This window comes from Cygnus atratus, chromosome 20, assembly GCF_013377495.2.
Source record: "Cygnus atratus isolate AKBS03 ecotype Queensland, Australia chromosome 20, CAtr_DNAZoo_HiC_assembly, whole genome shotgun sequence".
NCBI lineage: Eukaryota > Metazoa > Chordata > Aves > Anseriformes > Anatidae > Cygnus > Cygnus atratus.
In genome coordinates this window covers 5,732,706-5,996,614 of record NC_066381.1, presented here as the reverse complement: position 1 = coordinate 5,996,614, position 263,909 = coordinate 5,732,706, and the positions used below count along the sequence as shown (strand labels likewise).

At 45.2% G+C, this 263,909-nt stretch overlaps 19 protein-coding genes, 2 long non-coding RNA genes and 3 other non-coding genes across 32 annotated transcripts; 8 read left to right on the top strand and 16 right to left on the bottom strand.

Annotated features, from left to right (window-relative positions):
• Nucleotides 1-5,934: 5,934 nt before the first annotated feature.
• On the bottom strand, nt 5,935-34,563 carry TPST1 (tyrosylprotein sulfotransferase 1). 5 transcript variants are annotated; one of them, XM_050714744.1, is made up of 6 exons: nt 34,410-34,561; nt 25,261-26,201; nt 18,529-18,727; nt 8,535-8,585; nt 6,959-7,034; nt 5,935-5,982 (listed from the first exon to the last, which is right to left on the bottom strand). In XM_050714744.1, exons 2-5 carry the CDS (start codon nt 26,103-26,105, stop codon nt 6,990-6,992), a joined length of 1,140 nt encoding a protein of 379 aa, XP_050570701.1. In that variant the 5' UTR covers nt 26,106-26,201; nt 34,410-34,561; the 3' UTR covers nt 5,935-5,982; nt 6,959-6,989. The 5 variants fall into 5 exon arrangements, with proteins under 5 accessions (XP_050570701.1, XP_050570702.1, XP_050570704.1 ...); XM_050714745.1 differs by having other exon boundaries at nt 6,964-7,034; XM_050714747.1 differs by having other exon boundaries at nt 5,935-5,984; nt 6,976-7,034.
• A 15,019-nt stretch (nt 34,564-49,582) lies between these two features.
• CRCP (CGRP receptor component) lies at nt 49,583-80,956 on the bottom strand. The gene is made up of 6 exons (XM_035559132.2): nt 80,737-80,956; nt 77,340-77,376; nt 74,892-74,990; nt 71,459-71,553; nt 59,518-59,575; nt 49,583-51,264 (listed from the first exon to the last, which is right to left on the bottom strand). The coding sequence occupies exons 1-6, from the start codon at nt 80,742-80,744 to the stop codon at nt 51,121-51,123; spliced, it is 441 nt and encodes a 146-aa protein (XP_035415025.1). The 5' UTR covers nt 80,745-80,956; the 3' UTR covers nt 49,583-51,120.
• On the bottom strand, nt 80,936-81,006 carry TRNAG-GCC (transfer RNA glycine (anticodon GCC)). The gene has a single exon. It is a non-coding gene; the product is annotated as a tRNA-Gly (tRNA).
• Nucleotides 81,007-86,016: 5,010 nt separating this feature from the next.
• Nucleotides 86,017-94,029, top strand: LOC118254088 (argininosuccinate lyase). The gene is made up of 16 exons (XM_050714815.1): nt 86,017-86,106; nt 87,760-87,954; nt 88,906-88,989; nt 89,302-89,358; nt 89,620-89,717; nt 90,003-90,080; nt 90,338-90,415; nt 90,551-90,603; nt 90,975-91,037; nt 91,235-91,349; nt 92,064-92,148; nt 92,266-92,325; nt 92,589-92,672; nt 92,967-93,047; nt 93,419-93,525; nt 93,801-94,029. Exons 1-16 carry the CDS (start codon nt 86,017-86,019, stop codon nt 93,949-93,951), a joined length of 1,479 nt encoding a protein of 492 aa, XP_050570772.1. The 3' UTR covers nt 93,952-94,029.
• Nucleotides 94,030-95,696: 1,667 nt separating this feature from the next.
• Nucleotides 95,697-102,368, bottom strand: LOC118254211 (uncharacterized). The gene is made up of 3 exons (XR_004780615.1): nt 102,266-102,368; nt 99,570-99,628; nt 95,697-95,786 (listed from the first exon to the last, which is right to left on the bottom strand). It is a non-coding gene; the product is annotated as an uncharacterized LOC118254211 (long non-coding RNA).
• LOC118254209 (argininosuccinate lyase) lies at nt 98,589-107,312 on the top strand. 2 transcript variants are annotated; one of them, XM_035559281.2, is made up of 17 exons: nt 98,589-98,703; nt 98,795-98,857; nt 100,828-101,022; nt 101,974-102,057; nt 102,372-102,428; nt 102,993-103,090; nt 103,376-103,453; nt 103,711-103,788; nt 103,924-103,976; nt 104,211-104,273; nt 104,396-104,510; nt 105,225-105,309; nt 105,427-105,486; nt 105,751-105,834; nt 106,128-106,208; nt 106,459-106,565; nt 107,070-107,312. In XM_035559281.2, exons 2-17 carry the CDS (start codon nt 98,846-98,848, stop codon nt 107,218-107,220), a joined length of 1,401 nt encoding a protein of 466 aa, XP_035415174.1. In that variant the 5' UTR covers nt 98,589-98,703; nt 98,795-98,845; the 3' UTR covers nt 107,221-107,312. The 2 variants fall into 2 exon arrangements, with proteins under 2 accessions (XP_035415174.1, XP_035415173.1); XM_035559280.2 differs by having other exon boundaries at nt 98,795-98,863.
• Nucleotides 107,313-108,813: 1,501 nt separating this feature from the next.
• On the top strand, nt 108,814-120,913 carry GUSB (glucuronidase beta). Its single transcript, XM_035559275.2, has 12 exons — nt 108,814-109,110; nt 110,684-110,866; nt 111,335-111,516; nt 112,011-112,153; nt 112,662-112,849; nt 113,735-113,887; nt 114,695-114,873; nt 115,269-115,415; nt 116,580-116,664; nt 118,195-118,371; nt 119,290-119,425; nt 120,691-120,913. The coding sequence occupies exons 1-12, from the start codon at nt 108,874-108,876 to the stop codon at nt 120,843-120,845; spliced, it is 1,965 nt and encodes a 654-aa protein (XP_035415168.1). The 5' UTR covers nt 108,814-108,873; the 3' UTR covers nt 120,846-120,913.
• Nucleotides 120,914-123,177: 2,264 nt separating this feature from the next.
• VKORC1L1 (vitamin K epoxide reductase complex subunit 1 like 1) lies at nt 123,178-138,967 on the bottom strand. Its single transcript, XM_035559278.2, has 3 exons — nt 138,716-138,967; nt 127,947-128,056; nt 123,178-127,246 (listed from the first exon to the last, which is right to left on the bottom strand). The coding sequence occupies exons 1-3, from the start codon at nt 138,907-138,909 to the stop codon at nt 127,020-127,022; spliced, it is 531 nt and encodes a 176-aa protein (XP_035415171.1). The 5' UTR covers nt 138,910-138,967; the 3' UTR covers nt 123,178-127,019.
• Nucleotides 129,621-136,154, bottom strand: LOC118254208 (uncharacterized). Its single transcript, XR_004780614.2, has 3 exons — nt 135,983-136,154; nt 132,217-132,511; nt 129,621-131,818 (listed from the first exon to the last, which is right to left on the bottom strand). It is a non-coding gene; the product is annotated as an uncharacterized LOC118254208 (long non-coding RNA).
• Nucleotides 138,968-142,162: 3,195 nt separating the features above from the next.
• CHCHD2 (coiled-coil-helix-coiled-coil-helix domain containing 2) lies at nt 142,163-144,730 on the top strand. The gene is made up of 4 exons (XM_035559279.1): nt 142,163-142,306; nt 142,851-143,097; nt 143,728-143,887; nt 144,435-144,730. Exons 1-4 carry the CDS (start codon nt 142,257-142,259, stop codon nt 144,443-144,445), a joined length of 468 nt encoding a protein of 155 aa, XP_035415172.1. The 5' UTR covers nt 142,163-142,256; the 3' UTR covers nt 144,446-144,730.
• A 1,422-nt stretch (nt 144,731-146,152) lies between these two features.
• Nucleotides 146,153-152,488, top strand: PHKG1 (phosphorylase kinase catalytic subunit gamma 1). Its single transcript, XM_035559276.1, has 10 exons — nt 146,153-146,385; nt 147,653-147,776; nt 148,206-148,381; nt 148,744-148,798; nt 149,362-149,427; nt 149,648-149,811; nt 150,266-150,356; nt 151,168-151,321; nt 151,403-151,528; nt 152,166-152,488. Exons 2-10 carry the CDS (start codon nt 147,694-147,696, stop codon nt 152,415-152,417), a joined length of 1,167 nt encoding a protein of 388 aa, XP_035415169.1. The 5' UTR covers nt 146,153-146,385; nt 147,653-147,693; the 3' UTR covers nt 152,418-152,488.
• A 732-nt stretch (nt 152,489-153,220) lies between these two features.
• Nucleotides 153,221-158,071, bottom strand: SUMF2 (sulfatase modifying factor 2). The gene is made up of 9 exons (XM_035559277.2): nt 157,907-158,071; nt 157,397-157,553; nt 156,408-156,522; nt 155,715-155,759; nt 155,324-155,474; nt 155,013-155,068; nt 154,485-154,569; nt 153,796-153,958; nt 153,221-153,447 (listed from the first exon to the last, which is right to left on the bottom strand). Exons 1-9 carry the CDS (start codon nt 157,962-157,964, stop codon nt 153,342-153,344), a joined length of 936 nt encoding a protein of 311 aa, XP_035415170.1. The 5' UTR covers nt 157,965-158,071; the 3' UTR covers nt 153,221-153,341.
• Nucleotides 158,072-159,233: 1,162 nt separating this feature from the next.
• CCT6A (chaperonin containing TCP1 subunit 6A) lies at nt 159,234-166,365 on the bottom strand. Of its 2 annotated transcripts, XM_035559271.1 has the most exons (14): nt 166,137-166,365; nt 165,886-165,949; nt 164,443-164,577; nt 163,648-163,821; nt 163,382-163,485; nt 162,550-162,660; nt 162,072-162,231; nt 161,741-161,823; nt 161,221-161,317; nt 160,652-160,799; nt 160,398-160,531; nt 160,187-160,289; nt 159,761-159,833; nt 159,234-159,590 (listed from the first exon to the last, which is right to left on the bottom strand). In XM_035559271.1, exons 1-14 carry the CDS (start codon nt 166,268-166,270, stop codon nt 159,518-159,520), a joined length of 1,593 nt encoding a protein of 530 aa, XP_035415164.1. In that variant the 5' UTR covers nt 166,271-166,365; the 3' UTR covers nt 159,234-159,517. The 2 variants fall into 2 exon arrangements, with proteins under 2 accessions (XP_035415164.1, XP_035415163.1); XM_035559270.2 differs by having other exon boundaries at nt 163,382-163,821; nt 166,137-166,340.
• On the bottom strand, nt 162,807-162,942 carry LOC118254225 (small nucleolar RNA SNORA15). The gene has a single exon (XR_004780621.1). It is a non-coding gene; the product is annotated as a small nucleolar RNA SNORA15 (small nucleolar RNA).
• Nucleotides 163,956-164,087, bottom strand: LOC118254227 (small nucleolar RNA SNORA22). Its single transcript, XR_004780622.1, has one exon. It is a non-coding gene; the product is annotated as a small nucleolar RNA SNORA22 (small nucleolar RNA).
• PSPH (phosphoserine phosphatase) lies at nt 165,874-185,727 on the top strand. Of its 2 annotated transcripts, XM_035559274.2 has the most exons (7): nt 165,874-165,971; nt 170,304-170,414; nt 176,784-176,942; nt 177,640-177,774; nt 179,347-179,492; nt 180,307-180,455; nt 181,784-185,727. In XM_035559274.2, exons 3-7 carry the CDS (start codon nt 176,803-176,805, stop codon nt 181,892-181,894), a joined length of 681 nt encoding a protein of 226 aa, XP_035415167.1. In that variant the 5' UTR covers nt 165,874-165,971; nt 170,304-170,414; nt 176,784-176,802; the 3' UTR covers nt 181,895-185,727. The 2 variants fall into 2 exon arrangements, with proteins under 2 accessions (XP_035415167.1, XP_035415166.1); XM_035559273.2 differs by lacking the exon at nt 165,874-165,971 and having other exon boundaries at nt 170,171-170,414.
• Nucleotides 185,728-185,875: 148 nt separating this feature from the next.
• Nucleotides 185,876-200,513, bottom strand: NIPSNAP2 (nipsnap homolog 2). Its single transcript, XM_035559272.2, has 10 exons — nt 200,386-200,513; nt 196,400-196,539; nt 196,276-196,321; nt 193,334-193,428; nt 191,290-191,360; nt 190,747-190,887; nt 190,286-190,317; nt 188,929-189,023; nt 187,914-187,997; nt 185,876-187,132 (listed from the first exon to the last, which is right to left on the bottom strand). Exons 1-10 carry the CDS (start codon nt 200,469-200,471, stop codon nt 187,068-187,070), a joined length of 855 nt encoding a protein of 284 aa, XP_035415165.1. The 5' UTR covers nt 200,472-200,513; the 3' UTR covers nt 185,876-187,067.
• A 2,614-nt stretch (nt 200,514-203,127) lies between these two features.
• Nucleotides 203,128-206,251, bottom strand: MRPS17 (mitochondrial ribosomal protein S17). 2 transcript variants are annotated; one of them, XM_035559268.2, is made up of 3 exons: nt 206,202-206,251; nt 205,042-205,188; nt 203,128-203,820 (listed from the first exon to the last, which is right to left on the bottom strand). In XM_035559268.2, exons 2-3 carry the CDS (start codon nt 205,162-205,164, stop codon nt 203,530-203,532), a joined length of 414 nt encoding a protein of 137 aa, XP_035415161.1. In that variant the 5' UTR covers nt 205,165-205,188; nt 206,202-206,251; the 3' UTR covers nt 203,128-203,529. The 2 variants fall into 2 exon arrangements, with proteins under 2 accessions (XP_035415161.1, XP_035415162.1); XM_035559269.2 differs by lacking the exon at nt 206,202-206,251 and adding an exon at nt 205,313-205,330.
• A 6,042-nt stretch (nt 206,252-212,293) lies between these two features.
• Nucleotides 212,294-231,017, top strand: LOC118254146 (merlin-like). Its single transcript, XM_035559164.1, is given in 18 exon segments — nt 212,294-212,383; nt 214,009-214,134; nt 214,548-214,670; nt 219,066-219,149; nt 219,946-220,014; nt 220,237-220,319; nt 221,304-221,379; nt 221,824-221,961; nt 223,715-223,756; nt 223,758-223,790; nt 224,585-224,698; nt 225,142-225,264; nt 225,820-226,037; nt 226,943-227,045; nt 227,798-227,925; nt 228,522-228,672; nt 229,365-229,574; nt 230,556-231,017. Coding segments are annotated over 18 exon segments (1,947 nt in total). The 3' UTR covers nt 230,592-231,017.
• Nucleotides 231,018-241,319: 10,302 nt separating this feature from the next.
• On the top strand, nt 241,320-244,049 carry LOC118254161 (C-C motif chemokine 3-like). Its single transcript, XM_035559184.2, has 4 exons — nt 241,320-241,330; nt 243,222-243,298; nt 243,584-243,692; nt 243,863-244,049. The coding sequence occupies exons 2-4, from the start codon at nt 243,226-243,228 to the stop codon at nt 243,951-243,953; spliced, it is 273 nt and encodes a 90-aa protein (XP_035415077.1). The 5' UTR covers nt 241,320-241,330; nt 243,222-243,225; the 3' UTR covers nt 243,954-244,049.
• Nucleotides 244,050-244,794: 745 nt separating this feature from the next.
• Nucleotides 244,795-246,786, bottom strand: LOC118254087 (PHD finger protein 7). The gene is given in 8 exon segments (XM_050714814.1): nt 244,795-244,948; nt 245,178-245,291; nt 245,409-245,515; nt 245,600-245,762; nt 245,835-245,959; nt 246,237-246,338; nt 246,426-246,545; nt 246,547-246,786. Coding segments are annotated over 8 exon segments (1,125 nt in total).
• A 494-nt stretch (nt 246,787-247,280) lies between these two features.
• On the bottom strand, nt 247,281-248,013 carry LOC118254086 (C-C motif chemokine 3-like). Its single transcript, XM_035559066.1, has 3 exons — nt 247,926-248,013; nt 247,542-247,650; nt 247,281-247,371 (listed from the first exon to the last, which is right to left on the bottom strand). The coding sequence occupies exons 1-3, from the start codon at nt 248,011-248,013 to the stop codon at nt 247,281-247,283; spliced, it is 288 nt and encodes a 95-aa protein (XP_035414959.1).
• A 992-nt stretch (nt 248,014-249,005) lies between these two features.
• LOC118254174 (C-C motif chemokine 3-like) lies at nt 249,006-250,433 on the bottom strand. The gene is made up of 3 exons (XM_035559207.1): nt 250,073-250,433; nt 249,622-249,739; nt 249,006-249,276 (listed from the first exon to the last, which is right to left on the bottom strand). Exons 1-3 carry the CDS (start codon nt 250,143-250,145, stop codon nt 249,177-249,179), a joined length of 291 nt encoding a protein of 96 aa, XP_035415100.1. The 5' UTR covers nt 250,146-250,433; the 3' UTR covers nt 249,006-249,176.
• Nucleotides 250,434-251,429: 996 nt separating this feature from the next.
• On the bottom strand, nt 251,430-252,183 carry LOC118254183 (C-C motif chemokine 3-like). Its single transcript, XM_035559217.2, has 3 exons — nt 252,111-252,183; nt 251,842-251,956; nt 251,430-251,649 (listed from the first exon to the last, which is right to left on the bottom strand). Exons 1-3 carry the CDS (start codon nt 252,181-252,183, stop codon nt 251,544-251,546), a joined length of 294 nt encoding a protein of 97 aa, XP_035415110.1. The 3' UTR covers nt 251,430-251,543.
• Between the last annotated feature and the right edge of the window lie 11,726 nt (nt 252,184-263,909).

Sequence of the window (263,909 nt, the reverse complement as noted above, 5' to 3'; positions counted from 1 at the left end):
TCACCACGAGAAGGACATCGAGGCCTGGGAGCGTGTCCAGAGAAGGGCTACAGAGCTGGTGAAGGTTCTGGAACACGAGTCCTGTGAGGGGCAGCTGAGGGAACTGGGGGTGTTTAGTCTGGAGAAGAGGAGGCTCAGGGGAGGCCTTATTGCTCTCTACAACTCCCTGAAAGGAAGGTGTGGGGAGCTGGGGGTCGGCCTCTTCTCACAGATAACCAGTGATAGGAGCAGAGGGAATGGCCTCAAGCTGTGCCAGGGGAGGTTCAGGTTGGAAATGAGGAGACATTTCCTCTCAGAGAGAGCAGTCAGGCATTGGGATGGGTTTCTCGGGGAGGTGGTGGTGTCACCGTCCCTGGGGGTGGTTAAGGAAAGGTTGGACGTGGTGCTTAGGGACATGGTTTGGTGGGTGACATTGGTAGTAAGGGGATGGTGGGGCCAGATGATTTTGGAGGGCTTTTCCAACATTAATGATTCTGTGATTCTATGAATTATTCTGCCTGCCTCCATCTGCTAATGTAGTCAGTGCCTGGTGAATTTGGCTCTAATTGGAAAAGCTGCAGGTCCCCAATGGACCCAGAGACACAGGGCTGCTCCAGCCTGCAGCAGAAGCTATGGGAGCATTCAGAGCCTTCTTGCACCACAGTTTGAAGGTGAAGGCCAGATCCCGTTCAACACCGTAATCAACCTAGGGAAGTTAGAGAAGCAGGTTCAGTGCTTTCCAATTGCTTGGTTAGAGGAGTTGTCTCAGCTCAAGGTAGGTGTTTAGTTTCTTTTCTCTACAGCTCAAAAATGGCATTTCTCAGCACTCGCACCACACTAACAAGTTTAACGTTTGTCCTGAAACACTATTTATTCTGATGTCATCAGTTATCAAAACAAGTCAACTACGCCTTGCAGAGATAAAAAGGAATACACAACATAAATAAAAGATTATTTTGATACAGACTACTTTAAGGAGGTAAACAAGTTATCATTAAAAAGCAGCTTATAGAAGCTTAATTTCTAAGATGCATAGTCAAAATTGAGTGTGACCCTCATGTGAACATATTATCATGCTGTTACTTGAAACCAGTGCTTCAACTGCTGTATTTTCACTACGCTTAAGAATATTCAAAAGAACTCAAGGCTGACAAAAATGTGATCTTTATTTGTCCACATTTTTTTCGAGAATCTCCCATAGCTTTCACAAAAATGGAGCATAGTCTGAATAAACAAAATTAAGCTCCATTAAGTATATGAGAATCACAGACCACAAAATGAGTTTTGAGGTTTCTACATTGGGCACTGTACCAGAACAGTCCTCCTTCCCAGCACAAGTAGAGGTCTGAGAGAAAGAAATGCTTCCCCTTTCATAATCCTCCTTTAGCAAGGCATCAGGTTTTGGAAAAAAAAAAAAAAAATTGAGAGAAGATAGGTTAATTAGGTTATGAACAATAACCTTTTCCATTGGAGATTTCACACGAAACAATCTCCGTAATAGTGTGGTTCAGAATATAAGATCTCAGCCCATAATTAGTGCAGGATTTTATGAATAACATTTGTGCTAATAATATGAAGAGATTGATCATTGACAAGTTTAACCTGTTTTTTGATGGTCATTAAAGGATCACTGAAGTTCCTCTCAGGGTTTGCTTTGCTCCTTGTTCATCCACAGACACAGGCTAGTGAATGCTCACGGGAAAGTCAGTCTAAGAGAGAAACAAACTACTCCCTGGCCAGTTTTCTGACATAAAATCTTCGTCATTTTGTGAAGAATATGCATTCATCTGAACATCCTTTTCTTTCTACTTAGGGCATATGTGATAAGTAACCAGTCACAAAAATATTTCTCTGTTACATCTCATTAAAGTTTTGTTTATTTAAACCAAATAAATGTGTCAATTTAATTTTCAAATACATCTAGGACCAGATCAACAAGTAATTAATAAGAAAGCATCACCAACAAACAAAATGATTTCTAAATCAAATATTTAATTGAACCATATGTCAGCACCACCCAACTCTACCAGAAATACCTCCTTCCAGTTTACAAGCTGCTTGTCCTTCAAATGGTACAGATCACTTCCTTGAGCTTTGTTTATTGACTACTCAGATACTGCTTCAAAAACACACGCCAAAGAAAGCTCACTCAATGAACTGGACCTGCAAGTTGTGCTTCATTTCCTAGGGAGTAACAGCTACCCTGCGCTGGTTTCTACTTCATGCTGAGACTGAAAAAAGCTCTTAAAACACTGCTGTTCCCTCAACTTTTCCATATTGGTTTAAGCAACTTTCTCCTAAACACCTTCTGAGGTTACACTGCTGTTGGCAAAGTTACACGTGTATAAAGAAGTGACATAATTCCATGCTCAAAGTCTGTCCCAGTGTAGCGATCTATCAATCTGTCACAAGAGATCTGGTAACCTACATGAGCTGCTATTCAAAGCCAGCGCATGGGAACACTGGGGAGACACCAACCCGGCTCTCAGGGAACCTCCCTCATCTCCAGGAGAACCTGGGTCCCTGTGAGGATAGAGAATGAGACAGGACCTCTGGTCTCTACGATTTTTCAAGAGGCTCAGATGATTAAAGGCTTGCGTGAGCAAAGCAGGAAGAGACAGGACATCCAGTTACAGTAATCCTAATAAATCTGTGTAACAATAGCAAAGAAACATTCTGAAACATGGCAGGAATCCCTGGGCTGCAGTAAACTGTGTTGTAAATTTGATTGTAAAACTCTGCGCCAGCTTCGCACATCTAGTCATTCCCAAACGACAACACAGATTATGCTGAAGGCACGCTGTAACTTCTGCACCTGGCCATGCAGAGCAGCTTAAAAGCAAGGACATGGTACGGGAGGATGTGACGGGAAGCCTCCTCACCAACAGCAACCCTCTGAAGGGGGAAAACAGGGCAGTGGGGAGGCCTAACAGAGGTCCCAGCACTACCCACAGGTAAAGGCCACACAGCCTGTGCTTACCCACAGCAACTGCTGTGTTTTTGTGCAGAATCATGAGGCAACAAGCTTTTTAAGGTCTTTTTACACAACTGAGGTAAGCTGGCTCCATCCTTTGTTGTGGACAAGGCAGAGCTGTCTCAAGAGAGTTTGGAAACAAAGCCAGGCACATTGATAAGCCTGGTGCTCAGCCAATTAAGTATTAATTAATCAGCTAGCCGCCAGCTCTGGGCTCAGCACCATGCCAGACCCTGTGAAGCACCAAGGGGCTCACCCTTGCTGCGACTCCCTTCCCTCAGCTCCCCTCGCCCTTCACCACTCTTTTCCAGCGCTCCGCCGCTCCCCATCACCGAATATTTCCCTCAGGAGCGTTAAAAACAGAGGTGTTAAGTCCCTGCAGGATGCTGGGATCCGCGGGTGTTCCGCCTGAAGGCATTGGGGGGGGACACGGAGTCGAGGCGCCCGCACGGCCCGGCCTCAGCCTCGGCACCCCAATGCCCCCTGGCGACTCCGTGGCGGGGCTGCGGGGAGCCCCTGCCGCCGCCACCGGGAGGAGAAGGGGCCCAGCCCTCAGCGGGGATCCGAAGGAGAAGCGACTCCAGCCCTCGACACCATCGGGGGGCAGCGAGGCTCCGCCGCCGCCTCACGGAGCGCCCAAGCCGGGCCTGGGGCTGCAGCGCTCCCGCCCGCCTCAGGCGGCTGCACGGAGGAGGGACATTGCTCCGTGTGGGCACTAGGGGATGCTCCCGCTTCGCTTTTGAGGCCCTGATCGAGCAAAACTGCTGTTTTCACGTTTGGTAATCAGTTGGGTAACTCTGAAGAGAATTCTGTTCCTGAAGGCACCTAAAAAAAGCGTTCATCTGCTGGTGATTTTTCAAATACGCTTCGGCGATCTCAAGGGAACAAAGGACACAGAAGGAAAAGGACTGTTTCAAATCATGAGGCAGAATTCGTGTAAATTTAGAAGCATTTTGGAAAAAAAAGGCTTCTTGTGAAACCAGTGGATAACCCCGAGGCCATCTTCAGGCCATGGATGGGGTTAGAAAACGAGACCAAAGCAAACAGAAAACAAAACAAAACACAGACTTACTTGAGTAAGCATCTTCCCAAGCAGCTGACAGATCCTCAAAGCTTTAGGACAAATTCCACCGCACTGCTTTAGGAATAGGCAGGGACATTTTCCAGAAGTGATTTCCCCACCATCGCCGCCTGCCTGAAAACTACCTACTTCTCCCTGTAGCAAACAAATTTCATGTTACTGTTTCTGTACCTCTCAGTAGGATACCCACCCCAATTGGTTTTTGTATCATTGCCCAGCTGCTAAAAGCAAACAAAATCCATTCAGTGGCAAACCTTAAAGAGATCAACAGCCAGGATATTAAATTATATCTTTCAAGTAACCCAATATCTTCAGTTATTTCAATCTTAACTCAGAGGCAAAAACATTAATCAAAAAAAAATCACATTTAAAGCATTTATTTTGAAAAATAAAATACAAAAGATCATTGAATTGTAATTGTACATGTAATTTATCAACTTCTTTAAATAAAAAGATATTTAACAATTTCCACGTCAATAAGACAAATAACTGTTCCACCAAAAATCCTTAGGACAAGCACAGACCACTTCTGAAAGTTTCATACATTTAAAACCAAACTGCTAAAGGGAAAAAAAAAAAGACGTTTGAAGACTGAGGTTTGGAATTCTGAAGACAGAATAGCAATTTCAGAGACAGGCATTATGTTGCAGTTTTTAAAACCTTAAAAATAGTTGTGTAAGTGTAATACAGTTCTACAATAACATCAGTGATTTTTCTTTTTTTTTTTTTTTAATAAACAGGTTTACATGCGCTCACAACAACAAAATCTTGACCAAAAAGAAAAGAGCATGAAAGAAATGGGGGAGAAAATTCTGAAAAAAGCGGGCCATGAGCAGTACATCTCACTGATTGCAGTGGGACAGTCCTTATAACATCACTTCCATTGAAAAGGCAGCAGTCTTTTTCTAAAGAGAAAGGAAAATAGTTACATTTGAGCATTCAATGTAGTATTGTTTTTATCCTTTATAACATCTTCCATTTACAAAAATACTGCATAATTACGAGCAATCACTGCCATCTCAGTGTGTGAAAAGTTACTGTCGAGACTATCAACTTCAGAATGAATGTCTGCACTTAATCTTTGGAAAACACTTATATCCGTTATTTCTAATTGGTATGATGCTTTTGGCTATATTTAGGGCTATAAAGAAAGCCATATGCATGACCACACATTGAAAACTATGTTGGGTATATTTATGTGGCATGATGATTTTGCCTATAGAAAAATGCATCCAGGTTAAATATTTTTTGATAATATATATGGTTGACAAGTAAAAATTGTGGATTAATGCAGTAAAAATCCTGCAACAATCATTAGATAACTAGTCGAGAATTTACTGGGTTCCCTGAACAATCTTGCCATTGTTATTTCAACAGCTAAAATATTGACTATGAGACACACAAAAAGCAAATGATACAAGTCAGTCTATGTTTAGCTTTTTCCTCTATCTAAAAGGGCAAACGATTAAAAAAGAGGCCATGAAAATGCATCCTTATAGTATTTTGTTAAAATGGTGACCTGAATCTGTTGTGCAAGTATGTTATAGTACTGCACAGATTCTAAAATGAACAAGAAACCCTGCTGAAGAATGTCTGAATGAATAGTGGTTCAGTTTTATGTAGTTCTTTCAACGTCAGGCTCCAATGTAGTGCTGACAATCCAATAGCATAGCGAACACTGCAAACTGTAATGAGCCACATAGAACTGCACAGCGACTCTTAAACCATATAAACTATGATTTGTACATCTTACTGAGCAATTACCTCAATGCGATTTTTACAGATTTTGAACCAAGATCAGATCTTCATGTTTTTCTTACCCAGAATCTTGAATCTTGCATGGGGTTACGTTAGTTTAAAAAGATCACCTTAACTAATGTGTTATGCATGTTTCTATTACCTTCTGTGCAAGAAAGATCCATTTTGTCTTCTATTCCATAGGCTCAGTCTGTTAAGTAAATAATTAAAATAAAATTAGCAATTTAACATTAGGGGAAAAGGTAGCAGCAGCAGCACCCACGCACCATTTAGCTGCTTGGTTATGTTAATTTTATCTTTAGTATACTTTACTAAAGAATACTTTATCAGAGTAATTTTTACCTCCAGCTCCAGTGTTTATAGTTTAAGAAACATTCTTTATTTCACAAAGCTTTGTTTTGCTTTTTGGAATAAATCTGCTGAGAATTAGGTAAATATTGTAGTCATACTAAGCTAATTGTATAAATTCAGCTCTGAAATTTAGGGGAGTACAATTTGGTAACCTCCGCTGTCATATGACACCTGCTAGAAATACTGGACCATGTTCTTTTGACATATCACAAGTAACTGGAAAATACAAAACATAATTTAACTAATGGACGTTGTGGGCAGATCAAGGATAAATTTATCTGGCTAGCACACCATCATTACACAATGTGCTAAGTTTTAACGACAGCTCATCTCCTTACATTTTCCAGAAATCTTTATCAGCAATGTTTAATTTCCTTTTGTTCTGACACACCCTATGCTTGCAGCCATATACGCATATATTTGTCCGTTACATTATAGATAATCTTGAAATAAACACAGTAATTGCATTTGAAAGCATTATGAAATAACTGCAGCACACTTCCTCGATACAATCAGCTAACAATAACTTTTAAGCAGCACACATTTAGTTTTCTTGCCGTTAAGCTGCATAGACATTTTGGCCAGCAGTGAACAATGCTGTGAGCAACAGCACATTTAGCTGCGTGGTGCCAGATTCTTAATGGTTTCTATTAGCTGAGCACAACTTGCAAAGCATGAGCACTAACTGTTTGAAGGGTGAGAGCACGCAAACATCCAGTAAGAGCGCGAAGCCCACATTAGAGATCACACAAAGGTTTATCAGAAAGATTTGGTGTCCACAGCAAAAAGTTATGTTCTGAAAACATGAAACAGACACTACAGCTATTCAACTTTACTGATCCATGTTCATATTATCTTGCCACGAGACTTCCTTTCTACTGTCTTCTTCGGCTGGAACAAAAGAAACCAGTTTTCCTTTTTAATAAACTAATTTTCATTTGAATGGATGGAATAAGTCAAAAAGCTTCGTTTGTGAGTGGTAGGTTCTACTCTGTATTTTTGAATCTCTACATCTAACAAAAAGTCACACTCAAGGAGCCTTTTCCTAATATTTGGGAACCAAAGTCAAGAAAACTTGCACCCACCAGTTTTTTTGTTTGTTTTAAGTAAAGACACTGCAAATTATTTAACTTGATAGGTTACTTACGTTTATGTTTTAAATAAACTTCTGTACTGGTTGTATGATTAAAGACGGGAATTATGTAGAAACAAAGTAACACAAGCACTGTAAATAACTCGTCTGCTTTTAGTCATTGTACAGGATTTTTAGAAACTAGGAGAAAAGCATGGAATCTTTTCCTCTTTTGCTTAAAATACTTGCACGTTTGGCTACAGTCATGCTGTAAGTTACCATTTCAGTATACTGCTCTGCCCACTAACTCTTTTATTTTTAGACAACTATGCTAAAGTACTCCCCCCCAAATAGCGTGCATAAAGATCACACGTGATCAAAATGAGATACCCCTCTCCTGCCCAAAACAGAACAACACATAAGCAAAGTATGGTGCTGGCCTCCAGCCCTTGAAGAAGGGAACTAAGGCCTTGCAGGAGGCTGAAGGAAGCTCTATGATCAGGACTTTTTTTAAAAACTTAAAATACCAGCAACAACAAAAGTCACAGGTAAGCCAAAAGGCTTGCCCACCCACAGCTCCTACGGAGGTTTTTGGGAAATAAAGGTGCCTCTTGTTCTCTTACGTCGGGGAGATAAAATAAAGTTCTGGAGGCAAAGAGCCCCTAAAACATCTTCTCTCCCAATTCACAGAGCTATACTCCTGTACATGCAGGACAAATTGGAGGAAAAAAAAAACAAATATTTTTCTACTTAGCTTTACTTGAACACACCCTGAGACAGTAACAGTGATGAGCCACTTCCTGTTTTTTCTATCAAAGCACAATGTAAAAAGCACTTTAAACATTTAGTATCAATTATACAGCCTGCAACATTGGTATTTTTGTTTTGTTTGTTTCACCAGATATTGTAGCATTTCTTTTAAAGTGTCTCATTGTTTATCTCTGCTATCTATACTATACTTGCTTTAAACCCTTCAGTGCAAAAGAACAAAAGGTAAAGCTTCTCTACAAATAACGAGCTTTGCAATTTGGTCTAGAAGACAAAATACAGAGCCAAACTTTCCTCCAGTTTCACAGTAGTCTTCAGTCAGCTGGGGTTTTCGGGCACCATACTACTAAAACTAGAGTTACACACGCACTCAAAAAAGCCTTGGCACAGTTGAGTGCAAGAGCAGGAGTGCTGGAGATTTAATCTTATGGACAAGCTATTCGCTTAAAATCAAGCAGAAGATCGAATTTATGAAGAAGTGGCTTACAAAGGTTGTTTTCATACTAACTTGCTGCTACACCCACAAAAAGGAAACTAATTGAATACTGTACCTGTGGCACTTCTTTAAGAAAGTCAGGAAGCTGAAATTCACCTTTATAGACCTGGAAAAACAAAATATGATTTAGTATTCAAAGCTAGCACTCACTGTTGTTTGAAATATTATTTAAGAAAAAAAAAAAAAGACTTCTGGGTTATTGGTATACAGTAATGCTAAATCAGATCTGCCAGGGAGTCTCCTAAACTGAGTACAACCCACCTGTAAAAGCAAGCTTCACTCACGAGGTCTGGCAGTCTGAAGCAGTTCTACAGCTTTATGCTCAGTCCCAGGCTTGCTCTTTACTCAACACAGATGGCAACGTTTGAGAAAGGCATTTAATATTCCGACCGTGTTTGCATTCAAATGATACAACTCTAACTTGTATTACATTTCAAGCTTGCTCATATCAAGCATTCATTAAGTCCTACATAATTCATTCACTATACTTTTAGAAAAAGATTTTCTACAGAATGATTAAGTACGCTGAGGCTGAGTTGTTACAATACATACTTTTGGAGAAGTTTACAAGTAAACAAATCCATTGCGTCATATTTCAGCACCTTCAATAAAGTAAGTTCTGCTTGTGCTTAACTACAATTTACAATTAAGAGACTCTATTTAAAGTCTTCTGAAAGAACTGCTTGTCACGATCCCATGGACTGTCAGAACGATTACCCAACAACCAACTTTCAGTTCCCAAGTATGTTTTACAGTTTAGACACTCGACAAACGTCACATAACACAAGATTTTTTTGATGCTTCTAAGTATTCATCATGTACAAAATATCATTCATGCAAACGGAAGGATCACACGTGAACAACTGATCCCACCTTACTGTGCTGTCAAAAGAAAGTCCTGTTAGCTTTGAGAAGAGTTTATGGACACAATCCAAATACAGCCAAAGTCTGGAAAAGCTTAGGTTTAAATCCTGTTAAAATGGTCAACACTCAAGGAGAGTTAGCATCTCCTACTCTGTTGTACACAAATCCATCCCTTTATTTATGTATCTAGCTGCTATAATTCTCTGCTAACAGGAAAGCTTATCCACTTGCTTCGATACTTCAAGACACAGGTGGTTTTTGTGTTTAGTTTTTGGTTTTTGTTTTTTAAACAGCAGTTTGCCGAAGTGTTTCACGTCAGATCTTGAGTCGCTTAACAGCCAAGATCAGACACTTAGCTTCTTCCCCCATAGGATGTAACCACACATCTAAAACCTCTGGCTCTCTAGGAGAACACAAAGTTGGGTGAAGCTTAACTTTTCCTTTATTATTTTCATACCCTTCAGTCATTAATACATATTTCTGTACATGAAAAAAAAAAAGCACACTGGTATACTTTTCAATACTAAATTACATATAAATTAATAGGTTTGTATATGAGAACAGAAGAGTTCCCCTGTGATACTCCATATTCCTACAGATGTGAACAGAAAAACAAGCCCAGTAATCTCTCATTTTGGCAAAAGAGGTACAAAGCCCTTACTAGCAGGGCTGCTACAAGGTCACAGCCAACAGCTCTTGTGATTATGAATTTCTCCAGCTGTACCCTCATTACCAGCCTGACTTCATGACAGTTTGTCATTATCACTACTTCTAATCTTTCAAAGCATAACGTTATTATTGAAACAACACCGTTTGGAGAAAGAGCAAGCAATAAATATTCTCAAACATACCAAGAGCCACACCAAACAAGTGTTTCCACTATCTGACCAATTAGGAAATAAATTGGCAATGCATCATCATCATTTCTCTAGAGGATACTTCTTAAAAGCTGTTTGCTTCTACGATTAAACTGGAATACATTCCAAAGGGGGAAAATACTCTGCATTATTGATTTTTTTTCCCTGACAAAAATAAATAGAATAGAAAGGGTTTTACCATCCTTTCTACGGAACACCCTAATGTCATGGGTTCTTGTGTGGCTATAATTGCATAGAAATCAAAACCCACAAACCTACCAAAATCCTACAAAGCCTTAAAACTGAAATGGAGCTACTCTGAAGCACCACCCCAAGCTGCGATGCCTGGTTTGCAAAACGCGTCAAAGGAAATGAATCAGGATCTTGAGGGACCCTTGTTAAAAATATCCATTCTCTCTGCTTCACCACGAAGAGCTGACCAGAGCACGAGGCCGTGCTCACCTTGCCAACGTGCTGCAGGCCCAGGACTGCAGCGGGGCCTGCTCAGCACCTCCTGCCTGTGGGACGCCTCTCCCCAAAACAGGCCCATGGCACTAAACCACAGGATTCGTGTGGAGCGGACTATAGCTGGCAGCTCTCGTTACTCTTTCTCTAGGCTAAACACAGCCAAACAAGCCTTCGCTAAGGCCTAGCATTAGAATAGGAATCTTTATACACACACGCTGCAGAACTCAGGTCCTTCTGATACCCCTGGTTTAGACAAAATAGCAAGGCTGACTCAAAACGACAGGCAAAGCTTTCGGGTTAGATGCAGTGAAGGGGTACTGTCATTCCCATGGTAACTTAATGAAAGCCACGCTGGTCAAAAATTCCGCATGTGGCTTCTTGGAGCCTAGCTATATAATAAATATTTCTAAATGAAGGAGAGGATTTCACATTTTCAGCTTTTAACCAAACCATTAAAATGCAGGCTTGCATTCTGAAGAGCAGAAGTGGAAGTTACAAATCAATAATATCACCACGTCAAAAGTGCTACAGAAGAACCTAGGCGAGGTTCCCAGGCAAAAGCAGCATCTTTTATTAGGCAAGGAAGGATGTTGGGAGCCAGAGAAGCTTCTCATCACGTCTTCCCGTAAACCACTGCAGTCATCACCTGAACACTTTTAAAAACAATAACGCCGATGACAATGCTGTATTGTGACACCGTGTTGGGCACTCTGGAGGCCTGCTTTCCCTTCCTTCTCCTGCAATTATGATATATATGTATATAACACAAAAATAAGTATGTTTCTCTGCTCTAAAAACCTTACCAGTGTAAGGCCCTTTGTAGCAAGAGCATTTACTCCTAATAAACATCAACAGGGGCTAGTCAAGGGTATTCATCCAACAGCAACATTAAGAAAAATAATGACACTAGTCTCATAACCTGGAAAAATAAGAAAACGTTTCAGGGCATTTGATATTATATTCACATCAAACACCCCAATTTGCACACCACAATTCACAAAGACAGAATCTAACCAACGACAAGCCTAGGAAACTGCATCTAGATTATGTTTAAGACACAACCGTGCCTAATTCTCATTCAAAACTGCCATTATCTAGAATTCTGGTTTTGTCAAGGTTGAGACTGCCTATAAACTGGTTTAAAGTAGTTCCAAAAATGGTGAGTGGTCCCTTATGAATGAAAAGCCAGCAATCGTCCGCAATCCAGAAATTCATAAAACAATGACTCCATCTGCAGCCAAAGGCATTAAAAGGTTTCAGATTCAAAATTCTTTCCAGACCAATTTCTAACGCTAAAACATATTATTTGGAGAGTGGCAGCACAGAGTGGCTGAAGCAGGATATTGGAATCATTTCCAGTCTAAGCAAGAATTCAGTAAAATTGAGCAGAAATGGTGTTTACCATTTCTAAAAGAATTATTTTGCAAATAGAAGTGAATTTCCAAGGGGGTGGGGAATAATCTGAAGTCCATGTCAGATTGTTGTTCACTGTTGGCATTATTCAAGCTGTTCTACATACAAAATAATCCAAAAACATTCTCATAGCTAAACCAAATGCATTTTATTCTCATAAAGAGATCAGAAAGAAAAGCATCACATCCAGTTGTCTGACAAAACTCTCGTAAATACAGAAGGAAAGTTTAAGAATGGAAGAGTAACTCAGAGAAGCTCAACCCATAAATATACTTTAGAGAATCAAAGCACTCATTTTCTCCCACTTTTAAGTCTAGTTTAGAAAAAAAAAATCACATTTTATTTGGTCATTTGCATAGATAATGGTCTTTTTTGTCTAGAAATTAGCTTGGAAGTAAAAGTATTTGGGCCTCCTGGATTTTCAAAACATCAAAGTTCCAGCATACAAAGCAATCAATGTTTAATTATCCAAAAATAAATAAATAAAAAAAACAGAACAAAGCTCCCTTCTAGAAACCATCCCTTATTGCGCATTACATGGAGGTAGCCTCACTTTCCTTAGTTTTTAAGGCAGCTTACCAGGCTTACACAATTCTTTACCTCTTTGTTAGTACTGCCAGCAAAGAAGACTGTCCAAGATGTAAATATTTATCCAGTAAAATAACACAGAAAGCAAGACTTTAAGCCACGGAATATCTGCCAAGAGGCAGTTTGCAACCCTACCTAATTGTCTGTCTTGTTAATAACTATATATCTTACTAGCTATATATATGCATAGATGGTAACGAAAAAAAATAAGTTCGTCACTCTTGTAACAAACAATGCAGTTGGGAACCCCCAGGTTGGAAAAAATACTCACTAAACACAGTATTGAACAAATTTAAAGGATTCTGATAAAGTCTGTGATGCTGGCAGTCATAAGACAGATGAAATAAAAATTTTGTTTATTTTTCTGAGTATCAGAGACTGCCCCAAAAGCCAAATGCCTTTATACTTAACTTCTGTTAACCAGCATAACTTTTTATTTTTTCCCCCCAAGGCTACTCAAGCAGCTGGCATCACAGTATACCTCTACATTTACACATCTTTGACAGCACAAGTAATTACTCTCATGCAGTGGTATAGACTCGCTTCACACCCCTTAATCATAGATCGTTTCTTTCCATCTTTAAAACCCCAGACACAGAGTCCTGAAATCAAGATCATCATGGACGTCTCGACATTTAACAGCAGGAGACATTTCCTCACAATTTAATATGGGTATGAAACAGGAGTCAATAGAAGTCTGTTTTTTCCTCTGGACGTTACTGCAGAAAAAAGCATCAACAGAACATAAAACAGAGAGAGATAACAGCTTTCGGATGTGATTAGAGAAACCCACACATATTTGAAGAGTCATGATGAAAACCATAGCTTTTTCTATAGTTTTGTACGTTTCCGTCTCTCGATCTCTCCAGGGCAAGGATCATAACTTCATGAAGAAGTTAAAAGAAATGACTGGAATATGTATTCCTAGCATACAAACTCATTTAGTGGGGAGTGTGTGCCAAAGAAAATCTGATGTAATACGTTACAGATGTGAAAGGAAAGCACTTAGCCAACCATAACATAACAATAAGCCAGTTTCTACTGGGCATAAGTCAGAATCTTGCAGTTGCGAATTGTTCTCTGGCTTTTGGAGCGTTCTGTTAAACTGCTGACAAACGCTTTTACACAAACTCATGATATTGATAAGGACATATGAGATACTCTTCCAGTGTGGAGTGGATCTACTTTGGTATTTCATCATACAGTGAGTTGGCTATCAGTTCAGACAATTTAAATTATTTGCATTTTCTGCTTCATTTGCATATGAAAACTCATTCTAGTTACACAATGTTTTCCTTTATGCTCAGGATGTAGAATGTTAAATTCCAGGAAAAAAGTCAGTTTTGTACCTATAAGGAGTGGACCCTTGCAGTCATTACATACTTACAAGAAACATACAGGACAGCAAAATCCCGCAGTCACTGAATAACTAAAAATTATTAAAGATTGCCTCTTGACATGAAGTCACATGCACAGATATGCTGAATAGTGCAACACTAGTCAGACCTCGATCTCTGCTCTGCGTTCCTTCTTACAAGGAGACAAGAAGAAGTGTCAGAAAGGATAATACTGTCAGGCCTAACATAAAGCAGATAAACAGAAAGCAATGGCTCTGTTACTGAGAACAGCAGAAAAATCTGTTATATCTGTATTAGACTTGTACTCCACCAGTGCAGATTCTATCAGAGATGTCTTAATCCATAACACCATGCTGCACTTGGAGACAAACATAAGAAAAGAGATGCAGTTAGCTTCAGGCTCTTTTACTTCCTAAAACAAAACCAGAACTAACAAGACAAAGTATAAACACTCGGTTTGGTGCTCTGCTACAGGAGCATGGAAAACCAGCCTAACCATTGTGGTGCCCTAGACGAGTAACATTTAAGTGAAAAAAAACAAAATTCAGCAGAGACCGTTATTTTCCTTGCATTATCTACAAGCACAGATTTTATTCTTCAAGCACTGTCCTTTATATAGTGAAAATCATCATTTTATTTCCAGACTGACGGAAAAAATTATATTTAAACCTGTACATATGTAAGTCACCAGCAGGGGGACAGAAGACAAAAAAGAAAAATATGAACAGGATTTAACTGCATAGAAGACTTAGGGGAAATTAACATTTTGCACCCTGCTAGCCATTCCCTTCCATTTTCTCCAGTGCCAGCCTTCTCATGTTTTAGACACCCTTACATTGTTGGTTCTTACTTTAGAGACTAAGAGCAGCTTTGAAATTCCCAACTAGTATTTTCACTGTTGAGCATTAACCTAATTTATAGTCTTTCCAAGAAGTGATTGATTTTGCTCAGAGTAGTTACTACAGCTGGTGCAGTAGAGTATAAATGCAGTAACGCAAGTAGAATTTGCGCAACTTTACAGAATAAAGACATCTCGCAGCTTAAGTTTTGAATCTTTTAAAATTATCTTCCACAACTGGACAATACACAAGCTCCTAGCCATAAAACCCTGAACTGAAAGCATTCAAGATGCTTTCTAGCTGAGAGTTTATTTTGCACCTTGACTAATTTTTGTGTTTTTTTATTCCAATTATCTTTATGTTTTTGTATGCAAGGTATGAAAACACTCCTAATCACACGAAACAAGCACTCTCTGTAACAATGCAAGAACCAAGCATTGTTTTTTTTGACGTATCCGATAGCAATGAACTAGATCACACCGTGCTGTTCCATCTTTAGGTGGAGCCAGAATCAACCCTGCCAGTAATTTCAGTGGTGCTGGGCTTCCACCCTGTTGTCACAACTTACACAAACAAGCCTGAGCCAGCATTACATACCCCCCCAGCACAGAACAACTCCTTCCCCATCTCCAAAAACAAACCCCAAAACACCGGTCCTGCCCCCATAACACCGCTTTCTGTTTGCCAGACCGGGGCAGCTTCTTCCATCTGAAGCGCTAGTTCATGCCATCCCAAACTGGCTCAGAAACAACGGCACGAGTTAAGAGAAGCAAATGTCAGAGAACTCAGCGTTAATTCAAGTTAGTCACACTAAGGGGTTACTACGCTAACACAATACAGTTCAGTTTCAGAAGTCTAAACTTCTTCTAAATCTGTTTTCAATGAATAAAATGCGAGTTCTGTACTCAGTTTAAAGTTCTCGGAGACCACAAACTACAAATATAATAGAACAGCTTCCAAACAAAGTGAAGCAATAAACAGTTGCATGCAAGATTTAGATATATTCTTATTATGTACTGAAGAAGAACTGGAAATATTTTATTTGGACAGCTTCATCTCCAACAACGCATACAGTACAAAACTCTGAAAAGCCAACCCAGGTGAAGAAATTTGAAAAGAGACAGCCAGAACAAAGCAAAAAGCAATTTACAAGTTCACCAGCTGAGAGAGAATGCAATAACACACTTGACTTGCCAAGCTCCTATTTCCCAAAGGCTGGAAAATCTAGATCAAGAAATACAATTCTTTTTGATAAACACCTTCTTCTCTAAGCTACGGTAGCAAGAAATAAATTAGCGTATGTTCAAGAAAGAGAAGTAGAAATCCACAGGGGGCACGTGTCTGATGGGCCAAACTGCCAAGACATCACAGGTCCCTTCCTGCTCTTCCCAACCACCTTAAACACAGCATGTTTTGAAATATCTGCTCCCCAACCCCAAATAAAATAAAATAAAAAAGCTGTGGGGGAAACTAAACAAAAAGCATTTTTCAGAACTGAGTCAGCTCCCACTGATCACCAAGCAGAATATTAGTTATTTCAAAACCTCCTTGGTTTAAGGCCAGCATTTTGGCAGTTTCCCATGCAAGATGGCCAGGAAGCCTGACACCTCGGAGGGGCTGCTGAGCCTGCTGCTCCGAAAAGGAGGCAACGGAACGAGCAAACAGGTCTGGGAGCTGGGAAGCCTCACAACTTGACACCGTAGGGGCTCAGGACACCAGTGCAATCAGTGATGGAGATGGGACCGGTGGCTGGGGCAGGGTTTGCTGGGAACCAGCTGTGGGGAAACGAAGCACAGGGAGGAATTTGGGCCATCCAAATTAAGACTCAACCCAGGGAGGGTTTCAGCCATCGTTTGAAAAGGCTCCTTTGGGGTACATCACATTTTGAAAGACTTACGTTTCTCCCTTTTCAAACGGAATTTAAGTTTTAGCCATCTTCATTCCGTTTGGCTTTTAATTTTCATCTCACTTCAGGACACCTTTTCTCCCCCATTTTATCCACACGCACCTTATATGCCAAGGTTGTTTTGTTAAAGTACAAGTGGCTAGGGAAAATGTATGCTGGGTACTGCAAGAACTAATAACATACTTAAAACACTGTCTTGAGACTAGGGCTGTAAGTAAAAAATACTAAAACTAAGTGACAGTCAAAATATTAACAAGCATTCCATATGTTTGCAAGGTTTGGATCAGCTTTTATAGCAATAGCCTCCAGTTTTTCAACACTATTTTTAAACATTAGTAAACAAATTATGCTTCAAAGCAGACTTGTGAAAATTCACTCCAGGATTTTAAATTAGGCTTCAATTTTTTAAGGTGTGTTTGTGGCTTTGTCTATTGCCTTAATTTCTATCTTGCATTTTGAAATGAAATAGATTTCAAGAAGCCACCCAACAGTAAGCAACTGAAATTTGTACAATTTTGACAACTCAGACTGAGTTTGTCCTGCACAGGGAGAAGAGATAATCAACGTTAAATTATTGAAATACAATATAAATTTGGATCCCAGTCACTATTTTCAGTATGTATTGGTAGGTATGTGAGGATTTTGTTTTCAAGGCTCACTGAATTGATATTGAACACCTTTTTTTGTTTGTTGTGCAATCGGGCTGAATTGAGTGCAGAAGAGTTAGCTTGCCTGTGAGCCTTTTAGAACAATAAGTACCACAAAACCTACAGAACACTAGCCATAAGCCCTTCCAGAAAAGGGGGTAACCTCTTTCATTCTGAGCTAACAGCTATTAAAATTGTCAGCCTACCATCCTCTAATACACTGATCAAAATGCTTAATGGAAGTTTCTCAGAGAGGACTCCTAAAAAGAGAAAATACAAAATGTTTAAAGTCTACACAAAATGCAGTTTTCTTTAGTATCTAGCCCTACATTGACCAATTTTTAATATCAGAAGGTTAGTGACAGTTCCTTCACATTGTTTAGTTCAATTTTTCCAGTGATGACTTCGCTGCAGCAGCAAAAGTCACCTTCTTTTAATACAGTATACATTCTCAAATGAACAGAATTGAAAAGTTAATTATTCTTATTTCAAACAATGGTAATAAGCTTTTCAATGGATACCTCCAGGGATAAACAGTTGTATAGCCTAACTATTCAAATTCCAGCAACATTAAACTCAGACTAAAATCCTCATGTTTAGGTTAATCAGCGCCAGACCTTCTTGCATCTTTTGTTTGTTCTACAAAGGACAGCAAAGAATTGGAAAAACTGACATTTTGGTCATCTTGGGCTATTTTCCACGGGTCACTTTTCAAATTCTACCAAGTATTTGGGAACAATTTTGTGAAAGAGCTTCTGCCAACCCTCATGTATAAAAAGCTGAGCTCATGAATCAAGTTTGATGACCAGGCGAGAAAGCTAGCTTTTTTCCAAAACTATCTGGATGATTCTCAAGAGGCTCAGTTTCATACAGAGCACAGCACAAGCCTGGGGTTGGGAGGAAGGAAGAGGAACCAAACGGAACACAAAGAGCAGGAAACAGATTTTCCATGCTCACGGTCCTACAGAAGTCTTCCCTCTGCCCCACGCAACAAGGAAAACAGATCACTTAAGTATAAAAAGGTATTAGAAATGGACTTCAAAAAGAATCTTCTGCTCTATAGCTCACATCCACTTGGTAAATAAATTAAATGCACATAAGTATCTTACCCTCCTTGTGTTTTCCACAACTTTTTGATCTGGCTTCCCATAATTTGGTGGATTGGCATAGGGATCGTAGCCCAGTTTGGCCAGCATGGGCGCGATCACTGGCATATCTTGCAGAACATCAGCAGGTATCTTCCCAACCCACTTTGACAGCGCTTCCACGTTGACTGGCTTGATTACTTGATCAGTAGATCTTTCAACTCTGTGGAGGGAGAAAGAAAGGTTTTATTTTGTATTCCCAACCAATATCTGATCCTTTCCTACCAGTAAGACTTTTAGCTTGCTTTTTCCCCTCCCCTCTTCTTTCCCTCTCAAAATTTCATGTTCCTACAGAGCTTGGGGAAGTGCAACTTTACTACGTACAGCTGAAAGAAAAATAATTGGTACAACATCCATGCATGCTTTCTGCTCTAGGCTTTCACAGAGAGCATGCTGAAGCAAGTTCTTTACATACAGAGAGCAATGAAAGCCAAATATCTGCTAAGTGAAAAGTATGCACACACCTACATATAAAGCTGTTTTCCCACTGACATACTCCCACATTAGCTGTTTCATTGTCTTAATTGCTCTTGAAAGTTGTATTCTAAATTATAATCCCTGTGCCACTTATTCTCCCTGTCATACTGTGACTAAACTCTTTTTTTTGAATAGGACAAATAATATTTCCAGAGACGCTTTTGAATATTATACCACCTTAATGTAAATCTCAAATGAAAGATGCTTTTATAAAAAAAAAAAAAGTGACAAAGATACAGAGTGCAGTCATTTTTCATGACCATCCCTATAACTGATCGAGAGTTTGTTCATCACACAGCTCTTAAAGAAAGGCAAGTGAATAATCTTAAGTGTCATACGTACCTCATTTAGAAAATAACTCATTTGTTGCTCATTTAATCAACTGTCCTCAAGTCTTTCATTCTTGTACCCTAGTTTGTTTGTGGGACTTTGTCTGTTTGTTTTTAAAGAAATCTGATATCACTTTGCTTTCTCATGTTCCTTGCTTCTTTTAGATTAGAAAACTTAAAACCTCCTTACTGTGTTTATTTCTGAAACAGGCCAACAGCACTCAGAGCAAGCTAAGTAATCTAAGGCTCTCCAAACTTTCTTCTGAACTCAGAAAAAAATACACATTTGGGATGCCATGGTTCTTCTAAGGCAGGTTAAGATCAGATCTGTAGATACAAGATGCCTAAAGGAATATTTACGTGTGCATGATAAGTAATGCTATAAGGTATGGCACTATGTCAGTAGCTCCTGCTGGCTGGCTAAATCTGCATGCAGTCTGATGCTGAGCATCCAGCTGTCACAGCCACTTGCAGCTATCATCCTTTCTGGGCATTGTTTACGCCATGAAGAATTTAATCACAAAAAGCTTTACCACGCAGAAAAGAAAATTGGTATACTTGAAGCAGAATAACGCTACGAAGTATAACGCCAGTACCTCATCTGCATGAAACAAAGCATGAGAACACCACCATTCAAATGTAATGCTCGAGCAGCTAATTCTTCAGAATTACACAGCAGGCAGAGTATGAGAAAACACATTCTGAGAAAAATATTCCTTAAATATTCCCAGCACTTTCTGAGACAAGAAGCCTGAAGCTGAAGTCATACGGCTCTCAGAAGTGGCAAGTGTGATCAGTTATTTCATTAGCCTGACGAGTCCATGAAGAGGCTGAAGAACCCTTGCACAGGGGGCAAGCATTAAACCAAGAGTACAGGGCATCCAGCCCAGGTGCTTACTGCGCTGTGCGATGAAAGCCTTAAATTACAAATACATAGGCACATCGGCCAGTCATCAGCTCAATTTCATCTTAACACCAACTCTTACTCGGTTTTACTTGTCATCATAGCTAAAATTCTCCGGGATACAGAAGGGAAGTGAGTCACACAGTGCTGGAAGGTCAGGGGCTGGAGTGCTTCAAACACAACCAGCACGAACAACAAACCTGACAGGGAAATGGTCACCGGGGGGGAACCGTCCTGGCAAGCGGGGCCTTCGCAGATTGCTGCAAAAGGTGTTGAACAGAAGCTGATGAGTAAGCACCCAACAAAAAAAACTGTAAGACAACCACAGGAATTTAAGCCTTACTCTCCTCAACCATTTTCAGTAGCTCAAAAAGAAAGGCAAGAACCCAGTATGGGATTCGAGGGTCAGGATACCTTGTTCTGAAGTAAAATCACACTTAAATGTTTATGCTTTGCCCCGCTGTCATTTCAGTCTTTGGTAACAAAAAGCACAAAACACTTCCTGGTGGCAAGAGACAGGCAACCAGGCTCAGCTGCTCCTAGGCACTCATTCAAAATATGCTGTAGCACGTTTGGTCTTCTGTTTACATCTTTCACTGTCCTGTCACTTAGGATGGGAAGAAAAAGTAAAACATAACTACCAGAAAGGAAGACCAGAAGAATATCTGATGAATATGGAGGGCAGAGAGAGCAGGGGAAAAAAAAAAAAACAGAAAAAAAAAACAAAGCAAAACAAGTAAACGTACCAAGTCTTGACAAATTTGATTATGTATGCACATGGCAAATGCTGCCTGGCAGTACTGCCAGGTTCCACTGCAAAACTGCAGGAACCACCTGAGCTCTGAAAGCAGCTGGTAGCACGGAGCACAGGGCTAACCCCACGTACTTCTACATCTGTACTAGAATAGAATGAAAGCAAGGTATATATTAAAACCAGTGTATTCTGAAGTAATTTTGCCTAGACAGCTATTATCGTAATAAGCCTAATAGAAATTGCTATAAAAGGGCTGACATTTCTTTGCATCAGTGGTCACTGCAGCTGTTTTCAGTTAGGAGGCAAATGCCAGAGCTACATTAACAACACCAGTTACAGCCTGCAGCCCAGCCATACATTCCTGGAACAGCCACGCTGGCAATTACTTCAAACAACAGGTTTTGCACTACTACAAGGTCTGCGGTGTACATCCTTAAAACCCCTGCAGTGTTTCTCAAGCTGGGTAAGAAACAAAACGGGGGGGGGGGGGGGGAATACCAAGTAAAAGCGAACAACAGTGAGGCTAGGGCTGGATCAGCAGCAAAAAAATAAATCAGGGATTACTAAGCAAACGCGGGAGAAGAAATGACGACAGCCAACAGTTTCCTCAAACAAAGCAGCCAGGGGAAGACATGAAGTCAGAGCCTTAAATACAAACTGCCCAGTTCCTAATGGTGCTAATAAAAGACTACTGCATAAGAGTTTCTGAGTCTGGAATAAGAGAAAATGGAGTCAGCTCACTTCCTGAAGGACTCTGCAAGTCACTTGATGGCTAGCTTAGCTCTGGAAGAGAAATAACACACGCGTACATTTTAGACAGCTGAAAACAAAGCACCTTGCACTGACCTAGAGCCTCATTCCATCTTATACAGATTGCATTTGACAGAGTTTTGATTTCAGATGAGTTAAAAATACATTCTTAAACATTCACTTTCTGTTACTGGATATAACATCACTGCAAAGATCTTTTAGGGATACTGTGGTCACTTTCTTGAAGCGTTTTTAAGTATTTTGAGACGACAGATGTCAGATTTCTTTTCAAAAACCCTCCAGCTGTTACAACACCTTCAGGCATCCGACACTAGTTCTCACTTGAGCAGGTATCACGACTCTGAAGCAGATACCAAACCGAGAAGCCTGAAAGGTCTGAAAGTCTTAGAGCTAAGTGGAAGATGACTGAGTCAGGCTTCTTTGCTCCTTCTCTTAAGTCTTTACACATACCTCAGCCTTTGCAGGTTATAATAGCAGTTCATTCTTCACTCAACTTTTAAGGCTTTCTACCTTACCCAATACCTTGCAGACAGCAGAGGAACGAGATTTATCTAGGTCTTCTTACTCTCTCTACTAGGCTACAGAGGCTAGGCCTTTGTGTTGCTATCTTTTAAGGGAAGGTCACATTCAAGTAGAGGTGATTTAGTGCTTGTAACGTGCTCTTCCTGCCAGTGAAAGCTGCAATATAATTTGAGCGATCTGATTTTAATATACCATTACGGAACAGCTTGAAGCATTTGCTACCAGGCATGTGGTGAAGTACAGCTCTGTCAGAAGACAGAGCTGTATGTAGCAGACACCGCTGTTTTGGGTTTCCTCACGTTATCTGAGGTCATCTGCAGCTCTGTCCTTTGGAAAGTCAGGTGGGAGAAAGCTAGTAGCCCAAATACAGAGCTCTGCTGCTCCAGACTTGGTTGTTTCAGCTAAAAAAAGACAATATTCACACTATGAAGTACAGAGGATTCCCCAGGAAGAGAAATCCTAAGCCATAAGAGAACAAGGCTGGATGGAACCTGAGCCTGGAACTTAATGGCCCATCGCACCTGAGGCCATAAAGAACTCAGCTGCAGCTGAGAACAGGCCAAGCACAACTGCATCCTCCTTCTGTCAAGTCTGCTGAGAGGCATTCAGCTGTCAAAACCTGATAAGCTGTGGCACAGCCTTTTAAATTCAGGGTAAACTATGCAGCCAGGACCCTTCCAAGGAGCACGTGTTCCTTGGGACCCCTACTCTGGGCAAGGACCCTGGCATGCAGCAGCCGCAGCCTGCGGCACCCGGAGGTACATGAGAGGTGAGGGGCTGAAGTGAGGAGGTGAGAAGCTGAAGGGGATCAAACTGGGGACCTTGAGCACCCCTCGTGCAATCGCAGTTAGTGCTGTGTACATACATGAAACAGGCATCCAAGATCCAGAATTTCATATTCGCTGGGTTTTTTCCTACAGGCCTCAAAAGACTGAGTCACTGAAGTCATTATCAAATTATAAAGGTCTCTTGCAACCGAAAAACAAATCTCGCCATGCATTTCAAGGGTATTTGATTAGACAGAAACAATACAGACATAACATTAATAAACCATTTCTCCCTATTGCCAAAGCCTTCTGAAATAATAAATTACTTTCACATATCATCTAGTGAAAGATAATAAAAACATCAAGAATTCCATGAACAGACTGAATTGAAGGTCACAAAAATAAAAATATTTTCATATGTGTTTGTCTTGAAATTCCTTGAGTCTCTTTTCTTGAATTTGAAAGTCTGATTCAAGAATATTCACAAAGCCACATTTTACTTTCAACATTGTATTTTCATAACTTTTAGAGTCACGAACAAACATTCTCAATTCCTCACATCCCATTCCACCAGATTCAGCACAAAATACTACTTGAAACTGTGTGAATTCAATAAGGCTACTGAGTTTTATAGTTTAGAGGTCCATTAAGTTTTACAAATACAAATCTGGAAGCTGTAAGGCAGTAATAATTTACTGGAAATGGCATTCTGCATAGTTATTTTACAGGACACTTAACAGAACTTGGAAGCCACCTTTTTATGGCAGTAAGAATAAGTTTACTCCCCCCTCAGCTGCCACGGGGAAGCAGTAACATAAAGCAGATAACCAAAGAGAATTTCGGACACAGACACAGACTGCAGAGACATCCAAGAGTACACTGCTCCAGGGTTACATTATCAGAGGGCTTCAATCTGCTATGAAGAATACTGCAAAAAAAGGGTTGAGATGCCTTCTTCATAGCTGTAACAAATTTTATGATGTGCTTGCAACCATATTCCCCTCCAATATATTAAGAATTCTACACAATAGTCATTTCCCTAGGCATTAAACAAAATCTTCCATTTTTTTTTCCTCAAAACCTTTAAAAAAAAGGAAAAATAATCACCCTGTATTCAACAGTTTGACATGTCTCCACCCAGCTCACACTGCTGGCTGTGCAAGGTACCTCTGTTACTCTAAAGCACTTGGTTGGTGATAAATATTCAAAATGCAGAAGCCAAGGAATTTAACCGAGGATGTCTTGCTACTAGAATTGCCTTTTTTTTTTTCTTTTTGAAATTAAAGTGACATGCAATCTGGCAGATAGATCTGTCATAGCAAAAAAAAAAAAAAAAAGAAGAAGATTCAAGCATTCACACCTTTTCCCCATTGTAATGCCCAACCAACTCCCATACTTCAAAAACTTGGCTGTAAAACTGGCAGAACAACCAGAAGAGCTAGCAGTTTAATGGGAGAATAAATAAAGGGGTTTTTTTTGTTTGTTTTTTCCTCCTTTCACAATACTTAATCTTTATAAGCAGAGCTAGATTTCGGTCTCTGAAAGCAGTCAGGTCAGATGCACAGATGGCGTGACAGAATACTAAGAGATTTGCCTACAACAAGGTTAATTTTATTCAGAGTGTATGTCCTTTTAGGAGCACATGCCAACAGAAAAGCACGCCAATTCTGCTTTCTATTTTGTTGGAACAATTTCTCAAGTTTCCTGGAAGAGTACGTTCTTGGCAAATACGACTCGAGGGCCATTCTTGCATTGACAACAACAATTAAGTTCCTGAAATCAGATGTGTGATCTTGCTAGGATGAATAATGCCAGTCTAGACAAGAACAGTCCAGGTTTATTTAGGGCACAAGGAAAAGCAAAGCTATATTGGAAGAAAGGTTGATATTAGATGTCCAAATTCAAGTTACACTGATCTTAAGCTAAGTGCCAGTTCACATGCTTCACACACACGTTAGCAGGACAATTGTTCAGAAGGTGCAACCAGAGATTCAAAATAATTAGTTAATAATTATTCTTATTTTGCATATAATTTGCATTGCAAATCAGCTTTCCAAGACACCACTAGCTACTTAACACCGAAACCAAGTTATGACCAGACTTTTATATGCAAAAGGTACTATTTTACCTTTTAAAAAGGTATGAGATAAAAAGAGGAATGCTCATACTCACTTGGAAAGAGAAACACCGCCTGCTTTTCCGATCATTTCTTCGTGGTGCAGCACTGCTTGGTTCCATGGGATGCGAAGAAACTTTAAGAGAGTTCTCATCCATCTTTCAGGATGCAATACAAGCTGTTCATAATGTACCAGCATACACCTCTCAAAACCAACCTCCATACACTGGTTATACATAGTTTCTATAGCACGATTCCACTTGGTCAAACAGTCCCTGTAGCTGTTCAGGTCAAAGCCAGCTATTGTGACTTTTCTAGATATCATGGAATGTACAGATGCACGACCGTCCCGTACCATTAGAAGAAATTTGGCATTGGGGAAAATTCTAGCAAGATAAGTTAAGGATTTTAAAGCAAAAGGATCTTTGTTACACAAATACGGTGCAGGCTCTCCATGTTTCACAATGATTTCCAATAGAAACGCTTGCATGGCCGAGTCCAGAACCTCATCTGTGACTCCAGCTTCATCCAGCCGGATCTTCTCTTTGCTTGACCTAGCCCACATCTGCTTAACTGCCAGAATTCGTGGGATGACCCTTGTCTCTTCTCCGCACCGAATATCTGGATGGGCATCAAGCATGGCACGCATTAAAGTAGTGCCACTTCGAGGTACTCCTCCAATAAATATTAAAGGCATGTCTTTGTTGTAAGCAAAGGTTTTATTCGCATTTACATTAGAACCAGTTCTTACTGTGCTTCTCACGCTTTCCATCCTCACAGGCTGGCTGCGTTCCTCTATTCGATGGTGACACTCCATCGCGTGTTGGCCCAAATAAAACACTGTCACTGAACTGATCACCAGACATGCCAGTAGCAAGTTCTGTTTGAGTTTTCCAACCATTTTGATAATGTCTGTCACGTCAAAATAACGAGACCTAGTTTGGATTATTTTCTAGTTCACATGCCATGGAGATCCTAATCCAAAATAAGTTAATGTCTGTTGAGAGAAAAAAAAAAAAAAAAAAAAAAACAAAAAACTTTGTTAAGAACTGCATGATGAATCAACAACAGAAATATCTGATGGCATTCAATGCAATTATCATCTCCTGGTGTTGCATTAAGACCACAAAAGGCAATGTCTAAACACAAATACCCCACAAGAAAAAGTATTCTTGTTTACCCATAGCAGCAACACAAAATATAACAAGATTGGCGATTATAGTTGCTATTTTCATAGTTCTCTGATGCATTATAACAGTATATTTAAAGGAATTCCATCACTGGATAACTACCATTACACTTTTCAGTCAAGGAAAGACATTATTTATATGGAATTCTACAAAGTGAAAAAACAACTCTTAAGAAAACACCTTTCTTTGCTAAGTGAGGATTTACAGGGAAAATAAAGACAAAAGACAAAACCTGCCCCCTTTCACATTGGCCCATAAATACATTATCTTCGGCATTGCCCGACACGCTCCATTTCCTTCAGAGGACAGGAGGTGATAGAAGACATTTCACGGTTATGAAACAATCCTGACTGTGAGATTCTCCATTTTTGATCATGGGCTTTATGCAATGAAGAAAAATAGTTTGCAACAAGTAAATTTCAATTTTAACTTCAAGAGAAGCTTTGATGAAAGAAACATATCACCATTAAAAACTATAAACAGAATCCAAGATTAAGGTTGACTAGGATCAAAACTAAAATCAGCCTTGATTTAAATAACGAAAAAGAGTCAACCCATGCTGACTTAAAAGTTTTAATCCATCCAAGTATTGAGATGATACAAAGCAGATATAGGAAACTAAGGATTTAATCCTACCTTCTTTGTTTTCTTCACCTACTATTTTCTCCTTAAAGATATTTTTCTCAAAAAAAGACCAAATTATTCATCATTTCATTGATTAAAAAACAAGAAAACAAGCCAGCCTCCCCCCCCCATTTTATGCAATGTTTTGATCTCCAGAGAAACGTTAGCTGAAATACTAAAAACTGAATAAATTGGGAAGAAAGAAGAACCGATCCTGTTCGCCATCAGCATACCCACAAAAAGAATTAAAGCTTTGCATGTAATAAAGCATTCCCAGAATAAGTATATACTGCTTTCTACAATCAGATAAGGAGGTTTGTGCTCGTTTTAAGCACGGCTGGTAAGCTTGTTATTTCTTTAAGCTTCTACTTCATCCAGGTAAATCCACACTACTGCTGGTATAACAACCTGAGTCTTCCCCCACCAAACAAAATGTAACGCGCTGAAGTTTAGAATTAGAATATTTTGTGATTTCACAAAGAGCTTTATGGCGAGTACCCAGGTGACAAATCAATAGTCAAGTGGCAATACCAGTAAGACAACTTGGCTTCCTAAGCCATCCTGGCAGCCCGTCTTCATGGAGCTTATGGTTAAAGTCATTTCATATTTATAGCATGGAGTAGAAATACATACTGTAAAAAAAGTGCTTAACCTACTTGTCATGGTATAATCTCCCTTCCATCTATACAATATCATATGTAAATTATTCATTTTGTTTTAAACCCTCATAACTATTACAAAAAAACAGGAGAAATGGCAAAACAAGGATGACCACTCATCTACTTCATAAGGTATCAATAACATGGCTTTAATTCCACGCCCTACTCTACAACTTAAGCAGCTACGATTACCTGGTGACAGGATGACACTTCAGTACACCATGAAACAAAGTGAACTTGCCACAACAAAAACCACCACTGTTCTCCTGTAAGCTACTTTCAAATAGCTATAGTACTATTTTCTACAATGACAGTACAACTCGGAATCTGAAACAAATCAGATGGGTAATATAATGTAAGGCTTTGCACAGCTACCACATTTATTACTAAATATTTTAGATAACTTTTTTTAAAATTTTAATTCTAAAAGATTTCCAAGCTGTAATAAGGAGATAGTCTGAAACCCCAAGACACGTAAAATGAAAACAAGGTTTTTCACTGATGATATTTTTCATTTAGGACTCCTTAAAACTGCATTATTTACACGTAATTTTTATTTTTATAGATGAAAAGAGAACCAAAGACTTAATTAGATCACTTGCCAACATGTACGTGAGATCAAATAAAAGGTTTAGGTAGAAACAAAAGATGTAAGAGCTGTCCGCTGTCCAATGTAGGCACTTAAGAAGACGCCATGCCTTGCAGCCAACACCAGTGGATTATGTTCAACCCTGGCTTACATAAAACTGCCACCTCAGCTGCCCAGGTGCCTTGCTGTGTTCATGCCAACCTGCATCCTGTACCTTTATTCTTCCATCCATAACAGTGACTGTATAGACTGTTCTTTTACCTGTACTCTGTCGTTTTCTGAGAGAGAAAGTAGTCTGAATACTGACTCTTCCTCTCCAAATTCAAATGAAATTCATACTCTAATTGATACTTTAAATATGAGCTTGCTTTTCAGGGCTGAAGTAACTCACTGAACAGTATGATTCACAGACGCTTCTAATTGCCAGGCGCTCCGAGGACTGAGGTACCGCCAACATTTTAAAGGACTGGCTTCCTCAACGCTTTTCCATCTCTGTCAGCAACGCACGACACACCCCTGAGCACATGCTGATGCCGACCCCGCTCTGAAACACGACCAACTGAAGTATTTCCTCCACAAGAAGCTCAGGGTCGGTGACGGGATTCACAAGCTGAGACCCCCAAGGCCGTCCCCTGGCCGCTGCCTTCCCCGCCTCACGGCTGGGAGTGCTGTGAGGGGTCCCGGCCTTGAGGCGCTGACAAAGCTGCTTCCAACTGGCGGCTGTCGCAATACTGCACTCGAAGTTCAGCTTATTGGTCTTTGCTACCATAAGTAAACTGGAATTTGGGGCTCAACTGGTTTTGTTATAGGTGAAGCTGCCCAGGAGGGCTGGCAGGCACCCGTGGGAACAGTGCTCCACCACAGTAAGCCCCATTCCACCTGCAAACCGCTGGCCTTGGCTTTACAAGTGCCTGGATATCAACAGAAAGAATCCCCCAGAACTAAGTGAACACCCTCCAAACAGCACTCAAAAAAAAAAGTGTATATATATGCACACACAAAAATATACGTATGCACACACAATTCAGTCAATAACTGCACAGCACTGAAAAGCAGAAAGTCTCTCTTCTGAGCAGATTCAGCATGCACACCTAAGTTTCAATTAAGGAAGGAAAACTGTGCTGTTTAAAACTAGCAAACAACACACAGAATCTCTCTGAATGCTCTTAGAAACAGTAAAGATTTAGTTAAAAGTCTTCTGCAGAAAGAGCTAGCGCAACAGGAACAGATTTTGCTGCAGAGTATACAAGATGTGCAAATATTTACACTTTATACAACCCCCAACATTATTCAATTTGAGTAAATGCCATAAATCTCATTTCTCAAAAAAAAAAAAAAAAAGAGACAACAAACCCAAGACCCAAAAACCAAAACACCAAGCCAAAGATTTTCTTTGACTTACAAACTAATAAAAACCTATCCCTTGAAGCCCCTAATCTTCCCCAAATGCAAAAGTTAGGTAGCTGATCACTAAGGAAAGCCTCTCAGTGTATTAACTGTATTACTTTGGTCGTTTATGTTAGAATATCACTCTGAAAGCCAGAACAGAGCTGAAGCAGCAGCAGTGTCAGAGCAAAGCCTGCTGAACGCAGGCTGGAACACCCCATCCACGGGTCAGGCAAGGTGGAGCGAAGGCTCACTCCCAGCATGATCCTAGCACCGAATGCAGTAAGTGCTGCAGACTCAGTTGGTTTCCTAAATTACCATTAAGTATTGACCATTCACATACAAAAACAACAAATCCATGTACCTTTTTTTTTTTAAACCAGAAAAAACAAACACACCAATCAACCACAAACCTTTTCATTTGGTGCAGCAACTTTCGCTAAGTTCCACGCTGCCAAAGGCTGACAGAGCAGAAGCAGCCAGGCTGAAGCTGCCCTGTGACCCTCTGTGCTGTTTTCTGCTTGGGAGCAGTACCTGGAGCACGCAGCCACCGCGAAGTGTTGCAAGGCCAGGGCCTCGTACATCAGGAATCCAACAGGAGCTGACAGAAAGGCACCTCTCAGCAAACTGATCTGTTCTACAAGCTAGCAAGCTCCCTTCTGGGCCCCTGGTTACACATAAAGCTCTTCAAGATAAGTATGACATATGGAAGTTACTGCCCTTCAAGCAGCTCACAAATCAACAAACTCCACCTCCTCCCTCCTCTACATGAGTGAGCACTCTGGATCGCATCAGTGTCAACCTGAAGAATTATTACAAGTCATTAATGTTCTGCTGTTAACAGCAACTGAACTGACGGCGTCTGAAAATCACAGCAGGGCGATCAGCAGTCCCTGGCTAGCGTTTAAGTAGAGCTTTGAAAAATGGTAGGGTTTTCACCTGCTGGGACCTGAGGAGAGCAAGCTGCCACTCCAGCTAAAAGCTCAGACAATTCTTAATAAAAATAATAAAACGATAGAAAAAACAACACCACAGTCAGAAGTTGAAGATCACTACAATGACAGAGAAGGCCTTTAGCAGCCATTTTCAAAAGACAGACTAAACCAAATGCCCAGCAAATATAAGCGCAAAAAAGAAAAAAAGAGATGGATCTACAGGTTTCAGTACAAGGAAGTGCAACTAAGCACTGAGTTAGAAGTGCCTGTAACTGAATTTTATTTCCAGAAAAGTCAGACCGATGAGTCAGCCCCAAGAAGATGTGAACAAAGCAAAATGACTGCTTTGTCTCCCTGCTCTGCACACACCAGCTCCCTCCCTCCCCCCTGCCCCTATCTGCAGTAGCTCAAGACCTACTTTCCTAAAGTTCATCCAAGAAACGCTGAAGATTTTAGCTTAGTAAAGAGGCAATTCATTCATTTGTATTTTATGGTAAAACAGTTTGGGGTTTGTCGCTGCTTGAAAAAGTCATGTTGGGGAAGAAAAGATCATCCATCACCATGCAGTATGAAGCAGCCCTCCCAAGCTCTAGAGGGCACGCTTTCCTTTGGGAGACTGCTAAGAGGGATGACCATCACCTACCTCCTTCCAGTGGCTCTTTCCAAGGCTAAACAAACAGGACAGCAACACTTCCATCACCCATCTCCAAGAAAACCCACATATAAAAAGCATTTTTCAGTGATTAGTTTGTCCCCACCTTCTTCTACCTCTCAAGGTTCTGGCTCGCATCCTGACCACCAGATCTCTTTCTAGAACAGCAAGTACAGGAGCACTGCTCGATTTCTGTGCAACGTGCCCCCTCCTGCATCCACCTAAATGCGCATCATGTTTGACAACAACACTTCTCGAGAAGAAAGGTCGTGCTCAGCTCAGTGTCAACAGGCCATCAGGCTTCAGTCATCCTCATCAAAGCCTTGCACCCTCTGCCCTGCATTGGACAGTGGTGAGTGGAAGAATCATGAGTTATGGTATCAAGAAGATACCATACCATATCAAGAAGATACTCCAGAGACGCCACCTTTCAGATGAACAACCGCAGTCTGACTGCTGGATTCAGCCCTAACAGCCAGCACTTGTGGTACAAATCTGCTAAGGGAAACTGTAGAGAACAATCATTTGGCAGCGGCACAGCTAAAGTAGGTAATTAACTGGAGGAAAAGTGTGAAGGAGCAAGAGGAAAAGAAGAAACCGACATGGTGAACACCTGCAAGTCCAAGCAGCATTTTCATTTCTACTTGTACAGTCAGAAGCAGAAGATGAGAGCGACAATGGATAACAGCAGTTTAGGAATTTTTGCTACTCAATTTAGCTCCCTTCCATCTGCTTGACCTCCAAGCCAACATGGTAAGCAAAGACAGCGAGAGAGATGCAATAAGCTCTGCTCTTCCGACGCAGTTAACTGGACCAGCCTTAGCGCTTCATTGCATAGAGGGAGCTCCAACAGTTCCTGGCTGCCAAGCCCTCCAAAGGCCACTTTGCACAAAAAAAAACCAGAAACATACCCATAAAAGCTTCCCCGAAGGCAGCAAGAAAAAAGCTGGCTGGCTCTTCAGCTGCTGGACTTCAGCCACTCTTCTTCCAAGCCCTGTTCACGCTTTACACACAAAACCCAGCTGCAAAAAGCTTTTAGATGTTACTAAACAGAGGTGCCACCTCCCGCTGCCATGTACTCTGTAGTAAGGAGACCCTATGAAAGTCACCTAATACATGGCTCACAAAGAAAATAATAGACAACTGGGTTCCTGTGTGACACAGATGTCCCACAGCCAAAGTGTCAGCAGCGTTGACACAGAAAAAAGGCCAAAAGCCCTTACCATTATTTTAAAAGATTGAGGTACAGACACTGTAAGAAGTTCCTCCCTTCTGCAAAATCAAACCATGCATAAAAACTTGTTAATCTTGATTCAACTAGTTCCAATTCCAGCAGAGAAATGCCTGAAGAGTTGATAACCAGCCTTCCACAACTGAATCCAAGGAAAAGAAAGTTCTCTTTAGTAATTATCCTCCCATCTGCGTTTTGTTTCAAGTCACCAGTTGTGAATGTATTTTCCTCTCAGGCACTGCACAGTAAAAGCACATACTGGAACGGTGGCAGAGACTGACAGTTCTCAGGAATCCTCTTCAAAACAACATACATTCAGAAGACACGGCAGACACAATATATTCCTTACAGAAAGTTCCACATTAAGCTCATCAAATGGTTCAAGTAAGAAGCCGCTGCATACAACAACAGGTCTTCTGGTATTTCTAAGTCAAAGTTAAAGTAAGGTCTTACACGAATTCCATAAAAGCTTTCCTTCAATGCACTGGTTTGTTTCTGGGTGTTTGCATTTGTTCACCACAAAGAAGATTGCATAGGAAAGCTGACAGTTACATGATAATGGTATAGCACAGCGCTGAGGAACACGGCTGAAATATTCACGGGATACCACTAAAAGAAGCTATCCAAACTGGCCTCAACTCATTTAAAAGATTGTTCCAAAAATCATTTAGGTATTCTGGGAGCATTTTGATGTCTTCCAAGCACAGCCATCTCAAGGACTCCCCCAAGGCTGAGCATCACGCCTTGCTCGCAGTCACGTAACGGCATCGGAGCGATGCCGAGGTCAGAGGACTGCACAAGCAGGCAAACCCCAAGCACAGCACGCAGCAAAGCGAGAAATAAAAATAAGGGCCAGGAAGCTGAGTACCAAGCCCACCTTCAGCCTTTTCAGTCATCCCGGCTCTCAAGCCCTGCAACTGGTTTCTCAGGGTTTCTCCCCCCGTTCACTATACAGGCAAAAAGGCTGATAAACCATCACCAGCAGTTTTTATCCACCCCCAAAAATAAGCAGCAAGTCACCTGAGGGAAAACACCCGGGACAGGACACAAGCAATAGGCTGAGCACAGGCTGGCTTCGTGCAGAGCAGCTCCACAAGCAGGATGATGAAGCTGGACGGGATTACCCCAGGGAAACGAGGATGTGCGAACAATGATCAGCACTGTCCGCTCCACGGGCATTTTGCTCACACTCCCGTAAACCTGCATTTTTAGTTTGTTTTTAATCTAAAGCTCTGAAAAACCGTAAAGGCCAAATTACCCCCCCGTGGCCGCAGTCAACTGCTGGTCTCAAAGGTTTTGTATTAAGCGACCCTACCCGAAACTCTGGGGTCCCTCCACAACCCCTGGAGCTGTCCCGTTACAGGGGGGCAGGAGACGGGCTCGGTTTTGTGCGTTTCCCTCGGTTAATCAGCGGGGGAAAGACAGAAGCAAGCTGCAGCCCTTCCTCTGAGCAGCTGGGCTGCCCCAAAAAACATAAGCCTTCTTCATCATCCTCCACCACACACACACACACACGCGTATATACAATATATACATTATATATATAGAGAGAGAGAAATTCAGACGCATTTGTGCTCCCCCCGGACCTACCCACACCTCCAACCCCTTCTCACAGCGAGACAAAACACCGGGCCGCCCCGCGCACCCCCCAAGCCCACCGAATCCCTCCGAACAAAACCATTTTACATTTCCCACCGTTTTACCCCCCAAAAGCGGTCAAAGCCCACCAAACCCAGAGGCTCCGCCGGGACCCTCCCTAACGCCGGGTGCACCCAGAGCGGGCAGGAGCCGCACGGAGCCGCCCAGCACCGGCCCGGCAGCCTCCGACCGACGGCCCCGACGGCCCCGGCCCCCCCGCTGCCCCCCTTGTCCCCCCCCCCGTGTCCCCCGGTCCCCTCCCGGTGCCCCCCACGCGACGTGCAGCGCTCCCCCGCCTCACCCCTGCTGCCGCCGCCGCTGGCAGGGCCGGGCCGGGCCGGGGCCGCGGAGCAGCAGCGGCGGGGCCGCAACATGGCGGCACGGGGCCGGCACCGGGAGCGCGGCTGGGGCTGGGGCCGGCACCGGCACCGGCACCGGCTGCGCGCCCCCCTCCGCTCACCGCCCCCTCCCCGCCCCGCGGCTGCCATGGAAATGCCAAGCGCGCCCTGATTGGCCGCGGGCCGCCATGTGTCGCGCGACGCGGTTGGGCCGCCGCCGGAGATTGACAGCGGAGGGGGCGGGGTTACGAGGGGAAGGTTGGCCCCGCCCACCTCGCTGCTTTTTCCCGCGCGGCCGGAGGTGGCGGGAAACGGCTGGGGGGGGGCCCGGGGGCGCGTTCCAGCTCCTCCGGGCTGCAGCAGGGCCCGGAGCGAGGAGGATTTGCACGGGAGTTTTGCCCCAGAGGTGCTGCTGCAATGGGCTCGAGCCACGAGGACACACAGCAGCTCAGTGACCCCCCCCCCCCCAAAGCCCAGCCACGCGGCACCCCGGCCGCTTCGCAGCGCGCTCAGCAGCCAGCCTGTATCCCGCACGGCGGGGAGGCAGCCGGAGTTGGACTTGATTTTAACTCACCGGCACCGAAACCACATTTCTTCTTTCCGTGCAGGGGCTCTGGCCCAGCTGCCTTCGCCCCGTGCAGACAAACACCCCATGGGATCGCAGCAACAGGAGTAATCCCCTGGGGCGGCCCCGAAATGGAGGTTGCTTGCCACGCAGGGGGGAAAAAATAAATCAGGTGAAGGGAGCTAACGGGATGGCAGCCCCAAAATGCAGGCTGGGAGCAGCAGCGCTGCTCGGGGGGCTCAGCTAACGGGAACTAGCACTGGCAGGGTGCTGCTGGCCTTGGGGACACCACAGCAGGACCTTGGTGCAACGAGGCCAGGAACCACCACGTGGCAGAACATCCCCTTTTCACCACAGACGCCCTAAAATCGGGTTGGAGTCATTGCCCTATCTCCCGTGGAGATGTCACGGTGCCCACCACGAGGCCGGGAAACCCAAGCTGGTCTCCAGTGCCCAGTGAGCATCAAGATCCTGAGCGATCCCACCAGGGTGAGCCAGGTGCTAACAGCCCCTCACCTCCCTCCTCACACACCAAGAGCCCATCGTAAAGCTTTTACGAGCCCACCGGGATGTGGCTTCCACCCACACAGCACTGGATAGGGATGGGGACTTATCCTGCCTCCTGCTCCCCATGGTGACAAAGACACCCTGATGCTCAGCAGGGGCTTCCACCATGTTCCAGGGGCACCCGACGTCCCCAGGCCCTTCAGATGTGCTCGGGAGCTGCCGGGTCCGTGGAGAAACCAGAAATTCCCCCAGGTGCTAAAATCCACCTCCAATTTCTCTTCTCCGCCAGCCATTGCCAGGCAATAAACGTCGCTTGCTGCCGACGGCGGTGGGATTTGAACCGCTGATTTATGGACGAACTGCTCTGCGTCCTATTTCCAGTAAGATTGCCTCGATCCATTAAGCAGCACTTCTCAGGTCGCTTTATTGATTTTTCTTTTACAGCTCCAGCCGTGACTCACGCACATCGTCCCCTTTCACGGCTCCCAACCCGCGGCGATCAAACGGGGCCCTGGGGAGAAAACGCGGCTCTCTGGGGGGAAAAAAGGGGGAAATCACAGCTGCTGGAGGAAGCAAAGCTGCTGGACGGAGCTGGTGCTGCCTTTAATCAGCGCTGGTGCAGGAGCCGTGCCTCAGCCAACCCGCCGGGTATCTGCAGGCAGAGCCCGGCTCCCAGCCAGGGATAACCCACGGTGAGAAGTGACAGCGGGGAATTGCTCGTTGCTTTCCAGCACCCTCTCCCTTCTGCCCCTTAGTGCTGAGCACCGGAGGTGGCAGAGCCCCCCCCGGCACCGGCAGCACCTTCCCACCGCACCACGCACGCAGCGGGGCCGGCGCACGCCTGCACTCCCCAGCACGGCTGCCCCGAAATCTGCCACAACCGGGGGCAAAATTGGGCTTGGTCCCCCCCCCCCAGCTGCCAACGCAGTGCTTTTATGTAGATTTAAGTCCACTCCAAAAAAAGAGCCCTGAATTCAATTTAAGCGCGGTGGTTAGAAGCCAAAGTGTCGCTGTACCTTGGTGGTGGTGTTTCACCTGAATTCCACCTTCCCACCCGTAAGAATGCAAAGAATTTCCCCTTCGCTCTGCACAGCTCCTGCCTTCCCTCAGTGCCGTGCTCGCTGGCTTCGGCACGGCCTGGCCAGCACAGGGGAATTTAGAATATCGTTCCTCTTCCTCGAGTGCCTCGGCAGCGAGCGCAGGGCCGGGCTCTGGGCTGGCTGGCGCGGGGAGGAGGCTGGAGGAGGGAATTTCCCCTACAAGCGGCATCCCAGCCGGGTTGGGGCTGGGGTTACGGCAGCCGGGCACAGCACCTTTCTCCTTGTCCCTGCCTGGACCGTCGGGACTATTCCTGGTCTGACCCAAAGCAGCTCTGTGCCGGATGGCTCCCGGCCCTGTTTGGGTCTGACCTGGTGCCTGCCGCCTTCTGAACGTGACGGCGGAGAATCGATCTTCCCCCGCGCCTGCAGAAACGCGCGCGGTGCCAGGAATATCCCCGTCCTCGCCTCCCTCAGCTGTATTTATTTCACAGGGAGATTTTTTCCCCAGATGTGCGAGCCCTGGAGGTGCAGCATCCTCGGGGTTTTCCAGCGTCCGTCCAACGAATACAGGAGGAGCTGTTTTTCCACTCAAGGCAGGAGCGAGCGCTCTCCTCTTTCACATTTACAGGCACCTTCGCGTGTTCCTGGCCGGCAGACAGCTGCCGATGTGGCACGACGGACGTGCGCGGGCTGAGCGCTCCCCTCCTGCACAGGAACATCCGAGAACAAGCCAGGGCCTGACTCCTTCCCCTCCACTGGATTTTCTCTTAAAAATAAATTAAAAAAATCCAGCGTCGCAGACACCAGCTAGGCAGAAGCTCATTGCCTGGGGCAAGCAGGGCCCTGCTGATGGCCACGAGCAATGCTCTCGCTACCCAGGGATGCTCGGGGAGCGCTGCTTGGGGCACCCCCTCCTCGTGGCATCCACCCGGAGAAATCACACCAGGAATTCGGGATCCCTCCTGCAAATGGGCAGGAGCCATTTCTGGGGGGAATAGGGGATGAATAGGGGATGCCCCAGGAAGTTTAAATGGCTGGAAATGCCCGGCGGGTTGCAGGATTAAGCCCTGGGTCTGGAAAGCAGAGCCCGTGCCATGCGTGGCAGCCACACAATGAGCTAAATATCCGCCAGCTTTTTTGTAATGCCAGCGGTACGAGAAGTGATCTCAGCTGTGTCTGGAGAACAGTGCAAGGAGGTGAAGGAGAGGCTCCCAGACCCCAGCATCTTAAAAAATAATAAAAATCAAAACCAAAAAGACACAAAATTCCACTGCCACAGAACCGGCGGTGTGCCTGCATCACGTTAAAGGTTTCCAGCCCCCGAGCTCTGGCTGCGAGGGGGCAGCGAAGCAGCAGCACACAGCAGCTCCTGTGAGCACGGCGATTTTGAAAGCAAACCTGTCCCGTGGTGAGAACGCATCGACACCCCAAAAAAATACAGCAAGAAAAAAACACTGCTTTGGGGTACAGGCTTGTGTGCTGGGTCCCACCACAAAGCACCCCATCCTGACAGTGATTTCTTCCCCATTTGCAGGGGCCGAAGCGCAGAGCCCCTCGGGGTTGCCAGAAAGCCCTGGGTTCAGACCCATTCCGCATTTTCCCGTCGGTGTCTCCAGGTCCCGAGCCGGGCGGGCTGGGGAAGGAGCAGAGCCCTCGGGCCAAGGTCGGGGAGAGGGAACAGCAAACACGGCCCCTCTCGCTGTTTGGTTTCCATCAATCATTTATTCTTCTGGAGGCCTTTTAAAAGGGGAAGGTGGCACGCGATGCTCTGAGCTGCCTGAAAGGCTCCTGGCAGGGCCCAGCAAGGGGACGCAGCGTCCTCACGAGGGGATATACCTGAGACCTGTCCTCCCCCAGAAATAATCCCGTGGGAAGCTGGGCACAGCGATGGTGGGCACACCACAAAATCCAGACCTCGTCTCTCCCCGTGCCCTGCTCCAACCCCCCAGAAAACAGCCCCCCCGCAGCTAGAAAACCCACGTTAGATTAAAAAAGCAGCGCAGAGGACAAAAACGCACCGAAAGATGCATCTGCAGCAGCTCTCGGGGAAGAACCTGGGGCACAAACAGAAACAAATTCTTTCTTTTGGTAAAAACCCTGCCTCCGAGCCTCCCGTAGCTCAGCCTGCGCCAGCTCCGTGCCTCCTGCGCAGGGGTGTGGGCATCAGTGGAGACCTAGGTTGCCACACCGTCCAAACGAGCTCCACAGAAACCTGCTCGATTCTCTGTCTTCTCTAATATTGACTTCTGCATGTTCTTCGGCATTATATTCTGTAGAAATATTTCTTGTTTTCCTATTTCTTGTTTTCCTAGCAAAAACAAGTCCTCCTCTGATCAAAACAGAGGAAAAACAGCAGAAATCCCCTGCCAAGGCGCTGCTGCAAAATGAAATCCCAAACCTTCTGCACTCGTGAAGCCAGCAAGGAGCCTCTGCCCATAGCTCAGGGCTTTCCTTTCTGGTTATTTTGGGCACAAATCCCCACTCTGCTCCACCTGTTCTGCTTGCGGCACTAGGGGCAGTCTCCAGCTGAGCTGGCAGGGACGGGAAGCATTTGTTGGTTTTGCGATTTTCTCTCTTTTTTTTAATTTTTTTCCCCCTAATGTGCTGCAGGTGGGCACGAGGTGGTGCAGAGCCTGGGCTGGGGCACCGGGGAGGGACAGGAGCAGGGGGGTGGCCCCACGCTGGCCTGGGATGAAGGCAGCTGCTCCCAAACCCCTTCCGTACGAGGCCGATCCTGCACTGCCTAAATGCTCTTGTATGTACACAAGTGTAGGTATGTGTAGAGTATATACATAAAGTGTATACGTGCATATCAGTGTGCATATGTACGGGTCTAAGTACATATATGCACATATAAAGTATGTAGTATATGTACAGATTTAAGCGTATGTTTGAAAATATTATATATACATTTATACCAATATATTATATATAATATAGAGAATATTTTCAGGCATTTCTGTGCACTTAGGTATACATAAATGGATTTTAATTTGAACACAAATAGAATGTAAAGAACATACATATGCATAAATGCATTTATAAAAATAAAATATAATTGTGCACAAGTATATAAATAAATAAATATACATATATAAAAAAAATGTGACCTGCCAAGTAAAATCCCCTCAGAGCCAGCAGACGCGGGGGCAGGCTCAGCCCATGCTGCCTATGGCGGACTCTCCCCAGCCCAGCTCTCGTTCCCACTTTCCCACCTCCAGGAGGATTTTCTGCCCGGGTCTGTGCTGCCGTGCACCCACCCAGCCGCTCTCCCTGCTCCTCCGTGGGGTCAGGAGACAAGCAGATGGGGAAATAAGCTCGTGCAGGGGGTACAGCATGAGATCCCCAAAGCCACCAGTGTTGGGGATGCAGCCCCTCTGCTGCCAGAGCTGCCTCACAGTCCAAATTGCCCAAATGTTCCCACAGGCACCTTTTATCAGCACAGCACCGACACTGGGTGGCTGGACACAAGCAGAGCAGCCCTGACTTCTCCTCCAGCAACTACGAAAATGTGACTGCGAGCGACTCCGATGAGCGCAGGAGGAAGCCTGCCAGTGTCTGTATTTGATTTCTTACCTAAACTCCAGCCAGCTTACCGCAACATCAGCTTGGAGCCATAAACCACGAGACAAGCGGCGTAAATCAATGTGGCCAACAGACCCGAGGAGGAAAGGGGCTGTGCTCCGCGCTTTCTGGATCAGGGAGCAGCTATCCGTCGCGGTGACAGTTACCTCGGAAAATCCTCGTACTGATTTTCTCGTTTGCAAGCACAGCAAAGGGCCATGGAAAGCTGCCTCCATGCAGCGTGCCTGGAGGTGCCGGGATTTGCTTCCCCCCGGGGTCGAGCAGCAAGGGCAGCCGCACACATCACCACCAGAGCGAGTGACGAATGCGGAGCCTCAAACAGCGGCGCTCAGCCCCTCCTGGAGAGCCGCAGGGCAGGAGACATGGCGGGCAGGCACACGGCGTCCCCACCCTGCTCACGGGCCGAGCAAAGTCCACAAAACCCCATTTCCATTCATTTCCCCCTCTACATCCCCTCGCGACGCTGCAGCAAAACCCCAGCACCTGACTCGCCGACCCCAACTCACCGCGCTGCCGAATTTCACCTTTTTCAACTTAAACGGGCAATTTGGGCTCCCATCAGCGGCAGCTCCGGGCAGTCCCCGTCCCCCACACTGCCACCGTTCAATGAATTCCTGCTCGAGGGCTGGGCGCAAAACTGCAGCCCGACTGCAGGCAGCTTGGGCAGGGGACCGGGCTTAAGGCGTGCAGAGTCCTCGCGCTGGTCCTTGGGTGCTCCGCTCCCACCAGCTTTTTCTTCTCCACCCGCTTTTATAGGAGCCGGGTAGCTCCTGCTGGCTCGAGGCACACTTATTATAGCGACTGCTCTGACCCATTTAACCAGCGTTAAATAATTTCTCAGTTCATTGTCCTGCAGAGATTAGTTACATGGAAGCATATTTTAATGATTAACTATTGGGCTCTGCTGAGGCCCCAGCAAAAAAAAACGGCAGCGTACAGGGCCCCCACCCCCTCCTGCCCCCAGCACCCCGTCCTATTGCCCCCCCACTCCAACATCTCTCCTTTTCTTTCGAGCCCCAGCCCCCGGTGGGGTGCATCCAGCCCAGCCGGGCTCTGAGGGAAGGCTCCAGCTCCCGGCACTGCAGGCAGAGGCTGGGAAAAGCTCTAAAAGCAAAGCCCGAGCAGGAAGAAGCAACGTGAGCTGGGCGGTTTGGGGCTGCATTTGCCTTTTGAGCCACTTTTGGCTCTTCCAAAAGGGGGGCATCGATCCCGTGCAACCAGCGTGAGAGGGAGATTTGTCCAAATCGTGCTTCACCAGACCAATGCTTGGCACTAGGCCTGAAGGGGACAGACGGGGATTTTGCCCACTTCCCAGCTCTGTCCCTGCCTTTCCAGAGCAGCGATCTCGCTCCTTCACCTCCCCAGAGCTCTTCTTCACCAGTTCCCTGGAGCAGGAGGGGAAACCGAGGCACAGGGAGACCAAGGGCAACCTGCAAGCTATGCTGCTGCTTTCACACAGCCTTTGGCCACCCCAGGAGCAGGGCAGGGACCCCTCTGCCAGCCTTTGGGAGCATCTTGGGGCCGTTTCCAGTGCTAGATCTGCAGATCCAACCCACCTTCCCCACCAGCTGAAACCTCCACGGGTTCGCAGTGCGTGGGCAGGGGCCCGGCCGCTTTCCGCCGAGCCCCACGCAGAGCCAGGACATGGGACAGGCAAGAGCCGGGTGTTTGAGTTGGCCTGAAGCAGGAGCCTCGAGCCCCAGCCTCCGGTCCCTCTTCTGCCCCAGGCTCCCCTGGGGAAGCCCATTCACTCCGCAGCATCAGCAGTTTGTGGGGGGGGGGAAAAAGGAGCAGACCTGATGGAAGGAAGCGGTTGAAATCCCTTCGGGTTTCTGCGCTTCCTTCTCCTTCCTTCACCTCCGCCTGCTTCGTGCCGAGAGCACTTCAATCGCTGCGTGGCCGCTGAGGTTTCTACGGAAATCAGTGAACAATACAAAAGGGAAAAAAATAACCTTTGTTGAATGGAATGAAAGAAAAAATAACAACAACCGTGTCTTAAAACGCCACGCAGCAGCTTGAGGCTTCCTGCTGCAGCTGGTGGGGCCAGGAGGGGCTGGCACCATGAGCCACGCAGTGACAGCCGTCACTGTCCCCATGGGACAAAGCAGTGGGACGGGGTCTGGGGCAGGGCTCGTAGAGGCACCACGGTGAATTTCCCCTCAACCCCAAAGTTTTCTGGCCACCCGCGATGCTGCAGCGCTCACCGGGTACCCGTCAGGTAACAGCAAAGCAGGAACCCCAGCGCGAAGCGGAGAAGGAGATGCTCGAGCCGCAGCTGGATTATTTTAACAGCTCTGACTTTCTATTCTCGGATCCGTTTTCTTGACATCCTCTGGTCCGGAACAGAATGGGTTTGAGCCCCGGCCTGGCAACCCCTGCTGAACCCAACACAGGGGGGCTGCTGCTTCCCAAACCTGACCCCCTCAACACGAAAACCTGTGGCTGAGTACAGCAAAGCTTTGCCTGTACTCGGATGGGAGCACTACGGGACAAAACCCAGCGAGGAAACAGTGAACCAGCTGCAGCTTAAGGAGCAGCACCCAATTTGTATTTTAATCCCATCTCCAAAGAGGAAAATGCCAGAGAGCTGGGGGGGAAATGCCATAGCTCTGGCTGGGGACCTGCATGCCACCCCGTCCCCAAAGACAGCAGGGAGGCTTTGGGGTGGAGGCTCCATGAGCCCTCCAGCCAGTAGCTGGTTTGGGGTTGTTTTTTTTGTTGTTGTTTTTTTAAACGAACAATGAAATTCTGCCTGGCCCCACAGAGGAAAAGGGCTGGGGTGATCGCTGCCAGCTTTTCTTTTGCAGCTCTGCAGGGTCCGGAGCAGGAGGGGGACTGGACTAATCACATGCAGCGGGCTGGGCGGTGAAGCTGTCCATGCGAGGACACACAACCACGGGTTTTACTCCACATCAGCACGGCAAGCACATGGAAGCTGCTAGGATTGGGGCTGGAAACAAAGAACCATCCACGGCATCCTGGGCTCCGAGCAGCTCCGAGCAAAGCCAGGAGCGGGGAGCAGAAAAAGGGTACGGCCACCTCATTGCTGCAGCCAGCGATGCAGGAGGGGCTGGGCGAGAATTAAATTGCTTTGCAACCAACACTGCCATCGCAGCCTGGAGGATGCTTGCTCTTCCCCTGCTTGTGTGTCCCCCAAGCCCTCCCTGCCCGGCTTTGCTGTTTGCATCAAGTCCTTCCCCAGGAATTTTTGGCTTTCCCTTCTCTTTTCAGATGCTCTCTCACCCTGTTTGGCTGGTTCTCAGGCCAGCTTTATTTTAATTATTTTTCAACGTTAGCAGCATCTCAGCTACCTTTGATGGATGTTTTTATAAACGCAAGTTAATAAAATAAAGATCATTAATGCATTAGGAAATTAATTTAAGCAACATGTACTGGGAGACTCTTGTTCGTGGCATGCAAAGGTTCTTGGGGTTTAACAAATGTTTCCTAAGCGCTCTCTGCATTTAAGTTGCACTTTGGCCAAAGCTCCAATTTTTCAGCGTAAGCATTTCTCTGCGCTCAATAAAAACTTTGCAGCAGGATTGCTTTCTGTGGGAACAGAAAATATTTTCTTCATCAGCGTCGGCAGCGGTTCCAACCTAAACACCGCTGCCATCGCCTCCCTCTAGGACACTGGACGTGTCCCAGGCTACGCCTCAATTTCAGCCGCTTCGAGCGGGGGCTGACACAATGTTCCTCTCGCTGGGAAGGTCACAAAACATCGCTTGTGTTTTAAAGGGTGCTGACGGCCTCTTCAGAGAATTCCCTGGGCCCCTCTGTGAGTGTGTGCGTGGGGGATTGGATGCATCCAAGCTGCTGCTGAAATATTTTAAAGAGCTTTAACATCCCAAAGACAACCGGTTCCCTGCCTGCCTTGACCCCAAATCCCCTTCCCTGTCACAGCATCCCACCTGGGATCAGGGATGCTGGTTCTCAACCTCACAGAGTGGCACCGGGAGCCCTGTGACACCAAGCTGCTGGGGCAGAACAAGGGGCCTCGGGGCAGGAGCACAGCGAGCAGACCGGGGCATTGCTCTCACCGGGGAGGCTGAGGGCAGGATGCCGATTTTGGGACTCACCGCTCATTCGTCTCCCAGCATTTCGGGTCCTCCATCCATGCTGCTCGGGGCAGGTCCAACACACGAGGACCAGGAAGGACGAGTGGGAGCGAGGGCCGGGAGGATCTGCACGCCGACAGCCGGGGTTCCCGTTCCCCTTCCTCTCCCTGGAGTCCTGAAAAAAAGACCAGGCAACCAGGCCTGCCATAGCTCTGGCTGATCCCTGCCCCTGCTCCCCAAGTGCCCCTTCCCAAATGTCCCCAGTGTCACCTCCTCGGGACCCAAACTGGCTCCTGCCCTCCCTGCGTTTGGGCCAATTCGCGCTGGATGCTCCAGCATCTGTGCCAAGGTCGGGAGAGCAACGCCCATGTATGCCAGCTCAGGATCTGTCCCACGATTGCCTTTTAAACATGAGAGGAACCCACGTAACTCAGCTTTCCTGCGTAACCACGACCCTTTGATTCCACAGGAGCTGCTGGATTTATGTCAGGGCAAAGCGCGACCGTCCCCTGCTGAGGATGGCGGCCACCAGCCCTGCCACGCTGGCGCTTGGCTTCACGGCTCAGCCCCATCCTCAGACTTGATCTCGTGCCCGAATCAAGAGCACAGATGTTCTCATTAGAAAATCATTTCATCACACAGTTCAACTCCCCGTTATCGCTGTTACGAGGGATTTGCAGCCTGTGCAGGACATGCCTTTATGGTAGGGTAATTCCCAGGGACATGAGGCCGTGAAGTCTGGCACTCCTCTCCCTGTGAAATTTGTAACTCGACTCTGTAAGATCGGCAGATCTGCAAGTACACGGTCACGCTGAGATGATGGAGGGAAGGGGACAGCCTCTGCTTTGAGCAGGGAGCCCGCGTGCTTGGTACAAAAGGCTCCCTTACCTGCCAGGATGCACAAAAACCCCACAGGACCTTGGGCACTGCTGTGTTGGTGGCTGGTGCCAGCCTGGCTGCGAGCCCTGGTGACAGCCCTGCCTGTGCCCAACTGATGCCTCACCTGCCAGTCCCCAGGGCTCTCCAGTAAAAATTTAAAAAAAAAATAAAGTAATTCCTTTTGGCCAAAGAAGAAATTAAGGCAGAGAAAAGAGAAACGACTTACCTGGGGTTGGAGGCCCACAGCAGCGCTGGTGCTTGCTGATTGACCGCTCTCTAACTCCCCTCCCCTTTTGCTGTTTGGGTGATGCCGAGACCTAAAGGAAAGCCCCCAAGGTGGCAAACGCTGACCTTGTGGTGTGGTCCCCTCCCACACCACCTCGCTGCCTGAGCGCTGCTCCATGAGCCCGTCCCAGGTGCATCTCCCATCGCCAGGACAGACGCTGCCCATCCTGCCACCCTGGCTCCCTGCTCCGCATCTTTCACCCCGATGCGGCCGAGGAATTAAGTCTCTAGCCCCGAGGACGAAGGACTGACCTCCGGGAACAGCAGGGGCTGAGTTGTATCCCCTGCCCCATCACCACGTCGTCCTGCCAGTGACAGTTTGCTGCTCAGATGTAAATGTAGGGCTTTTGGGTCTGTGGGTCAGAGCACAAAGAGGCGGCTGCTGCTGCCCGACAGGTGGTGAACTTGTGAACATCTCCTGTCTGTGCTGGACAGGAGTCAGAGACATTTCCATGAATCCTTTTCATTTACCATGAATGTTACATAACCAGAAATGTTCTTAGCAGTGAGGCAGAGCTGAGGAGGAGAGAGACTGTTATTTAGACCAACTGATACAACTGAAAAAAAAAAAAACAGACAAGTTTTCAGGCACGGAAGGTCTTCTCCATGCTCCTTTTGAAACAATCTGGTATCTCCCTTGCCCTGTGAGCTGGTACTGAGCTCTGCAGAATGCTTGGAAAAGGCTGGTTATGCTCAGTGCATGGAAAGCAAAGCGTGAAAAGAAAAAAAAAAAAGAAAAAATGAAAGCAAAGCATGGGGCCCCAAGAGCCCCATTTCAGCCAAGCCGAGGTGCGCACACGATTCCCTGATTCCCTCCATCCCTGCCAAATCCCTGCTAGGGCTGAAGGATGGAGGTGAGCAGTCACTTACCACCACATCTGCTCAAACGCTGCGACGGCACTACCCCCTGAGGATCTGCTAGTCCTTCAGATGAACCTCGCGTGCCATTCATCACCCTGCTTCAGAGGAGAGAAGCTGCAGATCAGAACAGCCTCCCAGCGCTCCTTTAGCTTCAGCTGTTAAGATCTACCACTTGGCTCTTGGGGAAGAAAAAAGAAATCCTAGAGAATTCTAAAAGGTTGTAAAAGTGGGTCTGAGGCAGGCTGACGTGCCCGCAGGGTTTCAGAAGTCACTCAAACAACTGCAGCTCTTGGCTGAGGCTTTACAAGTGTGTGTCCAAACGCAGCGGGGCAGATTTCATGCCTGCAAAGCGAAGCATTTTGGGGAATGCAAGATGTGCTGCTTGCACCACTGCCACGACAAAGAGCTGCTACCCCAGGGAGGCAAAGGCATGAAAAAGTTCATAGAAAATGCAATACGGAAAAAAATGTTCCAAAGCCAAAATCCAGAATCAACCAATTTGGGTTGGATTAATTCATCCGTGGCTTAACTCAGAAGGGCAGAGCATGGCCAGTGTGAACTGTTTCTATTTTGGGCCAAATTTAAGGCAGAATAGTGGCACCACGGATGAATCTGGCCCAAGGAGTAGCATTAAGCACGAAGAGAAAACGTTATGAGCACCACACAAAGAGCACCTTACACCCGCAGCCTGCAGCACGCCCTCCGTATCAGAGGAGCCTCTGCTGGAACAGGCTCAGCTCCCTGCCGTGGCTGCATCGTGCAGGACACACTGCTAATACGCAGAGCAACCTCACAAACTGCAGTTCCAGGCTCAAGCAACAGATAAAACAGCGGGCACAACACAAAGTCCTGCTGAGATCCCCGTGAGGCTTTCCCTTTCTACTTTTTGGGTCAACATCCCAGAATAAAATACTCGCGTAGGGTCAGAGCCCCTAGCACCCACCTGCCACACTGCACAGGGCATGGCACAGACAGAAAGAGGGGCACAGGAGAAGCCACCAGTCTGGCTGCATCTTAACCCCTAATGAGAGCAGCCTTTGCCCCTGCACTGAGGGAGCAAATGCCCGAGCATGCAGCAGGAGACAGGGGAGGCGGAATCACAGAAACAAGGAGATCACCCAGTCCAATCCCCCTGCTCACAGCAGGCTCTGCTGGGCCTTCCCCATTCAGCTCTTGGTCGTGACAAACATGTATTTCACATGGGACATACAAATCAGGCAGGGGATGAACAAATTGGGCAGCCTGCAGCTCGTCCTGCTCCCTGCACAGCCTCCAAGATGAGCAGGAATTTGCTCCAGGGCAGACGCTCACTTCAGTCTGTCCAAAGTCAGCTGTGCTCCAGTTAAACTCCTCTACTTTATTTCTTCTAAGGCATGACAGTCCCAAAACCATGTCCACTTTGATTATTTTTAAAATGTCAAGGCTCTGCTGGCTTACAGCAGCTGCAAACGCTCCCAACACAGTATCACGGTGTGGCTGGTTCAAAGTTTCAGGGCAGGATTCTCAGCCCGTGGAAATCAGCCCGGTTTGGCTGACCTCAAAAGCAATAGCTTGACTACGACAAAGATTTTAATAAGTAAAAATTAAGCACTTAAGTGCTAATGACAGAACCTTTTTGTATAAACACTTTTTAAGTTCAAGGCACTCCACAGATGTTATTTAACCTTTACACCAATGCTTGGATACCATTTTAATGGCTTCAATAGCATTTTTAGGTACTTCATCACTGTTGTTTGAAGACGTGCTTCAGAATAAAACCTGGCCACAGCTAAACTTTCGGAGTTCTTGGTTTGCTTTCTCTAATGGAGACTATAAACCTTTGCTTAGTAAATGCACCACAGAAAAAAAGCAAACAAAACACATTTTGCCCCCGCAAGAAAAGGAGAGCTTGTCAGGCAAATTCTGCATTCCTCTGGGGGCCAACGGCCTTGTACACAGCCCTGCCACCTCTTCACGGTGTGATCGCCACCAACACTGCTCAACTCATTGTAGGGGTTTCCTGTATCTTCAGCAAAACTCGCTATAGAAGTCTCTGCTTCCACTGTATCATCCTTTCCCAGCAGCAGAGCACAGCCATGTAGGAGGGGCAGCTCCTTCTCCTATAAAACAAAGCTTCTTGCTAATAAAATGTCTCCAGTGATGACTGTCACACCACCATCAAGGCGGCTGGCCTTCTTAGGCTTGGATTTACAAAAAGAGAAACCAAGACATCCCGAACAGCTTGAAACCCCATATATTTTGAAGTATCAAAACAGAAGATGAATTCTGACAGCTTTCTCCCACGAAGCACACAAAGCATGAGCGCTGCCATAACCAGAACTGTCAATCTGCCAAGACTCAAATGCACAATACGGAATAAAAATGAGGAACGCGCAAGAAATGAAAAGGCTAAAAAAAAAATCATATTCACTTCTTCAATATTCAGAAAGTGCAGGGTACTCTATACTTTTCTTGTCACAATTACAACCCGAGCTTTTAAGTGCCCAATTTGCACTTGTGTTTCCTTGTATGCTTGACATGTCGTGGGGCAACAATTTCTGCACCGCCTTGTCTCCAAAAGAACTAGCAGAGCGCACTGTGCTAGGTAACTGATTAGTTCAGAAAGCAAAAAGCAGCCTTGGAAGCCAGGCAGATCTTTTATGTAATATATAGGACAGTGGAAAAACGGAATCACATAAACAAGATGACATTTGCTTTCCATAAACCATTTCTGAGTCTTGGGATTCTGAAGACCGCATCTGAAAGTAAACAGCCCAATGTGAAAAGCGTTCCCAGAGCCAGAGTAGTTCCTCACCTGTACTTAGGCAGTCAGAGATCACAGACCATAGATTTTTAAGAAGATTTCTTAATGCAACGCAGATGTTGAAATCCCAGATATCTTTAAATGTTACCAAGTATTGCATTTTCAGGAAAATTAATATTTCTGTATTTTAACTGAGACTGAACCATGCACAAATTTAATGTTTGTATCCCCACCTGGAATTTATTTCGATAAAAAGGTTAATCAGATAGCAAGTGGATAGGTTCTTGTGTCTTGTACAAACCACACACAACAGAAGATGACATGGATGCTGGCAAAAAGCCTTTATGATAAAAAAAAATAAATCAGCAATTCCCAAGATGGAACATCCAAGTTCAGAGATCTGTTAAAATGTCAGTGCTGGCTAAAGATACTTGCGATCTGGTCCCATCTGCTTTTCATAAGTTTAGAACATTCTTCAGCAACTTAATTTTAGAAAAGGAGTACAGATAAAAATGTAAACACTTGCAACCCAAGGCCGCAGAATGTCAAACAGCATTAATGACTGCTAAGAGCAAAATGCTAGTTTTATAATTAATATCACATCATTCTGTGATATGATCTATTAATCTCTTATTTTATTGCACATCTAGAGAGAAAATACATATATATTGATGTATCACAAAAAACACTGAAGTCTTTTCCCTCTAATACTACACTTAACATACCCATTCAAAACATACCATTAGCCTTCAGCCTTGGAAAGCCTTTAATGTGAGATAAATTATGTTTAGGAAGTAACAAATATATTTTCCAATACCTTCCTTTCCTCTCCAAAGCTCAAAGCAGCTTAAAATACCAAGGAAATGCATATCATAACCACCCCCCCCCCCAAACCAGAAATTATCATTCCCTTTCATATATGGCACAACTACGGCTCAAAAAGGGTAAATTCCTTGTTTAGGATCACAAAATAAAACCATGACACAAGTGGGGGAAAAAAGTCAGATATTTCAATTCAAGCTCTTGTAACTCGTCTTTAAGCCAAAAAAAATCCCAGGACATACTTCAATCTTTATGTCTATTTCCAGTACATTACAACAATTATAGAAGAATGGTCTGCAGTTACAGTATAAAACCAGTGCCATGTGTAACTCATGACATTGTGTATATATACAAAAGATTTATTATAATCATCAATGCTTTCAGCACTGAATACTTAAACCTGAAATCTTTAATCAGACAAGGCTCAGTACACAGAAATTTCTCCTTCGGCCATGACTGATTTTCATTCTTCTGCACCAGATTAGGACTGAAGTGTTGACTCATTCATTTATTCCATGGTCAACAGCACATTCACAAGACTGTAACTTGTCTATATATAAATACTGGAACAAATGTTCAAAGGGAAAATATACACCTCACTCTTAATGTTCTTCTGTTTGTATTACTAAGAGCCTTAACATTACAGTCTAAAGCCTCAGCTGCTGTGAGCTGGTCCAACTCAGCTGTGTTCAGTGGCAATAAATATTTAGCTGATGATCTGGATCTACCTTTCATCAAGTATAGACTGTCAGACATCCTTGAGAACAGCTACCCTATCAACAGATCCTCTCACTTCCATGACATATTAGCCTACTCGAAGTTGGCTGAACAAGTATCAAGCAGTTATTACTCCACGTATCGATCCCTGAAAATAGGCCTTTTCACAAACAGCTCCAAAAGTCGGCTTTGTATTGTAATCCACTCTGAAAAACAGTTGGGCAATTCAAAATCATATGAAAGCAATTATAATTATAGTACTGCTGTGATAATTAAAACATTGCCAGCTGTATATTAGCCTGCTCAGATGTACAGCTGTTACATGGGTAATGGAAAAAATACAAAAGCTTCAGACTGTCCCATCACTTCTGACAGCTACACTACAAATCCAGTTACTATCACCCCTGTATATGACAAAATGCCGAAACAATAGTGTCCTTTTCCAGGCTTTCTTGTAAACAATCGGTTCCCTCATCACCTCTGAATAACAAGAATTGTAATATATTTTACAGTGATGTCCAATACAAGATTAAACCGGTATCAAGTGAAAAACAAAAATATTAACCAATTCTCTTTTGCTGAAATTATTGCCAGCTTTGGTCGAGACACCTCCTACTTTCGGTCACCTTTGTCTTCAGTTGCCATTGCTGAGTCTCTCTGTTGTTCGTCCGGATCCCCTGGAAGGATACTGGTGACTGTCTGGAGAAGTGACTCGATCTGCTCTTCTGTTAGTCTTTCCTCACTTTCTTCTACCATCTGCAGGTAAAAAAAAAAACAATCTATTGTGATCATTAAATCCACACTTCTGCCCTCACCTCCAAAAAGAAGGACTAAACTAAGCAGGAAATCTTGTTTTCAAGGGATTGAAGACATTGCAAAATGTTTCTGTAATGAGCTCAGTCAAAGTGGAAGTCTTTCAATATGTAAAAGAAAGAATGAAGAGCTCCATTGTTAACCACGACAACTGGAACTCCATAATGAGACCCTGCTTGCTTTAAAACAAGGCAAACAACACACTCGACCCAGTCTTTCCTTCCTGGTTTCTCCTAAAACCTTTCCCACTGCAGACATCAATATTTTGAGCCAGGCCTTTCATGTGGCTCATGTGCAGAGCTCACTTCCAGACCTATCTTCCTAAACTCCTGTGCTTTCTCAAAAGAACTGAAATGAGATAACCCGAGACGGGTTACCTGAAGCTTGGTATCTCATCCAGCACCTAGCAGGTAAGTAATTAGGGCAGAATAGAAGCCACCTAACCCTGGAGCAGCCATACTTATTGGAATTTATTTAAATTGCCAGATCCCCCAGTATAAAAGCATATAAAAGCTCTGAGAAACACAAAACACACTGTCACGCATCAACAACAAAATTCCATAAGATCAATTAGGGACCTACTCTCACTGTGGAGCTGTGGGAACTCTCATATCACTGCTACCAGGAAAAACAACTGCCCTAATTTATAGGCAGCTGTTAAAAGGAAAAGCTTGTCAGAGGACTGGAAACGCAAGCCAAATGAACTCTTCAAACGCAAATGAAACCAATTAGGATTGTGGAGTTTGCGATTTTCTTTTTTATGCAAAGTCCTTTAACAAGTCCTTTGAAGAGCGGTGATTTATATTAATTACAGTTCCAAGTCACTGCAGGTTTAATCATTTCTAGCTGTAAATTGCCAGCTATTCAGACACTTCGTGCCTTCTAAAAACCAGAGTGGTATATTCAATTAACTACTCCCCACCTCCTCCCCCCAATGTCCTATGAGTCCTCTTTGCACAATTGGGTCATCTTTCAGCAGTCATTATTCACAGGTCCTTGATGAGAGGAAAGCAAGCACGCTAGAATCCACTCATGCAGCAAAAGGCAGATGAATATCCATTTGCCAATGACTATTTCTGGGGACTCATCCTCAAAGGATGAAATTCTGTGTAGAGTGCCTTTCAAAGTATGGTCATTTCAGGAATTACTGTGGGACCCTGGCCTGAAAAACAGCCTGGGCTCTCGTTACTATCAGCTGTTAGAGTACATAAAAAGAGTTAAAACATACTAAAACCACTCCTAACATTACCTTTCTGCGTAAGCAACTGCTGCAGCTATTGAAGTGGTGTCAGATAATTGCCTTTTAGGCTACAGTTGAGTGGTGATCATCTCAGCAGGTTAACCAGCTTACCTTGGAGCAGCAACGTTATACAACGAGGTATCCTACAGTGCAAAAATACGCTCTTTGTTGCCAATACTGCAGACAAAGGCATTACTCCAGAGATTACCTATGCTGCTAAGTTTTGTAGAGGACCGTGAACCTGTTTTTTGGACTGGATTATAGTGTTATTAATGACTGTTACATTCAACTTTAAAGGTGACAGCCCCACAGCAGCAGGATCTGTACAGATATAAAGAAAAAGCCCACATCCTTTGGACAGGCAAAATTACTTAAGGCTGAATGATTTATGTCTTAGCGGCCAGTGTCTCCTGCATTTGTTACTGCTTTCAGATCTTCAGAAAACTGGCACCTTGCCTGACTCAGATTTGATTTATTAGATCACTTGAAGTCTGCCCCTCTTCCCCATTTAAATTTTATCTCTCCCTAGATAGCTCCATTCCCTTTCTTTGCCACACGCTTGTTACTTTAGATACTTGCTTCAGGTGACCCAAGTCAAACACAAGGACTTATCAGAACTTAGATAATATAGTGATTTTTAGATTAGCACCAACTCAACTTCTGCATTTAAGACAGAATATATTTAGATGCCTAATTTCTGCTTCTTACACGCTCTTGAGCACTGAACGAGTAATTTCTAATATGAACAATCATATCTATGTCATTTGTACTGGTGGAACACGAGAGCCTGCAGGACTCACAAACGGCAGATACGCCTCAGGACACTGACTGATGAGCTCTGGTGACTGCTCTGGCAGTTTAAGAAATCACAGTTGAGCAGAAAGTTGATGAAAAAAGTAGTCTTCAGTGTTTCAGAAGCATTGGTGCTGAAACTGATGTCTAAGGTTAAAGTGTTGAGAAAAGCACCTTTAAAGAAAGATGCTGGACACTGTTCTGAAGAGCGGGTAATGCACCTCCACATTCCCTTCCGTTGACAGATTTGTAGTCTCAGCCAGAGAGAAGTGGTAGTTTCTTAAACTGCTGCAGCAAATTCATGAAGGGCTCACACCTCTCAGTGCATCCTCGCTGCCAGCTCTTACACTGGGAGTTACTGATAAACAAAAATCTGTATTTTAGCAGGGCGGACAGCTTATTATTCAAGCTGATATTTCAGCACTACATGGCTGTGATACATTTTAGAAGTTCAAAGGATCAAAAGCATAAGTGATAATCTTTCTTTTCTTTTTTTTTCCTCACAGAGAAACAGCATGAGCAGTAATTTATGAAAACACAAGCAATTAGGAAGCAGAAAAGCAGCATGCTGAAAGGAAAAGCTAAAAAAACAAAGCACAGAGAACATGCAGACAAAGAGACAAATGGTATCTGTTTCCCTTTAGAACAGTTTCAAGGGAAACAGAAGGTGACTCAGAAGTTTATTCTAGATTCAACAGATGTTTGCACAGCCTTCTGATTTGCAACTATAATACCTTTGCTACAGATAGTACAAGGAAATGAGGTTATGATGCTCAGAAGAGAAAAAATGTATAAGAGAAAACAGAAGAGGGGAAAAAAGAAAACTGTATTCAAGTGCTGACTTTTCCAGCAAGAATTTACCAATACAGGAAAAAATCTATACCAAAACCCTCTGCTAACCTCTAACTTGCAATTGGCTGAAACTGCTCAACCAACGGATTCAAACTGTAAGCAGTCAGGAATGCACAGTTTATACTAGGGCAAACAAAAATGCAAATGTTTTGAGTAAGTGTATGACATAAGATATTTATGCTGGCAGTGCCACACAAGCCAAATGGAAATTGATTATTCTCACAGATGATGCCACCTGCAAACTGTAGGGTATCATCAACCAAAGCTCCAGCTGAACTGCTATTTTCAATATTCGGGGGTTGTACAACTGGGCAATGTTACAGTAACACAGTTTATAGATAAAAAGCACCCTAACGTGCAGCAAGACAAGCATGTCTCTTTCACAGGGCTGAGCCCAAGGATTTTCTTGAACACAACAAACACAGCAGGCCACGTCATCTGTGTGTCTTCTTACATAAATAAATCCCAAGTCATTACTTTTTCAGCATTCAAGTCTGTATTACCCCAAAATAACTACAGTCGTATTTAGTAAATATTATAGCATATCAAAGTCTTTGATACGTATATACAATATGAACTTTCTATGAAATGCAACTATGTGGCTAAGAGCAATTCAGGCCTCAATGATAACTTCTATTTCACCCAAACCGGTAACAGTTAGTTATTTAACTCTCACTACACTCTATTCATGCTGTAAGAAATTTTTATTTTTCCCCCAGCTAATGCTCTAAAGAATGAAATCTGTAAGATCAAAGAAGGAATCGAGCAAGGACACAACAAAATTTTATTCGGTAGCCTAATTGGTGTTCCTACAGATGAAATAAATGGAGGCACATTCACCTTGCAGTTAGTAAATACCTTTAAACCCTGAGCACCTAGAATTAAGTTTCTTTATTGATAAAAAAAGTATCAATAAAATTAACTGGCCAGATTTTCAGAACTGTGCAATATACGCAAATTATTCAGAAGTCAACAAAAGCTGCTCTACTGCTCAGCTTTGAGAGCGATCCTATCTTTATGTAGAAGTCTAATAGCCAATACTTCACTTGCTTAAGCACCTTCCGTTCTTCCTCTCCAGCTATATCTCTGCACGGATTTCTAACGCAGCAAACCAAAACACACAGTCATCCATCACTAGGCTCCTGCTACAACAGAATGAAAAGAGAAATCACTCACCAACTGCTGAATTAAACTCTGGCAGATGCCTTGCTCAGTAATGTAACCGCTACTGGGAACTAGAGCTGTATTCATTAAACAAATGTGTATGTGCAATATTTTACTACCACGCAGCCTTTCCCAGCTGCACATTTTAATAGTAGCCTTTTTTAATTGAATACTATGTATGAATTTCTCGGAGGAACAAAACAACCATAATTTCCAAATCAGAACGCTAACAGAATTATATTAAGGAGTAAGTCCCATTAAAACCTGCTAATAAATTCTCATGGCAGGAAGTTATTTGCAGAAGGTTTTAAAGGTTTTATTTATCAAGTAGGTATGTCAAAAAATAGCCACTAGCCTATCAAGATAATTTCAAAGATCAACAGTGGTTTTGCTATTCATAAAACAAAAGATGAAAATTTATATTCATGGTGACATGTACACATGCTTGCACACAATTATTACACTGACATACACATGTGCATACTTGTCTAGATTTTTTTTTTTTTAAAGTCTGTGAAACAAGGGCAAACATTTTAGGAATATGCTGTCCCTAACTATAATCATACCTTATATTTTCTGATTACCAAGGTAAAAGCAAAGCGTAAGAGACTTCATCATCCTTACTGTGCTTTCTTTTAAGCTTTCAGACTAACATTTATTTCATTTAGCCTCCTAAGACAAGACAATATACTGCAAATGTTGAAGAATAAATAAAGCTGCACTGAAGAACTCTAAAAAAAAAAAAAAAGAAGTTCTGGAAGAACTGAGAAACTCTCAAGAATCAGTAATATTTGATTGGTAACAAACCTCAGCATCACCAAACAGAATCGTCTGTGGGTAAAAAGCTATTGTTTATTTGAATAATAAGCTAAGGATTCTATTAAAAAAAAACAGTAAACCATAATAAAAAACGAAATAGGGTTCCTATCACTTCCAAAGCTATCAAGCCCGTAATTTAACTCCAGTGTAGGAGTACTTATTTTATGAGAAAATGACTGCTAATTCCTCCTTTAGCAGTAATTCAAAATAGTTCAGCAACAAAATGCTAATAAAAAAGAAAACATAAAAAAGAAGTAAAGTGAAAGACTGATTGGAAAGCAAAAGAACAACTGGATTAATGTACCTCACAGATAATTAACCAACTATGCAAAGTGGGAAGCAAAATACATTGTTGAGAAAATAAAATGTTTAGTTCCTCTAACACCTTCAATTTTCCAGAAGAGTATATTACATTATTTCCTATTCTATAATAAAAGACAATCTGTTAGGCTGGTTATGCAGAGCACACATCACAAGGTATGAAGCTCTCCAAGACGGAAATCTGGTTTTAAAAAGCACAGAATTAAAATCCACTTTTCCGCTGAGAGAGAAGAATGTGGAGCAATTTGTTCATTAGAAGATGCTTAATCTTCAAACCCATCACGGTTCAGCATTAAGTAAATCTGGACCAGTATCACGGTTAGGTCAAAATCACTGTCTTTCTTCCTCCTTTGTGAATCACTGAGCCAAGAACAACATATGTTAGAGATTAAAACAGGAGGTCAAGATAGCTGTAATGTGTACAGTGTTTTACCCAGTGGGATATGAATTAGAATTTCATGCTCTTTTTGTTGCTATTGTTGTTTGAAAATAAATCCTGACACACAGTCCGGAAAAGAAAAATATGAACAATACAGCAATTTATGCAAAAAAAAAGTGGAAGAACTTGAGATCAAAAGATCATAAATGTTCTCTCTAATTATTTTTTTCAAAATTGATTTACTCTTTGCATGTTACTAAAGACATGGAATTTTATAGAGGGACAGCAAAAACTGAACAAGCAAAAAGCCAGAAAGCCAAAAATTAACAATCAGTAGTAAATATAACTATCCTCTCCCATCAGCTAGTAAAAGCATATCAGGTAAATTTGACTCCATTCCATGTATAGGCAGCACTGATTAGAAGTTTGAGGCATCAAAACTATTTGAGCAAGGGAGAGAGAGACATATGGCTGGTGTGGTGTTTTGCTTAAAACTGTTTTTTAAAAAATAAAATAAAATTGATTTGGCTATGTCGTATGAAACTGTCAGAAATTCTCGACATCATTTATTCTAATTTCAACTTCAGGATGGACTCAAACCTTCTCAGTGACAGGGACAAGTACAATGAAAAGTGAATCAAGGCAATTTTACATCTAGCATTCACTTCTCCGTAGGTTGTCTCTCATCCTGCAGTGAATAGACTTGCCTGCATGAAATCTGCGTATGGGTAATCTTCTCCCTACTGACATCAAAGAAACAAATGCTGTTAAGCCTCCACAGCTCTGTATTATTTTACACTCAAAGACACTCTGGGAAGACAGGGGTTTTCAAAGATGCTGCACTGCTACAATCTCTTTCCCCTGTCCTCACCAGAAAACAAAATGATTGATCACAGCAACCCCAAAGCGAAATCATTTCCTTCCTATGGCTGCTAGTCTCAGTATTTCACCAACAAGAATGGCCTGCAGTTTCCTAGTAGTTATTTTGTGCTCAAAAGACTTTGATGTGCTTTGATGAAAGACTTAGGTACTGCAATTTTGGGGCTGCTTAATTTAACACAGTGTTAACAATCCAGTCAGCCTAGTCTACTGTAATACTAGTTTTGGAGAAACTTGCACTGGAAATTAGAGGGGTATTAGAATGTAACAGAAGTAACTGTATCCCCAATATTTTATGGCTATACACATTCAGACTAGTCCCCAAATGTATTAAAATTACAATTTATACAAGTTGATTTTGAGAAAGGTTACCTATCAATAATGGGCTGATACCGAATACAGATACAAGAATAGAGGTCTGTAGGTTTTAGCAATGAGTTCTGCCTAATTTCGACATTACAAACCTGAAAACATCTGAAGTACGACTTTTTTCCCCCCCCCCAGAAATCTGACTTTTAATATAAAGGCCCAATTTTCTCATACCTGCCTCCTGGGCTTCAAACATGACACAGCAACCAAACTTTTTTCAATATTTCATTGTTAGGTTAAGATAAGATGAACTGAGGGGAGGATGGAAAAGAGAGACAAAAATCTTGTTACCTGAAAGCCACAAAAAGATTACTGCATTTCAGGAAGACAAAAAGAGACAAAATACTGCCTACACAGGCACATAACGCATCTATGTCTGCAGCACACAAAGCTAACCAAGGTGTGAGAGAGGCTCTGCACTGAGGCTCTACATCATCGCTTATGAATAACTTCCTAGGCAAAACTCATGAAGCCTTAATGCTCTTGGTTGGGTTGCTGACAAGATTGACACTGATCTCTTCAACAACAGAACACAGAACTAATTCCTTGACTAGAAGCATCGTTGTATGAGATGCCTTCAGCATTACAATGTCTACTCCTTGGCTACGAAAGAAAAACGGTCCTACTGGTATCTCTTTAATCCTTCCTTTTTTTCAGCAAAATATGACCCTGTTACTACATAATTAGTTTCAGGGTATGCTTATAAACAGAGGTTCTCAATGTAAGAGATCTTTATTAAAATATCCTTAATATAATAATCCTTTATTACAAGAGGTTTTTTTTTTTTTTATCCCAAAAGAGATACTTCAGAGAATACAGCCCATTTATTGCTGCTTTGCAACAATCTCTCTTTACATCAGAATTATGCTTAACAGATCAATGATGGCCACTTTCCATCAGGAAGACCGCTTGTATCTATTTCTCGTTCTGTACAACTGCTCAAAACACCGTATCTGTCATTACCCCTTCCTTTTCAGAATGTTTGATTTTACTATAACATAAAACCCTGCCATAAAAACAACTATGGCATGACAGTCGTTAAGAAGGGAAGTGCTTGATTACAGAGCAGCAGCAAAAAGTCTTAGGCAAATATATTCTTACTCACAATACTGTAACTAACCTTTAATGATTCTGTTCAGCATTTTCAATATGTGACACTGAAGCGAACATAGGGGTGGGGAATCTGTCCACGAGAAAGATGGGCAAGGCTCTAAGGGAGGTCTCAGAGAGGAAGCAGTTGGGACTACAAACCATGAATGTAAAGATGTGTACAAAGGGATACGTTCAATCACCGACCATGAGAAAATAATTATTCAACTGATCCTCACAGTTAAAGCTGCTTTCGTTTAAGCTTTGAGCAGTTAGGAGCATTGTTACTTACCAGCTGTATTTCAACTGCTGTCACAGGCCTGTGGTTAAGCAACTGCAGCTTTTCTGCTCTGTTTAGAAACAAAGAGTAAAACAATCTGCATTACTACATAATTTGAGGATCCCCCCAAACAACTGTTATGATGCAAATACATTCCTCATAATTTAGGGATGAAAAGCCACTGCCAAGGAGAATTCTGACAGGGTCTGCAGTGTGGTTTCCTACTTTAATTTGCATATTTTAAAAAGAGCAATTCCTTGTGTGTTTAAACATATTGCTGTTGCCACCTATAGTCTAAGGTGGCAGGGCAAAGGCCCTTAGATCATTACAGTACAAGCATTAACAAATATGCACTGTTATTTTGTTAATTGCTGCACAGAAATGCGAAACAACTTGCCAAAGATCACAGAATCTTTTACTATGAACAAATGACCACAAGAACAATTATCATACCTAAAAAGTTGCCATCCATCCGTCAAATGGCAATAATTTATTTGTTCTCTTAGCACACAAGAATTGCAAGGTTAAAAAAAAATTAGCTCGAAACCACAGAGTCATTTGTACTGTCTGCAACCCACACAATTTATGCCAATGCATTTTTTCTTACGCTATTACAATGGGCTAAGGCCATACTGATGCACTTATGTCTCTGGGCAAAAACAATGGCTTCGAGTCCTGTGTTCCCATGCAAACCCTGCTTCCAGTTGTGTTTCTACAACTGGTGGGAATCATGCAGCAAACCAGCTGGGGGACTGAGGTGGACTGTAAAGACAATCATAGCCCTCACAGCCCTCTTCTTCCTGGTTTGTTTTTAACTTGACTCACTGCAGTCCCATAAAAAGTGGTATAGCCACAATCAGCATGGCAGCAAAGATACAGAAAACGTCAAAAAAACAGCCACAACAATCAACACCTAACCCCAGTCACAGCCGGGGTTGTAAGGATATGTCACGTATCGCAGTTTTAAAGACAAGGGACAATTCATTAATATACAGTAACTCAAAACCCTTGGTAACCTACCCACACACTATGGCAGAAAGAATTCAAATTTGCAGTCGTGGGCATTTACCACAAAGCACTTCAATCCGATATCAACCTCTTTTACTGTGATTTTAGGTATGAACTGTGTTGCATCTGTATTTTTAATGCTTGGTTTTCATTCTCCTCTGCCTATTGGGGGAGGGGGAAGACAGTAAGATTAGTCTGGCATTGGTATTTAAACACAAAACACTTTAATATTCAGGGAGATTGTTTAGCACCACTGAAGCCAGTGGTAAAATTCCTGGCACATTCAGAACCACGATTGCACTCATCCAGCCCCACTGTTTGTCTGGATTCTTTTTAGCCAACATCAATTAGCTCTGCTTTTTCACCAAGTAATCAAGAGATCTCACAAGTTTCCATTTAAACACTTTGACCATTAAAACAGGAAAAAAAATAGGTATGAGGCAGAAAATTTCGCTGACATTTAAAACCCTTTTTTTTTTTTTAAGATGTGATCAAACAAGTATTTGCCTGAAATTCAAACCACAACATTTGAGCAACAGCTTTGTAGCCAAAAATTATTCCTTTTACACCCTACTGAAATAGAAATCATTCCAACAGCAAAGTCAAAAACCAACTGGCATATGCCAGCAATGCATATTTCATTAATTTCAGAAGCTCAAATCATTGACATTGACCACATAATAGAAACATGGCCAATGATCTCAGCTGGTCTTTGTGTTTTAGTGCAAAAAAGCACATTCATACAGCACTGCTGAGGATACAACGAATGTTTAAAAGGGAACACAAAACAGTAACAGACAGGTTTTCTGAAATATACAACTACAGTGTAATAATAAGACATGCAAAGAGAATTGAGCCTGTATTTTCTGGGAAAAAGCTTGAATGAATAATACTCAATATATATGCGTTCCTAGCAGCCATCTACGTTTACGCAATACTTTGTCACACACGTTTGTGTGTCTAAATGAGAAGTGACAGTTAACACATACCATCTTCCAGCCTGTGTTATAGCAATGAACCACAGTTCTGAGGAATTCAAGCTTGAAATGTCTTATTATTCAAAGGGCATCTTGAATGTGTACTTACACTGATTCTTTAGTGTTTCCCTTTGGTTCTGTGGGACCCGTGGGTGGCTTTGAAAGGAAACCTTAGAGCTCTCAGGGTAACACAGATGCTGTAACTCCCAGCCCTGGGCTCTCCCGGGCAGGCCTTTACAACCAGCAGCTCAACGCCCGTGTGTCTGGAGATGCTCCAGAGATGCCGCCTCATTTCACGTGGCCTCTGACACCGGCTGCCTTTGAAACCTAACACCAGCTATCAGATCCGAACTTTGTAAGGCACCTCGATACTTTATCATTCATGTGTGTGCACCAGTAAATGCTCAAAGCCCAAGGTGTTTACGCTTGTCAGGAGAAGCCTTTGACAAGTGACGCATTGCTTCGGTGTCTGCACTGAATCTAATACTTAAGACACCGAATTTAATACTTCTGAAGGCTGTCAGCTGACACCCAAACAGAGTAAGACCCTTCGCTTACCTACCCAACACACAGAACAAGCAGCATTAGAATAAAAATTTCCTGGCTGATGTCCCCAGAGTGACCTGAAGGAAAAATCATGTACTACCAAAGACCGGATGAGCTAACGGACCTATTTTTACCTAAAATATCCATGATTGCAAGTGAGTTGGTGATGGGTCTATGGGAGACTGTGGCTCAGTGCAGACAACTGCTCTGCTGATACCAAACAATGGACTTAATTGTATTGGAGGGTTTTGTGATGTGTATTTACAGCCCTTGAGAACAGCAAACAGCTCCAAAGAGACAATACCATGATTGCTGTTTTTCAACAAGAGATCCAGCCTCTTGGTGACAAAACCAAAGTCCTAAAAAAGAAAACGCCATAGTAGGCATTGTTACATCCTTTGAAGGCTCCATTAAATAATGGAGAAAAGGACTGTGTGGCCATGGACCCTGTCCAGGACTGCTCCTTCCTCCCTGGGACTTTGTAGCGCCCTGAGAAGGATCTGTCCTTCCATTCATGAACCATACGGTACACCTAGGCAGCAGAAATCTAAGATGATGCTGGGGAGAAGGTCGTTTGTGTCAGCTACATTATAAATCAGTGTTTTAAGGGCAATTCCTCCTGCAGTGACTACATCCTCTCTTTTCTCCTGCAGAATAACTGTTTACATTCTCTTCTGTATCCTGTTAACAAATCCATTGGCAGCACGGGATTTGGTCCTGAACTCTGAATGCTGTGATTTTACAGACAACACAAAAGAATCAGAATTAGTCTAGTTACCCAGAGATATTCATTTGGTTTTGGAGAATCAAGGATGAAAGCCAAATATGCTTCCATTGGTGGGAAGCAGTCAGTGTGCTGCCTTTGTTTTCCCATGCTAATCACTTGCATCTATTTATTTAGCAGCTTGATGTTTACAACAAGAGACTATTAACAGCATGGCTGACTTTAACACTGAGCTGAGAACACTGCTGTGTTGGCTGCCTTACTGTCAAAACCAAAGTATTAAAAGCTGCTGCCTTTCGCTACTGTTATAAGCAAGGAAAGGACGAAATAAAACCCTAACATTGACACAAGTACAGAAAACCTTTAGCCCAGAGTTGAAATTGAGAGGTCATTTAAGGAATTAATGGGGAAAAAAAAATACTAACCCTACCTGCATAAAATTTTAGCAAGACATCATCACAGACAAAGCAGAAATCTTAACAAAAGTAAGTAAAGAATATTAATTACATCTTCAGCATAAAAATAACCTAATTCATCCGATTAATGTAGGAAAAGTTTAGTGCTTTTTCCTCGAGAGCTAGGAAACTGCTTGTTTTGGTGCATGGAACACTTGACAGAGACACAGAAGCTGGTGTTCTGGTCCTGGCTTTTGATGTTATTTGCTTTATGGTCCCTGGCCAAACACAAGTCTGTGCCTCAGTTTGAGACATCTAAGACAGATAACATTTGCAGCTGTCACAGGAGAACTATGAGGATACCTATTTGTAAAACACTTCCCCCTCCTCCTAAAGCCCTACTTACAAAAATAGAATTTTATGCTCACTGTTTAATGAATTCGTACTTCATACAAGTTTCTCACTGCACCGTACACTCACATACGGCCTCTGAGACCAGAGCCTTTTTAAACAAGTCTTTCTTTGCTTTTGCTGGATGACACACCCCAATACAATCTCAAACCTCCTCCAGATCCTCAGACAAAAAGATAATAATAAAAAAAGTTATTTGACTTGGAGATACACTTCTTCATTTTTCTTTTTTTCAGAGCGATACCTTTGAAATTTGTTGCCGACAAGGTTTCAGAGCCAAATAATCAGGATCAAAACACCACAGTCGTACTATGCCTGCGCTAAAGAACGCAAATCTTACTTATCCAGAGCTATTTTAAAACAGGTAGAGCTCCATCTTGTTTATTACAGAAAGATTCCTGGCAAAACAGGCAACAACAGAAATAAATTAAAAGCAATTAATTAGTGAAACTGTTCATGTTTCCTGAAGACAAGAAATGGAAGCAGAGTAAAAAAAAAGGTCACCTCTCAAAGGCTTATCTGCTTATAAGCCATTAACGTTATTATAAATTATTAGGGAACAGGTAGAAGTTATACAGTCAGGACAAACTGATCTCAAGAGTATTATTTCAGCGAAGATGGTATCATTCAGAATATTTCCAGTTTGCAAAATGCATACAGAAGAAAGAACGATAATTTGCAAGTACGTCATTAAAGTGTGTTATCTGAAATATTTCATGCCTGGTTTTGATCTGCAAAGCTCCCTGCTGGAAAAATGACTCAGAGCATCAAAAAGGAATTAGCAGCAGGGCATTAAAAAAGAAAAAGCAGATAAATAAATGATGTCTTTAATCTGAAGGTGTTTGAGTAGGGGTTGAAGGGTTTTAGAAATTATAAACACTAATTAACACTGAAAAATAACATTTTTTTTTTAGCCAGGTTAATACTATATAGTTATGATTTAAGCAATGCATTTGGTTTATTTACATAGAGCTTGAATGTGATGACACAGAAATGACCAACTATTCTGTAACAAACGTCTGAAAACTGGTACCTAGCCAGTTAGTTATTTGCTGATCAATCTAAATATCATTCTGATAACAAAGATGTAAGTTGTTTTATTCTGACAAAATATGTGAAGGTGGCAAAAGAGATAATTGACTGTAAAGGAAGTCATGTGGACAAATACGCTGATACTAATAGGGGTATACTAGATACAGGTAGATACGTTCGTTCCCTTCTGCAATGAAGAACAGTAACATTTTATCTTCTATTGTATGTTTAGTAAATTCCCAGCTACTAAGATTACTTAAGAAATACCAAGCATGCATGTGTGCAAGGCATGAAGTTACCTCTGCTCACTTGGGAGGTCCAGCTCTTCCTGCTGTTTGTACAGAACATAGAAATTCACTCCAAGTGTGAGATCTGAGAAGCTCTGGTCCTAGCTCTTCTTCCTGCCTGCAATTTCTGACCTTCCCTACACACAATGAAAAGAGTGACTAGAAGGGTACTCTGGGCATACCTTTGCAGCACACACACACAAAAACCCCTAAAGCTCAGTGTTTCTCCAGAAGACTGGAATCCTCAGCCCCCAGTGGGAGCAGCAAGCAGTGAATCACTGCATGCAACAGGACTCAAAGCTCAGTACTCACTGCACTGATTTTTTTCCTGACACTGGTATCAAAAATTGACTGTTGCAATCCAAGTCTCTGTGCACCAGGGATTTCTTGATAGCACGCACATAAATTAGAACTTTTTCTATCAGAAATAAGCTTAAAGGAAGGCAGATGTTGCAAGCCTGCACATGCATCAGTATCAGTGCTGACTGCACTGTTTTGCACAGGCACAGACATAATAAGCCTGAATCTAGCTCATGCTTCATTACACCTAAAAAATGCAAGGAACTTTTCCCAACTTAGATGAATCCACTTTTACACCTTCTACAGCAAGCGTATTTACACTCATGTTCATTAAATAAAAAGGATAACTGTTTCATTCATCTAAGCAGACGGTGAAACATATTTTCAGCATGTTTCCCCTATAATGTATGTCTTTGTATCTTTTCTGGACTGCCTGGATTTTAGTAACACTGGTTGGAACATGAAAGCTCTTCATTCAAGAGACAAATAGGTAGCAAAGATGAGTGATGGGTGAAAGTCATTTTCTCACGTAAAACCAAGATCAGAGTTAATTGTCTGTGTGCATATTCTTACAGGACCTGCCTAGCAAGAAATCCCCAAATGGGGATCACCGCTGTTAGGTTGAGCAGTGCCTCCCCGCTTCTCAACCACATCCAGCAGTAGCTGAGACTCAACTAGTGCCAAGATCAGCATTTCCAGCTGAGGGCAAAATGAAACCGAGTGGGCTTTGGGACACACAAAGCTCAGGCTGCTGGAGGCAAAAGCGTGCAGAGTTATGGGAGAAGAAAATGGATCTGAGGTCCTCATCTGAGGGGAGATTGTAGGAGGTGAGGACGTATGATTACCACGTACTCAAGGCCAAAAAAAGTTCACCCAGAAGACAAAAACCAGTCTTGCGTTCAAAATCACCTTGCATATTTGCATAGACAGAACGGACAGCACATTGATACAGTGCATATTAAACTCAATTTCTAAAAAATAATAAAAGAAAGTTACATACTGTTGTGCAAATTAAGACAAAATCTATCATCTCCTACCAGCAGTGAGCCAAGTATTTCTAGCATTTATATTTTAGCCAAAATCTTGTATTAGATGTCTTTGTATTGCCCACTTCTATCTACTGAACTCCTAGACCGTACATAAATATATACACACATATATTTTGATTATCTACGAACAAAAAGTAAGTTTCTAGTAAGATCTATAGGCATAGCTAAGAAGAGAACAGCATTAGTGCCAAGATACAGCACACAGAGCTAAAAAAAAACACACTAAAACATCTGTGACCGCAAAGGCAGATTCATCCAAAGAACGTATGCTTTTCAGTTGCTGGGAAAATTATAAAATAACAGCAGTGTACGTTAACAGTGTATTTTATTACTAACCGAAAACATCAGATCCATAAGGCAAATCCTATGGTCTTGTGTCAACCAAGACAACTCCTGTAAAATCTGGTCTGAATCAACACCACAGGATTTGGCTTATTGATGAGCAGCCCTGAGCTGTGGTCTGCATAGTCACGGCCCCAGTTTGTGCGCGGTCAGCAGAAACATACCAGGCTCTATTCTCCACACGGGTTACCACTGAACGTGAATGCTGGTACGGTCGTCCAGGATGAACTGGAAGGGCTGATAACTGTATCTGAACGCAAAAAATGCTACAAAGAATTCATTTGAAATATGTAGATTCAGTGGGAAATACAGTCTTTTTCAAGACTATTAGATGATGCTGTTATTAAACTAACACCATCCTGCCTTTGGTGTTGAATATTCACTTTGAAAGCTCTAGAGGAGACAAAAATTAGAGTGGAAATCATTCGGTCTTTACTATCCTCAAGGTTTATCTTTGTTGTAGATTTTGGCAGTAACAAGGGAAAATACTTTCCAAAAGTACTACTGATTTTCAGCTCAATATTTCCTTGAATGTGTTGATTTAAAGACAAAAAGGGCAATGCTTATGCCCCATTTTTAAAATTTAAATACGCAGTGAAATTTGATTAATCCCAAATTAGATCCAAGGCAGGTTATCTGTAACAGGAAGAAGTACGAGAAGAGCCAATTTGCATTTAACTGCAATTACAGAGCACAAGTTTAATAAACGTTCTTTTCATGTGATGCCATTCACACTACCTTAAAAATATGAAACCATTCCAGGGACTAAAACTGGAAAATTAGCTGCTAGTGGCACACTCTCTTTCCAAGTACAACATGGCTTACTGTACTGAAGCAGTAGCCAAAGCTTGAGGCCTTAACAAGGTAATATAAAATTCACTATGATGTCAGTTCAGAGTTTTTCATTTAAAAAGAAATCCCTCAGTTCTACAGTTTCAATTTCAAACTAACTGATGACAAGCAAAATCCCTGCGCTTTGCCATACTTTACTGACTACATCAGTCAAACACACGTTTAGGTATCTTGGAAATTGTTCCATTTAGCAAGGCAGCTATCCAAAAGGTCTAAGTCATTTTTACACATTTATTTTTAAAATTTGAAATTTGCCTTTTTGTTTTTAAGGAAAACTGATTTTTTTTTTCTCCCTATTGTAGTGGCGAGAAGAAAACATCACAAAGTAGATGGCTGTCAGTGGAAAAGATATGCTGTTTTGTTAACCTGGTATTTGGAGTAGCAAATATCAGCAATAACAGAAACAAAAGACTTCAGGGGTGAATTTACAGGATCTGCACAATTTGCCAGCACAACACTATCACCTCTGTAACTCTGGCCAGAGCATCCAAGGACACCACGTGTAGGCTGATCAGCGGGCATTATGCATTGTAGGTTTGTAGGAGGAGGGCAGGAAAAAATGAGAATTCACTTAATCAAAAGGTCCGTTCTTTCAATGAATGTGCACCAATCCACAGCTTGTTGCTTCTCTGGACAGTGTCTGGTCTTTCTCCACTACCCAGAAATTATCCGATACACTAGCACAACCTGGTGCTGGAGAGCTGCAATAACACACTGAGCAGGGCAAGTCAGCTCACCACCCTTCTTCCTCCAACATGTTTTTAGACACAGCTGCAAACACTCCCTATATTAAAAGCCCCATATCGATCAACAATTTTCCAAGTCCTTGTATTAGAAAACAAGTTGCTGAGCCTAATTAACAGCAAAAGCACACTGCTTAATTGTTTTCTCCTCGATTAGATGCAGAGTCATAAGGAATTTGAATGGCAAAAGAAATAGTCTAAGACGTTGGGCTATTTCTGACCAGCAATGTCTATTCCTCTTGCAAGGAGAAAACAGAAAACACTGCTGTCCCCTTACCAGAGACAGGCACTAACTATCTTGAGTCAAATCAGCTACCTTCAGCAAACTGTTACCAACAAAGACAGCATGCGAGCACCTAAGAGATTAAGGGAGAGCACATCTCTTTCAACGCCTTGCCCAGAAAGGAAGAAGCAAAGACAGACTCTGGAGTTCATTACTTTTTGTGGGAGGAAAAGTCATTATAGCGGGATGACGTAAGCAAGGTCTTGAAGAACAAATACTGCAGATTCTTTCCTCTTGAAGGGGAAGAAAGCTCTCCACCAGCTAACTGGAACGAAATCTCAAGTGAAGCCTTTTATACAAATTCCACCTCCGTTCCAGAGAATGGAATTGATTAAAGCATTTAGCTTTTCATTTATTTAACAACAGAGCGGTGTTGAAACAGTCTTGGTTACGAACCAACGGGTAGCTCAAGATTTCCTTGTAGGCATTAATATTTTAGGCCATTTAACATAAAGTGAGTGCATTATAGAGTAATTGTGTACCATATGCTTTCTGTGTTTTGGTGAGAAGTGGCTGCCAGATGGGCTTTGATACTTATAGCTTGAAGTGTATGAATGGAAAAGATTAGAAGAAACAAGAAGCGCCAAGATCACACTAAATTCTGTTTCTTATTTTGTAAAGTACGTGACAAACATAGTGCTGGCAAGTTCTTTGCCAGATGACAGATATTAACTGTAAGTAAAACTATAAAGGATTCTCAAGAAACCACGGTACAATCTGAGTTCTGATAAGCCATAAATCTGTAACTTAAACTATTGGTTTGCTCTTTGCTCTCACCCTTCTGCCATTACGCAGAAGGGAAGTACTTCTTTTTGCTTACCTTACAGACTCTGATTCAGAGAAAAAGGACAGAGAGGATGACACCTAAAACCAAGGGCACTTCCTGACATCCATGGAAAGAAGAAAAAAATAGTCAAAAAGCTCATTTAAAGTTTGTAACTATTTCAACCTTTGCAGCAGTGCTATTCAAGTTCACAGAACAAGCAGGCAAATACTTCGGTAGATCTTCTGCAAAACAGCTCGGCTGTAAGGGAGACTGCGAGAGATTCTGTAGCTGGAATTCTGTGTATTATGACCCAATGCCATGTAGTGCTTCATTCTCAGAGACACCATAAATCAGATGGGGAAACGAGGCAATCAGATGCAGTCAAGGTATCTAACATGATAACAGAGCTCCCACACCTTTTTGTATGAGTTAACCCTGAGGTCCTGGTCGTATTCTATCAGAGAGAAATGTATATTAGAACAAAACCAACATTTATGAGACTTTTATTCATAACTCATTCAGCTACTTCTGAAAAATCCTATTCTGTCTTTTTAGCTCCCCCGGCTTTTTGTTCTATTTGCACCATTCTGCTGCTGCTGCCCTACACATACAGAACAAGCTTATTTCACTTCCAAGATGACAGGTCTCTTTTTCAGTACCAGAAATCGAGGATGCAGTAAGTACTTAAAAAAATAGTTTGTTGACAATTTTAATCTATTCTCATTTCCATACAATCAGCTCTTTGCAGTAAACCGAGTATTTTCTCCGTGCTTGAACACCTCAATATCAGAAAAGAATTAGATTAGTTCATAAATTAGTACATAAATTAGTATCCTGCTGTATGGAACGAGCTACAAGAGGACTAGACAGTGACGTACTGACCTGGCAACTTTTGTTCAACAAAAGAAAGCACTTACAGGCAAAGTTACAATACTCATGACACAGCTTCCAAGTACTGGCTTCCCTATATCAGCAGTGAGAGCGATACTGCGATCAGAGCTGCTGATATACTGAATGAGAGTATAATGGTTTGTTGAGAGAGAGCACTGAAAAGTCAACAAAACAGCTGACTGAATCTGCTTTCTATTCATCTACGCTCTGGACAGGATAAACCCTTGCATTGTAGCACTGCTCTCAACTTGCATTTCTTTTTGTGACACAACCAAACCAGTAAAAGCCCCCTTCTCAGAGCATGAGCTCCTTACAAGTACCAGCAGAGAAGAAAAATGCAGTCAGTGTCTATACAGCATAAGCTACTCCTTCATGGTGAAGAGGGAGTCATTTAGAAGCAACTAGGTCTTTGATTTCTGCTTTAAAAATCAGATGACTGATTAAAGCTATTCAAGCAAGTAGCTCTCTGATTAAGTTTTGTTTGGGCCTGATTATTTGCAACAGGCTTCACTTACACTCCGAAGAGATGTTTGAGAGGATTAGGGGTTTCAAGCACTGTGAACGTGCATTCACACCCCTGACAAAGGGGAAAAATACCCTCTGAATCCTCGTGAAGGAAATCTTGCATTTTCTGTGCAGGACTTCCTACAATAAGAATAATGAAACGTATGTTCAGCTTTACTAAAAACTGTAGGGGGGAAAACGCTCAACTGACACAGTATTTAGGTAACTGAAACGTGTATCTCAGCAATCCTACTGGGCAAGCAGCCCAAAATGGAACATCTTAGTTTGCTAAACACTAATTAGTATAATCCCGCGAGAGGCTCTGAAGCAGTTGGAGTTCAAAAATCCAGATAAAACTTAGCTTCAAAAGCACATACTTCCCATAGACTTATGTCAGGATTTCATTTATTACCTCCCTGTAATACAGGCACCTTTTTGCCTCTTCAGAATGGATGCATTTTCGTTTAAAGAAGTTCATAAAAAATGAGAAGAGTGATAATAAGCTGAAGTTTTGTTTAGTTTTTGTTTGTGTTGTTGTTGGTTTTGTCTCCCCACACCCCCCTTCAAAACCCATTTACAACTTTACAACTTATAGGTTCTTTCTCAGAAAACGTCTTATGAATTCTACTTTATGCCTGGACACAAACACGCGTAAGGAAATATGAATGCATTCAGTCACTGATCAGTGAAGGGAAAGAAGTTTGGATGAATACTTAAAAAAAATGACAGAAAATAATTAGAATACCTTACTCCAAACTAGACAGATTATCACACTGTGTATGTAAGGATCTTTTAACATTCCCGTTAGTTTACACTTCTGCTCAAAGGCATGTCTCTACTTACTTGGTCAGCTTATGGCCTTTCATTGCTATGAGGAATTCTTTTACGGTCTCAGGACTCTGGTATCTACACGGTGTTTTTGATATGTACTTCAGTGTCTGCAAAGAAGAGGAAGAAAACATACATTATTCCACAGTTACTACTTTCTTCCCATGCTGACTATGAAACAAGCTATTTTTGAAAAGTCTTCTCAGTACTGCTCAAAAAAACTCAGCATATCATTTCAGGTTTTGGAGCTTCCTTTTTTTGCCCACTTTTTCAGAAAAGTATGAAGCGCTGCCATAGGCAACACAGATCACTCACACTTTTCTTTATTCAGCAACACTATACTGATATTTGCTGAGGGAGTAAGGAACAGGCAATACATAACTACAACTTTATGTAACGGAAATTACACTAGTACTTATCCAGAAAGTCTCAGTGAATTCAATTTACAATGACATGACCCAACTAGCTCATTACGCACCAGGCTAGAATGACAGCTTTGACTGTTCCCTCTGTGGCTTTGGATAGTCATTTACCTGGGCCGTTCAAGGCCCAGAGTTACCTGCTGAAGAGTACAGGAAAGGAGTAATTCCTAGAATTTGATTGCAAATTTGAATGAAATACCTTCAGGTGATGCTAAGATTGTGATTAAGACACACTTACAGCTGCACTAAACAGTGTCACTCAGATTTATTTTTTCCTTTTAAAACCAACCAATTAGATTAATAGCTATCTTAAAATGTACCAGGTGTGTATGGTCATTTTTTGTTTGTATTTACAATAATACTTGAGAAAAGCTGAGGATTATTCATCTTTAAAACCACGTTACCTTCTTCGAAGTTTTAATGAAGTCAGTGACAGGGGTAGAATGCCAACCCATAAAAAAAAAATATCATTTAAGCTGCACAGCACTAGCAAAGCCTTTTCAATCTATGGTTGTTTTCATCTTTTATACACATATTTGGCAATGCTTTCTTAAAGTTCATAGAAGCAGGTTATGGGTTGTCACAAAAATCTGCAAGACTACTGTAGATGTTCAGGTTTTTTTACAGGTGAAACTTATCAGCCTCGGGTAACAGTTGCAACAGATCTGCTTTGTTTGTTTAAAACAACACACCTAGCAGACAGATGATACTTTATGTAATTTGACCTGACCAAATAAAAAAATGGCAATAAGTCTCTACTAGAAAAAAACCAAACACTCACAAACAAATATCTTTTCACGGGAAGTAGCTTAGAAATCTTCCTAAATGTTGCTTGCATTAGAACCCAAAATGAAGAGTTGGAAATAATGAGAAACAAAAGGAAAGTCCAGGAAATCCTTGCATTGTCTGCACTGTGTGCATCAGCAACTGAAGGATTTGAAACAGCATTGTCAAAGCCTGCTTTGAATTAAGGAAAAAAATATCTTCATCTGATGATACTGCATAGCTATACATAAAGCTTAAAAGTATCTGTACAACTAACAATGCAACTAGCTAGCTGGATCACAAATACAAAAAGACGTGTGGTAAGATAACATATGCACAGGCTACCTATAATAATAGTAAGATATAATTACATATGTTATGCTTTGACTTTTCTTTTTTGTACTTATTCTCAGAAAATGTTTAAAGCAAATATTTAAAAAATGAGAAGCCAAAAACGTTACATCAGTATTTACAGAGCAAAAAACAACACATACTGGGAAAAAGTGATTTACAAGATCACTATGTCAGTGAATGTATGCAAATTTCTTTCCAGTGTATTTCCATTCAAATTGGTTACCATTTAAAAAGTCTGGATAAATGAAAAGAAACTTCAGCAGCACAAGATAATTCATTCTACTTAACAGAGTTGATAAAATATGAATCACCGGTATTCTTAATGAGGTTTCCCTATGTATTTAAACACGTAGCAATATGACAAAGCATTTAAAGCTTTAAGGCGTATTCTGACTTAAAAAATAAAAATAAAAAAATTACAGGGTCTTTCTCAGCTGATTTAAAGAGGAGACTTCTAGTCCCCATGAAGATTTAAACTAGAATTTTTGTAAGCCACTATTTTGTTGAATCTGAGGCTTAGGAATTAAAACTCTGCACCTTTTCAAACAAAGCCAGAACTAAAACAAAAACAAAGCCTAGGCCAAATCTTATTCACATGAGTAGTTTCACTGCTCAATGGGATTATTCATGCAAGCAAGGCAAACTGCTTTCAACTGGCTGCCAATCACGGTGCTACTCATGCAGTTCTCTGACATGGACACAAGAGGTCATACTGCATGTCTGTTTTGAAGTTACTAATTTGAGATACTTAAAATGTTAATATTTGTATTATATAGGATTTTAATAGTTCTTCCTAGTAACAGATTAAACATTTATTACCCATCTGGCATCCAACCAATGTTGATATTTGTACAAGTAATTTTGTGATTCCAGTCATCTATGTTTTGCTCTTTTGACCAAAAAAAAAAAAGTATCTATTTTATTTGGAATGTATTAGTTTAATTCTTTTAATAAGAAGATACGTGATCTGTGACTCACTGAAAACAAAATCAGGTGGCATCATCAGTTCATCAAATGATAGCAAGTTCTGCCCTGCATCTTAAAAGGACAGAATAAAGAATCATAGAATCATTTAGGTTGGGAAAGAACTTTAAGATCATCAAGCCCAACTGTAATGTGGAACCTTAAAAACAAGAGGAAATAATAATAATAAAAATAAAATAAAAAAAAAAAACACAGGTTTTGTTTATTCTTTTTTTGTAAAGGATTTTAATAAGACCCTAGATTTTGCTCTCATGCCTCTGGCGAGCACTGCTCATCTCAATCCTGTGATCTGCAACAGTTAGCCAGCACGTACCAGCTGAAGAAAACTTTCAGATATTTGAATACAAGAATCTTATTACAGCACTACAGGCAATGCTCTGCTATCTGGGAAGATGGGAGGCTGGAGCCTCCAGAGAATAGAAAAGCCCAGTGAGGCAGATGGTTGGAAGCACTGTGCAGACACCCAAGCTCCTCCCTGGCACCGCTGGCTAGCTTCAGGCCAGAATTACCTGTGCCAGTCACAGGACAGCCCTGCTACATTAATTGTTCCCACTGAAAGGGAATACAGTTCAGGAAGAGCAGGAAGTTACAGCAGAGTTAGATTGGATCCAGTAGAATCCCACACTCTGCTTCATGCACAGGAGACCTAAAATGCAACCGGTACTGACCCTGGAAATACTCCAGCTATGGTCATACCTACCACACCTGAGTTTATAAACTTTACTGACAGAAATGTCTGTACAGGGAACCAGCTGCACAGTTCTGAATTTATAGTGCAGTTACCCTGCAACATGAATAAACTGACTACAGATAATGAAAACTGACAAACAAAAAATTAGGGTAACCTGGATCCAAAATGACCAAATGATGTGAATCGGTCCAGCTTGTGCTAATTTGCAAAGGAACTTTACAGTGCTACTCACTTCATACATGATTGTGTTCAGATTCTGCTGACCAGAGCTCTGCTTGTTTTTTCCACTCTCTTTGCGCTGCTGCTTAAGATCAGTAAGTAACTGGAACACCTGGGGAAAAAAATGCTTTAAATCATTTGAGATTATTTTACCTAAAAATATTACAGCAGGAAAACATAGATGAATCCTGTCAACCAACTAAAAAAGTGTTGCTTCTTTGCTGACTGCACCAGCTATTTAAAATGAAAAATATTTTGGCAACAGAAAGGTGAATAGAGAGAGGTGTAAATTTGTGAAAACTTTTTTTTTTTAAGTGAATATTTTAAACAGATTTTCAGCAATTGTTAGATGTTATTCAAGAGTCCCAAAGGACACTGTCCCAGTTGACAGAATGAATCTATTCCATTTATTTATCTTAAATCATGTCCTGAACAGAGTTGGGTCAATACCCTGCTGTAATGACATAGAGCTCCCATTTAAATACTAGTGATGCTTGAAGCAAAATCTCCTGCTCATTTGTTGCCCTGCCGGATATGTTAAGACAGATGTACCTACAATATTAAATGTATATATTCCCTGTCTCACAGGGATACAATTTTATATTATCTGCAAGAAAAAAATATACTCTACAATTGTCACACTGCCAAGAACCTACTATATAAAGGCTTGAACTATAAATGAGATTAGTGGCCCTTTTATACATTCCAGTGGAATTATTCATAATAGTACATGGTAGAGTGACCAATATGGTGTTATGGTATGTTAAGCCGCAAAGATTACATTAGCTCCCTATTTCATCACAAAAATATAGTACAACCAGACATACTCTTGAAAGGATGTGATAAAAATGTCTTCACATTTATGATGCAGTGAATATTAAAAATGCAGGAGTGAGATTCAGAGGGTAGGTCTGAATGCAAGGAAGACATTTTGATTTCTGCAACCGTGCTTTGTCAAATTTGCTGCAACATCACGGCTTCTTTATTCATCATAGCCAGATATGCAGGAAAATACTGAGAAAGCATCACAATTACCCCCGTTATTCCCATATTAAATCACATCAAGTTGTAATTCCTTCAGATGTTTTGCTTCGGGCTTTACCGTATATCCAGAGCATACCCACAGCAAAGTAACAGATGACTTCTTACTGTTTCTTCCCTCATTTTTAACTAGCTTAATTCAAGTTCCAGTTCCAATTATAAGCTCAAGCCCACAGAAGTAACAATACAAACATTTCTAGACGGTGAGAAGCATGAACATTACTACGAACCCTACATTTACTTTGTATTTTATCTTCTGTGAAAAAGGAACGCCTTGTCTATCAACCACAAGTAGTCAATCCTTGACTTAAAGGATTCAAAAGGATTTCAAAACTGAAACTATGCATTTAATAAATATTTGAAGACAATATGACCAGTGACGACGAGACATAAAATGACAACTCCAATCTCACAAAAGAAATTCAGGCATAGAACATAAAACACGTCAGTCTCGAATACTCCTTTCAAACACCACTTTCTGTGCAAAATATTACCTTGATAAAGAGAATGTTAGCTATGCCAGTCAAAGAAAAGAGGAGCAAACAGAAAGAGGTCCATAGTTTTAGGGGAATCAGTATTTTGAAGAGCAGTAAAAAGCCATGCCCAATATAGCTGCAGACACTGCAAATCCCTTCCTGCAAATAACTGAAAAGCTGCATGCATGACAACTGTGCTGTCAAAGGGAAATAAGCACTCATCAGTAACTTCATTTTCCCACTTCCTTTTGTTCTTTTTCAACATATACGGTACATTCACCAACATAAAGACTAAGCCGAAGAAAGTTTTGTCTGAAGAGCATAAAGAATTGATTCTGCAATTCTCCCTGCACTGCACCACCCCGTTAGGACACCTACAGATTTCACAAAAAATGGCCAACGCTGCTACTGAACCTCAGCAGGCAGTAATACCTAGATTCCAAAATGCCAGCAAACAAAAAAGAAGGAAGCAGAGATGATTTGGCAATAAATAATCTCTGAAATATTTGCTATTTTCTGGACTGCCATACAAAGCATCAGTAAATTCAGCCCAGGTACAGAACTGTTTACAGACGGGGATAACCAAATCCTAAATAACAAACCACCATACAAAAGAGGATTCAGCAAACTAACCATGTAACTGTGTAGAGATGGCAAGGCTGAACTTAACATTGCCGACATACTGAAGATCAGACCTGTATCTATTTGAAAAACATGTTTGTGTTTGATTTGGGACCAACCAAGTAATGATACTGTACCCACTACTACTGAAAACATTTCCAGATTTCCTTTAAAAAACTTTCTTAACAACAAATAAAATAAGGGAACAAAAGTCACACAGTCTTGTTGATTGTCACTGGCAATTTTTTCAGCTTCAAAAGTGTTCAAGTGGCTGCCTCCAGCATTAAGGTATTGGTTTAAAATCAGGATGCAGATAAACTTACCTCAAAGTTACTCAGCAATGCAGCATTTGCATCTTTTCTAAAAACAAAAAAGAAACCAATTATTTATGTTCCAAATGAAACAATTTGAAACTTTTCTTTGCAGAGTCATTAAGACACTAAAAGAACAGATGCTATTTTCATGGAGTTGATTTCTTCAAAAAAAAAAAAAAAAAATCAAGAAATTGATTTTGAGGATTCTACAATTACCAAGCTGTTGCCTCCTCTGAAAAATATTTATTTTTCCATATTATAAGTTTATTACATAGGTGTACATCATATTTTGCACAATTTGACCCATGAATCTTAACACTCTTCCATTACATAATCCTTTTACTCAGCCACACTATTTTATTCACCCACCCAATTTTACCAACTATACCTAAATTTCCTTCCTTCTTCCTTATATAAAAAGGTCTTCAGTTTTATTTGAATGAGGACTGACAGGAAAAGTCATTAAGATTATGCACACTATTTATTTATTTGTCAAGGAAAAAGAAAACAATTACTTTTTTTGTACAATGTACATATTGTATGTGTGTGTGTAGATACAGGTATGCCATTACACACACTGTACTGAGTAAACAAACAAATGACTGCATACAAAAACTTATCAAATTTTCTCTTTATTTATTATTTGAATCTTTGTGTGGCTACTCCTTTGTTAGCAGGACAAGGCTGGGAGCTTCTCATTTTCCACCTGCCAAACACTTCCTTGCTCATTCTGTCCCGATTAAGCAAGTCAAATGCATTTTTAAATTAATCATGCCTCTACTACTACTGGATATTGTAATTTTATATTTCTAAATTAAAAAAAGGGAGAAAAGCCTGACACAAAACACCATACATTCTCCAAACAATACATTCTGCTGAGCAGTCACTAGCCACAACAGCAAGTTTCCATACAAAAGGAAAAAAAGGCTTTTCTCAGGTCTGTGCAGCAGCATATAAAAAAAAAAAAAGGTACAATGTATTGTCAAGCACCATCAACTGTTGAAATAGAACTGTCACGTTCATCCCTTTCAAATGAATTAAATGCATCCACAAACTTCCACAGGTTCTATCATTGTTTTTAAATGAAAATGACCTTCTAAAATACGCTGAGATGAACTTCAACTTCCATTTCGCTGACTCGAGTGAAAGTTCAGCAAGTGAGCTCATACATGCATTAGTTTTCATTCATGTTTTACAAACCATATAGCTTTTGTTGTTAGGTAAATGCAATTCTTCAGAATCTTTGCATTCACTCTATTGCTACAAAAATCCCTATGGATCAAGGACGTTCTTTGTTAGAAATAATAATGCCAGAGAAGAATTATATAGGGAATTATTCAGTTAAAGTGAGAGGATCATATAGAGTAAATACATTACTACAAAAATGCATCTCTGGGAAGCCTATCTGAAGTTACATTATTTAAGACAATTGGTTTCTTGCTTTCAATTCTAAACCACTGTCATTCAGAAAAATGCTTATTTTGTCTTCTAACAATGGACAGTAGATGAGTCGGTCTAGATCTTAAAACTTCAACAATTTTTGCTGTGCTGAAATATCAGAATTACAAAGTAGCAAACAAGCCCAGTTTCAAAAATTCTGCTGAACTTATGGAGTAGAAATGTAATTTTCTTCAGCCCTCTCATGAGTCAGCTATCAATTCTACACTCAGAAAAAAAGATAAAGAATGAATTTCAATGTATATTTTAAATAAAAAGTATGCTTATTATGACAATAAGAAATGTCATGTTTACACCAAAAATATAAACATTTTTTAGAATCTTTCACAGAGGCACCATTGGTCCAAATTTTAGTCCAAAACAAAGTATTATTGAGAAGGCCTTCCACTTATAACATCAGAAAATGTCTTACTGTATGGCATTACACATCTAAAGGCATCATTTATGCTTCATGTTTTAAAGTTTTATATTTAAACCCAAACATTTTTAGAGGATTCTTTTCTCTACTAACAGATACTTTTGGCATAAGAACTTAGAGATGTTTTCTAGCTGTAGAGCTTCCATTTAGGAAGATCATCACGCAGGAAGTATTAAGACTAGGAAGATTAAATTCCAGCAGTAACTCAAGTGCAAAACGGTCTAAGTTGTTCCATTTTGATGCAAGGGACATCCACCCACAGCTCAGGACTTCAGACCCCTGGTCTTCTACTTCTGATGCTCATTTTTTTGGTACTAGAAGAGGTACCACCAGTAAAATCAACTGTTTTACTCAAGGTGGTAAAAAAAATAAAGTGGATGTATAAGTGGCATCACAGACTTACTACTAACAGTACTGAAAGAATCTCTTTCGGTAGAGCAAATCCTATCTTTCACACATGCAACAGCAACCTTGAGGCCATGTATGCCTTTTGCAGCATTTTTCAGCGCACACCAGTGAGAAGAGGTCATTTCCCTGCTGTCACCACTCATGTTACAGCTAACACCATACAAACTGCCATTTCAATGAACATTCCTGATTTGTTATCTGCTTTTGAATTGTACATATAGAAGATTAAACAATAATAGAGCCTCCATGTCCAGTAGGAATGGCCCCAGCTCAGCTGGTGTTGGCAGATGCTGACGTGCATCCCAAAGGACTCGCGCTCTCCGTGCCCCATTCACCAGAAACCAGCACGTCCTGCATGTATATCACCACACAATGCTCACAGAACTCACCAGAATGAGTCCCAAAGCTTTGACATAGGTCAAAGCCTATTGTTTGGTGCTCAAGTGATGCTAACAAGATAGAAACATACAAAGTGTTGTGTAACACAGTGACCTTGGGGCTGAGGGCACAGGGCCTGGGGCTGGCTAGTTTTGCAGCCACCAGGTATTTATGTACCCCTTATGTTTCTTCTATCTCCACACCAGCATGTGCTGCTCCTACGATTAGCTGTTTATCTGATATTTGCAAGAATAATCTTCCCCCACAACCTGCAGAATAGGACTTGTATTCCGCTTCTCCTTGAATAGAAATAGAGAGAGAAGAGGAAAACGCTGTGTGCACACATGGCCAGCCAAACAGGAAGGGCAGGGGACATGCGGACTCAGAGTAGGATTAAAATTAAGCCACGATGTCGTTTCCCCAAACAGATGTTTCAGCGATATTTGCAAAGCAAACAAACAAACAAACAAACAAGCTCAGTTTCTCAGCAGAAGGCCTAAGCAAACTGCTGATTATAGGGCTGTAGGAGGCCCTATGCACTCTCACACACACTACATGCTGCCTCACAGACACCCACCTCCACACACGCACAAACCCGCACAAATACACATCCCCAAGCACACACAGCGCAGACCCACGCAGATATACCGCCCCACACACACATCCCAGCTCAGGAGCCCCCACAGAAGCATGGGGGATGCTGAGGGGCCGGCGGCAGCGACCCGCGCCCACCCCCTTCCTTACACCTCCATCTTGTCGGCGGCCCTCAGCCTGCGCAGCCGCCGCCTCGCCGGGGGCCGGCCCCTTGCACAGCCGGCCCTGCGCCTGCCCGGAGACGGTGTGCGGGCGTTAGGCTGAAGGAAGGAAGCGGAAAAGCCGAAGGAAGGGGAAAAAAAAATAAAAAGAATCACCCAACTCTCACAGCAACGAGTAAAAGTGCAACTGCATTGGCCGGGAATCGAACCCGGGCCTCCCGCGTGGCAGGCGAGAATTCTACCACTGAACCACCAATGCCGCTGATGAAAAAGTTGTTGCCGCCCCCTCACTTGTATCTACTAACTCTGTACAGTGAGCTGCTCTCCAAATTGCTCACACATCCACGTCCACCCCACGCAGCGAAAAAAGGGCTCTTCAGAGCGTTCAAGAAGCACTAAAAGACCTCTCTGGCATCCAGAAAGTTTAAAATAGATGTGCCTGCCAGTCCTTGTGGATAATATGGAGGATGAGAATATACCATAGAATATAGATATATAGAATATAGATACATAGAATCTCTATATAGAATACAGATTCTTTGTATTTTGAAAGGACAAGCACATTTCACTTGCAGAACAGTAACTACTGTCGACAGAAAGCTTGGTACAAAAAATGTCATTGGGGCAAAACACGTTCTGATAATCTGCTGAGGATCTGACGGTCAGCCAGTGTTAAGAATGATGACGAGGAGAACAGCACCACTGGGGCCCCTGCAAATCAAAGCTCTAGCCATATGCAAGCAATCCTGGAGGCTGCAGGAGCTGTACAGTACTGCTGCTGTCTTTTAAAGCACCTGCACAGACATCTTAGCAGGCTCATAAGCATCGTGTGTCTTCCTAACACCATTGTGATCCCTTCCCGTTTAATTTATGTGCTATTAAATTTTGAAAGAGCTCTTCTCATTCCTGAGGAAACTAAAGACACTTCATTGGGCACAAATAGCTGAAAATCCCATTGGCTACCACAAGAAAAACTGTATCTGGACCAGGGACTGAGAGCCAGAGAAACACTGACTAATTTACTTTGCCATTATCTCTCAGGCTAAGGTTCATACACAAACACAAGCACAGCAGCACTAAGTCGCTAAGGAGTCACAAAAACCTGCTTGTTTGCAGCAGGGCTGTAAGAGCAATCTAGGGAACAGGAGGGATTGGACATATTGTGCCCACAACCTCCCTGGTATGATACTATCGCAAAATCCACCAGCTACTTTTCACCCTGTAATTAAGCCAGAAGAAAGCCTACTCTCAATTTGGGATTTGGATCTCTTCAGGGTGTTGCAAATCCTCATCCAGCTCTGAATGATAAGAGCAAACTGCAGAGTCTGAGGTGCCCAGACAGTGGGCAACAAACAGCTCTCGGGCATCCAGAAACCATCAGGATCAGATACCGAAGTGCTGGACAAAGTTTAAAAGCCTACTGTAAAGGGTTTTTTTTCAGCCCTTTCCACCTGCAGACCCCTAAAAATGTTTTAGTAGATGTGTGAACCCCTTCACATACAGATTGTTGTACAGACAGAAATTAATTTATATTATGGAACCACTTTTCATGGAGTTCTTAGAAAAAAGAGCCAGGATAAATGTCTTTAAGCTGCAGACTGAAAGCTATCGGTCTGACTCAGTGGATAGGATGTAAGGGATGCTGGCCTTTTTCATGTCAGGATTAACTGACCTTGCAAGCTGGCCAAAACCGGCACAGCAAATGCTCTGTAACTTCTCTGCCATATTTCAAACCCTGTCCATGAAACTGCCTGCACACCAGCTCCCAGCCAGGCTAAAAAGAGGAAAAGAATGGAAAGGAAGTCAGTCAGCTTTCATTTGAGAATATACTATTTCCAGACTCTATCAGGTTTCAGAGTTTTATTCCAGGAATCTACTAATCCTTGCCTGCCCCTCACCATTCTCTTTAGATATGGGTTCAAAATCTTCAGAATATTAATTTTATTTCTCCTTTGCATCTCTTTGTTATATCTCTCCCCCAACACCAGTGTATCATATTTATTCTCAGGGATGCTCCAAAAGTTTTGATCCAGACCTTTTTTTACAGTCCACGATGACAATGCCCAGTTCCAGCAGCTAGGAAGAATGAGCACAACACAAATGCCTCTCTCAGTGGCTCTAAACATTTTTTTTTTCTTTCCAATAGAGATATTCTTCCTAAGTATTTTCTAACAGAAGCACGCAGCCTGTTGGGATTTAACTACATAAACAAACCAGCTACAGACCCACTGACATCATGCAAGGGAGAAGAAGAATCTCTCACAGAGAACTCATTGCCCTTACACACAACTTTCCAGGAGAGACGGGCTGATTAGCTCAGTTAACTTTGTTTTTAATTGCCGCACATTCGATGTTAGACAGTTATGCTACACCATCCATAGGGAATGCAGACATAGGTCTTTCTAAATGTGCTTAGCATGTCAACATTTTAAGCATTGGCTTGTGATTGTTACCAGTAAGGCTTGGTGAGAGAGGGGCCTCGGTATTAACTATTGAAAGCAGGGGGCCTAGTGATCGCTATTGAAAGCAGATCTGCAGGGTATTTGTATTCTTTGTCATGAAAGATGTTTACTGTATTCAGCAGTTCACTGATCACCCTATAGTGTCTTTTTTTCTTTTACATTCAAAATTCATTAAACAAAGTTCATTTTTTTGTCGTTTTTTTTGTTTAACAAAAAATGTCAGCACTGCTTCACACCAGTCTAGCTGACAGTGCGTTTGCCTAGCACTTTCAGTCCACAGAGCTTTTTTCTTTTTCTAAACCAAAATGACAGTAAAAAAAGAATGCAGTTAAAGAAGGTACATTGTAGCAGGTTATGTCACCCCAGACTCAGTTATGGAAATAGGTCCTGTTATGAACAGAGCATTTCTAGAAACACTAAAGCACTCTTTCAGAGCTGCACTCCACAAGTGTTGCACTCTTCCAGTGGGGGGAAAAAGAAAACAACATACACTCTAAAAGAAATAGTAAGAATATGACTGTGATTACAAAAGCAAGTACAAATAAAATTCAAATCTTCAAATCTTACATTTAAATGTATTTAATTAAACTTCTTCATGTTGCAAAATGGGCAATTTACTCTCTATTACTACCTTACCATATGTCAGCTTGGATAAAGGTGTAGCTGGAAATACTGATGTGTGAATGATGTGCCATTCTCTGTGCTAAAATTGAAAATAAGTGGACAATGTGGAAATAAGTGGACAATAAGTGGACAACCTTTCCATCAGAACTTCCTCGGTATTTAACTGTGGGATGGGGATTTGGGAGCTTAATCTTTCCATTTCACTAGGCAAATCAAAAGACTGAAAGAAGACAGAACATAGAGAGGCATCAAAACCAGCACAAATAGAGAAGAGAGTAATGAGGAGAATACATTTCTGTGATTGTTAGAAAGCCTATTCTGCAATGCTAGCTCACTGTTTTCCTCTCAAAAAAGTCAACTGTCCCAGCCCAAAGGATCTTTAAGACATTCTACTTCTTCAATGTGCAGTGTTACATTAAGGACTTCTGATTAGATATACAGTTTCACTTCTTCATTATAAAAATATTGCCCTGTATTCCATGTTGCTTACTATATAGAAAGGAGAGTTATTGAGTGTTTCATCTAAAAACAGGAAAAGAGAGAACTAGCAACCTCCTAGATACAAACTGGGACAGAAGGTAAGCAGCGTACTACAAACAAACCGATTCCTGTGAAGTTTGCTAAACGCACAATGATACTGCTGACAGATCCCATGTGCAAGTACATGTCCTTGCTATGTCCAGTATCAGACAGACTGATAAAAGTAGGACTAAATAGGATCACCTGATAGCAAACACAGAAGGCTTCTTGGTTGCAGAACTAGATTCGTGGTCAAGGCATAGATTATGAAAACTGCAGAAATTCAACCAGGTTGTTCCCAGTGAGTAATACCCAGCTGCATATGGGTTGCAGATTATTGTCCCACAGCATCCATCAGAACAATTTATTTCAATGGGACCAAGGCCAAACCCCACGATACATCACCACAAATACTTCACATGAAGTCACTGCGTTACTGATCTCTCACCAGGGCACTTGGATCGCTCCCTTTTCCCTTCTTCTCTTTGGGCAAGTCTTGTTTGATATCTTCAGGAAGAAAAACATACAGTCCTTACACAGGCTGCGTCTTAACCTGGAGTCCATACCTCTAACCCCATGAGACAGAGGTGCTCCCTCTACAGGATTCACTTGGGTTGTAAATTCAGTGCTCACTATTTTCCCAAAACATCAGCAGTCTCCTGTCAAAGTAAGGACAAGGACACTCCTAAAGGGTGAAGGAGACAAGAAAAGTGTTAAAAATGAGGGATTTCAGAGCAATGAGGAATGTGATGACAAAACAGTTAAGCAGTTTCCTAGTGTGGATGTCCTAGTGTGAATGGGAAAAGGTGACAAGTTGCAGAACTAAGAATGGCAGAAAAAGGACAAGCAGGTCAGTTAATGGCAAAGAAAACATGAGGACAAGAAAAACAGAATACGTTTCATGAGCTCTGACAAAGGTCTGAATCAAGGAGATGGAAGCATGCTTCACTGTAGTAGCACACTCAGTATGGCAAACCAGCAAGCGCTCATTCTGTGGAGTGGCTGCAGAAAAGTGCTCTGAGGTAATGAGAAATTGGTGCTGAGGAGCAGCTTTGTGAGCCACTGTTCCCAAAGCTCCCCTGTATTTTAAACCAGTTATTTACATTCATGATATTTAGGGTTTGAGGGATTTAAGAAGGGCTATTTGCCAGGGCTGCAGACCCAGTGACTGCTGTGGCACTGGCACTTCAGCCTGCACAACCTCACACCCCGCAGCCCCAGTCTCACACGAGCTTCTTCCCAAGACTGACCCCATGCAATGACCCCATACAATTAATGAGAGCAGAAACCCACAAAGCTTCAGTGTCCTTTTAAGCGGGGTAAAAAGGCTCCTCTGCACAGAAACTGGAAAGGGCAGCCAGTTCCCATCTATTTGCTAGGTTAATGGTTGGACTTGATGATCTTAGAGGTCTTTTCCAACCTAAACAATTCTATTTTATTCTTGCATGTTTGCTGGGGTGACAACATGGATGGAGCACCGATGATCTACCCATCATACCAAGTACATTCATTCCAATGTAGAGGGGGACAGAGTGAGATGACTCCTTCAGTACAAGGATATTCCCAGGAGTGGAGCTGACCTGTCAGTGAAAACACAAAGAAAACACTCGCACGCCACATGCATGCTGCCTAAAGCTCCACCAGAAACTTTACGAACAAGCAACATGAACGAGGGCATCTCTCCCAACGCTCCTCCTCGCAGCCTGCAAGGATGCCTCTCTCCTGACTCGCTCATCATGTGCTGGATCGGCAGGGTTTGGGGGCAGGAGAGGGGTGGGAAGGGTGAGGGGCTGCAGGGGGGCCATGGTGGGGCTGGCCATGGGGCCACCCCGCCCCGACAGGGCGGGACGAGCCACCAGCCCAGCTCCGAGGCATGTAAAAGCGGGGCAGCAGGGACAGGGAGCACACGGAGCTACCGGCCAGGGCTCCACTGCAGACACGGTGAGCGGGGCCGGGTGGGCAGCGGGGGTCCTGGGGTCCTGTTCCACTGCGGGGCTGGGACAGAGCAGAGCTGAGCCTCGCCTCGCTGTTCCACAGGTTGCACCAGGTGCCGGGATCGCCGCACACGCGAGCAAAACATCTTCTGAAATGGCATCCGAGGTGAGGGTGAGCTTTGCTTTAACTGCGGGGTGCTCTCGGGGTGCTGTAGGGATGCTCTAGCAAATGCGAGCTCCGCTGGCTGGTAACCCCAGCAGTGTGCCCTACCATGTCTGTCAGGGTGTTTTTGGGTGCTCCTCTCTGCCTGCTTTGTTTTGCCGGGTTTTAAACAGAAAAGGGGACAGCAAGCGTGTTTGCTGCAGTATTTCTGAAGACTCACCTCTGATTCTGGTGAAAACCCACAGTAGGGAGGATGTACCTTGATGCCTCTTCCCGTCCAAGCGCTGAGCTCGCAGCACTGGCCATTATTAGCACCCCATCCCCGGTGCTATTCACCCCAGGGGACTGGATTCCCAGCGAGGGGCTGCTAAACTTTGTTTTTGCAATTCCGATTTCTCCTGCTGACAAACCTGCTTTAAAAAAAAAAACAAAACTTGAAAAAAAAAAAAAACAAGCCTCCCAACACCTCATGCCTCCAGGCTCAACCCTGAGGCTCCCTCCCCTGCTCTCCTCTCAGGTCCACCAGCTCGGCAGGGACCTGGGGCAGGGGCTCCCCGAGTCCCTCCGCCGCTGTCCATGGTAGCGGGGTCCCGCTGCCCAGCACCACAGATTGCTGAGCTCCTGGGGGTGCTTTGGGGGCTTTGGGGCTGCTGCTTTTTTTTTTTTTGCCTTTTTTTTTTCCCCTTCTTAAAATTTGTAAGACTGAACAGTCTGCACCCTTAGCCGATCTGCTGCTAAGTTTAAGCCAAAATGGATGTGGCTACTTCTGGCCCATAGCTCTTTGTCAACCAAATACTTACTTACAGTCTCCCTAAAAGAAAGGCTTCCTTCTTTTTTTTTTTTATTTTTTTAATTCCAAGTAACAGTAGATGCTAGCATTCACTATAACCCTGACTCCCTTACTTTTCTCTTCAATAGACTATGAGAGGGTTAGTGACCTTCAGCTGCCTTACAAGACAGATCAGTGCTGCTCTTGTGCCATATGCCCTGATATTTGTTTTCAAGGACAGTACACACTCCTTCCAGAGTCCCACAGAGCCATAGGGTAGAGTATCTTGGGGGACTCCTGACCTGACAGCTCAAGGGCTAAATACTAGTAACAGTGACTTGCTCTCCACCTCTTCAATTAATTTCTAAAGCTTCTAAAGTCCAGGGACCTTTCTGGTCAGTGCTACTGCACTGAAAAAAATAAAGATGCCTGGGCAAGGCCTCAGTTTTACTTGGATAAGGAGTGGGCTAGCATTAAACGATTCTTAGGAGAATGTATCGGTAAGCCATTTGAACATATCTTTTAACTTCATTACTCTCAGGGGGATAAACTTATGGGAGGAAGGTTTGTCGGAAGCACGGATCCCATCATGCAGATGCTCAGCACTTCCATGTCCACTGAACAGAGGCTGTCTGAAGTTGATATCCAGGCGAGCATAGCTTATGCCAAAGCTCTGGAGAAGGCTGGGATCCTAACTAAAACTGAGCTGGAGAAGATCCTGAGTGGCCTGGAAAAGGTATTTATTTCCTTCATAAACTGTCACGTGTCCTCAGGCCTACATCCAATCCCCACAACAGTACTACAACAAATAGCTCCTTATCAGACAGCACCTCCCTCAGCTGCCACTCTAAAACCATCTTTCGGTACCCTCATGTTCTATTCCTTAGCACCAGGCATGTGCAGAAGTGCCTTCCTGAGAGGGAATGCTGCCCTAAATCAGGGAGAACCAGAGAGGCCCATGTTTATTGCCCTCTGTACTCTTGGTACTCTGAGAGACGCTCTGGGCAGGGGATGGACGCTCAGATTTCGTCTAGCTAAAGGCACCAAAGCCAGGCAGTAGGAGGTGAACCAGCTGAAAAGCCAGGAATGAGAGCCTGCAGCCCCAATGAGTGCACTGTGAGTGCTCATTGTGGAAGGCTGGTGCCTCGGTGAGATGTGCTCAGTGTGACCTGGCCCCCATCCTCTTCAAACTGAACATTCCCGAGGAATTGTTTCAGTGTGAATTAGGAATATTCTTTTTCCGCTGGCGCTTGGGATCCTTTTGTGTCTGGCCGCCTGAGTTAGTAGAAGGCAATGCATAGCATTGTATAGGGGTGAAGAGAAGTGAGCAGCTAAGCGCTTTTTTTGAAATATCCATTGTTGTTGCTCACCCGCCATGGACAATGGGGAGTCTATACAATGTTTGTATAGGAAAATCTTTGTGGACAATGCTACAGCAACGACGGACATTTCAGCTTGCTTTCTCATTGCAATGCTTAAGTCCTCCTATGGACAGAACATTGCAGGATCAGCAAGGGTGTAAAACATGAATCCCACTGTGTGCAATATAGAATATGGGGAAAGAATGGCAATGCTGGACTTGTGAGACTTCCATTAGGACGGCAGAAGACGGTATTTGCTGGGGACACCTACAGCCCCCCCACAGCAGGGAACAGTAGGGGCTGACTTGTGTTTCTGCTGTTTGTAGATCTCTGAGGAATGGTCTAAGGGAGTCTTTGTGGTGAAACAAAGCGATGAGGATATCCACACTGCCAACGAACGCAGACTGAAGGTTTGGTCCTCTAACTTCTTCCCTCTCTAGCTAGATCTGCCTGACACGTGTCTCTGTCCCACTTTGATATTCCTCAGCACCTCTAGTACTGACTCCCTAGGTGCATGGTCAGGCATGTCCGAGACCCTTTTTGTGGATAAGGCACTGTACCAGCATAGACATTAAAATTGCCTTTCCCCAGAAGAGGTCCTATAGCTACTTACAGAATCCTAGAGCTGAGTCCTTTCCAGGCTGGGAGGAGGTCTGCTCTTGGGGGTAGTCTGCTTAGAATACAGAGACAGACACTGACAGAAGTCTTCCTGTTGTCCTCAGGAGCTGATTGGTGATATTGCTGGAAAGCTGCACACTGGAAGAAGCAGGAACGAACAGGTATGTACAGAACCACTTGTTTTTGCCCTTTTACTCCTCCCCCTCCACACTTCATGAGAATTCTGACCAGAGCAGCCTTTAGCTCTGTCCCTCGATAGGATGATATAGTGACATTATCATGTCAGAATGACCAAGGACACATTTTATGAGAGGAAGTTGTGTCTTCCCATCACATAGAACAAGGAGGGATTTATTTTACAGTGACAAGCTCACAATATAAGTCACATTCTCCTTCATCTGACCGTGGCCAATCTTGTCCAGGTTGTGACTGACTTGAAGCTGTTCATGAAGAATTCCCTCTCTGTCATCTCCACTCACCTGCTGCAGCTCATTAAGACCCTGGTGGAACGCGCTGCCATGTAAGTCCTTTCCCCAGTCAGTGGCCTCGGCCTTGCTGGGAAGGGAGACTTCCAGGCTTGTTCTTTGACTGCAAGACCAACCGGGTGCAGTAGCAAGGTCTTCTGCAGGGGAAGTTACAGCCAGGCAGTCCGGGATAGCACAGGAAAAGACAACGGCACCTCTTTCTCCACAGTTTGCTTCAGAGACATTCTTCTTTGCCTAATGTATGCTGGGGATATAGCCTGATGTACGCTGCCCTTACACTGACAGGGGCTGCTCACCTCTTTCTCTCCTTTCACATGCAGAGAAATTGATGTTATCTTGCCTGGCTACACCCACCTGCAGAAAGCTCAGCCCGTCAGATGGAGCCAGTTCTTGCTCAGGTAACCACCTTTCACACTCGGCTCCAGGGAGCCTTCGGCATCCTTGGGGCCCTGCTCAGCAGCAGCCCAGCAGCCCACCATCCTCTGGTGGCACAGAGCTGAAACCCTGCAGCCTGCCCCAAGATGTCCCCATGTTCAGTCCCACTTGCCTCCGGAGGCCAGCTCTCGGCATTCCCCAACCATCTAGCCACAATTACTTCTCAGCTCATGGGACAGTTTCTGACTTCAGATGCTTTCTCTCTCATGTCCCTTCGTAGCCATGCTGTTGCACTGACCCGTGACTCTGAGCGCCTGGGAGAGGTGAAGAGGAGGATCAACGTCCTGCCCCTGGGAAGGTAACAGTTGACTTTCTCTGTAATCCCTGGGCATCACTTGGCTCTCCAACATCTTGGGAGTTATGTTCCCTGCACAACTTTGGTTGGAGTTCACAGAAAGTTGTATCTGGCTTCTGTTTCTCTCTTCCCTGGCAGCGGTGCTCTGGCTGGCAACCCCCTGGACATTGACAGAGAGATGCTGCGTAGCGGTAATGTCTGCCTACGACGGGGTGGCACGGCTCTACTTGAAGTGTCTGGGAGGGGGGGAAGCAATGACAGGTGGCGTCCTAAAGCACTATCCTGTGCTGTAACATTGGACCAAGAGCAAATGATTCATATAAGCTTTTTTACTGCAAAGATACAGACCATGTCTGTGAGGTGGGAGCAGGAACAACCAGCACTGTTGCATAATAGTCGCCTAGGCCTGATAGTGAAGGCCCTGTGCAGCATCAAACTTCAGCATGTTTATGTTCCTGGGATTAGTCAAGGGCTCACAGTCACCTGCAGGCTGGGGCAACCTTCTGCCTTCAAGGTCTAGTCACGCCAACCCTGACTGCTCTGTCCACCACTTTCCTTACAGAACTGGACTTTGCTTCAATCAGCCTGAACAGCATGGATGCCATTAGTGAGAGAGACTTTGTGGGTAAGCACAACTCCATTGCTTCTTCCCTCCACCATGTTAGAAGCAGGCTTTAGAGGCCTTCCCATCAACAAGGGGACTGAAATCCCTCACTGGGAAATAACTGTATAGAAACTTGGGCCTAAGCTTCAGTCAGGGCTCCCTGGGTTGTCAGCAAACCAATGCCCTATTCACCTCCTGACCTCCTGCCTTTTCTGCAGTGGAATTCCTCTCTGTTGCCACCCTGCTGATGATCCACCTTAGCAAGATGGCTGAAGATCTCATCATCTACAGCACCAGCGAGTTCGGCTTTCTGACCCTCTCTGATGCCTACAGGTAGGTGCTGGTCCCTGGGCAGACATCCCTTCCCTCGGCCTCTCCTCCTCCCTTCTCCCCACCTGAGAGACTGAGACAGAGCTGGGGGGCTCCCTGCTGCACAAGGCTGACACACAAATCAACTCCCCAGAGCACAAAAAGGCTGGCAGAAAGGCAGGCTAAGAGAGAGCATTCCTCATTAAGGATCACTGATTTCTGACTCTGGTAACTCAACTGCGTCTGTTTTCAGCGGATGCTCCTCCCCAGTGAGAGCTGGCAGGCCTGGGCTGTAAAAGTGCAGGCACAGAACTTCCTCTTCTGCTGGGAATTCCTGCCCAACCCCTTCCCTGAACAGCCACGGCTTGCAATCCTAACAGACTTCCTGTCTCTCAGGGTGGCACAGCCACAGCCCTGCCTCCCCAAGGCCACAGAAACACTCCTGTCTGATGCCACCTCTGGAGGGCCTGCCAAGTAGCCTCTGATTTCTCTTCCCTCTGAGAGGCAGCACTGGGCGGTAGCTCCAGACAAGACTGCAAAATCAAGGCTCTGCTTTGGCACACATGACAAACTCCAAGCACTTGCTTCACTGCTTTCCTACACCGAGACTGGTGGCCAGTCAAGGGGGTGGCACTCACGTGGCTAACAGAGGGATGGGCCAGCATGCTGCATGACCTGTCTTAGTCTGCAGGGATTGGGGCCTTGCTCCCCGTTACATTGCAAACGTCTTTCTTTCAGCACTGGCAGCAGCCTGATGCCTCAGAAGAAGAACCCTGATAGCCTGGAACTGATCCGCAGCAAGGCTGGACGTGTGTTTGGACGGGTGAGTGTGCTTAAGAAAGAAGAAGGATAGGGAATTGTGCCCAGTGTGGGCTCTGACCTGCTGGGGCAATGAGCTTATCTTCTGATAGCTAACTGCCTTACCTGTTTCTCTCCACAGCTGGCTTCAATTCTCATGGTTCTCAAAGGACTTCCAAGCACCTACAACAAGGACCTACAGGTAAAACAGACGTTACTCTTCAGTCCGTTTCTCTGAACCAGCACATTTCTCTTTGGCTCTGGAGCAGGCTCTTGCACTGCATTGCCCTGATTTTGTGCAGGATGATTTAAAAAAAGTGCTGAGGCACTGCATGCTGCAGGTCACACCCCACCCCAGCAGGAGCCCGTGACATGACATGCTGCCTCCTCTGCTGGCCGGGCTGCCCATGTTGTTGGGCTCCATCAGGCCATCTAACGGTGATGTGTATCTGTGTCCTCACGCAGGAGGACAAGGAGGCTGTCTTTGATGTTGTGGACACCCTGACTGCTGTGCTCCAGGTTGCCACTGGGGTGATCTCTACCCTCCAGGTAAGGCTTCAGCCTCTCACTATTGCATGTGGTTGGGGGGGGGCACATTCTGTGCATAGCACAGCCACAGGAGCTCTACAATTGTCCTAAGAAGAAGCCTCTTGCTCACTCATACTGCTCCTTATGCCCCCACCACAGCAGCAGCTCGGGTACACTTAGATCTGAGGGTTAGCTTGCAGAAAAGGTCCTTGGAGAGCCTGGTCCCTTGGCAATGAAGTCCCCTCAGCGTGACCACTAATGCCTCCCCAAGGACGAGCGGATGATCATGCCTCCCTCTTATCTTCCTCTCTACAGATCAGCAAGGAGAACATGGAGAAGGCTCTGACCCCTGAGATGCTGTCTACTGACCTGGCTCTCTACTTGGTTCGCAAAGGAGTAAGTACAGGAGGGAGACCTGGAGCTGTGACTTCTTTAGATGGAGAATGCTGCTCAGTGAGGGCCTGAGATGAGGCCTTCTGTTCTGTCCCCAGGTGATGATCAGTGTGGGTCAACAAACACGAAAGCTGGAAACCCATTCTTTACATGTATCCCAAGTAGTGGAACTGCTGCCGGGTGGACTTGATAGTAATTTACAGGTGGAATTTTACGTCCTAATGCCTCCCCTCTTCACACCCCAGAAAACACGGATTCAGATTTCATTTCCATAATTAAAAACAAGTCAACACAAATGAGAGCACATTCTTTCTTGCCTGAGTCTGCAGCCCAGTTGCCTGATCACTTGACGCTTGCTTTTGCTTTCATTGCAGATGCCATTCAGACAAGCTCACACTGCTTCGGGGAAGGCCGTCCACCTTGCCGAGACCAAAGGAATCACCATCAATAATCTCACCCTGGAGGACCTGAAGAGCATCAGGTTTGTGTCACTTTCGCTTTGCCTTTTGAGGGGAGATATGGCATATATCAGCCTGGCTTGTACAGGCTTTCTTATGAAAAGAATTAGCTCTCTGGTCTACCACAAGCTGCTCCTGTCCGACACTACAAGAGCAGAGGCAGAGCAGCCAGAGGCTTTTCCCCTTGGAATAAGGCTCAGCCTCCCCTCCCTTATCCTCTCTGCAGGCACTGAGCATGTAAAGCCAGCAACCAGCACCCATCACCCTGCACTGACACCTCTCCTTTTTGCCTCCCTAGCCCCCTGTTCAGCAGCGATGTCTCCCAGGTCTTCAACTTTGTCAACAGCGTGGAGCAGTACACTGCCATGGGCGGTACCGCCAAGAGCAGCGTGACTACCCAGATCGAGCAGCTGAGGGAGCTGATGAAGAAGCAGAAGGAACAAGCTTAAGAGTGTGGGGAGATTTCCCGTGGATGCAGCATTGTGCTTATCACACTAATGCAGAGTTAATAAACACTGTGGTGTATTGTAGTTCACTGAAACTCCTGTCTTGCGTTTTGCTTCTAAGGGGGCAAGATTGAGCTGGGCTTCCTCTGCCCTTCTGAGGCCTGGGGAACTGGTCACTGCTGTGAAAGAACTGGGAATCTCTTCCCTAGCAGAGGAGCTCTTCTTGGATGGGGTGCTCTAGGGGGCTTGTACTTAGAGAGCAGCAGGAGAGTCTGTCTACATCAGGAGACCTGCAAATGGTTGGAACAAGTGCACACAGCACAAGACCCCATCCAGTGGTGCCAGACTAGGTTATTCAGGGAGACTTGCGGGTGTTCACAGAGCAAGACACTTGGTACAGCACCTGCAACACATGCCACATCACCAGCTGTCACTGCCCTCCTCCTAGGATTATGTGTGCCAGCCAGCTTGCCTGCCCCCTGGCAGGGAAAAACCTCCTCAGCACCTGGCACTGCAACATGCTTAATTTTAGGCAGAACATGCCCAGCAGGTCAGCACACAGCTCTTCCCTATCCATCACAAAACCACCGTTAGCTCTGGTTTACACTGAAGCACAGGGGCTGCACCATCCCAGACCAAGCACTTTCCTTTCTGCAAGCCAAGCCAATCTAGCTGGGGGCAGAGTGCTTGAAAACAGGCAGGCATTGCTGGCTGACTCTTACAAATCATTTACTATCTTCTTGCCTGTCCTTACTGAAATGAAATCAGAAAAAAGATCAGGAAAAGCATTACTTTAGGAATGAAAGTGCAACAATCTTGTGTCATTCTTATGGGGAAAATATTTGGTTGAACAAGTATTTATAACATTACTTCCCACTACTGTTCTGCAGAGATTTCTGTTTGGAATAACTGCTACTTGATTGAAAGGCAGAGAAATAATAGTTTCTATAGGGAAGGCGGGGCAAATTTCATTAAACACTGAACCAGCTTGAACCTGGAATTCACAGCACAATAGTGCTTGTTGTCATGGGCAATTTCTTTTTTTGTCACAGCATTTTAAAGCTGGTGGTTTGCTCAGCACCCTGCCCTCCATGCTGATACAGCAACACATTATTGACTCAGAGTACGGCAAGACTCTGCAGCACACATAGGTAATGGGAGTAACACAAGCATTGCCTCACCATGTTTTGGTTAAGGGCTCTAGCATAGACTGGACAGTGCAAAGTGCCATGAGCTAAATCTCCTGCCATTAATGAAGTACTCCAGGAGATACAATGTGCTTTCATCCTACCTTTGTGGCATTAGCGCTTTAAATATGGAGGAAAAGCACCAACAACAGAAACTTCCCTTTCTTCAACACTTCCTTCCACCCCCAGTCTCCCCCTACTCTGGCCCTACACCTGATCTGATCCTGGCATTTAAAGAACACCACATTTCAATCATTGCTCCATAAACCTCCTTTGTGTTTCTCGTTACTTCCGGCTCTATTTCTATTTTGCCACTTGTGTCTCACTCTCTAGATAGGCTAGATGAGGTAGGAAATCATTTATGCAACTTTGCCAATAGGGGGAAGGTGCAAAAGAGGGAGAGGTGACACCAATATCCAACACCAATGGAGTCAGAAGGATTAGCTCCCCATTTCCAGCTCACAGCTCTTCTATTCCCTCCCATAAACTTTCTCTATTTGTGCCACTAGTTTCTCTTTCCCTGACTGTATCTTCTAGCTATTGCTCTGTACCTTAAGAGCCTCAGCCAAATAGATTTCTTCTTGCTTCCATCAGCGAGTGTCTGGCGTTGCTCCTCATAGCTGGTGCTGAGTGACACAGGGACCTGCCAAACTGAAAGCAAAACAGAGGTCTTAGCAGATTATCACATCTCGGTCTCCTACTTAAATGAGTAGTTCATAATCGCTGGTACTTCCCACCCATCCACCCTTTTCTTAAAAATTATGGAATAACTTAGACTGGGAGAGAACTGTGAAGGTCTCTGGAGCTCCATAGACATTACAGGAGACTGTGACCCAGAATATCTTCAGACTTTCACCATCGCCCTACTATGACTCATTGTGATCTGGGTTTTTAAAATCCTGTCCCTTATTACAGAAGTTCTGTGCAGACAGAAGGATCAGTGTCTTGGACACTACTTAGGAGTGACTTGGGCTTAAACTCCTGCTCCATCACAGATGACAGGAAGGCACTTACACCAAGAATCCTGGCTTCTATCAGGAATTGCATAGCCAGCAGGACCAGAGAGGTGATCATCCCCCTGTACTCTGCTCTGGAGAGGCCACACCTCGAGTGCTGTGTTCAATTTGGGCCCCTCGCTACAAGAAGGACATCGAGGCCCTGGAATGTGTCCAGAGAAGGGCTATGAAGCTGGTGAAGGGCCTGGAACACGAGTCCTGTGAGGGGCGGCTGGGGGAACTGGGGGTGTTTAGTCTGGAGAAGAGAAGGCTCAGGGGAGACCTTATTGCTCTCTACAACTCCCTGAAAGGAAGGTGTGGGGAGCTGGGGGTCGGCCTGTTCTCACAGGTAACCAGTGATAGGAGCAGAGGGAATGGCCTCAAGCTGTGCCAGGGGAGGTTCAGGTTGGAAACTGGAAGATATTTCTTCTTAGAAGGAGCAGTCAGGCACTGGGATGGGTTGCCCGAGGAGGTGGTGGAGTCACCGTCCCTGGGGGTGTTCAAGGAAAGCTTGGACGTGGTGCTTAGGGACGTGGTTCAGTGGGTGACAGTGGTAGTAAGGGGATGGTTGGACCAGATGATCTTGGAGGGCTTTTTCAACCTTCATGATTCTATTCTATGATTCTATTCTATCCTGTGAATTCATACACTGTCCTTTTAGACGTACAGTCTGACATGTAGGCTGCTCATGAACTACTGAAAGTCTCAGCAGATGGCTATGTAACTCTGATCTGGCATCCAAGCAGATAAAATACCTACATAGGGGCACTTGAAACATTACACAAAGTAGTGTAATGACCCTTCACTGGGTCGCCACAAGGAAAAGATCTCTAACCTACTTTCACACACTGAAAAAGTCCCATTGAATATTTTCTCTCCTAAACACGCTGTTATCCCTGGTCGTTCTGCCCCCTAGCTTTCAATTGAAGAAACAACTTCTCTGCTGTCACAAAAGAGTAGCGAGAACAGATGCATTTGTGTGACTGCAACGTCCCCTGCAGGCAGCATGTATGAATTTGAGACAGAAATACCCAGATGTGTCCACCCAGACCCCTCTCCATCAGCGGCAACACAAACTAATTTCATTGGGATTCTTCAACTAGTTCTATACCTCATGTTACAGAGGGATGCATGTACAGATAAGTGGAAAAAATTACAAAGAAGCCTGGAAGTAGTAGAACAGAAACCGGAGCTTTCACTCTTATATTTAACCATGTAACTGTTTAAATACAGGTAATATTTAAAAATCAAAGCTGTCACGTATCACACGTACATAGGGTGCTTAATGACATAAAAACTCATCTAGAAAAGTAGATACTGGAGAACTCTGGAAGTGCCACAGAGATTCCATCTTCCCTTCTCTAGCCCTGTGGGTCAAAAATGAGGTGCCTCGGGGAGAGGTGCCAGGACCGGCTGGGTGCACTCTAAGCCCTCCTGACTGTAGTGCCTTGGGCATCTTCCTCCTACCCTTTGTCCCTTTGGGCAACTCCTGTACTGTGTCTTCAGACAGGAGGAGGTACGATCTTTGCATAGGTTGTGAGCGTTCCACATAGCCAATCTTGAGCCCGTGTCACAGACACCAAGAGGTAAAGCCTTTCCCTGTATCTGCTCCATCTGGATGTAAGTGTAGTGCTTAGCATTTTGCCAGCTTCCCAGCAACCTCCTGCCAAAGCCCGGCATAAAGACAAAGACACTCATAAAAGATCATCAAGGTGAGAATCATTGAACATGAGGGACTTCACAAGAGGGAGGAAGGAACCTGCCAACAAAATGGTTCAAAGAAGTTTTCCCAGTGTAGGAAGCGTGATGCTGTGTGTGTCTGCAGGTCTGCTAGTCTTAAAAGGAACAGGGCCAGTGTCTGCAGGTCTGCTAGTCCTAAAGGGAATGGGGTCATCTCCCTAAAATAAAAATGATCATGAGGGGAAGTGTTGGAGAAGCAGTGAATTAAGAGTTGGGTACAAATCCAGACAGAGAGTTTGAGCCTTGTTCTGGACTGATGCTGAAGGCAGCACTCCGGACACCCAGCTGCTAAAGGTACTTGCTCCTTTGGGCTGGGAAGCCAGAGGCAGCCAAGCCGGGTGCCAAGCCAAGGCACCCCGTCTGTGTCCCCTCTGCTACAGAAATCAGCACACCCTAATCCTGCAATCCCACAGCGCCCTAGACTTGCTCTTTAACTCGGAAAGGGGATGAATGGCAGTACTGAGAAAAGAGCATAGAAAAGATGGCTGGACTAGGTCCCTTCCTACCTGAATTATCCTGTGACAACAGGGCTGCCTAAAGGGAAGAACAACCCCAAAGGGGACCAGGGGATGCGCTTCCTGCGCTCCCCCAAACACCTCTGAGCGCACAGACAAGCAAAAAAATGCCGTGGCAGCAGCCTGGCGAAGGCAAAGCAGAAACACGCCGGGGCTGCGGGGTGGTTCGAGGGGAGGGGGCGGCCGGGGGGGGCCGGCCATGGGGCCACCCCGCCCCGACGGGGCGGGACGAGCCGCGCCAGCCCGGCTCCGAGGAGGGTAAAAGCGGGGCGGCAGGGACAGGGAACACGGAGCCACCGGGGCTGCGCTTCGGACACGGTGAGCGGGGCCGGGTGGGCAGCGGGGGTCCCGGGGTCCTGTCCCACCGCGGGGCTGGAGCAGAGCTGAGCCTCGCCTCGCTGTCCCGCAGGTTGCACCAGGTGCCGGGATCGCCGCACACGCGAGCAAAACGTCCTCTGAGATGGCATCCGAGGTGAGGGTGAGCTTTGCTTTTAACTTCGGGGGGGTTCTTGGGGCGCTCTGTCTAACGCGAGCTCTGCTTTGCTAAAATCAGAGTCTCTGGCAGCGCAGCCTGCCATTTCCTTCGGGCTCTTCCCTCTACCTAGGACAGATCGCGACAGCCCACGCAGCTCGTTCCTGCTGACCTGTGGTTAGGCAGGTACTTTACAAAAGCTTGTGTAAATACTTCTCTGTACCAAAGCTGCGTTTTCGGTTTCTGTGACTGGTTGTCTTAGCGACTCGTGCTTCCTGCCTTTGGAGCAGCTCCTACAGCCCTGGCTTACTCTGCTGTTGGCTGTGCACCAGTGTCCATCAGTGTCAGGCTGTAGCCACTTCCTCCTCTCACCAGAGCCCTATAACTAGCTAAAATTAATCCTTCAGTTTTGATTTCTCTATTGCAAATGTATCTGTTGCAATGTTTCTTCTGACCCACCTCTTACTTTGGCGGAAACCCATAATACTGAAGATATGCCTAGACACAGCAGTTCCCCATTGAAGTGCTTACCCTCAGGTACTGGCTTTTAATGTTATATCCCCTGTGCCATACTCCTGTAAGCACTGGATCCACATGGAGGACCTTTAACACTTCTTGAATTCTGATTTATTTTTTTTTTCCCCCCTCTCCCTCCCCTCAGCTTGCTGACAAAGCTGCTGCAAAGATATGAAAAAACATGTGCAACGCTTACCTCTGTAGGCTTCTGCCTGCTGTCCTCTCAGGCACGTTGTTGAGATGTGGAGACAGTCTCTGGGGAGGGGGAAAAAGTTTCTAAGGTTACTCAACAGTGCTTTGGCTGACTGATAAAACCCTAGCACAGATTAGTTTGCAACTGTCCCAGCCAGCTTTTTGCTGTCCATGGTAGTTATAATGTACAGCATGAGAAGAGATTGATGGGGTGGTTAAAAATCAAGTAGATTAGCAATCACCTATATTTAGGGCCTTCCATTAAATGTTCTCTCCAGCATCAGCAGGTACAAAGAAGAAATTGGAGATGCTTTTGAAATTTTGAATTAGTTTGAAGGTTTCTGCACAAGTAACATCCCTATCTATTTCCCTGCAAGTTTACCAGTTAGGGCTTTAGGAGGTGTCCTACCCAGATAAACAAAAATCCAATGGTTCTTAGCTAGTGAATCCATTCAGTTGCTGAAACACTGGCGAAAAAGCTTTACACAAACCATGCTGCGATGCATGCCAGGAATTGGGTAGTAAATTATCTTGATTTGGGTAGAAAAACAAACAAACAACTTTTCCTATGTATTTTAAAACCATCTATGTGTTGACTTATTTTTCTGAATGTTCCTGATGCCAAAAGGTACCCAGACTCCATTCTAGAGTCAGTACCGTAGCTGATTTTATGCTAACTTTATGCCAAAACTTGTAAGCACATCATGGACTCAGGAGATGCTTACACTGTAACTTCAAACTCTTGATAATGCAGCTTGTGCTGACCCATAGCTATTTGTCAAACAGAAAAATCTCCTTTGCACAACAATGGACTTATTCCAAATAATAGAGGATACTAGCTTTCACTATATTCCCTATGACTGCTTATTTTTTTCCATGCTATTAGGCTATCAGGTAGTCAGTGACAAGAAGCAGCCTTAAAAGCTAGATACATGCTGCTCTTGCACCATATGCCCTGATATTTGTTTTCAGGGCCAAGCCAAACTCCTTACGGAGTCCTGCAGGGGTAAAGTATCTTGGAGGACTCCTGAGCCTGACCTGACAGCTCAAGGGCTAGCAACAGTAATTTGCTCTCCACCTCTTCAAATAACTGTCAAAGGTCATAAAGTCCAGGGGTTCTTCTGGTCAGTGCTACTGCACTGAAAGAACATAGCTGAGCTTGCTCTCTGTGTTGGATAATGAGCTCAATGGACACTACATTGTCCTTAGAACGTTAATAGAAGTTGTTATGCCTTTTTAATTTGCCTCTTCCTCTTTCACAGGGAGATAAACTTTGGGGAGGAAGATTCAGTGGAAGCACAGATCCCATCATGGAGATGCTCAACTCTTCCATTGCCTATGACCAGAGGCTGTCTGAAGTTGATATCCAGGGGAGCATGGCTTATGCCAAAGCTCTGGAGAAGGCTGGGATCCTAACTAAAACTGAGCTGGAGAAGATCCTGAGTGGCCTGGAAAAGGTATTTATTTCCTTCATAAACTGTCACGTGTCCTCAGGCCTACGTCCAATCCCCACAACAGTACTACAACAAATAGCTCCTTATCAGACAGCACCTCCCTCAGCTGCCACTCTAAAACCATCTTTCGGTACCCTCATGTTCTATTCCTTAGCACCAGGCATGTGCAGAAGTGCCTTCCTGAGAGGGAATGCTGCCCTAAATCAGGGAGAACCAGAGAGGCCCATGTTTATTGCCCTCTGTACTCTTGGTACTCTGAGAGACGCTCTGGGCAGGGGATGGACGCTCAGATTTCGTCTAGCTAAAGGCACCAAAGCCAGGCAGTAGGAGGTGAACCAGCTGAAAAGCCAGGAATGAGAGCCTGCAGCCCCGATGAGTGCACTGTGAGTGCTCATTGTGGAAGGCTGGTGCCTCGGTGAGATGTGCTCAGTGTGACCTGGCCCCCATCCTCTTCAAACTGAACATTCCCGAGGAATTGTTTCAGTGTGAATTAGGAATATTCTTTTTCCGCTGGCGCTTGGGATCCTTTTGTGTCTGGCCGCCTGAGTTAGTAGAAGGCAATGCATAGCATTGTATAGGGGTGAAGAGAAGTGAGCAGCTAAGCGCTTTTTTTGAAATATCCATTGTTGTTGCTCACCCGCCATGGACAATGGGGAGTCTATACAATGTTTGTATAGGAAAATCTTTGTGGACAATGCTACAGCAACGACGGACATTTCAGCTTGCTTTCTCATTGCAATGCTTAAGTCCTCCTATGGACAGAACATTGCAGGATCAGCAAGGGTGTAAAACATGAATCCCACTGTGTGCAATATAGAATATGGAGAAAGAATGGCAATGCTGGACTTGTGAGACTTCCATTAGGACGGCAGAAGACGGTATTTGCTGGGGACACCTACAGCCCCCCCACAGCAGGGAACAGTAGGGGCTGACTTGTGTTTCTGCTGTTTGTAGATCTCTGAGGAATGGTCTAAGGGAGTCTTTGTGGTGAAACAAAGCGATGAGGATATCCACACTGCCAACGAACGCAGACTGAAGGTTTGGTCCTCTAACTTCTTCCTGTCCCTCTCTAGCCTGATCTGCCTGACACTAAGTGCATGTGTCTGTGTCCCACTATAACAGTCCTCAGCAACTCTGGTACTAAGTCTGTAGTCAAGAGTGTCCAAGACCCCTTTTGTGGAAGAGGCCCTGTACATGCACAGAACACAGAGTTGCCCTTCCCCAAAGAGATCCCATAGCTACTTACAGAATCCTAGAGCTGAGTCCCTTCCAGGCTGGGAGGAGGTCTGCTCTTGTGGGGAGCCTTCTGCTTAGAATACAGACAGTGATGGAAGTCTTCCTGTTGTCCTCAGGAGCTGATTGGCGATATCGCTGGAAAGCTGCACACTGGAAGAAGCAGGAATGATCAGGTATGTATAGAGCCACTTGTTTTTCTCCTTCACTACTACCCCTCCTCCCCCATCAGTTCCTTGTGAAAACTTTCTGCCATCTTTCACATGCCCTTACTCTCTCCAGCACATATTCCCTAGGGCTTTAAAGTAGTGCTGCTGCAGTGACTCATCTGCACAGGGGAGTAGGTTGTGCAGGATGGCTGCTCAGTGGTATAAGGCCATGAACTTCCACTGACATCCTTTTGAAAGCCCATTGAATCCATGACTTTACTGGCTGGGTGCTTTGCATCTTTTGGGATTAGGACTTTTGCTGATGACACTTGTGTAAATTGGGGATTATGTTATCCAAAGTAGACAATACCTTAGAAGTCCACTGAAAATACTGGTCTTCGGTTCTGTTACTGGGAAGAAAGATACAGCAACTTTCAGAAAGAAGAGACCAGGGAAGTGTTCAGGTTATATGTCCTTATCTATCATATGGACCAATGAAGACAGAAACCTGCCAATGCTTTCTGCTGAACTGTATTTGGTCACTAAGTATGTCACACTCTCCTTCATCTGACCGTGGCCAATCTTGTCCAGGTTGTGACTGACTTGAAGCTGTTCATGAAGAATTCCCTCTCTGTCATCTCCACTCACCTGCTGCAGCTCATTAAGACCCTGGTGGAACGCGCTGCCATGTAAGTCCTTTCCCCAGTCAGTGGCCTTGGCCTTGCTGGGAAGGGAGACTTCCAGGCTTGTTCTTTGACTGCAAGACCAACCGGGTGCAGTAGCAAGGTCTTCTGCAGGGGAAGTTACAGCCAGGCAGTCCGGGATAGCACAGGAAAAGACAACGGCACCTCTTTCTCCACAGTTTGCTTCAGAGACATTCTTCTTTGCCTAATGTATGCTGGGGATATAGCCTGATGTACACTGCCCTTACACTGACAGGGGCTGCTCACCTCTTTCTCTCCTTTCACATGCAGAGAAATTGATGTTATCTTGCCTGGCTACACCCACCTGCAGAAAGCTCAGCCCGTCAGATGGAGCCAGTTCTTGCTCAGGTAACCACCTTTCACACTCGGCTCCAGGGAGCCTTCGGCATCCTTGGGGCCCTGCTCAGCAGCAGCCCAGCAGCCCACCATCCTCTGGTGGCACAGAGCTGAAACCCTGCAGCCTGCCCCAAGACGTCCCCATGTTCAGTCCCACTTGCCTCCGGAGGCCAGCTCTCGGCATTCCCCAACCATCTAGCCACAATTACTTCTCAGCTCATGGGACAGTTTCTGACTTCAGATGCTTTCTCTCTCATGTCCCTTCGTAGCCATGCTGTTGCACTGACCCGTGACTCTGAGCGCCTGGGAGAGGTGAAGAGGAGGATCAACGTCCTGCCCCTGGGAAGGTAACAGTTGACTTTCTGTGTAATCCCTGGGCATCACTTGGCTCTCGAACATCTTGGGAGTTATGTTCCCTGCACAACTTTGGTTGGAGTTCACAGAAAGTTATATCTGGCTTCTGTTTCTCTCTTCCCTGGCAGCGGTGCTCTGGCTGGCAACCCCCTGGACATTGACAGAGAGATGCTGCGTAGCGGTAATGTCTGCCTACGACGGGGTGGCACGGCTCTACTTGAAGTGTCTGGGAGGGAGGGATAGATGCACAGGGACAGGCCTAAAAGTAAAGGCCCTGTGCAGCATAAAACTTCAGCATGTTGGTGTTCCTGGGATTAGTCAAGGGCTCACAGTCACCTGCAGGCTGGGGCAACCTTCTGCCTTCAAGGTCTAGTCACGCCAACCCTGACTGCTCTGTCCACCACTTTCCTTACAGAACTGGACTTTGCTTCAATCAGCCTGAACAGCATGGATGCCATTAGTGAGAGAGACTTTGTGGGTAAGCACGACTCCATCGCTTCTTACCTCTGCCATATTAGAAACAGGCTCTGGAGGCCTTCCCAGTTAACCCCATTAACAAGGGGACTGAAATCTCTAACTGACCTCCTGCCTTTTCTGCAGTGGAATTCCTCTCTGTTGCCACCCTGCTGATGATCCACCTTAGCAAGATGGCTGAAGATCTCATCATCTACAGCACCAGCGAGTTCGGCTTTCTGACCCTCTCTGATGCCTACAGGTAGGTGCTGGTCCTTGGGCAGACATCCCTTCCCTCGGCCTCTCCTCCTCCGTTCTCCCCACCTGAGAGACTGAGACAGAGCTGGGGGGCTCCCTGCTGCACAAGGCTGACACACAAATCAACTCCCCAGAGCACAAAAAGGCTGGCAGAAAGGCAGGCTAAGAGAGAGCATTCCTCATTAAGGATCACTGATTTCTGACTCTGGTAACTCAACTGCGTCTGTTTTCAGCGGATGCTCCTCCCCAGTGAGAGCTGGCAGGCCTGGGCTGTAAAAGTGCAGGCACAGAACTTCCTCTTCTGCTGGGAATTCCTGCCCAACCCCTTCCCTGAACAGCCACGGCTTGCAATCCTAACAGACTTCCTGTCTCTCAGGGTGGCACAGCCACAGCCCTGCCTCCCCAAGGCCACAGAAACACTCCTGTCTGATGCCACCTCTGGAGGGCCTGCCAAGTAGCCTCTGATTTCTCTTCCCTCTGAGAGGCAGCACTGGGCGGTAGCTCCAGACAAGACTGCAAAATCAAGGCTCTGCTTTGGCACACATGACAAACTCCAAGCACTTGCTTCACTGCTTTCCTACACCGAGACTGGTGGCCAGTCAAGGGGGTGGCACTCACGTGGCTAACAGAGGGATGGGCCAGCATGCTGCATGACCTGTCTTAGTCTGCAGGGATTGGGGCCTTGCTCCCCGTTACATTGCAAACGTCTTTCTTTCAGCACTGGCAGCAGCCTGATGCCTCAGAAGAAGAACCCTGATAGCCTGGAACTGATCCGCAGCAAGGCTGGACGTGTGTTTGGACGGGTGAGTGTGCTTAAGAAAGAAGAAGGATAGGGAATTGTGCCCAGTGTGGGCTCTGACCTGCTGGGGCAATGAGCTTATCTTCTGATAGCTAACTGCCTTACCTGTTTCTCTCCACAGCTGGCTTCAATTCTCATGGTTCTCAAAGGACTTCCAAGCACCTACAACAAGGACCTACAGGTAAAACAGACGTTACTCTTCAGTCCGTTTCTCTGAACCAGCACATTTCTCTTTGGCTCTGGAGCAGGCTCTTGCACTGCATTGCCCTGATTTTGTGCAGGATGATTTAAAAAAAAGTGCTGAGGCACTGCATGCTGCAGGTCACACCCCACCCCAGCAGGAGCCCGTGACATGACATGCTGCCTCCTCTGCTGGCCGGGCTGCCCATGTTGTTGGGCTCCATCAGGCCATCTAACGGTGATGTGTATCTGTGTCCTCACGCAGGAGGACAAGGAGGCTGTCTTTGATGTTGTGGACACCCTGACTGCTGTGCTCCAGGTTGCCACTGGGGTGATCTCTACCCTCCAGGTAAGGCTTCAGCCTCTCACTATTGCATGTGGTTGGGGGGGGCACATTCTGTGCATAGCACAGCCACAGGAGCTCTACAATTGTCCTAAGAAGAAGCCTCTTGCTCACTCATACTGCTCCTTATGCCCCCACCACAGCAGCAGCTCGGGTACACTTAGATCTGAGGGTTAGCTTGCAGAAAAGGTCCTTGGAGAGCCTGGTCCCTTGGCAATGAAGTCCCCTCAGTGTGACCACTAATGCCTCCCCAAGGACGAGCGGATGATCATGCCTCCCTCTTATCTTCCTCTCTACAGATCAGCAAGGAGAACATGGAGAAGGCTCTGACCCCTGAGATGCTGTCTACTGACCTGGCTCTCTACTTGGTTCGCAAAGGAGTAAGTACAGGAGGGAGACCTGGAGCTGTGACTTCTTTAGATGGAGAATGCTGCTCAGTGAGGGCCTGAGATGAGGCCTTCTGTTCTGTCCCCAGGTGATGATCAGTGTGGGTCAACAAACAGAGTTTTATGTTGCATTGCTTTAAGTAAAAATCAAACCAACAAAGCAAAATGAGATCACATTCTTTCTTGCCTGAGTCTGCAGCCCAGTTGCTTGGTCACTTGACTCTGGACTTTACTTTTACTACAGGTGCCATTCAGACAAGCTCACACTGCTTCGGGGAAGGCCGTCCACCTTGCCGAGACCAAAGGCATCACCATCAATAAACTCAGCCTGGAGGACCTGAAGAGCATCAGGTTTGTGTCACTATCACTTTGCCTTTTGAGGGGAGATATGGCATATATCAGCCTGGCTTGTACAGGCTTTCTATTATGCCCTTCTGCAAACAGGCCAGGCCTGACAGCACCCCAAAAATCTTCCCAGCCTCACTATCAGTGCTGCTACTGCCAAGCCTGTAATAACTGAAAGGGGACAACAGTATTACAATTGAACTTGAGCAGGACATGGGCAGCAGGTCCTGGGAGGGCCTGGAAGCGGCTAATGCCTTGACCTGCAGGCACCAGCACTCCAGAGGAGTCTGGCTCCCAGCCTCTTCACTCTCCCCTTGGAGCTGACTCTGGTCTACCACGAGCTGCTCCTGTCCGGCACTACAAGAGCAGAGGCAGAGCAGCCGGAGGCTTTTCCCCTTGGAATAAGGCTCAGCCTCCCCTCCCTTATCCTCTCTGCAGGCACTGAGCATGTAAAGCCAGCAACCAGCACCCATCACCCTGCACTGACACCTCTCCTTTTTGCCTCCCTAGCCCCCTGTTCAGCAGCGATGTCTCCCAGGTCTTCAACTTTGTCAACAGCGTGGAGCAGTACACTGCCATGGGCGGTACCGCCAAGAGCAGCGTGACTACCCAGATCGAGCAGCTGAGGGAGCTGATGAAGAAGCAGAAGGAACAAGCTTAGAGTGTTGGGGACATTTCCCATGGATGTAGTGTTTTGCTTATCACACTAATTCAGAGTTAATAAACACTGTGGTGTATTGTAGTTCACTGAAACTCCTGTCTTGTGTTTTGCTTCTAAGGGGGCAAGATTGAGCTGGGTTTCCTCTGCCCTTCTGAGGCTTGGGGAACTGGTCACTGCTGTGAAAGAACTGGGAATCTTCCCTAGCAGGGGAGCTCTAGGTGGCTGGTAATTAGAGTAGCAGGAGCGTCTGTCTACAACAGGGGACCTGCAAATGGGAGGAGCTAGTGGACATAGTACACGGCTACATCCAGCAGTGCCATGCCATGTTACACAGGGTTCAGAAGGTGACTTGCGGGTGTTCACAGAGCAAGACACTTGGTACAGCACCTGCAACACATGCCACATCACCAGCTGTCACTGCCTTCCTCCTAGGATTATGTGTGCCAGCCAGCTTGCCTGCCCCCTGGCAGGGAAAAACCTCCTCAGCACCTGGCACTGCAACATGCTTAATTTTAGGCAGAACATGCCCAGCGGGTCAACCCACAGCTCTTCCCTATCCATCACAAAACCACCGTTAGCTCTGGTTTACACTGAAGCACAGGGGCTGTGCTATCTCAAACCGAGCGCTTTCCTTTCTGCAAGCTGGGCCAAGTTACCTAGGGTAGCATTTGAAAAATATGTCTGGCATTGCTGTCTGCCTCTTCCAGAAATCATTTTCCATCTTCTTGCCTGTCCTTACTGCTGTAAAATCAGAACTGAGACCAAGAAAAGCCCTAGCTGAACAACGATATGCCACCTAAGCTAGTTGTGGCAGAAAAACCAAGCATGTACACTTAATTCAGGTGAAGAGGTGACATCACTATCTAACACCAACAGTCAGAAGATGGACATCTCCACCTCCCCAGCTCACAATTTTCTTTCCTTGCAGACTGCCTAGTATCCTGCTTAGTATCTGCACAGGCCTTAGCTGACTAGAATTCCTCATTCCTAGCAGCCATCGCTCAGCATCCTGGGGTTCAGCGCTGAGTAACGTGGGGCCCTGCTGCTTGAAAGAAGGTAGTCTTTGCATATTATCATATCTCAATCTTCTACTTAATTAAAACATCATAATCAGTGGTGCCTGATATTTGTCCCTCCACCTTTCTGATATTCTCACGTGTCACCAAGCCTTTCACTGCCCTGCGATAAGCTGGCCTGCTGTCAGCTTGCTAACTGAATCAGACCCAGCGTGACTGACAGATCGCTGCACATGCAGATACCTCTTCAGCAAACAAATACTACAAATAAATGTGCTGTAAAATTAAAATCCATCAGGTGGCATTTCCTTCCTCCCTGGCCTCTGGGAGACTTGTTTCTGTCCTGCTTTATTCGTAAGGAAGTTCTTAGGGGACGTGTTTGGAATGGGAAGCGCTGCCCTGGTTCAGGGTCAGTCCCAATGTGGCTGTGCGCTGCAGCACCGCCCTGCTGCCTGCCCTCAGGTGCCGCCGGGTGACCAGCGCTCCCCGACAGCTTCAGCACCTCCCACTTCAGCAAGCCACTATGGGAAAAAATAAATAAATAAATAAAAAGGAGAGCGAATAAATAAATGACAGACACAGAGCCACCCACCGCCCGGGCAGCCCCGGCCCCCCCGGGGCACTGCCCACAACCAAAATGGCGGCGGCGGCGCCGGGCGGCGCGGCGGGGCTCTGCCGCCTGCTCTTACCGCTGCTGGCGGCGGTAACGGCGGTCGGGGGGTCCCGGGGAGCGGCGGGAGGCATGCTGTACCCCCGGGAGAGCCCCTCTCGAGAGCTGAAGGAGCTCGGCGGCGTCTGGAGCTTCCGCGCCGACTTCTCGCCGGGCAGGGCCGCCGGCTTCGAGCAGCGCTGGTACCGCCGGCCGCTGAGGGAGGTATAGCGGGGGCGTGAGGGGGGTGGGTGGGGAGCTCCTTATCCCCTTATCCCCGGGCACCGTCGCCCCGTTTTGCTGCGATTTTCTGCTTCTCCTCCCCTTGCGGGGGTGCTGGGTGCCGGGTGCTCCACACACGAGGAGCTCTCACACAGCGCTCCCCTGCGCCCTGCGGAGCCAAACCGCCTGAAACGTGCCCGGTCAGGGAGCCCTTCAGCCCCTGTCCCAGACGGAGGAGTCACGCTGGGACTTCGGTCTGTTGTTAAATTCGCCCCTGTCCCGCTCCGATGGAAGTTTGGGATGAAATTCACCTCCTTCCCACTCTGCTCGGTGGAAGTCTGGGATGAAATTCACCCCCTTCCCACTCTGATGGAAGTTGTGGGTTCTGTGCGTGCAAATGTTTGGGTTCTTCTTTAGCCCTTTGGCTGCTTTTTTTGCCTAATTCTGGAAGGAGAGGGGAGACATGACCCTGTGCTGGTAGAAGTCTGGTGAAAAGACACAGCCAGAGGAGAGGGGTCCTGCACAACACCCCCACTAACAGGGCTGAGGGGTGTACACCTACCCTACTTTAGGGTCAGAGAATCTCCTTGAAGGAGATGCACATTATGGCCATCCCAGCCAGGGGTTATCCTGCATCAGATGCTACAAAATCCACCTCACCATCCAAGTTTTTTTATTCCTGCTAGGATTTTCTGATGTCTACTAAGGGGGTGTGTTTTTCTGCAGTGCCAGTGCAGTTCGGTGCTGAGTCAGCCCCGCACATGATGCTCGTCCCTGGGCAACCAGACCTTCCTCGTTCCACTCATCGTGGAAAAGCTCGTTTAGGAAAGGGGAAGCTCCCCAGCTGCGTGCTGCTGCAGTGCTCGTTTCTGCAACATCACGAGCACAGCAGGTGCTAAAAATGAACAGCTCTGTTGTGTAATAGAATCTGGTTACCAAAAAGTTAAATGCATTACAACACTATGCTGCCTGCCTGTAATCCTTATGTTAATAATAAGCAAGTGAATTATCACTATGGTAATTCTAAGGAATCTATGTTGCTTTTAGGGAGTGAGAAAGGCTGAGAACAGCCTAAGTATGTTCAAACAGTCTCCATAGTCCTTCCCTGGGGACACTGTCCCAAAACATCCCCAGCTTCTGCCACCATTCTGCCACAGCTCATAGCCCGATGAGCAGCACCCTGCACCAGTGAGCTGGTGCCACAATGCCTGCACTGCGGAGCAAAGGCTAGAGCTGTGCAAGAGAAACTACATTTTGTCAGGCTGAACATCCACCTGGGCATTTCCCCCCTACCCTTCTGATAGTGCCAAAGCTATTAATGAAAGCATTTCCCTGTTACAAACCAGGAGGGGAAAAGATAGGAGCAGCTTCATCCTGTAGGAACGGGGCGTAGTATGAAGTGGGACTTGTATAGGACCTGTGACAGATCACGTTAGTTTCTAAACAGGTTTTTCCAGATATTTCCACTTGCAAAAGGCATTTTGTTTTCTGAGGCTGTCAGGTTGGATGGCCAGGACAGTAGAATTTCTTTTTTTAAATGATTTGTTCTCCCCCTTTTCTGTACAATTCCTGCCAGACTGGTCCTGTGATTGACATGCCCGTGCCTGCCAGCTTCAATGATATCACTCAGGACCCCAACTTGGAGAACTACATCGGCTGGGTTTGGTATGAGAAGGAGGTGCTGCTTCCTCAGCGCTGGCTTCAGGATGACCTCAGGGTGGTGCTCCGGTTTGGGAGCGCCCATTACTACTCCGTTGTGGTACGTTGCACGAGTAATTGTGCATGTGTTTCCGAGATCGTGTTGAGCTAAAATCCGTCCCATGGCTTGTTTAGTGAACAGGCTTCTGCCAAGGCTTTTATATCAGTTTGTGATTTTCTTAACTCTTGATTATCTTCTGCCATCCAAGAAGTTGGCTGTGCTTCCCAGCTCTCTCTTCTCTGATCTTCCAGTGACAGGTCTAGTAACTAAAGCATTTCCTTGCTGCAGGCCTGGAAGGGACAAAATGCCGATTTTCCCAAAACAGAGTCTCTCAGTGACTCTTGCAGACTTAGCTCCCAGTAAAGAAGGGATGCTAGATTGAGCTTGCAAGGAATAAGAGCCCAGAAGAAGGTCCGTTAACTACTAGGAATCCAACTGTCTGTCGCTGTACTCCTTCCCTTCTCACTGCTAAACTTGCCACAAAAACCTAACCTGACCGCTCAGGCTCATGGCTGTCTTCTGTTGCAGTGGGTCAATGGAGTGCAGGTTGTGGAGCATGAAGGTGGCCACCTTCCTTTTGAAGCAGATATAAGCAGCATCATCCAGGGCAGCCCGCAGATTCCCTGCCGCATCACTGTTGCACTGAATAACACACTGACACCCCACACTCTGCCTCCGGGGTCAATTGAGTACATGAATGACCGAACAAGGTGAGTTGTTAAAGTGCTGCGTTGCAGAGGTTAACTCAGGGATGAGAGAATGGGAATTTATTCAGCTGCTGGTTCTAAGGCCCTCCACACAACCTACAAAAGAATGGGTTGTACGTAGACCAAAACTCATCAGTCAAGCAGTGAGAAGTTTAAGCTTCAGTGTTATGAGATTTACACTGAACTACTCCATCTGTTTTATACACAGGGAACTGAGATTAAGTGATTTGCCAAGCTGAATCAATGGCAGATTTGAGAAGCTTCAATTCAGCTGGAAGTGCAAGTACCTGCTATCCTGAAGGATCAAACCTATTCAGTGCAGTAGATGTTTGTTAACTGGTAATCCCCTTCAGCATAGCATCAGTAACAGTACTAAAATACAGATCCAGCCTGTTGTAAAGACTATTTTACTAGCACTTTGCTAGCATCCATATGCTGCCTTCAGTTCTTGTGTAATGAAACATAATGCGGCCATTTTTCCTGTCTTGCTCACTCAGGTATCCCAAGAACTATTTTGTACAGAACATCAGGTTTGATTTCTTTAATTATGCTGGAATCCATCGCCCGGTTGTGCTTTACACCACTCCTTCTGTCTACATAGATGATATTACTGTGACAACTACTTCATCAGAGAGTGTTGGTAGGTTCAGAACAATTACAGCAGCTACCTCAGGCTCCAAATGGAGATGCCAAGGGCAGTAGAGAAAATATCCTGCAAGCATCAATTGAATATCTTTCATAGTGGCTTTCTTTTTAACCTCAGCTGGTCTATGGCACAGCTCAGCAGTTTCAAGAATATAAAAATTTCAAAAGCAGTAAGAAAGAACAAGTACTTGCAAGACATTACCTTTAAAATGAAGGGACAATCAGTTGTTTCTAGAAGTTGAATTTCTTGGTAGGGGCAGTCTTCCTGCCACTTAAAGCACGATTATCTCTAAGTAACAAAACTGTGATACACAAATCTTCCTGGAAACTTCCAGACCTCAAGACAGACATGTCATGCTTCTTACAATTTGTGCTACTCTGTTGTTGTTCTGCATCTCCCTGGCTTTTTAATGCTGCTGTACGTGAAAGCCTTCCAGTGTTTTACGCATGTATTTTTCCTTTCATGCCAGTCTCTGATTGTCTTTTGTTGTCCTCTGAACTAGCAAAGCTGCAATATCAGGTATCAGTAGTTGGCAGCACGCTCTATTCCTTGTCCCTGAGTTTACGTGACCAAGAGGGAAGAGTGGTTGCTACAGGCGATGGACCAGCTGGAGAGTTAAAAGTCCCAAATCCAAATCTTTGGTGGCCTTATCTGATGCATGAGAACCCTGGATACCGCTACTTTTTAGAGGTAACAATGCCATCTCTTCCCTTCTGCCTGCATTTCCTCCCACTGTATAATAGCATTAAGGAACTGCCACATGGCCCGTCTTCCTTACTCTTCTGGATCCTGTTTACATCACAAGAATGGCATTGCTAATCGTGCTGTAATCAAATCAACCTTTGCCAGCTTCCTTGATGCCGAATGGAAAGGTCAGTCAGTGAGAAGAGGGGGGTATGCCACACTCAGATGCTTGCCTCTCACATGGATGGCCTGATCCACCTCCTGCAAAATGACTGTTTGAAACAATATAGGGGAGGAGATACCATATAAACTGAGAGGCTGCTGACCTCTTTCACATGCTTTCCTTTGCAATGAGCTTTCTTCCCACTCTGCCAGACAAGAGTTCAACAGAAAGAGCCTGGCAGACACTGTGCGAGTCCAGGGGAAGTAGTGACGTTGAGATGCACAAATGAGGGCAGATGAGCTGCTGTGAGTTTCCAGAGGCTCAGAATCATTTCTTTTGTGAGCAGACATTTCACTCATTGCCTGGTATCAAGGTGCAGAGGAGAAGAGGCATACTGCTGCCTTGTCAGGGCAATGAAACAGCTGGATGAGTACGGGAAAAAGAAGCTTTTGGGGAAAATGTGCCCTAGAAGGGTCATCCAGGCCTCATTCTTCATCCTTCAGTTTCCTCAGCTTGGATTTCTCTTTTCTGTTTAGTCAGATCTTGCTTCCTTCCTGAAGAGCTACACAGGGATCACAAAAGGTAGATGAAGCAGTGGTGAGGAACAGGCAGCGAGGAAGGGTGGGGGAGTGGATGGGAGGTCAAGATAGCCTCTACATGTCAGGGGTAGGAGAGAGGATCCTTGTGAAGCCCAGCACTTCATGCGTGTCTTTGTCTTGGGACTCCAGGTGAAAATGCAGGCGCAGGCAAATGAGGCACTGCTGGAGGACATATACACGCTCCCGGTTGGCATCCGCACTGTCCATGTCACCAGCACGCAGTTCCTCATCAACGGCAAGCCCTTCTACTTCCACGGGGTCAACAAGCACGAGGATGCGGATGTAAGTGCGCGGCACCCACCCGGTCACCTAATGGCACCATGCTCAGTGCTGCCAAGGCAATGCCTACTCTCACCTCCCCTCTCTGCCCAAAGGGGCTGATTCCTCACACTCTTCTCCCAGGCTGGGAGCTGCTGGGGGTAAGGATCTGTGCTGCCTTTATTATTTTTAATAATAAGGGACACCATGCCCAGACCTGCCACAGTCATAACGCCCTTCTCAGGGTGCACAGCGAGCCCAGGCTGTGTTGGCAGAGGATCTAAACGACCTCCTGGCCACCACTACCAGTCAGAAATAGCAACTTCATTGGTTTCCCTCCCCAAGAAATGAGAGGGGGCAAAGTCTCCTGCAGGAAGGTTTGCGCCGCGGGGCTGCGAGGCGCGGCCCGGCCACAGGGAGGCCCCACAGCCCCTCCGGAGGCTCCGTCCCTGCCCGTGCCGCTCACCTCAGGGCCAGCCCAGCCCTGAACCTGCTCCTTCAGGGCTTCTCCTCACTACCCGGAGCCTTTCAGCCCCGCCCTGCCTCATGGAGAACCCCTGTGGAGGGAGAGGGTGGCCTGGCAGGGCGCCTCCCAAAATGGCAGGTGGCTGCAGTGCAGGTTCTCACTTGAGGCTGCTTCTCCAAGCACCCTGGGTCTTGGTGGCTGTGCATGGGGTTGTGCTCAGAAACAAATACTGTGTGGAGAGGTCTTGGGGGATGCTAGAGGCAGTGCGTGGGGCTGGAAATGCTCTGGGAGCAAACAGGAAGGAGGGCTGCCCAGCGGAGGTGTGAGGAGAAGCAGGGAGAAGCCATTCCTGTCTTCCCCCTCAGATCCGTGGCAAAGGCCTCGACTGGGCCCTGATCGTGAAGGACTTCAACCTGCTCCGCTGGCTAGGGGCAAACTCCTTCCGCACCAGCCACTACCCCTATGCTGAGGAGATCATGGACCTGTGCGATGCCTATGGCATCGTGGTGATCGACGAGTGCCCGGGAGTGGGGATTAAAATGCCGTAAGTGCATGAAAGACCCTTCTCCATGTTTCTTTCTTATCCTTATCGCAAGCTTCCCCCTCCTGTCCTGCAACTTGTAACTCCCTGGTAATGAAAGTACTTTGCTCTATTTAGAAATCAGCCCGTTGCATTTTGAAGCTTCCTCCAATGCCACGTGTGACCAGTGAGGTTTGGCAACCAGAGGGCGTTTTGCCACATGGGCATTGCGTTGTCAGATCTGGCTTGATTAACGAGTCCAAATCATGGCCCTGAACTGTGCAGCAGGCTTTGGGGAAATAGGGCAGAAGCTGTATTTGGTTTCGAGGCTCAACTGTGCTCACACATCCCCGAGTTATCAGACAGACAGGCAAACAGGATGGCTTTCATATCCTCACCTGGCCTTGTTTCCTTTTCAGTGAGAGCTTTGGGAACAAGTCACTGCAGCATCATCTTGTTGTGATGGAGGAGCTGATCCGCAGGGATAAGAACAGGCCATCAGTTGTGATGTGGTCAGTAGCCAACGAGCCGGCATCAGAGCTGTCCCCAGCAGCTTACTACTTCAAGTAAGTGCTTGCACACAGGGCTGAGGCTTGAACCTTGGCAAGTAATACACCTTCATGCTTTGGGATGGTACAGAGAAGTAATAAAGAAAAGGCCAGCAGTTTTTAGGAACCCTGAGACTGTACTGACAGATACGAACTAAAAGCGTAACTGCTGCATACGTTGAACCGACGTCCAGAACCAAATAATGGTCTCAACCTGTTGTTTCTGAATCAGTAAACCTCTGCAAAATTACCAGAAGTCCATTTGGTCTGAGCATCTCTTCTGAGTTAAGGGTCAAGCAAAAGCAGGCCTGATGGGAATGGGTCATTCCTTAGTCCTACCTAAGGAAGACAAATGCTAAATTCTCTAAGTCTGAGAATTACAGTAAAGTTATAAAATATCTGGCTTTTAATTCTGTAGATGAATTTCTTTAGCTAGTGCTAGTTATTTGTTCTGCAGGTGTTAGTGACACCCCACTTCGAAGTCACTGCTTTGAGTACCTACAGACTCCTTGGTTTTATCTTTAAAAAGATTTAAGCTTTGGATAGTCAAGAGTAATTTCTGTAATTGGGTAGCAGACTGTCATTGGTAGCTCTAGGCTCATTAAGAGAGAGCTGTGAATTTTTGTTCCTCAGAATGGTCCAGCACCCTCCTGCAATGCAGAGGTAGCAACAGAGTTTGACCTTCCCATTCTTTGTCTCATATAGGTTTTCCTAACAGCAGCCGACCTGCTTTGCCTGCTGTGGCATAGGGCTAGGGCCTAGTGTTTTTTGGAGAAACATCCCCAGAATTGTTCTGAAGCTTCCCATCACCCTTCTCACGTTTTTTTGGTCCCTTTTCCAACATTCAAGCTCCTGGCCCCAACAGACAAGTTAACTTGCCTGTGTTTGGTTTACTTCCACTCTGCTCATTTTCACGGGGGATAACACTAACTTTGTGACAGATAAAGGCCTCTGCCATATTTATACTCTACAGGACTGGCTAGAATTGCAGGCACATTGTAGCAGCTAATCATTCAGTGTCCTGCACTATTTACTTAAAAATACTCTGCCTACTAAATTGAAAGAAGCTCCCTATGTCTGAGGTGGGTAAAAAAGACAGGGAGCTTGGGAAGGTGAGGTTGTGCTTGGCCACATTGCTTCTCCATGCTGTTGTTGAACTCTTGTTTTATTGTTTACAAACAGGACATTGATAGCTCACACTAAAGCTCTTGATCCCACCAGACCTGTAACCTTTGTGTCCGATACCAACTATGCTGTTGATCATGGTGTAAGTTAATTTTTAGCATTTTTAATTCATACCTTACATTTCTTATCAGTTGCTTTATGGTCCTTTCCCTCACCTTGCCAAATGCTCTAATGATATTTAAGGAAAGGCAGAAGAAAACTTACATTTTAGTTTCTAGTATAAAGCACCATACACCATCATTGTAGGCAGCCAAAAAGTCTGTAAGAGAAAAGAGGAGTTATCTTGAGTCAAGTGCACAGGACCAGACCCCTGGGTTCTGGTAACATGGTGATACTTTGCTATTCCTGTGATCATGTCTGTTAATGCTCAGGCTTTCCATTTGCGCAATTAGACCAAAGCTTAAACCTCTTAAAATGCTAACAGCCTTTGTGGGAGTCTGAAGAAGGAAACTTTGCCTTAATTCCTGCTTTAAATTGCTCTAGCTCATCTTTGGCAGATGTCTGTTAATGTTGAATAATCTAAAAGCTCTTCCAGCCCAAGTTCAGCTTCATAATTGAAACCCTGGCGCTGTGTAATTAGATGAAAGGTACTTTCCTTGGCTGCCTGTGCTTCAAGCTGGCTGTAGCATGAATGAAGCATCTGTAGCACACACAAATTGGTCTCAGGGGTAGTTCCTATGTCACTTTTGATTTTTCAAAGTGGTTTTAATACTTTGTGTCACTAGTGTACAATAAACACTGTTAGCAGGTGAGTTTGTAGGTTAGGTAGATGTGATACTACCATCTGTCCCTGCTACAGGTTAGAGAATCATAGAAATATTTGAAGCTCTCCACCAGTTAGCTGGAATGACCTTCTGTACCTGAGGTCTTTGCCTCCCCATCCCAGGAAAAGATCCTGGGGGCCTTACTTTGGAAGGATCCTGCTCCTGGATACCACTGTTACATCAGGCACGCACACGGACTATCTCAGCCCCACCACCAGGTTCTGACAAGCGTGAGGAAACATAGAAAAACAAAACCAAAGAATAGATCTCATACACTGCTGTGATATTAGAATTTTTTCTTTTATTACAAAACATGTTAAGAGAACATTGAACAAGTTACATACAACATCACTTTATCTTTAGGGGGCTTTGTGCCCTTTTATCATACTGCCCACATGGTAGAAATGGCATATAACTTGCAGAATGCTTTTTTTTTTTTTAGTATTGCACCATTGATGCACAAATTTAGTTGCTAGTCAAAGTAATTGACTAATAACTTGACCATCACATTCCAATATTCGGTGTGTCTACAAGTACCAGCAAGCCAGAGACATCTTCAAGACTCTAAAACTTCTAACAAACCTAAGGATGAAATGGGTTGTTCTCGTTCAACTCTTTGCTGTGACTCAAGTCTGCAAGGTTGCCAAAATACACCATTGCCTTGTTAAATTTCTTTTTTCCCCCTTCTGGGAAACATGTCATGTTGGGAGGGTCTCAAGGATAGGACAGAAGGCATTATTCTACAGGTAACAAAACTGAATTCTATGAAACCAAGAAGATTTAGTTTATGAATGAAGACTGCTTACACTGAGCTCCGTGACAAACCACTCCCACCTTATTTCTTGTAGGCTCCTTACGTGGATGTAATTTGTGTAAATAGCTACTTCTCCTGGTATCACGACCCAGGCCATCTGGAAGTTATTCCACTGCAACTCACAGCACAGTTTGAGAACTGGTATAAAACCTACCAAAAACCTATTATCCAGAGTGAATATGGAGCTGACTCAGTTCCTGGACTTCACAGCGTAAGTGTTGTAGATGCCTTAGTTGGAAGAATCACTGCTCTTCTTAAAGGGTCTCAGCAAAATCTAATTTGAAAGAATTGGCACCAACGAGCCTGACTACTTAATTTTGAGATGCATTAGATAACAGTCCAAAAGACTCCAGGATTGTAATCCTGCTTCACTGAAATCAATGAGCTTTGCCACTGACTAACAAAGAGGTAAGATTCTATCTAACTTTTTAGTGGTTGGTAAGAAAAAAATACAATCAGTGAACATTTTGCACGGTGCTATTAAGTTCTCATTCACACGAGATAAGAATGCCAGTTTTGACTTCTAGAGCCAAAGCCATTCTCTCCTGAATTTTCTGCTAGGCAACCAGTTTTCAACAGCGCTGACTGCTGGTATTAGCTCCACTCCATGTATGGAACAAGTAACACTCCTCTTTGGGTCCTAAGCTACAGCGTGTTTCCCTTTACAATTAATCATTCTGGCGATCGTGCTATCATTAATTGTCAATTTAAACTTATTCCACGTAAACCTCTAAAAGAGGCATTCAGAAATCCATACTTTGGCATTTGTAGAAAACTCCTAACTGGAAGATAGAACACTGGAGAGTGGACATTCATTTCATGACACCAGCCCACACAGAAGGCGATGCCACTCCCATCCTGATCATAAAGCACCATTACAAAGCAAAACCACAGATTTTCCCCAGCAGTCCCTTACATTTGTATCTGATGCATTTCCCTTTGCAATTTCAGTAATTGCTGATCTTCACTAAATAGCCATTGTAAATGCAGTGGCAATGAAAAGACCAAGCACCTGTAAAGCTTGTCCTCAGGAAGCAGGCCTCCAGTAAAGGGGAAGTGAACAACATGGAGCCTTTGCTGAGATTAACTGTCACCTTCATTCAAGGCCATCTCTTTTTCCTGGCTGTAGGATCCACCTCTTATGTTCAGCGAGGAGTATCAGAAAGCTATGCTGAGAGAGTACCATTCTGTTTTTGACAAAAAGAGGAAAGAGTATGTGATTGGGGAGCTCATCTGGAACTTCGCTGATTTCATGACTAATCAAGGTAAGCTTATATTTATATCCTAGACAATTCTCCATCCTTCCTGCTAGTTTAAGCTGGTTTATGGCACGCAGAAAGAATACTGTGCTGTAGGGTAGGAAAAAGAGATCCTCTGCTTATGAAGACAGAACATAGCTGGTTTCTGTGACAAAGCCCAGCATAACTAGAACCAGGAGGGAAGGTCCTGCCTGTGCTTAATGCATCCTGTCTCTCCATCTCTCCCCAAGATGTTCCACCTGCAAAAATGCTAGCCAGAACACAGGACAGTGCTCTAGGGCAGAATGCAAGGGAAGCTTTTGAGTGAGCAGACAGATTATGTCTCTTTCTTGGCATTCCTCAGTTAGCTTTTAGGGAAGCATCTTGCTTCATATTTCATCTACAACTGCCCTTAATAACAGGGCACCTTAAATAATGTATTATTAACTTGGTATTGAGGTTTAGCAATGGAGGGCCAGATGCCACAATGGTAGACAATGGTCTACCTTGACACTTAATCCACAATTAATTAAAGGTAAGTGCATTTGCCAAGTATGGGGCACTACAGTGCAGACAATCACACAGCAATTAAACTATTACAACTCAGAAGGAGACCTATTAAGGAACCAGTTATGCATATGCCACCTGCAGCAAGTTAGGGTGGTGAACAGTCAGTGTTCATTTCAGGCAGAGAAACACCTTTAAGAATCATTTTTAGAGCACCAACATAGGTATTAAAAAGTTAAGTCATCACAGAAGCAGTCAGAAAAGTAATACAAGTTTCAAATAGGATGATGGAAAGATGTAGACAAGTGTACATATGCAGTTCCAGTCTCTGTGTGTTGAAATCATTTTTTTCTAGTTTCCTATCAAGGCTAAAATAGGCAAAAAGGATATGGACACCACTAAAGGATAGTGCAGCAAAACAATTAGTAGTTGATGTCTTCACCATCAGGTTACAAGGTGGCACTAAGGGCAGAAGGAGCATCTACTGTAAATATAATACTGATCAAGTTATTGGGCATACCTGAATTAACTGTCATCGACTTCCATTTGTAAACACAATGAACTGCACCTCTATTGCTCAGTTTTATCAGTCAATCTTGCCAAGATCATGCAAATTATATTGCCAAGTTCCCCGTTGTACCTTGAACACAACGGTTCCCCGTTGTACAGGAAAAAAGTGCATAGGTCTCTTCCACCTAACCCGATTTAGTACATGCATTGGAACAATTTGCAATGGGAGATACAAGAGCATTTTGTATATACTTTGTTTTGTAACTTCTCTACAGGGACCACACGTGTGTTGGGGAACAAGAAAGGAATATTTACACGCCAGCGACAACCCAAGTCAGCTGCGTTTGTTCTGAGAGAGAGATACTGGAAGATTGCAAATGAATCAAGCTGTCTTCCTCCTGTAATGAAATCACATATCCTCTTTCTATAATGAAATGAGAAGGTATAACAGCTGGGTACTATGCAGAACTTTTTCATTAAATTTCTGTTTAAATAACATTTATGCCCGACACAAGTTTTGCAAGTCTAATGCAATTTCTACTGCACCTGAAGTAGTTACTACGACACAAAGCAGATCAGAAACATCAGTTTTTCTATGCTTAGCCATATCCGTAGGCTTCCTGTTTCCAGGTAGCAAAATGAATATTCAGTTTCAAGGAGCTAAGTTAGAGAGATCCTAACTGAGGTATCTGTTTATAGCAAAAAATAAAAATAAAAACAGAAACCAATGCTGAAGACTTCAAAAATCCAAGCTACTCTAAACGAGCATCACATCCTTCCAATGCGAATGAGGTTTTCCAGTTATCGTCCCCTACCTGTTACTACTCAGATCACAGCATATTGGCCACAGGATTACAGACAATTTATAAAATTTCTCGTATTTAAAGCTGGACAGAACACTTGTGGCTGGCTGAGAGATTCTGAGAGCTAACAGCGCTCAGGAAGGGTGTGAACCTCTCCTGTCAGGCTACCCAACATACTCCGATACAGTATGGAATTCATACTATAGCAGCAAGGTGGAGTATGTTGGATAGGTCGGTACTACATCAACTGACCTTTGTTTAGAACTACTAAATCACAGTATCAATTGCTGCTATTAGATGCAGTTTTACCTTCCAGCATGGAAGAGCTTCCTTCATATTCAATTCTCACTGTGCACTACAGTAACAGCATTCTAGTGGAGAAATTTCATCTACGCCTTCTTGATGCTGGCCTGAAACAGTTGTAAATTGATGTGCACATGCGACTTTACACAGTAATGTCGTGCAGTAACTTCCCTTTCAGGCTGCACGCCAGAGTTAGAGGACTCCAAAGGCCAGGCTTTAGAACTGTAACAGATTGTGCCAGTACTCACAGAAGAGCCCGGGACACTTAGTCTGCAAACTTACTGCAAGCTCTTGGGGTTGTCCCAACAGCAGCATTACCCACAGCAGAACCACAGAAGTGGAGGCTGCCTTCTGAGTTTTGGAAGTTGAGGCAGTTACGTAGTCTCATTATTCCAATTCACTGATAACCATGTGAACCTGCTGCTATGCCTACTTTTTCTGCAATTGGCTCTTCTGTTAGTACCTCACGAAAGTAACTAAAACATCTGCCAATATAAAGAAAATATTTGCTTGTGTTGTGCGGTGGCAGCCAAATTCATTCCTTTAAATGTGATTAGGGACCAACACCACTTTCCATTGCCACATGCAGAGTAACAACATACATGTTTACTGCAGACTTCGAAACAATATTTCTTGACCATCTAAAGAAAAAAGAAAACATACTATCAACATTCCTGATGGTTACTCTTGTGCTAGGTTTACAGATTTTCTAATTAACTAAAAACACAGAATATAAGAGTCTATCCACATTAAAAAGACACTTGCTCAAATGTAACCTGATACAAGAGTGAACAGTATTTAAACCCACTGCCAGTGTTTGAAATCCATTTCAACTTCTCACTTTCTCGACATTTTTTAAACCATTTTCTTCCCCCTTTCAACAGACAGCATGACATTACCAACAGCTGCCACACGAAAATAAAGATTTGACACTGTTAATGCATTACAAACGAGCCCAGATCCTTATGACATACACAGGGCTTGTGGTTGCAGAAGAGAAAGAGATACGTTCATTCAGTCCAGCAAAACATATGCAAAGTTTAATATGCACATGTATGGTAAGCGCACATTTCAGAGTATCAGTTCCTGCTTGCTCTTAACAGCTCAGTGCAATTGTAAACCCAACCCGCCTATCCAACCCTTCCCCAGAAGTTCCCTTCCTCCCTCCCTCCACCCCCTGCCCTACCCACCCCCCCCAAAACCAAGACAATATACAGCAGTTTCCAGATACTTTGTGGTCTTGTCAGAGAGAATTTAAAGCAGGCCTACAGAGCTGAGGAAAGAAGGAACTGATAAAAACAACATACTTAACGTTTTTTGTACGTTGCTTAAAGAACTGTAAACAGTAAAGCCTCAAGTCAATGCTGCCCAACCTTTACACCCCCATGTGCACACAACATTCAGCGAGACACAAGGAAGCTGCAGAAGTTCTATAAACTGGTATCTCTGGGGACCCAAGGGCTTAAATCCTTCTACTGCTAGCATACAATTTCTTTCAAAGAGATCACAATTTAGTACATTTCAAGAAACAGAATTACAGTACTGACTTTAAAGACAGTTTCTAAGGCTCAGACTGAGTCCAAAAAGGCCTCTGAGTTCATTCAAGCTCTTGTTTGGACTGCATGAATGCAGCATAAGAATGATTGCAGCAAGACGTCCACAGGTAATTTCTACATTTATTTTTTATACCAAAAAGTTATGTGCAACAAATAGAATTCGTACATATTTACATTGTTTTACCTGTTAGCAAAATCGTATCCTAAACCTTCGATAGAGAATCTCTCAACCTATATTGATAAAAGGAACATCTGCCCAGTGACTCCGTTTAAATGGGTGTTTAATTTGGAGTTTAAAGCACTAGTGATAATAGTTGATGGAACATACAGTACAGAACAAACACCTAATATTTAGGCCATGCTTAATACAGTTGTATGGTAACAGAATACTTCATCTTTTCTGGACCAGCTTTCTCTAGATCATCTTGAAACAACGTTGGCAGAACCAAAGTTACTAGAACTCTCCTTAACTTTAGCCAATAAAAATTAGGAGACCCAAGTGCTGCCCAAAGCACCTCGTCAATATTTTTGATCAAGCGACTGTACAGAAGACAACGAGTGTGTTTTACAGTATGCAGAAATCTCCTGATAAGAGAGATTTGCTGTCACTTTCGAAATCAAAGGTGGTAGGGAATGTTTCCTTGGCTGTCCTTAGCGTTGCAAACACTTTACAGTAAGAAGCTTCCAAGAATATTCACTTTCTAAACAAGACTTGAATGCTTCATTGGCTTTAAGAGTAACGAGTACCTTACAGTAAGAGGATTTCAGGAATGTTTACTTCCTTAAACAGGTTTTGGGATGAGATTCTTCTGCCTTTCAAATGGCCCCTCCCTGCACGGCTTCGGAGAGCCAGGCAGGGAGTGGTGGTGGGGAACAGCCCAAAATCACAAGCACTGTATCTTAAGATTTTTTTCCCCGCTCCATTCTCAGGAGGGTTGAAACCACAACCAGAATCTGTGTAACAATACTGCCGCCTCCTCGTCCCTCTGCCAGGCCAAGTGTTATTTACTAGCATTTACCCATTCTACTGTATCCTCAGGACTTCTCAGAATTTCCCTTCAGTTTCGTAAAAAATTCATATCAATCACACATAGGCAATGACAGTTGTTTTGGCTGAGGGGAGGCGGGGGGCAGTTGCATGAAGCACTTGTCTGATTTCTATCCCGTTACTAATTGCAACCCGAGCCATTTTACTGGAAGAAATATGCTGTTTCTATCATTGGTAGCAGCAATGAGGAAAGAGTCAAAGATCTGGAAGCAAAAAGGTCCAAATTTCTACTGCTAATATTAACTTTGCCCTTTATTCAGGCCAACTGCATTTCTGAAGCACAAGAGAGAAAGTAGAAGAGTTAGGGCCATTTCTAGCAAATCACTTCCAGTAAAAAGTAACTGCAAGAAAAGCACACAAGACAAAGGAGTTCACAATTAAGGGTCAGATTTGCAAGGCTGTGCACAGAGTACAGCTGCAAATTCTTCCAGAGACCAAAGCGATTTTCCATTTGATCCCTACGTGCACACAAACAAGGACCGCAGACATGACTGCTGAAAATCTGGCCCTGAACAATTTTACTAAAACTGAATTAACAGACTATGCCCACACAGACAAACACAAGACACAGTGAAGTTAGTCAACACCTATACTTTCAGTTGATGGTTTTTCCTTTTTTTTTCAGTGCGCATTACAACCAGAAATCAGACCAAGTAATCATTGATTAAACTTGTCTCCATTGCTGCTTGTTCTGAGATATTAGCGCTGCGACTAACCATTTCAGGCAGCACATTTACCTCTTCCTCAGATGGAAAGATGCTTTAGTGTAGATCACAGGAATGCATCAAAATAAATCTATACAACATATTAAACAGTGATATCGTCTCAAGGCTTATAAGAGAACAGAGTGAAGCCCTGAGGGACCAGTTTAACACCATTCACTCCCCTCACGTCAAAGTTCAAGGCATTTGAGAGACAGAACTAAACATCAAGACAAGCTTTAACTATACTCTGGTCAATACAAAATGCATTTAATGAATTGTCTAAAACTCTTAGACAAGAGGGACGTGTAATTTAGTGTTACATGCAACAGATGTTACTTATACCGCAGAACTCTATACATAAAAGCAGTTTTCACCTACATCCTTGATACAAACCAGAAAATTACTTCAGGAGTAATTTAAATACTATTTTCTGAATGCAACCTAAAAATTCTATTTTCTCTACTGAACGCTGCATGTTTCACAGTCAAGTTCATCCTCAGCAACTTAGTGTTTTTAATCCACTTAGCCGTACAACAGAAGTGTCTTTTTGACATTCATGTGCAAGAAAAAATCCTAAGATTAGTTAAACTAATTCTTTAAATAAATCGGTATGCAGTTGGAACTCTTCGTATTTAGAAGCTGACAAGGGCAAAAAGCAGCACAGCACCAATTACAGAAAGTAGCTGAATATTTTGGTGTCGCAGAGTCCGAAACACAAGCATTTTACTTTCCCAATCACGTCAACCTCCTATCGCATTGAGTTAAACAATATTGCTACCACTTCTCAGTCTAAAAACTAACATAGGTTTCTTAATACTTTTCTATGGCCAGCAAGTTTTCTGGGACTTTTGTTTGTTCATTTTTAAAGCAAGGACACTTCTGTCTGCCAAGTTCAACATAAAGTATTTGGTTTAAGATTTTAAGACAGAAGGCACTTTTAACATTCAGCCTTAGAATACTGCGTGCAGAAACATTACAATTTTGTTCCTTTACATAAATCTGCAGTTTAATTTTTTTAAAAATTAGTTATTAGAAAGAGCAATGATAGCACTATATCACATTTCATTTTCAGGAGCACATTTACTTAGTTATCCCGCTAAACAGACTGCCCTTCCAAAGGATCTTGTGTGTGTCAGGCCTAAAGTTCATTTCCCAATATAGCACAAACCAAAGATCCTGACGAAGATCAATTCAGTATCTGCTTATTCAGTGCACTACTTGGTTATCCCGCTCAGTCAGTGGTTTCCACTGCAAATTGCAATCCTATACTGCAGCACTCATGTAACATCAAACATTAGTAACGCTGCCTGTCTGACGGCAGTTTAAAACGAAACAGCACTACCTGGAAATAAAGTCCTTCCAAAGGGCGCTCTTTGATACCCCAACCCCCAGTCTGTAAATAGCATTCCGGTGGTAACCTTCTATTGACCACATTAAGCTGTTTTCATTCTGTACAGAAATTAATGAAATTGTGGTTTAAACGAACATACTTCAGGTTTCAGCTTTAATTCCATTCTCAATACTGGAAACAAGAAAAATGGAACAAAACCCAACCATCATTTTCGTGAAAGCGCTAGCAGCGAGTGCAGCAACACGGTGTTCTCTACAGAGGTCACTTCTTCCATCACGTCAGTCGACTGTTAGCTGAACACTCCGAAAGCTCCTAGGCTAACAAAACTGATTGTACAGGGAGTTTTCCAGGGATGAAACCAATATTTCTAATTTTATTTATAGTATAAGTCCTAGTTAAATCTAAGTCCATCAGCTAAAAAAAATAAAATGTAATACACATACTGTAAACATGGCAACATTAAATATTGTAATGCTATTCTAGAATATTTAATGTCATGATCACATCTTGTTATACCTGAATTTATATACAGGATATTTTATAGCAAGTGTTACCCACTTTACAAGTGGAGGGGGAGGAGAGTCTAGGTTTTGCTGTGGCTAGAACTCCTTCAAAGTAAAGTTAAAGCTTGTCTTTGATTGTATTAGAGCTTTCTTTCATAACCACATTTAAATTGAAGATTACCACAAAAAATTATGTAGGGCCCCTTCCAATTTATAATTAAAAATTCAGTTATGATTCTCAAGGAAAGTGTCTGATATGGAGAATAAAAAATTACTGCAAAATAAACTTAATGGAAGTTGGGTCTTCAGACTGTCAGTCAAAAGTTCAAACAGGCGTTATTCCTGTTTGGGTTGGAGTTGCCGTTTCCAGGCCTCGTTCAAATAAACTAGTCGTTTGTAGTTGATGATAAAGAGAATGAAGTTCAGCAAATATGTGATGACGCAGACAATGCAAAATTCCTTCAGCACGAAGTACAGAATGTACGCCAAGTACAATGACCCTACTACAGACACTATGGAGGATGTCATGAGGATTAGAGCTGCTACTGCACTTGCTGTCATACCTGCAACAAGAGAGAAAGAGTTACTGCTGCTGCTCTCGTCCCCCCTTTCCACACAAAGCAAAAAGCCTACGCACTCCAATTCAAACTCAAGGCTACTCGGCAAGTTTGTAGGACATAAAAGTCTGTTCGAGATACCATGAGTTCAAGATGGCTGACAAATCGCTACATGGAGGGGAGCTCCTTGGTTCTGTACAACAGTCCTCTGATAAGAAGTATGCGTAACATTTACCATCTTCCTTATTCCTGAATTTTGGGAAAGTTACAGGTTGGTCAAGTTACATCTACTGATACAAATAGCTTTAGAGCAGACCTCAGAGTTAGAACATACATACATACACTGCTACACTTCGTGCACTTTTTGCCTGACATCCCCATATTCCTCCTGCAGAACTTGCACATTCCAGTTTCATCTTTTCTATCCTGCAATCCAACGCTAAATACATTTTAAGTGATAATAGCAGTGCAGCAACCGTCTCGATACTTGTATTATTAATAGCATAGCAGGAAAATTAAGATTGCTCTTGGTAGCATTTGGGCTTTTAAGCCCTTTACACAGATGTACCATTAGACTGGTTCCAATAAAAAAAGAGAACACTTGCATTTTGTCTGGTACCATGCAGATTTCGCAATGCATAACACATTCCCCTTATCACCACAGACCTGTTATATATTTTAGGCTCTAAATTGCATTAATACTTACCAAGTAACATTTGTAGTATATAAAACACAAGTCCAAAAACACTGTTTGACTGATTTATTGCACTGTCCTTTCCGAAGATGGAACCCAGCAGACCGAATCCTCGACCCCATCTGTAAAACAACGAAACTAAGTTAACTTGTATTTGGGCACTTGTTGCTTTATCTCAGTATTTATAATTCATCCCTGTTGGGGAAAAAAGATGTAGCTACACATGCTCTGACACGACCGGGGGTCCCACATGAAGTCCAGGGGTATCTGACAAGCCAGCAGCTTGCAACAGGGCGTGCACTGGGTACACCTTTATCTCACACACTGCTGATCGAAGTTATCGGTACGCTGACAGCTACAAGTTCACACAATTGCAGCTTCACCAAACACCACGTCTGCCTTTTCAGGTTGTAGTTCAAAGCTCTTCTGTCAAATAAACGCGTCTTTCCTCCAGCAATAGTTTTAGCAGTTCACTACAAGACGAGTTGGACATGCACTCATTAAACATACAGCTACGAGGAAATGGTAAACCTCATGACTGGTTGTTACTGCCTCCCTGCCAGCATTTACCTCGCTGGCACCACAGGTTGGAACATATGTTTGCACCTCAGCAGCTCCCGATCCATCTAACGCCTTAGGAGGAACCAAATCTGGCAGGCAGACGAGCTGGGGATGGTACCAGAACGGGAGCCACAGGCCACATGTGCTAGAGCCCTGTATTTTGAACACGCACCTTAACAACAAAGCAATTTTCAACATTTCAGTGATAAGGCAGGTAGCCGTACAAGCCCTACTAAGCTGCTGCTACAGTAGGGTGGATAAAAGGTGAGATTAGTGAATGCACTTGTGCTAGAAAGCAGTAATTTGATGTCCAAAAGCACATCACTCCAACGTATCACTCCAGTTGCTATCCTAAAGGCAATGATGCTACTAAACCAAGGCACAGCACAGGTTTGCTCTCTGTGCTACAGGAACGCTGCCGACACGCTGCACCAGAAATGTGACAGCGGTGGAAGGCCACCACCGCACTACGGCTTCCTCTTACAAGAAAGGTGTCACAATAACACAGCTTTACACCATCTCCAAAATACTTTATCTCAGAGCCATTTGTACAACATTTATAAAACATATTCAAATTTATCATTTTAATTCAAGCTTAGTAACTGCCTGCAATTAACTATTATACCTGAGTCTTGCGCTCTTCTCCCCAAAAATGTAAACAGAACTATGCACTTATTCCTAAAAAAGGCATTTACTGCGTACATAAAAAAAATAAAAATAAAGGGTCATGCTTTGGGTCTCAAGTCTTGTAAGTGACTGAAGAGAAACCTATGCATAAATGTAAAGCTCCAATCAGCACAGAAAATGCTGGCACTTGCTTTACCATGGCGACAGTGCCTCGCATCTGGTTACACGTCCCTGTAGCACAGGAAGGCCGGCAGTCCCCATGAGCTTCCAGCACAGCTTGGGGTGAAGTAGCACCAGGGCTGGATGGCAAACATCTGGAAGAGCGGCTGTAGAGGTGCGAGGGCAGCACTTGAGAGCAAAGGGAGCCACGCTTCCACAAGGGAGGGATTTAAAAAACAAACACTGTACAACAATACGTAAACAAGTATTATAAAGAAATACTGCAAGTCCAGAAGAATCTCAGCTATGACAAGACTTTCCTCCCACACTGAATTATCTGGATTTTAAGTGAGAACTGTTTATTTTTCAGCCTTAATTTGATAAGATACTCACAGCACATCTAACAACTCTGTCCGGCTGCCCAGCCACCAAAAACAGTATTACAGGCAGACAAATACATTAAAGGCATCATTATTCTGCATTTAGTAGTTGGAATTTTCCATATTACCGCATCAATAGACACTTCAGCTTCCTACCCACAGGTGCAATTTCTTGTTCAAGTTCCCAGGTGAGACTTCCTTGTAGGGTGACATTAAACCCTACTTGAAGCCTCCTCTTGCTCCCTCCTGAGAGCAGGTGGAGGAACTCAACGCGTGCCTGAAGCCTGCGGTCCCCCTGCTCAAAGCACCTGCAGGATGCTGACGTGCCACCCTCTCATCCTCATGAAATCCCATCATATTCGAGAGCAAACTCCAGCCTAAAACACCAAAAACTTCAGTCTGACCCTAAGTTATTCTGGAAGTCAATAAATTGCTGCTAATGGAAAGCTAACAAGTTCCAGCCCTCCACGACAGGCAGCGTCCTCAGGTCACCATCTGTAGCTGCAAGGTCAGAGCCCAGTGAAAGCTTTTTCCATGTGCACCAGTTCATTAAGCATCTTGTTGGCCTTGTAGCAGCTTTAAGGACATCAAGTATTCAATTTCAGTCCACGGACCACAGCTCTAGTCTCTCATCTTACCCCACAAGCTCTGAGGTGGTTGAGAAGCCTGGAGTGTAAGACTCAAAGCACTTGCTCAGACTTTTAAGGTTTAAAGTGTGGGGAAGTTTTCTACATCAAACAAATGCAAAAAAAAAAAAGACTAATTTCTCTACACAAGAGGCTAATTCATCCCCTAATTCTGTCACAAATGTCCTAAAACTTGTTAAAACACACCATGAACCAAGTCATTTTGCAAGCAGTTGGAACGGAGGAGTGGGAAGGGGACTTGGACAAAAATCTTCCTTCTCATATCTAAATCATATAAATCACACCTGATTTTTATTTTTTTTACTTCAAATATCTAAAAACAAACAGCAAACACAGCAAGAAGACCGACTGCAGTCTTAGCAGGGAAAAAAAGAAATAAAACATCAGCAAAAACAACGAAGGGCAAGGGTTATAAATTGCTCAGAAGTTCTCTAGGGAACTTGTCTTTACAAGAAAGAGTTTAATTTATAAGAACTGACTATTGGTCAGCTCAGAATTTATTTTTTTGATATCAAAGGCTGGGTAAAACGAACTGTGTTAATGAAGAACTGTTTGCACAGTAAGCTAAAAACACCAGCCCGACACCACCAACTTGTTCCTGGCACTGCCTCGTGGCTCCCCATCCCTGAAGCAGCCAAGTGTTCTGCTGTGGAAATAAAGCTGCAGTCAGCTGGTGTGATTCAGAGCAGTATCGCAAAGACATGTGGCAGGCCTACTTCTGCCACACCCAAGCCTCGCTCTTATTTAAACGTAAAACAAACCGCACACCGGCCTGAACTAACTTCAAGGAAGTTTTAAAAGAAATCTTTAAGACACCTTACTGCATATTACAACTAACTCAAATTCCCCCTCTGTTTAAGATGACGGCCTGCTTCATTTCTATTTGTAGTTACAGCTTTGAAAACGATTTGAAAAGTTACACCCTCAAAAAGATCTTCACATTCTCAGAATACAGATTCAAGAAATCCAAGACGAAGTCTTTAGAGGCGTGTAGTTTCCCAACATCTAAAACTGAATGCTACAGTGGCTTTTTATTCACAACATACGTTCCTTTTATCAAAAGTAAGACTTGAAAGTCATTATCCACCCCCTACAATGGTGTGTGATAGTTAACAGAGCTCAGAAGCGTCGGCTGTTTTTTTAACGTCTCCAGTAACTCCGTGCACTTGACACTTGTAACAGAGCAAGACGAGAACCGAGGTCATTTTGATCCACAGGTGACGTATCTCCATTCCATCAGATGCTGTGAAATCATTACCTCTTTCGCACCATTACGAACATCCTCTGTGTTCCAGAACAGCACTTACTTACAGGAGCATGCTCTAACACCAAACGTGTCACTGTGCTTTAGCAGCGACAACGCTGCTCGCAGAAGGGCAGCCCGGAGAACTCCACGCAGTACTCTACGCTCTCGGTCACTTGAAAGGACGAGCGACCAGGCTCCACGTTTAACAGGTTAGAAGCTGTCAGAGTTATCAGTATTAGCTCAAGACGAGGCACAATTCCAAGCCTGCTGAACAGAGTGAGTCAAACAAACACAAAGTATATATTTAGCCAGGAGTCAGATTATCTCACCCACTTTCTGGAGGAAACGCCGCGCTATTTCTTGCAGCCAAGCACCCCTGTTCTCACAGCTACCAGTAGACGATGCTTTTTAGAGCTTTTACACAGAGATTATTCCCCAAGATGCTCTCCTTGACCTCAGTTATCCCTAGCTTACAAACCACCTTAAGAAACTTCTGAACTGGGGTTTCACCTGCACCGACATGCTTTGTAGCCTGCCTCAAAGCCTTCCTCGATGCACCTGGGCACGTTCTGAACACATCCTTTTGAGCTCCGTAACATCCCCCAGCACCGAGCTCCTGAATCACCCCGCCTCACCTTCACCTGGCAGCCCTCAGTTCTCACCTCAGGAGAGGAACCAGCTGCTGTACGTTCATTTTAACGTGAAAAAACCCACAGACCGGGTCAGGTCAAGCCCAGGCAGCTCCAGCACCATGCCTCTGCCATCAGAGCAGCAGACGCCCAGGACAAGGCGCACGTAGTTCCCCAGTTCTGGTCTCCTAAATGTCTTGTCGAGAGGGCCATTCAAATCCTTCAGGAGGTCGGATTATCAAACAGCACAAGTGATTCAACATCTGAGGACACTGCATTTGTGCAGCAGCAGGCTTTCCCAACACATCTCTCACAATTTTTAGCTTAGCTGTAATGAAAAGGGCAAACAATAATCAACAAAACCGGTGATATTTTCAGAGAACTCTAAGACCACAAATTCTGTTTCTTGGCCACCAGTACCTTACTTAAATCCCATCATTTCACGATTGTTTTTCATCCCATACAAATTATTTAGCTATCAGCAGCAAGCACCGTTTAGCCATTTGTAATCCTGAGGAAACTCTCTCTCTATATATAAAAATATATTTAAAAAAGCCTATATTTGATAAGTGATAGTAAATTTCCTTAAATGTCATCTGACTTCTGCGATGCATTACAGCACAGAATGAGAGTTCCCAGGAGGGCAGCAAGGCTGGCCTATGCTCACACATCGCCTTCAGTGAAAAGCTGATATAAAGGTCACAGGATCTGGAGCATTTTAATACTGAGCAATGTTAAGAAACTCTGGTTGCAGGTTCTTTACAGCTTCACTGGAGGATTTTGGATTAAGCCCAGTTCATGGTTACAAGGTCACTCAGGCCGCTCTAACATTTTAATAAATTAAGTAAAAGCCTTCAATTAGAAGCCACAAGAAAGCAGATTAAAAATCCCTATTTATAAGCTCTCCAGGAACGCTTACAAGTTTTGATACACTTGGTTTCACGTTTAAATCTGCTAGCAGTATTTACCACAATCAGCTAGGATTTTGTTCTGTGTCTCTTCCAGCTCTACACCAGAAAACTGGTCCAAAAAATGTCAGCGCCTAGATCAGCAAAACCTCAAGCAGACAGTGGTTGATTATTTCATAGCAGTCTTTACCAAAGCACCAGTTATTCAAACTACAAGCCAACAGCAACGCGTTCCTTCTACGTCATCTTTTATTAACCTATCACAAACGAAGCCCAAAGCCGAGCTACGGGCACTTTGTTCCATTTTCATGGCATCAGGCAAAATCATTCTCGGCCCTATTACAAAATCCAGTCAAGCCAGAAATAATATATTCATGAAATGCAAAAATACACGCGTTAGAGCCCAGATCACTGTAAGGCTGATAAAAAGACTCAAACAGTGAGCGTAGTGGTTTGTTTCATAAAAGATGTGTCTCTGCCACTGCGTATTACGTCAGCTTCAAGTATTAAGTCATCAACATTCCACTAAAGGGATCAGACAAAAGTCACTTAGCTACCAGCTTCTGTGCTTTGGGAACATCTGGGTTCAGAGCTAACGAAGCTGGGTGTCTGTACGTGTTCCCGTAACACTTTCCTCCCCCAGCACATAGAATAACCCCAGATCACCCCGCAGCTCGCATCCTCTGGCCTCCCCCAGGACCTGCCAGTCCTGCCCAAGTCCTGCTCGCACCAGAGCCGGCACAGCAAACGGGACAGATAACCTTGGCTCGTGCTGCAGCTTTTTTCTCTCAGCAAAAGTATTACTTGGAGTCCCTTCCTGCTCCTCTTTGGTGCCGAATCTGGTTCTACAGAACTCTAGGAACTTGTACCCTTTGTTAAACTTTGCTGTAAAAAAACCAAACAGCTTTATTCTCACCCTGAACCCAAAACGCAGCACCAGAGCAGCTACTAGGAAGAAAAATAACTCTACCCCAGCTGACGCCAGGACCTGAGATGGATTCCGTCCACACGGATTTCTCCTGCCCAGTCAAGAAACCAGACGTCTTCAAACCTTCCCTCAGGCAGCAAAAAGGATGAATCCTCGCTACAAAGTAACTGGCAAAGCATCATAATGCCTGCTATCTAACAATCTGCAGATCTCAGAAATGAGCAACAACCGGTTTAAAATCACAGGACAGATTTTAGCGGAGTCTCGAGAAGCCACACTTTCATGTAAAACTATTTTAGCACTTTAAGACCAACAAATATGATTCCTGCTGAATAACCACCAGCTGTTCCACATACTGCCCTCCAGCAGGTCCATCAAGTTTTTACCTCTTTCTCTACAGGATCACAGATGCCTAACAAAAACAGGGACGTGGCTCAGGTTAAAGAAATTACTGACAAGCGAAGGCTAACAAGACCAGTAACATTTCACAAGAAAAAGCACATGGACTCCATTTGCCTACGCTGGTTCACAAGAAGCCACCAGCCAAGCACAAAGCTGCCTTCCCCATTTCTCACCTTACAGTCACCGACAACTGCAGCTGCCAACCCCAAACACATCAGGACGCTTCCCTGTGGGTACAATGATAGAAAAGCGCTGGGCCATCAGGAGCTTACTGGTAAAGCGAAAGGTAAGTGCTATGTAACGTCCTTAACCTGGAATCAAGCAAACCTGACAGACACCGAGGTTTACAGGAAGGTCCCCAACAGAACTGAAGGGGAACCTGCAACGTAACACCGGGTTAGGTGCGAGGTCGGAGCTTTGTTCCACGTCCCGCTCCCTTGGGTAACAGGGTGGTTGTTCTCAGCTTGGCCTTTGACTCGCTCTGCGCTCTGAAGATGTACCAGCAGAACAGTTTTGGCAAGGTGTGCTTTGCCGAAAAGACACCACGGGTCAAAGTTTTAACTTTAATCCATTACAGCACAACTGCTTGTGGACAAACAAGCCATACAGCAGTGGAGTTATGCTCACACATCACAGCACCGAAGTACTGCAGCACAAGACTGAGCAATTCAAATACTTCACTCACCCAGGAGAAGACAGAAAGCTGAAGAAGTCCAATACCCACATCTGAACAGGGGTTTCAGAGTGGCTCAGCCACAAGATGACACGCAATCCAAGACCTTGCACATTAGCGTGAAGTTCAGAGGAGGGAATCCCTAAAATGTCATCTATCCAGTTATATCCAGATGAATATTGATTCTTAAAATCCTAGTTTGACTCTAGAATTTATTGGGTAAGTTGGCTAAAGATGTTGGTCACTATTTCCAAACCTCTTCACTTTCACAGCTGTCTGAAAGCTACAAATACTGGTGAAGTTGCATCGTGGTGTGTGTCGTTGGTCATTCATGCCGGCTGTACTAAAGTTGTCACAGCATTAACACAATCTGGGGTACAAAACTCTTTCAGCTAGAGCCAGCCACTAACCTGCTCTGCCCTGCAGGCGCTTCAAATTAATCCAGAGAGAAGGCGGAAACGTAGCAGAAGACCCAAAACTCTCCCATGGCACACAAAAGAACAAAGCAAAGAGCTCAGGGGCTCTGCGTTACTACTTAAATGCCCCATTTCATTTCAAGCCATGCCATCAGCCATAGGACTTGAAACTTATTAGTTTAATTTCCTCTGTGAAACTATTATAACAGCAACACCAAAAAGATTTTTAGGACCTGCTATTAGCCAGTCTCATTATAAATAAAGCCATTCCTGCCACTTAATTATTCTCAGATACAAGAGAGCAATTCACTTAAAGCACCTCCAGCAATTGTCAAATTAAAACATTTGCTATTTCCCTACACCTTATCTCTCCCTGGATAATGACAGTGGTCATTATACAGTCCTTAACTGTTTTTATTTCTAAACCATTTTCATGAACTTTCCCCATGATAAAAGCTTGAAATATGCTGACCATTAACATGTTGAGCAGTCAGAGATACTAGGAAGGTAGCTCTCCAGCACAATCTTCTGCATGAGTCAGTCTCTGATACAAGATTTTCCATGCTCCTCCCTCTGCGTGCTGGTAATCTTCGCATTTCTTCTCTCATTCTTGTGCCAATACCAGATTTGGCTTTAAAACAAGACTTGGGAATAACAGCAGCTTATTAGTGGAAAAAATCCTCCCCAAAGACCAGAACTTCGTTACAAAATAATTCAGCTAAAGACGACTCCACTAGTTTACTCCAATTATTCTACAAATTCAGTATTAACCCCAACATCATGACTGTACTTCTGAAAGTTCAGTCCTCTGCTGGAATCATCGCTTGAAATGTGCAGGTTGTTACGCTCCAAGTTCCATTACTTCCATCAGCAAATCTACCTTAAATAAAGTCACAGAACTGAAAGAACACTCTAGAAGCTGGTGAGAGACACAAAGAACAAGTCTGCCACCCATTTAACTCTGTGAAAACTGATCATAATCACAAATTATTTGATTAGCTATGTAACTGGCAGTGCAGTAGTTTAATGAAAAAAGAAGGAGCTGAAAGTTAAATCTGCATTGCATGTGGGGCACCGCATTTGAAACCCTACTGTCCTGGTGAAATCTAAATTATGGTTTGAAGCTGCTCTCAGAAATTGAGCTTCAAAGAAACTTTGGTGACACGTGGTAGCAATGAGAGGTATTTAAATGGGAGAGGGATGGGAGAACGATTGATGGATGGGATGCTGTGGCAACACAGAAAATACAACAATTTCTATCCATGTTCTTCCTTCAAAATTTAACAGCTTGCCCTCTTGTCTCGGTTTTAGTGGAATATTCCTTTTCTGTCTGCATCCTGTGCAACGCAGAAAGCAGATTCTTCTCCAAATAAGGTTTGACTGAGCAGAACTTGCATGCTCCTTTTTCCGCAAACTCTTCTTACCACCTGCTTCAATTATCATGAGCTATCCTGACATTTGCAATACTTCAGTCGTTAAGCATGATTCTCCTAGCAACTGCTGGGGAGATTTCAGTGGATTTTGTCCCTAAATGTTCATATTATTATACAGAACTCCTGCAGTAGAGCATTTACAGGTCTTACCACGGCTTACACAACATTTCTGCTGCAGCATTCCCAACGAATACTATAATTACATGGCATTATTCTATAATTAGAGATATCTAAAGATATAATTAGAACTATTTTGCTTTTCAAAGCACTCGGTAAATACATATTGAAACTGTTTACTTGAAATTCCCAGTCTCAAGAGCAGCCTTGGTCAATACAATAATAACAACAAGCTACTGAAGGGCCAATTGCATACACGAATAGACCACTGCCAAGGCTATTCAGGTGCTTAAATCCCCGTTATTCTCTTTTCAGCTCTACAGCTGTGAGAAAAGTTAAAATACTGACAAGACTCACAGGATTTACTCTCAGTAGCCCATGCATAATTTTAACTTATAAGTTAGCCAGCAAGCATATTGAAGCCTTCTTTCTGCTTAAATTGAAAGATCTAATTTCAGGACGCTTCCCCAGTAACACCATGAACAATCTCCTTACCTTCGCAAACTAAAGACTGTCTGATGTCTGACTGAAAGCAGAGTTAAAGCCCTCGTTCAGTCCCAAGAGCCTCCTCTCAGACATCCCTAGATACACATCGCCTCATAACTTAAGACGATGATGCCTCTGTCACCACCGAAGTGATTTTAGCAGTAATATTTCCCTGTATGCTTTGTCTGAACAGATTAACCAGCTCCCCACCTTGCCAGATTGCAGGCGTGTTCTTGCCCATAACTTTGTTATGATAATACAGCAAGTGCCCTTACATGAATTGTGACGGCTTTTGTGCAAGTTACACCAAGAGCAGGGGAAAATGATAGAAATACTCCATTGAAGGTAAACATACAAAAGCATAAGCTTTTAATACATAATTTTGCTGATCAAGCTAAACTCTCCCCTTCTTAGCTCCTTACCTACGCATATCTCTGCACGTCTCTATATATGTATATACATACGTACATGTACACACATATGCATACATGTGTACACACAGACAGTGGTGTTGAGATGTTTGGACGAATCACCTTATTTTTTCAGTTGAAATACTTGACAGCGTGCTCCTAGGTGGGTTTCTTAACCAAATTGCACCCGCAGGCACTTCCTGCAGCACACTCACACCGCTGGCACCAGTAACCACCCGGCAGGTTACGCCTTTTCCCTGCTGCCATCGAGCGAACCAGTTACCTGACAGGTAACAACCCAAGCCAGCAGCACACTGAAATTCACACACCAACTCTCCTAACACAGATGAAAACCGTGGGCCTTTTCAAAAAAACAACCCCTAAAATAACTACTGACAGGAAACCTGCAAAATAAATGGAGATTTGAACGAGGCTCGTGCTGCTGAGCCACACCTCCCTGCTCCAAGCCCCCCCGGGCAGCACAGAGACCCCCTTTGGGCCAGGCACCGGTACCACGGAGCAGCCCCCGGGCGGGCACCGGTACCACAAAGAGCCCCCCCAGCCCCCCGTGAGGCCCCCTCAGGCCCCGACCCCCTTCGGCTGCCCCCCAGCAGCCGCCCCCCCGCCCTCAACGTTCTCCCCCCGCCCGCTGAGGCCCGCTCCCCTCAGCCCCTCTCCCCCCGAGGCCGAGTGCCCCCGGGCCAGGCCCTGCCCGGCTCCCCCCGTCCTCGCCGCCCCCCCCTCCCCCGGCCCCCTCACCTGGACGTGATGGCGGCGGAGCAGCGGACCCTCTCGCTGAGGTCGCACAGGGCCTGGTAGCGGAGGTCGCGGCCCTTCTCCCGCTCCAGGTGGCAGGCGTAGAGGGACAGCAGGATGCCGGCGGCGCACACGGCCGAGCGGGCCACCCGCTCCCAGCGCGGCACCGACACTCGCAGCAGGACGGGCGCCGCCATCTTACCCCCGCCCTCCCTCCTCCTCGGCCCGCGCCGCGCGCCCGCCGCCGCCCGGCCGCGCATGCGCGCCCGCACCCCATTGGCTCGCCCCCCCCTCCCCTCCCCTCCCCGCTGAGCCGCGCCCGACGTGGCGCTCCGCGACGACGTCACGTCAGGGCGGGGGGGGGGGCGGGGCTCGGGTGTGTGTGTGAGGGGGGTGAGGGAGGGGGCGCCCCCTGGCGGGCGGGAGGGGGCAGAGCGGGTTTGGGGAGGAAAAGGAGGTTTTGTCCGTTTTCCTCCCAAGTGGTTCCTAAAAAGAGCCCTGTGCTTGGCGCTGGGGTTCTGTCACCCTTCACATTAGGGTTATTAGGGTTGGAAAAGAGCTCCGAGATAGTCCAACTGTCCCCCTGCCACCACCATCACCCACTGAACCATGTCCCTAAGCACCACGTCCAACCTTCCCTTAAACACCCCCAGGGACGGTGACTGCACCACCTCCCTGGGCAACCCGTCCCAATGCCTGACCGCTCTTTCTGAGAAGAAATGTCTCCTCATTTCCAACCTGAACCTCCCCTGGCGCAACTTGAGGCCATTCCCTCTAGTCCTATCACTGGTTATCTATGAGAAGAGGCCAACCCCCAGCTCCCCACACCTTCCTTTCAGGGAGTTGTAGAGGGCAATGAGGTCTCCTCTGAACTTCCTCCAGACTAAACACCCCCAGTTCCTTCAGCTGCTCCTCACAGGACTCGTGTTCCAGGCGCCTCACCAGCTTCGTAGCCCTTCTCTGGACACACTCCAGGGCCTCGATGTCCTTCTTGTAGGTCACGGATGGCATCCACAGCATGCCCACACATAGCCTTGGTAAAAGACAACCAGGGCCACATCTCATCTTGGTTACCCCATGTGTTTCTGTCAATAGCTGCCCCAGCACTGGTCTGGTTGGATTTTCAGAAACTGGCCCATATCTCCGCTCTGCAGATGTAAAACCCACCTAGCAGCTGAAAACACACCAGGTTTTGCTTGCTGTGGGCACCCACCACAAGTGCTGCTCGTGCTTTCTTTGGAGGGTGGCCACAGGCCTCTGGTTCTCCTTCCTTTCCCAGTTCTGCCACTTGTTAGCAGATGGAAGAGTGGATCTGTACAAAAGGAACCTCCGAAGTTTTCCCAAGGAAGACAGGATGATACAGCACAATGGCAGCATTTATCCCATTAATCCTGCCGTTCATGCCTTCATTGTTCTGCAAAACAAAGCTAATTCAAAAGGAAACGAAACGTGTTGCAAAATGACTTCAGCGAAAAGAAGGAATGTCTCTGCCATCAAAATGGGAAATTGAAAGATATTCATGAAAAATATTTGAGAAAACCAATTAAAAAGAGCTGTTTGAACCCTAACTAGTTTATAAAGTAAATGATCTCCTGCTCTCTCTTGTGTCTTCTGCTATTAATACAAATAAGGACAGAGGGGCAAGGGGAAAAGTGTGGAGGTATTTGAGACAGAAAGGGCAATGTAAAGAATAACAGATGTACTAAAGTTGCAGGAGAAGAAATAACATAATCTCACATAACTATAGTTTAGCCCTTAAAAAAGACACGGTCTAGTCAAAGCTTTTTCTGCACGTGCACCATCGGACGCCGAGGGCTGGGAGCCCCTTGGACATCAGCAAGAGCAGGGCAGAGCTGCGAGCTGTTTGCAGGAGTCCCAGGCCAGCTGCTGGAGAGAAAGTGCCAAAGCTGAAGTGAACGACTTGCTGTCTGCCTGGAGTGCGAGTCCCATAATGCTGCACAGGCATTTGACAAAACCCAAAGCCCAGAGCTGCTTAGAAAGCAGACGAAATGGAAGGAGGCCAAGAATAAGGGAAAGAGAGAGGAGATGTTGTAGATCAGCTCCTGCAGTAATGCCTACAGTCTGAGCTTACGTAGACGCTGCTGCTCTGAATCATGGTGTACTGCTTATATTTATCTCCTAATGATTTTCACGTTTACAGCAACTGCTTTTCTGATGGAAGCTGTGCTTTGGATTACTGTTGCTGTATAAACCAACATTTATAATGCCTACATCAGGTGCAGTCATTGTCATCAGGCAACAGTTACATCCCCTTACGTACGAGATGTTGAAATGACTGCTCTCGGGTAGCCACCACCCTTACACAACTGAAGAAATGGTGAACAAGCCATTTTTTTTATGTCATGATAATGAAGTGATGATATTGCTGAGTGACAGTTGCATTTTGTGGATGAATTTGTGCATATTACTATAGCTATAATGAAAGGTGCTTGCTTACAATGGGAAAATGAGTCATTTTAAATTTCCCTTTCTATTGCACCTGAGAGTTTATTAACTCATTAGGTCTAATCCTGTGCATGTTAGTCATCTGGATGCCTTTCATTATTTTCAGTGGGTTTAGGTATTGGGAAAATAAAGAAAAAACAAATGACTAGTCTGCTAACTGCATTAATAGAGAACAGGTTTCAGTGCAACAGTTGGTCTATCTGTACTGAGGTAGTAAGGTGTAGGGACTGTATTTTAATTATATTCCTATGGAATAACTGCCTTTCTCATTATCCTTAATAAATAATTCATACTTTCCTAAGGCTCCACTAAGGTTCATTATTCACAGCAGAATCCAAAAATCATTTTTGTTTTGTGTAAAGATCTCCCTCCATTTACCCGAGTAGGGGCTCTGCCTTTCATTTTCTTATAACACCCCCGATTTTGTCTTACGGCTAAGCGGTGGAAGGCCTGATGGTATTTACTCTGTCCCAGTTGCTCTTTTTTGCTGTGCCCCCCATCCCAGGCTGTGCCACACCAGCCTTTTCAGGCCGATTTCACCATTGGGCTCCAGACTCCCAATTTTTTTTTTTTTTTAGGAGCAGCCACCTGATGCCCCTATGGCCATAGCCTTCCACGGCGGGGCAACCAGTGACTGCGGTGCCATCGTGACACATCCCACGCTGCACCTCCTGCGTGCGGCACTAACAAACTCAAGTCCTTTATCCCTTTATTCTTTATTACGGCGCCACGAGAGGAAGACACCCCTCAGAAGGTGGTCGGGGCGTCTCGGCACCAAACCCCTGGGCACCCCGAGCCTCCTCCCCTCCACAGGAACCCCAAAGAGCCTCCAGCAGGGAGGCCTCGGGGCGGTGGCGGCCTCCTGGACGCAGGCGGGAGGGAGGAGGCTGAGGGATGGAGGCTGAGGGAGGCTGAGGGAGGCTGAGGGAGGCTGAGGGAGGCTGAGGGAGGCTGAGGGAGGCAGGGGGCGTGGCTTTCGGAGGCCACGCCCCCGCCGACGTCGCGGCGGTGACGCCATCACGCCCGGCGGGTGTCGGGTGACCTTGAGCGGCCGCCCCGCAGCCCGCTCCCCGCCGCCATGCCGCGAGGTGGCCGCAGCCGCACGTCCCGCGGGGCGCCCCCCGCCAGGTGAGGGCGGCAGGGGCACGGCCTCCCCTTCCCGGCCCCGTCGCCAGTCCGGGCTCGGCCGGGGGAACGGGGCTTTGTGGGGCCGGGGGGATTTGAGGGGGGAACGGGGCTTTGTGGGGCTGGGGGGGGCGGAACCGGGGCTCTGTGGGGTCGGGGCTCTGAGGCCGGAGGGCTCCCCCCCACCAGGGGTCTCCCCACCACTAGGGGTCTCCCCCAGGCTCTGAGGCCCGCTTTAAGCCGCCCCTTCCAGGCCCTGTCTCGCTTCCCGTGAGCTCTCGCGGTCCCTTGGGTGCTCCTGGCCTTGAAATCTAGAAATAAGGCCGCCGCTGGTCCCTCGGGATGTGGGGTGTGTAAGGCATTGAAAACCAAATAAAAATAATGCTGCCAGCCTCACCCTGCTGTGCACAGATCGTTCCCTGCAACACCGAGTCCGTGCCGTCCACGTGCAGGGCTACACAAGGAGGAATCACCTGCAGGCAGAAGGCCTTGACTTGTTTGGGGTTTGGAGCAATGATGTGGGTTTTTTCTCTTTGTGTCCTTGCAGCCGGGCGCCACAAATGAGAGCAGCTCCGCCGGCACCCGCCGCTCGGGCCCCTGTGCCGGCGGCAGCGCCGGCCTCCGCTGTGGGTGCTCCTGCGCCGAAGCAGCCTGGCCTGATGGCGCAGATGGCCACGACCGCGGCGGGAGTTGCTGTAGGCTCTGCCGTGGGCCACACCATAGGCCACGCGCTTACAGGAGGGTTTGGTGGGGGAAGCAGCTCGGAAGCTGCGAGGCCTGATATCACTTATCAGGTAAGAGAAAGCACAACTGGACGCTGGCTCGTGAAGTGTGGTTAATTTGAGAGGCCAGTTAGGTACAGGCTGAAGTAATTGTTATACGTTGAAAGACTGCACGAGTTCTGGCTGGGGAAAGAAAGGTAACTTTACTGACTCAGTTTCCAAGTTAACTACCACAGTCAACATGTTTATTTATCTTAAAAATAGTTCAAAGGGACACGAGTGATGTGTGCTTTTGGTATTGGGGACTGTTTCCTACATATATTCTGGTATATGGGTGTTGTTCCCTGCTGTAGTACCCGTGTGACTCAGAGGGGACTCCCATGTGCCCAGTCTGCTGATAAGATCTATTGCAAGATCGGTGTCCTGAAGTCACGTTCTGTGCTGCTCAAACATAATTAATGCTGTTGCCTTGCCCAGATGCTGTCCAGAGTTACTTAGTTGTTTGTAACTTATAAAACTGTTCAGAATGTCTGGTGTCACCGCTGGAAACTTTGTACTTCAACCCATTATTTGTTTTCCATTTAAAAAGTAATACATTTTGACAGAAATGCAGGGAAGTACACAGCAATCAGTACTGAGGGGGCATGGTTTCACGGGCTGGAGCTGTTGAAAAGGTGCTCACAGAGGTGTCTGCCATTTCAGGAACCCCAAGCAGCTCAACCTGCCTACCAGCAGCAGCAGCAGCAGTTTGCTCCTTGCCAGTATGAAATGAAACAATTCCTGGAGTGTGCGCAGAACCAGACTGACCTCAAACTGTGTGAGGGCTTCAGTGAAGTACTGAAGCAGTGCAGGTTTGCTAATGGTAAGCAGTGGTTACCAGACTAAAGGAGCTAATTGCTGCAGTCATTGTGTGGGTATGATGTCCTGTTTTTTCAATTCATTCTATAAAGAATAGGGATTGGTACAAAGCAGCGAGCAGAAGTCAGTTAAAGGGAGTCGTGGTTCTGTTGGCTTTCCTGTTTCGATCCAGTACATGTAGCTAGAGGTGGTGGGGTGGAGATGGCACGAATTCCTGATGCTTTCATACTAAACTAATGGAAGCCAATAATTTGGGAGAGTGGTGGCAGCATGCTTCGAGAAGCAGCGTAGCATTGCCAGCTTGGTACTGGGGAGTGCTGCTGGTCTGTAGCATGTGACTCTGGTTTGTTAGTTGTGCCTTTCTGATGTTGTTGGACAGAAGACTGCCAAACACAGGTGGCTGGATGGACTGTTGAAGCCTTCTCTCGAATATGTTCCTTCTTTCCCCTCAGTGTTTGCTGGGACACATATATGTCTACTTTATAGTAGGGGTCTGCAATTTAGGGATCTAAAACTTATTGTGACTAACTGTGCAACTTCTTATCTTACAGGTTTAGCTTAAGCCTCCAGAACAAGGTTGCTGAAGACCATCTTACAAGAACTGACCTATGAATGAAAAAGCTTCAGTGATAGTCTAAAGCTGTCTGATACCTTGTTAGTTTGTATATTCACACTGTTGTCCTTGTGGCTTGATTTCTGCCATAGCCTCTACATGTGATACAACTTAAACTGCAAACTAATTTAGCACAAAATGGAAAAATTAAGAATAAAGTGGAATGAACTAATGGGGGTCAACTGTTTTGTTGATTGTTGTGTTGAAGTGAACCAATAAAACTTCTCTCCAGAAGTCCTGTGCTCTAGTGGATTTTGGAATGTGGGGTAGGAGTTGAGTTTTAAGAATAAGCAGGCAAGAACTGAAGTTAGCAGGCTTAGCCTGCTTGCCAGGTACACTGACAGGAAAGGTGCCTGAAGGGCTGGAGCTCCAGGAGTCCAGGAACACCCTTTGGTTCCGTGGTTAGCTGTGCTTGCCAGACACCTCATCCTTGAGCATTTGAGCCCCAAGGGCAGCTTCTGCTCGTCACAATATGTAGTGACAAGGAAGGCAATGGCTGGCCACCATATTCTGCATACAGCAGGTCTCAGTTCCCTTAAAAATTAGCATCATATACTTGTTCGCATTCAAGAGAGTGAGAAACACCTTTCCTCTACTCAGAAAAAATGTGCTAGACCATTACCTGAGCAAGCCTATACAATACCAAGCAGTTCTACTCTTTTAAAATGACATATTACAGTCTTACGTTATTAGACTTGTAGATTCCAATAATGTAAGCAGAGGCTGTGGGTTTTTCTTCCTCATATTGGGAGTCTTGAACTGAAATGCAAGAACGTGGCCAAGTTGAGCAAGGGTGATGTGGCCTCCCCTTGCAGCTAGTTTAGAGAAGTAACAAAGCTAGTGGTGCCACGTGGAAGAAAAATCTTTCTTTAAAAAGTACTTACTGATGTGCCTGACAGTGCAAAGCCTCCTTTATCAGAGGGAGTAGCCAGTTCATGTCCTGCTAAAATACCCAGAGCATGCAGTGTAAATACCCTCCTGCACTTCAGCTTGTCATCGCGTGCCGCTGAGCTGTTTTGTGAACCCTGTGTGCATGTCTCGAGGACTACGGGTACCAGGATGGAGTGTTCTCATAGGGGGAGTGTGTGGGTGGGAATAAGGCTGTACTGAAACGTGCGATTCTTTTTAAAAAGCCATAGCATTACCTGCTTCTGCTGAGCTGCTTTTGTGCTGTTGTGTATTCTGCCTGGTCCCAAGAGCCTCCCATCTCTGATCTGCGGTTCCTGGAAGTGAAAAGATAAAATTAGCCTTCAGAACAGGGAGGGGCCGCCTCAAATGTGGGGGACAAGGACAAAAATACCTTTTCCCGGGGACACAAGCTGTGCTTCTGATAACAAATCTCGCATTTCAGTCGTGTTTCTCACCATACTGATAAAAAGAAGGGAAAAATACTCTGGGCCTGGCACTGAGCTGGTGCCGGGTTTGCAGCAGGTTTGGCCCCAGAGCGCAGCTCAGCAGCAGGCAGGGAGATGCGCTCGGGCTTTGGGTAAGGCAGAGCCCTTTCCAGACCCCACCTCCGAGCCTCTCTGAGGAAAATCACGGCGCGGTGTGGCTCGGGGGGGGAACCCTCGGCGCCCCCCCGGTGCCCCCCCCCAGCCACGGCACGACCCCTGCCGCCAGCCCCCCGCTGACGGCCCGCCCCGCGGGGCTCACCTCAGCGCCCTTCCCCTTCTCCCCGAGGCCTCAGCGCGGGGGCCTCCCCGGGCTCCCCTCAGCTCGGGGCCTTCCCCCGGTTCCCCCCCAGCTCGGACCACGGCCGCCCCCCCGTGCCGAGCCGCCCCCCGCGTTATTTTTGGCCCGGCCCGGCCCGGCCCGGCCCCCCGCCGCCTCCCGCCGGCCCCGCTCCATTTCCGCCCCGATGGCGCTCGGCTGAGGCGGCCGGCGAGGAGGTAACCAGGCGGGGTGGGGGGGGGGGGGTGCGTGTGTTTATGGGGTGGGGGCGCTCGCCCGGCCCCGATTCCGCTGCCGGTGCTTCGGGCCCCCCCCCCCGCTCCTGACCCCAAACCCCCCGGGAGGAGGCAGCGCCGGCCGGGCCCCCCCCGCCGAGCTGGGGCCGCAGGGATCCCCCCCTTTCCTCCAGCCAGGGCCCTGCCGCTGCGTCTCGCGTTTATAAGTCGTGGTGGCGTTGCTGGGCTTTATAAATTCCATTTAGGGCATTCATAGGTTTATGTATTCCTTTAATTTTCATTAAGGCTCTGTTAGATACCTGCCCCCCCGCGCTTGAGCTCTGACAGCAGGTTCACTGACTGGACCTGCAGCGTCAACCCTCGTAACCAGGTCAGGACGGACACGCTTCGATAATGGGATTTAAACTGCCCTGAGATGGGTGCCAGGGATTTAAACTGCCCTGAGATGGGAGCCAGCCTGCGAGCAGCCCCGCTGCCGTACCGCCGGCTTGTCTCAGAGCGAAGGGCAAAGGAGAACACAGGGTGCCGGGGCTGGAAACCTCGGGTCCGGCTGTAACCACTCAGCCCAAGCTTTGTTGCCGTATCCCAGCTGCTTTCCCTACCAGCATTAGAAAAAGCAGGAACGAGCGGAGGACGTCCTCTTCCCAGTGCTTAGAAAGAGAAACCGGTGAAAATTAGGGCTCGGGACAACCGGTTAATTTCCACGCTGCTATCCCAAAGCTCAAAATATTGCCACATCGCTCCTCCTCCAGCACGGACACAAAAAAAAACAACACCAAAAACAAAGGACAGCAGCCTTTCAGGCGTTTTTGGGTGTACACGTGCCCCCAAGGAAGCTCATACAGCTCTGTACTGCACTGCAGCTTGGCCCCGGCTGACCCTGCAGCAGTCCCCACCCTGCCCAACCGTCCCTCATCGCCCACCTCCCCTCCTCAGCCCTTTCCCTTTTAACATTTTTTTCCTACTTTTGCTCAGCCACAGCCTTTTGGACAGCATCATGTCAGAAGTAATCAGGGTGGGGGTCGGAAAAAAAAAAGTATTTGAAATTATGAGAAGTGGGTGGAGGAGAAGAGGTAGATTTCAATGCTTTGTGGGGTCTTTGGGTTGTGGTGTTATGTTTTTTTTTTGTTTTTTTTTTTTTTTTCCCTTTTCTTTGAGTGAATGCTGCTGCTGGGGACCTTTGGACCTCACGGTCGCGTGCTGCTGCAGTGCCCTGGCAGCACATGGCTGAGCGCTTTTCTCCTTGCAGCCCTTTCCTGCCCGTGAGCGAACACCAGGCGGGAGCCAGCCATGACGAAGGAGGAAGACCTCCCCGACTGGAGCTCGTCCAAGGAGTTTTACGAAAAATATGAGCCGAAGGAGGTTTTGGGCAGGTAAAGCTTGGTTTTAGCAAACTGCTGTTTTGCCCATTCCGGTACCCGATAACAAGAGTGTCGCACAGGAATCTGATCTGAACAGAGCCCGTAGCATCACAGGGTTAAAAATAGCAAAGAAGCGTTTTCCATCAGCTCAAAATCTGTCCCACCAAGACAGCATAACAGAGTGAGATGCATTTGTGAAGGAAACACTATGGTGCATCCATAGAGTTGGGCTGGGCGGGAGCAAGCAGACACTGCCCCAGCTCAGGACCCTTCCCGGGAGCAATATCACATCCCCAGGGTGGTCGGAGCCCAGGCCATGCTCACACCGTCCCCCTGACAATTAGTAGTTAGAAAGCAATTTGAGCCTGACCTCCCCACAACATCTCAGCATGCTAACTGGGAACAGAAAGCACCCCATCTTTCCCGTGTTGTCCCCGGCAGGGGGGTGAGCAGCGTCGTCCGTCGGTGCATTCACAAAGCCACGAGGCAGGAGTATGCCGTGAAGATCATCGACATCACGGCGGGCAACATATCCCCCAAGGAGGTGCAGGAGCTGCGGGAAGCCACCGCCAAGGAGATCGACATCCTCCGGAAAGTCTCGGGCCACCCCAACGTCAGTGAGTTGGGGAGGAGGTTTTTCTGCCTCATTTATTCTTCAGGGTGTTCCCAGGAAGGGTTTTGGGATGAAATCCCCAGAAGTCAGACCTCCACGAGCCCCATGGTCCCAGCAGGACACGGGGCACCTGCTCTGAGCAGCCTTTGCTCTATCTCTGCACACACGTGCCAGCAGTGCCCAGGCCACCCTGGCTATCTCCCTCCTGCTCTCCCACTCAAAACATTAACAAAGATCACCTCATTAATTTAATTAGCAATTAGATCAGCAATTTTTAGCCCATTATTGGAAAGGAACACGCTATGCATGGGGTATGTGTCAAGGAACATGCCGCACCATGCTCACAGCCCTCGTCTTTCATTGCAGTCCAGCTGAAGGACAGCTACGAATCCAGCACCTTCTTCTTCTTGGTGTTTGACCTGTAAGTACCCGCTCGCCCAGCACCGCCAGCTCCCTGAGCCCCAGTTGCCCCCATTTCTCCCTGCAAACAGCCATCAACCTAAATTCTCCCCAGCACCTTATGACCCAGAGAGGGCAAAGCAGGGGCACGACCAGGGCTCATGTCAGGTAGAAAAGAGCCAGCTCACTTCAGCCTTGCCCCCATTTCCCCTCCGTCAGCAGCTCAGGTTTCCCTGTAACCTTTGGTGGGAGCCCTCAGGCGTCCCCGCAAGTTATTTATATGCCCAGCAGGACCAGGGCTCGCGTGACGCCACAACTCATGACAGCGGGGCGGCGCGATGGATGTCAGGGTGAGCTGGCACCGGGAGAGCCCTGCCTGGTCCTTCCCCAAGCCTGCCTGCCCTGGGCACAGCCTTTCCTCCTCCTGCTTGGCATTTTGTGACAATATCTAGTCCTTTTTAACCCTTTTTATTAATGTGTCAGCTTGTCATTTGGTGTAGTGGGGGCCCTGGGGCTGTTACGGGGCAGCGAGCCCCAGGCAGTCCTCCCCAGGGGTTTGGGTCTGTTTTTCCCTCCCACGTGCAGGATGAAGAGAGGGGAGCTCTTCGACTACCTCACCGAGAAAGTCACCTTAAGCGAGAAGGAAACCAGGTAAGGCTGAAAACTGTGCTGCAAAAGCAGAGCACGGGTTGAAAGGACAACCTATTTTGCAGCACCCACGAGCAAAATACCCTCCCAGGCTGTCCCCCCACACCTGGCCGTTGAGGTTTTTGCACAGGGGCTGAGCTCCACCATGGTTCCTGTCCCCATCCCCTGGAGCACAGTGCTGAGGGGCATTGGGACTAGCAGAGGTGCTCTCACCCGTCCCCAGGAAGATCATGCGCGCGCTGCTGGAAGTGATCCAGTACCTCCACTCCATCGACATCGTCCACCGCGACCTGAAGCCGGAGAACATCCTCCTGGACGATGACATGAACATTAAGCTGACGGACTTCGGCTTCTCCTGCCAGCTGCATGAGAATGAGAAGCTCAAAGGTAGGCGTGTGGTGAGGAGGGCGCGATGCCGGGCTGGCCCAGCCACCCCATTAACACAGTGCCTGCAGTGAGGTAGTGGAGCCCCTCCAGCCCCAGCGACTCCAGCCCTTACTCTTTTTGATGATGATGTTGTTGCCCCCTTAGGAAAACCATCCCATTTTTCCACTTTTTTTTCCTGTTGTCCTGTTGACCCACATCACCCCATTCATTAAGTTTTTCCCTCTCCTACCCTGCAAAGAACCAAGTATCCAACAACAGGCATCACCCACCAGCACACCCATCGCTCTCCTCACTTGCATTTTATAATTCATTATAATTCACCAAGAAAAGTCACAAGCAAGGTGCACGCGAGATGCAGTTACTGCCATCACCGTCACTGCAATGATCCCACCCGGATCCAGACACCCCGTGTTGTCTGTGGGTCACTAAGGGGATGCTCTCCCCTGTTTTGCAGAAATCTGTGGCACACCCGGCTACCTAGCCCCCGAAATCCTGCAGTGCTCCATGGATGATGAGCACCAGGGCTATGGGAAGGAAGTGGACATGTGAGTGAGATGCCTGCCCTCCTGCCCTCAGCCCCTGGGGTGCTTCCAAAATGATCATAGTTCAAGGCACAGCAGGAGCTGCTCCTTGCTGGTCAGTGGCTGGGGACCAGCTGTAGGGTTTGTGAGGAGCTGAATGATGCACCAAAAAAACAGGGGGTTGCAAGGGGCTGGCCTGGCGAGCAGGGAGCTGTGGGAACAACAGCCTCTAGCTGTGCCCGTGTCCCCAGGGGAGAGCCCAGAGCTGCTGGAGCCCAGCAGGGGCTTTGCCACCCGCTCTGGTGGCTTTGGGCTCAGGTCTGCAGTGGTCAGAGCTGCAACCAACCACTTGGGACACACAGGGGCATTTCAGCCTCCTTTCAGCTTAGCTACCTCCAGCACACCCTGTGGGAGGACACCGTGCCACAGCCTGAGCCAAAACAGCCAAGGTACATCCAGCCTCACTGGTACCTCCAGGTCCCACATCTCCCTCCCCTAAAACAAGACAAAAAAACCCACCAAGTAAGGCGCATGCTTCCAACTCAGCTTCCTCCTGCAGCACTAGGAGAGCAGCCCCACACCACCACCATCTGCATGACTCAAAAACCCGCTGCTCCCTGTGACCCGTTAGGGCTGATGAGCCCCAGCAACGAGCTCAGCCCCCTCATCAGAACCAAGCAGAGCAGCTTCCTCTTGGTTTTCCAGGCTGCCCAGGCCACCTCCACCCCATTACCCCCTGGCTGAAGGGAGGCACAGAGCCACCCTTTGGGCACGGAGCCAGCTGGGCACCCCGTGGGTGCTGCTGAGGCTGGTGTGTCCCCCTGGGTCCCCGCAGGTGGAGCACCGGGGTGATCATGTACACCCTGCTGGCCGGCTCGCCTCCCTTCTGGCACCGCAAGCAGATGCTGATGCTGCGGATGATCATGAACGGGGACTATCAGTTCGGCTCCCCGGAGTGGGACGACCGCTCTGACACCGTCAAGGACCTGGTGGGTGCTCAGGGATGGGAGGACCTGAGGGGGGGAGCAGGTGCCTGGGACACCCTGGGTCGATCCGATGCCCTCCCGCAGATCTCCCGGTTCCTGGTGGTGGACCCCCGACAGCGGTACACAGCCAGCGAGGCGCTGGCACACCCCTTCTTCCAGCAGTACGATGTGGAAGAGGTTCGGCACTTCAGCCCCTTCCGGAAATTCAAGGTGAGGTTGCTGCCGGTGTACCTGGGAACGGCGTAGCCAGAGCCCGGGAGGTGAGCGGTGGGCTGGATTTCCTAGCTAAGGTGGGAGAAACTGGGCATTCAACAAAGCTGGTGGACCGAGGCTTTGTCAGGACGCAGCAGTCAGGTTTGAGATCCTTTTCTGAGCAGTGTTTCATTTTCTGGTACTTCCTAAGGGCTTTTTCACAGAGGGAGGGGTAAATAAAGAGAGAGAGAAACCTGCCTCAAAAAAAAAAGAAAGTTACTTTCAAGGGGAAATCAGTGAATCTGACTTCACACAAATGCATGAAATGATGCAAAGAGTGATAAAACAGGTCAATCCTTTCCCCTCTCCCATAGCTAGTTATTAGGACTATGTTATTATGTTAGGGTAAATATTAGGGCAGTGCAAAGGGTATCCAAAATGGCATTAGATGAAACATGCAGGGCTGACGTGGTTTTGATATTAAAATCACATTTGGAGAAAGCTCGTACCACTCATATGGAACTAAATAATGGTGCAGGAGCTGGGCTCCCTCCTGACACCCCTGTGCAATAGCAGCAATTTGGGGCGTGTTAGCCCTGATGCAGTCCCTGCGTGGGACCCGATCAGCAATTTGCCTGTTCCCCTTGTGCTGCAGGTGATCTGCCTGACCGTCCTGGCATCCGTCCGCATTTACTACCAGTACCGGATGGTCAAGGCGGTGACGCGGGAGCTGGTGGTGCGGGATCCGTACGCCCTGAAGCCCGTCCGCAAGCTGATCGACGCCTGCGCCTTCAGAACCTACCGCCACTGGGTGAAGAAGGGGGAGGCGCAGAACAGAGCCGCTCTCTTCGAGAACACCTGCAAGGCTGTTTTGCTCACCCTGGCAGCAGAGGAAGAGCTGTTTTGATCGCAGCACCTCTGCTGCATAAGCTGGTGGGTTTGCTCAGAGTTAAGGTGAATAAAATGTTTCAAAACCCACCAGTGATTTCTTGTACTTTTTCTTAAAAAATACTGCTGGCCTTAAGTTAGGTGCAAACAGCTGTCAAGGCTGTGGTTTGCCCTGGGGGTATATCCCAGTCTGAGTTTCCTCCAAAATCACTGGAAGGGACCGCTTTGGAGAAGCCACCTCCAGTAGAGCTGCAGCCCAGTGCTGGACCCGTACAGGCTGAGCAGTGCCTGGGACTCCTGCACCATCGGGCTGGGGGACAGAGGCAGCCCGCAGCACATTTGTAGCCCTCACGTGCTGGTTATAACATCCAAGCTGGGTTACTGACGTGTGTCATCCACGCACTTGGGAATGGAAACACATGGCTCTGTCACGAAGGGACAGTAAAGGTGCCTCACTGCACCTGGGAAGGCTCAGGGCTGATACAGAGCTGGCATTTCCTGAGGAGATGGGCGCTGATGTATGCCAGGCTGCCAGAGACGCGTCCCCACTGCTTCCTCTGCAGTGGCTGACAGGGACCTGGCACGGGAGGGAACAAGCACTGGCCAGGAAGACAGCAGCAGTGCCTGTGCTGGGCTGGAATCAGAGCAGCTCTGAGCCAGCCCGGTGCATTGGGGTCACATATGTACATCCCTCTACTTGTCTGAAACACACACCAAAAGGAGAGCTGTGATGTCCACAACACAAAGAGGACAGAGACAGCACACCCTGCCTGTCATTCCCAATCACCACTCAGTGCCCAGACATCCCTGCACAGAAATGAGTTTTAGCTGAAAATACTTATTTTTAATTTTTAAAACTGCGTGGGTTTAATGAAAGTGACTGTCAGGGATTACTGTTCATCTCCACAGGAGAAAATGTCTACAATGTTTCCAAGTGACCTCTTCAGAGCTCAGGTTTGGTCCTGCTTTTCTTGGTGGCGTGATCCAGGATGTCAGCAGCGCAGCGGAAGCTGAGGTTATCAGATGCTGAATCTGGTGTGTTCCCCATTCTCGGATGGAAAAAAGATATCTAGAGTTAGGGAACCTTAATAATTTAATGCTTAAATCATTGAATGTGACCCTGTGTAACAGACTGCAAACATCTTCCACTTACCTGAATAATTTCTAGAAAAACATTTAACTATAAATTCTTGATGGAAATTAAAAAATACTTGAGAAGTAATAGGAATGTGTTTACAGCAGTAAAATTTTTAGCAGTATCTGCAGTATGTTTTCCTAAATGCTTCTCAGAAAAACTGAGCGGGAACAGACAGACATCTTCTAAAATAACACCCCCTTCTTATACCACCAAGGAAGAAATCGTTGTGAAGCAGTGCTCGGGCACTGCACAGACCTACCTGGTGGTAACACGAGCTTTATGATTTGCAGACCCATCTGCAGTGTCAATCCAAGAGGCCCCTCTCAGGACGTGCATCTTCTGAGCACGCTGCCTTGAGCGCCCTGGTGCCAGGTACTCTGACGCAGTCCACTCCCAAGTGTTCCCCAGCAAATCGTAGAGCCCTGAGACACAAGAGGTTTTGCACAAGGATTACGGGAGCACATCTGCAGGGGTTGCAAAAGCACTTTTGTGTATGGGAAGGGGGTGCAACATCTAAAGTGTCGCTGGAAAAATGTGGTTTAGTGGTGAGACTAGGAACCAGAAGCTCGTTACTGTATTGCTAACTAACTGCAGATAGACCTCCGACAAACCTCTCATCTTAAATGTCTCATCGTTTTTCATCTGCAGGAGGGAATGGCATCTGCTGCCCTCCAGCGTGCCTGGGATTTTCAGATAAATCACACGGCAGTGCAAAATAACTGTTAGTTAAGATCAAGGGATGGTTTGGTGCATTGAAGTGCAGCAGGTGTACGTCAGCCAGCTGTGGTAACAATCTTCAATGCTTTTGCTGTACTCATTCCACCAAGATGCCGATGTGATTCCATTTCACATTTGAAACTTCTACAACTACGGGATTTTATACTAGTGCTAAATGGATGTTAGGAAGCACATGTCACCCCAAAACCATAACCAGGATGAACTCCGTACCATAGTTGTTCTGAGGTGAGAATGCTGCCACTGGTGACACCCCATGATAACCATCTTCAGCTGTGTCAACCCTCGGGAAATCGCCCTGTGTGAAGAAAGATCACGCTGAGCAAAGAGCCACTGCAGAGAAGAAGAAAAATAACTTTTTCTTTTAAAACAAACCCTGTCACACTCAAATAATGGAAATAGCTCTCCATTACAAATTAACTCTACATGGCATGTGTGTCCAAGAGGGCAAATCACTCATCTAAAGTTCTCCCGAGGGAAAAAACAACAACACGCTTTTCAAAAAAACTTGATGTATGAGTTTTGGGGAGAACTGAAATCCCAGCTTCCCAGGGAAACTAGGCTGAGTCTGTTCCCTCTAACAGTATTTCAGAGTACTCCTCAGGAGCTGATCTTCAGGACTTCGCAGGTAGGTCTGTATTGCTTCCCAGGAGCACGCTCTGACAGCTACACATACACTGCGTTCAAGTTAAATGTCACCAAAAGACCTCAGCTGAGATGGGATGATTTGTAGGATCTTACCTGCCACAGGTTTGTACGGTTTGGCTGAAACTTGTTTCCCCAGGGATACAGCCTTTCTGTCAAGGAAGAAGAGACCAGTTACCCCACGAGTCAGCCCTGCGCTGGATCGCCTATTTTTAACCAGGCTTTTGTAACCGTCCTTCTCCTTAAGCCACTGCTTATTCCACTCCCAGGCTGAAAAAGGTCATTCAGCCCCCTAGATTAACCTCTGAAAACGTCTTTATATTGAGCTACCCGAGCTTTCACGGATACAGTAAAACAAACTTCGCTTGATGTGGGTTTGGGAAAAGGTCCCGGCCTGTCCTACGTACGCTCCAGTCCTCCCCGTGCAGCGAACTCCCACTCCTCCTCGGCAGGGAGCCTCTTCCCCTTCCACTCGCAGAATGCCTGCGCGTCATTCCAGCTCACATGCAGCACCGGGTGGTCCAGCCTGTCCTTGATGCTGGAGCCAGGACCTGCAGGCTGGGAAGCGTTGCATTGAGCAGATCTTAACTGATTTAAGCATTTTTCAACAACAACAACAAAAAAAGAAATAGAAGATAGAGCAGACCAGGGGGTGGAAACCTGTACAAAGGAACCAGATGTGTTTTTTTCCCCTGTTCAGTCAGTAAGGCTCAGCATACAAAAAGATGTGCGTGCTCCCAGCAGAGCTTGGTTCTGCCCCTGCAGGGAGAGGACTCACCACGCCTGATTTTTGCTCACCTGTCGCCAGAAAGCCTTCTCAATCGGCAGCCACCAAGGGGCAGACTAGAAAAAGAAATGACACCAGATTAAAGCTATACTGGTGAATGACCCCCCTCCCCAGCACCATGCACACTTAACTTGTTCTACAGCACTAGTTGTCAAGAAGAGCATGTGTTAGTCTGGAAATGGTTAAATATTGTGGTTTGATCCAGATTATCACAGGCATTTTAATATTGCTTTTCAACAGAGTAGAGAATCTGCTTTTAAAAGTAAAAACAGATCAAGAAGTCCATGGTATTTATTTATTAATTAAATCCTAAACCAGAAAAAAGTTGTTTGAAACATACTTTGCTCTCTCCCAGCTCACTGGAAGATCTAGAGAGCCAAGTTTGGCAGCATTTGGAGAGGATGTAAACAGAAGAGGCCATAAACCAATCCAGGCTCAATCCTGCTGTTCAGTTTCAAAAGCAAAACAAGCCCAGGCTAAGGAAAAGAAGCCTTGAGGAAGGCCAGGCTGGGCAGTAGCTGTTACTCAGCTGAAAAGCAATACCTACTGCAATCAGCAAGGTTCTGCCCTCACTGGTTTTGTGCTTACGAGGAGGTCAGACAAAAACATGAGCAGAACCACCATCGTTATCATCACTAAGTCATCCCCAGGGGCAACACCCACCTACTAAAACCTCTCAAATTCCAGGTGGGATGCAGATTTACCTCCAGTTTTTGGGTGACTTTTTTTTTCATCTCTTCCGATACGAAATCCTCAAAGACAAAGCTCCAGCCAAATGCTTCTGCTTCTGTTTTGAATTTCTTTTCTCTAACAAACTCCCTGGCATAAACACAACATGCTCAGGCATCTGGGTAAGAGGTCAAGACTCACACCAGCAAATACCACGAGCTGCACATGCAACAAGTCCAGAGCAATGCAAACGTACAGGAGCTAGAGACACCCGGATCTGCAGGGAGTCCCAGCTCCTCGCTGGCACAGCTCCGATGGGTTTGACAGGTAAGGATTTAAATGGCCTGATCTCAATCCCTTCACAGGTCTGCTGATTCGGTTTAACATTATGTAAGTAAACTTCTACTGCGCCCTGCTCTGTCGCAAAATGCAACTGCACCAATCAAAAATCCTTGCCACTAAAAGCTGCAGCTGCTATTAGTTAAACGCCCCCAAAACGCAACAAATGTCATGTGCTGCTGACTAACCTCCCCCTGCCTCTGTCCTATTCATTTCTTCATTGTTTTAAGAATGGATTTATTACTGTACGCTGTTGGGCAGCTGCTGGTGTCTGGAAACTATGGCTCTTCTTAACTAAGAAGGGCTCAGCTGGGTAAGTAAAGGCATTTCCCCCAGTATGTTCACCAGTGCTTTGCATGAGAACTTCTATGAAGTACATGGAGGAGCGATCCAGTATTTACAAAGGGAAACTGAACCTACAACAACCTGAAATAGTACAGCCCTATTAGTTACAACAGAGGAGCACATTACATTTGCAAGCTACAGCAGTAAGATCCTTCAGCCTGCACCTGTAACAGTGATTTATTACTGACAGACCTATTTTTTGTGCTAATGGAACTGCTAGGAGCGTGCGTTACCTTCCAGACCCCAGAAGAAGCTTCCAGACCCCAGAAGACCCATCACCAAGAGCCACGCCCTGCTGGCAGCTCCCCACAGATTAAGTGGATCCAAAACTTTGTCTTACCTGAAATCCCTGTTTGTGACAGGATATTTGTCAATAGCAAACGGCTTCACGGTCACCTCCCTGACGGGCCCTTCTTCATTTCTGTTCTCTGGGGAACTGGATCCCATCTGAAACGTCCCACCAGGGAGCTGCACCATGTTTTCATCTTTTCCATATGCTAAAAGAGTGAAGTAATTCAGTACAAGAACATTAACTTGTAAAAATGAATGCACAGGACAGTATACTTTAATTGCCAAAAAAGTTGCTTTATATACAGGAGATACGGTGCAATATAATAAGTGACTATGATTAGCACATATATATGCATATTTTTAAATAAGCTATATTTTAAGGTCTCATTTTCAGCATTTCTCTTGGGAAAGGAACAGCTTCAGTCAGGACAAATCAGCAAATCCCTTAAACTAATCCTTTGCTGCATTTGAAGAAAGGGAACCCGTGCAGTGAAGTGATTTCAAAGCATCCCTGCGAGGCAGACGGACAAACAAGAGCAGCACAAGCTCCGTAACTCACCGAGCAGGGCTTGGCTGCAACCCAACACGCAGCAGCAAACCACAAGCGTGAGGCGCATCTCCCTAGGAGCGGTGCCAAGCAGCAGCAGCAGCGGGTGCAGTGCAAACAGAAAAGTGAGTCGGCAGCGGAACCGAAACGCTTTGACCCAGAAGTGCTCCAGGCTGGGGGAAGCGTTTCCGGGAGGGAAGGGACGCACTTCCCCGCGCCAGCACGCTGCTGCACATGCTGCATGCCAGGCCTGTTGCACCCACTGAGCAGATGCTTTTCCTTTCAGAAAGGAGGAAAAAAAAAAGGATACTTTCATACCATATTGATTGCACATGAAAGTTATAAAGTATTTCACCTCCACACATGCAAAGCCCCCTGCTAGCAGTGCCACTGATAAAACCACCACCACTTGAGCATGCTCTTCATGCAAGTTTTGTTTTTAAGACGGTTGCTCATTCAAGTCAGCCACCTGGCTGTGACGAGGGGGGATGAAATAATCCCTCTATCAGCTCTACAGCAAGCTGCCACCTTCAGGCCTACTCTAGGACACAGCCCCAGCTTCAGGGTACCTGCCCTGGCAGCCATTCCAGGCAGCTTCCCCTTTCCAGCCACCAGCAAAAATCCCAAGAATCCAGTGACAGCTCTGAGCGAAAGCAGCGGAGACCTGAACACTTGTGCACACACTTTATTTGTGCCCTTGTAACCCAACTTCCCCCTTGCACACACTGGATACGTTTGCTTTTTAGATGTATCCCACTTGACAGATACCTGTATTTTGACTCCTCAGTCTGGTAATGACAAAGAGGATGATGAGGATTTGGCAAAATCACCTTAAGACTGCAGTAGGCTGTTTTTCTCCCATGAATTCAATTACCTGCTTAACGGGGTTTTCATTCAGAGTTCTGCCTAGATCTGGTGTAGTGTTAGCAGTCCATGAATACTTACCCGGAGCACAAGGTGGTAAATGGTAAAAAGCAACCAGTATTACGGCAAGGATGTCACCTCAACACACACCCCCAACCATTCTGGAGCACATTAACCAAGTTTTGTGACCAAACTGTGAACTGTGAAGTGATCTGCTTAATCCAGCTGTGTAATGTACTGCACATATTCCATTTAAACCCACATTATCCAGAAGCAGTGTCCTGAACAGTATTTTCACAACCCTGAGACCTGTTGATCACTGTCACAGCAACTACTGGAATTGATAACGAGGCCCAGCACACATAGTCAGGAAACACAAATCAAAGCCCATAGTTCAGTGCTGTTCACAAAGGTGGTAAAAGTTCAAGGCCCTCGGCCACAGAATGCAAGGTTTTCAGTAACCGACAACCAGAAAGCACAGAACATAACAGTTTATTGGGTAAAAAGGACAGCAACTTCAATTGTACACTTCAGAGAAGTCAAAAATAAATAACTGATTTTTAGAACCGAATATTGGAATAGTTGCTAACATTTTGAGTGGCCGCGTTTACCAAAGAGTACTGCTCATTACAGCAGAGTGACTTCCGTTGCTGGGAAAATCCACCATGGCTAAGAAAAGAGCACCTTCGGGTGGATATCCTGAAGAGATCCCATGGGGCACTACTGGGGCTGACCTCCATCCCTGCCAGCAGATCCAGTTCAGCCTTTAAGAGACGACATTCCTGCTCGCATGATTTCATCCACCAAGAGAATGTTGCTAGCAATCACCGTGCTAGAAATACAAAATAAATATTGTTAGAATATCTGCTTTGACAAAGACAGCCCAGTTTTACTTCCGCCCTTCAAGGCCCCTTCCTCTACATGGGAACCCTTGGTTCCACGTTACTCTATTTCAACCATCTAACACCCATTACTAATTAAAGTGAAAGCTATAACATTTACCAAGAATGAAGCAGTTGCTTTTTGACGTTGTAGTTATCCCAGATTCCAGCTGCTGCAGCTACCATTGGTTCACCTAGAAGAGAGGCACAACCACCTGAATAACCAGCTTACACCATTCAAGGGAAGACTTTCTGCAGTTTAACACCTGGTATTACTTGCCATATGTAACGTAACACATGTAAGTATTACAAACACACGAGGCTGACTGCAGCAACTGCACAGCAGCCAAGGCATTCTGCAGAGCTTTTCACGAAATGAAGTTTGGCTTTCTGCAGTAAAAGCAATTTTATGCTTCATGTACCTGAGCCATGATAGGTCTTTGCCTCCTAGGAACATCATTTCTGTCATTTGGAAGTAATGTTTTGCTACTTCGTATTTACGGCCACACTGATTTTACCGGAGCATCTCGTTAACTTTAGTTCTTACCAGTGTTCAAATCAACTCCAGTGAGCTGCCCTGATTCTGCGTGTTCTGTCTGAACCTTCACTAGTGTTTCCTGGGGATCGTAACCAGAGTTCTGAGCGAGAACCTTTGAGAGAAAAAAAAACATTATTTCATGTTAATCTAAAGAGACCTGCAGAAAACACGATGGATCTCAGCATGCTTTAAAGCCCCGTCACTCCGGAGTTCCTTATACCTTAGGAATGATGAGCAGAGCATCAGCAAAAGCTTGAACTCCAAGCTGGGCTCTTCCTTTGACGTTAGGTTTATGCTTAACAAGTGCGTTAGCTACTGCCACTTCCAGCGCACCTGCTCCTGGAACCACACACCCTGCAAGGGAAAGCACTAACACTGAGACTTCACAACAAGCACCTGCTCCAATCTAAACAGTTAATTTAACCTCAAAGTTGTTGAATTTTGTGTAAGTTGCTAGACAGAGCAGAGACTTACCATCCTCGACAGCATTTTTAACAGCACGCAGACCATCTCTTACTGCATCCTTGATCTGTGTAAGCGTGTGCTTATTCGGTCCCCTGATCAACAGGGTAACAGAGCGGGGGTTGTCACACTTCTCAATAAAGGTGTACTTCTCTTCACCCTATAAACAGGGTTAGGCATTCACATCTTATTGAGCAAATGTACACATTAATAAAAAAACTGAACAGACACTTCCAGTTCTGAACTAAGAGCACTCCAAGAAGCAATGAGAAGCAGAACCTAAGCAGAAAGAACCTAGCAGAATCTTATTTCCAAGTTCTCAAATTTACAGGTATTGAGTGCGTAATATGGAATTAACGATAGGAACAGGTACTATGGCAAGAGCGAGCATCTAGGTAAGCGTTCACGTACAAGCGACACAAGGATTTGAAATCCCATCAGCCTTTGTTCATATTCCAATACAGCTCTTAAAAAGATGAATAGAATTCCACACAGTCACATCAGTACACAAGAAAATGGTGTCAAGTGCTATCAGCAGACATATTTAATGTGGCTTCAACTACAAGCGTAGCTGTACGTACCAGTGTATATTCATAGACGAGGCCTGCATGGCCCAGGCAGTCAGGGGTGAGATCCTCCACGGAGTTCATAGCAGTACCGCCGCACGCCAGGGTCAGTCTAGAAGAATTCAGTTACAGCTTAGCAGTCGTTTTGTAGTAAGTAAAATCTGAAGTCACCACTACAGATAACGGTATTTCAGTATGCAGAATACTATAGTTACTAGGCTTGCAACGGTTGTGTTTTTATGTAAGAGCAGCTCTTCATAAATAGTAAACTTGTAGAACTGAGCCTCTTCAGTAGGTGTCTACATGTGAAACCTACACGTGAAACACACGTGATAGCTCCAATTCCTGTGTCACTCCACGTGCTGACCTGACAGTTCCATGGTTTGTACAAAATACCCCAAGTTTCTCTCGTAAGAACCAGACAGACAGAAGCACACTTTTTAGCACCAGTCCTTAGAGGTGGATTCAAGCCAGACCTAACCCACTAAATAAGTCTGCAACAAGTTATTTATCCCTTCCTTCTCCAGGAACTGACCTTTCCATGTTCCTCCTTTTAGCTCTGCGCAAAGCAACTATTCCTTCTTTTGCAAGTGCATCCAAGGAAAATGGGTCAATTCCCTAGAAACAAAAAAAGCGACCATCAGGATAAGGAAAAGGAAATATCTCTCAGTCTGACATTAATGATTAAGTTCTTCTTCAGGGCTCAAAGATAATCTCAAGCAGGAACTGTATGCATATGTTCAGAAGTGCATCAACCTGAATTTAGTTGTGTCTGAAGAACCGTACAAAAACGAGTAGTGTGTAGCTTGCCAGGAAAGCCCACATTTCAAGTTATTTTTTCTACTTAGTTATACCATTCATCTCACCTTCTGGTTGATCACAACAAATCCTTTATCTGAATCACCACAGACTCTTCTTTTCAAGTCTATGATTTTGTTCACCCTGTCTTCAATGAACTTTCTTTCTGCTTTTACTAGCTTCTCTCTCTCTTCTGCACTTTTGTAGAAGAATCCAGAGCTCACTTCTCTGGAGGTGGAAAAAAAAAAAAAAAGGCAGTAAGAAAATGAGCTGTCCTCTATGCTGCAGAAATTAATTTTTAAAAGCATAAGGAATTCTTTCAGCAACATTCTAAAAATTAATATGCACATTTCATCTCAGTTGCCCACTTTCCTTTTCCAGAAAAGGGCTGCAGAGGAACACCACCTCTTCCATTCCACCTTCCACACTACCTGCCTTGCTCTAGAAGAGAGCCCGTGCAATCCTTTTGCCACTTTTTTAAACACACCTTAAAAAAAGTTATAAAAGACCGGAGTATTTCTGCTCATCTTGCTACTGGGTACTTACGTTTTCTCGTATTCTAGAGATACGTTGCAAGTAAGAACATAGGCATCTTCCACTCTTTTCTTCATGTCAGGATGGCGAGCACCATGATCCAAAACCAGCCCCCTAATCAGCCTGAAAGACGAGAAAGCATTTTGTGTGCCAACGGACACATGGAGGAGATGAGCACCTCACAGAAGTGCAGACTAGGGAGTTAACTACCAGCGAAACTGGTTCGGTATGAATTGCCTGTGTGTTTTCGTAAGCCGTAAATAACAATTGTGTATCCCACTTCCAAGGGCATGCCCATTCGCATACAAAAAGCACACCAATCAGAATGTAAAGAGGGAATTTATTCTGGCATAGTGTCTGACTGCAGTAGCTATTGAGAAAAGCTAGTGCAGAATTCGTCCATGCCACTGACATAAACGTAGGGGCCTACGGAATAAACAACTGGATGACTACAACCCTGTTTCCACGTACTGAATGCTATTTTCCACTTGTAATAAACAAGGAGTTTAAGAAAAAAAGACAGGAGTTTAAGAAAAAAAAAGTATAGATAAAAAGTAAACAACCATGTCCACCCATAGCAAAGCAGAAGTCTGAGACAGTGCTACTCTGCTATTCAAACATCTTTTGTCAGGGAATCAAGTTCAGTTACTGGGACATTTCTGCTCTCTACATGATTCCCAGCTGAACTCTCTATTTCTGCCTTTCTTTCATTCCCTCCCTAGTGGCTTTCCCAGCTGTAGCTTTAAAACACACAAGTTCTTCTTTTAAAAAGAAAACAAAGGCCCCAGGTTGCTCAAATATCAGGACACCATTAAGATGAAGCTCAAAGACACTTCTTACTTACGCTGTGTCAGTTTCTGATTTGTGTTTCATCTCCATAATCTCTACCATGTGGAGGTCAATAGGCTCATCTTGTTTTCTGACTGCCAAAACAGAATCTACTACAGCCTGGAATAGAGAGGAGAAAAGAAAATCCCCAGAAGGGCCATTAGTCTTTCCAAGTGCAAGCTTGCATCCTCCTATCCACCATCTGCCCAAGGAATAACCACAGCAGCTTAAAACCTGGACATCTTTACATGAGAAGGGGCTGGAAACACATGTACCACTTGCCTCTGTTAAGATGTCAGCAAGTTCAGTGTGAACTTTAGTCCGGAGGGATGTTCTAGCAACATCTATAAGGGTCTCCCTGTCCATTTCCTTGGTCACTTTGACCTGCTCCAAGACTTCAAGTGCTTTTTCCTTTGCAATCTCAAATCCTTCTGCTACTATTCTAGGGTGCAAGCCCTAGGGTACAAGAGAAGAAGGGAAATCATTAGACAACAGTAAGATAAAAAGGTAGTTTCCCACAAGTAAAACCTGTGGTTTCAACTCTCATGTAACATCAGAACACAGGGTACATGCATGCTACAGGGACAATAAAATGTTCTGTCCTTCTGAATACATATAAAAGGAATGCCAGTCCTTCCAATGCAGAGGAAAAGCACAGATTACTCTAGCACAGAATTAAAACCAAGGGAACTACAAAGCACACTTGGGTGTTCACTGTGCAACACTGATGTATTTGGCAACTTACACTCCCCCAAGTATCTATTATCAGAGAGCATCTCCTTGTTAACATGCAGTAAGTGTTTTAATCCAAACAAAACAACCAGAAGTAAAAGGATGTATCAAGCACAACCTTATTAAATCCTCCAGTATTCCCAATAAGCAGTTTGGAACCAGTCTTGGGGTCCTCCTCTGTAGCTTATCTCCATTTTACAAGTTCTGTGATATGCTCATTTTAAGCGGAAAATGTATTTGTTTTCATGTTTGATTTACGAGCATTAAGCACCCAACAAAGATGCTGAACAGTATTAAGTGAAGCTTTTCACTTGCACATCTACAAGAGACACACTAAACACATACCTCAGAAATATAGAGATCTGCCTGCTTTAGGAGCTCTCCAATGATCAAGACGTTTGAGGTGGTGCCATCTCCAGTGATGTCATCTTGTGCTGTCGCTACTTTTGCTATCAAGGAGGCTGTGGGGTGTTGTATTTGCTAAACAAAAGTAAGAAGCTGAACTGTAAGCCTCACCACAACGGTAGAGAAAGGTGATCTGAAATCAGCTCAGTAGTTTATTTAGTTGATAGGCAATGTTTTAATTATTCCTGTCCATTTAGCTAGTTTCAACACACAATTCCAGTTAGTAACAACAAAAAAATCACACTTGGCCAGTAAGTTTCTCAAATTAAATCTGCGTCACACAGTCTTTTTTCCCCCTGAAGACCCAGCAAGTCTCTGGTGACCAGCAATAGGACCTTATGGGTGCTCCTGTGTGGAGCAAGAAGTTGGACTCAATAATCCTTGCGTATCCCTTCCAACTCCGGATATTTTGTGATCTACACAGAACAATGGTGCATGCTGTTAGCCCAAGCTATTCCTCACCTACAAACAGAGCTTCACTTGACAGAGCCCTTTTCTCCTTTAGGAACCAGGTGCACCAAGACAACTACAACTGGATTGTTTGGGACACTAAGAACAGTTTAGAACTAATTTAGTTCTCTGCATGATCAATGATGTGCATACCCTAACTGGTTTATTATTTGTCCGTTGCTTTATTTGCTCTTGTAAAACTGAAGATCAACATTCAGTCAGTTTGTTTCTCATCAGTTCCTCTGCTAAGCAGTGCAGTGGTGTTTCAGCTATGAAGATGGATGGATAATTATTGTTGCCTGGCCAAAAGTACCACACATGACTGCAGGGTACTTCCACAAGTCAGCCTTTCAATTTAAGGAACACATGTAGCACTTAGCATCTCCAACTACTGAATGAACATTATTTTCGCATAGGTTGGAGCCTATGAACCTACAGAACAGCATCCACATTTGAGGAGACTGGTGCTGGGTACTGCGAGTACTGGGACCCATGGCTGCTGCAGAACCAGGGGCAGGGTGGCAACAGCTCTGTATAAAGTGCCACACGCAGGTTGGGGGGCTGCGCTTTCACCTTCCCTGTGGACATTTTTCCAAATCACGCACTTATGAAGCACTCTGTTGCAACTGACCTTAGTACAATAAAATTACGCATTTCCTAAATAAAACGTAAGATAAGAACAGTGCTTATATTACTGAAACAGCTCATACTTCCTTTATATGTAAACTTTCACATTAGCACACCAACTTCATTCAACACCTCCCAAACTGCACTTACTCCTTTACGTTCTTCCCAAAGAGTATTTTCCCCCCAAAACACGGGGCCAAATACCCCAGAACCACAGACGGGGGGCAGCGATGGACACGGCCTCCTTTACCCCAGGCGATAGGGAGGAGAACAGGCCCAGGCCCCCAGCCCCCCCTCCCCGCTCACCATTTCCTGCAGGAGCACGTTGCCATCTTTGGTCAGCTTGATGTCTCCGGCGCCCGAAACCAGCCTGCGAGCGACACCAGGAGGGGGTGAGCATAAGCAGGACCCCCCCCCCCCCCAGCCCCACACTCCGCCTCCCGCCCCCTTTCCCCTCATGCTTGCCCTCAGGCCCCAAAGGCCGAGGCGCACGGCGGGAAGGCCGCGGCCTCCTCCCTCCCCCATCCCCAACGGAGGCACGGGGGGCGCTCCCTCACATCTTCATGGTGCCCTTGGGGCCCAGGTTGGTCCTCAGCACGTCCTGCAGCCCGCGGGCCGCGCTGATGTTCACGGCCAGCGCCGCCTGGGCGCGAGCCACCTCAGCTTTGGGGTTGAGCGCCTTCACCGCCATGGCTGCTGCTGCTGCCGCTCCCCTCAGCTCCGCGCCGCGCACTGGACGGGACCGACGCCGGCCGCGCCTCCCCGCCCGCCCCTTCTAGAACACTCCGGCGGCCCCGCGTCCCCATTGGTCCGTGTGCGCCAGAGCCGCTCTGCTATTGGCTGAGAGGCCTGTCGATCTGTCGGGCAGCTCCCGCCTACCGTCTTCTCCCCTCCTCTTGAGGCGCTGAAGGGAGCGGGGCCCTGAGGGAGTGGTGGCCGGGGGATGTGGCGTGGCATGGCATGGCATGGCATGGCATGGCATGGCATGGCATGGCATGGCATGGCATGGCATGGCATGGCATGGCATGGCTCGGCTCGGCTCGGCTCGGCTCGGCTCGGCTCGGCTCGGCTCGGCTGTGAATGTGTAAATGAGGTCTTTGATCGGGCAGGGGTGCTCGCTCGTGAATCCCATCCACTCATGTGACAGACACCCCCTGGGGCAGGTTCACAGAACCGTGAGAATAAATAATTAAACCTGCCGATTTAACCTTAGATCGAGCAGATTAATAGTTAAGCGGCATGGATTAATAATCGAAATGGGTCTTGGTAAAAAGCCAGAGCTGAGGTTAATCAAAAGTTTCTTAACAGAAGGTGCTGTGTGGGCCCACCAAGGCCAGCAGCTTCTCAATGGGATCTTCCCAGCCACCACAATGCAGCCCTGCTTGCTGCCGTGGCCTTTCACTTCACAAGTCTCTGTAACTGGGGTAAAATTCTCCCCAGGCAACACCGAGGTGTCCCGTGAGACCTGTGCAAGAAAAAACGTTCAAGTCAAGGGAATCTCAATGGAGTGTTGGAAGCCTTTGGCTGATATAGCCAGTGAGGGCCCAGTCCTTGAGCCTGCACAACATACGCATTTTAGTGGCTTTCAGCTCCACAAAGGATGAGGATGGAGAATTTAGCTCTTGCCAGGGCTCCTTACAAATACCACAGGCACAAATTGCACCAAGTTTGGCTCCCACATTGCCCCATCCACACCTGTGTCCCCTAACACCTGCCTGCTGCAGGGGCAATTGGCAATACCAGGCATGACACAACCCTCTCGTTATTTCAAGTGTTTTGTAAGGAAAGTCCCTGCCCCAGAATAATCGTGGCCTGTGGCTGCAAAGCTGTGCCGGGAAGATCCAGGCCAAGCGGTTTTTGGTATTCCTGCAGCCCATCTGCTCCAGAGGGCACTAACCCACAGCAAACAGACACACGCAACTCCGTACCAATTGGTCCTGAGCTCAGAATTTCCTCAGTACTCAGTGCAGACCACAAAGAGCCTCACCCAGGGCTCATCCACCAGGTGTAAGGATGGCGCAGAATAAATCTCCCCTACCCGTTCCCACTTTTTGCAGCAGGGAAGCTGCCAAAACCCAGGCCATGGCACCCCTGGACGGAGAGGTTGGCTTTTGAGCAATGGGCCGCTTGTGTTTCCGTGCCACTTCCAGTAGTAAACTCTAAAAGCCTGCTGATGGGTACAGTTTTGTTGCACAACAAAAGTTTTGGGGAAGCTTGACTGAAATGGTCATTGAGGGTCAAATATAAGGACAGACTCAGCAGCCTTGCTGATTTTGGCAGTAGAGGATGGCACCTGCCGGTAATGTGCTCTGCTGCTTTGGGTGAGGATCTCAAGTTTCTGGGCAAAGCGCCACACATGGCCCATCATTCTGACTTGGCAGGTCTGGAGGGGACAGCTGCTAGTACGCTTGGGTTTCTGATTTTTACATGTTTCGGATGGAGTTGATGTTTGAGCAAAATATACCACAAGTTTGGAGCCTTTTTGTTTAGCAGAGCAGGGTGCCTGTCTTGTAAAATATTTTAATGCTGATTCTTTAGTAGAGAGGCTGCGATTTTTTTTTCTTTTCTGCTGCTGTAATCATTAAAAATAAACATTAAACATTGCAAAACACAGGAAATTACACTTGGTATTTCATAACTGGGCTCTGGAATTCTCCAGTTAATGTTTATTCTTCACTTTTGCAGGGATGCTACCTGCCTGCTGAAAGCATAACGAAACAAAACATGACAAGCCAGCCCTGAGAGGCTGCAGTGCTTGTACCTGAGGTGCTGAGCTGCTCTGCCCACTGAAAATACCCGAATCCCTAGCTCTGCCCTCAATTCTATAGCCCACAGGTCACACACATATTTTGCTATTCTTGCCTCTCTGGTTCTTAATTTTTGTTTGCCTTGATCCCTTCTCCAGGCTATGTTCAGTAGAGGGCAGCCTTGTCAAACCCATAGGTGTACCAGCAGGCACGCTGTATTTTTTTACGTTTTCCCTGCTGCTGTTCTGTGATCTGTGTGGGTGATGTCCTGTGAAAAAGGCAGGAATTCTCCGTCCTAACGCTTCCAGGCACCTCTCTCTGTGCTTCCTTCCTGGGCCACACATGTCTAAGGGTGGTTATGTTATGGTATAGTAATATTTCTCATTTGCATTTTCATATTAAATGGCCATTTTGCAGCATTTTTCAGAGAACACTACAAGCTTTTCTACATTTTTCAGTCTTTTAGTTGTAGTTGCTGAACTGTTTTGAATATTTGCTCGTAATGCGTAGTAAAAATACAGGGCACATGCTTACAAGGCCTAAGTTATCCTTTGAAATTACTGGAGTTACAACAAATTACATCAGAATGGAATCAGTAATGTAATATTTAAACAAATTACAAAAACAAGTCTGTTAAACTAAGACAAGTAATGGGAATATCCTTCATGAAATGTCCAGTAGCGATTCACTTAAGTGAATTCATGCAATGCTTATCTTGGCAGAAAGAAAACACCAGAGATTCCCAGTAAAAAGTTTTCTTTCATCTTTATCAAGATCTGTTTTTCTTTAACTGTATTCACCGAAATGATTTCTAAATCCGTTTTAAAACGTACTGCCCTGCCATGATAAAACTCACAAACAGGACCAGACAAAACAGCAAACCACATCGCCAGTTTTGCAGCAAATGGGCTCGGTCCCATCTTTCCCTGATGCAGGAAGTTTCTAACAGATGCTTGTGTTGACAAGTAGTCACGCAAGTACTGAGAACATTTGAAAAAACTTACAGGAAGGCATGGGAGGAGAAGCACAGAAGGGTATTGATTTTAGTTCATACACTTAAGTTTGAGGAATAATCCTGCCAGAATTGCAAAAACATCATGCATAGAATGTGACTGGTGTATCCAGTGGTGCAGAACAATCTTTCAAGATGGGTAGCAGTCATAAGACTCCTATCACAAGCGAATAAAAGAAGCTAAATCAGCAGTCTGGCTTTCTTGACCTTGAAACGAGTAATTGGCTTCATAGTTCTGGGTTGGCAGCCTCCTGTTTACTAACTAATGCCCGCAGTCATGTCTGCGGGAAGTTCTTCTGTAGGATGCCAAAGCACTAGCACAGACAGGTTCTGCAATTTTTCCGTTGCTTTTGACAACATTTAATTTGGAGAAACAAAACAGAGCCTTCTCAGAAGTAGAAGCTTCCATTTTGCCTTCAAAGTTTGTGATGAATTTTGACTGCAGATTTTTTGGTGTGTAATATTGCGCACGCCGGTACACAGCTTAAGCCAAAATGCAATAGTGCAATTTTAACGCACGAAACCTTTAGTTTGCAGTGAAAACAAGCGCCCCTGCCTCACCCCAGACTTCATGCCAAGAGAAACTCCTGGCTGTTGCTTGGCAGATCCCCTCCTCGCCTCTCCTCCTTGGTCCTCCCGCGCCAGCGCCGTGCGTGGAGGCAGGTGGGCTTGCTGAGCCCCGTCCTGCTCCCCGTGCCCGTGGCAGGGGCTGGCAGGCGAGCAAACCCCACATCATCTTGTGCACAGGCCCTGCCAAGCCATGCCTACCCAAGCTGGGAGCGCCCCAAAGTGGGCCCGAACGGCTCCTCCCCTGACGTCGGCAAGGTTACACCTCTCTTCCTACGCCTGTCAGCGAACAGCTGGACTTCTCTGGTTACATGTGTGCAACCATTTAAAAAAAACATCCAGGCTGGCTTACTCAGCAGATTATAAAGAGTGATTTACAAAATGCGGCTTTCTTCCAGATCAGCCCGTGCCGTTGTATTTATGTGACTGAAGGTCTCAGCTGATCCGTTCTTTTCTTGTGCAGCCAAGAGGTTTGCAGCAGCACCACCAGCCACGGCCAGTACAATACTGTAAGTCACTGGGAACGTTTCTTTCTCGCACTTTGGAAGGGGTTGGCGTTTGGTGTGTTCAGTTCCATAACACTTATCAGATTTTTCTTGCATAGGCAATGAACTATACGCTGGGGCTGTGCGCTGCCCTGCGAGATGCACTGTGGTGCCTGTTTTATTACAGCAGCATGAATGAATGATGCAATCGTGCAGGGGGAAAGCATCATCATTTTGGCAGGACAGGCAAGAGGGGATTGGAGAGATGGGAGATGTGTATCAACATCCACCAGGTTCCCCCTATCTCTTTTCAATTACCTTTTAAAAGGTGCTTAAATAAATGTGCTGTTAGGCACTGCTGTGCAGCTATCAGTGTGTCGCTGCAAACATTCCATCTCTTGACTTGCTTACAGGTTTCTATTACTACCTTGTAAACTGAACAGAAAACCAGGTAGTTTGAAGCAGTCTTAGTGACTTTAAGGACTGAATCTCTCTATTCTCACATTGAAAATCACAGAAACTCCTAATTATGGATGGGTGGAACTTAAAGAGTAGTATTTGCAGGAATATATAGTAAAAATTTGTCTAAATATAGCTTATCTGTTTAAATACATAATCTCTCTTCTAAAGCACATTGCTTATACTGAGAATTATACCTCAACATAGCAAAGCCATGTTACCATATTATTCCCATTTTACAGATAAAGGACTAGCAACAATGAAGGATTAAGTGCTTTTTTTAATACCATGGAAACTCTCCTGTGAACACTCTCAGGAGCAGAATCACACCTGTAGCAGGAACAGGCTCTGAGAAAAGGTTCAACAACAAACTTGTCCAAATCCCATACTCTAAGCAGCAGTTTGCCATCAATGCAACAGAAGCAGTCTTATATGGCTGCGTTTCTGTTAATCTCACTGAATGTTCAGTGCAATATTTCTCTGCTCTGGGAATATATCTCACAGTGACTTTGTTCTCATGTGCATCAGTACAAACTGGGACTAACCTCACTGATGCCAGGCAAATAACTCAGGGCAAAGTGAGACCAAAATGGGTTGTTATGGAGCAGTAGCTTTCAATAAAGTGCGCACACTTACATTGTTAAATGTGAAAGTGAATCAGAATCACAAACATCAAAGACTGTTTGCACACTGTAGGATATTCCCGAATGACCTCTTAAAAAAGGCATTTTAAGTAGTATTTCATTAAGATTCACTTAATCTTCATTTTTTTTCACAGCAAGAAATGTGAACATAATGTAAAGTAGCAGTGTGACAACACTTCTGAAAGCTGAAATAAGATAAGCCAAGTAGAGTCACGATGGAGATTTTGAGATCTCTTCAAGATCTCATCAAAATAAACCAGCCACAGAACACCCGGAGTCCTGAGTACCGCTTCATGTTCCTTTTGCATTAGCAGATCTTGCAGATGTTTCAGTTTTTCACAGTGTGGCAAGTGCCCTTCTTTGAAGGGTCAGCAAACAGAAAAGATTACAGTTGTTTTCCTTTAACATGTGGTCTTACATAATTGCTAGGCTTGCTGCTGTGACTCCGCCCTCTCTGTTACGAAAGAGAACTACTTCTTGTGGAAATGCCAGTTTTTTTCCAAGTGGCCTAATGAAGTACTTAATAGTATGGAGGCAAGGAGATCTCACGGGAATTCCACTTCCCCTTGTGATTTCTTTTTTGTTCATCTCAAGTTTCACTTTTCCCTTTGTCATTTTCTACTTACGCCTTCTTTAGTCTATTCTTTGCACATTTTTTTCTCTTTCCCATTTTCTTCCTTTCATCTTTTCCCCATCGTATTTTATCATACCTGTTGAAATGTTTGCTGCTTGGATACTTTTCCAGCATGGAAATAATAGAATAGAAATAGATTTCTTATCTGAAATATGATGGCTGAATGATCAGAGATTTTCTGCCCAAGTTTTTCATATGGAGACTGAACTTATTAGTTGTGGGAATTTCTTTTTTCTTACCATCTCATAAAAACATCGATGCGTGTAAGCAATCGGATGTTCTGTGTTTCAGAGTAATTCGTCTCTGCCAACCACAGAGGCCCATACCACTCTGGAATTAAAAACTGCTATTCCTTTACTATTTATTATTTAGCGAATCGCCCATAGAAGAGCTTTGCACAGCTTCAATTCTTTTTCCTCATATTTTCAGGTGACACTTACCTGTAGACAAGAATCAGAGATTCATAGAATCAGAGTATCCTGAGTTGGAAGGGACCCACAAGGATCATCGAGTCCAACTCCTGACTGTGAACAGGGCAACCTAAGAGTTAGGCCATACATCTAAGAGCATTGTCCAAATGCTTCTTATACAGCGACAGGTTTGGGGCCATGACTTCCCTGGTCACATGAGCTACTGTGTATGTTCTTATATCCCCTGCATGTTTAATTCTAGGCAGTTTCCTGGTGAATGCCATGGCAAGATAGCCCAGGGAAAATTCTGAAAACAAAGGAAGGAACAGAACATCTTCTACTTGTAATTCCCCACACTCCTGGGGCCCATTGCTCAATCACGAATAGCCTTGCCTTATGCTCCCATTTACGTTTAGGCCTGGGAACAAAAACCACAAGTCACTGAAATTGGCATGTTACTGTTTGGAATGGCTTCTGCTGACCTCTGGAGCTGATGGTCACCCCTGGAGCTTTGCCGACAAAAGCAGAAGAACCTTCTTTCATTCCAAGTGAACCATCTTTAACTCCTAATTTTTTTCTCACCAGCAAGACTCCCTGCAATGGCTGAAGCTTCCCACATAGGTTCTCCTCTTTGCTCCAGGAAGAGCTTCCCTATTTTACAGTTCATCACAAGTTCTCCAACTTGTGTGATGATAAATTAGCCAAAAATGGGTCTGCGTTTTCCAGAACTCAGTGCTTGGCTACAAAAGGAATTGGAAGGGTTTTGGCAAGCCACTCATCAGGGAGATCAGGAACTACTGATCTGTTCTGCATTTCAGAATGCAAGTCTTCCCTTACAACTTGTCATTTTTAGGCATTATAAACCATAGCCTGAAACTCTTTTGAAAGAGTTACTGCATAGAATAAAGAAAGGACAGAGTTAATTCCAGCCACGGCTTGGTATACGTATCCATCAAAGTGAAGTTCACAGCAGTGGTCTCATCATTGTAAGGAATATTCAGAAGGGAAGCGAGTATGGGAAATTTGGATGACAGGGAGAAGGGAAAGTTCATGTCCCTTTCTTCCTTCTCCCAATGTGTTTTTCTAGCTATATCATAATTCTCAGAGAAATTAAAATTCTGAAGACGCATATCCAAAAATATATTTCAGGTTCTCACCAAGAAATCACATAACAGTGCTGTGTCACCACACAGTGATATTGCATCAGAACGTGGTCATGTTGCAGTGCAGCCCCAGGTTAGCATGAGGCAATGTGACTGCTTTGCATAAGAAGGAATCAGTGTTGGAACACCATGACGCAAATGTCACACCAGAATGATGCAACAAGTTTGCCCAGTAGAGCAAATCCTTATAATTGGCACCAAAACCAAGGCTGAATTCTTAGTGGACTTTATAATTTCCAGTAGGCTGGAAAAAAATTAATGGCATGCTATTTCAAAAATGCTAGTGGACATTTTTTAAAATTCCACTGCACAAATAGATCTAGCAAATGGCTGTCAAGCCCTGTCCTGAAGTCAAAGCCCTCCTGCTCTGGAAATCAAAATCTTCCACTGAAAATTCAGAACAGTGCTGTGGAGTCAAGGTCAAGCCAAGGCTAACGCAAAGTAAACCTGGAATTCACGTGTCCACCTGCTGCCAAGTCTTAGCTCAGAACCAGTTTTGGTCCAAGGAAAGTTTTTATGTCCATTGTCAATCTGTACCCACTCACCTTTGCTTTCTGGGACACTGGGGAGATTGAGCCCAGGCTCTGTCCTACTTTCCCACTCCCAAACTGTATGTACAGGAGGGAAGTGTGGGCTGGGTGGTATCTGCTCTCCTACCTCACTCACACCTGTGACACAGATGAGCATTAAGTAAGCCACCGTGTCACCTTTGCAGCCTCGTGCAAAAGCCATGAACCAACTTTGGGTATTACAGTCATGTGTTCATACCACAAAACTCAAGAACACCTAGAATTATCCCCCTCAACTAGTCCTGTTCCGTGGCTGTCTTTGGATAGCTTTGCCTTTAATCTGTCACAACTTGCTCTCTCTCTTGCTTTTTCATATTTAGCACTGATATCTACCTGGTAAACAGAGATTAACTCTTACAGATGTTCACAGCAGGTTTCACTCCTTAGGTTTGCCTGCTTCAATTATACAGACTTTTACCTTTCAATGAAGGATTGGGGTATTTTCTCTTACTCTATACACATGAACAGATAACAGATGTGTGCATGTATGTGTTCTATACATTTTTTCCAGTGATTATGATCATTTTCCATAAAGCCCTTTGTATCCCAGTACTCACCATACGGTGTTAATGGCACTTCATTTAGTACTGGTGTCGGATGCCATGCATAGCCTTGGTGTTGTGGGAAGCACAAGGCCCTAACTCGGAGGGCTCTAAGTCAGACAAACACACTACCTGTGATAGCAGTCCTCATGGATGGACATGCAGGCAATGCCACTCACACCTCTGCAGGAAACTTGAAGTAAGAGCAAAAAGTGAAGGACAGTTAATTAGGAAGGTGTTGGGACTACAGCTAGACTGGGGTTAAGTATCGGAATGAAAACACTATCCTGGACAGCTTACCAACTCTTTTTCTGTTGAGAAACATATTCATTTCTGCTTCTGATAGGGTAAACCCAGTTCATCAGATTAGCTGCAACTGTCTGCAGTTAGCTCAGTTTGATCCCAAGTTTTTACTCAGTAGTTAATCCATCAGTCCTTAGTTAAGCAGAACTGCTCTCATGTTGATTTGTGTACCTAAGGAATGAATAAAATCAAAACCTTCAGGATCTAGCCTAGTAATAATAGTGCAGGCTTGAACAGCAGCTTTTAATCTGAACACCTTAAAACACCTGGACAACAACTTCTACCTGCCACACAGCAGGGGAAAGACCATAATCTATTACCAAGACTAGTCATGGGAATAAAACCACAGAATTCACCTCAGGAAACAGCACTGGTGCTTACCATTTGTGATCCCTAGATGACTCCTTCCTGATGGTGAGCTACTTCAGTACTGATCATCTCCTATACTCTTCTACAGCAAGATATGTAGCAATCAGTTCTCCATCTTCACTGGATGTCTTTTGTGTGCAGAAGGTGGGAAGTTTGTCCCAAAAGGGCAAAAAAATAAATGTTTTGTGGAAACTTGTGTATGTAAGACCTGTCACCATGAAACCTCACATGATATATAGGAGGAAAATAAATTAGTTGAGTGAGAAGGAAGCAAAAGATGAAGATATACGACATGCTGTTTAAAGGTATTTTTGTCTCTATTCCAGATAAAGAAAGAACCTACTACCCAGGTCAGTTATATGAGACTTGTCCTGCAGGAAGCTTAAGAGATTAGAAGAGATAACCAAACACGAGCTTCAACAAAGATCTGGGAAATGGGACAGATACAAAGCTGTACTTGTATCTAAACGTACTATTGGTAAATAGTGAGGTCCACACTGCAATCCCTTATGAAAGGGTAAAGTACATGATTAGTGAGGTAGAGTAAGAAAATCCCTGATTAACACCTTGTGCTTCTGGTCTGCAGAAGTGCTCAGTACATTTAAGTGGACAGATACAAAAGGGAAGAAAATGAACTTTTGACAGGTACTGTTATGGAAAAAGTCATGGTTGTGGGCTTTGGGAACTTCACTCAACCCCTTAAGATATCACCACATTATATTAATCAGGACAGAGAAAAGGATCTAAACCTTCATGACTTAGGGACGACTACTCACTGATAGGTTTAAGACAGTTATGCCTACTGCAATCAAGCAAATCTTTAAGGGTTGGTTGTCTTTTACTGTCTCCTGGAGCAACTAATTTGACACTGCAGACTAGGTCTGATGAGAAATCAAGATCCATTCGAGCAATCAAGATCCATTTGAGTGGTGAAGGCAAGACAAGACAGGGAATTTTAACTCCTGTCCAGTAGTTGGCAGTCTGATGGTTCAGCAAACACCAAGTATTATGACCTTGAACCCCACCTGAGCATCAATGGGCTGAGCCTGCAGAGAGCAAATCAGCAGCTGACCAAAGCTCCACAGCCCACCCATAACGTAAGTTGAACATCAGTAGGCAGCAACAGCAGAGAGCAAATCAGCAACTGAGCCAGACCTCCACCGCCACTCACACTTTGATAAAAGCTGGCTAGCAGGCTGCGCTCGGTCCTTCTCGCAACGAGCAGATCAGTCGCTGCAATGGCTCAAGACGGAGTCCAGTACTGTGACTCACAGAAACAATTCATCTTATCCTCTTACAGTAAGAAGGTTCCTAAAAGGATGGCGTCTCTTCTGGAGATGAAAGAAATCTTCCGCAATGCTGATGCAGTGTGCTTTGATGTGGACAGTACAGTCATCAGGGAAGAAGGCATTGATGAGCTTGCAAAGTTCTGCGGAGTTGGAGATGCCGTCGCAGAGATGTATGTATATTTGCTGTTTACTTCACATGAACATTAGTAACAAGTAAGCATGGATAAGGTTAAATCTGTGACAGCAGTTTTACAATACAGATTAATTCATCTCTGTCACAGGAGATTATTACCATTTAAAAAAAGATGTTAGGAATAGTAAGTGGAATTAATGCATAATGAAGTAACTTTTTTTTTGAATTGTGAAGCCACTCAACAGGACTATACTGAAATAAATTCTCTAAATTAAATGTCTTTGATATGCTCAGATGAAGCCTCATCATAACGCTTGGCAAAGAACTAGCAGAACCTTATTATTAGATGGAGGAGACTGGACTCTTCACTTCTTTGAGGCAGATGTTTCCATTGAAACTTGTAGCAAAAGTCCTGTTAATTTCAGAGAAGAGCAGCTGGCCTTTAATTTAGGAATACTGGTCCCAGTGGCTCAGATTGCTTTCACAGAGTATCAGCTTTCCTTTGCCTCACTGGTTCTTACAAAAGCACCAGTCTGTGGTGCTCTTCTACCACTGGTTGCTACCAACCTTTTCAGTGTACCAATCTTGTCGTTTACAACAGAGATACTATGGTATAACCTAGAAGCTATGGGGTCTTAACTTGTTCCTTGGCATACCTGTTAAAATAACAGCTCTTGGGAGAAGCCTCAACTTGTTAAGTGTCACTGATTTGTTTTGTTTGGATCACAATTCAGGACCCGCAGAGCTATGGGTGGCACTGTGACATTCAAAGCAGCTTTAACAGCACGACTAGGTCTCATACGACCCTCCTACGAGCAAGTGCAAAAATTAATATCTGACAATCCACCTCAGCTAACGCCAGGAATACGGTAAGAAGAATTTCAAATGATCTAATGAAAAAGTATTCCAAAAGCACATAGCATAAATCAACAAAATGCTGTGAAGCTGAAAGAATGTGAAGCTGATATAGAATGCTTTCCATGTTGTTTGTGTACAAAGCTTAGATCAGGAGCTTATAATAGCCTGGATCCATGTTGAGTGGATAAGTATCCATATAAAAAGAAACTCTCTTAGGTATTAACTGGCATTTTGGCTGGCAAGCTGACATTCCGGCGTGAGAATTGGATGGGCATGGAAAATAATCTGCTCCACATCGACAAGGTTTTTTTTTTTTCTGAAGAGAGCTGGGAGGAGGTTTATTACTGAATAAAAACTATTCGCTTGGTCTATTCTGTAATTATATTCTCTCTCACACTTCTGCATGCAGTCACCACTGGACTCAGCTTAGGGGATCCACTTTCAGAGCTACACATTCTGTACTGACATAAAAAATCATTAGAGGCAAATACATACATGCATATACACGTATTCTTCCATCTTTGGGTTTAGATATAACATTAACTATTTCAACTGAAAAGGTTTTTCTTCCTATTCAGATTGTTTCAAGCAGTTGAAAATAATTTCTTTACTATGAAACATGGCTATAGGTGTAAATCTAAAATATTTTTAGCACATACAGTTGTTTGAATTCAATATTGTACTTGTATTTTCTCCTTGAAACGAATCACATGCTCAGCTTTTTCTGTAGAAGGCATAGCTAGATGTAACAACAAAGGGGGCATTGTTTCCGTGTTTAGAATCACATGACTTTCCTTTTCATTCCTTCCCTCTCTTCCTCCTTTTCTGTGTAGCCTGCTTTAAGCTTCCACTCTGCTTTTCAGTGTTTAGCATTTCTTCTGTTACTGCTATCACTTCTACTGCTTAGTGTTGTTGTACGTTGATTTTCCTGCCTCTAGAACCAACTTTTATAAAACTTTTAATTGCCATCAACTCCCATTGATATTGACTGGGTCTGAACATTTCTCACTTTTTAATTCCTTTTCCGTAGCTGGTGCCCTTTTCTACACAGAGTATCAATGTCTTCAGGGAATCAAGTCTGAATTAGAAAAATGTTTGCGCTTTGCACACTTTCCAGCCCACTTTTATATTTTTGTGCAGTGCCTTTATCTCCCCTGCATTCCCTGCTCTTTTTCAGCATTACAGATTGTTTATCTCACTGGTTTTATATTTAGCTTCAGAAAACAATCTGAATTGGATCTGGTCTCATTTGTTCAGGGGAACTGACATGAACAATATGAAAGTATAAATGAAACATTTCTAGGGAGCTCTTGTTTCTGAGCAACTAAATACCTGTTCATATCTAGACATGATGGTTTTGTTCAGCTCGTTTCAAGCAAGGTATACGCACAAACTTGTGAAGAAAAGATGGAAAAGCTTCAAGCAGCTGAGAAGGATGGAGTTGGAAAGCAGCACACAAATAAACTGGAATAACAAAGTAGATGGGTGGCCTTGTTTAGGAAAGATCTATTTTAGCTTTCTTGTTAACCCTTCAGCACACCTAGATGCTGCCAGGCACTCATGCTTGCTGTCTTTCTTCCCAGGGAGCTGGTGAACAGGCTTCATCAACGAGGGGTACAGGTCTTCTTGGTCTCCGGGGGTTTTCAGAGCATCGTGGAACATGTGGCCTTGCAGCTGAACATTCCAACAGCAAATGTCTTTGCCAACAGGCTGAAGTTTTACTTTAATGGTGAGATTCCCCTAACAGGTCTTTTCTTTGCTAATTAATGCAATTATTTTGTGTGTGTTCAAACTGTTAGATATTGGGCTACAGATGTTGTCCAACCTACATCACTTTGTTACCAATCCTGGTAACTTCAAGACCAATCCAGCTGTCTCCAAATAGGGAAATAGCCAAACTTCCCCCCAAAACATGAATTCAGGTCCTTTTCCAGACATATGAAATAGAGCTGTAGTTAATTTTTAATTGCAACTTGTGCCAAAGTTAAAAAGCATTACAGTTGCTGAGAGCAGTTTCATTTTCTCTCTCTTTCAAGTTTACATAATTTATTACACTTACCTGCTTTCAGAGGCAAACTTCATTTTCAGTGACTCTGAGGCATGTATGAAGACCAATGGAGACTTTTGTAGAGCTGCTCTGGACTTTAAGCTAGTGTAATCGAGCAGAACTGTGGTTAGTGAGCTTGGTTCTTACTCTGTTTCACACACTGTTTATGTATCACACTGAATGCTGCTTTTGAAATGTTTAGACCAGAATGACTGGATCAAAGTGACTGGGAAAGGATTTGACATGCTACCATACAGGGTTTCTACTTTTTGTCCTAGCATTTCAGCTCTTTGAAAACATCCCCACTGAAGACTTATGTAAAATCCTAGTTTTTATGCTTACCTTCTGATTACTTCTTTGGGATGCTGAAATTGTGAGGCTTACAGAACTGCATGTAATTAGCTGTTTTCTTGAAGAAAAGACCACAGGCATGTATCTTTCTTCATCTACATGAAAATATGCTATGTGTCTAATTTGTCCTTCCACTGTTTTCTAGGAGAATATGCAGGATTTGATGAAACACAACCAACAGCTGAATCAGGGGGGAAAGGAAAAGTTATTACTCATCTGAAAGAACAGTTCCATTTCAAGAAAGTAGTTATGATTGGAGATGGAGCTACAGACATGGAAGCCTGTCCCCCTGCTGTAAGTATTAAAAAACTGGAATTCCAAATTCCCTTTGAGGAATTTGTGTGTGTGTGTGCAGGAAGTATGGTTTAAATTCTTTATAGGACTTCAAGGAAGATCTTCAGCACTTCCCAGAGCCTGAAAGATCTGTTTAGGTAGTTTTCTCTAGAAAGGCTGGATCATGCAACGGTTGATTTCTCTCAGCTTGGCCAGTTTCAGTAAAGGTTCCACTCTCTGAGCCAGGGTTCTAGCTCAGTCCAGCAGAAATGTATAGTCTACCAACCTGTCGCAAATCAAGCTGATATGTCTTTCCCATCTATGTTGCCACAATAACTGCTTGCTTCTGCTCAGAGCTCTGTACAGAGGTCCTACACTACCAAGATCACAGTTCTGGACAGTATTAAATGTTGCTAAGCATGAAGGTCTGGTGCACATTTACTTGATACCAGCCTAGCAAGAAGGTTCATCTCACTTGACATCTCTGAAGATAGCAGCCCTATCAGGGCTATTATTCAGCCCTATTATTCAGCCCTAGACAGGGTGGAATAATAATAATAAAAAGAATAGAAAGACAGCTTTTATAAACAGTCATTTCACAGAGGAGGGATCTTAATCCTTTCTCATCTCTAGTGCCTTTCTCTACAAAAAAGTAACTCAGTGCCCCTGCTTTGCCAATGCTGGGGGCAGATATCCTAGCGCATGGAAGTGCACAGGAACAGACTCTACGGGCTACTGCTGATGTGAGTTAGGACAAAGCATCCCTTAGCATTAAATATGTGCACGATCAAAGCAGCTTCATATTTGCTTAATGCTTTCTATCTGAAGGCAAAAAAACAGCAGTGGAAATTTTAAACACTGTTTTCTAAGACCCAGAAATGATGACTGTTTCTGGTTAATGATTGAAATCATGGTTAATGTTTACTCTTGGTATCTATCAAATGAGGTAAACAGAGTTAAGATAAAAAGTATAGGGTTAATTGTGAGATGCTGCTTGCACGTTCAGATGTTAACTCATCCTTGAATAGTAAGGCTTTATGTTGCATCACAGCTACATTTCATTTTCAGTAAAATCTCAGATCTGAACAATCTTGAAGTTACAAGGTACTGAGACACACCTTTGCTATTGGAACTAATCTCTTAGTAACCAAAGTGGTGTAAAATTAAATGTTAACGAAGTTCCTGTTAATAAATATGAAAATGAACACGCCAAGTAAAATAGGTGAAGAGGCAGGGAAGAACATCACAATTTTAAAATCCAATCTTAAAAACAAACTTAACTGCTGAGAAGCTCCATTCCTTACACAGAACTGCAGTAACTCATGTGCCCATTCTTTCTGTTTTGCCAGGACTGCTTCATTGGATTTGGAGGAAATGTAATCAGAAAGCAAGTAAAGGAGAAAGCTAAATGGTACATTACTCACTTTGATGAACTGCTAAAGGAACTGGAAGAACGATAAATTATACAGTAAAATAATATATTTAACAACTATAAGTCAATTATACAATGCAATTAAACATATATTTGTTTGCAAAGTTGCGTTCTGGACTTTTTAATGATTCTGGGTGTTGGGTGACTTCCTTCTCTGATCTGAAACTCATGTTGCAAATGGCGACATGCTACTCAGATATTTTGTAGTGAAATGGTAAGATTTTTTTAAACATCTTTTCCAAGGTGTAAGAGGTGCAAGATGGTAAGTACTTTCCATTCCAAAGAATCTCGGAACTAGGTTAGACAGTGAACAGATAGGTAGGAAATATTACTAAATATCTCTGAGTTCATTAAAATATGGCTACAGGAGAACCTGAGGTGTCATCTGTTACTCAACATCATTGTTACTCAACCTGTAGTCTAAGACATGAGATACATGCAAATGTAAGATATATGCAATATTCATCAGCATCCTAGAAGCATATTTTAAGGCGAGTGATATAGTGCTTCACATACCTCATTAAAATACAAGCAAACTCTAAAATGTTGATTTTTTCAGATGGTCACAGTTTCCTTAAGTGTTCTATTTAACAATCCTTCCCTGCCAACCTATAACTGTACGGAACCTGACTCGCCTATCTTTACAAAACGTCTGCTGATTAAGAAAACACTAGGAAACTTATCTGGTCTTTTTCTCTGCCCCAAGTGTGGATCAACCACCCTCAAACTGTTTGTGCCAGAAGTCTAACCTGTTCTAAACAAGTATTTCTCTAGCTTCAGCTAATGAATCCTAGTTTCTTAAGGCTTTGTCCTTCATTGCTGCAATGTTTGATCCAAGAGGGACTTTATACAGAACTCACTTGATAAATTGTGCTTTTTTTTTGTGTCAGCAAATCCCTGACAACTTTTGCAAGTATGTCTTTTTAAGCAGCTCTGCTGACACTTGATGGTACTTTTTTTTCCCGACTTATAAGAATCTCATCTGAGATAATGTAAAAAGCTTTACTTATGGCAAAATGAAAGTCACATCTTCCATCCACATAATACCATCACAGGAGAAAGATGGGTTGATAAGACATGATTTGTCCTGGAAAAAAAAAACCCTGTATGCAGGCTCTTATATTCTGGGTGTCCCCGCATTTATTTATTTTTTTTGAAACTGAAGATTAGGCTGAGTGCCTTAATTCTCAGGTTCTTCTCTTCCATCCCACCATACATTTTATAGATAGGAAGATAAACAAGTGATGTGCCTACCTTCCAGAACCTCACACTGTCTCCGCAAGATAATCACTACTGGTTTATGCAACTTGCATGAAGTTTCCTTCATTTAGTAAGATTAAATCAAGGTGAAGTGATCTTGTCCAATTGTTCAAGCATCGCCAGCAGTTAAAACAAACACTGGTTGCCCATTCTGCTACATCATCAGAAAAGATACGTGGGAAAAGGGTATTAATAGAGTCATGGATAGTGATGAATGGCAACTCTCTGTGATGCCATCTCATGTTTTCGGCAAAAAGCAGAGACAATAAGTTACAGCAGTATTTAAATATTAAAGAAGTAGAATGATTAAAAAAACCCAAACAAATCTAGAAGCAAACTTGTAATGGCTTCTTAGAGAAAAGCAAAGATATAAGCAGCTATACTGAGTATCTGTAGACAGAGCTTAAAAACCTTCACAAAAGACAAGACAGACAACGGTTGGCAGGATGCTCACCAGAACACTTCTGGGAGTATTAAACATGATCTCTTTTAAATTCTTCCTGAGAAAAATCCCAGCCAGCTCCAAGGGCAGCCCATGTACAATCACGCTTTTGTTTAGGCAGGAGTGCATGGATAGAGCAAGTGTAAACTCCTTCTGCTCTCATTCAGTGTATTCCTCTGCCATTCTACAATTATGAAGCCAAAGAGAAGTGCTTCTATTTGCTGCAGTCTTCTACTGAATTAAAAGGCCACTAAAAAAAGCAACTAAAATCCAGCTAATCAGCTATAGCTGCAGGCCCTGATCCTACAAATGTTATGACATGCTTCAAGTATATGTAATTCCACTAATGCCACAGTTAGAAGACAGTGCATGAGGCTTTGTGCCACAGAGATGTTAACATTCACAACAGTATCTTCTGCCAGTGTTGACTGCTATGGAAACACGGCACTGCGCCAATGATTTCACAAGAGCTCTTTAGGTCAGACTGTTTTGAAAAAAAAATCACACCCCCTCCACTGGGCAAACAGCAAGCCCTCCCTCCTGGTCCAAGAGGTACCCAAAGGATTAGTTACTTTAGCGAGTAGCTGAGCTCTTTCAACTGTAAAATAGTGGAAAAAAACAGAGGGGAATAAAGCAGCATGAGGAAACTTTCAATATTGCAACCAAGGTACTGGTTTACTTGAGCGTATCCCATCACAGCAGAGCCAAATCTGCAGAGCAGTACATGTTATCAGAGAGAGAACCAATTTGTTTTCACATGTCTTCTAACTAAGAGCTACGGGGAAGCATATTGCTTCATATAGAGCTTTTTATTTTAATGTGATTATTCAGTGAGGCAGAGTTGCTTTAAGTTACATTTTCAATTTGCACAAGGGGATTTTTTTAAAAGAACAATTTAAACTCTTTCTAGAAAGACTACAGGACAACTAAAACTTGAGTTCATGTCTTCATTACGGTGCTTTGAACTGGAACACGAATTGGCAATTACCTGAGACCCTTCCAGGCATTGTTCCCTGCTTCCCAACCACTGGAAAGCGATTTCAGTTCTGAACTCGATGATTTCTACTCTAAGAAATGCTAATGTTTTGTTAGTCAAAGGAAGAAGGCAAACTCAGCCATGAAATTAAGAGGAAAAGACAACGATGTTTACAACAGGAGAAAACCAACTTCAGAAAGGGCTCAAGCAATGGTACGAAAAGATACCCATTACTTATGGACTCTGTTATGGTTTGTGAGCTTATCTCACAGTTATCTGTAACTAAAATAACATGAACTAGTCTCTCTCTGATGAGAGAGCACAAGTTTGTAGCTCAGAATGATAGGAGGCACATAAAAAATACATTACAACAATACCAGGAATTTAGATCGTAGGTAGCCCATAAAGACTGAAGAGATTTGTGATATCTGGTGTCACCCTGCAGAACATCCAGTTATTCCTTAGAATTTTATTCATCCAAAATCTCATGGGCCTTCAAATACAAGAGTTTTGCCCAGCTATATTTAATTCTTAGTGCTTCTGACTGAAGGCTAGAAACATGGATTGCAACGGAACCCACAAAATCCTTTAACTCCAAGAATGTTTTTCGCCTTTTGTCTGTGATGAGATGGTTGGTTATGAGGGTTAACTTACCAGGAGAACTCTCTAGGAACAAGAAATATGGCAGGATACTGGGAGAAATAACAAGGACTGGAAGCTGATATTGTTATCTTTTTTTTTTCCCTTTTGCACCTAAAGAGTAGTCTCAAAAGTCTGGAAAAGGACAGCCTGAAATGATAGTACTGACCACATAACTGATTTACAAGAAGGAACAGATGAAATGATGTGCGTGGCCCATTAACTGAGCCAAGCTGAGAACTTTAAGGTAATACAGTACAAAAGTTTACTCGGTAAAATCCCATAGTCAGCTGACAACATACACAGAAGGAAAATATGGAAACAGACAAGAATCAAATCAAATGTTGACTTTGTTCAAGATGAAGGTAAGAGTGCAGTGTATTTTACATGGGAGAAAAAGAAGAAATCACACCTGAAAAATAAGCGTATTTTGCGGAGAATAATCAAAAGGAAAAATATTTTGGATTTATCACCATAGCACTTAAAACACTTAACAAAATGGGATGTAATGGAGATACTGTAAATTCATTTTGGAGAGGGAGGGCTGAAGACTGGGAAGGTGTCCCTGACACAGGGAAGTGAAACAGGAACTGATACTGCCTAACCAAGCTGAAATATTCTATGTAGTTATTCAAACGGTTCATCATAAACACTGCAAGATGAGAGAAAACACAGATGGTGCAATACGTATATGGTGCCAGTAATATGTGAAAATTAAAAGGATTTTATTGACTGATGTTTTTCCTGAAAACTCATTGAAATGTACAAACTGGACATACAGTAACTGATTTGTACATTCTGTATGTTACACTGATTCTTGCAGCCACTTTGAAGAGAGAATATTATTTTCACTTACAGGATGTTCACATCATCGCAGACACTAAAAGTGTTGATATACTCTAGTCTAAAAGTGAAACCAAAATAGAACTGGACATAATGGTACACTGCTTTTTGCCAATCCTATTGACTCAACATGCGCCAGTTTCACACATTAAGTACCTACTGTACAGTTAGTGAAACACCTGACCAAGCATATGTCTGAAGTCATGATTGCTTATTAAATAAAACCCCTTTTCCTAGACTTCCAAGTTGTTTGTAGACATAAATGTACTTAATTCAACTTGTTTCCCTGAAAAATGTTCAGACAATCATGTCTTGTCAGTATCTCTTTGAAAATTGTGGTTCATGCTAAAAAAAAAAGGCTGTAAATAATTTCACAAAATTAATTCCAGATGTAGGTATTTAGAGAAATGTGTAGTTAGTTTCAACAGGCTTCGGTGTCCTTGCAAAACAGAATGCCCTGTTCTCAGTCCATAATCTATCACGTGACAGGTAATATCATCCTCAATTAATAACTGCCTATTTATAAATTTAGAGCTACTTACTGGTTTCAGTCCTGCTAGAACCGCTAGGTGTACTTCAGAGTTAGAGACATCACAACTGCCTGAGGGTTTCAGAGCTCCTATCTTCAGAACTCCCCCATATGTTTTTTCAACCTGCAGTCATTTTATTGCTACACAAAGGCCACAGCAACTGTTGCTCCCTTTCGTTGCTGGTACTGAACACTGGGCATTTTCTATCCAGCAGGACATATTAAATACTGTATGCCATATTTAACCTCAGGAACTGTCTCACAGAAGAACTTGTATATATCTTTGGACTTGCTTACAGTTAACCAACCCTTTAATTACAGTCCTGTATATCTTTTTTTCCTGGTACAATCCTAAGAGCAAAACGTCATTAGAATCTGAAGAAAAGAGGTCTCTTTTATAAGCTCAATACAGTACTTTTATATTTCTGACTATGATATACAATGTATACCATAAATTAATTAAGACAAATACTTGTCACTTTATCTATGTAGGCACAAGTAAATCAATGACTTTACTGAAGTGGAGAAATCTTCAACGGTATCATGATTCTGGACTCCATTTCCTGAATAAGGGGCACTGAAAAAAATTGAGACAAGGTTTAATTTCACTAAGAGATCATTAGCAGTTCTGCATCAGTTTAAACAGATATTATTGTCTTCAAATTACTCCCCTAGCAAGTACATGTCAAAGTCATCAGTGACCACCAACAATCCTGTAACTGAAGCATAGCTGTTTTGAGAAATGAGTGATTTTTTTTCAGTGTAATCTGTCTGCTCCTTTGAAGACAAATATTCATTTGTATATATATATATATACATATATACATATATATATATATGTATATATATATTCATTCAATATAATTCCTTTTCACCATAATGAAAGTTACCTTATATTTTTCTGGTATACTTTCTTTGAAATAGATCCTATGAACCTGAAATCTAACATTGTTAGCATACTTTTCTGAGTTTTGTTATGAAAGCTATCTTTGATCTCAAAGATCTCCTGGCTTCTATTTCCAAAGTCTAATTTCCCCTTTTAAATAAATGTATTTTACAAGGCTCCAGTATTTGATGAAACCTGTTGCTCTACAGGAGAGGTGTTTGCATGAAAATTGACTATTAATGTCAGAAATTTTTAGCAATCATGGAGCGTCTCCAAGTTTGTACAATCGATTGCAAAATCCACTTCACAGCTTAGTGAAATGTCCCTCCTTTACTTTACAGTAGCAAAAATGACACACAGATGCACTCAAAATACAGATGCTATACTTATCATTACACAATGTACTGAAGAATTAAAATGATGGCATGCAGAAAGGTCTGCCTCCAGCATTCCAATGAGGTTAATATGTTACCTGTGTAATAGACTAGTTCATCCCAGCCAGGTTTATGCCATGCAGCATTCCTTATATCTTCTCTCGTTTGGAGATCTTTGTAGGCTAGTGAGGGAAAACAACAAGCACAAAGCTTAGAAGTAACTCCTTTTCCTTCTACATATGAAACGCTCCCTTAAAAGTATTCTAGAGTGTAATTAGGAGACTGCAAACATGAGGAAGGAAAAAAGTCAGATGTTCTCCACAAAAAGGAAAACTCCCAAACCAACGCAAACAGAAGGAACTGGGGAAGAGAGAGAAACATACTCTGCAAATGCTACACCATGTAAGTACTGCATGGTTGGAGCGTTTTGGGTGGTGGTGGGTAAACAGACATCAAACTTCAGACATCTTAGAAAACAGGTAAGGCAAATAATGCAGCAGACTATTGTTCTACGTGGGTGGTGTCAGATTTCTAATGCTGAAATATAATATTCTGAATTGTCAAGACCTGAAGGTAATGCTGCATGTTTTCTAAAATAAGTATTAGACAAGGAGTTTCTTCAAGGTGAAACAATCCTAACTTAAAAAGCACCTAAGCATTGGTGGAAACTAACAAACACACAAATAAGCCAAAACACTGTAACATAGTAATGTAAATCAGTGCTTGACTTTCCTTCTTTTAGATGTGGTACATGTGATGCTTGAAAATAAACTGTAAAAATCTGACTTCAGCATGAATGGGGATGGAGAAGAGAGATGGCAGGACATGGCTTGTCATGTTTATATTACTGAAAGCAAACAAGTAGATAAGAAAAAGCCATGAGAAACTGTTGATGGAAACAGAACAAAGCATGAAACGTTCACTTCTGCTTGCTTCTTTTAAAAGTAAAGTTCCCTACACAAAAATACAGAAAATCAACGTAGTTGACGTAAAAGAAAAAACTCAGTAAGACATTCCTCTGCCTTTTGGAAAAACTTTGTCTCCTGGGCAAAGTCAACAGTCTGTTAGGGGCTGATTGAGTGAGAAAGAAGCATACAACATAAACAAGTTTACCCCAAAGGTGATGAACCATATACAGCTGTCCAATTTGTGAGAAAAATCCTCCAACTGCTTCATTATTATCCTGTCGGAAACGAATTGCACGAGCCCTATAGAAGACCAAAGGAGCCTTTAAGAACAACAGAACTGAGTAGGAAATAAGTGATAACTGAAAGGAAAGCACATGTGAAAGGAAGCCCAAATTTTAAACATTTGCAGTACCCTTCAGCAATTAAAAATTACAAAAAAAAAAGCTACACTTTTTTCCAGTACTAAGTAATTAAAACATGCCTTGTTAGAATGTGTTAGAATTTGAGGCCCATGGTTTTATTAGTCTGTGTATTAATAAGTCTTTGTTTTCAAGATCAGATCCATTATAATAACTGCTGAACAGCTAAAAGTGGCAGGATATTTTTATAGAAGGTTCTTCTAAAACTAAACCCTTAGGTTTCAGTCATACCATCTTTGCCACACTCATTTACCACAGATTTTGTGGTTGTGAAATCCAGCTTTTTTATTCACACGGACATTTGTTATGCAGCTCCACTATGCGACATTGCATGATTTATTGTGTGAATAAGATCAATATCTCTTTTAACTACAAATCTGTTGCATGTTATAAACGACATTGGATACCATTGTAGATATGCCTATCTTATAAAAAAATAAATTACTGGAAAATTACTGTAATTAAAAAAATTATATTGATGACAACATGTCTAAAAATCCAAGTCCTCACCTTTGTCAAAATAATTGAAAATACTCCACATTATTTAACTATCAACCATACGAACTGCATGGACTTAGTGAATGTCAACTGAAAGAAACGTACACTGGTGTTAAGCAAGAAAAAATCAGAGAGACAAGATCTTAAGAGAACACTGTCTCAAATGCTTTTATAACCTATATATTAAAATATAAATGTGCTGCTCAATACATTTTCAAGACGCAACTTTTTAAAGATTAGAAAAGCCAAGACTTAGACCATTTAAACTAAAAACAAGTCAATTACTAGTGGTGCTGAAGTTGTGAAAGATCAACACAGTGTTAAGGAGCTAACGGCCTCCCTTCACTGAGCAGTGCTTTCAACTAAAAATAAATTATTTCTGCTATATGATATCAAGCTAAAAGGGTTATGTAAAGGAAAGCCAAATCATGGAGCCCACAGAACTGTTTGCACACAGAATTCCTCTTTCTTTCCTCAAAGGATAAATTGAGGGTCAAAGAACTATTTTACAAGTTGCCTAAGAACAGAAGCAAACCATTAACTGGGTGACTGAAATGCTTTGGTACCACTCTGCCACCTCCACTTCATAACTTTTAAACACACATCTCTCAAGGAGGAGAACAAAAGTGCTATAGCAATACTTACCAGTAATTTCCCCACTCAATCATTGTTCCAGGCTACAAAAACAAAACAGACTGTTAAAACTGTAGTGTAAAGAAATCTACAATATTTAGACAGTTTTCACAACATTCACATATGGAAAACACTATTTATTAACAAAATCACTTCCTTGAAGTGATAAGCATATTATAATCGTCTGTAATTACTCTGTTTAGTTACTATATTACTTCTTCGTCATTTTCCAGAAGTTTCCCTCAAATTAAAACACAGGATTTTCAGCCCTTCATAGAAGACATCAGTGTCTTGTTGGAGCTTGCCTTAATTCTGGACCCCACACTTTGAAAGCAATAATGACTCAGCCATCAGCTTTGATAAGAAACAGATTTTTAAGAGGTCTGTTTTCCATCTACACTGTATAAACACGCTTTGAACATTTTACAACAGAATATAGCTTAAAAAAAATAAGAAGAAAAATTGAAACTTACTCTAAGTTGATAGGATCTCAGTTCATAAATATTAGGCCCCTCTCTGGGAACAGGTTCATTCCAGAAACTAAACTCCAACAATAGCTGGTTCTTGCGAGAGAGAAGCATGTTACCTCTTTCTTTGCGAAACTCTGTGAATTCCTTAAAAACAACGTGATCATTGTCAAACTGTATATTATGTTTCAACAACAAAAAGCAGTAAACCATACAGCAGTTTAGATTTTTCAATGCTATCTTGGAGTTCTGGACATTGAAATCCTTTAAATTGTACAGGCATCTAAACTCCCCTGGCATCTTTGAAAACTGCAGCTGGCATATTTACAGAGCACCTGAGAATCTTGAAGTGTTTCATAAAGTATTCAGGTATCAAGACTCAGTAGTTTTCAATCTGAGAGTAAACCCTTTTCTAAAGCTTTTTCTAAGGCTGTACAGATGGTGATGACATAGAGAAGTAAAAGCAGGTATCTAAAATGAGTGCTGCTTGGCTCTGATCATTCTATGTTCTCTTCTATTAACCATTTCTAACAAATCCATGCGTTTTACCTTATTTTGACGGAGTTTACTCATGACCTCATTGAGAGCTGGATAGCCTCCTTCATACCTCCACAGATGAACTGAAACAGAAAAAAAGGAAGTTTTTTCATGGATGTTGCATGTAAGTTGCCAAACTTATGGAATATCACAGTATAAATTGCTCTTCATACAACAGAATTATAAGAAAACAGAAGTCATGTAACTGGCTTAAAAATAGATTTTCATTAAAGAAAGCACTACACATTTGAACTTTTTAAGAATAATAGGATCATTCGTTTTTTGAAAGGGGTTCGTTCAGAAAATTCTACAATCTACTCTGAGGATAACAGGAAGATTATTTAAAGAAATTTTTTGTTGCCATGCTAGTAAAATGCGATGACTTTACGTGACTGTAATTTAAACTGAGATTCAATTTAACAGGCTGATTTAATTCCAGAAACATGTTTTATACCAATTTCACCTAAGAACAAGAGATTGGTTGAGTTCTTAGTTCAGCAAGTTACTTGAGGAAAAAGAGCATAAGACACTTTCAGTAGGATGAAAAATGATGGAAATGTTATTTTTGCGGTAAACATTACATTAAAAAAGCATACCAGAAGATATCTAAATGTGCTAGAATATTTGGTAGGATTTTCCCCATAAAAACAACTTCAGAACAGGTATTTGCATTTGATGGTCTTTTCAAAACATTCTTCCTTTAATTAATCACAATATATGGCTTTAATAAATCATTACTAGATTTATTTACAAACACTTACTATAGCAAGGCAACAATATTTCACCTCAAAGAGTCCCAAAAGCTATTTCCTCTCCTATATAAAAGTCCTGTGCCCTTCCCAGAAGAGTGATGTAGAGGCTAATGTAAGGCACTTCACTATGATAGCAGATTCATCCAGTGTGCCTGCTTCTATATGTCTAGTCCCCAGGGCGAATTTGATATATCCAGCTGGTATTAAGACCGCCTGGGTAGAAGTACTGAACAAGTCAAAACCCCATAATCTGCTTTATTAGACTGCTAGAACTGCTGCAATAACATTTTCAAGCCAGGCTATGGATGCAATTACAAATACAGTCTGTGTTAATACATTAAAAAAAAACAATGAATGAGACTTGGTTAAGACACTCTCATTTCAATCGTCATCATTCTCCAACTTCCCTTCAACTTTTAAGAATTGTTTCTCAGACACTGTTTGCTTTACCTACTGCTATTTCCCCACATTTGTGCAGTGTCAATATTGGAATATGCTGGGAGTGCAGGAAAATTACTGTCTACATGAGTATATTCTTCAATAATTCTTCAATAATGGAGTGACATTGATACTAGCACAGCTCTAACCATGGAGCTTCTACAACATAAGAAATATCAGCACACCACTTTGTATTTGTGGTTTCCCATTCCTTCGATTTCCCAGAGCCCAGGAAATTTTTCAGGTTTTCTTTCTGCATGAGACTCTTTGCAGTTACCTCTGTAGCAGCTCTTCAGTAATTAGTAGTTCAATATATTTTCAATCTGTGTTAGGTGGTATCCTTACATGAACAAGAACTGAAATATTTATACTTTCTTTCAGTAAGGGCTTAGCTTACTGTGAGCTTATAATGCAATCCTTTTTTTCAGATGGTGTGAAAAATGATTTGCATTTCATTATCATACAGCAGTTAGAGTATGAAAGTCTGAGTAAAGCTTTTATAGTGGCCAATACAAGTTCAACTCTGCCTTTGTGAGCCTTTGGCTTAAGTATTCAGGAACACAACCCGTGCCTGCAAAATATTACCGGAGCAAATTTTACAAGGATTTCCCCAAACTGTTAATCTACCACCTGGAAGACAGGAAAGTATTAACAATAGGACAAATTTTAGGAATTAAAGCTTCACTGTCAAACTCAGCAAGACAAAAAGCAAGCACTGTAAATGTTAATATGACTACTGTAACTGATGCACACACATCCTTGCTGTACAGGTTTACTAACAACAGAGATGATTTAAAGAGAAGAAACCTGCCAAGCACACGTTTCACTTGTATGGTTTTACGTTCTGTTGTACTTCTATCTCCTACCAGCCTGATCTTGCTCTCCGTACCACGTGTTCCAAGTCCCCACCAGTGCACATGGGTAGTGTTTTTCTTCATGAATCTTTGGCAGCACCTCTTGACTTGAAAACAAGGAATACAGACACTGTGTTGCATTTCCTTCAGGGAGGCTACAGTTGATATGTATAACAAATCACCCCGCGTTTATCATTATGGTATGAAAAATCACAAGCTCTACGTTTCAGAAGAGAAAGCTGAAATACAAGAATCTGCTACACAAGGGGAAAGATAGCTACAACACTACATAAAATTAAGGTGTTACCATTTCTTAGACTGTAACACAAATGCACAGCATGGTAGGATTCTTTGGATGCAATGAATGATGTGATATCACCTAACAGGTTATCCAACACATTAGGAAAATAAACATCAGGATATCTCACTTACAGGAAACGCAGCCTAGCTACATGGGTGGTTTGCTTTAGGGAAATGGTTTCTTTATCAAGAGAGGTAGAATACACAATAATAGGAAAGGACAGTCTTTCTCCTGTACCACGTACAATGTTTTTAGTTCTGTTGACCTGAATGAATAAAAACAAGTATTTTGTTTGATCAAATGAAGACCGGGGTTCGTAGTACACAGACTTACTGCCTTCTGCAATTTCAGAAAGTAGATCTAGTTTGAGACAACTTATCCTTTAAAACACTGTGAAACTGCCTAGCAAATAGATCTAACACAAAATTTAATTTGTTTGATTTTTTCCAGTATTGGTACTAGTTTTTCAAACGTTAAAACGTAACCAATATTAGCATCAGGAAATTAAGTTTTACTGATAGCTAACTTGGTAAAGTCAGCTTTCATCACACTGAATTTTGACGAATAAATCTATGGTCTGGATGAACTTTGCTTTTTAGTATTTTTCCCTGAATAGTTACTACTTTTACCCAGTTTGGTTCATGGGCAGCGTCTCTGCATGGTATCAAATAATAGGAAGCAGACTGGTCTTGTGCGAACAGAATATGAGAGTTCTATCACTTGGTTCTTGGTTCTACCACTGACTTTCTAGATGACCTAGAGCAAATCTCATTACCAATTTGTATCTCAATATTTCTTATTAGATAGTGGAAATAATATGACAGAAAGACTCTCCAAGGATGTTTTCAGTCACCATCAGTGCTTCTACAAAGCATAACGAGATCCTAGAAAGGCAGCTTTAAACAGGAATGTTAACTACAACAGTCCTACAATATATTTTGTTGTAAATTATATTAAAAAAATACAGAATACCTTTTAATTCATAGACTTTAACACCGTCTTTTTCATTTTAAAAAATTTCCCTAATTCTTCAGAAGGGGTCCTCAACCACAGTGATTCATGAAGTACTTTCATAATTGTCTTTGTTACATTACTTCTTTATGAATACATGATGACTAATCCTTATTCTGATTTCATAAAGAAAAAAAGAATTTACCTGCTCATGTTTAATTAAGGAAGGAGGGAAGTTCAGAAGTTCTTCCTTTTTTTTTTTTTTTTTACTACTCCATTCTTAATGGAATACTTAAACTATCTTTGGTTTGGAAAGAATAAATCCAACCCCACATACTTCATCTGACTGCTGTCAGGAGTTTCTTTCTTTGCTATTGTCTCTTTCCTTGAAAATAAAAGCCTCTGCTTTCACTCAATGTTTAGGTAGCTCATGAGTGTGGAGAAGTGGTTCCCGGTCTCATACAATTGGACATGTTTATATTAAGCTTTTAAACAGAAAGATGGCTGAATGCTAATTGTGCTTCTCTGTATATACACTTTTTAAACAAAAAGATTAAAAATACCTTAAGTTTGAAAGTTATTCTAGTGGATTTGTATATTTGTATAGCAAGGAAAATAGGTTTGGGTTATCGAGCCCCATTTCAAAGCTGAACACGGGTATGTTGGACAACCTACTTATGGATGTACAATGAACCCATAACAGAGTTGAGGACATAAATGAGGAGTTGTGAACTTCCTCAACCTCCAGCCCAGTTGATGTCTCAGCCAATACACCACCCTTAAAAAATTGGTTGCTGTAGGGTACCACTGTCCTGAGAATGTTTTATTTAACTGACAAGATGATCACTGTCAGTGAGAAAGCCCTGCTGGTTCCAAACATTTGAGGCTCACTACTTTCGCAAATTTAAACATTCAGTTCTTTTAAAAGGCAGCTGTTCTGGCTCCAATGGAGTCATTGTGTAGGCAGAACAGGACTAATATTTGTCTAACTTCATCGTTAAAATAGTAAATTTAACATGGTGCCATTCATGCATTTTATAAAGCTGTAACTTTTTGGAAAACCCATACTATCACTGCTCTCTCTGGAGGATATCATCTCAATGCAAAGATCCTATCCAAGGATTTGTGCAGCTCTTTAAGAGTAGATCTCAGTAACATAACTTTGTAGAAGAAAGATACAAATGAACTGAGGGAAAATCAAACCCCGCATTTTTAAAATCTCCTCAGAGTTATACTTTAATTGAAAACTGGCATGCAGGTTTACTTACCAGCGCTCTCTCCCTCTTGTTCCTGTATACAGACAATAACCAACCCTCAACAAATTCCTACATGGCAGCTAAAGTTGGGGCATGCTAGCATACCAGGATCTGCTCATGTGGACCAGCAATGGTAAGTAAGACACCTAAGGAAGGGGAGTGATCTATTCCAACAAACTTCACCTCTGGTTTCACAAAAGGCATCACCCTAAGCGGCAGCTCAGGAAAATGACACCTCCACATGGGAAGGCAGGCGGTGAGCTGAGTCAAGTACCTTTTGCTAGCTTTCTCCAAAAATAGTATGATCTATTTACCATTGTACCCTGAAAGTAAATGCAGAATTTGTCCACCTCCCCTCTAAATAATTATCATATTTGCCAATTTTCAGAACAGCTTGTGACCAAATCAACAAGTCTAAAATGTGAAAACATAATGTGCACACTTACCAAAGCTTGTTGTAGGCGTCTAGACATTCTGGTTTTACATTGTGAACTGAAACAACAACATTAGATGAGAAATGCAGGAATGGAACAAAGGAATGGTAACGTTAAATATAAATATATCACTCACTCTGTAGTTTATACAGACTGCTGGTCTCCCTTTTGGCTAGAAGGTTGGAGTGAGCATCCTTCCTCGGGTCGACTTTGCGAACAAATAGCGATTTTAACCAGCTGTCTTCACGAGGTCTGCTAGCTGAAGATACCAGCCCCCTACATATTAACAAGAACATTACACTGTCACCAAGTGTGTCTTGAAAATGCCCATAATGCAGGGAAGACAAGCACAATCAATTTAATACAGACTCATAACATAGTTACAGCCAGGGCTGCTCCTAAATCTTTCCACCGAGCCACTCGCTAGCAAGGTAGAGGCAGTTCTCTCCCCATGGGATTTACCTTCTCACAAACCATTTTATGTGACATAGGGCTGAACGGTCAACCACGAGCTATCTACTCTTATCTATCTTGTAAAGCATGGCAGGGAATGGGTGGATGGCTGCTTTTACTGCCTATTTATCTTCTTTTTAATTGTCTTTGCCCAAGAAGGCTGGGTCTGTCCTGATGTACACAGACAGAAGTGAAAAAGAGCAAAAAGTGTGCATAAGGAAAGACTTGTACAGTGTAAATAGGAAAGTAAGTGCCATATGTTCCTATGTTTGCTTAAATATAGCTCTGAAAAGTTAAATAATGCATCTGGTGTATTTAACTGATCCTCTATAATGGATGTCAGGGGACCCCAAGTTAAAATGTTTTATCTTCTTTCTCATAAGCATTTCCTTCAGTTTGCCTCTTTTTTGATACAGGGTTTCTGCTGAAATACTGAACTATTTATCTGCAACACTAAACAAGTGGCACTACGGATGAAAATTTAATCCTTTTCCTGTTTCAGAAGTCAACTTTTGACCCTGAATTACTGACTAGGAGACACAGATGATAGGTTTCAATCTTCAGATATAAAGCTGTCTTCCAGTATCAAAACTCTTTGGCAATCACTCAAAGATAAAAAATAGGGGAAGAAAATCTCAACTTCCTTTGGGAAAAACTCTCTATGAAGAGACACTAGTCTGTATTACACAAAATCAATTCACACTAGCAGTGTTTTTCAACAATCAACCTTTTAGTCCCAATGTCTGAAAGTAAGCTAATGAACTGGGATGCCCCGTGGAAGCAGAATGGAGGAAAGGAAAAGAAGAACATCAGCTGAAATGACCTTCAACATCAAGAAGTAATTGGTAAGTATTTTATTGTATTTCTTGAAAATGGTGCTTTTTTGACCCTAACAAACACAGAAACGCATTCCTGTGCAGCAAGGTAAGCAGTCATTCTGCATACAAGCATTCAAAAGGGCATTTCATGATAGGGCTGCTGCCAGAACAGGGGGTGCACAGTTGCCCCGGGGTAGACATACCTCTGATCTCTGCTGGGGGAGGAGAGAGGCACAGGCGACTGCACAGTTGTGTTGTTACAGCTACATCAGGTGCCACAGGAACGTATGCTGCCCCAGCTGATGTCAAACTGGAGAGTGGATAAAGCCCACCTAATAAATGCATGTTTTTACAGCTCCTGGACAGCAAGCACTAATGCTCACCGGACAGCAAACAAGGCTGCAGGAGACAGAAGTCCATCGCAGCCCTGCAGTGCTTATTCTTTCATCCCAGGGAGATCTGCGCACTACCATAGTTTCTTCCCCTAGTTATTAAATGGAGTTAGCAAACGTATTTAGAGAGCTCTTCTGTGAGGATTATTGTTTGCGGCAATTTTTGAAGGAAATGGGTAATCACATTGCTTTGTTTGCTGCTTTATCAGCAGCAACGGTAAGCTGGAGTTATGGGGATAACACTGACAAGCAAATTCCCTTGGTATTAGGAGAATCTTATGACTTCAGTGTAAAACTGCACCTAAAACTGGAGGTAATTTCATTTTTGATACAATGACAAAAACAGTTAATACTTTATATGAAGTCTTTTACTCAGAAATTGTCAAGATCCTCAACAATGACTGGTAAATCACTAGCCATCTAAACACACACTTCACTTACAATAAAGGATAGTAACAGATGAAGTTTATTAAAACAGACATTCTGTGCACCCAACCTGAGATGCTAGGGCCTTATTTTTAATCACCAGATCCCTTGAGAAGTCCTACACTACCGTTGTCAAACTAGGCCCCGACAGACCAAGAAGCCCTGATGTGATCACCGACCGGTTCACTCGTTTGGGCCATGTGCACCCCAGACTACCTATAGAGCAGCTAGGGACTAAATTCATGACTTCAGCCTGCCAGTTGTGAGCATCAGCCACACACTAGTTCAAAACTAATCCACCATCCAAAAGATCTACTTGTAACTAACTTCTTAACGTTATGCTCCACAGCATTATAAAAACTGTTCCAAGTAAAATGGACATTGGATCCAAATCACTTAAACATCACTAATGAAATTGTGAAGAAATGCATAGAATGAATGCAGACACACTATATGGAATTCCAATCACACTTCGCTTTTTTTTTTTCCCATTTTTTCAGGGAGCAATTCTTATTAAAGAGAGTTTTCATGTGAACTTTTAAGGCACTGCTTGACTTTGCTAGCAAGTGCTTATCGCACAAATGTTATCTATGGTCTCAGATTTCTTGCTACAAAGACCGGGCTGTGAACACAAAAGTAGAACACTGAATAGCTTGCTTATATCATATGAACAGTGCTGGTGAAAACATTTCCATCCCCCCCAACTTCTGCTTTGGTACACAATATAAACTGGGTAGAGTAGGAGGTAACAGGTCAAATATTTAGATTTTGTAGTAATCAATGTTTGCCTGGAAGAGAAAGGAAAACAACTTGTCTATAATTGACAGGTTTTGATTTGTGGTCTAGACAGATGTCAAAGTTTATTTGAAATTTAAAAAAAATGTAACCCATGCACATAAAATTTCACAATATATGCTCTCCACAGCTCTCCCCCTTCCTGGTTCAAAAAGCTGTTTGCAGAGTTGATGCATTTAGTCTTGCACAGGGGCTGCTTCTCAGTCTAAGGCCTGAGACAGCAGCTTCCTCTGACTCAAAAGGAAGGAGGAAAAATTGGGTGTAGATCCTTCCCATCTTGGGTGGCTCTGTCTCCAACACTTTGGGAACACATGTGGTTGTTTCCTATCTCCAAGGGACGTGTGTCTGAACACTGTGTGCCTGCACCCTTGTCACCCCAGATGTGCATGTGCCTGACCCTTCAGACACCACACGTGGGTGGATGCGCAAACACACCCCAACACCCAATGGGTGTGTGCGCGCGTGCCCTTACACCAGGGGGCTGTGTGGGTGCACATATCCCAGCTCCTACGGGAAGCAAGGCATCTGTGTGCCCTGATACCCACAGGGTACATATGTGTGCCACTGTGCATCATGAAGTTAGGGTGAGACTGGTATGAGCAGCCACACACCCTGACACTGGGGAAAGTGTGGGTTTTGGGTTGGGGTGTGGGTCAGCTGTGCACTGTGACACTGCAAGCATGGGGTGGCCATGCACAGTGACCCCAAGGGACAGCACCATGTGTGGCTGTGCCCCCCAAAACACATCCTGCAGGGGGGCCACACACCCTGCAGCCCAGTGCAGGAGGGATGCACAGCAGCTTTACACCCTGAGCCCGGAGGAATATTGGGGTGAAGAATACCCAGGCACCCCTAAGCCAGGCGCCCCAGCGTGTGGGCTGGCTGCGCACCCCCAACATAGGGGTGACACGGGGGTGCCGGCTGCCTGCACACCTCGGGGGTGATGTCGGTGCGGTTTGAGCCACAGCACAGCCGTGATCCCCCCGCAGGAGCTGCCTCAGTGCCCGTGACCTTGAGGGCCACCCCGAGCGGGCCGCACTCCCCGCCCAACGGCCCCTCAGCTGCCGGGGCGAGAGGGGCGCCATTTCCAGTCAGGAGAGGGGCGGATGCACGGAAGGAGGGGAGGGGGGGGATTCCGCGGTGTAGGGCGAGCGGGCCGCGGCGTCTCCCCCTTCATTCCCCCATAACCACCTTCCTCACCCTCCTCGGGGCTCCCCCTATCCCCCCTCGGGGCTCACCTGAGGGCCAGGCCGCCGCCGGGCGATAGGCGAGGCCGGGCGCTGGCTCCCGCCAGGCTCCGCCGCAGCAGCACTCGCGCCGCCATCTTGCTCGGGCCGCCTCAGGGGGTGGCGGCGGTGAAGGGGGGGGGTTTAGGGGGCTCCGTGGAATTGCAGCTCTACCGCCGGCCGAAGGGGGGCGCGGGGGTGCTCCAGACACGCATGCGCTGAGTGTGGGGTTTTTCTGGGGACCCCTGTGGGGTTTTTTGGGGGGGGTTGGGCTCTGGGCACCCCGCCGGGTCCCAGAAGGGCAGGGCCGCTGCGAGCTTGCCTCAGTGAGGGGTGAGGCGGTGCTGCTCTAGCTCCCTGTGAAGGGAAAGCTGCTGAGTGCACCTCCTCAGCCCCCAAAACAGAAGGCTGCCTCTCTTTCCATTAAAACACAACTGGTTTCCTCTCTTTCCATTAAAAGACAACCAAAGCATCGCTGCTCACATGTGCAGTGCAAGCTGTGTCTGCCCCTTACCTTCCAAGTGTGCAAGGAAACAGTCGAAGCCCCTCCAAAACACCACTTACCACTGCAAGCTGTCACTACCAAAACCCATGAAGTGTCACATCCACCCCACTCCAGAACCACGGGCTTCATCGCTTTCATTCCCGACCTTGCAGAAAGTTCTGGCAAGGTAAAGGATGCACTTCAGAAGTAGGGTAATGTCCCATGAAAACTACTTACTAAGAAAGAATCCAGACAGTTTTTCAATCACATGCAAAAACTAGTTTCTTATTCTCCAAATAAATTTTCTGCCAAGATGCAGTTAAAATATTTTCTTCACACCGTTTCCAACTCCAGTAGTGCTTACTTCAGCTAAACCAGTGGTGTGTGCTAATATCAAGTCTTCAAATAACTTTAAATTAAGAATCAACTTTAAATTAGGCAAATATTTAAAGGACAGTTCTGAAAGCAACTAGCCAATTAACAGAGCAAGTAGGTTGATGAACAAATTTTGACTTTCTACATAGCACATAAATGAAGTTTATACAGCTTCCATTTCTATTTTGTGATTTTTCTATCAGCACACCATGAATGTTAGATGGACTAGAACATGCCATGTGCTTTAACATCAGTGAAGTACAAATGTGGTGCATCTTTAAAGACCAGTTTAGGTTAAACTTGTCAATCTTTTGAAAAAAGATTTCAGACTAGGTACATTTAATCATGTTTTGATCTGAAAATGTTATGCTCCTGAGCCAGCAAGATCTAACTGCAAGCCAAAAAGCTGATAATCTTGTGTGATGCATCAATTTTACATAAAATTACATTTACGCAGCTACTCAAGAAAAGTCACTGGAGATACAGGGAAAGATTTACTTCCACAATCAGCTGCAACTTGTTAACCAAACAGAAAAACTGTTTCCTATAAAAACCTGTACCTATAGAGAATTTACAACTTTCCTGTCTCAAGTAGGAGGTCAAATTCCTTTACATTTCAATTGCATAACAGGAGGCAGTATCTTCTACTACCCAGAGCCATGTTCTATCCTGCATCTGATTTCCTTCAGTCTGTGCTAGGGATGAAGTTTCACATTGTATATTCACCTGAACAAGAATCAGAGCCCAGGTTTTCTTCCATTTAGACAAGGGCCACAGTTAGCCAGCTACAATTACTAATTTACATAAACTTTAACCACTTCAACAAACAGATCAAGAATAACCTACAGCCATTGTTAATAAAAGCTTCCTCAAACTGAGGGACCACATTCACATTGTTCATTTCCATACACAAGGTTGAATCAAGGTGTCTTGGCATCCCAGCTTATTGATCTGAGATGCAAGTTGGTACTTGAGGACTGCCAGTCTACTATTTGAAGAATAGTTGTTTTGAAGTACTGAAGTAAATTTAAGTTTCTTATTCCTCCCAACCCAAATCATTTGCTGAGTTCAGACTTGGTTAGATGTTTGGGGGCAGCTGAAACAGATTTATGCAGGTAGAAGAAACTGAAAACTTGAAATTAAAGGGCAAATGATTTATTCTATTCAATGAAATAAAACAGCTGATAGCTTACTAGCATAGGGTACCTGTTTGTAAAAAGATGATTTTAAGCCTAAGGAGCTCAGAAATACCTTGTTTAGCTTCTAGTCTGAAACACAGACCAGTGACATCAGTAGACACTTGAAGAAGGACTCCTCAGCTCTGATGTACCACTGCCTGCCATATAGGAACACGGAGTGCTGTCCCCACAAGTATTTTGATGCAGACATCCCTTTACAGCAACACAGGGCTGCCGTAACAGCTGCACACTTCACTCTGTGTTCTGGAACACAGGACACAAGACCCACAGAAGTTTCTTCACCAGAATAAAGTGATCTTTAATCTTTAACCTCTATGGGCTTCTGGTTTCATATTAAAGTATTCGGCAATTCAGTACCAGTAACTCCCCCAAAGTACATTGTTTAAATTAGCTTTTCCAATAAGATTAAGTCTAAACACCTTTACCTCTTTTGGCTTTGTCATCCCATCAGCTTATACCTCATGCTGGCAGTTCAAAGAGATCCATCTCTCCCAGAACTACACACTCTTTGGACAGGTTACAAAACCAACTCTACTAAGCTACCTGAAGTTAATATTCTCACTTCACTGCCATTATAATGGCACATAGTTGGATTTTTGTCAGAAAATTAACTTAGAAGATAACACATGATATGAACAATTAAGAGTAAATAAGGACACATGCAGGTAGCTGGTTTTTTTTTTTAAGTTTCTATACTTCCTTTCAAACGCTTTAATAGAATTAGTTTAAGTAAGCCTACAAGCCACAAAAGATTGCCTGAAAGACAGATCAAGTAATATAATGACCCTCCCACCGAACTTAGACAAAATTATGTTTTTCTCAATACCAAAGAGTCATTCCAAGTGAACAGCTGGCTTTCTGCAACTGCCAGGACTTTGGGCAAAACTACATGCAACAATAAGTGTAACAATTCACATTTTCCATGTTTTCATTTGATAGGCACCTCAAATTTTTAATCTGTAACATGTTACTAGAAGCAACTATGTTTACTATTTATTTTGACTACAAATTTCACTGAAACAATTAACATAAAGCAGTAGGGCCCCAAACATCCCTGACAGAGATGAGCTGAAAAGACCCGTTTAAATATTCTCTCTGCTATTTGTCTGATGAACAAACTTTAAGTTCCTGGAGTTTTTCACTTAGATAGTTTGTATCTGCCTCTGTCAGATTTTCTGAATCTGACAGATTTTCAAGGAATCTGGTTCCTGCACAGGGCTTTCCTGTTATCGGATCTATGACATTTCCAACCTTGAAAACAATTTCAGCCAGTTCGTGTTTCACGTGTTTGCTCCTCCGCTCAGGCAAAGCTTTTAGAAGAACAATGTCTCCAACAACACACTGCTGCAATGGGTCATGAGCAAAATAGGTTTTTCGCTTGTTAAAGAACTGTGGAAGGAAAAAAGTAAACCTTGGCATTAGGTTTCAAGACAGAGCAATTACTAAATATATTTAATATAAAATGAAATAAATTTCACTAAGAAGTGAAAGCTTGTGTAATTTTTTCTCAATATTGAGTTTGGAATGTGTAGAGAAATGCAACTGTGCACACTATTTCCCAAAGAAAGCACAGTATAAACCTTCCCTAACTCTCTAATTAGGACGTTATCACCCACTGAACTTAGGGAAAAGAAGATGGGGAAAAAAACAACTACAAAAAACTGGTCATAGCCAATATGTGAATATGGATATAGTAAGTTCTTCACATAACTAGGTTCTTTTTCTTAAGATCACCATTTTCCACCAGCCTCTCTGCTCTCTAGTTCTGTTAGCTTTTCTTCTCTTTAAGATGCTCAACAATTGCTGCAACAAGACAGCTGCCTTGGTTCTTCCAAGCTCAACAACTTTCCTGTGCGGTCTGTACTTCAAGACCTGATGTACAGCCTTATCTACCCTAATATTTCTAAAAATAATCAGCCATGAAATTGAATTAAGTTCTTACTCAATTCATTTTTCCCATATAAAAATTCAATATATATTTTGCAGAATTCAGAAACTTAAGAAGTCAACATGTTCTTCTACAGGAAGAAATATTGGACTCACAAGATCCATTACCTAATTCAACTCTCTCGTGCCTTCTGGTCATGAAATACAACACCTACATATACCACAGGTATATCAATAGAGAACATGCTAGTTTTAACCTCCCCATTTGAATGTATTGAAATGAATGTAAAAAAAGCTCTTACAGTACATCATATACAGATTCAAATACTAAATATGCTTATAATTATGCGTACTAAAAAATAACTACAGGATCTATTGGAAAAGTGACTAATACCAAGTTTAAAAACGCAAAGCATATTCCAAATCAACAGTAAAAAAATAAATTTAAGCATGAACCAACAAAACCTGCCTTCCTAACTCAGATAAAATGAAGTACATTAAGAAAGCATTTAGTAGATGACCTGAATGGGAAATAACCTGACAAAATACACTGCTCACTGCTTGTCACTCTTCATAGTCAACCTCACAGCCAAATCATTATGCAAGTCCCTTAAGGGGTTGGCAGTGTGAAGAGATTAAAAACTCTAAGAGTCAGATTAACAAAACATTCTTCCATACAGTACAATAATCACACAGCAAGACAAGTTGTTAACCAGCTTTTACCTTTAGTAGGTAAGGATCTAGCACAAGCCTTGTCACTCTCACTTTGGCGGTCTTCTGCATTTTGGTTCCTATGACTTTTCCTACTATCCATTTTGCATGGACAGCTCCACGTGGTACAGACATTGTTTGGTTACCGTCATCCAGTGCCTGGCAACAAGCAAACAAAAAATAACCAGTTTCAGAGCAACAGCAAATTCCTTTGAATCATGCTGACTGCTACATACGTGAGAAAGAAATGCATAGCTATAGAAATTACGAATTTAACTCATACTTCAGCCGCTGATTTTGCTAGAAGAGTTCATGAGGTTTGCATATGACTAGAGTTAACCCAAGCAGAAAGCAGTCTATAACTGCTGCTCAGAAAATCATTTGTTTGTGCATACCCTATGACTCTTAGCTAATTAAACTTATGGTAATTAAGTTCTTCAAGTTACATGAGATAGCCAAAAGCTGCCTCACCTACAGCAACCACAATCACTTTTGAGTGAGTTCATTCCTGTAAGGAACTGTACTCCACTACTTTATTAGCTTTGTTTAAATAGGAACTGCTTTCTGCATCACCCTTACAAGAGTCACAGGCACGTTAACAGAGGATATTAAAAGGCTTAAACCAGTACTAAAACTGCTGGATGCTAATTACCTGTTTCTCTCTCAGCTAGCTATGCATTGCTAACCACTACTGACACCTGCTGAATTCTCAAGCTGCCCCTTTTGCACCATTACACCAGGCTCACTTAAACACCCCAGACCACCAAAAGCAGCACTTCACCCCCCAGGAGGGCCCATACAGAGCACAAAACACTTCCCAGGTCAGAGTTTGATGCTGCTTTTACCGTCCTTGACTAAGCTGCGTGATCCAGGAGGCCCCCTCAGGCCCCCTCAGGCCCCCTCAGGCCCCCTCAGGCCCCCTCAGGCCCCCTCAGGCCCCCTCAGGCCCCCTCAGGCCCCCTCAGGCCCCCTCAGGCCCCCTCAGGCCCCCTCAGGCCCCCTCAGGCCCCCTCAGGCCCCCTCAGGCCCCCTCAGGCCCCCTCAGGCCCCCTCAGGCCCCCTCAGGCCCCCTCAGGCCCCCTCAGGCCCCCTCAGGCCCCCTCAGGCCCCCTCAGGCCCCCTCAGGCCCCCTCAGGCCCCCTCAGGCCCTGCCGCCACCACCGCCGCCTCACCGGCCTTAAGGGAAGGGATGCGGAAGGGGCGGGGCCGCGGCCGGAAGAGCCGCGCGGCAGGGGGCGGGGCCGGCGGCGGTGGGCGTGGCGTGGCGGGGAGGATTTAAAGGCGCAGGCCCGGGGCAGCAGTAGGGTGGTAGAGGTGGGGGTCGAAGAGAGGGGTTCGGTGTTGGGGGGGTGTAAGGGCGGAACCGCCATTTTGTGCCACTTGCTGCTGGGCAGAGTCCTGTGTGGGTGCGGGCCTGTGAGTGGCTGGCACCCCCCTCTGCCCTCACAGGAATTAAGTGTTGCTGGCACTTGTGTTTGTGTAAATGACCCAAATAGCGTGGGTTTTCCACGTAAACCTGAAGGAACTGGGATGCCTGCATTGAGCACTGGCTTCTTGTTGTCGATTGTCCCTACCTTGGGAGAAATTCAGTTTAAATCTGTAAAATCAGTGCCTGAAAACCAAAAAGCACCTTACAAATAGAACAGTGCAAAACTCCTTGGCCGTGCCCTAGTGCTTGAGGTAGTTTCCTCCTGGCAGCCTCAGTGCCAGGCAGAGGCTATCTTATTTTTTAATTTTTTTTTAATTGTTTCACACTTTTATCACTGGCAAGAAGCCTGATGCCCACCTTTTCAGGCTTGTTCTGTTTAGGCTTTATTGTCCCACACAGGAAGGGGGCAGGCAGGGAATGACACCTACCTGCTAGGACAACACTGCAGCTTCCCTCGTTAAGGTGGCGGGGCGTGGGGAGCCCAGGCTGTTCGTACAGCTGCAGACACTTGAAACAGTTCGATCAAACACTGTTAAAGAAGTCTGGAAGTACACTATCCGTCCTTACAGATACCCAAGTCAAGATTCAGGGGTTTCTCCTAATTTACTTTACTGCTTGAATTGCAGTGGAGAGAAGTTGGGAGGAGTCTTGCTGGCACAGGCAGGAAATGGTTAAGAGCCCTTCATATCACCTGGGAAAGCGATTCTTTGATTTTTCAGAGGGCGCTAACATGCTGCAGTTCATGGGGAACAAAGGGAAGGAGATCAACTATAAAAGTTGTTCTTGGATTTTATTTTCCGTGGCAGAACGTGTGAGGGCTGGACATTGATGTTTGCTGAAAAATAAGGGATTTTGGATTAAAAAGATTTTTTTTTCTTCTTATCTTCGTTCAGAAAATGATCTGTGAAGTAACTCTGATTCCAACCGGTGACTTTAGATAACTTCTTTTTGATTGAGAGGTAAGAACAACATTTGTATCACTGACCCATTTTAAAACAGTGAATTCTTTGCTAAAATTGTTCCATAGGTAGGACAAGGAACACACTCAGGAGTGAGTCAACAACAGTAAAAAGCCCACAGCGCTTTTCCTTTACTGTCTGTGCTCAGTTTGCTTGCATTAATTCCTGAGCTTAAGCGTAGAAATTCAGGAACTGGGAGAAACCTAATGAGCCAGGGGAATTTACAGCGGAGTTGCAGTAAATGTTTCAGCAATGACAAGAGGCTTTCAGTGTGTAGTAGTATCTGTGTTAATGTGCTTTTGCACTTGATGCATCAAGCATCTTCTGTTGGTGTCTCTTAAAGTGCTTCCTGAACCTTGCTTCTTTAAACCCCATTGCACTCCCTGGGGTTTTACTTTTCAGTCTTTTAAGGACTTTGCTAGCAAATGCACGTGTGCTGCCCCTGGGCAATGTGCTGGACCTTAACCTGGGAGGACAGACTGCTTTTGGGGGGTGTAAGAGGGGTCTAAGAATTTCCATTTATTCTTAGCCTGTACACAGATGAGAGGTCTCACCTTAAAAGTGATGCTGACTTTTTGTGTGCGTTTGTGTCAGTGAAAACAGATGTTTGACCATGCAAAGCATGATTGGATGGTAACACCTCAGGCACAGTCACTGAGAGCAAGTGCTGTGTGAAGGGAAATCTTTATATCCTGTGGAGAGCACTGCGAACCATCCATTTACCTTGGAAATGCCAAACTGAAAGTGAATAGCACTCTCACTCTTGGCAAGGTTAATTACAGCTTGTTCATTGAGGTATTTTTCAGTGTCTGTCTCCGTAACGTACTGAATTCTGGAATTTATTGAGCTTTTTGAGGGGTGCTCGTTTCATTTTCTTTGTACGTTTTGGTGAATGCTGGAAGTAGTATCTGATGGGTGGGTTATTTCCCATTTTGACAAACTGTGTAGTGTAGTGGTGGAGCACTACAGTCCATCTAGTGTAGTGATAGAGATAAGCATCAGTCATTGCAAGAGTCGCCTTGCCAGTTATTCTTGCTATTGCTTGTTGTTCCCAGCTTCCTTCCCCCACGTTTTGCTCAGGTGCTAGTTTCTTATTGTCAAGAACAGGGAAGATTATAACCCAGTTAGAGCTGGTGGATGTCAGTTCTTTCATCTTGGACATGAACATGCTAAAAGGCAGCATCTGGACCGTTTAGAACCTGCAAATTATATTCCTCATTGCTGTCCCTGTTCCCCTCATCAAGCAAAGTTTTTTGTCATCTTTCTGTTAGTTTTCATAAGGTGCACGAAAAGCTGTGGACGTTCACAGTTTCTGAACTATGTGTTCCCACATTCTGGCTGGGCTGGAAAGTTATCACCCTGCCCTCTTTTGGATTAATATGGTATTTGGTAAGGTTATGACATGCTCTAATCTATTCCATTTTGCTGCTTCTGACTCTTGTGCTTTGATGCCTCTGGCAAGTGCAGAAATAAATCACTGGAGCTTGGTGACAGAAATTGCCTTGAAACAAGCTGCACATGATTCACAGTTAAACGTTGTTATCAGCAAGTATCTAGAGAGTGTATCTTTTCTGCATTTAAACAAAAGATTGCAAACCCAGATTGCCTTATTTGGCAAGATTTATATGAAAAAGTTTTTTCTAAAAACTTCACTGTTAAGTGCTTTTGCTTATGTTGTCAGTATCTGACGTTCATTTAACCTATCGGGTGTGAAAACCTTTCCTATTTCTTTACCAGTACTATTGATTAAAATGCTGTTTACATTTCTTGGGAAAATTTGATATTCAAAAATGTCTTTTCACTGTGAGTCAGAATGTACTTTTCCATGGAATAAAAATTCTGGAAAGGGAAAAAAATGCTATTGGAAATGTTGAACAAATTATATTGTCATTTCAACCAGGTTATATAAGAAAAAAAGAAATAACTTCAAAGTCAGAATGAAGGGCTCTGGTGTTTTTGTCATATTTTGAGAAAATTAGTACATTCTTTTGAAATAGTTCAATTTTATCTGTTCAGCATTTTCCATATGAAACTCTTTGAGAATGTTCTGTTCTGGCCCAAACTCCAAGTTCCTATTTAACTGAATTGGCTGTTTCAAATTACACGTTAAAAATGAATTATGAAGCTTTTTCTCTTTTTGTCTCCAGCCACTGGTGTTTCTTCTAGAGCTAATATAAGAAGGGTTTGTGTCCCAGTATTCCATGGTGGTTCGTAGTTCTAGTGCTCTAACTGCTATATCCCATGGTAAAATTATTTACAGTAGTTCTCTGTTTTTGAAGAAAAATGGGCAAGAGTGAGCTTTGGAATGTAACAGGTTAAAACATAACTTTGCTGTTAGCTCTGCTGCAGCTTGCAGATTAGGGATCAAAAAATTACTGCCATAATTACTGCTGGTTTGGATGCCTTCACATGGTGCTCTCCCTGTCGATATTACTGTGGTCGTATTACACCATACTACTATGGTGATTTTGTGGTTTTTAAGCATTCCTTTCCCTTTAATTGAAAACACCTTTGTATGCTAAACAGGACCTGGATTCTGCTCAGCACTGTGATGTTGCCTCAATTAGAGGAAATGCACTCAGTGGTGAGATCTGCTTTGCACTCCTCTAAATAAAAGTATTCCCCCACGACAAGGGGGATACCCCAAAGGTGAAGGGATTTGGTATTTCTTCGGATATGCCTCCCATGTGTTAAGATCCCTGACACTCACTGGTTTACCCTAATTCTTTGCAGTTTGAGCTGTCCTCTTCTAGCACTGTTGGCAGGCACCGCCAGCAGGAGGACTAATCAGGAAAAGTGCTTTAGGGATGTGTATTCCCCTTGGTCTTGAGGTGGGGGCACATACTGTCATGCTGTTGCAGGCAGAAGTTTATCTAACTTGTTCAGAAAGACAGAACTTCTTTACTTTTCCACCATTATAGTATTCTGGTGAGTGAATTTTTCTCAGTGTGTGACTTGCTGCAATTTAATTAAGCCCATTATTCCTTGTCCTAACCATTGTGGTCATGTAGAGCAGACATTATCATATCTCATTGCACTTGTCCCTTCTCCGTACTAACCAGTACTTTCCTTTTACTACAGATTATTTTCTAGCCCTTGGCGCTCTGCTTTGGATTCTCTCCAGTCATCCCATTATCTTTCTCGAAGTGTGTTGCCTCAAACTGGACACAAGACTTCAGCAGAAGCTTTACCAGCCCCAGCTGGAGGGAGAGGACACCTCAACTGCTCTCAGTGGTGTCAGAAAGATGAATTTTCTCCTGAGCTTCTTTTCCCCACTCTGAGTTGCCTCAAGTACTTGTTCTCAAGTCTGGCTGATGTCCACGTGACTTGGCACCTGATTTATCTGTTCTCTGCCTCAGCTTCCTTACAAGTCAGAAAGAAAAATTTCTGTATATATTTTACCTCCTATTTAGCCATCTGAAATTTTTGGATGAGGGGCACATGTAAAGTAAGTGGAAAATGACCCATGTATTTGTAAGCCAATTGAAAGCTTAGCAGCAGAGAAGAAAGGGACAAGATATTTTATAAAATACTGGAGAGTATTTTATACTTTTCCGTTTTAACTAGAACTTTATTTTGGAATTGCTTAGGAAGAGGTTGGAAGTCTGCCACCCTGTAATAGTCTTACATTGTAGGAAACCAATAATGCCTCTGCCACTTCTTGACCTGTATAGTTCACAGATTCTAACTGGGTTGTGCAAGACTGAGCTGTTAATTTTATAAAGTAAATTTATAAAGAAGAAAAAAAATAAAGAAGTAAAGAAGAAAAAATTACAGGCTGACGTGTGCTGCAGAGTGTGGTTTCACGCTACCATTTAACCCCAACTTCCAACGTTTGGTTTGGCTGGTATACACAAAATCCTAATGACAATGGAAATAACACGTGTCTTTATTTCTCTTTTTTGATGGCATGCAGTCAAGTGCATTCAGAATATAAAACTTGTGAAGAAATTTTCTCTAGGCTTCTGCAAAATTAAATTAATTTCACCTTAGAAGAAAAATCACTGGAAAAAATTGGTGCTCTAAGTAGCTTTCATCATTGTGTGTTTATATGTCTAAAAGAAATAGGTAAATTCAGCTTGATTTCACTGGATATATTTCTGGCATTTATATAATTTCAGGGAGCTGAGATTTTATGATGTCAAGAAACTTGATAGGATAGTCGCTCAAGGAGACAACTGATGGAAAAGTATTGAGTTGGGTTTGGTATAGTAAATTTTTGTGTGATGTGGCTCTCTTTTACAAGCAGCGCTTCCGCAGATGCATTTAGAGTACTGACAGTGGTACATACAACAGAGACCTTTGAGGAAGAGAATTTTGCTTGGGTGTATAAAAGGGATGAGGAATGTCTAATTTGCTGACATTACTCCAAAGCCATGTTCTACTTTTGTTGAAACTGAATATTCATCCGTTGCAGAGTTTCACTGCAAGAGAATGCTGAATTGCATGGACACAGGTGATTGTATGGAGCACGAGGGCTGGACTGGAGGTTCCCTAGATGTTCTCTGCTGTAGTGAGAGGCAGTCCCCTGGATCTTGCAATGTAAGGTCTGAATGAGGTTCTTTCTAGTAGTGTAGGAAGCTAGTGTTTGCCCTGGTCTCAGGGAAAGACAAGAATAATATTTTAGAGAAATTGAGTTTTAGGGAGTAAATCCTCAGGTCAAACTAATTTTTTTGTTGTTGTTTTGACATAATTATGGTTTTGAGCATCTTCTTGGAATCAAACATGCAGAGACTGCTTGTATTTAAGGGTGACTTTATTCTGCAAGTTTGAACTCGTCCTACTTTGAAATATAGCCAAGAAAATTACTGTATTTCTAGCCCTAAATGCAGCTATGTTTGATTTCAGGTGTGGCTGTCCTCATAAACTGAAAAATATGTCTATCCGAGGCCTGAAGAAGAAACAACCAAAGACATTTAAAGTCAAAATTATAACAGTGGATGCTGAAATGGAATTCAGCTGTGAGGTAAGAGCCCTCAGAAAAATACTAGAAAGTTGGAATTGCCCTTTATATGAGCAAGACGTACCCTTGAAAATTCTCTGAAAAGCCACAGCTATCATTTAAAAGCCACATTTTTTTAATGTGACCAGGTTCTTTAAGATGCAGGCCTGGATAAACAAATCTGGTCAGAGCTGGTCCTAAGATGTTGCTTAGAAACTAACTTACAAAATGGTGCTCCATGTTTGTTGATCTGGGAAATTCTCTTCAAGTGTGATTCGCCATCTGTAAACTCCATTTTCTTTCTTTAGCTGTAATGGCTGGCTTATATCTTATGTGGGCATGAGAGAAAAATGATCAAATGTAAAAGCTAGCTTTTCTTCTATTAATTATGGCTCTCTAGTAAATTGGATAGAGAAAGCATGACTGCAGAAAAATGTGGAAGAATACATATATAGCAAGCGATCAATTGATAAATGAATTGGGCTGCACTGTTGAGGAGACAGGACTGTGCCTGATTAATTCCTAATCATCCAACAAAAGCAAAAAAAAGCTCAATTACTTTGAGAAGGCGAATTAGAAAACGAAGGTCCACTAGGATAGCAATTTTAATGAGAGAGATGACTGTTGTGGGGCATTTAATATTTCATTTACTTGATCCCTCAGAGACAATATACTAGTCACAAGCAGTGCATTTCTGTAACTTACAGATCTAGAGTACTTGCCATCAGGGTTGTGAAAACAGAATTTGGAAAATTTGGTTCAGAGCTTAGAATCCTGTTAACAAATCCAGCTTGATGTATTCCTTCCTTTGCTATCTCTTGCTCTCCCCCAGTACTGCTTTTTTCTGGGTTGATTTCCTGCTTTCCATCCAAATGTTGCCCCAAAGTTTATTTTTTTGCCGTTAAGTTTAGTGGCTGACCCTGCAATGAGACAAAATCATCTTTTAATATGTAGCCAAACAGAAGAAACAGATGTGCAGCCTCTTCAGTGAAAAATGAGACATCATGTGTGTGTGAATTTTGGGACCTTTAATCAAAGTTTCTGTTCTCTACGGAGCTAGGCTTGTAAATTAGATTGCTATTTTTTTACTGGGTTAAAAAAAAGATCCTGACTACACTGTGCACTAAATCCTACTCCAAGAAGACAGGCTCCTGCTCATTTAAATCAGAGTAGCATAAAGGCTTGGCTTGTTGCCACTGAAATAGCTGAGGTATGTGAAAGATGGATTTGCTTTGATTGTTTGGCATTTCTACTCTGTGCCCTCACACTCCTTTGATTTCCCCCTGGCCTTCTCTCAAGACTCTCTAATTTGTGTAAACTGTTGAATAAGATTTTTACAAATATTAATAAAGCTTTGCTAGGTCCTAGGAGATCAGTAGTACAATCCTCATTCCCTCTGCTCATAAAGTGCTTGATGCTGTGATTAAATGCCTGCAGCTTTGAATGTTTGGAGGAAAGGAAGAGGAAGTAGAACATTACAGCTCTTGTACCTTTGCTGTAGGCAGCAGTAGGCATGTTTCTTTGACAAGCTAAAGGTGAGATAATAGTTTGTAGGGGAAAGGCAAATGGTAACCTGGTTTGCTCGCCAAAAATGCGGCAAGTTCAGTCAGGATAAATATGTTTTGTATTATTTTCTTTTTCTTTTCTAGATGAAGTGGAAGGGAAAGGACCTGTTTGACTTGGTGTGCCGAGCACTTGGTTTAAGGGAGACCTGGTTCTTTGGCTTGCAGTATACAATGAAGGGAATGTGTACGTGGTTAAAGATGGACAAAAAGGTACAGAAAACAAAAATAGTAACCTGCAATCTTCTACTCGTAAAAGACTTACTTTTTCTTTAAGTTCAGGAGCTAAAGGAATGTGTTAAATGACAACCCATAATTCTAGATGATATCATTTTTTTTAGGATTGAATTTCATTGTGTTATGCAATCTCCTTGTATAATGTTTGGTCTGAAGTGTTACTGCTATATGCACTGATTCATAATATATAATATATGCACATATTCATATAATCACCACTATATGCGCTTATTGTTAATACATTAAAGCTCAGCATTGCCCTTCCTTCTAGGACATGGAAACGCTGCCTTAACTGGATTATTAGCTGCCTTCTGATTTTCCTCTGGAATAATATTTTGAGACATTTCTGTACCATTTTTACTGCTGATTTTGGTTTTATCTTTAAGCAGGTTTTAGATCAAGAAATCCCCAAAGAAGATCCCATTAGCTTTCATTTTTTGGCTAAATTCTACCCAGAGAAGGTAGAAGAGGAACTGTTACAGGAAATTACCCAGCATTTATTCTTCCTTCAGGTCAGGAACATTTTTTAACCATGAATTCCTTCTGTGTTCACCCCAGTCCCTTTATAATGTCTTTGATCTTGTTGGCTGTTGTTAGTCTCACAATGACTCTGCTGGCTTCAGCCATATCATAGTATATGTAAATATCTCATTTTTGTAAAATACAAACATCTCTCCTGGCTACTGTGGTTTTGTGTGATGATAAGTTGAATGTTTGCCTTCTGCAGGCTTTTGTTCTCATGATGGCTTCTCTTACTGTTTGTGCTAGGAATGGGAGTTAAATTGCTGGGACCTGTAGTTTCATGTAAAATGATTTTTACACCTAGCAGTTCCAGTGGTAATTTTGCACCTGGATATTCCAGACTTGCTTTATTCCTAGTAGTCTGTGGTCAAAAGAAAACAAAAACACAACAAAAAACATGCAAGGGTGGCACCGCTTGAAGAACTTTATAGTTGAAGCTAATGGTAGAAGGAAGGCTGCAAAACCAAACGTTTTGGAGATGTGAATTCTATACCCTGGGACTGATACTCTTTGAGGTGGGGCAAGGAAAAGTACATCAGTTATAAATTAGTGACCCTTTAACTTTGAAATGTGTGTAGACCTTGTCTTACAAAGCTTCCCACTTTTACTGAGGTTTAGAGTGTGAATCGGGGAGACGAGGCAGCAGTGTTGGTCATACTCAATTTTTGATTTTGGGAAGAAACTCTGTGTAGGTTGGAACTTTTTGAGCTAAGTCTGCCTGTTCCTGTGTTGTATTTTTGAGCTAGCAGCTTCTCCATAGCCGCTCTCATAGGTGCTTTCATAACTGGTCCCGATATTTTCACACTCAGAGGACAAGTAATCTCAGATTTATTTGTTCATTTATTTCCACTGCCATGCAGACACCAGTGCTCTTTTCCCAAGCATAATTAGGACATCCCGACCAGCTTCTTCTTTCATCTTTTACAAGTATTCTGTTTTCAGAACTCTGTGAAGATTCTTCTAATGTTAGATTTTAAGCCATCTGTATACCACTTAAGGGTAACCACAATTTTTACCAGACTTCCTGCCCTTATGGAGCACTACCTAAAGTTGTTGGTCTGGGAATTAGTTTCTCAAGGTTCCTGCCCTAACCCTTCAGGGGTGAGAAGTATAGAGTGAAGTCCCCATTTTTATCAGCTTCAGGAGTCATCTTGAGGACTGTGTCACTTGGTCTGCTCTGGCTGCAGCTAAGTTGAAGAGTCTCAAAAGCTCCTTGTCATCTTTCTCTTAGAACTGCTGGTGTAACCTCTTGAGTAACCATTCCTTAACCTAGTTCTTTCAAAACGAGAAGGATTAGAAGAGACCTGTTATTAGGTGTATGAATGGTGTGAGGGAGTGACTACACAGCAATTATGGTGGCAGTTGTGAAGGTGAAGAAGAGGAAAGGAATGGTGATAAGCACTTGGGAACAGTAAGTTTTTTCACTGATATCAGCTGCAGATGGAACAAGACCCATGACTGCAATCTATCCCTAAAACTAAAACTCCCAAGCTTCTAAAAATAGTCCAGGTGGTTACTGGAAGATCTTGTTGTGTAAGACTGCAGAAGGCATAATCACTAGAAAACAAGAACTACCTAACCTGTCCTCTTTAGATCTTCTTTTGGGATTGTAGGGGACAAGATCACAATTTGATATCCATCCTGAAATACATAGGTTTGCTTATCTAACAAGTTTTAACAGGAGTAAAGCAGCATAGAGACAGCTGCAGCAATAGGCTATAGCTGTAACAGTAGGTATACAAGCATTGAGTTTGGGATGGTCACTTGGTGGTCAGCTGTTTTTTCCAACATCTGTGCCACCCATCTTTTCTCCTGAGTAGCTGTGGAATTTTCTGAATGTTACACACTCTTTATTCTGGTAGCTTTCAGTAGTATGTGTCTGTGCAAGTAGGTTGGCTTACGGAGTAAAATCAGTCTGCGTCTGTAAATAAACACAGTAAATACACTGGTTCCCTGAGGAGGATGTGCTAATGAAGTAATGGGAAAATGCTGTTATTCCAAAGGTTAACATGCTAACTAGAACTTCACCAGAACCCTTAACCATTTGGAAATTTGCTTCTTAAGCTAAGTTTGGAAAGGAGTGAGGGGGGCAGAACTCTTCCTACTCTTTTAATCCTGATTTCTTTTCACTTTTTCTCCTTGAACCTGCCTTGACTAGCAGATATGCAATTAGCAAATTCTTCTCATTCCAAAGTAGAAAAACAAGACAGAAACAAATTTGGACTTGCAAAGTTTCCTGGCTATAAGAACTTAAGATCACACCTGGATGCCAATAGGAAAAACATGTACAGACATCTGGATGCCTACAGATTTCAGTTCTACTCACTATTCAGACTTTAGATGTTAATGTGGCATAACGTCTTTTTGCTAAATGTGTGAATAAACATCAGTGACTAAAGCTACATTTTCTGTTTAACGATTAGATAACTTACTCCTTTTGCAAGGATGTTTTGTTATACTACTTTATAGAAATGATCAAAAAAACCCCCCACCCAGACACTTATATGAGATTTATCTTAAGTTGTTCTCAATTCTGAAATGTATTATTTGCACCAAGGAGTATGAAAGCCAGAGCTTTCCAATTTGGAAGAAAAGTCTTTTCATTCTTTCCATTTTAACAGCGTAGAAAGAATTTTCCCTGTACTATAACTCAGGTTATATATTGTGCTCACCAGAGACTAAATTCAAAAGAAAAACTTTCTTGATGGTTCATTTCAGTTCATAGCACCTACAGTTCTAAGTGTATTTGTAAAGGCAGCTCAAGCATTATCTCAGGTAATTTTTCTTTTTTGGAAATGTTTAAGTCTGTGCATTATGTAAAATTTTCTTATCTTGTGCTTGTTAGTAGGCTAAATACATTACACCTGAGAGGAAGATTTGGGAAGATTAATTTATTCTTCCCCCTTCGGGTTTCCTGGTAAAAGTTGCCCAACATATTTAAAATCAAGCAACGTCTTACAAGCTGTTACACCTCTGATCATGCTAGCACCATGGAGTACTAAAATGAAAAGAATGCTAAAAGACTCTTTACCATTTCTACTATGCTTTTATTTTTAAGGCACTATGTTATTGTTGTGCTTAGACCGTTGTAACTGAATAAATCTAATGCTCTATTAGACAGTTTCTGTTTGTGAGGTGCCCTTCATTCTTCTGGAAAGCTTTTAAAGATTCTATTAATGGTTTTAGTATAATGTCTCTGTCTTTGACAACATTCAGAAGGCAGCTGGACAGATCCCTGAGCAATCTGGTCTAGTTGGATTTGCTTTGACTAGGTGGCCTCCAGAGGTCCATCCTGGCCTAAAATTTGGATGTGTTACATGTTGTAAAGCTAGTTTTTTTTTTCTAGCTAAATTTCTTTCTTGTTGTGTTTGTGTAGCTCTTTAGTGCTATTTTAGATGGCAGGTCAAATGATTGTTTGGTGTAGCACATTTAGTATGGCTGAATACAAAGAAGTTATGATGATTTGCAATAGCTAAGGAGCATACCTGCCCTTATTCAATGCTGAAGGTAAAAATGGTACAGCTTCATTCTGGGAAATGAGTTGGTAATAAAAGCGAGTGTGAGAAAGGTCCTTAATTCTATTTGTACGAAGGAAGAATAATAAAATGCCCAATGAACCAATATTAACAATTTTCCACTGGTCTATGGAAGAGGTGTTTTTCTGTCATTCCAAGCTGAATAATGTGATTGAAAATATAACAGCTGATTATGTTTTCATTGAATTGTCTTTCTGAAATTAAAATACTTCATCAGCTCTCATGCTTATTTCTAGGACTATAATTTACAAGCAGGTTTTAGTATAGAAGGTCCATTTATGCTCTTTGGCAACCTATAGAAGCCAGGAAATACAGGTCATTTTGTACTGCTAGACTGGAGTAAAGATACTCTCACTCTGAGGCCTCTAATCTCTGCAAGGGGCATTAGCAGAAAGATTTCAGGAAAGGACTTGCAGTACTTCTGTAGTTTTTTGATACCCTCTGATAATATGCACTTACTAATTTATTCATGGTGCTGAACAAACTGTAGGAAGAACTAACTGTATCATAAGCAGGAAGTAAAAAAAAAAATGCTAAAAGGAATGAAGTGCAGATAATAAATCTGTGTTCTGTAGCAGATTCTTTTTCAGGACTCCCTATATAAATGTGGGGAGATAGCTGTCTGGCAGTTCTGTGAACTTAGAATTAAAACACTTTAACCTCCAAAAGTTATTTTCATTAAACGTAATGTTATAGTTTCTTGTGTTTCTGAATGTCGCTTTGTTGTTGCTGTTAACTTGTGATGGTTGGTGCCAAGTTATAGTCCAGGCATGTCTAATTTCATTTCAGGCCTGACGTAAGTCTTGACTATGAGCTTCTTCAACTTGTTCTCTTTTTCTTCTGATTTAGGTGAAGAAACAGATACTGGATGAAGAAATCTATTGCTCTCCAGAGGCAACAGTTTTACTGGCTTCTTATGCTGTTCAGGCCAAGGTCTGTGCATAGCAGTGCTCTTATTTATTTTTAACAAACACATATACAGGGTGGTATGTAAAACACAAGTGTTAAACTTTGCTATTAAAATAGGTCATGCTGGGAGGCACAGGTGCAGCTGGAAAAATAAGCATTAGATGCCATTACAAGGATTTGAGGAAGAAATTAGTTTGCTGTTTTATACTATGCTTTCACAGTTTAGAGGATTTCTTTTGATGTAGCATTTTAATGTAATTTTTTCTCTCAATTGGAATTATTTCCTGCTATTAAAGTGTCCATGGATACAGAGGTGCTGATACCATGAGCTTACAATGGTGTGATATTCTTTAGTGTCTTTCAGAACATAATTACCTTCAAGCCACCAAGAGCCCAGCTCATAAAATGGCAGGAGGTGAACACAAATTAGCAGAGCTGGCCCTCTGCAGCAGCCCAGCCTACATACAGTAGGAGGAAGTGAGCTTACACTCCACAACATATTCCCTAGTTCAGAGAAGGGTGTGAAGTCGTGGCAGATCCCTTTACATCTTCAGTTACCAAGAGGTGCAGGCTGGGACTGAAGCGTAAGGTTACAGGCCACGTTAGGGGGTGCACTGGAACCACATGTATAGCACAAAGACTGGAACTAACTTCTACAGATGGTTCAGATGAGGGGAACCTGTCTTATTATGCTTACAGTGTATGTGGGAGAACCAAAATAACATCTGTCTCGAGCAGTTACATCAAACTGCAGCCAGAAAGTTCTTCAGCATTCTGCATCTAATGAGCTGAAATACTTTTTTTTTTTTCCTTGGGACAGTATGGTGACTACGACCCGAACTTTCATGAGCCAGGCTTTCTAGCCCATGATGAACTTTTACCCAAACGGGTAAGTTTTTATTCTGTATAAAACCAAACTTTTGAATCTGTGCTTTGATGAAGAGCTGGTACTGCTTTGGACTAACGCAAGCATTAGATACTGATTGTGTTTGCCTTGAACTTGCTGAAATGACCAAGCTGTGAACTGCATTGTTGCATTCACATTGCCTGGGAGAGGAAGTACAGGTATTTGTATCTTCAAAGGGAAACAAACTTCTTCCTTTCTCTCTAGGTCCTCAGGCAGTATCAGTTGACAGCAGAGATGTGGGAAGAAAAGATTACTGCTTGGTATGCTGAGCACAGGGGTATTGCTAGGTATGAAATAATTTCATTCTTTGGAAATCCTGTACGTTTCAGTAACTAGTTATTTGCTGTCTTTAGTGAAATTTGGATTTTGTAAGTGAGCAAAGAGATCCTGGGTTCAAAGCTATGCTGCTAGGTTTGTTTATTACTAAAAAAATCTATTCACCCAGGGTAAAAAGTATCTTGTATAGGGTACCAAGTGCTTGTAAACTGGTCTTGGTTTGAAGTGAACAGAGAAGTTAGGCTCTTGCTGAGCTTCACAACCTCACATGTTTAAAATCTGATATTTTATACCTTGTTAAAATCACGGTTCAAAAAGGTGTCCACATACTTAGTAAGGTACCAAAGTGGTATAGACATTGCATCATAGTTCCAGGACCAAATTTTGGTGCGGTTCCATGTGGGTGTTCAGCTACTTCTAACACATTCAGCATGCCTGGAAGCTCAATTAAATGTGAGGTAGGAGCTGTTGGCACCCAGAAGCAGCCATTCCTAACACTTCAGTTCAATTTTTCTTTGGCTGTTATAAATGCTTCTTAGCACTATCTTTCCTGAATATTTTCCCCAAGACTTGATGCCTCAGTTTGGAAGGAGGACAATGATGGGTGGAGAGACTTACTTTTATTTGGACTAAGCCCAATGCACTCATTCTCAACAAACTCTGCTTCCTGAAGGGAATATCCTCATGTTATGGAAAATAGTGGTAGAGTAGATCTCCAAGAGGTGATAATGGAGTGGCAAAACTAACATACAAGGATAAGACTGGACTTGAATTTTAATAAAGATTGCGCTATAACTGACTCAAATAAAAATGGATACAACTTTGTCTTCTGTAGAGATGGTGTTTTTATTATCCTTTTTCTGTTGAGGGTAAGACAGTAAAATTAATGAAAGCACAAAGGACCAGGATGCCTGTTCTTTTTGAAGTGGGAAATATACTGTCAGGACAGAAAGATTGGATAGGAGTCACCTGCTGTAATCGGTCTTATTCTCTAGGGATGAAGCTGAGATGAACTACTTGAAAATTGCCCAAGACTTGGAAATGTATGGTGTCAATTATTTTCCCATTGCTGTAAGTACTTTATTTTAGTTGTTTGCTATTGCTGTATTTGATGGTAGTGCCATTTTAAAAATCATTCTGGGAGTTTGGAGCTGGGACTTCAGGGTTCTGCTTTTCTCTGCTGCGGGTGGGCACTGTAGTGATTGTCCTGACTTGGTTTACGTGCCTGTTAATTGAGTAGGTGAATACAACAGTAAACATTAATGTTCTATCATTTGACAAAGGTCTTGGGTATGTAATAGGAAGAAGGATAAATAAACTAGAAATTTGAGCTGCTTTAATCAGCTGGGTTTGTTAGCTAATAGTAGCAACGTTCATAATCTGTTTTGTAGGAACAGCCTTTTCTTAAAAATTCAAATAGCAGTTTATTAGAATAATTGTGGTTCTTGTCTGTAGTTGTTTAATGTCACTATAAATACGACATTGATATCTGTTTTTTTTTTTTTTTTTTTTTAGCAAAATAAAAACCATACAGATCTCCTACTTGGAGTTGATGCCAAAGGTATTCATATCTACAGCATTAATAACAGGTTCTCTCCAAATAAGTCATTTGAGTGGAGTGCTATCAGAAACATTTCCTATAGTGAGAAGGAGGTATGATGGCTCTGATATATTATTCTTTTTATATGGGCAAGGGTGTGGACTGGGATTCTTGGAACAGGCTGAAAGCGGTCTCTGTTTAAATAATTTGGGGGAGGGGGGAAAATCCTAGGGAGCTCTGTTACAGTTTTAGTTCTTAACAAACTTGCCTTTCCGATGTGCCGCATAATCTTGGTTCCCCTAGGAGCCAAGGGCTGCTCTAAGCTCTCTAAAATTGTGGAGCCCACTATTCTGTTTCCTCCCCTGCTGCTTGTCGTTTGCAAAACAAGAGTGTTGGTCTCTGTAAAAGATAGATATTACGAATGCCATCACGGCTGACTTTAGTTATCTCAGCAGGAATTAGATGATCTGTAAAGACTTAATGCTAGTTTTGCATGCAGAAGTTGTCCCAATAGATGAGGTTTGAAGCACGCTGGCAAGCGGAGACATGCAGGGAGATGTAAGTGTTTTTCTGCCTGAATTCTACTAGTTTATCAGTGAATGATTTTAGTCTTCAGCACAGCCCTACCATTACAATTTCACTGTGATTTCAGAGTCCATCTTATACTTGAAGAAAGTACAGTGGGGAGCAGGTGAAATTTGGAGTTATTTGAAATCATGTGGCTACATGGAAGGCTATAATCAGAAAAACAAAACCAGAAAAATCACATTGGTACCAGCATACTTGGAATTTGTCAGCCAAAGGACAACGTGGCTTGTTCCTTTCTTTCTCTGGACCATTTGAAAAACACTGAGGATGAGATTTGCTGTCCAGGCTTAGCTGTGCATACATTAAATCAGGCAGGGCAGCGTACAGGAAAGTTCTACCTCCAAAGAGTTTTGTTTTCTTGATGTTAAACTTCCCCTCTGGTCCATGAATAAGCTGCTTTAGCTCCCTATTGTTGGGAAATTGGGCGGTCCTGTATGAAAGCTCCACTATATTTGGCGTCACGTTCACAGTTCGGCTCCTCACAAGGCAACACATTAAACCAGCTGTTACCTACAGGGTGAAACAGGCTGTAGGATGTTAAGATCTTGGTGACTCAGATGGCCTGAAATTATACATTGCATTACGAATGAATTATAGGAATAGAGTGCTAACCCATGAGTCACAGAGAGCAGGATCTTAAAGAATGGAGCTGTTTTTTTGTTATGCAGCCAAACTGAGCTCAGCACATGAAGTAAAACTGTGTGTACTGACCTGTCAGCATGAAAGCCTTTCATGTCCTCTGGAAACAGCTTGGGAGATAGGACTGGAAATGTGAGAAAGCAGGAGCTTCAGTACTGTTATCTCATGGTCAGAAGAATAAATCCTTCAGGCCTTTGTAATACATTTTGTTTACACCTGAAATGATTGGGATTCAGAGAGGTGTTTGACATCTCCCTGACGTTACTAATCTCCAGAAGTAGTCATATTCTTAATGTATTCTCTTTTCCTGATAACCAGGGCTTGCTTCAGCGTTCTCAGGATAGTTTGCAATGCACAGGTGGTATTGTTGGCACCAGGTGTGGGGCTGTGAGAGGCTTTCTAAAATGCCCTGCTATTTTAGATGAGCAGATGAGGAACCTGTATAACAGAGAACAGCCCTGGTTCTGATTCTTGTGAGCAAAACACTTCTGCATCACTCTCCCTGTATTTGTGGCATAAATCACTGCCTCCCTGGAGAGAAGTGGAGATGGACTAAAGTTTGCATTAATATTAAATAGTTTCAGCTTTGTTTTTCTTCCTTTTCACTGCTTCCTCTATTTTTATCTTTTGTCTGAACAGTTAACTATTAAACCTCTTGACAAAAAAGCAGAAGTCTTCAAGTTTTTTTTCCTCTCAGCTAAAAGTAAACAAATTGGTAAGTGTCCTGTTTTCATCCTTTAAAACCGGGCCTGGCAGTACTGAGTGATACCCGAGTGAGAAATGTTTGTCTGTGAAACCGATGTAGAGGCCAGGGAGCATTGAGTTTCAGCACATGTTTTCCATAGGATTCTTCTGCCTGGGAAGTCAGGGTACATATGTTTGTCCTCTCCCTGCTGGGAGGGGAGATGATGGGTGAAAAGTGAGATGTGAAAGAAGGTCCAAATCACAAAGGGAAATCCAGTTAGTGGAAGGGGGGACGTAGCGTATGGAAAAGTGCAAAGCCCACTGCAGCGTCTGCTTATCTGGCTGCTGTGGATTCTTAATCAGCTGTTGCTTCTCCTTTTCTGGGAGAAGCAAAAAGGAATGGACCTAGTCAACTTGCTAATTCTATTATCACTAACTGCTTCCTAGCACGGCCACAGGGGCTGGATCGCTTCTCAATGACCCTGTGGATGGGGGGCCACCACAGCTGACCATTCCCACATAGCTGCCTCCTGTGTACTCCTGGCCTAGACCCCCTGCCTGTTCTTTTTCAGGAAATTGAAACCAGACAGGGATGAAGGATGGAAGGAGAACCCCCTCATCCTGTGATGTTTTCTAAACTATTATGTACCTGAGTATGAGCCTGCCCTGGTGTCACTTTTCTTGGAAGGGAAGCAACTGCCAGCACTTGTGCTGAAGTCAGAAGTGTTAGCTTCTGTCCTGTGAGACTGGTGTGTGACTCTTTCTGCCCCTCTGGATGGGGTGCAGCTATGTCACAATCACATTTGCTTTGCTTTTCCTATCTAGATTTTGCAGTTGTGCATTGGAAACCACGACCTGTTTATGAGGAGAAGAAAAGTGGACTCAATAGAGATCCAGCAAATGAAAGCACAAGCTAGGGAAGAAAAGGCTAGAAAAAAGGTAGATTATTTTTGCTCCTCTATTGCTGAAAACACTGATTATTATTCCAGCTGGTGCCCTTGCTGTCCATGCACTGCATCAATATGTGTGTGGGAGGTGAGAAAGTGCAGCAGGATTGAGTGTGGGAACAGCTCTAGTGTGTATGCGGCATCTGAGGATGTAAGGGATGTTTGTGAAACTGAAGAGCTGATCACGAAGATTTGGGGTACGTAACAGATCGATGCAAGTGTTCTTCCAGCAGTCTGAAATAACCAGTGTTACCAGTTAGTGGAGTTCAGTGCTGCTGAAGTGCAAGTAGCTTCAGCATTGCATCTCTGCTAAATGTCAGCTCACCAGCTAGAGAGCAGTCTGTTCGTCAGTAGATTCATTTGCTGTGCTGCCTCGGGCCCAGATGAGATTCTGTTGCAAACCCACAAATGTGGTATTTCTCATTCTCTTTCCAGATGGAGAATCAAAGGCTGGCCAGGGAGAAGCAGCTCCGAGAAGAAGCTGAGCGAGCCAAAGAAGAGCTGGAAAGGCGTCTTTTCCAGCTGGAAGATGAAGCCAGGCAGGCCAATGAGGCCCTGGTGAGTAGCACTAAGCTGAATATTCTTGCACTTTGAAGGGACTTTCTTGGTTTGGAAGCTTTTTTTTTTTTTCTTTTTCGGCTTCTGTGAGGCGTTAGAAGTTATGGCTTATACAGGCTGGACAGTTTCTGGTCAGTGGTGGAGAAGGCAGGCTGGAATTTGCTGTGAGCCATTCTCCCTATGTTCAAAGCACTTTCTTCAGGCAAAGAGGAAAGGAAGTAACCTTGTGAGCTGAAAGTGGGAGAAAGAAGGCTTAGTGCATGTTGCATGTGGCACTGGCAACTGAAGGGGGCAACTTCTGACAATTTTTGGTTCATGTCTTTGTCCAACTCTGAATAAATGTCTCCTTGTTGTATAAAAGTGAGAGGCAGGAAGGAAGTTAGGCAATCCTGGAGCAGAGGAGGAACATCAGACTCTACAATTGTTTACTTTTTATTTTAGGGATTACTATATTTATCTGTTGATCTGTTCAGGAAAGATATCTTCTTCCTTACTGACTGCAAGGGTGAAATTGTAGATGCTAGACAGAGTAACTACAAAAAGTTTTTCTCTTAGCTCCGATCCCAGGAAGCGGCAGAGCTGCTGGCAGAGAAAGCTCAGATTGCGGAAGAGGAGGCTAAACTGCTGGCCCAGAATGCTGCAGAAGCAGAGCAAGAGCGACAGAGGCTGGAGATAACAGCTCTGAAAACCAAGGAGGAGAAACGCCTGATGGAGCAAAAGATGCGGGAGGCAGAGCTGATAGCAGTGAAGCTGGTGAAGGAGTCTGACCGGAGGTTAGATTTGCTGGGGTGTGATTGTGTAGCCCCTACTGGGTTGCCTGGGCAGAGAGAATGCTACTTTTCTCAGAGCAGGAGGGTGGGAGGTAGAGGGGGAAGGAGAGCAGTAGGGAGGAGTTTTCCCAAAGCAACACACTTCAGAGTGGAAATGCCTTTGTGTGTCTTGTTTGTTCCACCTGCTACCAGTGGTTGTGATGCAGGTCAAAAAGTTTACAAAGGATCCTGATGGAAGGCTTTAGAGATGCTTAGTATTAAAGATCCAGAATGCATCTTCTATTTAGCATTATCAAAAGAGCACTGGTTACCTAGCTACCTAAGTTTAACAACCTGTATACCCCCTAAGCTATGAAACTTTTCATCATTACTAAGTAATGGTATCTCATATCCCTTCCAGATCTTTGAACAGTATAGCCCAGGTAAACTCATGTGGAGTATAAACCACGCTGCAAGAGTTTGCATGTTCCATAGCACTGTGCTGCCTGAAGATGCAGAGCAGACTAGTGCTGACAGAGGTTGTTCAGGGCTTTCTGCTTGTTTTAGGATGCTGCCAAAAAGCTTGCCAAAATAAAGAGCAGATATGTTGCACCCCTCCTCATCTCAGGGAGGATCTCTGACAGCCTGAAGAATCTGTATCAATAGGTCATTTTTGAACCCGTGGAAACTAGGAGTAGAAAAAACACTTTGATTCAGTCAGTTCCTGCAGGATTGCCCTTCAAAGCCTGTGTCGTGCTGTGCCTGGTTCTCCATGTGACTATCCTACTGCAAATGTCTTTGGGTAGAGGAATCACTCAGAGTAATGGATCTTATTCTCCAGAAACTAGTGAGACGCATAACTCTGAAATCCATGTGTTCCTCTATGCTGGAAATCCTCAGCCATTCATGCTATGATATTTGTCTTGCAGAGCCAAGGAAGCAGAGCATCTGAAACAAGATCTGCATGAAGCCAGGGAGGCTGAACGGAAAGCCAAGCAGAAGCTATTAGACATCACCAGGCTTAATTATCCTGTAAGTTTCTGTTCTGCTGGGCACTGCTTCATCTTGGGAGATTATCATATGTTAATTTCATGTTTGTAGCCTGATCAGGCTAGGTTGTGGCATGTCTACATCTAGCTGCGAGACAAACACCTAGAGGACTAGCTGGTGATTGAACACAGTGTAACTGGAATGGAAGTTGTATTTGTTAAGGGCATTGAGTCAGGAAGATAAAGGTGAGACAAATATTACAAAACAAAAATACAACAAGAAAACTCTAACCAAACAAAAGCCAAAACAGGACTTGCGTTAGGTTTTGGGAAGCAGAGATGGTCTTGCCTGCATTCATGCCTGATACTGGCTTTGTGCCATCTCAGACAATACTTTGTGGAGGTGGTTGTACTGAAGCTGGCATGTGAATTCCTTGTGAGTATCTTCAGGCAAAGCAGGTGAAGCTGTCACCAGCAAGAAGTTGTTGCTAAGGCAGTGTGCCACAGTCTCTTCTACTTCAGTCTCGCTGGGAATGGATTTCCATTCTCTGCTGAAATAAATAAGGAACCCTGCAGCTAAGGTACTTTTCTGCGCTTAGATCTGTGGCCTGTGGACTTTGGCAGTTCATCTGCGGCCACTCAAATGGAGGGGAAGGTCTTCAGGAGCATCTGTTTCTCATAATCCATGGGTAGCTTGTAAAATGGCTCAGCAGGGCACTCTTGAAGAAGCTGGTGAGATAAAACCAAAATCAAACAATCAAATCTTACTGATAGTGCTTGTGTTGCCTCTTTCAGCACATGGTCAAGTACCCGCAATATTTGCCAACGGACACTAGAGATGCCAACTTTGACAAAGGGTCCATCAAGCTGGATTTGAAGGATGTTGACCTGAAGAGACTCTCCTTTGAGATAGAGCGAGAGAGGTATCAATATGCTTATGGTGTAAATAAATGAGATTAATCGTGGAAAGTACAGAAAGGAAAAATTCTCTGGGAATCACAGGTTACATCCTTAACAACTGAGGGTGGCCTTCTCCTTGTATGTATGACTGGAGGCCTTTTACTGAGCTGCTGCAGGTTATGTCTCTGTAAAACTAGCTGTTTTGCAAAGAGGAAAAGTTCTGTGGTGCCATCAACCCATGACGGATCCAGAACCCTCCTGTCTTGGAGACCAGTAGGTCGGGCATGAAGTTCTTTAACATGTTAGAGGACAGAAGTTTCCCTCTAGTGTTAAAGCGTGGTATTGCTTCGATACCAAGGGGCTTTTCATCTCTTGGTCTGGAGGGAAATTCTTGGCAAAAAGTTAGTTTGTGAATGCCGAGGAGTGGAAGTGAACCACCTCACTGGAGCAAGGGAATCAGGCAGACACGTGCCAGACTTCATTTTGCCAATACAAGAAAAGAAAGGCAAAATGAAGCAAAGAACTGCCTCTCCTCTCCTTATGCACTTGCTTCCCCCAACCCCCGCTCTTGAGTTACGTTATGGTAGTAAGCTTTTTGTCTCTAATATGTGGACTACAGGCTAGATTACTTAGAAAAGAGCAAAAAATTTGAAGATCGACTGAAAGAACTGAAGTCTGAAATTCATGCTTTGAAGCTAGAAGAAAAACAGTCTGGGCTTTACTCTCATTGGACTGAAGTACTGGGATCCTTGGATCGCTCCTTAGGAAATGTACGTATCCTAAATACCTGCCACTTTTTCCGGCATAATGAGAATAGTATATGTGTGTATGCCAAAGGTAATTGCTGTATTTCAATTCAATGCACGTTCTTTAGGACCCTTGATACTAAAATATTTTAAGTGTGAACAGAGAAGAGGACTACTCATGTCAAAAAAAAATAATAATTTCCCTGGCAGGATATCAGTAACATAAGCAAAAAATAATAACCTTGTTTTGCAGGTTATGAAATCACAGTAAGGTTTACTGTCATGGAACAAACTAAATTCTTGTAACTTAATGCGTTTAAATGTGGTTTCTCATAGTTTGCATCACATTCTCATTCACGTGCTTTGTGGTTTCTATTAATCTCTTGTAAAAGTCTTGGCTTTCCCCCCCCCCCCCCCCCCCCCCCCCCCTCCCTTCAGGCAGTGAGGAACTAAACTCAGATCTTGGTCATAAATTTCTTGTTACTTACATAAACACTCTTCCTGAACCAGGGGAAGACTAGGGCTGTCTTTGCATTTCCAGTTTGCTCCACATGTAATAAAAATGGCCCTGAGTAAACTGTTTGAGAGAGAAGGGAGGCTTGGAAAAATTGAGGGAAGATGGCCTGTATGCTCTGGCTGGCTATGCATTTGATGTTTTCTGGCTTAATGAATGTTGATGGAGAGAGGGCATTAAATTTCCATGTGTTCTTTTAAAGACCCCGTCATGGATGAAAACCTTCGAAACTGGAGATTCATTGGATATAAATCTTCAAAGACCTTTCCCTGCTTACTCATTAAATACTACAAGCAGCTGGCCTTGTACCAACAAAATTCAGCATGCAGTGCCAGTGGAAAAGTCATCTTTTCAAACAAGTTCCGCGGTTGCCAATAGTGTAGGCACAGGATCCAGAAAACAGATTATAAAGGTAATCAGATTTATAAGTAAATTCCCAAATATTGACTAGAGGTTTTAGAATTCAAAGAAGTAAAGAATGGCTGGCTTTAGGGAACGGTTTTATCCAGCTCTGTCGCAGCCTCTGAAATGACAGGTCACAAAGCATGGCTGTTCCACAGGTTTGGAGGCCCTGCACTGGAGCAGCGTTCAGGGCTGTTGAGGCCACCTGTTTTTTCTCACTTATGATTTAAGCCTTGGTAAATGAAAGTGATGCCCATATGCAGTAGGAGGATTTGTTAAATTTTATTTGTATCAGCCAGGCTTGGAAATGAGAAAGTGCTCTGAGAGAACTTAAAACAGACTGTGCCAATCTTTCTGGTTTTAAGGGATGGGGATAAAGACATCAATAAACGCCTAGATTTCCTACAGCTCAGTTCTTCTGTCATTTCTCTCAAAGAATCCTAAAATAATAATGAACTGGGTCTTATAAAACAAAACAATTTTTTAAACTTCACTGGAGTGGAGAACATAGTATGTGTTCAAGAAGGACTGTAAGATCGTGCAGTCCTGTACATATGGAAGGAAATCAGCTTTCTTCAGGCAATGCTAATTGTGCAAGATACTACCAATAAAGTAAGCCGGATTTGCTGTTTTCTATGAACAAAACTGGGGGTTTTCAGGATCAGTCAGAGTGTCTAGCATATAACTTCCAAGATCAGAACCTACAGGGTTGTAGACTTAGAACTAAAAGGAAAACAGTTCAGTGTAGCAGCAATTGAGGAAGCAGCTCTTTCTATTGCAAATAAGAGAAACAGATATTTTGAGACTAACCTAATGTAGACAGTTGTGAGGCAAACAGGCTTGTTTCAAGAGGGAAGAAAAACCATTTGCAGGGCATCTTGCAAAAGGCTCCCGTCAGACAAAAAGGAAGAATTAGACCAAAACAAAGTAGGCTTTGCTTTCTGTAGGAGTTCAAAGTAGAACTAATTTTTCTTATTTAATTTGCATGTAGGTTCAACAGCATGACTCGGATGTGATCTACATTTGAAGAGTCTCGTCTCCTTACCAGACGGGTAGAACCTGATTGCTGTCTGTTTGGCTGCTGCAAAATGCACCTATGCGAGGACATTTGTGCAGCTCTGTCTCCTGACAGTCATCGGCATAAAGACGTGGTTCTATCGTTATTGGTGCCATTTGGTTTCCAGGCAGGCAACATAAGCTGGGAGCATTAAAACTGCTGGTGTAAAATGGCTAGTGTCTTTGGGTCCAACGGAAAACATACAAACCCAAAGGAGCATTGTTTACTTTTTATGCACTTTTGAAAAAACACTTTACACTTCACTAAACCTTCCCCCTGGGTATTTTTACACACTGACTTACCAGCATGGTACTCTTTGTGTGTAGAAAGGATGCCAGGCAGCAAGTGTCTTGGAGATGTTTGGGATGAGGAAAAAAAAATAAATTGTACGTGACCTTAGTGTTTACCTCCACAATAGACTAATTCTGTTTTTGGTCCTGTCCATAGGGCATGACTGTCACAGAGCTGTTCAACGTTTTAGTGTTTGCCTGCCAAATATTTTCCTTTTCCTCCCAAAGTTTCTCTGTTCACTTAATTGATTTGCATTTCTCTGTGAGAAATCTCAGCTTGTAATTCCAGATGTAGAATTGAACATCTTCAAATACCTCTCCTTCCTGGGGGAATCCTTTGTTTGGAATGCAAAGCTTCTGTTCTCTCTACAGTTTCTGACTAGATCAAGCACTTTCTGTTGCTTGCTGCTCCAGCAAACTTTGCATACATTAACTTGTTTCCCAATTCTCTGTAACACAGCTTCCAAATTAGACAAAGACAAAATATGTTATTGGTGTCTGCTAAAGTTGGACTTGTTTCTGATGGAGAGGTGCGTGCAGCAAAATGTCTGCCTCATTAGTAAAATCTACTTGCGTTTTCTAGTTTTGTATGTGTTTAAGTGCCTGTTTGACCAATAAATCTTCAGTCTGAGGATTTCTGGGAAAGCGGAGACAATACACAGCTGTAGCTAAAGTAGTAGCACAGTTGAGCATGTGAAATGCGATGTAAAAAATGGATGTTAATGTTGTTAAATATCTAGTTCTAAAAGCTAAGAATAAAAAATACATTCAATAAAAAGCTTGAATTTTCACTTGCTAGTAACAGCTTTGAACCGAATGGTGTGTCAATATTGCAACAACATTAACAAGGCAAGTTCCAAGAACAAACATGCAAATCCCCTCTGTATCCGTCTACAACAGACTGAGAGCACAGTGGGAGACAGCATCTGTAGCCAGCTCTGTTCTCAGATTTTTAGCAGTCCTGACAGTTACACTGCAAGATACACAGAACAGCTATCTGCAGTGGTGTCCTGGTGTCTCTTTTTCCCAGCCATAAGAGTGGTTGCTGCTGCTGGCTGGCAGGGAAGGGGAGGGCTGTTAATTCTCTTTATGGCTCTCCTATGGTGTTTGCAGGCTGTTGGCTATTACATCTATAGTTTCTGATTGGTCTGGGGAGGAGCGATCCTTGTGAGATGGAGAAGACATAAAGGGGAGAGGGAGATGCTTTGGGGGCCCCAAGGTTGAGCGGCTGGCACTGGCCAGAACTGGACAGTGGTGGCGTAGGAAATAGTCTTAGGGGAAAGCAGTAAAAAGCAACTTGGAACTTGGCATTCTCAGATTTTGCAGGGGGAGAGGAGTGGGATAAGGAGAGCTAGCATTTTCTTGGTTTTGTATTCCTGTTTTTTCTTGGTATTGCCACAAATGACGAAGTTTATACCCTCATTCTGCCACGTGTGCTGAGGCTTCCTTTCACTGTTGTATCTAAGCTGCATCATTGGACATGGCAGGAGCGAAATGCTCCACATACAGGATTTATTCATTTCTTTGGACTCGATTGGTGAAATCCTGTACTGTCACACTGAAAAGGAGGACAGGGCCATACTGCTGCCAGACCAAAAACGAAGCCTATCTCCACAAGCTGTTCTCAGCCTGCTGGCTCACAGGTATTCTTGCTGTGCATTGCTAATCTGCAGCACCACGTTCTTGTGTGCTTGTACAGGTGTTGTTTGAAAAGTGATAAAAAAAAAAAGGCAAAAAATGCTTGCAGAACAACAGGTGAAATCAGAGGTACTGTGTTGCTGGGAAGGCACTGCAAAGAGAAGTGCACAAGGGCATTAATTTGCTTAAAACCTAAATAGATACTTGAAACAATTATACTTGTATGTTGGCGCTTCTGATGCTAATCAGTCATTGCTTGATTCCTCATCCTGAAGAGTGATGTATTTATCCAAGGATGCTGTCAGCATCTTCAAACATTTGAGGCTGGAGATGGTGACGGTGCTGAAGGCCTGTGGACCTGCAGGCAGCTGTCAGCAGATGGTGCTGCAATGCTGCTCTGCCGCACTGTTCAGATGTGCTTTACAATAGCTCAGAAAGACCTGGCTATGGGATGGGAAAAGGATTGGCAATCTCTGCCAGCTCCCACACTAGCCTGAGCTTGCTCATATTCCCTTCCTGGAGTTTAACCTGCCATAATTCTTGATGGCAATTCAAAATGTGTAAGTGCTATAGTCTGAGAAGTGATTATTGCACAAACAGCTTAGTCCCATGGGTATGAGCTAGCTCGCAGTATTACAGAAAAATCCTGTAATAGTCCTGACACATCATTGTCACGATCAGGCTGTGAAAATGGCCTTCTGAGCAGCTTGCACCCCTGACTGCCAGAAACTTGTGGGACGCCACAGGTCCTGTACTATTTGGTATTTCCATTAATGCTATGTGAAACAAGCACAGGCTTGGTAAATTTGTACAACATGGAAATGTATGCTCTAAAGAGGGTGAGAGGCCTGAGAAGCCTATAGCTACATAAAGGGCTACTGCGAGGAGGAAAGAACAAAATCCTTCTCTGTTTCCATGCTGGATAAGACACAATGTTCTGGTCTCAAGCTACAACAACAAAAATAGAAGAAAATACTGTAACAGTGAGGAAGTGCTAGTAGATCACCTGGAAGGTGAGGAAGTCTGTTCCTGGAGCAACACCATGAGTTTTAATCTTCGGTGTGGATGTGAATGACTTTCCACAGCCCTCTTTTCTGTTTCTCTGAAAAACCACTTACTCTAACCCTGAGGGCCTCTCCCTGCCATCATGAAAAGCTTAGATGGGAAACCACATATTCTTACTCATCTGGGTGCTCCTGATCTGAGCTGTGGGAGTGAGCAAATGCTGCTTAGTCCTCCCTAGACTTTACCCAATGGGCCCAGTGCCAGCAAACTGGAGTTGCATCCCATTCGTGCCTGATCTGCTGCAGTCCCCAGACCCAGTGCCACTTCTGTGTATCCCCTCATCCCACTGCCTGAGCCCCCTGAGGCATCTCAGCATCCTCTGACACCATACCCTCTACAGAAACCTGTCTTAAAGATCAACCAGTCTGTATCCACCCAGCTGGGGCCCAGCCTGGCACCAGGAGGTGGGTGCTGCAGTGAGTGTGGCTGGCTCCTGACTCATCTGCCCTTGACCTTTTCCTCCCTGTGCTGCTGTTTTTAAGGAGCCCAGTCATCAGCAGCACAATGAGTTCACATCCTGCCTTCACTGACTGCTGTTGCAGAATTACTCTCATGCAGGCTTCTTCCTCTTCTTCCTCCACCAGCAGCCTGTCATCCCTGCATCTCATTTCGGCAGCTGAGGCTGTGCCGTTGCCTTACTTCTGGCTAGCCATGTGCACTCGGAGCCAGCAGGATCTATTGTTTCCTGGGCCCAAGATATTTATTCTCTGTTGCTGGAGGCAGGTGCCAGCTTCTTGTGTCCTTCCCTGAACATCCCTGGTGCTCATGTTTAAACCTCAGGAGTGTGTGTGTGTGGGGGTATTAGGCTGCCCCCCCTAATTTGACTGTCACATGTGCTCCCAGCCTGCTCCTCTGGGTGATGGGGAGTACACTGGGGACAAAATCCTGTCATGGGCACAGCTGTAATGAGTCCTTTGTGGCAAAAATCACAGATCAGACTGAGGTGGGGATGCAGACACCTTAAATCTAGGCTCTTTGGCCAGTTTAACATTGTGGTGTTGTCTCATGAGGACGCTTGGTGATCTCAGACCATAAAAGCCATGAAAGAGGGGCCGTGGAGACCAAGGGTCTGCTCTGCATATGTTCCTGCAAGGGCCCTGGGCACACATAAAATGAAGTAACCCTGCTCTGGCACTACACATGCTCTCATCTCCGCATGCAGCAATCCTTCCCTCTCATCTCAGACTCACAACGTGGAAGTGAGCCTAAGCCAGCTCTTGCAGAAGACTTTTTCCCACTCCATCTCTCTGAGGTCTGGGCAGTGTGGGCAGCGTGGCCGTGGGACTGGGCTGGTACCAGCAGAGCAGCTCTCCTGCAACGAGGGGCACTCAGCATTGAAACAGAAGTCTCCTTCAGGATGGGATAGCTTTCCCCATTGCCATCTGTGTGTCTGGTATCCCTGACTGGGCACATGGACCAAAGCAGCACAGGAAGGCCTGCTCTGACGATTCTGCAGTGTAATTAATTTCTAATGGCACTGATTTTCACACAGCTTTACGGGTAAAAGATGGGCCCAGGTGCAAGATTGAGCTCTATGCTGTTATTTCTAGGTTTTGGCACTCCTTTGGCCTTTCCATTTTCCTGCAGTGCTGTTTCAGGGGTAGGAGGGTCAGCATTATGAAGGGCTCTGGGCACGCAGGGGAGCCGAGCCCTGGGGCTGCGCTGAGACGTCTAGACTGGGGCAGAGAGCAGTTTTCATACCACAGAGCACTTTGAATCAGGAGCGACACCTCTCCTGGGAGCAGAGGGCCCTAATCATGCTGCAACAGTAGAGTTACACCCAGCAGGGTTCTGGCATGAAGCCTGCAGGAAGGAGCCGTCCCTGAAGGGCGCTAAAGGCCTAATGCTTGCCATTACTCCAGGCTTGGTCCTAAAAGCAAAGGCGGGATGTGACAGCTTGTTATCTGCTAGGCCGGAAACGTAAACGTCTGTGCTCTCCCTGGGGAGCTCAGAGAAGGAAAAAACCATCCCCTTCAGCTGCAATGAGCCTGCCCGGTGGGACAGCTTCATGGCTGGGCCTTGGGACTGGGGGAATGCCATGGGTGCTGGTGCTCACAGGCTGGGAGGATCAAAGTGAGGGGCCTGGAGGGACCGTTAAGTAACCCTGCCTCCAGTGTGATTCAGTCCTGCTTCTTGGGGTTGGAAGGAACAAGGGGAAAGGGCTACAAACTGATCCCTGAGACAGCGTTGTGTCAGTAAATTCAAAAGGGAGATTCCAGAAAAAAAAGAGGAACTCAATATAAAAAGCCTGATAATTTAAAATAGTGTTGTAAGAATCTTTTGACTCAGCAGAGACACAGTTCAGGAAGCTCGAGGGACTCTCAAGAAATGATCAGATCCAGGTTTGCAGAGGAAAAGAGAGGAATAGAAATCTCTGGTCCCTGAGGAGATCTGGTGCACTGAGGTCCTTCCCTGTTGGTGACCATGATCCTGGGGACTGTGGCAGCAAGGACAGCAAGCTGGGCAAGGTAAATGCAGGGAAGGTGATGAGCAAAAGGCTGCAGCTGCAAAATCAAAGTTATTCCTGGGCAGCAGAAGCAGAAAGCAGCCAGCACAGGAGATGGGAGTGTTTGCACTGCCTCAGTGCTGCTCCTTCAGGGCAGAGAAAAATGAGATGTTAGAGATGGGAGCGTCCAAAAAGGATACTCGAGAGGAAATTTATACGAAGAGCTATTTTTCAGTGGTTCTAGAATGAGTGGTTGAGCTGAGCAGGCCAGAGGAGTTTCAGAGTGAAGTAGTTAATCGTATATCAAAACCCCACAACCACTGAAACCACCTCCAGTCCTGGAGGGGAACAAGTGAATCTAGCGATCGTCCTGGGAATAGCGGAGCAGACAGCTGCCTCCTGTGTGGGCCGACTGCCTTTGTACAGCCTCGTGGAACATCTGATACCAAAGCAGCATTGCAATTAATGACACCTTTTAAAATAGGGCTCCAAAATGCTGCTGTGAACAGGCCCTCCTAAAGACAAAGCCGCCCAAATTCAGAAGGAAAACAATACCCCTAGTCTGGCAGGCATTGGTTGGACAGTAGGACTAATGTCTGTATGAACGCTGGTGGTTTTTATCTGTCCTGCCTGGCTTGGTAACCTGCTTGAGAAACGTACTGCTTCCAGGTGGGAATCTCATTTCCCACCTGTTTGTATTCACAGCCAGCTTCCAGCCCTGTATCCTCATACCAGCAGTGTCTGCTTGCTAAAATAGCTCTTTTCCACCCTGGTGCTGGCCTCTGTGATGTATTCTCACAGATCAGTCATAGCCCTTCGTTTTCCTAACCCCCGCCCCGCCCTTTTGGCCTTTGACTCCTCTCTTGTTGTATAATACCAGGGGCTGGTCACAGCCTTGTGATTTGTGGCATGGGCCTTTCCCTGCCCCAAACACATCCAGCAGATGGCCTCCTGCGCTGGGACGGCTCTTCTTGCAATCCCTGGCCCCCAGCAGCACGCTTGCCCAGTCTGCAGTACTGAATCAAACCCTTCCCCATTACTCCAGTCCTCAAGGTCATTATAATCTTTCTCTGTGATATCCTGGCCTCTTCTGGATTGATGATAGCATCTCATTCTGCCTCATCAGCAAATTTCCTTTACATTCTCCTGCTTTTTGTGCCAAGATCGTTAACGCAAGTGTTAAGCAGAATCATTTTTTTGAGGCAGAAACTCAAGGAACTGCACTGGTAGCCCCCCCTCAGTCTAACACTTCCCCTTCCAGCTGAAGCTACGACCGTGCCCCTTTCAGGCGGCTCCTCACCCGCTACACATTACATATGCCAGTCACATCTTTCCCTCCTTAGCTAATAATTTACTGTGTGGCACCATTTCAAATGTCTCGCTGAAGCCCAGACAAGTGAGATCTACTGCATTTCCTTCGTCGCAAATATCTGTGAACTTATAAAAGGAAGCTATGAGGTTAGTGTTGGTCTGCGTCAGGACCAATACTGCGTGATGTACTGTCGGTGTGTTGTACCTTGCGCAGTGCCTGAGGATCTGCAGGAGAGGGGTTCAATGGAAGGCAAATGTGTGCAAAATACAAGATTATTCACATTAATCAGGGTTGGGGAAGACTGGGGTTTAACCAAGTTAGTTGACTGAGCAACATGCTAGCTGGTCACTGTTGTCAAATGCACTCAGGAGTCATTTGAAATACTGATTTCTGTATCTGTGGTCAAAAGAACTACAGCTACTTGGGGAAGAAGATAGCCTGTGTTTTTTTTTTTTGTTTTTTTTTTTTTTGAGTTTATGGCCAGATTTTAAAGATATTTGCATCCTGAGTATCTGGCCCATGTGACTTGGATGTCTTTGTTCTATTCCTCTTCCATGACGTTCAGGTCCCCTAAATGCCATTGTCTTCAGAAAGTGAGACTTAACATCTTAATTTCTAGAGTTCATCTAAGGTGCTGCGAGTCCAAGGATTAAGCAGGATATTGAAGCGCATGAAGGATGGGACAGAAACTAATTCTCCAAAAGCCTTAATGTTGTTGTAGAAAGCAGCAGGATGATCTCCACGTGCCAAATTCAGCTCTGATCATTTTGACTCAGAGAAGGGGAGAGCCGACACAGAAGACGCTGAGCCAGGTGATGAGAGCATTTAGTGACTTGGAGACAGAAGATTTAAAAGAATGGAGCAAATAGATGAAGGGAGCTTAAAAAGAAACATTGAACATTGATTATTTACCCTTTCATGCAGGAGAAGAAAGGGATGTGGTTAAAACCATTTAAAGTGAGAAAAGGTATACTAGAAAGAAATATTTTGACACAAGCCATAATAAACATGAAACTGGCAGAAGGTCTCATAAAGGGCAAACAGTGGAGAACAAAGACAGAAGCAAGTGCATGGCTATGAGATAACCCCAGCTATGTAAGTTTAGATAATTTTTTATTTTTAGCCTGTTTTAATAGAAATGGGGCTTATGCAATCTGCCATCTGGGTGCAGGAGGTAACAATACTTGGTGTCTGCAAACTCAAAACTGAAATCACTTTTTGCAGTCAGACAACTTTTTTTTTTTTTTTAAAGTCCCAATGAAGCATTCATGTGGGCAGGCGCAGATCTCTGCAGCAGCAGTATCTGAGCCCTGCTGGCTCATCTGAATTGTGCAGAAGAGCTTTAGGTTCATACCTATGGCAGACTGGAGTCCACGTGCCCTTGCAAAGCCAAAGCTGGCCCTGATGAGAACCAGCCTCAAGGCTTTCCTCTGCCTGAGTGCAGGGGTGGAGGCAGGACTCCAGGTGCAACTGTGAGCTGCAGGAGACAAAAAGCAGGATGTGGGGCTGGGGAGGGGGTAAGCACTGTGTGGGGGTACAGGGGGAAGCTGTGGGTGCTGCTTGGAGGCAGTGGGGCAGAGAAAAGCTTCACACTGTGGCAAGAAGGTGCCTGTGGGCTGGTGAGCAAGCTTCTGGAGTGTGTTTTGCTGTGCCCAAATCCTGCTATTTACAGAGGGATGTATTTATACTTAGTGAAGCAAAGTTCTTTCTTATGTAAATGTTCGCTCCTTGCATGTAGAACTTATTTATTTATTTTTAAAGTGAATCTATTTTGCCTTAAGGCACAAGGAATACTTGAGCCTCCCAAGTCTTATCTTGGAGTCAATATGGGAAGAGGGTGCAAGAAGCTGAGGGTGCAAGAAGCTGAGGCTGCAACCCCCTTGGGGTGAGATGTGTTCCCTAGGATGGTCTCCAGGCCTCCTGGCTGGGGAGCTGAGGGTAAGCCCTGGGGTTTGGTGGGGCTGTGCTGGGTGGGTGGTGTGAGGCACACCTGCCTGCAGGGTGATGTTACCCTCCTTTTGTTGGGCTATACTCATCCCCTTGTGTTTTTCTCTAATGCATGCACACAGCTGTGCTGTAGCCTCCTGCATGGGGAGAGGTTTTTGCTCCTTTTGTTTTCTCTCTCTTTTCGCTATTGTAGAAGTCACTCAAATGGTGGGAGAACAGATATAACTTTGATCTAGGACAGTAGAAAAATCCTTGTTGTGAGTCTTTGTGCAGGCCGTGGCCCAGGATCCTCTGAGAGCGAAGGGGCATTCAGGGCTTTGCATCAAAAAGTTGTCGGTGGGGATTGGTTTGGGAATGTAGCTTTGCTGAACTACCCCCATAAAACAATAAATACAAGAGTCAGCGATACCTTGCTGCAGAGAGAGACTGTTTGGCTGATCTGTATTTTCCTTGTGCTCTCCAGCCACGGGACCTCTTTGCATAATTTTTATCAATGACAAGCGTTGCTTCCCAGACGGATGTTGCATAATGCCACGCGCTATTCTCTCTGCACTTGCATGGTATCGTGGTGTTGGCAGTTCCTTCCACTTTTTTTCTTCCTGTGGTTTCCTTGCTCTCTGCATTTCCCTCTCTCTCATGCTGGAGCATGGTGGAGGTGGAGGGGTTGCTCTTCTCCACTTGTTGCTGTGTGTCTGGCAGCCTTTCCTGAAAGAGGTGCAAAGGGCATCCATCTGCCCTGCCTCGTGGTTGGAAATGCAGCCTGCTTCTGCCAGCTAGCAGGCATTTGTCCTCCAGGGAAGCTATGCAGAGCTGGGGAGGGCTTCCTAAAGCTGGCTGTGGGCTAAGGTCCTTGTCTCCTCTTTCTGTAGAGAGCTTGGGGACCAGAAGTAATGCGATCCTCTTTAAAAAGGCCGAGACCATCCCTCATCCTCTATTTCAGTTTAAATGAATCCCGTGACACTGTCCACCTTCCCTGTCTAACCGGGGGACCTTCTTGCTGCTCTCTTCTCTTCTTACCACTTTCTGAAATGTGCGGCCCTAAGAGGCAAGCTGCTCCCAGCTGCGGCCACCGCAGTGCTGAGCAAATTTGGAGATGAGCTCTGGCTGTGCCCTGTCCCTGCTGTGCTGAGGAAGCAGCCAGAGGCAGCTCTCTGCATGTCCTCATGCCTCCTCCTGTCCCTCCACCTCGCCAGCTGCCTGCCCTCCGTAATGACAGTCCCTCTGCTCTTAGCTGCGTTCACAGCCCCTGGGGAGATGTTTTTAGATATTAATTCCCTCATTTTCTTATGAGACACATGCAGGAAAACACTGTGCCGGAAACAACTGATAATGGAAGGCTAGTGTTATGTTGGCTCGTCACTGGCTTTCTGCTACCTCTCCTGCTCCACGTGAGTTTGTTAATTGCCAGTGGTTCAGGAGAGGAAGTGCTGGAGCCTATTGGTTTAACAACACCTGCCTTCTCTACCTCTTCCTTACCCATTTGTTCTTTTTTCTATTCTCAACTGCATGCCTAACCTCTGGCACTAAATTCTAATTGTGTTGAGTACCTGGCCCCAACCTCTTCTTTTGTTAGCGTGAAGATGAGCCAAAAAGACACTGCAATTTTGGCTATGTGCTCACCTTCCTAACTAATAGGCTTTTTTTCTTTTTGTTCTTCAAATTGTTGTTCATAAAGCTGGGTCTTCTGGGCTGCCATGTTCCTTGCAGGAATTCTGAAAGCTTCACTGACAAGAAGGAAAATTGTTTTCTTTCCTCACCCTGGCTTTTGAATTTCTCCTGTTTCTTTCCCAGATTAGAAAGTGGTCTGATTACAGATGACTTCTACCGCAGGAGAATTAAAACCAGAAGTCATTTCTTCACTCTCCCCTTAAATCAGTTCCTTATATTCAATTCCTTAAACATGCTTGAACACAAACTATCTATTTTCGCTGAGCTGCAATTTTGTGCAATTCATTGAAATATCCTCAATTCCAGTTAGAATAGGAACTACTTCATTACCGTCCAGTAAGAAGTTCCATCCGGCCCTTGTCTAAATGGAGAACTGAAAGCCCAGCCAATCATTTCTGCAGTAAAGAGGAAACATTTTCACCGTTTCCATCAAAAATAATCTTTGCTATTGTGAGATCTTTCTGTGATTTCTAACAGATAACTGGCTTTAGCAGTAACCATACAAAAGCCTATGCACAGAGGTGATTGTGCTTCTACTTTTTGTTGCGTTTGTCTCAGTTTCTCTGAATTTCTATGCTGTGGGATGCTCCTTACCACCATCCTTACCATTGCTACTCCTGCTTGTCCCTTGCCAAGCAGTAAGCATCAGGCTCCTGGTGTGGTGAAAGGCCAGGCCTACGTGGGGCTTGCATGCAATGTGGTGATCTTTGGCATGTAACATGGTGATCTTACTAAAAGAAACAATCGTGGTCTCCTCTCCTCATCTGGCACCTCCTGTTCAACCAGTGCTGGCCCTGAGGGATGTGCCCTTTGGGCAGGAAAAGGCTCCGTAGGGAGCGAGGGGCAGGAGGTGGAGGCTGAGGGTTGTATGGCAGCCTGCTGGGGAATGTGTGGGGTACTGCGGGCAAGGCTGGAAAAAAGAGGAGGGGAGGAAAAAAAAAAAAGGAGGAAATTGCAAGTTTTGCAGTTCCTTCTGGGTGTCTGGCCACGGAGGCATTGGGAATTACTCTTGGAGATTGCAGATGTTGCCACTTCCAGTCATACCACAATGGCCTTGAGGTTTCATCTGCGAGGCTGCGATGAGCTGGCATCAGTGGGTGCAGGCAGAGCCTCTCCTTCTTCCAGCTCCTGCTCTGTGTCTCCTCCCTGAGGCCGGAGTATTTGCTTTTTTTGGGGCTAAACCAGTACAGAGAGCCTAACTGGGATGAAATCGTCCATTTTGTGAAGAAGTGGGCAAGCAGGAACTGCAGCACCTTGATCTCAAGAGACTGCAGACCACAGCCCAAACTGAAACCCGTGGGTGGAGAGGTGCACATCCCCTGTTTGTCCCAGGCACAGGGAGAGTGACAGGCCGGGCTGCGGCCTGAGAACTCTATTGTGGTCCTGGAGCAGGCTGACAGAGCCCAGGCCCTACAGGCTGCCCGGTTCTCCATATCTCTGCAAACTTCCAGCATGAAAATGCAGTTTGTCACAGGAAAAGGGACAAATGTGAGACTCCCTGTGACTTCCAGATCAATCCAACCTCGTATCTGTGTTATCTTTCCTTTCCTAGATGTCTGACAAAGAGCCTCTGTTATCAGTGGAGATGAATGTACGTGTGATACACCTTTTTGGAGCTAGCTCTGTAGCCCCGCTGTGACCTGTGGAGCAGGTTGAAAAGTGCTGCTTGTGGCAAAACTGTGGATAAGTTTGGATTTTCCATCTGGCAGTATTTTCCTACCAGCAGTAGTGGTGGTGGCTGGATTTGTGTGTGACATGGCATCTGGGCTGGGTTCAGTGACCTTCAGCAGAGCAGCTCTGCTGCCCTTGGACACAGTGGTGCTGTTGGGGCTGTGGCAAAGCAAATCCCTGACTGGAGTGTGCTGGCAGCCTGCTTGGGATTCCCATCAGAGCTCCAGATGTGGAGCCCTGTGTCCCAGCCTGGCTCTCGTCATGGGGCTTTGGGCTCCATTTCGTCCCCTGGGAGCACCAAAACGGAATCTGAAAGCAGTGGTCCTGTGGCTGGAGCTTCCCCTTTTGTGGCTTCCTCGCCTTCTCCAGCTCAGCAAAAATCAGGTATCCTGACATAATTTCCTTGGTATGATGCACTCATCTTTTTTCCTTGAAACCATGTACCCGCCCAGCGGCCAGAGGATAAAAGACGGCAGTGGCAGCAGGGACCAAGCATCGTGCAGAGGAGATCCCTGCAGCTACCCCAGCTCCAGCCCTGCTTGCCATCCGCTTGGTCCCTGCAGTACCATGAAGGTCTCCGCAGCTGTCCTGGCCGCTCTCCTCCTCCTGGCCCTCTGCTCTCCAGCTGTGGCCCATCTTGGTAAGTCTGGGTGTCACTGTGTCCCCCTGGGGCTGGGTGCCCCATCCCTGTAAGGGAGCTTCTGGGGCAGGCAGAGAGCCCCGTCCCTCTCCCCATGGATGGGACCCTTGTGGTGGAGTGCGGGTGATTGCCACCAGTGCTGGGGCTCAGCCTCAGGGATGGCATCTCCAGGAGTCTGTCCTTGGGGGATGCGACACGAGGGGGGGACAGGTGGTGACAAGTCCCCGGGTGGAGCAGTTGCTGTAGTGTGGGGTCTCACTGGGCTCTGTTTCTTTGCCCCCACAGATGGCGTCCCCACCACCTGCTGCTTCACCTACCAGCACCGCCCTGTCCCGCGTGGCCTCATCGCCTCCGCCTACACCACCAGCAGCAGCTGCAGCCAGCCAGGGGTGATGTGAGTACCCTCCATTCCTGGGGTTTGGGGTGTCAGAGCCCTGTGCATTGCCGGGAGGGGGGACAGGGGACGGGAGCGTGGCTGGGGACATGCGGGGCGCTGCTGGCAGGACCCAGCTCTGGCCCCCTGCTGCCCCGTCCCAGCACCCAACGCTGGTTTTCTCCCTGCAGCCTGGTCACCAAGAAGGGGAGGGAGATATGCACGGACCCCCAGGCCCGCTGGGTGAAGGCACACCTGGAGCACTTCCAGAAGAAAAACTGACCCTTCCCTGCTGCCACCGCCCCCTGGTGGGCTTAGCCCCCAGCACCAAGATGCAACAGAGTACTTGAACTGTGTCTTTCTTCAACGGGAAATTTATTCTACTTAACTTATTTAAGTTAAATTAATTGAATTAAATGTATATTTTTTTGCTATAAAAAGGGAAAATACAAAAATAATTTAAAATATACCACTATGCCTTTCAATAAGGAGCCTGTATTTCTGATGTCTAATTAAAGTTTCGACTGTAAAACCCCTTTGTTTGTCTCTGAACTCCCTCCCATGGCACTTCGCCCTCCCCTGGTTGGGCTCAGCTCCTGCAGAGCAACCCCGACCTCAGCACATCCCCACTGGGTGATGTTGGAATTGTGTCTTGGGGTCCCGACACCAGTTACTGTACTGGGAAACAGCCCCAGCAGTACCAGCAGTACAGACAGGAGGGTTGGGGACACTGTGGCTGCTCTGCACTGCAGTGCTCAGGCACATCAGCAAACCCACCTGTGATGTTTCACCCTTTTATTAGGGACATCCTCCAGGGTTGTTGGTCAGTGGCTGGGAGGTGGCCGAGGGGCTTTCTGTGGGCTGGGAGAGCAGCTGGGTGCCGGGGTGTCCTTGCAGCATCCCAGCCTCGTGTTCCAGACCTGAACTCCCAGGAGCCGGGGTGCTGCACGAGGGTCCCTGCGCTGGGGCTGTGGGGTCTGGGTTGGCTGCTCCAGGTGACACTGAGGGGGCTGCAAGGGGCAGGGAGATGAGCACAAGCTCCATCCATAACACCCCTGTGCCCATCTCCTGGTCCCGTGTCTGGGACATCTCTCCAGGGCAGGTGGCCATGGTGGCCACATGTCTATGGGGACCCTGTCCCCCAGCTGCAGCTCTCACTGGTGCACATGTCGGCGCAGTCGCTGCACTCCCAGGAGCTGGTGTCCTCCCTGATGTCAGAGCAGCGCTGATGGGTCCCGCAGGAGCCACAGGAGCTGCAGAGCAGCAACCTCCAGGGCCTGGGGGAACAATGGGACTGACATCCCATGGTCACCAAGGGTCCCAGGTCTGTGGGGTGCCAGCCCTGGTGGGGTCCATCCTGCTCACACCCCAGCAGCCGGGGTTGAGCTGCCAGCATGCACCTTGTGCTGTGCTGAGCTCAGCACCCTGGGGAACCTCCGTCCCAGCCTGAAGGAGGAGACAAAAGCATTATCTCCTCACTGGGGTGACGGGGCCTCCACCACTCACCCTGTGTCCTCTGACTGCTCCCGTCCCACTGGGCACAGGCACTGGCTGGCGTCGCAGGAGCTGTGCCGCTGGTAATGCTCCTCGAAAGCCCCGTCCTCCTCCCAGGCAGCGTCCCTGCAGGAGCCAGGGACAGCTCAGTCCTGGGGGGATGAGGGGGACCCTGGGGAGGCAGGAGGGGACTGGCCAGGGCACCTCGTGGAGCGAGACAGAGGCAGGGAGAGGGATGCTGACCTGTCGGGGATTTTGATGCCCAGGCGAAACATCTCCTCCTGGAAGGTCTGCATGTCCTGGCAGAGCGGGCAGCGGAAATGGTGCAGGGCCGAGCTCAGCGCCTGGCCCTGGGGCAGGGGTGGCATCAGTGGGGGGGGTCCCATGTAGCCCCCACACAGGTTTGGGTGATGCTGGGGGGCGATGCCACCCACCTGGATGCAGTGGCGGTGGAACCAGGCACTGGTGCAGGCGGGACAGACCAGGGTGTCATAGCGGGGCCGCCTCACCACCGCCTCCAGGCAGATGACACATGGGCTGTGGCCCTGCTGCAGCGCTCGCAGCCGCTGTGCTGGCCGGTGCTGCCAGCAAAAGGACCTGGGGGACAGGGCTGGCAGCTCAGCTCCCTGCTTCATCCCTCCTCCAGCCCCATGGGGCACCCACACTCACTTGAACTCCCCGAAAAACTGGGAGATGCAGCCCCGCTCGATGCCGCAGGGGAAGTGGAAGATTCGGGGACATCTCCGAGCCTGGCAGGTGACCGAGGCGCCCCGCTGCCGGCAGATGCAGCACATCTGGGGACAGCAGGAGGGTGGCTGCCACCAGCGCAGTGCTCCCGGTGAGCTCAGTAAGCCCATGCCCCGCAGAGCCCAGTGACATTTTGGTGGGCCACCTGGCTTGGGACACCACACCACTGATAAAGCCTTGACCCTTCTCGAAGTGCTCATTTTTTGAAGAAATGAGACTTTTTGGACAAACAAGGCTCTGGTGGGCTGTTTGCAGCTGGCTGCTGGAGCATCCCAGCCAAGGGGCATGGGGACCGAGGTGGGGACGCGTCCCCCCCGGCCTCACCTTCTGTGCCACCCGCTGCAGCTCCTGGTGGATGTCGGGGAGGAGGAAGCCATAGAAACCCTCTCCATCAGCCCCTTGCTGGCTCAGCCCGCTGGCGTGGTACTGCAAGAGGGAGCCGGGGGTGTGTGCAGGGTGGGCAGCTGCTAGCACAGGGTCGGGGGCCGGGGGCTGAGCCCCCTGGGGGCTCACCAGGCAGTTCTCGTGGATGCAGAGCCCATCCTGCTGGCACGTCTGCCCAAAGACCTCGGGGTCGCCATCTGCCCGCTGGCACAGCCTGCACACTGCCATGGGGACGGTGTCATCGTCACCCCCAGTGCTGTGCTGGGGTGCCCAGCGGGGTGACAGCGGCATGTGGGGGCGGGCTGGGGGAGAGGCACATCCCCTATGGGGATGCTCTGAGCTCACCTTCCTCCTCGGGAACATGCCGCTTCTTTTTTGGGGGGGACGGCACCTGGGGGGGCCCTGCCAGCACCCTGAGCGGGGCTGTGGGACTGAAGGAGCCAGCTGGGGGGGGTTGTGGCACCCTGCGGCGCCGGGGCCTCAGCTCCATCACCGCATGGGGCCGTGGGGAAGTCGGTGGGCTCAGGAACCGTCCCCTTCTTTGTCCCCCCAGTTTTTGGGACAAGAAGGGGAGCCGAGCTGGTGGCAGTGCCCTGCACTGGGGGGGGGGGGTAGGGGGTGACGGGCATGTGACATGGCCCCATGCATTGTGATGGAGCAGTGAGGAACCCCAGAGAAGGTGACGTGGTGGTGATGTCAGGATGAGCAGAGCCACAACACAGGGGGCTGAGCGCCTCCAGCGTGCTGGGGCGGGCCCTGAGGGACAGGTACCCCATGTCGGGATGCCAGCATCACCCCACAGGGCCCAGCTCCAACCCTGGGGGTATAGCAGGGAGAGGAGAGCCAAACAAAGGGTTTTGCAGGCCAAGCACTTTATTTAGGCATCAGAGCCCCTGACTCTTGAAGAGCATTTTGATGTCTTCTCTATCATCTTTGTATTTTGACTTTGTTAGCAGCGGTGAGGGCTGTGGCAGCAGGGAAGGGTCAGTTTTTCTTCTGGAAGTGCTCCAGGTGTGCCTTCACCCAGCGGGCCTGGGGGTTTGCACATATCTCCCTCCCCCTCTTGGTGACCAGGCTGCAGGGAGAAAACCAGCGTTGGGTGCTGGGACGGGGCGGCAGGGGGCCAGAGCTGGGTCCTGCCAGCAGCGCCCCGCATGCCCCCAGCCACGCTCCCGTCCCCTGTCCCCCCTCCCGGCAATGCACAGGGCTCTGACACCCCAAACCCCAGGAATGGAGGGTACTCACATCACCCCTGGCTGGCTGCAGCTGCTGCTGGTGGTGTAGGCGGAGGCGATGAGGCCACGCGGGACAGGGCGGTGCTGGTAGGTGAAGCAGCAGGTGGTGGGGACGCCATCTGTGGGGGCAAAGAAACAGAGCCCAGTGAGACCCCACACTACAGCAACTGCTCCACCCGGGGACTTGTCACCACCTGTCCCCCCCTCGTGTCGCATCCCCCAAGGACAGACTCCTGGAGATGCCATCCCTGAGGCTGAGCCCCAGCACTGGTGGCAATCACCCGCACCCCACCACAAGGGTCCCATCCATGAGGAGAAGGATGGGGCTCTCCGCCTGCCCCTTACAGGGATGGGGCACCCACCCCCAGGGGAACACTGTGACACCCAGACTCACCAAGACGAGCCTTAGCTGTCGAGGCCTCGGCTGGGGAGCCGAGGGCCAGGAGGAGCAGAGCGGCCAGGGCGGCTGCAGAGACCTTCATGGTGCTGCGGGGACCGAGTGGACGGCAAGCAGGGCTGGAGGTGGCTGCGAGGCTCTCCTCTGCACGATGCTCAGCCCCTGCTGCTGTCTTTTATCCTCCGGCCACTGGGCAGGTGTGGAAATTGATGGGTGCATCGTTCCTAGGAAGTTATGTCAGGATACCCGATTTTTGCTGAGCTGGAGAAGGCGAGGAAGCCACAAAAGGGGAAGTGCCAGCCACAGGACCACTGCTTTCGGATTCCATTTTGGTGCTCCCAGGGGACAAAATGGAGCCCAAAGCCCCATGATGAGAGCCAGGCTGGGACACAGGGCTCCACATCTGGAGCTCTGATGGGAATCGGGTGGATCAAAGCTGCTCCGGATGGAGCAGCTGTGCTCAACCTGCTCTAAAGCATCCGTGGTTTCCATCACTTGGAGCGTAAGGACTTTGGTGACATCAGTGCCCACCACCCCACAGTCCCATTTCCTTCGTCCTTGCAGCAGCCTGCTGACCGTCCGATGTCCCTGTTGCCGCCTTGGTGTGGCGGAGGGGCTCTGGTGGGAAGGGAAGGATTGTCCCCGCCTGATGCTGGCGTCTCCCAGGCTCCAGCGGGAGTGGGGCCACCCCGGGGTGCCCATCTGCAGGGGCCCAGCTGGGGCTAAGGGACAGTGCCAAGCCCCCAGGCCCCCTCCTTCTGCAGCCACCAGCGTTTAACTCCCGTCTCCTCTCTGGGGAAAGCAACAACGCCCCCCCAGATCCTCAAAATCCAGCATTTCTCCTATGTCTGCCTAAATTAACATCCCACGGGGCATCCTCACCATCCTTAAACCCACAATGGGGCAGAGGCTGCTCAATGTGGGGGGGGCTTTGGGGCCAGCCTTCATCTCCACCTTCACCCCCCTGGTTTCACGGCCCCACCGACACCTTCTGGGCTGTTCCCCGGTCCCTTTGGGGATGCCAGCCTCTCCCAACCCCTCTCTCCTCGAGCAGGATTTAAGTCTCACTCCAGGTCAGGACATGGCTCTTTATTAAGGCCACCAAGGGCTGTACACGGGTGTGGAGAGGAACAGAGGGGGGACGAAGGGGGCAGGGGCTGGGGCTGGCCCCATAGGTTAACGAAGCACGACGGGCACGGGCAGGTGGCGGCGAGGCACAAATAAATAGGGCGCGTGGCGGCAGCAGCTTCACACCAAGGCGTTGCTCAGCTTCTGTCTCTGCAGGTACTGCTGGAACCAGCGCTCCGTGGGGTCCACGCAGAGCTTCTTGCCCTTCAGCAGCTCCACTCTGGGGGCAGAGGAGTGGTGTTAGATGGGGTGACCCCCCCTCCAGCCCCAGCACCCCCCTGAAACTGCTGACTTTGGGCAATCTTAAATTTCTTTTAAACCCCGGCTTCCTTCCCATTTTTATTGGTGAAACAGGGGGTTGGGGTTGCAGGGACATTCGGAACAAAGCAGAGTGGGGGGGGCACATCTCACACAGCACCCGGGGGGGGGGGATTACACATTTTGGGGTATCCCTGATGGCAGGTGAAGCCGCAGGGAGGGTGGGCAAGCGAGGGCAAGGAGCGTGGTGGGGAGAAAGGCTGGGGGAGGAAGTCTGGGGGAGGAAGACGGGGACCTGGGCACTCACATCACGGCTCTGTGGGAGCAGTGTGGGGACGTCTCCTGGTAGCTCCGGATGAAAGAGGCAGGGATTTCCTTCTTGATGAACATCTTCTTGTAGCAACATTTGGTGTAGGAGCTGCGGACTGAGAGCAGGCAGGGCTTGGTGCTGTCCCCAGGGGTGTCGCTGCTCCAGGCACCTTCCTGCTCCCCCTGCTCCGAGGGTTCCTGGCGTGTCCCCAGCTCTGTGGCTTTGCCCCGGGGATGGACCCCCCTGTTTCTGCCCATCAGGAAAGCCCTAGGAACAAGCCCCTTCCCCTGGAGCATGGCCAGACCCCTCGGCACCTGCTGAAGCTTTGCCTGAGCCTATTTTGGCTCCATTTAACAGGAACGGGACACCTCCAGCACCCCAACTCCCCAACAGGAGCAGGGGCCGAAGCTGTGCCCCCGATCCCAAATAGCTCCGTGTTGGTACTTACAGGACATGCCCCAGCTTTCAGTCCAGACAGCAGCGAGCAGCAGGGCAACCAGGGTCAGGGAGAAAAGTTTCATGTCCAACCTGGCTTTGTCAGCTCCAGCGACCCGTAGCTCTTGCTTGTTTTGTGGCTATGGTGAGCTACCTGCCTCTCCTGCCTGCACCTCGGCGTTATAAAGCCCCCGGGCAGCATTTCCATGACACCCCCGGACTCTCCCCGGCGGAAGAACCGCTCGTCGGTGTTCATAAAGGGCAAGTGGTGAATGGAAATTCCTCCCTCTGGCTGGTGCTGCTCCATCCCCTCCTCGCACCCAGCCTACGGCCTGGGAGGACGGCTGGAAATTCTGGTGAGGAGCCACAGCTCTGCGCCACCGGTGATGCGCAGGGGCCAGCAATCTATTTTGGGTTCAGCTGCTGCCACCGCGACAAACCACACAGGATGATGCTTGCGCTCAGTGAAGCCCTGGGAGAGCTTCTTTTCAAAAGCCATCCCAGCTGCGATGCTGCTCTTGTGGTTCTTCACGGGGGCGAGTGGCTCCCACCAACCCACTCGAGACCCCATGGCCGAGTGCTGGCTGCCCACAGCGGTGGCCGTGCTACCCGTGGTGCCACCTGTGGTGGTGGCTGTGCCCATTGCATCTCCTCATGGCAGCCCTGGTGTGCGGGCTGGCACCGGGGCCGGATCCTGCACCCCCGAGGGGCAGCTCTGGTTGAATTTTGGCCGGGGTCTCTGTGGGGACAGCTGGTGGAGGAGCACGGGGAGCCCCCTCCTAGCAGGTTGGCACCGACCCAGTGCTGTGCCCACCTCTCGCCCCTTTTGCTGGTGGCTTCCCCAAAGCCCACGTGGACACTTCTTGACCCCGTGCACCCCCTGGATCCCTCTCCCCCCTTCTCCCGCCCCCAGGACACATCAGGAATGGCCAGGACTTCATCTCTTCCCAGTGCTTTAGCGAGTCCAGCGCTCGCAGATGTTCTTTCACACACAGAGAAAGCCAAGAGGAGGACCTTGCCTGCTCCCCAGACACTTGCACAGCCAGTTGTTTGCATGCATAAAGTTCCCTTTAATTCCATCACCGTGCCGTACAAAAACAAGGATGAAGCTATTCCCTCTTAACCCCTATGCTGCAGGAAGCCTGGTGAGTGCCGTGCCACCGAAACGCCAGTGCTGCCACCCGCAAAGCAGTTGTCCCCCGCCTGAGACCCCGTCCTGCCTTGGTCCCAGGGTGGGGGACAGCGAGAGATACAGGAGGTACAGAGCTGCCTGCGTGCAGAGCTCCAGGGTTTGGACGCCCCAGTGGGACTCTGGATCCAGGGATGGAAAAAACCCAAAGAGGTGATTGCTGGTCAGCCTGGAGCTGGGCATGGGGCTGCGATGGGAAGGACAGCCTCGATGTGCCACGTTGCCCCTCGTGTCCCCATGGCCACCTCTGCGACGGGGTCACCCTGGAGGGCCCTGCGGGGTTCCCACAGCCACGCTAGCTGGGGATGGAGAAGGAGCTGACTGGGAAGCTCTGCTGGTACCTCTTCACCCAGGCCGTGCCTGCCTGGGCACAGATCTCCTTGCCGCTCTTCACCTTGAAGCTGGGCAGAGAGAAGCAGAGGACTTAGTGGGGATGCACTACAGGGCTGCAGGGCTCAGTTTTGGGGGGGCTCGGAGATGCCTCATGCCCCATCCCACACCTGGGCAGCAGAGGAGCAAGTCTGGCCACCAAAAGGAAAGAAGCAGCAACGCCTGCGTCCCTCGGTGCCACCCGAGGGGCAGGGGGTACTCACATCACTGCCTGGTGCGGGCACTCAGGGCTGGTGGCGTAGCAGGAGACGACGTTGTCCCTCTTGATTCGTCTCGTCTGGAAGTTGAAGCAGCACTTGTCGGGCACGGCCGGGGCTCCTGGGGAGACAGCGAGAGCTCATCTCAGCCTGGAGGCCCCCATCTCCCTTCCAACCCCCCTGCATGAAGCAAACCCACCCCCATGCACCCCCTCCCTCTTCCCTGGGGTCCCTGTGCTGTCCCTGTCCCCAGTCCCGTGGGTGTCTGCGCTCACTTTGGGCCAGGCTCTGGCAGCACAGCACGACGAGGAGGAGGAGGACGCAGAAGGCCCTGGCTGCCTTGGCCATGGTGGGCTGCAGGAGGGCTGCGGGCTGCTTCGTGCTCCCTCCTGCTTGGGATGGGGCTGCTTTTATGGGGCTGCTTCCAATGGGGCCAGCGGTTGCGTAGACGGGGAGGACCTGGTCCCTGGCCATGTCCCAAAGCACAGAGGGTGGGGGATATCCTTCCTCTCCCAGAACAGCCCAAGGAGGAAAAACTGCTCCTAGAACCCAATGGGGTTGGGATTTTCCAAGCTGCTGCCTCCAGCATTGGGGCTAACGGGTGGGTTGCTGCCCGAATTTGGCTCCGCACACCAATTCCCAGGTGGGTTGCAGGGCATGTAGGGCAGGACGGTGTCTAGGACCTCTGCAGGGTGCTGGCAGCTGGATCCGCTCCCCGCAGCCATCACAGCTGGGAGCGGCAGCCCCGTGTCCATGGGAGCAGAGCAGAGGTCTGCATCCCATCACTCTACATCCCAGCATGGGGGCCGATGGCCAACCCCCGTGCCAGAATCCCAGAAAGCCGTAGGGAAACAGCCTCTGTCCAGCTGCAGAAGGAACATACGTGGCTCCTGCTGTTTTTTTGGGGGGTTCTTGGCTGTGACAAGCTGGGAAACAGCAGAGGCCAGACTGGGGCCTCCCTGGGGGTTTTTGCCTGTCCCAGCTGTCCGACCCCTCCCCCCCCCCCCCAGCTTGGAAAAATCCCAGGGCTCCTGTTCCAGCAGATGACAGCCGGTGGGTGGTGGGCTGCAACCCACCTCCGCATGTCCCCATGGCTCGGGACATCTGCAGGGGGCTGCAGGCACTGGGGTGGGTCCAGGCTGCCCCCATCCCCAGGGGAACCGGGCCCCTCCATGGCAGGACCACACCACCCTCCTGCCTCCCTCCGGTGGCTCTTCTCCAGAGCTGTTTCCCAAGGAACCAGTCTCGAGTTTTTGGCTCCCAGGTTCCCTTGATGGGGCACATGCATTTGGGATGTGGTGAGGGGGCTGCAAGGCGCCCCGGTGTGCAAGGAAGGGGGTGTTTCATGTCTCTGCCTGGCAGCAGCCCCTTCCCATCACCAGTTTAATTTCTTCCAGCTTGAGCTGACCCCCGGGAGTGGAGGAAAAGGGATGCCTGGCTCCACTTTCCCTTCCCAGATCCGTCCTTTCCCCTCTCTTAGCCCCATGGCCTGAGGTCTCCTGGCCCTGCAGCCCCTACAAGGATGGGCTGAAACCCCACTAAGCCTGGCTCCTTCCCCAGTGAGAGCATGGCGTGGCTCTGAAATGATGACCTGCTCTCGGCAGCGTGGCTTGTGCTGGACGTGGCCACGGGAAGTCTGGGCTGGATCCTTGCAAGCACCAGCTGCTTCCACACAGGGAATGTTCATCCCCCAAATTACGGTGTTTTCCCGGCAATGAGAACAAGAAACAGAAACGCAAGGAAAAGTTGTTAGACTGGGAAAAAACCCTTCTCAGGACTCCCATGCATCAGGCCGGGGAAGTCCAAGGATGATGCTCCCAGCACCTGCGGCCGCCTCCGCCCCGAGCCCCAAGAACAGGCACCAGGGTGGGCGATTTTGGAGCCCAGTGAATTTTCAGCCCCTATCGGGCCCTGAGGATGGGAGCACCCCACTCACCAGGTGACTCTGTGCAATTAATCCCCAGCAATGTCACCATTTACCGTCTGTCTCGGCTTTCTCCGGCCTTCCTGGTGCCTCCGGGGTCGCTTGGCCTCGGGACAGAGGCAGACCTCCAGCCTCCGCCACGTGGAGGGGGGATGTGGGCACCACGGAGCGGGTCCAGCAGCCTCTCCTTCCCTCCTGCATGGGGCTTTTGTCCCTCTCCTTCATTAGGAGGTCCTATGGGACGCAGAGAAAGGTGGATTTGGGGACTGCAGAGGGGTTTGGGATCCCTGATGGTGCTGAGCTCCTGCTGCAATCCCCCTGCCAGATCGCGGGGCGCTCCCTCAGCCCCACACCGAGCAGAATTCATCCTTTAGAGATGCAGAGCAGTGAAAGCTGCTGGGGCAGGCCGGCTTTCCTCCGCGGTGACAGCTGCTTTTTCAGCTGTGTTTCCACAGGCGTTATTGATGGCGTGGCTCGCTACTCGTCCCAGCTGATCAATAAACCTGGGGGACGAAGATCTAAGCGCAGCACCTGTGGGACGGGACGGCTGCTGCCGTCGGGGCAGCCAAAATAATGACTGTAATCAAAGCAGCTTCACCAGGTCGGGGCTGCTTTCCATAAAGCTGGAAGGATTTGTTTGATTGATTCCTCTCCCTTTTACCTCTCTGTTGCGGTTGGAACAGATCAGCATTTCCATTACCTTGCCGGGGCTGATGGTGAGATAAGCACTTAATGCACACCCCACTCGTGAGATTTCCTTTCTAAAGGCTGACACGGACCCTGCTGTCCCTGGCCACCCTTGGGACTTCCCCAGCCACCGGGGGAGATGGTTTTTGCTGAGCCTGGCATGAGACCCGTCCACCTTCCCCTGGGATAAGGTGGCTTTTAGTCACCACAACCTACACCCCTGCAGAGAGCGTGGCTGGAAACCTGGAGAGGTGCCATCATCTCCCTCAAAACGTGGTGGAGGGTTTTTTGGTCTGAGGCTGGAAACCCCTATGGAGGCTCACTCTGAAACCCGGAGCCTGGCACTGGGAGCTGCCCTGAGGCTGCGGGGATGGGCTCATCCCCTGCTCCCAAATGCTGCTGCGAGGTGGAATCGTAAAGAAATGGGATGGAGCAGATGGCTTCACCCTTGTAGGGGGGGAATTCATTCACTGAGTCATGGCTGAGTCCATCAGGAGCGAAGGCACATCCCAGCTGAGGAAACTGAAAACTGGGCAAAGCCCAGGGAGCTGGGTTGAATTCCTGTAAATCCCTGGTGTTCTGGGCACACCTCTTGATTTTGGGGTCAATGGCTGGTGGCTGGACTGGGGCATTCCCCCTTCCCAGTGCTGGACTGGGGGTGTGGGTCCCCTCATCCCACAGTGGGGAAAACAGCCCCAAAGGGAGAGGTTTTCCACCCAAAGCAGCAGCTGGGTGGCCTCGGGGGCTGCAGTGAGTTGCAAGCTCGGGGATCCCAAAGCAGTTCCCGAAGCCCCTAAAATAAAGACAAAAACCTTTTGTCTAGGATGATGGCTTCTCTCTGGACAGCTTGGGGAAGGGTCTTTGCTGCTTCCCCCCTTGGGATGCTCTTCCCCCAGAGCTCTCCTCCCCAGACTGTCCCTGGCTGAAGTCCCTGCTCGCCCCGGGCATCCCCACGGGTGTGTGACTCATTTCCGTGTCCTTTGGTCCCCAACATCCTGGCTGTCACCGAGCAGCCCTGGCTGAAAAGCTGATTTCACACCAAACTCCTCTGCTGGAGATAACGATCAGGGCTGGGCTGCCTGAGCTGGGTGTTAGCTTCCCCCTCCCTAACCTTGGCCTTTCAAAAACCAAGAGCTGAAAACTCAGAGAAACCCAAGGCACTCCCTGCCTCTATCTGCATCCTGACTTCTGAGCCTGCAGGCTGCACGTGCATCATTTCCCAGCAACCCGAAAGGCAAGAAGCAGCATTTATTGGTGGAAAAAAAATAATAATAGAGAAACCCCAAAAGATAAAGTAAGATGCTCATGAAATGCTCTGCACTGGGAGCTGGGGTAAAAAAAAGAGTCAACAGCCTGGGGACTTGTTGGGATCTCCGTGTGCCTCCAGTATTGCTTCTGGGTGAAGACTGCTGGTGCCGTTTAAAGATCTCGATGTTTTTTTGCTTTGGGTGGATTTTCTGCAGGCACAAGAGCCCAGGCTGGGCAGCACTGGGGGGATGCAGGGAGGTGGTGGTGGGGAGCAGAGAATGGCATTGATGGGGAGCTCGGCTGAGTCGTGTCCTTGGTGTCCTCTTGTGTCCCCCGGGAGCTTTCCCATAAATGCTTCTGCAAGTGTTTTGGGGGAAGGTGGTGGGAAAAACCTTCCTCCCCTTCGCTCCTTTGGCTAGGCATGTCGTGCATTGAAAAATTAAAGCCAAGGGTTGGTGTGCTAATTTTTTGAATTATTTTCCAGTTTTGGGGCTGCCCGTGCAAGGCTGGGGAGAAGCGTGCTTTGGTGGGAGCCTTGCTCTCGGGCTGGAAATCTCCCCGAGCTTCGGCTGCTGTTTTCCCTCGGTCTGGCAGAAGATGTCAGTGCTGCCCAAGGAACAGCTCGCTCCGTGCCCGCTCCTCCTGCCCATCACCCGCCTCGGGCCCTGCTGGGGACCCTTTGGGGTTTTTGGGGGGCTGGAGGAGATGGGAGGCTCCAGCCAGCCCCACAGCCTCATGGCCCTGTCCTTTGGAGACCCCAGGGGGCTCCCAACTCCGTGGGAACCATCCGGGAGTTTCTTGGGATGGAGGAGGTGGAAGGGATACGTCCTGACCCCGCATCCCATTGGGTCCCACCAGCACAGGAGCAGCCCTGCTGGGGATGCTCAGCACAGGGGAAAGCTGCTCCGTCCTGGGGAGAGAGAGATGAAAAGGGATACGGGGGGAAAAGAAGCAGGGGATCCAAAATGAAAACTTCTATCAGGCACACGCGGAAAGGGGGAGAAAATCCTCAAAAGAGTGTTGACAAGTCTGGAGGCTTCTGGGACCTCGGGTGACCGGAAAAATAACACATCAAAGACCCCGCGTATGCCTGAAGACAGATAAAAACTCGGAGCCAAAATGTTCCATGAATATTTAACTGCCATCAATATTTAATTAGGAGATAGAGAGAGAGATTAAGAGCAAGGATACCCATCCCCTGCGCGCGTGCCAGTGCTGCTGGGCTCGGGGCAGAAGTTGGGGTGCAGACACCCTGAGGGAAGGGGAGAAAAGTCCCAAAGGGAGAGAAGAGGCTCAGACACAGCCCTTCCCGCAGCCTGGCTGGGGCATAGCAAGGTGAAGGGTGCTGCCAGGGGACACAGCTGGCCCTGGTCCACCCCATTCAGGTGCCAGCTGTGCTGGTGGTGGCGCCAGGCTGTCTGTGGAGGTGCTTTAATTTGATAACAGCCCCTGGTGGTGCGGAGATGGGCGCTGTGGGCCCCAGGGGGATGCAGGGCGCTTCCCCCCTCCCCAGCCTTCATCCCTTTGAAGTCTCCTGCATGCTGTCACAGCAGTTCAGAGGAGCGAGGAGATGAACTGCCCCAGAGCTCGTGGGAAAGGGTGAAGGCTGGGGTGGGCATCCTCCATCGCTGTCATCCCCTCTGCCTGCTTGGGTGGGCAGAAAGGGCGTGCACTGGGGTCTCCATCCTGCCCAGGTGACAGTGACAAGGTGTGGTGGGGCAATGACCCCCCTCCCTGCCCCTCTTTTCCTTTGTGGGACATTAAACCAGGGCCACTGAGGTCCCCAGGACAGGGTCAAGGAGGGGGACACTTATGGGGTGCATCCCTCCCGCACCCCACAGACTCGCCTTGGGGCTGCAGCAAGAGCTGGGGTCCCAGCACAGATCAGCCCTGGGCTGTGGGGAGCCTCTCAGTGCTCTGGGCTTGGTTCCCTCTTGAGGACTTCCCCAGCACCTTCCTTGCCCAGTGGCTCCATGTGCAAGCCGTGAGGGGGTCCAGACCCAGTACCTTTGGGGATGAGGGTTTGGGGCTGGGACCAGACCAGGGACACACCGCACTGCCCCATCCCTGCCGTCTGTCCCGCTGCCGGTCCCCATGCCCCATCCTGCTGGGTGCTGAGCCGTGGCAGCACATCCTCATGCAGCTAGTGGCATCCCTAGGGCTTCAACCGGAGTTTTGTGCCCACCGTGGTCCTCGAGCATCTCTTGAATACCACCAAGCATGGGGCTACTCCACCTCCGCTGGACGCCACCACCTGAACAAACCCACCCACTAAGCACGATGAAGGCTCCTGGACCTTGCCCTTGTCCCCACCGACCCTGAGCGGTACCCGCAGTGTGCAACCAGCACCATCCCACCCAGCCCCACCGCCTCCACCCACCGCACGCCCTGCCGCCACCCGCCACGGCACCCGGGGAGGACGGATGGATGCAGAAGCGCTGGGCTATAAAATTGCTTCTCGTGCAGCCCGTCGGACAGGGGAAGCTGCCAGCAGCTCTCCTCGCCTCCTCGGGACCTGCCAGGCCGGTGATGCAGCGGTGACGGCTGCTGCTCCCCCGTATCTGGGCCATTCACCACTCGAGACTTTTAGCGCCCCGAGCAACGGCATGTACTGCTGATGAGTTCTTTCTGCTCCAGTAATTACAGTGAGGAATTTGTCGGAACGAGCTTTCTAAAACCTTCTTGTCTTGTTCTGATTTTACCTGGAGTGTAAAAAGTCATTAGTATGGTAAAACGGAGGCTGTGCTCAGCCAGCAAGCCATCCAGATAACGCGGTTTACATCCACTACACTCTCAATATGCAAAATAATAATAATAATATAAAAAAAAGCTGGCTTTATGTTTTACCCAGATGGAGTTTTCCTCAGTTGAAATTAGCAGGATGGGAAGGAAAGCGGAGAAGGAGGCAGGGCTGGGGGTGTGCGGGGTGTGCTGCTCTGGCTGGCCACACGCCGTAATTTTGGGGCAGTTTGGGTTTCATCTGCCTCATTCCCTCCAGGAGCCTTCTGGTGCATGTGGCATGGTCGGAGCGGTTCCTACAGCCCCAAACCCCTGCCTGGCCCACTCTGTCCCCATGACACATTCATGGCACTGAGCCCATTGCAGCCAGACCCCAAAATGCATCTCCTACGCCGCTACAACCACCAAAACCTCACCCAGGTGATGCTGGAGCCACCGAGCATCCCCCAGCCTGCAGGGAGCAAAAACCCCTCCTGGCCCCACCACAGCCCGAAAGCCTCCTCGTGCGTGACTCCCGGTCCTCCCAGCCCCTTTTGGCTCCCGTGCCGGTGTACGGGATTTCAGCAGATGTCAGGGAGCGTCTGGGGCTGAGCGCCTGGGGAGCTCAGGCTTGAAATGAGCCAGGAAAAATAAATAAACAAATAAAAAATCATCTCTGTAGGGAAAAAAAAAGGAGCTGAGGTCAGGCGGAGTTGCGAGGCGTGTGCCTGCAGCCTGCCTGATACTTTCAGCCGGCAGCTGCTGAAAAATTAAAAAATAAATAAAAAAAAATATATTCCAGCCAAAAAAATAATAACCAAAATTTAACACGATAGAAAAAGTGGTGAAGGGGATTGTACTGAGTGGGTTTTTAGTGGGAAGAGGTGGGTTTGTGAGCCAGAGCTGCTTTGGGAGAAGAGGGACGCGTGATTTCTCCCATATCCCTCCTCAGTCTCCAGCCAGAGGATGCCACCCGGCCAGGTCCCGCCTCTGTCCCCACTGCTGTGTCACCTCTGCTCAGCTGGGAGCCCCATGGGAGCCCCCACCCCTGTGGTCCCTGGGGTTTTGGCTGCTAGGAGTGTTGGGAAAAAAGAGATGCTTCTGTCTTGGGCTCTAATCAAAGCGTTTGGGTTTGGATTTAATTAAATGATAAGGTTTTGGGGGCTGAAAGGAAACCCTTTGGTGGGAGCCGCTTGGATTTCAGGGTATTTCCAGCCTCCCCAAAGGCTGCTTCAAAGAGAAAAGTGATTGAAAGGCAGAGCATCCATCTGCCCATGCAAAACCCAAAGCATTCTGATTTCCTCAGCTTTTATTTTCTTTAATGAACTACTTGACAGAACTCAAACAAGTTTGTGATTTTTTTTTTTTGGTATATCCAGATCCATCTTGTGGGCCCAGAAAACCCAGGGAAGGGGAGAAGGTTGGACACCAGCATTATTTACGGGGGAAACGGCGGTTCCCCTGCCGGTGTGCCAGGCTGGTATTTCGGTGCTCAGATGGGTATCAGGGAAATGATGTTTATAAGCCAAGAAACAGACTTATCCTCTCGCACAACAAAGCTCAGCTTTTGCTTTTCCCCTTCCCTTTTCTCCCACGAGATGTTATAGGGTGGGCAGACCCCAAATTGACAGGTGGATAAAACCAGGAGCTCTCTGCGCCGGGAGCACGTGCGGCGTAACAGCCTTAACTGGCGATTCCCAGAAAGAGCAATGAAATAATTCAATGTGATTTGTGTGAGGCCGGTACGTTGGAGCCAGGCTGGCACCAGGGCTTGCCACAGCAGGGGGATTTGGGTTTTGGGGTGCTGCCAGACCCAGCTTCAGCTTTGGTGGTGGGGAACAGCAGCGCTCATCCGGCTGCTGGCTTTAGTTAGCTGAAAAAAATGTGGGGTTGGTGGGGGAAACAAGACACCAACCCAAGGTTGAGCTCCAGAGGGTTTGGCCAAAAAAAAATAAGAAATCAGAAAAAAGTAACCCTGTGCGGATGGCTCTGTGCTCCCGGGGGGGGGGGATTCGCTTTGGGCTCCACCTCTCCCCCCCAGATCTCCCCCAGCCGGGGGGCGAACGCCGACGAGCCCCATGCCTCCTTTCTGCAGAGCCTGCGAAGAAATGCAGCGTCATAACAGTGGCGACCGCAGTGCAGGGGAGGTGTGAAGAGACGATAAAGGAAGGAGCACCTGCCCGGCAGGAAGCGGTTTGCAGAAGAAAGCACAGCACCGTGATGTGGGGGTGGCTTGAAGCCCCGCTGACAGCGTTTTTCCTCTCCCCGCCATCTCTGGGTGGCTCTAGGGAATTTTGGGTGGTTTTACGGGGCTGGGATGGGATTTCTTTTCCCCGCCGACACCCTCCGAGACCCTTCTGCACCCTCTGGGCAGTGTTAGGGCTCTGGGAGTGGGAGAAGGGAGCTGAAGTGGCTGGAGAATGCTTCCAGCTAGACACCGAGACACTTTGCATTCTCGCATTGTTTCCAGTAATAAAGTCAGGTTATTACAAAAATCTATTACCATCAAAAGATGCCGATAAACCTCCAATCCTTCTGCGGCGAGGTTTTAATATTCCTCCTGGAGAGCTTTCCGCTCTCCGTGGCACCGGGTCCTTATCTTCCATCAGCCCACCTGAGCGGGCTGCGCCGCTATCAGATCCTATTTGGCATTTGTTGGGGTTGGTTTTTCATTTTAATCCCCAGTTGATTTCTTTTTTAGCGTTCCTCACTTTCTGGGTCCCGCTGGACATCGGGGCACAAAGGGCCATGGGTTGTGTGCATTGGGAAACCAAACCCACAACCTGAACCCCATTAATTACGGAGATTTTATTAACAGAGAAATTATCTGCTGCATTGGGAAAACAAACCCACAACCCAAACCCCATTAATTATGGAGATTTTATTAATAGAGGAATTATCTGCTGGCAAAGTGCAGGACTCCAGCCCTGGGGTGCGGGGGCTCCTGCAAAGAGCAATGGTTTTGGGGGGACACTGCACCTTGAGCAGGGCTGGAAGCAGAGCGATGGGAAATGGGATTTGTCACCAGTTTCTGACAGTGTTTAAAAAGGGAGAAGAGGAATTTGTTTTGGGGTAGTTGGAAACTGCTGCTGGTCCACCCCGCCCCCCCCCCCCCCCCCCCCAGATTGCCAGCAGGTTGAAGGGAGGTAGAGAGTGGCTCAGCTCGGTGCCTGCAGACACTGCAAATGCTGAGTTATGTGGATTGGGTGGGGATCATCAGGACAAGGCAATCTCCCGAATTTCCCACTTCCAGACACACAGTTTCACATTTGGAGGGAGGAGGGATCCTCTCCCCACAGCAAAATCCAGACAAATGCCCCCAGCTACACTGTTGGTGCCAACTGCCCATCCTTCAGCAGGGAAACCATGGTCCCCTGCACGAAATGGGAAAATATTCATCCTGGGGAAAAAAAAAAATCATTTGTTGTTATATACTGGGGTTTGGTGGGAGTTTATTTCCTTCTACATGAGACTGTCTGTCCTTCTGACATGGGGAAGCACTTGTGGACATGATGGGCTCCCAGCCAGCAGCAGGAGAAGGGTAAGTGCAGGGCACCAGGGCAGGGTTTCTCAGCCTTTTCCATTTCCAAGCCTTCATTTTCCAGCACAGGGGAAAAAAACCCTAGTCAATATATTTGTGAGACCTATGAAACCTGCGGGCTGCAGGGTCAGGACGGGCACTCAGCACTGCGTTAATGCGTTGCTGTTCCTCCTCTTAATGCTCTCCATGCCCGTGCCTCCCTGTGGGCATCCCAAAGCCAGCCCGCAGCAAGGGGAGGGCTCGGGGCTGCCGGGAAGCATGGAGCTGCTCCTACCGCCCGCACCAAAGCATCGGCAAGTGCTGAAGTGGCAGAAGATGCTGAAGGAGCAGAAGCTGCTGAAATCCCAAGCCGCCTACAACATCGCCCATTGCACGCAGGGGAAGACAAACCCCGGGTCTCCCTGCTATGGGATCAGCTAGGGTCAGCCTTAGGGGTGGTGTCCCTACCAGAATGTGACCCCCTGAGCTGGCCCCAAAATTTCTCTTGGGGAGATGCTCCCAAGGCTTTCCTTTGGCTTTCCCAGGGCCTTTTCCCTGGATAACAGCACCCAGAATATTCCTGGTCTCCAAAGTGAGCTTGGAGCAGAGCATCTCCATGTGCAGAATGATGGAGATGAGGGGTAAGGACATAAAGAAATAAGGAGATAAGGAGTAAGGAAATAAATAAGGAATAAGGTATAAGGAAATAAAGAAATAAGGAAATAAGGAATAAGGAATAAGAATAAAACGTTAAGAGTAAAGCATTAAGAATAAGGAATAAGGAAGGAATAAGGGACAAGGGATAAGGGATAAAGGATAAGGAATAGGGAATAAGGGATAAAGGATAAGGAATAGGGAACAAGGGATAACGGATAAGGAATAGGGAACAGGGAATAGGGAATAAGGAATACGGAACAGGGAATAAGGAGTAAGATAGACCCATTCCCAGCCCCACGGACAGGCACTGCCCTGCTGCTGGACAGCCTGAGCCCAGCAAATCCTCCTGTAGCCAGGTCTCGGGGTGCTGCAGGCGCAGCGCAGGGTGCTGGGGGCTGCCAGAGCCACTGCTCACTTCCAGCCCAGGTAAATGGGAGGCTGGGATGGAAGCTTAAGTGAAAAATTGCCTGCTTTTTAGTGGCATTAAAAATAGCCGGCTGGCTCCTGGGATGGCACTAACGCTCTGCCAGGTCTGGCTTGTGGTCGCGCTGATAACTGCGGCGCCGGCGAGTTCTCCGGAGGGCTCAGCGCCGGCAGACGGGGAGCCAGCGAGCCCCCGAGGCTGCCGCGGTGGGAGACGGTGGTGGTGGGGGGGGCCTGGGCCAGCGTCAGACCCCGTCGGACCCGGGGGTGCATCCCCATCAGGGGCTGCTGCTAATTACTGCTAATTGCAGGGCCCCGCAGACGCGCCGGGGCAGCTGTTTGGTACCTCTAGGAGATGTCTCCGGTGCTTTTGGAATATCAGATTGCCAATAAAAGCTGTGCACAGTGCTGGAAGCAGCTCCTTGGCTTGATGCCGTGTTTTTATGCCCCGATTCGGGTGCTGGGTCCAGCTTGGGGCTGTGATAGCTTCGGTGCCACGACCCTGAGCAGCCAGCAGCGAGTGCTGGGCACGGCAAAGGCTTCACAGGCAGCGGGGCTGGAAATCTTCCTGCCCCTCGGTTAGTGGGAGAGACAGCTCAGGGCTCGTGTCTTGCACCAGCTTTAGGTTTTCCTTTCAGAAAACCAAGAAAAAAAATAAATAAATAAAGCAACGCTGTGAGCCGCCTAAGGGGGAACCCCTGCATTACTCCTCCCAGCTTTTTGGGGAGAAAGATGCTCAAAGGAGTGAGAAAAGGGTTGGATCCCCCTAACCCTGTTCTTTCCACCCTCCTGATCACCATCCAGTGCACAAATTAGGTTTTGAAGCTTCTCCCTCTGGTGGCCAGGGGCTGCTCCCAGTTAGGCGGGTGCTGGTCCCAGTTTGTGAGACTGCAGCCC

Bases quoted from the DNA above. Each gene is read 5' to 3' on its own strand.
- TPST1 (XM_050714744.1), bottom strand. From the start codon at position 26,105: ATGGTTGGAAAACTCAAACAGAACTTGCTACTGGCATGTCTGGTGATC. The intron at 18,728-25,260 runs GTGAGTATGAGC...CTCCCTCCACAG, and splicing joins GGCGGTGTTTCTCTTTCCAA to AGTTGAAAGATCTACTGATC. The intron at 8,586-18,528 runs GTAAGATACTTA...TTGTTTTTCCAG, and splicing joins TTGTGGAAAACACAAGGAGG to GTCTATAAAGGTGAATTTCA.
- CRCP (XM_035559132.2), bottom strand. The intron at 74,991-77,339 runs GTAAGTTTATCT...TTTTTTCCCCAG, and splicing joins CATTGCTGAGTAACTTTGAG to GTGTTCCAGTTACTTACTGA. The intron at 71,554-74,891 runs GTGAGTAGCACT...TCTTCTTTGCAG, and splicing joins TGAACACAATCATGTATGAA to ACACTGAAGTACATATCAAA.
- LOC118254088 (XM_050714815.1), top strand. From the start codon at position 86,017: ATGAACGAGGGCATCTCTCCCAACGCTCCTCCTCGCAGCCTGCAAGGA. The intron at 92,326-92,588 runs GTAAAACAGACG...GTCCTCACGCAG, and splicing joins CCTACAACAAGGACCTACAG to GAGGACAAGGAGGCTGTCTT. The intron at 93,526-93,800 runs GTTTGTGTCACT...TTGCCTCCCTAG, and splicing joins GAGGACCTGAAGAGCATCAG to CCCCCTGTTCAGCAGCGATG.
- LOC118254209 (XM_035559280.2), top strand. The intron at 103,454-103,710 runs GTAACCACCTTT...GTCCCTTCGTAG, and splicing joins TGGAGCCAGTTCTTGCTCAG to CCATGCTGTTGCACTGACCC. The intron at 104,511-105,224 runs GTAGGTGCTGGT...TCTTTCTTTCAG, and splicing joins ACCCTCTCTGATGCCTACAG to CACTGGCAGCAGCCTGATGC.
- GUSB (XM_035559275.2), top strand. From the start codon at position 108,874: ATGGCGGCGGCGGCGCCGGGCGGCGCGGCGGGGCTCTGCCGCCTGCTC. The intron at 118,372-119,289 runs GTAAGTGTTGTA...TCCTGGCTGTAG, and splicing joins CAGTTCCTGGACTTCACAGC to GATCCACCTCTTATGTTCAG. The intron at 119,426-120,690 runs GTAAGCTTATAT...ACTTCTCTACAG, and splicing joins TGATTTCATGACTAATCAAG to GGACCACACGTGTGTTGGGG.
- VKORC1L1 (XM_035559278.2), bottom strand. From the start codon at position 138,909: ATGGCGGCGCCCGTCCTGCTGCGAGTGTCGGTGCCGCGCTGGGAGCGG. The intron at 128,057-138,715 runs GTGAGGGGGCCG...GTTGTTTTACAG, and splicing joins TCCGCCGCCATCACGTCCAG to ATGGGGTCGAGGATTCGGTC. The intron at 127,247-127,946 runs GTAAGTATTAAT...CTCTTGTTGCAG, and splicing joins TATACTACAAATGTTACTTG to GTATGACAGCAAGTGCAGTA.
- CHCHD2 (XM_035559279.1), top strand. From the start codon at position 142,257: ATGCCGCGAGGTGGCCGCAGCCGCACGTCCCGCGGGGCGCCCCCCGCC. The intron at 142,307-142,850 runs GTGAGGGCGGCA...GTGTCCTTGCAG, and splicing joins CGCGGGGCGCCCCCCGCCAG to CCGGGCGCCACAAATGAGAG. The intron at 143,098-143,727 runs GTAAGAGAAAGC...CTGCCATTTCAG, and splicing joins GGCCTGATATCACTTATCAG to GAACCCCAAGCAGCTCAACC.
- PHKG1 (XM_035559276.1), top strand. From the start codon at position 147,694: ATGACGAAGGAGGAAGACCTCCCCGACTGGAGCTCGTCCAAGGAGTTT. The intron at 149,428-149,647 runs GTAAGGCTGAAA...ACCCGTCCCCAG, and splicing joins TTAAGCGAGAAGGAAACCAG to GAAGATCATGCGCGCGCTGC. The intron at 151,529-152,165 runs GTGAGGTTGCTG...CTTGTGCTGCAG, and splicing joins GCCCCTTCCGGAAATTCAAG to GTGATCTGCCTGACCGTCCT.
- SUMF2 (XM_035559277.2), bottom strand. From the start codon at position 157,964: ATGCGCCTCACGCTTGTGGTTTGCTGCTGCGTGTTGGGTTGCAGCCAA. The intron at 155,760-156,407 runs GTAAATCTGCAT...TTCTTTTTCTAG, and splicing joins AAGTCACCCAAAAACTGGAG to TCTGCCCCTTGGTGGCTGCC. The intron at 155,475-155,714 runs GTGAGCAAAAAT...AACGCTTCCCAG, and splicing joins AGAAGGCTTTCTGGCGACAG to CCTGCAGGTCCTGGCTCCAG.
- CCT6A (XM_035559270.2), bottom strand. From the start codon at position 166,270: ATGGCGGTGAAGGCGCTCAACCCCAAAGCTGAGGTGGCTCGCGCCCAG. The intron at 164,578-165,885 runs GTGAGCGGGGAG...ACTTTTGTTTAG, and splicing joins ACGTGCTCCTGCAGGAAATG to CAAATACAACACCCCACAGC. The intron at 161,824-162,071 runs GTGAGATGAATG...TTTTGTTTCTAG, and splicing joins TTGTTGTGATCAACCAGAAG to GGAATTGACCCATTTTCCTT.
- PSPH (XM_035559274.2), top strand. From the start codon at position 176,803: ATGGCGTCTCTTCTGGAGATGAAAGAAATCTTCCGCAATGCTGATGCA. The intron at 176,943-177,639 runs GTATGTATATTT...ATCACAATTCAG, and splicing joins GGAGATGCCGTCGCAGAGAT to GACCCGCAGAGCTATGGGTG. The intron at 177,775-179,346 runs GTAAGAAGAATT...CTTTCTTCCCAG, and splicing joins CAGCTAACGCCAGGAATACG to GGAGCTGGTGAACAGGCTTC.
- NIPSNAP2 (XM_035559272.2), bottom strand. From the start codon at position 200,471: ATGGCGGCGCGAGTGCTGCTGCGGCGGAGCCTGGCGGGAGCCAGCGCC. The intron at 193,429-196,275 runs GTAAGTGTGCAC...CTTGTTTTCAAG, and splicing joins GACGCCTACAACAAGCTTTG to TCAAGAGGTGCTGCCAAAGA. The intron at 190,318-190,746 runs GTAAGTTTCAAT...TTGTTTTTGTAG, and splicing joins TGAGATCCTATCAACTTAGA to CCTGGAACAATGATTGAGTG.
- MRPS17 (XM_035559268.2), bottom strand. From the start codon at position 205,164: ATGTCTGTACCACGTGGAGCTGTCCATGCAAAATGGATAGTAGGAAAA. The intron at 203,821-205,041 runs GTAAAAGCTGGT...TTCCTTCCACAG, and splicing joins TAGATCCTTACCTACTAAAG to TTCTTTAACAAGCGAAAAAC.
- LOC118254161 (XM_035559184.2), top strand. From the start codon at position 243,226: ATGAAGGTCTCCGCAGCTGTCCTGGCCGCTCTCCTCCTCCTGGCCCTC. The intron at 243,299-243,583 runs GTAAGTCTGGGT...TTGCCCCCACAG, and splicing joins TCCAGCTGTGGCCCATCTTG to ATGGCGTCCCCACCACCTGC. The intron at 243,693-243,862 runs GTGAGTACCCTC...TTCTCCCTGCAG, and splicing joins TGCAGCCAGCCAGGGGTGAT to CCTGGTCACCAAGAAGGGGA.
- LOC118254086 (XM_035559066.1), bottom strand. From the start codon at position 248,013: ATGAAGGTCTCTGCAGCCGCCCTGGCCGCTCTGCTCCTCCTGGCCCTC. The intron at 247,651-247,925 runs GTGAGTCTGGGT...TTGCCCCCACAG, and splicing joins GACAGCTAAGGCTCGTCTTG to ATGGCGTCCCCACCACCTGC. The intron at 247,372-247,541 runs GTGAGTACCCTC...TTCTCCCTGCAG, and splicing joins TGCAGCCAGCCAGGGGTGAT to CCTGGTCACCAAGAGGGGGA.
- LOC118254174 (XM_035559207.1), bottom strand. From the start codon at position 250,145: ATGAAACTTTTCTCCCTGACCCTGGTTGCCCTGCTGCTCGCTGCTGTC. The intron at 249,740-250,072 runs GTAAGTACCAAC...GCCTGCTCTCAG, and splicing joins TGAAAGCTGGGGCATGTCCT to TCCGCAGCTCCTACACCAAA. The intron at 249,277-249,621 runs GTGAGTGCCCAG...CTCTGCCCCCAG, and splicing joins TGCTCCCACAGAGCCGTGAT to AGTGGAGCTGCTGAAGGGCA.
- LOC118254183 (XM_035559217.2), bottom strand. From the start codon at position 252,183: ATGGCCAAGGCAGCCAGGGCCTTCTGCGTCCTCCTCCTCCTCGTCGTG. The intron at 251,957-252,110 runs GTGAGCGCAGAC...CTGTCTCCCCAG, and splicing joins CTGCCAGAGCCTGGCCCAAA to GAGCCCCGGCCGTGCCCGAC. The intron at 251,650-251,841 runs GTGAGTACCCCC...CTCTCTGCCCAG, and splicing joins TGCCCGCACCAGGCAGTGAT to CTTCAAGGTGAAGAGCGGCA.